A 217,456-nucleotide genomic window follows, 5' to 3' on the forward strand; every position below is an offset into this window, starting at 1 on the left:
TGACTTTTGCCCATTAGTTAATTTTGGGACCAATATTTTAAAAATATTGTAGTATGCAATATGTTCTCTGTAACACAAAAGGCAACCAGGTGTATATTGTTTTAATTAAATTATATATTTGAAATACATGAGAGAATGTATTTCCAACACATTTTATTTATCTGGTCAAAATATTTGGAAAAGTATATATTTCCACCATATGTAATTAAACTATATATAAAATTTCTGCAAATAATAAATGTTTACTTTGTGTGGAGAAGCAGAATTTTAATTGTAAAATACTAGAAATGTACAGGAACTGAAATTTCCATTTAGCAGGATGTTCTGCAATGTCAAAATTTGATTTTGTTCTGAATCAGAATATTGAATATTTCCAAATTTATCACAAAATGAAATTTTAAAAAAATCATTTTTGATTTTGACTTTAAAAAATAATTTGATACATTTTTAAATTAAAAATTTAAACATTCCATTCTGGAAATAATCAAAATGGACCATTTCAGCAATATGCTTCAAAATGCTTCATTTCAATTTTTTATCTAAACAAAATGTAATCAAAATCGACGTGCTCCTGTGGAAAGTTTTGATTTAATCAAAATGGCATTTTCCACCAAAATCTGTTCCATTAGAAAATTTTTAACAAGAACTATAAAATACTTTAATTTTTCATTTACTAGGGAGTTCACTGGAATAGACTATGACACATAAAGGAACAGCGTACTCTATGTTCTATTGTTTGTAATATATGTTTGGAAGAAGCTAGAAACTTGAGCAATGTAGAAAACATTACTAACACAATGCAAGAGTTTTTTAGTAGCAAATCTCTGAGAAGAATTATAAGGATTTCTTAGTAGCATTTCTTGGTTTCAGACAGGCAAGCATGGATGACTATCCTATGGATGACCAAAACCCAATGACAATCCTATTCCAATCTATTTTATTTTAAAGTCTATTTTATAGTCCTTTGCTTAAGAAGCTACCAACTATGCTCTCAAAATTACACATACACACACACACACATAATTCATTCACTTGGAAACATATCAAAAATTGATGCATCCAAAGATGCACCAAATCGTACCAGTCAATGAAAGTTTTACTTGTGTAAGGACTGCAAGTTTTGGCTTAAAATAAATAGATCTGCTAATGGTTAATTTGGATTTTTGACCAGCAATTGGTCAACGTTAGCGTACAGTTGCCCTGATTCTCATTTACATTACGGCTGCTCTACATCTCTCCAGTAGTGTAAAGGGCCCTTGAAGTGGGTGTAAAGGTTAAAGTTGTAGTTTTAAGAATGAGATTCAGCCCACTACCTGATAGAAATATTTTTATGTGTGTACAGATTTAGGTTTGTAGTTTCAAGAATGAGAATTAGGCCCACTATCATCATCAGTCCCTTCAGATTAACAACTGATCTGCTATGCTAAATCTAGATGTACTACATCACACATGTTGAAGTAATAGTACATTCCTCTCTAGCCACAGGCTAGTGGGCAGTCCCCTATGAGAAAGGTACATCTTTTAAGGCATAGCTGTAACGTTTCTTTTATACTAGCACTTCTGCTCCAGTAACAACTCAAACAACAAAACACAAACACAAACTGCGATTTCTTAAGACAAACAGGCTACGCATCTTATAACTGACATAACTTATGACTGACAGAAAGGACAGATTTGACTCCACAGGAAATTGAACACTAAGAACCACTGAGACCTGTGGAGATTACCCTAATGGTTAAAAGTATTTATTGGATAAAAATTTGCCAGCAGTAGAGTATCAACTTCTAGATATACATAGCAGCAAAATACACCGTCCTTGCAGGAAATTGCACACTTCTCTCAGCTTTTTAAAAACTAGAAGCAGTATTTTTTTAAATTTCTAACATTATGTGATGTGTGCTTTTCATTGTCTTATGATTTTCTTGAGTCTTAAAATCTCATGTTAAAGGATGGATATAAACTCATTTAACTCCACACAATTTAACGCATGTATTCCATTGTATCAGAAGCATAAAAGAAGGCCTTTTTCAATTTTTTAATATTTTATTTATTGCTTTTTTGCATCCCAATACAGATCCTTTAAAAAAATCAAGAATATAAAATGAAACACCCTATGACTCAAACCAGATTGCTAGGACATAAAAGTGTGAGTCTTTTGCTCTAAAATAATTGTATTTCTAAATCAAACCATTTTTAAAGACCAGAGTACTTTAAAAGAAAAGATTTACCAAAACATTTATCAAACAGATTTGATTAGATAGAGTAATTCAGAGTGATTCACAGACATAGTCTGTGAAAAGTCTCGCAGGGGAAGTGGTGATAGCCCTATGGCTTAGGACTTCTAAAACTAGAGTGAACAACTGTTCTGCACAAACAGCAGAGCCAGTGCTAGGCATAAGAAGATTAAGCAATTGCTTAGGGCCCCGAGCAGCTCAAGGGGGCCCCTAAGTAATTATTAATATGTGTCGGGGTGGGTAAAATTATTGCTGCTTAGGGCCCCCATGGGCTAGCACCAGCAGTGACTAGCAGGGAGATTGACTAGCTGTTCAAATACGTATTTCCTGTCTGTAACATGTATCATTCTTCCCTTTACATTATAGAAAGTTAGGATTTAGTCCTTTATCCGGAAATATTTTCCTATGAAGGCATATTGGTTTTACATTTAACTTTCAAAAACAGCTGATTCAGAAACAAATCAAAATATGGTTCACTTACAATATCTTTCATTGACAGTCACCCAACTTTTGCACATAAGAGTTGTGTTGATGAAGTGCATCTACAACTGTCTGTTATACATCCCTAAAAGATAAAGAGTTTGATTACATGCTTCTTTGTACCCATGGAGGCAACTGTGCCAACAGCGCTGTTGGGGAGTTCACCATATTGATACCATTCTCACACAACCATGCAACCAGAATAGGGCAATTTGAAGTTCTGGCTAAGGGTACATAAAAACTCTGACAGCAGAGGCTGCCTGGGAGATACTGTGAATTAGTGCCTCTCTCTGACGTCATGTCTCTGCCCTGTGCAGCTATCTCCACCCACTTTTGGGCCTGTAACAGTGAGCTTTAGGGCATGTTTTGTTGCAGTAAATAGCCAGCTTTTACTTCTGTCTTCCCACTCTGGACAAAAAGAAAAGGAGTACTAGTGGCACCTTAGAGACTAACCAATTTATTTGAGCATAAGTTTTCGTGAGCTACAGTTCACTTCCTTCTGTAGGCAAGAGCGAGGAGTGAAGGTTTTCCGACAATGGTAGAACTGCATTTTCAACTACTTACAGCCTTCCTACTTATTTTAAATAGGAGGGATTTGTTTCAGTTTTAAGGCAAGTAAGAAAAATGTACGATGCAATGCAATATTGTTGTTTACACATTTTCTCTGTAGTTTAACTGCACATCATTTTTCAGGACTTTGTCCATCACATTGTCAAGGCTCCTACTGAATCCTCAATAAAGGGCCAGATTCTATTTTTATTTACACTGTTAGCTCCAGTTCTAGTTGATATTTTCATAAATTACTTGAATTATAGGTTGGAGATTATGCTTATAAAATCTGCAGATGCCGCCAAACTGGGAGGGGTTGCAAATAGTTTGGAGGACAGGATTAGAATTCAACACAACCTTGACAAATTGGAGAATTGGTCTGAATTTGAAAAGATGAAATTCAATAAAGATAAGTGTGAAGTACTTCACTTAGGAAGTCAAAAATCAAATACACAACAAGATGGGGAATAACTGGCAAGGTGGTAGTACTGCTGAAAAGGACTTGGGGATTATAGTGGGTCACAAATTGAATCCAAGTCAACAATGTGCTGCAGTTGTGAAAAAGGGTAATATTATTCTGAGTTGTATTAACTTGAATTTTTTTTTAAAAGACACAGAGGGTAACTATCCCACGCTACTTGGCACGGGTGAGGCGTCAGCTGAAGTACTGTGTCTAATTCTGGGCACCACTTTAGGAAAGATTTGGACAAACTGGAGAGATTCCAGAGGAGAACAACAAAAAGGATAAAAGGTTTAGAAAAACTCACCCATGGGGAAAGGTTAAAAAACCTGGGCATGTTTTGAGAAAAGAGAACTGACAAGGGACTTGGTAACAGTCTTCAAATACATTAATAGCTGTTATAAAGAGGACTGTGATTAATTGTCCTCCATGTCCACTGAAGGTATGACACGAAGTAATGAGCTTAATTTGCAGCAAGGCAGATTTAGGTTAGATATTAGGAAAAACTTTCTAACTATAAGGTTTGTTAAACTCTGGAATATGCTTTCAAGGGAGGTTGTGGGATCCCCATCATTAGAGGTTTTTACAAACAGGTTGGACAAACACCTGTCAGTGATGGTCTAGGTTTACTCAGTCCTGCCTTAGCACAGGGGACTGGACTTGATGACTGCTCAAGGTGCCTCTAGCCCTGCATTTCTATGATTCTATGAGATTCTCAGATGAAAGGCAGTATATAAATGCAAATTATTATTATATCCTTATATTTTATTGCTCTTTGTCATGTTTATTACTTGTCATCAGCATACTGAACTTTTTCTATAACCAGAAAGGCTTTAAATTTATCTAGGATTAGACACCTATCTATAGTTCCCTGGTTTGTAGCTTTAAGATTAATGATTTTCTTTCATGTAATCTTTGTTTTTTTCTGAAGTCATAAAACATTTTGCATGTTAGTAATTGACAATTGCTACATGATGGTAAATAATACTGCTAACAACACTAAGTACTTGTAATTGCAAAGCACTGAACAAACAATTATTAATCTTCACAAAATCTCAGCAAAGAGCATATTTTATCCTACAACTTAAAAACAAATGTAAAAAAATGAATACGACTGAAAAATGAGATGCTTCATTTCACCAGACTTATCCTATTAATTATTTTAATTAACAAAATGTATATAATAAATTTATAAGGAACTCCTATAGCATCTTCTAACAAACATTCAGGCATACTCTCTGCTTGGTGCATACACATAATCCCTGTAAGGGTTAATGGGAGTTAGATGCACAAATTGAGAGCAGACTATATCACAGCCTGTAGTATATCTAAAAATGGTTCTTTGGGTGCTGATCTTTTGGCTGTGTTTTCATTCTGTCTTTTAAAACCATTATAACTAGCACAGGTCTGGATGCATTATAGGGACCTTTAAGAAGCCTTCATTATCTCTCCTCTTTTTAACCACATAATAGGAAAAAGTGAGAGTATAGTACATAGACCACATTGAGGAAAAGGAACTTACCTTGAATTTTTGAACTGGTATATCTATTTTCTGTAATGCTCAGTGTGAATCACTCTTAAGTGCTGGCCCATTCACGATTATATGTGTTTTGTGCCAAAGGTTATCAGATTGCAAAAGTGTACTCATCTCCCAAGGGACTCATAATTCACCATCACCTTATTTTGACACTAAGGGAAAAATATGTGTATCAAGCAGGGGAAATAACAGGGCAAAAACCCTGTGTTAATGGTGTAGGAAATCTTCCAAAGGGAAAAAACACAGGCTAGAAAGTTAATAAAGATAACAGAAAAGTAATACTATCAGATTATGAGAAAAGACTTGCCTGTGAGTTCATGCACTTCACAGAGTTCCCAAACTGTATTTGAGGAGTTTTCCTGAAATGCAAGGAGAACGAGACAATTAAAATGCTTACTTAAATTAGCAAAATCTGAACCAGGTTTACAATGGCTCAAAGAAAAGAGACAACAGGATTTATTATTGCCTGAAAATACAATAAAAGCTTGAGTAAAAATATATTCCTGCAAGGTGACTATAGATACAGAATATTCCTATACAACTGTAGAGTCATCAGCCCAGATCCCCAGGTCTGGCCCAGCTGTGCTAGGCATAGGAGGTAAGGTGTGGGTTGGACAAAGGAAGCTAAAAGCCATCTTTACATTCCCCCAGTCCCGGGAATAGAGAGGGCCAACTGTATTCCCATCATAAATTAGAGCATCTTCAATCTAATTTACACAGGGGCAGAGGCTGTTACACAGCTGGGGATCCCTGTAGTACAAGATGCTGCAACAACAGGGGAAGGTTAGAGATAGCTATGCTGGCTCCATGCCAGCCAACGTTTGCCCTATTCAAAAGGAATTCCCAGATGCCCTGTTAAGCAGCTTTACTTTGGGAATAGTGGGATGAAGTAAGGAAAATGATGGATTTATGCTGGTGCTGGATCTGCACTGTATATGAATTAACATTCTATAGATATTTGTACACCATTGCCAATTTGCCCCAAATAAAACCATTTTAAAACTAATCATCAGAAGTGGTTGTGGAGAAAGAAGAAAGATATGGATTCTAATGCTAATAAATATTAAATATTAACTATTATGCATACTATTTTAAAACGAAAAGGAGTACTTGTGGCACCTTAGAGACTAACCAATTTATTTGAGCATGAGCTTTCATGAGCTACAGCTCACTTCATCGGATGCATACCGTGGAAAGCAGTTTCCATGGTATGCATCCGATGAAGTGCTCATGCTCAAATAAATTGGTTAGTCTCTAAGGTGCCACAAGTACTCCTTTTCTTTTTGCGAATACAGACTAACATGGCTGCTACTCTGAAACCTATTTTAAAACGTAAAACTAATTTTAAAAACTGCACTTCATTAAGTGTAATAACTATGCTCTATACTAAGAAATATGACCCAGTGTTAACGAATTTAAGAATTAATTAATAAAAATCAATGAGCCAAATTCATCATGATTTTTTTAACCTGTCCATATGACAATCTCTTTTTTGGACTCTCATTGCTAAGAATTAATATGTTTTTCTCTATATAGAATCTTATATATGAAGTTTTATTTAACACCTGTAACCTGTCTTTTGAAAGAATTTGCAAATATTTCAAAATCTTACAAAACATTTTAAAATGACTTTTTAACTAATATCAAAATTTGATATCTATATATCAAAATATATAACATTAAAGAAATAAAATTAAAATCTAGTACATTCCTGTTTTCAGGCACACACAATTTTCAGAAGACATACTGCCCTTAGCAATGATATTGAAACACAGACAGATGTTTGTAGCAGTTCATTATTGTTGTCTTCACATTCTCATCACTGAAAGGCAGCCCCTTTTCTTGCACATCATGAAATCTTCTCTGACATTTTCATTAAGAAGCATTTATATTCTCCCTTGAATGGTATCCCTTACTCTTATGAATAATACCTCATTAACGATTAGTAGCAGCCAGGACACAAGACACCTTTTCTAATTTCCCCTAAATATATTCTAGGTCAATGGTTCAGTACTGACTCACAGAACAGACAAGCTATTGAATAGTCAACACTGCTTCTTGCAGCAATCTGAGTTTTCTTTGGAGACATATAAGTCATGTACTAACTTGCTTAGTTTATGACTGTGATCCCCAAACTTTTCAGGGTCGCACCCTCCATGACACCATCCGTGGCTCCCCAGAGCTGGGGCTGGGGCCATGGTTCCTGGGGGGAAGAGGAACATAGACAGGGTAAGGGGGCTGAGGCTCGGGCGGGGCCAGGGCCAGAGCCTCAGATAGGCCACGGTCAGGGGCTGGGCGCAGGAGCTGGGCCATAGCTGGGGGCAGGGCCGGAGCAGAGCTGGGGGCAGAGCAGGGCTGGGTGGCACTCCCTCCCTGTCCCATGTGGGGACTGACCTGGACCCCACTGTGACCCCCGAATGTTCCTCTGCCCCCCCAAAGGGGTCGCACCCCACTGCTTGGGGACCTCTAGTTTATGATACATAACAAAATCACAGCCTGAAGTGGCATGAATGCAGGCTTGAGACTACATATCCTGAGAACAAAAGCAAGCCAACCAGGAGACACTGGAGCATTTCCTTAGCAGATGTAAATTAGCACAACTCCATTGACATCTAATGGGCTATGCCAATTTACACCACCTGAGGATCTGGACCCGACTCTTGAGCTAACTAATGCAGGTCTTTGCTCTACTGCAGTGATATTGGCCTCAGGGGTTCAGGCGCCAAATTAGTGATCAACATTACGCGAAAGAACCAAAGTAGTGTGAATTCATTGTTTCATTTACTATAGTACTATATATTCATATTTAAACAGTTTGACAGAGGAAATATTTTGTGTGTGTGTGTATATATATTTCTCACAACAAAATGACTGACCAAATATTATTATTTTATCAACTACAATTGGTTAATAACATAGTACAACCATCCTGACTGGTTAATAACTTAGACTGGTTAATAATTAAATCACACAGTGTTTTCATATCATGTTCTGCAAAGGAGAGACACAGATCCACTTGTGGCTTGCAAGCCTCAGTCTGAGTATCACTGTTCTACGGATTCGATTTTACAGGGTGCTGTGCACTCTAGCTCTGATCTAGCAAAGCACTTAAGCATGTGCTCAACTTTAAGCATATGAGTAGTCCACATTAATAACATGCTTAAAGTGTATGCGTAACTGATTTGCTAACTCAGGATCACAGAGATCAGCATTTTGAAGGATCGAGTCTTGTAGTGAGAGTGGCAAGGTTTGCCTATGGCTTTGGCTTAACCAGCAGGAAAAAGGGCAGCTCTTCAAAAGGGCAGCCCAGTGGACAAGTGGCAACCCTTTATCTTTTGGAATATTTGTCTTAACCTTACTAACCGACTAACCATATTATTAAACTAGGATTTCTTTGTGTATAACTTCAGCACTAGCTTGGAGTTTGAATCAAAGCTGATTGTTTGTGTGTAACTTCACCTCAGCCCAGCACTCACATTGAAACAGCTTGTGTGCAACATCACCTCTAGCTTAATGTAACCCTTCTGCCCAGTCAGAGTTGGCAGCAACAAGGGCCGGGTTCAATATCTAGGGGATCCATTCCAATAACACAATGCAAACCGGCTCGAGCCCCCACCCAGTGACCTGGGACAAATATATACCACCCCCGCTGGGCACCTCCAAGAGGCAATACTTCCCCTCTCGCAAGCACATAGTCTGAGTGTAGCAAAAGCCTTTTAATAACAGAGAGAAACAATGTGGCATTATGTTGGGGAAACACCACCAACAGGATTCATAACACAACCCATGAGCAAAAAAAACCCACCCCAAGCTAATTGGGGCATGCCCTTTTCCCTTTGGTTCTTGAGTCCAGCAACCCCAAATCACCCAAAGTCCCAAAAGTCCAATGCCCCAAAAGTCTCTGTCCCTGGTCAGGGCAGCCCCAGAGTTCGAAAGTCTATCTGCGGAGCTTTACCTCCCAACCTGGGTGGAAATGGGACGGGGGTAAGAGGCACCTTACATGATCTGAAGCTGACAGCTCCATAGCAGCGCTCCGCTCCGCCAGCCGCCCCACGAACTCCTTCGCTCAGCTGCGCTCCGCTCCGCCAGCCGCCCCACGAACTCCTTCGCTCAGCTGCGCTCCGCTCCGCCAGCCGCCCCACGAACTCCTTCGCTCAGCTGCGCTCCGCTCCGCCAGCCGCCCCACGAACTCCTTCGCTCAGCTCCAGGGCCCGCAAGCAGCTCCTGCCATCCACAAACTGCTCCGTGTGGAACTGCTTCACCAGCTGGTCTGCAAGGCACTCCAGCTGTCCCACAAACTGCTCCACAATATACCTTCAGGCTCCCCCACTACTTAACACAACACTCAGTGATTTCAGCTCTTAGGTGAATTCAGCTTGTAGTAGGGGAGCCCCAGTGCTGGTACACTGTCAGCCCGACATGAGCTCAGCAGCCTATAACTAGACTTCTAATGAAATCAAAATTAGCTCTGATATTCCATAGTGGAGAGAGGAGGAAGTGCAATTAGCATGTAATGCCCTCACCAAGGGGCCCCTACCCCCAAGTATTAATACTTGTCCCCAGCCTCTCTCCATTCACACAGTTTTGGAACCCATGACCCTTGCCTAGCGAGTGCTACTTAGTTGATGGTGAATCCCTCCATCATAACAAAAGGCCACATACAGTTCCAAGCACAGTTCCCATAATCAGGGTAATAACAATTTATTCTTCCTGCCCCAATAACAGAGACACTGGGGATCCGACAGCAGCCAAAGTGACCATTTGGGCAGCTATGGTCTCATTCTAGGCGTGGTGGGTGTGCCTATGCAAATGAGATCGGCCCCTGAAGTTCTCTTCCACAACTTGCCACACCTCACCACCAGATGTCAGGGTGGAGCTCATCCTGACACTGCTTACACTAACAAAACTTGCATCAAAGTGACTGGGATACATGTAATCTCATCTAACCCAGTCTGACATTCATATTGGTTTATTTGTGTAACTTCACTTCTAGTTTGGCACTCATGTCAAAGCAGGTTTTTAGTTCACAGCTTCATCCCTAGCTTGGTACCTATACTGAAGTAATTTGTATCTAATTTCATTTCTATCCTCTTGCAGAACCAGCTAGTTTGTAACTTCACCCAGTTTGGTACTCACATTGAAGTGACTGGTGTGGAACTTCAGCTTGCCGCTCACATGGGAGTGTCCTGTGTATCTTTACCCAGCTTGGTACTTGCACTGAAACAGCTTGTTTGTGTAACGTCATCCAGCTTGGCCCTCGAGCCAGAGCAGTTACTTTGTGGGTGAAAATTGACTACTGGCCTGGCACTTGCACTTAAGGGACTTTGGTATCACCCTGCGCAAAACAGTGACAGTCCTAATAGCCTTGTTAAAATTGCTTCTTTATGAACCCAGTGACATTACTGCCCCACCGCTAGCAGACATGTCAGTAAGTGGAGAGGGCAGCAGGTGAGGAAGGGGAGGGTTATGCAGGCGATGTCCCTGCTTGTGTCCCTAGCCAGAGCAAGGTGGGAAATGCCTCCCCCCGTCCCTATTTCATCTCAACATGAATGTGACAAGGATGGGAGCTCTTGGGGCCCAGCAGTGCCATGTCCTCACACCAGCAGTGAACACACGTTGGGAGCCTTCTTAGTGACCAGGGGGACACCGCGACCGCACCCACCGCCCGCTTCGGGCGCTGCGCTCCATCACGGCTGCGTACGCTCCCAGTGTGCCGATGTGGCCTATAGAAACTACACTTCCCAGCATGCAGTGCTCCTCGCAGCCTCAGCTCCTGAAACGATCGTTCCCAGAATGCATTGCTCCATTCCCAGGGCTGCGGCCTGGTCGCGTTACCTGCTGGGAAGAGTTAGCCTTCTGGCGGCGCTATGCATGCTGGGAACGGTGATCTCCTCGGCCGTAGTTCCGTACTTTGATACCGAGGGAGCAGTGGTGGGTTTATTTTATGCCATTTAGGTGCCGCTGGAGTTCAGCCCTCCTGGGCTGGGTTGGCAGCGTTTTGCCAACCGTTCCAGTGTATTCGGGTCGAGAAGTGCATGTGTCCGCCTGAGCTCTGCGGCGCGTGCGCGTTCCATCGGGAGACGCTGGTGTGTCCTTCCGCGCTTGCCGTAGGTTCCCGGCCCCCCCCGACGTTGCCACCGCCTTTGTGAAGAGGCGAAACCGGAGCTGGGCGCGGAGCCTCCGAGCGGCGCTTTAAGCGGAGAAAGGCCCCGCTGTCAGGTTAGCGCCGTGCCCGGCGAGCTCTGGGGGAGGGGAGCGCCCCGTAGCCCCTGAACCAGCCACCGCTAGCGGCAGAGAGGTGTCGGGCCCGCCCTTCCCCCACACCCGGTGCCGCCCAGGGGAGGAGAAGCCAGCAGTGGGGAGAGGGGGAGCAGGTTCCGCCCATGGACTGTGGTGGGCGAGGCGGCCCCACACGCGGGGCAGTAGGAAGCGATAGGCTGGGGCGGTGGGGAGAGTCGGCCCCTGTCTCAGGCGGAGCTGCCAGGCTTCTCGGGAGGCGCTTGCTGCCTTGTGTTGTGGGGAGGGGGCCTTGGGCTGAAGCGCCGCGGTTGCTGTAACGGGTAAGCCCGGGTAAGCCTAGGCATCCTGGCGGCGTCTCCTTCCAGCCCGAAGGGCTCCAGGGTGCGCCGATGCGGTCACCTTTGGGTGACAGCACGAGTCTGTGCAGCAGCAGCAGCAGTAGTAACAACAACAACACAGCCACCGTGCGCGGGTGTCCCGTCGAGCTCTCTCACCCGTTGTTCGCTTATCCCCGCTGGCACGGCCCCTTTCAGGCGTCTCTGGTGATAATGTACTGGGTCAGGAAGACGCACCTAATCAGATCAATTTTTCATCTTTTTCCAGTTGCAGCAGTGCTGTGAAGCTGGCTTTCTGTATTGGAGCCACCACGTTACATAATTTATGCTTTGTAAATTTAGTATTAAACTTCCAATTCCTTTATTAAAAACTAAAACAAAACTAAACAAAAATATTCAATGGTAGTATTAATCTCTTAAGTTGTTTTGACGATCTTAAAAACAAATCAATTGGCAATTTTATGTTTAAAGTAAATATAAAAAATCAACATTTACATTGGACTAAATATATGAAATTTCTGGTATGTTTCTTTTCTCATGCACACATGCATGTATGTGAAAAAAGAAACAGCTGTCAATTAATAGTTCACGGCTTTTAGCTTTATCATCTCTGGAAAGCACTGCATCTGCAAACATTTGCTCAAGTGCATAATTTCAGGTACTTGAATAGTTCCATTACTTGGGCTTAAAGTTAAGCACGTGCATCACTGTTAGCAGGATCAGGGTTTAAGGGCATTCACGGCTCCTCCTATTGTTCACTGTAGAACTTCCTCAGACATAATTTGGATTTCTTTTTCATCAACAAATTTGATCTTAGTCTTCCACCCCATACACATACAGCTCTTCTGATCTGTATTTTAATTTTTTGGTACCTTCGTTTAATGGGGATGAACTCTCCACTTCTACCAACCTGTTGAATTTGGGAAACCTTGCTGTGTTCACAATATAACATATAATTGACCATGTATTTCTGAATCCACCTGTGTCTTCATTTTTCTTTTGAAAAATACACTGGAATCCCTGACAGTAAACACTAGACAAAAAATAAATATACAGAAAAACATTGAGTAATCTACATTTTGTATAGTTCAAATTGTGTTCTCTAATAAATTATACTTACCTTGCTTTTTAGTTCATAATAAAGTTGGCGTTCCTCATATGATTCAGAATATAGATTTAATACAGCTACGTACTACGGAATATGCTGTTAAACAGCAACTTTTAAAATGAACTTAAATACAAAGGCAGTACGTTATTCGTTGATATTTTCCTTCCTACTGTCCTATGCCTGGATCTTGAATGTAGTTGACACTCTTCATATGCAGAGACACATTGTCGGATTAGAGACTCTAATCTTTTGGTAGCCAGCAGGATATGGTGAGTGAGGGAAATCTGGATATGATGTAATGAATGTTTAGGTGGCTCCTTAAGGCTTTGTTTCACAGCTTTGTTCTTAGTAGGTCAGATAAGTATATTTTTATCAAACTGACTAATTTTTTGAAAAATCATGGAAGTCCACTGTGTTAAAAATACATCACTGTCAGTATTATATGACTTGTTTAATAATCACTTCATTTTGATCAGGATTCCAGCCATGTCTGACAAAAGTGAATTGAAGGCAGAGTTAGAGCGCAAAAAACAACGCTTGGCGCAAATCAGGGAGGAGAAGAAAAGAAAGGAGGAAGAAAGAAAGAAAAAGGAAGTAAGAACCTAAATTTTATCAACAAGAAAAATATCAAATATTTGCTTATGTCCTGTAACTTGTTTTGCACTTAGTAAGTTATTAATTTGCTTCATGTTACTGAAAGGTATGCTGTCAAGTAGGGTAGGGCTAAAACTTAAATGTGCGGTTTGGTTTTGTTTTTAAGGGGGACTAACACCACTTCTGAATAGAAATATTTTGATGAGTGTTTTTCTTCCCCATGCATTGTTAGAAATCCAAACATAATAGCATTATACTAGTGCATGAGAAACAGAAAATTGAAGTGATTAGTCAGATCACTAATCAGTGATCAGGGCGGCACCTGTAGAAAGTAAACAAACTGCATAAACTGTGAAAAGTTTTGGTTTTTTGTTTTTTAATTTAAAGTACTTTCTTAAATGTAGTTTTCAATATGTCCCTCAGTAATGACTATCGGTGCTGTCGGTGGCCAAGTAGAATATTGTGCCATTAGCCAACTCTAATCTTCAACCTGCATTTTCAAGTCAAAACAATAATCAGGTCAAAGCCACCTACTCTGCATGTTGGAAGATAGAATTAATAATCAGTAAAAAGAAATCCAAGCAATTGCTTAAGTGCACAGTTGGCAGTTATACTCTAGAGACTTCTGCTGCACATTGGCACACGTTCAACAAAGCACTTAAGCATGTGCTTGAAATTAAGCATGTTTAAATGCTTTGCTGAACTGAGGCCTTCGTTCATGTCTTTTCTGCACTTAAGTTATGAGCTGTTAAGAATCTTAAAACAGCACGTTACTGAACATGCCAGAAGCATGATTCATATGTAAAGAAAAGACAGAGAAATATCTTGCAATATAATTCATGTCCCAGTGATCACAGAAAAGTGTATTGACAGTTTGCACTTTCCAGGAATCATGTATAATACAGATAGCACATCATCGGGGGCTTGTTATAATATTTGGGAACTCCTTGATTTAGGAGAAATCATACAATGGTTTGGAAATATTATGTGTATCCAAGAGAGGAGTAGACATTTATCTTTAACCATAAACATAGTGAGAAAATTGACTTATCTAGGTTTTTCCGCCTATACAAAGGATTCCGGTTGAATGACTGGTTTATCTTTGTCACTGTTATTCTTTTTTATAAAGTGCCAATGATCGTACTCTAATTATGTGATTGAGATAAATTTATTGTATGGTATGAGCAACTTGAATTTGAGTCATATTTCTTCAAGTTAATAAGTAGTAGACATAGACTTATTTGTTTAAACTTAATGATGTGTTATGGATCTCTCTCTCTCTCTCTAGAACATCAGTTATTGTAGACTTTTTTCAGTGACCAGTTGGAGGATAGTTCATTTAATTTTTAGTCTGAAGTGATGTTGTTGGGAGCTGAGTGTACTTTAATCCTAAAATTCCCTTGGCCCAAACAATCTTTTGGTTATTATTTTGAATAATATGCTGAAGCATTTAATCACTTGATTTTTCCTTTTGTTTTGTGGAGTGTTGCAAGAAACAACTTAACTTAAACTGTACATTGCATCCATCAGTTGTGTTTTTGCGTAAAGACAGAGTAATATAGTTATTTCACCCTTCCCTTTCTTTCATTTTGTGAAACCTATGTGATTGTATAGAAAATCTAAGCAGTCCATGTACACACCTACAGAGAAGTGGTTCTAAATATGTTCATGCCCACTAGCATATGATCTATATATTCTCCTAATTAGTAAGCTTGTAAATATTTGCCATATCGGGCAGAGTGTCCTGTCACACCATTGGCCAAGCTTCAGTCTGTCTCCTTGCTGTCCCAAACCCATAGTATTTTTCTTTGTAACAGTTACTGCCATTCGAGAGGTTTTCCAGACCATTATCTCATTAAGGAACATATAGCTCTTTGACTTTCCCTGCAAAAGGAGCTTGAGGATTTCTAGATCAGACTTTTCCAAGTTCTGCTCATGATGTTAATGAATACTGGAAAAAAAACTAAATGTTTTCTCACACATGAAACCACAAAATGTTTTATACCAACTATATACTGTCTCATAAAGGTTGTGTCTGTTCCTGAAATTTTTTTTAGACTGATCAGAAGAAGGAAGCTCTTCCTGTACAAGAAGAGTCTGATCTTGAAAAGAAAAGAAGAGAAGCTGAAGCATTGCTTCAAAGCATGGGATTAACACCAGATTCTCCTATAGGTAAGAATAGTACCAGTTAACTGTTTCATCCCTCGTATCCTACATTAAGAATGTAGCACTTGTATTAAAAGCATGAAAATTAAATGACTGACTCAGTGGTTCTAGCCTGCTTCTGTCTCTTGTCTTTGGCACAATTTGTCCTGCATAGTTCACCATTTGTCATAAGTGTCAATCCTAAATGATGTGCCTCAGTGCACACAATTAAATGCTCGATCTCTCTTCTTTTACAAAATATTGTGAGTAAAATGTTGAACTCTGCAAATCTGCTCAATATTTAAGACCATCTCTGAGAACTGGGATCTAAATTTAAAGTATCTTTGGTACATAAAATTGAGGAGTATATGTCAAAAGTAAGATTTCTTCAGAGCATAAACAAAAGTGAATTATTGGGAATCTGTTTTGGTCTGCATTAAATAACATACATTTTTGTTTTCCTCCTATTTTCCCTGAACAGCACATTGGTATTTTGTCCTCTGTCAACAGGCAGGGTTTTGGCTAGCGATTTTCCACTTCTCCACAATCACTGACTTTAATTACTATACATTATCAGTAATGTATCAATCTGTGCATTTGTTCTGTTTCTACTACTTCCCCCTCCCACCAACACAATCTTATGGGTGTTGGATTGAGGTTCACTTAATCAGCCGATGGGTCTAACAAATATTTATTAAGAAAAAACGGAGTAGTGATCAGTTACAAGTGAGAAGTTCATTAGGACGAACTCATCAGTATCCTCCAGCACCAAACAATACAGCAGTCTCCCTTCATCACACAAACTTATTTATAACTTCTGGTTATATTTTCTTATACATATGTACTAATTTCTCATTGCCATGTTAACTCTCTTCCCTGTCCGTACAAGTTTAGTTTTAAAGCAGACCGGTCTCTTCTAGCTTTTTAGTTATTATCTTGATTACTCTGCAATTTACACATATGCAACACTAACATGATTATTCTGTAATTTCTTACATGTACACATTTCTGTTTATGCTGTTAAATGTTACCAGAACAGAGTGTTAAAATCCACAGCAGTCTTCTGTCAGGCCTAAAGGTGCTTTCACTTCCAATAGTGGGGGTAACAGCAAGGTCAAATGTAAGTTTTAACTGTCTAGGAAAATATACTTGTTCTTAACTTGTTCTTTCCCTGTTTTAGCCTCAGCTCCTACCCCATTCTTGGATAGGCTTGTATATCAGGTATGTCTGATTGCTCAGACTTTGGTTTTCCTTAGTCATATCTTTCTGAAAAAAAAATCAGACTGGAGAAGTATTTTTAAACTCCATCCTATATCTCAGACTCTTCTCTCATCACTAGTTTTTGAGCACCCAGAATTTCAAGTTATCCTTTTGATTTGGGCTTTCACTGTGAATCTTGTCTTGCAAGTATGAAGCAGTGTGGTAGTTGCTTTTCCATTATGGACATGATCCTTCGCTGACAACCCTGTTGCATCTGGTCTTGAAACAATCCCTGTGTATTTTGAAAGTGACCATGGGGATGCCATTAAAAATATTCTTATTCCATAAACTTCAGCAATGACCTACAATGGCTTGTGAGGGTAGAATCCTGCCCTTAAATCATTACTCTGGCAATTGTACTCCACAGATGTTTGAGTATCTTTCTCTGTGCCTGCCATTCAGTGTTTTGGCGTCTTTAGCAGTACAATATGTTACAAACTATCCATTCCTCTCTGTGTATTTTTGGTAGACTAAAATTTAGGACATTTCCATTCAGGAGAAATGGTGGTTTGATAGTTCTGCTGAAATAATATGAAAGACTCTTTCAGAAGTCCACAAGCATATGCTTACTAGCTGTCTGTGAAAGTCTGAAAGCCATGAACTGGTACATCTCTCTGAAAGAAATGGGTTTATAAGGTATAACTGTTAATGGAAAATTGTCTGAAAAACCATGCCCTAACAAAATTGGTACTCTTCAGGCAGGGAACCATTTGTCCAAAGCCTGGACCTTGCTTGCATGTGACAGTGGACAACACTCCCTTTCAGTGGCTATATTTAACTTCAAGCAGTAGCTTTGATCAAGCTCTAACTCAGGTTAAATTAAGTTTCTTCAAAGGAAAGAGTGGTATTGGAAAAATGTATAAAGTAAACAGGTATTGATAGTTTTTCCTTTCTGTAGACTTCCAGTAAGGTGGTTTTCCTATATTAGATATTGCCTTAATGATAGAATATGGGATTTCACTTTTAAGAACTCATCCTCTGATCCACGTTTTCTTAAATACCACCATAACCCTGATGTAAGAAGATATACTTGTAGTAGGAAGAGAGCCTGAGATATAAGCCCTTGTGTTAGAGGCCTGAGCTAAAGTAGTGGGCAAGCTTTGCTAATATAACGCAAAGTTAGCAAAAGTTAGGCTGTGAGCAAACATCAGGCTTTGCCTGCTTGCAAGTTCACAGAATCGGGCAAGAATAGGGCTGATGTTGCAGAAACACACATTTCTAAGAAGTGCTAGGCACAGAGTCCATATGCAAACACATTTCAGAAGAGTGGTACCAAAACATCCCGGTATCAAGGATGGTACAAAAATATTTTCCAAGAATAGGGAACATGCTGACCCCCCTCCTAAAAGATAAGCTCAGGATAACAGAGTGATAAATAGAGATGTTTTAATCGAACCAACATGTACAAGGAGATGGGTGATAACTAGCCACGTCAGGGGCAGTAACTAACTATCTCACAGGGGTAGTACGTAATTTGTTTGTATCAGTCTACACTCTGGGGCATCGATCTAAGTTACGCCACTTAGCTGAAGTTGACGTACTTAGATCGACTTACTGCAGTGTCTTCTCTGGTAGGTTGACTGCTGACGCTCCCCTGTCGACTCCGCCTACACTTCTCACGCCGGTGGAGTACTGGAGTCGATGGGAGAGCGCTCGGCAGTTGATTTATCGCATCTTCACTAGGAATGATAAATCGACCCCCGCTGGATCGATTGCTCCAGAGGTAAGTGTAGACATGCCCTGAGAGAGTATCTTGGTCCAGCCAAGGAAGGAATGGAAAGTCCTGCCATTCACAGAGCTATGTCATGGGCATACATGTCTTACTATCCTCCTAGAGTCTGCCAGGTGTTATTGCTGTGCTTTTTCTGCAATAAACCTGGCCTGGTGCCTTCGTACCTTAACGGATCTTGTGGTTATTGGACAGTTTGCTCGAGGTCTGCTATGCCGTCTGTCTGCGTAGAGCTAGGGCAACACACAGGGAGAACACACATGCAGCTGAACATCTAACAATACTTACTTAGTGAAACACAAAACTGCTTCAAGAAATCATTAAAATTTTATCTTCTAACAACCAAAATTAAGCATCCTTATTTGGACAGTCTTGTAAGATAATTACATATGCATTAAATAGACATTGTCCCCACCAAGGAGAAGACTGCCTTCTTGGAAATGACATGCTCCACAAGGGGGCATTGCAGTATCGCAGACTAAACTTGAGAATGATCTAGAAATAATACATTCTTTGTGCTTATCATAAGGATCCTGTGCACAAATCTTTTTCTTAACAGTCCTCTGATCTGCTCTTCCCACTAGCCCACTTCTTAACTAGGAAGAGTGTGCAAGTTTTAGTCTAGTAACAGAGCCTAAAGAGATTAGGCCTCAAACCTCTTCACTGCATCTTTATTCATAATCAATACTACAAATATTAAGTACTGTAGAAGATGATGTAGTAAATCATGGTTTTACCTGAAAATCTGTTTACTAGTTATATATGCCTACTACAAGTAAGTGATAGGCTACTACAAGTTGCCTTTTGGTAAATAAGTTTAAAAGGACTAGTTCTTGTCAATTCCTTTAACATTTTGCCTAATTTTAGTCTGTTTTCTACTCATATTACAATATTTTAGATCTGCTTTTATCGTACATGTATTGGAGAGTTCTAAATGTAATTTCCACTGCAAGAAAAGCATTTTGCGGGAGGAGCAACTTTAGGGGTTTTTTAAATAGGCAGAACATCAGAAATAAGAATTATTTTCCAAAACCCTGGATTAGATCTTCCATTTACTTTGGTAATGAGAATCTATTTCTTTAGCATATACACATTGTACTACAGATAAATCACTCAGCTATGCTGTATATAACAGTTGTTTTTTAAAAAAATGGAAACTTCATACAAATGCAAATACTCTAGGAGGCATAGAGTAGGTACTCAGGTTGACACTAGTCTTTCCTTTCCACCTATATAGTGCTGTCTCTTTAAAAAATAATAATTCTGGTGCAAAGAGGATTTAATAAAGATAGAATTTTCATTAAACACTTGTGTGGTCTTCTGTTGAACAAGAGATTCCTAAAAAGAAAAAAGCATTTTAACTTTAGTGTATATTAGAGGGTCAAAATCTGTCCTGACTCTCACTCCATGTAGTTTCAATGTCTCTAACAGGGTTGCATCATATATAAATTGGGGCAAAATTTGGTGTAGAAAACCAGGGAACCTTCAAATGATTGTTTTCATTGGTTAATTACTTTCATGGCAGTGATTATAGAATCAGAGAAACGTGGGACTGGAAGGGACCTCGATAGGTCATCTAGTCCAGTCCCCTGCACTGAGAGAGTACTAAGTATTATCTAGGCTATCCCTGACAAGTATTTGTCGGACCTGTTCTTAAAAATCTTGAATGATGGAGATTCCACAACTTCCTTAGATAATTTGTTCTAGTGCTTAACTACCCTTACTCTAAGGAAGTTTTTCCTAACATCGAACCTAAATATCCCTTGCTGCGATTTTAAGCCCAATTATTTCTTGTCCTGTCCTCAGTGGATGAGAACAATTTTTCACTCTCCCATTTATAACAAACTTTTACATGAAGACTTATCATGCCTCCCCCTTCCCCTGGTCTTCTCTTCTCCAGACTAAGCAAACCCAATTTTTGCAATCTTTCCATGTGGATCACATTTTCTAGACCTTTAATCATTTTTGTTGCTCTCCTATGGATTTTCTCCAATGTGTCCACTTCTTTCTTGAAGTGTGGTAGCCAGATCTGGACACAGTACTCCAGCTGAGGCCTTATCAGTGCTGAGTAGAGTGCTGAGTAGAGTGGAAGAATTACTTGTCATCTCTTCCCTGCAACACTCTTTCTAATATATCCCAGAATGATGTTCACTTTTTTTGCAACAATATTACATTGTTGACTCTCATTTAACTTGTGATCAGTCTACTATAACCCCCCCCCCCCCGATCCTTTTCTGCAGTACTTCCTAGGCAATTGTTTCCCATTTTGTATTTGTGCAGTTGTTTGAAAAATTACTTCCTGCATGTTTGTCAAGGTTCCTTCTCCACTCTGAACTCTAGGGTACAGATGTGGGGACCTGCATGAAAGACCCCCTAAGCTTATTCTTACCAGCTTAGGTTAAAAACTTCCCCAAGGTACAAGCTTGGCCTTGTCCTTGAAGAGTAAACTGCCACCACCAAGAGTTTTAAACAAAGAACATGGAAAGAGACCACTTGGAGACGTCTTCCCCCAAAATATCCCCCAAAGCCCAACACCCCCCTTTCCTGGGGAAGAAATAATAATAAGAATAAGAATCCTCACCAGTTGGTACAGGTGAACACAGACCCAAACCCTTGGATCTTAAGACAATGAAAAATCAATCAAGTTCTTAAAAAGAAAAGATAAAAGAATTTTTCTTAATTAAAGAAAAGATAAAAGAATCACCGCTGTAAAATCAGGATGGTTAATACCTTACAAGGTAATCAGATTCAAAACACAGAGAATCCCTCTAGGCAAAACCTTAAGTTACAAAAAGACACAAAAACAGGAATACACATTCCCTCCAGCACAGCTTATTTTACAAGCCATTAAACAAAAGAAAATCTAATGCATTTGCTAGCTAGATTACATACTAACTTTACAGGAGTTGTAAGGCTTGCATTCCTGATCTGTTCCCAGCAAAAGCATCACACAGACAGACCAAACCCTCCCCCCCCAGATTTGAAAGAATCTTGTCCCCTCATTGGCCATTTTGGGTCAGGTGCCAGCTAGGTTACCTTAGCTTCTTAACCCTTTACAGGTGAAAGGATTTTGCCTCTGGCCAGGAGGGATTTTAATGCACTGTATACAGAAAAGTGGTTACCCTTTCCTTTCTTTATATTTCCCTTTCCTTTTATATTTATGACAATGTTGCACTTTGCATTTGTCCTATTTATTTCACACCATTTATCCAGTTTGTCAAGATCATTTTGAATTCTAATACTGTCCTTCAAACCACTTGCAACTCCTTCCAGCTTAGTATCATCTGTAAACTTTACAAGTGTACTCTCTCTGCCATTATCCAAATAATTTATGAAGATACTGAACAGAACTGCTTTCAGGACAGATCCCTAAGGGACCCCTCTCTTTATGCCCTTCTGGCTTGATTGAACCATTGATAACTACACTATCATTTTCCAAACAGTTGTGCACTCGCCTTACAGCAGGTTCACCTAGGCTATATTTCCTTATTTTGCTTATGAGAACATCATGCGAGACAGTACCAAAAACTTTACTAAAGTTGAGATATATCACATTTACTGCTTCCATTCTATATCCACAAGGCTTCTGTCAAAGAAGGATATTGGGTTGGTTTGACATGATTTGTTCTTGACAAATCCATGTTGACTGTTAGAAGAAAATAACGGTGGTAACTAAGTGCTTACAAACTGTTTATTTGCTCCATTAACTTTCCAGGTACCGAAGTAAAGCTGACTGGTCTAGAATACCCTAGGTTGTCTTTATTCCTCTTTCTATAAATATGTACTATATTTGCCGTTTTTCAGTCCTCTGGGATCTCTCCCATCCTCCACAGATCCTAGCTTATTTACACTTATGTTCCCTATGTTAGCTCTTTTGGTGAAAAACTGAAATAAAATAAAGTTTCAGAGTAGCAGCCGTGTTAGTCTATCCGCAAAAAGAAAAGGAGTACTTGTGGCACCTTAGAAACTAACAAATTTATTTGAGCATAGGCTTTCATGAGCTACAGCTCACTTCATCGGACGCGTTCAGTAGAAAATACAGTGGGGAGGTTTATATACAATGGGTGTTACCATATACACTGTAACGAGAGTAATCACTTAAGGTGAGCTGTTAACCAGCAGGAGAGGGGGAAAAAACAAAAAAACCTTTTGTAGTGATAATCAAGGTGGACCATTTCATGATCATGTTCACCCAAGCTGTCTTCCACCTTCAAATTCTCCTTCATATTTGTCAGAATTAAATCTTAAATAACTTCTTCCTTCTAGTCTCTTTCACCACCTTCTGTAATAAAAAGTTGTCTCCATTGCATTCCAAGAACTTGTCAGATAATCTGTGCCCTGCTGTATTATTTTCCCAACAGATGTCTGGCAGGTTGAAGATCCACATCCTGTGCTTTGGATGATTTTGTTAGTTTAAAAAAAGCCTCTTCCAACTCTTCTTCCTGGTTAGATGGTCTATAGTAGACTCATACTAGGACATCATCCTTGTTTTTTACCCCTTTTATCTTTATTCGGAGAATTTCAACAGGTCTGCCTCCCACTTCTGTCTCAGTCTCAATGCAAGTATATACATCTTTCATGTACAAAGCAACCCCTCCTCCCTTTTGTCCCTGCCTGTGCTTCCTGAACAAGCTGTACCCTTTTATATTGATATTCCAGTCACATGAATTATCCCACTAAGTCTCTGTGATACCAAGTATGTTGTAATTGTGGTTATTCACTAGTATTTTTAGTTTTTTATTCCCCATACTACTTGCATTAATGTACAGGTATCTAAGATGTTGATTAGATTTCCCCTCCTATGATTTCCTATGTTCCCCCCAGATTCTGACCCTTCATCCAGATCTCCATGTTTTGGATTTACCTGTGGATTTTTGTTTCCTGGTCCCTTTGAATATAGTTTAAAGCCCTCCTCTGTAGGTTAGCCAGCCAGATGCTCTTTCCCTTCCTTGATAGATAGATCCTCTCTCTGCTCAGCAGTCCCTTCTTCTTGGAACAGCATCCCATGGTCAGGGAAGTCAAAGCACTCCTGGCAACACTGTGACCGAATGGCTTTGCATTCATCCCAGGATGTGTCTGTCTCTCTCTCTGCCTAGGTCCCTACCCTTGACCAGAAGGATTGATGACACCGCCACCTGTGCCCCCAGCTCCCTCTCCCTCACCTCCAGAGGCCTGTAGTCACGTCTGATCTGCCCATGGTTATATCTTACCAGCAGGTGGTTTTCTCTCAGGACTGGTGGCCACATTTCTTCCAGCCTTGGGGATATGTGGCTTCTCCTGCGTCGCCTTTGGGAGAGATTCCTCATTGCCAGGGTAGAAAACTAGTTTTGAGGGTTTTTTTGTGGCCTCTATTGAAGGTGGGTTGGGAGCAGAAGTAGCCAGCACCCAGCTTCCTGCCTATTAAGGCACTCCTCCTCCCCTGGTGGTGCTACTGCTGGCCTCCCCACTTGGATTGCTTCCTCAGTCTTGGAGGTCTCCATGTGTATATTTTCAATCATTTTCAACCTAGCCACCTCCTCCTGTAGCTTTCCCACCTGCTCCCTGAGGGATTCTACCAGTAGGAAACTCTCACACTGGATGACCTCTCTAGCCTGGCTTTCTGTGATGGGGACTACAGGTCACAGTCTCTGCAAATCCACACCATAGAGTCATCCATGACTGGGTCCTCTGTCTGGACACAGGAGCAGTGTAGGCATTGGCAATGTGGCCTTTTTGACCCATGCCCCCTCGTTAACGCACAGGGGAAGGGTGATCAAAGATGATTCAGGATCAAGGGACAGGAGGCTAGAGCCTTGCTAATGCACACTCAGTTAGCAGGCCTCTGGCCCCCACTCCCACACAATCCCCAAACACACAGTCCCGTATAGGCCACGCTGTAAACTTTAAGCAAGCCAAAAGAAAAACCAAACAGAAACAAACTCACTTACCCCAAGAATTAGTGTTTGCTCTTTCAGCAGGGTATATCCCTCTCAGACTCCGCTGTTTGCAGCCCCCTGTTCAGGGAACAGTTATGTCATGTTTTGGTGGGGGTTTTTTATTGCTGCTCTTACCTTTTCTGTAACTAACTCTTTTGTGATCTATGAAGTTGTGTACAGTAAGCAGCTGCTTCCTGGGGCAAAAGAAATCCTGGAAAGTCAGTCATTTGTCCTCATCTTTTCTTCCTTTGGATTTTTTTGGAGGGAGTGTGGGAAAGAGCTGCTCTGCTTTGGAAATAAATACATACAATTTTAAGTTGCAGTATACATAAGTATTTTTAGATTTGGCTCTGTGATATTTAATGTCATAGTTCAGTGTTTGATATTTTATATCTATTAGTTAGAGCTCAATCACTAGATTGCACATTTTTAGGGCCTCTACCGAATTCACGGTTCATTTTGGTCAATTTCATAATCATAGGAATTTAAAATTTAGTCAATTTTATGGTTTCAGATGTTTAGACCCGAAATTTTGTGGTGGTGTATTCGTGGGGGTCCTGACCCAAAAAGGGGTTGGCTGACTCTCTCACCCCCACCCCACCCCCCAGCAGCTGTGCAGGGGAAGAGGAAATACCCTCCCTCCCCAATCCTGCCAGGACTAGCAGCTGGAGCTCGATTTATGGTAGGAGCCTCCACCCTCAGTCCTGCCCCTCTTCACCCCCTCCAATAGCTAGATTTCACAGGGGAGAATTGATTTCGTGGTCCGTGACACATTTTTCAAGGCCATGTATTTGACACAGTCTGAGCTAAATTGATAGTCTGGGCATTATAATCCCTTAGCTCTGTTTTCAGGAGTTAACTGTTTAATTTAATAAAAGCAGAAAAAGTTTTCATTCATGTTTGTCTGTTTTTATGTTAATTACCTTTTTTTTAATTGAACAAGTTAGTGATAAAATCATGCTGTACTAGAATAGAGGGTTGTAGGCAGTCATTCTATAAATTATCCAGCAGATGGCAGTGACTACCCAGTAAAAGTATACCTGTAAAAAGAGCTATCTACCAACTCTACCTGTAATTTTCCCCTGTTTTGGGAGCAAAGGGGGAGTTTTGTTTTTTGGTGGTTAGTTTTTTGGTTGTTTTTTTTTGGTGGTTGGTTTTTTCTTTTTTTTTAACTCCCAGTTTAGGGGAGAACCATGGCTTTGGGTGTCTGTTACTGAAAAATAGAAGGTGCAAAGAACTTTGAGGCATTATTAGGCTGTCAAAAAGGTATAAAGATGGGTTAGGCCATTCTTACAAATCATAATTTCTAGAGTGGGGAAACACAGTTTTGCGTGGTATTTAAATTGCATGATGTCACTCTTCATTATGCATCAGTTCCCAAAAGCACATTGCTTTTTAAATTTTGTTTACAGTCTTCGCCCAAAATGCTTGAAACTTTTAAAGGAGATATAATGATGTTATATTTAAAATATATATTTAATTAAAAAACAGCTTCAGGATAGCAGCTATTCTTGTGTCTAAAGGAAGTGTTAATTACTATTATCCGATAAAACAACAACAGTACAGGTTAAAACTTACTGTATGGCAAAAAAAATTGTTGCAGTTGTAACTGAAGCAAAGACAAATTTATTAGAATTTAAATAGTGCATTTTATGATCTGTTTAATCCATGAAAACAGTTCTTAATGCTATACTAACAAATGCCTTGAACTTATTTGGAAATGACAAATTGTAAGGAAAATTGTCTCCTTTGAAAGTTGGTGGCAGCATTTTGTAGAAACTGAGATCTTTTTTTAAAAAAGATTCACCAGTCATTTTCTCCTGGGTGCGTCTTTTTTTTGTTTGTTTTTTGTTTTTTTTGTTTAATATATATAAAATCCCAGGTACATTAAATGCCAAAGAGTTGCATGAGTGTCCAGCATGAAATGTTAACATTGTCTTTTCCCCTCTCTTTCTACTATTCATTTTCATCCACGTATTTTTTGTTTGCCATCACTTTTTTTTAATACTTCATGTTAAATTAATTTGGAAACATCCTAAGCTGTGCAACCTCTACGAGTAGTAACAGCGGATACCTGTCTGTTTCACTATTTAGTCCCTCCTCCTATGTCTCCATCTTCCAAATCTGTGAGTACTCCAAGTGAGGCTGGAAGCCAAGACTCTGGTGATGGTGCTGTTGGATCTAGGTATGGTAACTTTCTTAAAACATTAGATTGTTAAAATGATGTTCGATATGTTTGTAGGTTGAGAAGTGCTTTAAAATAGTATTGAGTTAGTGTTAACTTAAAATTTGTAAACTTCTAAGTCAAATTTTATATGTCTAAGTCCTTTTAAGATAAACCACATAACATCTCTTGTTCTAAAGCAATTAATGTTTTTTACTCTAGTGATTGTGTAAAACCATTTTATCCTCTGATTCAGATAATTTTCTTGGAATGTATTTTATTTAAATACTGAAGCTGCAAATAAAATGTGAAATGAAACTTTGAATTTCTTTTTAATTTTAAGATGAATCAGATATGTTTGTTTCTAATGGACCGATAGTTTAAAATGGCTGGGAGGAAAGAGAATGTTATATCAAAGGGATGTTTTCACTGTCATATGTGCACTTTCTTCAGATAGTAGGTAAATTCTCATAATAATTTGCTCAGAAAATCTATTAATTGGCAAAGAGATTATGGTATTATGCTGCTATCAAATATGTTTTTTAACTTATCACACTATATGTTTATATTATGGAATAACTTGTTAAAACATAATCTTCTAGATTTCTTTGTGTGTGCTTGTACATGAGTTTTGCTCCTTTTTGAATAAGTTTAAATAAGATGTTTGCTATAATATTTATCAGGATGCACATATTCATGTCTTCCAAATGCTTGTGTTGTGGCTGATGTGTCATTCCCATATTTTGCATACCCCATGCTGTGAAGAATGAGTGCTTGAGCCCCATTATGTATAGTTTAAAATGTTGCTATTTCCACCATCCTAACTGTGTAAAAAAAAAAAAAAAAACTGATTATTTTTATAACCAGTTAGTGGCATAAACAAAAGTTTAGGTTGTTGCTAAAAAATGAGCCATGACCAAAATTAGGAGAATGTAACAGATCACTAACATGGAGACACATTGCTTTCCTGGCTGTTCGTGGACACTATGCCTCTTGAATGCTACTTTGTGTTTAATATTTCATTCAGTCTGCATGGATAAAGCCCACTTTTGATGTAATAAAATATCCAGTAATATTAGTCTTTCATTTAGTAACAACCAGATTTTAAGTAGTACAGTTCACATGTGACATGAAATCTGTGAATCGTTTGTATCATAATCCATTGGGTGGGAGGGTTATTCTCTGCTAACATTATTTTAATCTAAAATATTTGAAGATTAAATTCCATTCATGTGTAATATTTAATGGTGAAGCGAGTATGAAACATGTTTGACATGAAACAAACTTCACATGTACATTTTATGGTGAATTCATCTCTAACTAATGAAAATATTATAGTCCTCACCATTGTGTATTCTGCACGTGCAGTTACATAAATGCATGTCACATAAATGTAGAGTAGGCACAGGTGCTTGAAAACTGAGAGAAAATAATACCGTGCACTTCTATAATTTCATCCATATATCTGTGTGCCCTACATGTTAGGATTAACAGCAATTTACAGAGTTTGGAAGTACAGTACAGCAGTTTTCCCATGTTGCAGGTGAGGGAACTGAGGTATAGATAAACAACCTAATTTGCTGATGATCAAATAGTGAGTCAGTGGTAGAAAAAGAATATAATTTTGAGCATTACATTGGGAGTCAGAAGAGCCAACCACCAGACAATACTTTCAGATAATTTAAAGTACTAAAATATCTGCCTCTATGTATAGTATATTAGTACATATGGACTCTTGGTGAGACACACTGGTATTCAAAAAATCTTGAATTTGGAAAATCATTCTGCAGGAATAGTTTAGTATGATCGCCTCTAGAAACCATGTTAAGGAGTTAACCAGTTTCAGAGGCCCATCAGTGTGCCCATATCATTACACATCATCTTTTGGAATGTAGTTCTAAAAGTTTGATACTGATCTGAAAATGTAAAACTGATCCTTCTGTTTTTTTTCCTCCATGTTTTTAACCCTTTAATCCCAACATTCCACTTCAGTTGCATGTTGAACAGCTATGTGATCACATGATCACAGTGCTTCTCTTATGTAGCAACTCAGTTTACAAAGATTGTCTTCCTGGTTAGCTTAGCATCTCCTCTGCATTTTTACCTCTCCCTTATGGTGGTTGGCACACAGCTGCATTTCTTAACTACCTAATAAGCAGTAAACCACTGTTCAAGCCCTATGTCCACTGCTGCTATCAGTTTACCTGACTGCTTCTCCTGTCCTTTTCATCAGTAAACCATTTTGCATACGTGCTTCTTCTCATCCTCAAGTTGCTGTGTTTATTGCAGCTCTTCTGCCTCTCTTTCCCACTCCCTATGTTTCTCAGGAACATTCAGAATAAAAATTCAGGGCTTTGCATTTCTAACTAAATCATTAATGAAAGGTTCATGCCTTTTTTACCAAAACTTGCAACTAGAACAACCTAGTACATAATTAAAGATACATAAATTTTAATTTAATATTTTTACCACACTGTATTAAACTATTGGGAGCAACTTTACATCTTTCTAGGAACTCTCCAGTTACACTGGAAAATAACTTCAGTCTTCCTAAAATAATCATATGGAAAAACCTTTTATTGATCTAGCATACAAACATATTACATGTTCTTTATTTTTAAGCTTCTGATACAAAATAATAGTAAAATTCTCTACAAAGTATGGTAGCATATACAAGCTTACTAAAAGCAGATGTTCTGCTGCTAATATTTCACGTACGTTTGTTTGAAATTGCTTCTTTGTGCCCTGGTAGAGTTAGAAGTAGACACCAATACTGGATGAAGTAGATTTCCCTCCCCCCTCCAGGCAAGACTAAACTATAAAGAAGGTCCTATTTTATATAAGTGACCTGTAACAGATCCATTCCACTTCTTATTCCTATGTACTGTGCTGAATACTCACTATTTTGAAACGTTTTAATATAAAGCCCACTGTTTTCTACGATACTGAATATCTTAAATTGGCTTTAAATCGGATGACATTTGTAAGCCCAAGGCAGTGCTTAACCCATAATTACAGCAGTGTCACATCTTGGAAACTCTAGCAGTTCTGTATCCCAGTGGAAACGCATTTTGCTTCTCTACCAAAAAGTTTGTGTGTTGACTCATTTCCTTTACCAATATGACAATTTCCTGCACATATTTAATGCTTTGGGCAAGATTGCAGTACATTAACAAACGTGACTTCGTATGACATAACCAAATTTGTATAGCTTTAAAATGAAGTTTAAAGTTTAACAGTTCCTAAGCTGTTTCAAATGGATTTTTATTCATTTGGCTTTCATTTAGGCTACTTTTGTCAGCGATTCTGCAATGCTTTAATTTCCCATCTCTGAAAGAATTGAATGTCTCTAATTGCTCTGAATTGTATGTTTGTGTTTAACTGTTTTATACTTATTGCATGTATTGTAGCATTGAACATTCACTGAATTTCCACTAACTGATATTTTGTTTCCTTTGAACAATGAAAAAACTGTAAACTTACAGTAGCTTTAACATTTCATAGTGTGTATTTGCTTCACTAATCTCTGGCCTCTTTTGCTAATGCTGCATGGTTGTTCAACCTACGGTATCAGGACGCTGCATTGGGATACTGATCCATCAGTTCTTCAGCTCCACTCTGATTCCGATCTGGGGTATTTCATAGATTTTATATTCCCTCTTTTGTGTATTTATAAATATACAATTTTTATATATATACTCCAATATGAGAGCTCTTTTTTTTAAAAAATGAACTTTAAGTTACTATTAAGGGAACACAAGTTCTGAAAGTAATCAAAGTTCATGCTCTCCCTGGGTTTAGTGCAACTGGCCTATAGTAGGCAATTTCAGTCTTACTGTGATTGCAAGTTTATCATTTTTCCAGCAATATGTTTCAGTCTTTTAACTTTTTATCTACATCTTTTTTTTTCTTGGCAAGACAAACTATAAAATGTCATTCTATTGAAATAAAATAACTACACATTTTAAATATATACAAAATGTGTCTAGTATAAGAAAAGATGGGAACTTATTGTTTTGTGGCTAATGTATCATGAAGTCTATTATAAATTGTAAGCTTTTTCATTAAGACCCACATCATGTTATAGAATTGTTTGCCTTCCAAAAATTAAAGAAAGAATGTTAGAATTTTTCCTTGAGCCTGTTTAGTCTGTAATGAATTTTTTTAAGTGTGGGAGAAGATGATGGAAAGATTAATATTCATATACTGCTTTTTATTGCTGGATTATTGGACTAGTGATTAATATACAAATTGAAGTTAATAGGGGTTTTTACATAAAAGTTCTCCTGAGGTGGGTCTAACTTGCAATATATATATATATTTATATATAGTGTGCGTGTGTGTGTTGCAGTTAGACCCATTTTGTCCATGTCAGTATTGTAAATGAGATCTTGTTCTCTCAATTTTTCTTGTTAAATCTTTATCTTTAAGTTCTTTAGTATTCCGTTCCAGGATATTATACTACTGTTTGGGAACAGACTTACAGTTCTAAGTCATAAATAATAGGTTTGGGAGAGCTAAGGAAATGGCCAACATAGTTAAATGGACTGGCAAACAGTCATTAATTGCAGAATAATTAAACAATATTGCAAGCTATGCAATCTTGGAACCCTGGTCCTGCAAATATCTTTCATGTGAGCAAGGAAAACAATGGTAGTGCTCACATGAGTTTGGTTTGTAAAATAGACCCTTTAGCCAGTGAAAAAGAGCCTTGTCATACACTAAGATTTAGCAAGCCTTGAAAAACACTTCGTGTGAAATCAAGAAATCCAGATATCTTTGCCTTTTTTCTTTTTCTTCTAGTCTGTGTGTATAAGCCAGACACCTTTTAAAAAATAAAGATAGCATATCACTAACATATATAGCATTTTTCAGATGATAGCATCCTTTGGATTTAAACTTGATTTTTAGAGTGTGGAGTGAGATGATGCCTTGCAATCTGAAACGCCTTATAACTTAATCATGATTGTATTAAAAATATCAATTGTTCTGATGTCTCTGTTCATTTTATTTAGACGTGGACCTATTAAACTTGGAATGGCTAAAATTACACAAGTTGACTTTCCTCCCCGAGAAATTGTTACATACACGAAGGAGACTCAAACACCAGTTATGACTCAACCAAAGGAAGGTGAATGTTAACTTATACTACTATTACATGTATTTTTTCTGGTTATTAAAATGTACCAAGACTATTCTAGAAGGACAGATGGAGATCAGTCATTTCTATTTGATGTTTTATATTTTACAAAATAGTGTTTCAGAGCTGGACATAGTTAAGTGTAAATTGATCTGAGGGATGACTGGTAATGTCTTGAGTCCATACACGTCTTTTTAAAGAATGTCATCCTGCATCTTGTAATTAATTAAAGGAAACCTATTAAGCACTCGTATTTTCCTCTCCCAAATACACAGTTTTCTAGAAGATTTACTACATTTATTTGTAGACTTCCTGATGTTTAAGCAATGTAGAATGTGTTCCATGCACATTAACGTAACAAAATCAGTTTATTTGAAGGCTTATGTTTTCTTAAGCTAAGAGTCAAATATGTGATTAGCATATGCAACTCCTATTCTCATCAGTGGAATTTAGATCAATGATTAATGGCAGTCTGTGTCCCAACACATAAAAATCAATTTATAAAAATAAGAGTCTTTGAAAGTGGCATTTTTCTGTCAACTGCTAGTGATGCCACTCTCAAAGACTCTTATTTATATAAATTGATTTTTATGTGTTGGGACACAGACTGCCATTAATCATTGATGAAAATAGGAGTTGCATATGCTAATCACATATTTGACTCAGCTTATGGCACAAACTGAAAAGAGTTGGAAATTTCTAAGTTAAAGCTTCAGTTGTAACTCGCTGTCTTTGCAGGAAAGAGATTTTTTTAAAGAAGATTCAGTGGGTTAATTCACTTGCTGTTAACCTTTCGAGACCTGGGAATTCGATCACAAATGACAATATTTGGTCTTTACCTAGTCCTTAGTTCATATCACAAAAACACTGAATTGTTCAGTGTGACTTCCTGCCTGATCTCTGATGAGAAGTTCACTATGAGAACATAAATTGAGGGCCTAGAATTTCAACTTCCAATTTTGTATTTCCTAGCTTTGTTGGGGTTTGTGTTTAATTTTCTGGCATCTTCTCAAATATAGATAAAAGCTATGGGCAATGTGTTCATTTATTCTGTTAAATTTATATTTTACAGGATTTAGTTCTTAAATCTTTTCATTTAAGAATCACAAGCATATTGTCTGAAAAGGTTTGATGCAGAATGTATAGCACTCTAGCTTGCATCGGTACTTTTTAAACATTTGGCAGTGGTTTATGTTGAAGCCACTTATATTAGAAGCACACCTCTATAGAAGAGAAATGAGAAAAAGCAAGTCACAGTACTACTACCTCTCTGTTGAAAAAGAGCTTTTCTTTCTTTTCCCCCCTGTTTTGCCTCATGTAAGGGAATCCAATATACGTTCCAAACACCTAAGAGGGCAGGTTTCTAAACTTGATAAACTAGAGTAGAAGAGGATTTTTTCCCTGTATTTAAATGGTTTGTTTTATTTCCCTACAAAAATATATATAGACCTAGTATTTATTTTTATTTATCTGACAAACTGAAATTGAAATATTAGTACATATAAAACGTATTTATTGAATATTCAATATATTGCCTACAGATCACAGGCAAATCCGTTCTCTTGTGAACAAGCTTTCTATCCCTTCATATGAGAGGGTTTTTAAAAATACTTACCAGTTCAAAGGCTTTTCTGTAGTTTTTCAGTTTTTGAATGGTGGCGTCTACTTGGAGCACTGGCAAAAATGGAAGCTGAATGCTTGTTTTTCAAGGGTACATCAGTAGTGACATCAGAGGAATCACATTGTTCTTCAGGAACTCACTAGTTCATGAAAATGCTGATTTCCACTTTAACTGTTCTTTATTTATGAGGTCGTCTCAATTCTGCCTCTAAGAGCTTACAGTAGCAAGAGCCATATAGGTGTGCATTCACATTCTACGTGTATTGCGTTGGGCATGGTGTCTGCTGTCAGTTTTCAAACTCTCCTCCACTCTCGTGGCATCATGTAATTCACTGTTTTGGTGTGATCACAGCTGGGTGGCATCTCAGAATTTTTCAGTGATGGAACAACTTTTCCTTAAAGAATCTTCTTGTCTGAAAAAAAATAGGAGTTTATGCAGAAACTGTATGTAGGAGAGTTTACTTTTTTGAGAGTTCTAAAAGTAAGTCTGCTAAGGGTTGAGTGTATCTCTCTTTAACATGGTGTTGCTGCAAATTTTGCATAGGCTGAGGGAAAATTAATGAACAGATAAAATTTTATCTCTTGGATTGCATTCTTCATCCAAGTATTTTACTAATAATCCTCATAAGATGTTCAAGCAGTAAGTAGATATTCCTATTTTATAGATGGGGAGATTGAGTCAGAGGTTAAGTAATTTATTCTATTCTCTCTTGCCTCCAAAACCATGAATACTTGGATTAGAATTCATGATTTTCTGGTTACCTGTGCTCAAACAAGCTTTAGTATTTCAGAGTGATTTGTATACAATTTTATTTTAGAAATTTGGGTGGGGAGGGGTGTTTTAAAACTGGCAACTTAAGTGACAAAAGGGGAACTGGATACATTGAACTCAGAGTTAAACCTGAAAATCCATCTTAAGTCCCGTAACATACATTTTTAGAGGATTAAAGATGACTTAACTCTCAAATTCTGTACCCTCATTGACTTTCCTGAAAATAACCACTCCTTTGCCTAGGAAGCTCCCTGTAGCATAACTATGCAATACTGCTCCTTCCATCCATTTGTATATCTAGACCACTGAATGAGACAGTGTGATGGAACATGCATTGAAAGTACAACTGGTTACCTTCTAATATAGCCTAGAAAAAGGCAGTTCAGGTTTTTCAAAGATTAAACTTGAAACATTCTAAAGGAAGAATGCTATCTTGAAATGTAGTGAATTTAAAGCCGACTTAAAATAGTTTCAAGTGCTACAACTGCCCCTTAATTCCTCTGCATGTTTTGGTGGTTTTATAGTCACTCTTTTCAATTTTTACAGATGTTTTTCTCTTCCCTATTGCTATGAGATCCACACAAACAGTGAAACCTGACTATATGCAAAGTAAACAAATAGAAAAAAAATCTTTTCTGTAACCTTTCAGCTATACTAATTTTGTTTATATATAAAAATAGTAGGTAAAAATATTGGACAAAAGTGTATTTAAATTGACAATATTCATTTAAATGTGTTTTTGGTGACAGAAATAACTTCTGTGTTGACACCTTCTACATCAGGCTCCCTTTTCATGCAACTTTGGGAAAGTCCATACTTTTGGAAAACAGCATTTCCTAATGGAAAGACTGCAAATATTAAGTGTGAGATTCTTGGTTGTTTCATTATTTCTATTGTGATATGCAGTGTTGTAGCCGTGTTGGTCCTGGGATATTAGAGACACAAGGTGGGCGAGGTAATATCTTGCATTGGACCAACTTCTGTTGGAGAGAGAGATGAGCTTTCAAGCTTACACAGACCTGAGGAAGTTCTCTGTGTAAGCTTGAAAGCTCATCTCTCTCTCCAACAGAAGTTGGTCCAATGCAAGATATTACCTCGCCCATTTTGTCTCATTATTTCCAAATAGCTTCTGGCTCATGGAACATAGTCCCAGGGAGTAGACCACAGTTCCAGGGGAAAAATTGCCCTATGTTACTTTTAATCTATCAAGGCAATTTTACCTATAAACTGTAATAACCCATATAACTATGTCAAAAAAGCAAGTGAGCTACCAAAGTTCTCATTGTCTTCCGTCTTTCTTCCTTCCATGTTAGTCTTTCTCTTTTGCTTTGCCTCTTTTTTTTCCACCCCCTCTCATTTTCTTCCCTTTTTCAGATTCTCACTGGAAGGTGGAGAGTTAGCACATGGGTTGTGTGCTGAAGTGCTTTACTTACAATGCCTGCTGTGTGTGAAATTGCCTGAGATTGCATGATCCTTGTTAGTTTTACTCTCAACAGATATGCTGTAGTTAAAGAGCTTTAGTTCAGGAAAGTGACTGTGAACTGTCTGCCTCCCACTGGTGATTACCAGAACCCTCCCTTGGACACTATAAACTAGGATGGGTGGGTGCAAGCAAACTTAAAAGTTCCTTGCTTCCTGTTCGCTTGAGAACTACTGCTTTAATTGTATTGTTAAATCTACTGGTATTGTGAATGTGCATCTCTCAAAAGTGACTTGACACTTGTATTAAGAAATGGGACTGATAAATTTGCTTTGAAGCCTGAATGTCTTTTTCATACGACTTCTTTCCAAATACATCTTTAATAAATAACTGGGAATTATGTTCCCGCCTCTTTAATATGGGGACTACAAATACTACAGTCAGAAAGTGAAATTGCCACAGCAAACTGGAGTCTTGAAATGTGGGATGCTATGGTCATAGTTTTTTCCTATCTAAAATATCTAAGAGGATACAGGCAAATATGTACGCATGAGTTGTGTGAGTTTGGTGAGAATGGAGCACCTTTAGTTCATGTATATCTTTTCAATTATCACATTTAATCTCTAGGCAGTATTTAGTTATGGAATTTCTAGTTCATAGTGTTTAAACAAAGTAGCAAGACTAAGAAGTATACTTGAAGCTTGTTCTGTTTAACATAGGGTAACTTGATATTACATAGACTAACAAAATGTTCTGTATACAGGGAACCATGATGATGAGAATGTGTATTGGAATCTCCTTCATCTGTATACTCAAACTATGTCTGTATTAGAAGATCTGACTATACAGTCAGAGGCAGTCACTTCAGAGTTAGGGTTGCAACTGAATTTCCATTTATAATCCTAATTTTGGCAGTTCCCTCAAAAATCCACAAATGAAAATTAGCAGGTTAGATCCAGAGCGGAGGTCAATTTTTTTCTATAAAATGTGTGGTGAATTGGACACAGCATTTCTCAATTATGACATCCTAAAAAGTGTAGTTTAAAACAATTTTGGAACTCCATTTAACATGTTTCCTTTCTCTCAAACTCTCTGCTGCCCATGCCTCCTCCTCACCCCAAAAAAGAGGAAAGAGGCAGCCTTACTGGACTTCCCCAGCTCTTCCCTAGGTGCTTGACTTTGGCAGGAAAGGTTGTGAAAGTCAAGCAACCAGAGACAGTTCATTCAGCCTTATTCTCTGTACTTGTCTATGTGCTATGTATACAGCATGGTGTCTGTATTTTTTAGCTGTAAGTGTTTTATCGTGTGTTTTGGCCAGTGGTCCTTGTTTGTACACATAATTTGAAGTCGCATACCTTTTCTGTGGATGACTTACAATCTCAGGTCCTTTCAGAATGGCTGAAGCCTCATTTCTTCTCTTTAAGCACGCTGGTGGGGTGTGAAGGTTGATAAAATGGTTGACCTGAGTTTTAATAATAATTAGTGTCTTTCATTTGAACATCAAACTTGAAATTGTACAGATCACTTAACCCTCAGTGAAATAGGTCGAAAAGGGGGCACTTCTCTGAACACTGCCCAGTATGGAAATTAAGACCAGAAATTAAGACGACCCTATCCTATAGGAGGATTTAGGTAGGTCGACAATTCCAGTTCGGTAGTTATTGTTTTAAGATATAGGGGCTAAATGAGGATCTTGACTTTACATTTCATCTGCAAGTCGGTACAGTGCCTCCTTATGTCATGCCCCCGCACTTGGTCCAGTACTGATTCAGATGGAAAAGTGTCACATACTGAATCATGACTTTTTTGACCATGTTCCATTTTGCTTGAAAGTCTTTCCTCCAAGCACTAGCTGGCCTCATCTATCTCACTTCTGTTTTAGGAGGCCTGTGTTTATGAAATGTGACCACATCCCAGCTGGATGTGTTGTAGCTGCAGGCAATGGAAGGCATGACAATTGTTCACCTATTGTTGTATAGCTGTATTATGACCTCTGAGTTCCTTAAAATAGTGATGAGAAACTCCGTGTCTTGGAGAGATTGGAAATCGTTCTCTTTTGCTTTTCATCTGACACACTAGAATAATATAAGCATAGCTCTCAACATGTGTTTTTTCAATTTTGTGACTAGGATGAAATAAATAGTCTAAGAGATTCATTAATGAATGTTTTGCCACAGTTTTTCATACATGCTCCCAGCAACACAGCAGAGTACCTTCTTTTCTTAATTCTTGGTCCTAAAATGAAGTAAATTCAATAAATGCTAAAACATAAGCAGAATTCCAGAGTACAAAACAGACTTATAAAGGAAGTTTACTAAACCTTTCTTCAGGTTGCACCTACCACTTGAAGATTTTGTGTGTCCACAAAGTACTCCTAGTCTCTGTGTAAAGAGTATAGTCTAGAAGAAGTGAGCAAAAACCAGATGGAAGCAAACACAGCACCTAACACAGTGGGGTCCTGATCCATGGTAGGAGTCCTTGGTGCTATGGTAATACAAATAATAGATAACCATTGGGGAGAGGCAGCCAGACATTCTCAATGGAGGGCCTTAATGTTCTTGAATTTGCTCAGTCCGGGACCTTGGCGCTAGAGTAGCCTTCCTGTGGTGGTCAAAAACTAATCCAGCTTTATGATGTAGGTCAAATAAATCTGTTTTAAAACATTTTTTAAAAGATAATGAAAAAGCACATTTTAGACTAATATTGCAGTAATTCACAATTTTTTCATATTTGTGGACTGTTTCTTCAGCCAGATCTTCTCTTATGGATGGTCTCTCCCCCCCCCCCCCCCCCGTGCTAATCCCACACCTATGCAGTAGCTATAATGATTGATAACCTAAAGTAGTATTAGAACAACATAAAGGAGATGAGATTAAAATAAACTTGTTCCAATGCAACAAGTATGTTGTCTTGGTAACATTCTCTCCTTATTTTGTTTTTGTTCCCTTTCCATAATGTAGAGTATTGAATTCATTCATTCCTTTGTACTAAATCTGCCCGTTGCCTATAATTGCCACTGAACTAATCTATCTGGGTCATTTTATAGTTTTGGGCTGTCCTCTTGTGATTTGCTACCCATCAATTTTTATAGTGTCAGCAAATTTGATCATGAAAGAATTTTAATACCAGGGACACCTGACAAAGACTTGATATGATTCATGTATAATGCAAACAGGAATAGGCATCCAAGGGAATTCTGCTTAAACACTGGCTCATTGTTAATGGATGCTTTCTGGGATAGGAGGCCCACCTCTTGTTTTAAATGCCACATTGCACCTTTGTCATGGAAGCACTTATGGACCAGGGTTTGAGAAACACTGATTCTGTTAGACAAAAGATAGGATGTGGCTCATTTATTGTTAAATGTTTAAATTGTGTGTGTATATACACATGCCTCGACCCTGCGTAACCGGCATAAAACAAATTCTTAAAACTAGATACAGTAGAACCTAAGTGTTATGAACTAACCGGTCAACCACACACCTCATTTGGAACCAGAAGTATGCAGTCAGTCAGCAGCAGAGGCAAATGCAGTACAGTACTGTGTTAAACGTAAACTACTAAAAAAATAAAGGGAAACTTAAAAAGAAAAAGATTTGACAAGCTTAGGAAACTTTTTCAGTGCTTGTTTCATTTAAATTAAGATAGTTAAAGGTAGCATTTTTTGTCTGCATAGTAAAGTTTCAAAGCCATATTAAGTCAATGTTCAGTTGTAAACTTTTGAGATAACAACCATAACGTTTTGTTCAGAGTTACGAACATTTCAGAGTTACAAACAACCTCCATTCCCAAGGTGTGTGTAACTCTGAGGTTCTACTATACTGTGCTGTATCAGAACATTACAAAGTGACTGTAAAGCTGAAAGGAGCAGCTGAGGATTCCCCTGCTGTGAGGGAATCCTCGGCTAATCTATAGTTGAGGTAGCCAGCCAATTTCGGCTTTCCTCGCTCCCATCAGAGGGCATATATCTGGAGCACGGTGTGCTCAGGTGACTTTAACCTTAATGCAGGGGCTGTTAGTGGTAGCCAGAGAAAGTTAGTCCAGTCTTTAGGCTGGACTCAGTTGTTGTGCCAGGTCAGCCTCTGGACAGGCCCATGATTTGTGGAGACGGAAAGATGGCAAAGCACCATGTTGGCTTCCCCTTAGTTGTTTGTGCCAAAGGTACTCCAATACAGCAGAGGATTGAACGTAGGATGTCTAGTAAGAAGTCAGGTGACAGTTTTTGTCTATAACCATCTCTCTTATAACATCTTCCTTTCAGATTACTCAGACAACTGGAACTTCACATTCTAGTATTTATTTCTAGGTATAGGCTAACTTACAGCACCGCCTTTCATTCCATCTCTCCAAAATACATCACAAGTTTGATGTTGAAGTAAAAACTCACCCTACATTCAGAAAGTAAATGGGGGAAGTGTGCAGGCTGACACACTCCCTGAAAGTTTTGCAGTTCATGTTTGTTAGGGAATTCAGAGTGATTTCCTATGAGTGAATTGCTGATAAGCAGTAGAATAGAGTATTGCACTAATAAGTATAATATACAGGAGTCTGGGGAGAAAGACACAAAGAGAAAAAGGTATATGTGAACAGGTAAGTATTATAAACATGAAAATCAACAGAAGATCTGTATAAATGTGAAAATTAGCAAAGAATTACACTCAGTTTCTGCTTGGGACATTATTTAGTAATGTATTTCCTCAGAACCAGATGGACTGGGCTTATTTCAATAATTTATTGCATAGATGGGACACTTTTGATGTGTAATATACTTAAAAACTGGGAACCTCTTAATTTACAATTATTGTATTCCTTACTCTTGTAGATTATAAAATTAATGTATTTGCAGTCTCTGTACAGTAAAGTGCATTTGTGCAAGTCATATGTAATAATTTGTTAACTAAAGACAATATTGCTGTATTAGCTCCACACTAAGTATTTGTAATTTGTTATTGGTGACTTATAACTGCTTAATTATTAGTTTAAAAAAATGCATAAAACTTGTATGATCAAAATATTATTTGGTTAAGACTGATTATTTTAACTCAGGTTTTAACTATATTTAACATCTGCATGTAAGGCCTCTGGGTGCTACAGCAATACAAACAACACCACGCATAGTATTTATATATTCCAACTGTACTCTTTAAGAAATAGTTTAGTTTTATATATGCCTTTAGTTCCCAGTACATGCTATAAATATACAATGAAATACAGAAGGAAAACTTAATAGGAAGACAACTTCATCTTAACAAAAGCCACCCATTTCACAGATGATTTAACTTTGATTAACCTACTCAGCAACAGATTACTCAGACAACTGGAACTTCACTCTATAGCGTTACTGCTAGGTGCAGACTAATTTACAGCACTGCTTTTCTTTCCATCTCACCAAAATACATCACAATTTTGATGTTAACTCCAAAGTAAAAATTCAGTGGTTCATTAAATCTGGTTTTAGCATTCATTGACAAGAGATTTGTCACTTTAAAAGTAACTGCTACTTTTATGCACTCTTTACTGCTTAGTTTATAACCTTAGATCCCCTGTCAGGAAAAAACATGGAGTTAACCACTTAGAATATTGTAATGAATATTCATCAATAAATTGATGTGACATACAGACCCGTTTCCAGTCTTCATGATCCTGTGCAGTTTTTAAAGTTTTAACTGCTTTATCTTCGTCTTTTTTGGGGGAAAAAAGGTTAGCATTTTTAAAAAAAACTAGAAATTGTATCAGATGTATTGCTAACTTAAATGGTATAAACACCCAGCAGATAAAGTTGTCAGTAATGAACAGAGGGGAGGCTGAAGTAGAGAAGGTCATCTCTGCAAAAATTCAGGCTAAGATGATACGTTTTTGGGTTGGTGTGATGCATTTAGATTTTAAATGAGTACTTAATTCATTAGAAATGGTAAACTGTTTTTCGACATTAGAACTTTTAATACTTTTTAGTGTGTGTTGCTATTCATCATATTGTATCACAACCCCTGCGAACACTTAACACTTGGACCATTATTGTTAAAGTAAGAGGTGGTGACTGGGGGGAAACGAGTTGGAGGGGAGGGGAGAATAGGAGAGGAAAGGACATTTTAAAAACTTAACTCTGATCCTTCCTGTTCTCCAGTGGATTCTGGTTGTGTCTTTAGATTCTGAGTTTCTCTTGGTAGGGACCATTCTTTTGTTAACAACTTGATATACAACGTTTTAATTTTCTAAGCTTTTATGTTTTAATTCAAGATTCTTTACTAATCCATTTTTTATATATATAATAGTGTTGCTTAATGTAAAGTAACCACAATAGAATTAAGGCTACAAGTCTTATGAGCCAAGGGGATGTTTGTACATATGTAAACCTAAAAATAGGACTGAGTCATCAAAAGCCCTGATAACTTAAAGTATTGGAATAATTGCTGCTCTACTATGTCTAGGACTCAGCTGCAGCAGTAACTAATAAGATGACAACATATACTGAGAGTAATATGAAGGAATTTGGATCTCTCTAATATACACCATCTATGTTGAAACATTAAAAGGGAGGAGCAATCTGCTACAATATCTTTTCTGTAAAATATGTAGATTATGAGGTCACTTAGCACTAAACAGCTGACCATCTGCATTTGTTAGGAATTTGACTCCTGTCATTGAAAATGGTACTTAAAATCAGTGTGATGCAGCAAAGTTGGGATGCATTTTCTGATTCATTAAATTTAAAGCTAGAGTAGCTGTCCAGAGTGACCAGAATCCAGGTCTCTAAATATAAGGCATTTTGTTAACTGCAGCAAGATTGGTTGGGGAAACAAATATTTTTACATAATTAAATTTTCATTGTACATCAGTTGTCTTGCAATTTGCTATTCTCAGTCATATCTATTAAATATAAATTTATCGGTGTTCACACCCACAGTGACTGGACATTAGAATTTCAGTTTGCTTTGAACAGTACAGTTTAGAATTGCTACAAGTTATACAGTTTTCAGATTAATAGTCAGTTGTACATGCGAATCCGTCTAAAAAGGAGCAGTGTCTTTCTGTTTCTCCATGTGATTATTTTGCGCAAAAAAGCTTTTTTTTAAGTAGCACAAAAGCTGTAATTGGCGTGCTTTGTAAGGAAGTGTCAATGTGCAAGAGAGTGGAGATCACTAAGAATTCTTTTACGCGTTCTTTCCCCTTTGCACCACCGCCTCCTCAGCAGGGTCACTGAGATCACTAGCTTTTCTTGAAATGGCCATTTTCACTGGCAGGTGCATTATACCCTGTATTTTCAGATTGTTTTTCCATTCTGAATGTTTGGCAGGTTGATTGCTCTGGCTGCATTGACAGAGAAAGGGCTGACAAATGCGGTTGGGCTGGCTGAAAAGACAGTGATTACTGTTTTCCTTTGTGGCTGATTGAGGCCCTTGAAAGGAAAGATTTTAACCTTCACCATTTGGTTCAAAAGTATGAGCATATATTGAAATCATTCATGCCATTTATCCTAGTTCTGTAAACTTGTCAGAACGTAAAAATCGCTCAATTTCAAGTAATGTACGATTGGCATACGTCATTATCATTTTGATTAAGTTGGAGTTTGTATTATTGTGAGCATTATACAGTGTCACTTAAAGCTTTCTTTCCTGCAGGTACAGTTATATTTTTATTGCCTGTACTATGGAGTTAAAAAGACATTCAGACCTCTCTAAACCTATCACTTTGTGTGTGGTTTGGCAGCTGGTATGGCCTACAAGCTGTATTTTGTTTAGAGGGTAAAGGCTTGTCTGTGGACCTCCTGGAGTGCTGGTAATTGCACGGGCTTGCCATTGGGGAAAGACATCATTGGAAGCAGTGAGGCAGAAAAATGTTGTGCCATCCCATTGCCACCTCATAGCAGAGACACACAATCCCAGCAGTACCATCTGGTTGTTGCTATCTAGTCAGCTGGCCTGGCTGCTGGGAGCATGGCTTGGCAGCTGGTTCCCATCCCTTGACCACTCTTTTGTGTGTGTGCTCGTGTGTGTTTTTTGTTAGAGAACTTTAAACATGGGTCAGAGAAACGTCTGTGACAAACAAGTAGAGTCCCTGTTGAATACTGTCTCGTTACTTGTGATGAAGCATGCTGTAGACTCCTGCTGCCATTCCCTTATAGACAGATGACATAGCTGTTTAACCAATAAAAATAGTCTTTTCAAAAACTTACCTTAGAAAGGAGAGGAAGAAAAGACAGGAAATGCATATTCCACAACACTAAGTAATTTAAAGTTATTTTCTGGTTTACAGTATTCAAAGGATAAAATGTAGTAATGTAAAAAGTGCTGTAAACCTTGTCAGTATTCCAGAACATTAACATTTTACCTTATTCATTGCAATTAGGGAAAACACATTTTGCTTTAAAATTCTCATTGCCAAACATGATACAGATAATGAGACTTGCATTTAGAATGACAGAAAAGAAAATGTAATCTCTCAGCTATTATCTTTAGCAAAATTTGCCTCTCAGAATAGCAACCTGAAAGCTAATGTAAGTCATCTTTATGCCATATGAAGACCCATTAGACACTGATGGTTTCAGATCACAAGTAAGCAGCAGCTCTGTAGGCTATTTTAGACATTTGATTTTCTTTATTCTGCAGCATTAATGTGTCAGCATGTTACATAAAACTGTGGTACTTTCATATTCTGTCTGGAATGATAAATGCTTGTAAATTTAGAGATTTCCACTGTGAATTCTCTACAATTGCTTATGTATTCTGTTTCAGTTTACACAGCTACGCAATTTGGTATGACTGTTGTATACTAAATAGTGGTGTAGATAATGTTCTGATTAATATTCCTTCACTTTAACCAAACATTATCCTTTTTAAGGATTACGTTTTAGGAACTGCATCAATTTATGTAAAACTATTCCATATGCACAAATGTATTTACTTTTGTATTGTGTGAAACTGGATGGAACTTTACTGTGCTTCTCTAGGACTGTTATTAACTATTTTGCTGTATCATTTCTTTTCAGATGACGAAGATGAAGATGATGTAGTGGTACCAAAGCCATCAACTGAACCCGAAGAAGAAAAAACATTGAAAAATGATGAAGAGGAGGAAGGTACAACTCGCTTTAGGACACAGTATTAGGCATTGCAAATAAAAGGATGTTTAGGAATTTTAATGTAATAGTTTTTTTTAAATCAAACTGACATTTGACTTTTTAGCACCTTTCTGTAAACAAAAATATGAATAACTTAAAATCCTATGTAAAAATTATTAAAATATATGGATATGAAAATGTTTTTTTAATTTGAAAAATATTTGGTTTTTTTTCATAAATGTTTAAACAGATAAGAATGAACTTTAGGAAAATCTAACCTTTTTTTCCCTCCCCCCAGCTGCCCCTCATGAGCTTACAGAAGAGGAAAAACAGCAAATTTTACACTCTGAAGAGTTTTTAAGTTTCTTTGACCATTCTACAAGGATCGTAGAAAGAGCTCTTTCGGAGCAGATTAACATTTTCTTTGACTACAGTGGAAGAGATCTGGAAGACAAAGAAGGGTAATGTGGGAGTATTGAGTGCTTTACTGTGTTTACTATATTTGTAACTGAAAACGTGATCTTGGATTAGTACCCTCCATTTGTCTGTCTTTACAGAGAGATTCAAGCAGGCGCTAAACTGTCCTTAAACAGACAGTTTTTTGATGAACGCTGGTCAAAGCATCGTGTTGTTAGTTGTTTGGACTGGTCATCTCAGGTAAAACAAATATTTACTTTGAGTCACCTTTGCAGATACCTCAAGTTTTGTGCACTCAACTTTTATTTGAACCATACATTCAGTGGTTTACATATAGTTCTTAGAATAGCTCTGACACGCTCTGCTGTTTACATACTGTAATTGGATGTGATTGTGTTTATATATTTTGAAAGAGGTAACAGAAGTTAACTCAATGTTCTTTTAAATGCAATCTATAAATAGAACAAAAAATGTCCAAGGCGCAAAGATACAGTATTAGCTCCAAGAAACTAGCCTCACCTAAAATTTTTTTAAATGGATACAATTTAGAATACATAAGTAAAGAACACAATATTATCTTGTATTTTAACACTATTTTTGAATAAACCCTTGTAATTATACTTACTATGGTAATTAGCTAATCCAATATTTTCTGTTTATGGGGCTGACTTATCCATTGGTTAAACTTTTAGTTTTGCCAGTATAAATCAAGATTCTAGGACTGACTGGACCATAAGGCAGTTGTTTATTTTGAACATTTTTTTCCATTAATTTCTCTATAACTAGTATCCAGAATTGCTTGTAGCCTCCTACAACAATAATGAAGATGCCCCTCATGAGCCTGATGGGGTGGCTCTTGTGTGGAATATGAAATACAAGAAAACTACCCCAGAGTATGTCTTTCACTGCCAGGTATGATGTGAGTTCCTGTCTCACCAGGCTCAAGATTTTATGTTGATTAATTTGGACAAGTGCCTTATTTATACTTGTCAACATGATGATTTCATTGGGTTGGCATGTACTTTAACCACATGTATTTGCAAACAGATGTTGATGGCTGAAGACTTCATCAGTTTGAAAAGATTGCTCTGTTTAAATATTCTGAATATCAGAAATTTTGCATGTCTGAAAATCTGTTTCTTAATCTCATTTATTAAAAGAAAAACTGACATTTATGCTTTCAGTACAAGGGGCTTTTTGGGAACTATGATGCAGAATGTACAACTAGACCTTAGCCCACTGAATAAAGTGTACATAGCCTGAGGAATTGGAAAAAAATAGATAAGTAAAAACACATGCTTCAAGTAGAAAACAGATGCAGGTTTTAAAATGGATTACTGAGAGGTAAAAATGTGCAAACCTTTTCTGTTTGACCAAACCTACAATAACCATTTATTTTCAAAATGTCATAATTCTGAAAAATCACTTAGTTGAATTAGAACTAGTTTGTAATCTGATGCTGTCAGATTACTGTCAAGGCATAGATTGCAAAGGTAATTATATTATGATTTCATACTATAGTGACAAAACAGTTTTCTGATCTCCTTGAAAAATGACCACAGAATGTGTCCTATTACTGGATTCTATTTCTGTTACATTTGATTTGTATCTTTCCTAGAAGTTAGTAGTATGCATATGGGGAGAGTGTGATTTTTATTTGTATTTAGTAAAAGTTGAGACCAGAAGAATATCAAGATTTTTAAATAACCATTCAACTCATCTGGTTGTGAACCTTCGTGTGTTTGGACAAAGGAGCAGAAGATAGGAAAAGCAATATCAAATGTAATTGAGGAAACAGCTCACTACCAGTAATTGGTCAGATTTTCTATCCTTAAATTCTGGATTTTAGTCTTAAAACAAAACTTTTCCTTGTGTGTGTGTGTCCTTTACAGTCAGCAGTGATGTCGGCTACATTTGCAAAATTTCATCCAAATCTGGTGGTTGGTGGCACATATTCAGGCCAAATTGTGCTATGGGATAATCGCAGCAATAAAAGAACCCCAGTGCAGAGAACTCCACTTTCAGCTGCTGCTCACACGGTAGGGGGTGAAATGAGAACTACTCACTATTGAGCCGTTAACCCCTTGGGGTGGGAGAGGGTTTCCCCTGGATGAACAGTGATGATGTTTTAATATTTATGTCTGGGTTTAACAATAGTAGCACTGAAGAATTGTCTTTGTCATGCAGCTGTCAGTTTTAAAGGAGCCTATCTCTACACCATGCGTTACTTAAATGCTAAAAGGCTAAATAAGTTTTCATATCTTTCAAATAGTATTGTTAAGTCAACTTAAACTGTTGTATGAAATATTAAAATTTGTATTTCACACTTGTGTTAAGTGAATGTCATTGAATTTGTTATTATGGAAACTGTTTCTGAAAAGAATTTTGTAATCTCTTTTCAGCACCCTGTATACTGTGTAAATGTGGTTGGGACCCAAAATGCTCATAATTTGATTAGCATCTCAACTGATGGAAAGATATGCTCATGGAGTCTGGACATGCTTTCCCAACCTCAGGTAGAGTAAACTTGGGAAAGTATGTAATAGAGAGCTATAGATGAGGCTATTACTTACCACTTTTTAGCTCAGGTAGTCTGTACCTTACTAAATACTTAGGATTTTAATATTAATTTCACCTGTTTGCTTTACCTATTTCATAAGACTTTGTAAAGTAGTGTTCTGCATTTTGACAATATGCAGACATTCCCTGCTTGAGTAGTTGTATCGTAATTCTGTAAGATAAATTCCTTTTTTACTGTAGTACATTAAGTGTCATAATAATTTTTAAAAAGAAAAGGAGTACTTGTGGCACCTTAGAGACTAACCAATTTATTTGAGCATGAGCTTTCGTGAGCTACAGCTCACTTCATCTCATGCTCAAATAAATTGGTTAGTCTCTAAGGTGCCACAAGTACTCCTTTTCTTTTTGCGAATACAGACTAACACGGCTGTTCCTCTGAAACCTGTCATAATAATTTTTGGATTCTTCAGTACTGATGCTAAAGTTTGGATTCATGAATAAGAGCTAGATTTCCAAATGTAGAAAAGGGCTGGAATAAGAACGGCTTGTGGACTAACTAGTACTAGGAAACCTACATGATTTCTGGTAGAAGTTAAGATGGCAAGTTTGAAAAATAAGTTCCTGCTACTTTTTTCTACAGGATAGTATGGAGTTGATTCATAAGCAGTCCAAGGCTGTAGCTGTCACATGCATGTCCTTTCCTGTTGGAGATGTCAACAACTTCGTTGTTGGAAGTGAGGAAGGCTCTGTGTACACAGCATGCCGCCATGGCAGGTGAATAGACACTCAAATTATTTTTTTGTTTTAAATAGTGAAGCTTATCAGGATTTTCCCCTTAATATAGAAAGATTTTGTTGAGCAAGCTTAATTAGCGTTCATAGCAGAGCTTTGTGTTTATATAAAAAGGTAATATCTTTTTAAAAATATGAAATATTAAATCAGACTTTTAAAGTTCAAGAAAAGAATCCACCATTGCTACTGTTGGATCTTTACCTTGGCTAGGACTACTTTTAATTATGAAAAGGAAGATGAACTAGTAGACTTCAGTTCTATTCATTTGAATTGTAGCAGAACATCCCAAACTTTGTATCAGTTCCCCAGATAATTGTACAGTAAAATCACACACAAATCTTAAATTGGCTAGCATTTCTCCTGCTGTTCAATCTGCTTTGAAATTGTCTGGCTGTATCCTATCAATTGCTTTCTTAAATAAAATTGAGTGTCCAGTTTTCATCTCAAATACACATCACTCTCACAGCACAGCTCTTTGGTTTAAAACTAGCCAAAATTGTCTCTTTTGTAACATCCTTTTTCCCTCCTCTCCACTTTATCAGTTCTGATATGAGATTATTGGGGATGTATTGTCACTGGGACTAAAGTCTGCCCCAGCTACTTACGTGCAACTCCTGTTTAAGGCAATTTAAGGAATTTTGTATCCATATTTGAGGACTGAATTTTGTTATCTGATCCAAATATTTAGCTATTGCTTGAAGAGGTACCTAGTCAAATCTGGATGGGATAGCCTTGCCCAATGTTACTGTTTTCTATGGTATTATGTCTACACTTAAATATAACAGAATAGGGTTTTGGAAAAGAGAGGCTAATACACAGGATCATATTCAAACCCACATTTCACTTCCCCTCTGCAGGCCAAATCTATTTGGGTTCTACTGAAACCCACTCCCAGTTTATTTAAAGCATGTATTCCTTGTTGCCTTTGTGTGAAATATAGTTTCAAAGGAAATTAACCTACATAATGTATTTTAAAACAGCAAAGCGGGAATCAGTGAGATGTTTGAAGGACACCAAGGACCAATCACAGGTATCCATTGCCATGCCGCAGTTGGACCTGTAGACTTCTCTCATCTTTTTGTCACCTCATCATTTGACTGGACAGTAAAGCTTTGGACAACTAAGGTATCTAAAACAGAGGTGTCTAACAATTCAGACTTTGACACAAGGTGGTGCTATAATGTAAGTTTTAGTTAACCAAATTGTTGTCAAAGGGTTTAGGGAAGCTTGTTAAGTCGATTGGATGAATGGTAACATCAGATGAATTAATTTATGTAACTTAGTTCTCTTTTAAGAACCTGCAAGTAGCATCACCAAGATTACTGTAACTTATTATCACCTAAATGAAACTTATATGTAAATCCTGGCTGTTTGTCTATTTCTGGTCCATTTTGCTCATCCTTTCAACTTTTGTAACTGGGTTGGGAAGACCAATGTAATTATTCAAATAAGTTATGTTGTAATTCAGGTATATTATGTATTATATTAAGTATATTATAATTATGGTAATTTAGATGTCCATTTCATGTCCTTGCATCTCCATAGTTCTCACTACAGCCCACAATGCATTACCATCAACACTGTTTCTAATGAGCCTGAACAGAGTTGCAGTCAAGAGCCATGATACTCATGTCTTTTCCATCGCTTGCTTAGCAAGCTGCCTCTGCAACATTGTTGTCCCAGGGATCATGAAGCTGGACTAGGGTCAAAGTCAAGCTATGGTCTCCCCCATAACAGTGCACAAGCCTACCCCTAGGCCATCAGGTCAGCTCAGGAGACTTTACCAGAATTCACTCATATTTAGGTTGTTATACCAGCCTCCTATTGAAGCTATGTTGTAATAGCAGGCAGTAAACATGCTATATAATTCATCCAAACAGGGAGGTTTGGTTTTTCCCCCATCCTGTGGTTATTTTTTGGCCTCTTTTTATGTAAGAGACAGTTTAAGAAATTCTTTAAGCACAGATAGTTACTTTATTTTAGAATTGCTGCAATATGAACTGTACAAAAACTCAGTCTTTCACCTTCATTGCAAAAAGATTTCACTTTCAGAATCCCAAATGTAAAGATTGTATGGTGCTTTGTTTCAGAATAATAAGCCTCTCTACTCCTTTGAAGACAACTCAGACTATGTTTATGATGTGATGTGGTCTCCCACTCACCCTGCCCTGTTTGCTTGTGTGGATGGAATGGGTAGGCTTGATCTGTGGAATCTCAACAATGATACTGAGGTGAGGCACAATAATTTACCTACTTCAAATCTGACAAGAACTAAAAATCTTAGGCTTCTTCAGAAATGTGTATGGCCAGAAATGTTTCATCATGGTTGCACTATGTATTTCTGCTGCTGCAGTGGCATTACGCAGTAGATGTGTGATTAGAGGGCAATAATTCAAGTCACCTCGTTTTTAGTGTCAGATGGTGGTAACTAAAATGTTGTCCTCCCAGTATAAAAGGAATACAGAATTTCTATCTATATAGCATGCTATACTTGTGTGGCTTTTTCCTTGGACGTGCATACAAGGGCTAACCCCCCCCAATACTATGAATGAGTCACATAAGATTGCTATTATGCTGTTAGTTGCTCTAATAGATTCACTGGCTCACATTCAAATGTAGCTGTTAATTTTTCTAGCATGAAAAAAAAAAAACCACGATCATTAATCACCTGGTAGGGTGACACACTCTTATTTTCAGACATAAGAATGGCCATACTGGGTCAGACCAATGGTCCATCTAGCCCAGTATCCTGTCTTCCGACATTGGTCAATGCCAGGTGTGTCAGAGGGAATTAACAGAACAGGTAATTATCAAGTGATCCATCCCCTGTTGCCCATTCCCAGCTTCTGACAAACCGAGGTTAGGGACACCATCCCTACCCATCCTGGCTAATAGCCATTGATGGATCTATCCTCCATGAATTTATCTAGTTCTTTTTTGAAACCTGTTATAGTCTTGGCCTTCACATCCTCCTCTGGCAAGGAGTTCCACAGGCTGACTGTATGTTGTGTGAAGAAATACTTCCTTTTGTTTGTTTTTAAACCTGCTGCCTATTCATTTCATTTGGTGACCTCTAGTTCTTGTGTTGTTAAGAGGAAATAACACTTCCTTATTTACAGCACAGCTTTGCAAACAGTAAGGTTCTGTAAAGGATTGTAGTCAGTACCTATCCCGAAGCCCAAGTATACTTGCCTATATTACATAGAGCCTTCAATACCAAAGGGCTTTGTACCTCAAAATGCACCTGATCCTCACTGTACTAGCAGAGGCTATTGAGGTCATTCCTAAATGTAGGTCTTCCAAGTAGAAATGAAATTGATTGCCACTAAACAAATATCTGTTGTTATGTGTTTTAAGAAAAATTAGGAGGGGAAATTGTCCTAGGATGATTATTTTTTGGCAAATTTCAAATCCATACCTATTGTCCTGTAACATATACTGTATTTATACCAGAGATGTTCCTAATGATTTAGGGACTGTTTGTATTAATGTTATGAGGCAATTTTTTCTCTCTAAATGAGGATTGCTTAAAATAGGCTCTCTCATGACCGTTTCTGCATATGTATATTTCATGAGTGCTACAAACTCAGGATTTATTTTAAGAACTGAGGTAGCTTTTGGGAGGAAAGAGTAACTGGGGTAAGTCTTGTAAGCTCCCATCTCTCCCAATTCCCTTTCCCAATGTATTGGACCATTGGGGAAAATACTTGTCAGATCAGTGTTGAAGATTTGTTTCACCTTTTAAAATCTCCTTTTTCTCAAGGGGGAACAGTTGGCTAGAACACATTTCCGTATGATTTTTATGCTGCTAGTTTTAACTGTGTTCTAAATGGATATAGGTGCCAACTGCAAGCATTACTGTGGAGGGTAATCCTGCTCTTAATCGTGTGAGATGGACACATTCTGGGCGAGAGATTGCTGTAGGTGATTCAGAAGGACAAATAGTTATATATGACGTGGGAGAGGTAGGTAACTTTTGTGTTTGCTACTTTGTGTTACATGGATTTAAAGCTTCTTCCTGAATTTACTCTGTCACCTAACTTTTTGACTTTCGACTTTCAACTTTCCTTCAAAACATTTTTGCCAGGAATAAATGGTAATTCAAGATAAATTTCTAATCCTCTTGCTTTCAGGATTAATTATGATTTTTAAATGTTTCAATCTCAGTTCAATTTCATACAATATTTTAGCATTTTAAAGAAACTTTGATGTGTTGTAATTGTGCAACTAAAAGATAAATGGTCAGTATTAAGCTGTTGAAATAAAGATATCTAACCATTTAAATTTATACTGCAGTAGAAATTGCATATAGAGGAGATTAGTAGTGGGTGTGGACAAGATTTCACCTCCTTTATCACTATTCTGAATGCATGCCAGGTTGGTTATGAACAAAATGTACCATCCAATGGCCATTTGAACTGTAAAGTGAGAAGTAGTTGCCTCACTTCAGTTCCCACTGAGCAGCTGTCAGTCTCTCTAAAACAATTAGAATTGGTATATATATTTCAAGGATTGTTGGACAAGGATAAAAGAACTACTTTCTCACCTGTGGAGGTGGTCTCTCCAGACTGAGGTACATGGGCCAAGCTTATTACTACCACTGCCCTATTTGTTCTGTGCTTAAACGCAGGACTTCAATGCCAAAAAGTCAGACAGCACCCTTATCAAGCACTGAATTTATTAGTTTTTTAAAGTTTACTAAGGCTTTGTCTACACTGGCACTTCGTTGGAAAAACTTTTGTCATTTAGGGGTGTTAATTAAAAAAACCAAACCCCTCACCCCCGAACGACAAAAGTTTTACTGACAAAAAGCGCGGTGTGAACAGTGCTTTGCCTGCAGGACTCTCCTGCTGACAGAGCTGCTGGTGGAGTGGAGAGGAAGAGCTCTCTCCTGCTGACAAACAGCAGCTACGTTGTGCGCCTTTTAGCAGCACGGCTGTAGCAGCACAGCCGTGTGGCTAAAAGCTGCGTAGTTTAGCCATAGCCACAGTTACCACCATTTGTTGGGCAATGCATACCAGCTGTATTTGCTAGTAAGACTATTGGAAAACTTTTAATGAATAAGGTAAGCTGTTAGCATAATTTATAAATGTGGTGTTTAGACCAGGTGTAAAAATGAGCTAAATTACATTGTGTAATTACAATATTATTTACACCCATTGATATTTCTCTATAGCAAATTGCTGTTCCGCGCAATGATGAATGGACACGTTTTGGTCGAACACTAGCAGAAATTAATGCAAACAGAGCTGATGCAGAGGAGGAAGCTGCAACCCGCATACCTGCGTAAATCTTTCAAAAATGAGTTATAGTAGTGGATTTGGGAATGACTTGTGTACATTTTCAGAGTAATAGCATGCTTCAGTCTAACTGGTAACCTGAGGAGAAATACGTGGAATAAACTGTGGATTTTGAAATTGTATAAAGGTCACTGAAAATTAAGTCTTGCAATGTCACATTTTTTATACATAATTACAAGCACGTTATTCTTGAATTTGTTTAATTTTTAATACAGCTGCCCTGACTTTGCAAGAAATGTTTTGTTGAAACACTAACCCAGATGTATATTAGCTGTAACGCTACTGAATTTTTCAAACAGTATGTAACTATTTCTGAAAGATAAACAAGTTCCATTTCTCAATCAGAACTTCCTGTATTGTACTAGCTAGCTTTCATTAGGTAGTTAATCTCTGAAGGATTGTTAATATTAGGATATTAGAACTGTCCACAGAAGTGCATGCATCCTGTTCAAAGTAAACCTTCATCCAGTTTCTTTCTTGCTCTTTTTTTAATAAGCAAAATAGGGTAGTAAGTTATGTCTATAATAAACTTTATTTGGTCACTGAACCTAACTTTGTAAAATAATACATATTTAGTACTAGGTCTTTGTTAAAAGGTGAGATTCCTTTATAAATAAAGGTTACGCAAGCTTTTAGCACCAGCCCAGCCCCCAGTCTCTCATTAGTAGTAACATCTTTGCTCAGATGTACAAAATCATTAGGAACCACTTCTTTATAGTCAAATAAATCAGTGTAAGATTCTTTCCTGTTCCTCCCGAGACAATTCAAAGAAGCAAGAGGTTACCAACTCCTGTCATAAAGATTGCTATCCCCATCATACTGTAAGAGCCAGGTGCTGGTGTCCTTGTTGCCACAGCCTGTACATAGAAGTATATGGTATTAAAACATTCTGTGTGACTAACTTAATGTGTGCAAAGAATGTAGAAATGAGTCCTTATTCAATGTTTTGGGTAGAGATTTCCAGGATTAGCAGGAGGACTTCTGGAGGATGTTGAAAAGCCTATTGTAATCTGCAAGATGAAAAAATGACTAATAGAGTAGATGAAATTACTTAAAAAAACCTCACCTCATGTTATAGATAATAAAATTGACAAGCAACTAGGAAAAAAAAGAGAAACATGCTCCATTTGTGCCAAGTTCATGTGAGGCAGTAAAGGGGCTTTTGTAGAGATGTGGATCTAGATTAGCCTATCCCCTACCCCATCCCACTCTGGAAAAAAAACAAAAAAACAACCTAGGTTGTGTCACAAGAATAAGATCTCTTAAGCTCTTGTTTGCTCCAGCTCAGTCTGTTTCCCCAGGTCAACATTAGGGTGCCAGAACCTTCTTTCAGAGACCATTTGACCCCAACTTTTCAAACTAGGACTGCCTACAAAGGCTCTCCATATTATCATAGGTTCTTCTCCTCTCAAGGATTTGCCAGTTTAATGCAGCAGTATCACCCATCTGCTTTTATATTATTTTTCCTCTATCAGTTACTCCACTCTGTCCCCTCCCTTGCTTCGGCAGCAAGAAAGATGCTTTGCCCTTTGTGTAGAGAAGACAGTGCCTCTCCATTCTTGAACCAAGATTCTGATTAATATGTCTGCTCCAATAAAGCCTTTTGTCTTATCAAGACCAAGGTCACTCCTTCATACCTCCTGTGAGAGTATTGACAGTGATTTAAAAAACATTTATGAATTCTGTGCCCGCTTAACTATCTCTGTGCTCTCTGCACAGAAAAGGCCCTCATTGAACATCAAGGAGAGTGCCTGACTCCTCCATTAAGAACATTTGTTTCTCAGGTTTTTCACTCTGCAAGATAGCTTCTGTGTAGCTGAATGATGCTGCACAGGACTCCTCAAGACTATCTGCTTAGAATAGTGCTCCCCAAATGCTTCCTCAGAGCCATCTTGGAGGGGAAGGAAACTTTTAGCTTATCTTCTCCCCCGCCCAAACTTGGGCCCATTTGTTTGGCAAGTGACAAAAATGGGCTCTCTAGAAATGTTAGGTCAGTGCTTCTAGAAGAAAAGTCTCAGTCTTGTACTCTGAGGCCTAGGTCCTATTTCCATTATTTTCCCTCTTTTTTACAACCACGGCAGAAGCAATACTTAAGTGCTGTGAGCCTGAGGACCACAATCTAGCCCAAGCCAAATCCCACTCATGCTGGGAGAAGGCGTACCTATCCATCATACATGTAAGGGAAGGGGCTCTTAACATTTAAAGAGCAATGGAGACTTACTCCTTCTGACTAAATAAGGTAGTAGCCCAGAGCTATTTCAAAAATGTAGGTGTAGACAGTATTCCCTACCATTCTCTAAATGTAGCCTCTTCCCATCCACCCCCAGAAAATAGCCACAGGAGAAAAAAGAATTCAGGCAGAAGTCCAGCAGCAGAGTAGGTTAACAGTTTATTGCACTGAATGCAGCATGTATGATTAACTGCCTTGTAGGTAGGTGGCGTGTCAGGTGCTCATGGCCCTCACAGACTGAGTACAGGCTCTTGAGACTAAAGTGGCTGAACTGAAGGAGCTAAGAGACAAAGATGAGACTTTCTGGGACATAGAACAATGCTCCTCCACATCTGACAGTCTCGGTGCTGTTGAGACTGTCATCCTCCTCAAGAGGAGAGAAATGATCCCATAGTTAGGACCCTCCTTCCAGATTATGTCAGTCGTATCCTTTCGTACTGAGGATACCTCTCCAGGGAAGGGAATCCTGGTTATTAGGAAGAGACAGGTAATAGCAATGTAGGATTCAATCATTAGAAATATAGATAGCTGGGTTTGTGATATCCAGGAGAACTGCATGGTGAATTGCCTGCCATGTGCAAAGGTGGCAGATCTCAAGACATCTAAGCAGATTTATATGTACTGGTGGGGAAGAGCCAGTGTACATGGTACAATGACCTACAGAAAGGCAGGAGAAGTGTCTTGGACGCCAAATTCAGGCTGCCAGATAAGAGATTAGGACCTCCATGGTAGCATTCTCTGAAATGCTTCCAGTTCCATGTGCAGGCCCAGTTAGGCAGAACTGCAGGGTCTCACTGCATGGATAAAACTATAGCGTTTGGAGGAGGGATTTAGGTTTATTAGGAACTGGGGAACCATTGGGGAAAGGAGGAGCCTTTACTGAACAAAAATGGAATCAGATTGCTAACCTGTAAAATTAAAAAAAAATTGTAGAGGAGTTTTTAAACTAAGGGCTGAAGAAAAGCTCACAGGTGCAGGGGAGGATCCATTAATGGGGATTTGCTACATTGGGGTGAGCAAACTACAGCTCGGGTGCTACATCCAGCCCTTCAGACATTTTAATCTGGCCCTCGAGCTCCCGCCAGAGAGTGGGGTCTGGGGCTTGCCAGGGTCCACGTGTAGTACAGCTTCCGGAAGCAGTGCTATGTCCCCACTCCAGCTCCTACATGTAGGGCAAGCCACTGGATGATCAACATGCTAAAGAAGCACTCAAGGAAGATTAGGCCATAGTGGAGAAGCTAAATTAATTCTTTGCACTGTTGTTCATTGCAGAGGATGTGAGGTAGATTCACACACCTGAGCCATTCTTTTTAGGTGACAAATCTGAGAACTGTCCCAGGTAGGTGTCAGAGGAGGTTTGAAACAAATTGATAAATTTAACAGTAATAAGTCACCAGGACCAGATGGTATTCACCCAAAAAAAAGCGGATTCTGTACCAGCTGACAACTGAAGGATAGCCAATGTGATGCTAATTTTTAAAAAAGAGGCAATTACAGGCCAGAAAGCCTAATGTCAGTACCAGGCAAATTGATTGAAAACTATACTCAAGAACAGAAGGATCAGACATCCAGAAGAACATGATTTGTTGGGGAAGACAAAATGGCTTTTGTAAAGGAAAACCATGCCTCAATCTTTAGCATTCTTTAATGAGGGGGTTCACAAACATGTGGACCAGGGTGATCCAGTAGATACAATGCAATTGGACTTTCAGAAAGTCTTTGACATGGTCCCTCAGTAAAGGCTCTTAGGCAATGTAAGAGGTCCTAAGATAAGAGGAAAGGTCCTCTTACTGATCAGTAACTGGTTAGAAGACAGGAAACAAAGGGTAGGAATAAATGGTCATTTTTCAGATTGGAGAGTGGTAAATAGTGGTGTCCACCAGGCATCTGTGTTGTTCAACATATTCATAAATGATGTAGAAAAAGCTTGCAAAGTTTGTAGATGATACAAAAGTACTCAAGACAGGTAAGTCCCAAGCTGACGGGAAAGAGTTACAAAGGGATCTCACAAAACTGGGTGACTGGGCAACAAAATGGCAGATGAAATTCAAGGTTGATAAATGCGAAGTACTGCACACTGGAAAACAGTCTCAACTATACATACAAAATGATGCATCCTAAATTAGCTGTTACTAAAGAAAGATCTTGGAGTCATCTGGATAGTTTTCTGAAAACATCCACACAATGTGCAGCAGCAGTCAAAAAAGCTAACTCTGTTAGGAACCATTAGGAAAGTTATAGACAGAAAATATAGTGCGACTATATAAATCCATGGTATGCCCACACCTTCAATACTGTGTGCAATTCTAGTCACCCCATCTCAAAAAAGATATTAGAATTGGAAAAGGTATAGAGAAGGACAACAGAAATGATTAATGGTATGGAACAGCTTCGATATGAGGAGCGGTTAAAAAGTCTGGAACTGTTCAGCTTGGAAGAGACTACTAAAAGGGGATATGATAGAGATCTATGAAATCATGAATGGTGTGGAGAAAGTGAATAAGGAAGGAAATGTTATTTATTCCTTCACATAACACAAGAACTAGGGATCACCCAATGAAATTAATAGGCAGCAGGTTTAAAATAAACAAAAGGAGCTACTTCACACAGCGCACAGTTAATCTGCAGAACTCATTGGCCAGGGATGCTGGAAAAGCCAAAACTATAACTGGATTAAAAAAAGAATAAGGTAAATTAAGAGAGGATAGAGCCATCAATGGCTATAAGTCAAGATGATCAGGAATGCTGCCCCATACTCTAACTGTTCCTAGGCCTCTAACTGTGAGATGCTAGGACTGAATAACAGGATGGAGATTGCCCTGTTCTGTTCATTCCCTTTGAACCTTCTGGCATTGACCACTCTCAGAAGACAGGATATTGGCCAAATGGACCATTGATCTGACCCAGTATGGCCATTCTTCTGTACTGGCTTAGATCATGCTTTTCCCTGGGATAGGTGCAAAGAATCATACCGGGGGGAGTCATCTGACCCTAGACTTGAAATGACTGGTTCTCAAATGGTTTAAAATTGAGTCGTGTCCACTAAGTGAACTTGGCATCCTGTAGGCTTGTTGATGCTCTCCTTCACGTTAATAGTGCAACTGAGGGACTTCCCTACTGTTACAAGTAGATAAGATATCCATCATAATACACAGTCCTTTGCCTGGTGAAAGCACTGCACTAAACAGTTACAAAAACAAGGAGTCCAGTGGCACCTTAAAGATTAACAGATTTACTTGGGCATAAGCTTTCATGGGTAAAAAACCCCACTTCTTCAGACACATGGAGTGAAAAACAACAGTTGCAGGCATAAATATACTGCATCTGTAATTTTCACTCCATGCATCTGAAGAAGTGGGTGTTTTACCCACGAATGCTTATGCCCAAATAAATCTGTTATTCTTTAAGGTGCCACCAGACTCCTCATTATTTTTGTGGATACAGACTAACATGGTTACCCCTCTGCTACTAAACATTAATGGTCATCCCAATGTGAGAGAGAGTTAGGAATATAAGCATTGTTCTAAACTACACAATCATTTGAGATTGAGGGCGGGGGGAAAGCAAACCAGGCCTTTCCAGTTCTGGAAGGCTAAGGCTTGTTAAGTTAAGCTCTCTGAGAGTGAGGCTGAGTGCTTTCCAAAGGACAGCCCTGAACTCCAATCTTTTCCATTTCAGCCAACCTAAATAAATTGGTAAGCAAGGTAGGATCTGCTTGTTTCTAAATTCTTTGGATAAATCACCTGAGCCAACGATTGAAACCTTGGCAACCCAACCTTATATGCAGGCCCATGATTATTCTTGCTGTTGAAGAGAACCTGCTAAGTTCTGGAAGGATAATGCTTTTCTCACCTAAGAGACCAAAATGGTGATACTCCCTTCTGGAGGCAGATTGAAGGACCTTACAATAAATTGTTGTTGCTTTTAATGTGGGGTGGGGTGGGGGGGGGAAGGTACTTACAAGAACCATCTCTGGGATCACCAGAGACATAAGTCAAAAAGAGGCTGAAGTAATGCTCATTTCTGCTGTGACACTGCATCTGCCAGAATCCCTGCCAGAATCATGGTGGAAAATGCATAAGGCTAATGTGTTATCCCACTAAATGTAACCATGAGAGAGGTGGTGGTCACCAGTGACAAATCCTGACCTATGGCCAGAGCTCCCCTGAGCTCTGAAGGAGAATTTTGCTTCCCATCTCATGAGACCTACACGACTCTTTCAGGATTGGGAAGCATGAAAACTAGACAGGAGTGTGAGCAACCCCAAAGGAACCTAATGAAACTGAGTAAGTGGTAGAGCGGATTCAAAAATGGGAATAATTGTCATTAAACATGTCTGCTGAAAAATTGCAAAACTCAAAATGTGACCAACTGTCAAGCTATGCGAAATCACCCCTTTTTCAATCAAATAGAAACATTCAAAAAAATTTCATCAGCTCTTGTAATTGGGCAACATGGCAGTTGAAATTCAGTGTAGAAAACTGGAAAAGCTCTTTAAAGCTATCCTGCACCATTCAGGGGCTCAGGATTGGTCATCTTAAAAACTATCAAAAACAGAAGACATCCGGAAGAGGACACAAAAATCAGTTCCTGCTGCAGGAGTCTAGATAGAGGGGAAATTAATAGGAATGGTCTATTTAATCTTAGTACTTTTAATCTCAAAATGTTTCTTAATAATTTGGAAAGAGGAATACAGCATTCTGAATGGTATAAAAGAGGTTAATCATGCAGTTCAGTTTATCACTTCCTGTAGTGCAAAGGTGAAATGACCAGGAAGGCAATAAAGATCAAACTGATAACAGGAAATCCCTTTCTGGGCAGCATACACCCTGTGGAACTCGCTATTGCAAGGTATCATTGAGGCAATATCTTAGTAGCAAATGCTTAGAAGCACTGTACACACAGAAGACTTAGCAGGTGCAGTTACACTTATTACATTAACATGCAATGTCTTTTTATTTCTTATGCTTCAGCGTATACCCCAGTATGACATAGTGGAGTTAGGAAGACCTTTTCCCAATAATTTAGTATGAGCACTATCAGACACTAGCCATGGTAAGGGATGGACACTGTATTTGATTAGATCAACCACTGATCTTGGCAGCTTCCAAAGCAGCATGAATAGAAAAAAAATGTTAATAGTGCATCTTGTAGCAAAAATGCTCATGTTCAGAGAGGGTGCCCTTTTCCTAAAGAAGCCTGGATCCAGGTTGTTTGAGAGTAAAGCAAGAAATCTGTGCTCAGTCCTAAGGTGGATGAAAGCCTGGCTTTCATTTCGAGAGCAAGTTGCCTTTCCGGAGTAGCTTATCCTATTTCAAACAAACAATCTGGCAATACTTCAAACAAGACTGAATATTAGTAACTCTCCAGTGCTGGAGACCCAAGGAAGAAGTAGGCTACCTTCAGGCATGGAGGCACACTAGCTTCCAGTCGCATCGGCATCGACCTTGCTGCAGGGCCCTGACAGTGGAAAGTTCTCTGCACAGAGGACACTACAGTAGCAGAGAGCAGTTTTAATCACATAGAAACAGAGGAGGCCCAACACAGTCCCACAAATGGGCAAGGCTGGGCAGGGTGCGTGGGGCCATGGCAGCTGGCAAATGCACTGATTCGGTACATCCCCTCGGCAACCTCCCACAGTCCAGTCCAAACTCAGCACCGATCAGGATTTAAAGCTACTCAGGGCAGGCAGTGACATCGCTTCTGCCTCAAGGTGCCTGGGAAGATAATTTACACCTCCTTGTTTCAGCTTCAGCAAAAAAAAAAAACAACCCACACTTTGAAACAAAAACTTGAGACTGAGGATTTAACAAAAACAATAGAAAAATCCAACACATGAACCAATTTTAGCATTATGTAGGTTTAAGAACACAAATCTCAAGTGTTTCTCTGTCTGATTGTGCGTTTCAGATGGGTGGCGCTCCAGGTACATGCACAGGATAGCTGCAGCTTACTGCACTATGTTTTTTATGGAAATAAATGCCATGCAGCATTGAATGTGCTAATTACATGTCTTTGTGTCTATGTAATGAGACATGTAATCACAGCACTTGTTTATTTCTGTGTGCATTAGACATGCACAGAGCTGGAATGCAGCACTGCTACATTCAAAATATTTGGCAGAAAATTCAGAGGTGCTCATACAGATAGGCAGGGCTCCAAAAGCAGCAAAGCTCATCCATCCACTATGCTGGGGACCCAGCTCAGATGGCCCAGGATGGGAATCTCTCCCCTCCCCCACCACAGATCTGTTGCATACATCAGTAGGAGCATCAAAAGGATGTTTTAAAGGGAGGGCAGGGCCATAACCAGTGGATTCTCAATTATACAGCTCCACTAGCTAACTCTGCGACATTGGGCAGGAGGGGTCTGTATCATAGAGGCTATTGCAGTCCCCGGGCTGCAGCAGCAATCAAAGTGTCTGAGCGGCACTCTGGTGACAGGGAGACCTCTGCTTTAAGTCCATTTGTGCTGTGGTTGTGGGGAGAGCTGGGCCCAGACTGCAAATATGCCATGATTTTTAAAAAACTTAATTTCTGATCCAAATCGCTTCTAATACTTCAGTGGCACTTGTCTGAAGGGATGACTTAATCCAGTGGGAGACTGAAGTTTTAAAATTAATCCAGATGAATTACCCAGGTGGAAAAAACATCAGATTTAACACAATACTCCCCGTCTCCCTTCTCTCTGAAAACCTCAACAGCTGCCCAGTGCTTCACAAAATAAAAAATACCCTTTGGGCTGAGAACAAGGGGAAACATCATACCCCCAAGGGTTTTTTCTCCCACCCAGCAAGTTTCAAGTGCCTGAAAATGGTCACGTATAGGGAGAGCGCTACCCTCACCATTACAGTAGCTTTGATGGAGCCCCGTCCTGCACAGTGGAGCTGGCTGGAGAATGACAGTTGTTTCACAACAACTTGTGAAGTTTTGACTTTTCTTTTTGTTCCACACAGCGCAAAACATTTTGGCTTCATGTGTTGACAAAAAAAAAAACAAACAAAAAACAACACCACACACACACACAAAACATTTAGCTGAAAATGCTTTAACTAGCTCTACTATATGGGTGAAAATCACCTTCTGTGCATTAGTACCAGAGAGCATTCAAAGTTTATTTAGTGCCATTTGTTCTTAATCTCCTCTACAATCCTACTTCTTTGCCAGGAGAACCATTTTACGTATTTCAAAATCAGAAATGGGTTTATGTTGCTATTTAATCTATGCTATAAACAGAAGTTCTCTTACCAATTCTTGGTATTAAAAAAAACCCTCATTCTATTATGAGCAAAGCTCATATGGGGACTGGCTGCTGCAATTGGAATTATGTCTTCAGGAGGTTATCTTTGCTCAATAGATTTGAAAGTGAAAACTTCAGGCTTCCATCAGCTTTGCCTTATCAAAGTACCCCCTCTATTTTCAATCCAAAATCATGCTATTCAATTTGACATTTGCCCTGTATATTTTCACCAACCTTACGATAGTAGCTTTCTGTTCAATTGAGACACACAAGGACTGCATAAAGAACAGGCATGTCATGTGATGGTGTCTATCCTCCAGGCATGGGAATTTTTAGCAAGCGGAGCACAGCTCTGCAGCTTCTGCTGGAATTTAAATAAATTTTAGAGGTATTTTTCCCTCCCTCTCCACTCCAAAACAATTTCTTCTAATTCTAGATGAAAATTTTCAAAAACACAACAAACTAGTTCTGCTCCAGAGGACTCCTGACAAGCACTAGGTATGGATACGAGTCTTGGTAGCTTCAGCATGGGTCTGAATCCACAGGTCAGGTATCATTTAGGGAAATGTATTGGAAAATGGAATCTAGCTTCAAGCAATTTATAACCATTTTTATTTTTCCTCCCAAACCATATTTGCATTGACAACCCCATCCCCCCAAACATTTAGGGAATGAAAAGAGGATAGGGTGGATGGGATTTCTTTAGACAATCCCATGTCAGCAGTTATGGAGGGACCAGCATGCCAGTTGCAGGATGCTAGATATTGTAATGACCATCCCAGGAGCCTCACTGTCCAATAACTATTTCGGAACTCAAGTCAGTCAACAAGCTGTGACCAAGATTAAATGCCAGTGTGTACCAAGGATTTTTCTACCCCTCAAGGGAGCATATTCTTTTCACAGAGCAGAACAAAATTTGAAGATACAGGAGTGTGAGCTGCCTAAGAAGCCTATGCCGAGGCAAACTGCGTAAAGAGATACATTCTCTGACCGAGGACTGGGAACTGGGTGCCCCATAATAGCCTTGGTTACATGCACTCAATTCCTGTTGAAGTCAAGGGAAGTTTTGCTCCAAAGTTAAGGGCTGATTGTAGTTCGGCAGCTACAAAAAGTTACCATCTCTTGGACAGCGACGAAAACACAGGGAGATTTGCAAGTGTTTATTTGGCAGAGACAATAAAGGCTGGACATTCCTATTCATATTTTTTAAAAAAGCTCCTTCTTCCTTAAATGCTGTCTAAAGCCTTGGCCTTCACCTGTCGTACGGTGAACTAAAATATTTAACTGGAATAAAGTCAAGGCAATTCTAGTTGCCTTAAAAAAAAAAAAGTCCTGGAGGCTATTTAACACAACCATGGCCCAGAAACTATGGTGTCTGAAACTGAAGTTGTAGGATAGGTAATTTTCTACCTGCTTATAAAAACCTGGCCACTGCCTGTCTTGTGGAATCAACAGCTCTCTCTTCTCAGTATTACATTTCCTTAACAGTTTCCTAAGGAATTGCAAACCTTTCACTGTCCCCCATTTCAATTAAAATAGCTGCCTGAGATTAAGTGGCAACTGGATTGAGCTCAGCAGCAATCCTGCCTGTCATTTGGTATTTTACTGCAGTTCTTAAACCCAGAACATGGAAGCAAGCCGTTAGCTAGGCATTACTTTAGCGGTCCCTACCCAAGTCAGTTTGTAGGCAAGGATTGGCAGGGCTTCTCCCCAGTTTACCAAGCATACATTGTCAGACCCAGTCTCCTTTAAATAGGTTTATTGTCCAAACATAAGCCAAATAAACAGAAAATAGTCCTTCTGCTCACCCTTTATCCTAGCCTCTTCTCCCAGAGGTCTCTGGTAATTCTGCTTCTTGCAGCTTTCCAGCTCCCTGCTCAGCCAGTCCTCATTCAGCCAGCTCCAGCTGCTCTTCTGGAACAACTCCACTACAGGAGTTAGCTCCACTCTCCTGTGGTGCCAGGTACAGCCTGTCCCAATCATTATGCCTCTGACAGGCTGTTACAGCCCCAGGTGTAGCCCTGCCTCCTTTAATTGGCTCAACTGGGTCCACCTGCTCTGATACAGGGGCACTGGTCCTGCACTGCTTACAGAGACCAGCTATGGCAGTAGGGTGATAGATTACAGCTATGAACAGGGACTCTTGCTTTTTCCTGAGAGTCTGGCTGGAATTCTGCATTTGCATTGTTCCAAAAGCAGATTACCCACCAGTCAAAAAGGGCTTTTAATTTAGCAAATTTTAATTTTAATTTAGCAAACTTGAGGCAAAAGTTCTACATAATTTTTTCTTCAAAATACCTGGAAATCGTCTCAGAGTATAGCACTCCTCCTGTGGAACACAACCAGGTGCCTCCATTTTATTTTTTCTGGAATTTAGAGATTTTGGAAAACAACTAGCTTTCCCCCTCGTTTTCCTCCTACCAAGAAGGAACTTAGCCCCTCCCTGAGCAAGTATTTCCAAGTGGATTAATTTGTATATACCTCAAGCCCACAAAGCCAGGAGGGCTTGCAGCTCCCCAAGCTGTCAGAAGTCATTCTTCTAAAGCTACAGAAACCTCCTGTGCAGAACATAGAGCAGCTTTGTAAGTCTGCAAGGCTGTACTCAGAGATGTTTGCACACATTCACACAGTGCTACAGATCAGATGTTAACCCCCTGGCAGATTTCCCCACGCTGCACATTAATCCAAACTTTGTACTTCTAGTGAAGGCACAATCATAATAAAATGAAAGCTGTGTCTTTTAAACAAAAACAGATTACATCAGAATTCAGGAGTTATGAATATTCACCAATCCAACCACCGGGTGATAGATTTCCTAGACTACACGGGGAGCCAAATTTATCTCTAGGAGATTCCACTGAACACAATAGTTACATCAAAGATGAGTTAGGCCAAGGCCTTTTATTACTTAATTACAAATATGACACTTTTGGGACTTGCTGGCAAACTAGCAGTGCATATCCTGGCAATTATTTCATCCGAATATGCTAAAACTAAACCCTGGACTTATTTTACTTGCTACTCAGATATGGACATTTACAGGATAAATTTATTCAGAGTGCTCATAATAAAATCCACTTATAACTGGTAAATACAATCTCACCACATTTAAACATGATATGCTGGAATTCAGAATTAGCAAAACGTTACTAGTAAACATTACCATGAGTTTCTGGGTAATTCCTACAGTTTTCAAGCACTCCTCCCCACATACACACCCACAGTTCCTGTGCTGTAACTTCCTACCAGCATTGCATGTTTATGCTTTTGCCTTTATTAACTAATACCTTGATTTATTCTCTAAGACAAGTCATGCTACACTATAATGGGACCTTTCTGGCCTTAAAAATCTATGACTAACTACACCAAATATCTGATGGTTTATTTTTATATATTACACAAATATAAGAAAATGAAATGACTTTAAATATATTTTATTGTTCCATGATTCTTAATAAAAACACCTTCAAAACATTCTGTACATTTCAAACTGCTTAGAACTGCATACCCATTATATAAATGTAATCGTGTATGGATGCCATGATGTCTCTGTACAAAGATGTACAATATGTACAGTAACATTAAGTGCAAGCTGTGCAAAGCCAAGTAAAGGTTACTGATTCATGCCACTGGTTAGGGGGAAAAAAAAAATCTATGCAGAACTAAAGCTTCAATCCGTTTCCTGTGTGCAAATGATTAATTTATAAACAAATAAATGCATATTGTATATCATTTAGAAAGGAGTGATTTGACTTAAATTCTCAGTTCAGCAAGAGCAACATGCAGCTGACTGGATAGATATAGTACTGTTCTCTTGAATTTTTTTTTTCATTGTGTCGTTATACTAGGCTGAAAGGTCATCTCAGGATTCAGCTGCTACTTTTGGTAGAACTGAAGCAACATCAGGAGATCGAAATTTTGGAAGATAAAGCCCAAACTTGTTTTCTATGCCAGCAAATGTAGCTGTAGCAAGTCTGTATCCACCTATGTGGTCAGGATTAACAGGAGGCAGGTCTGAGATTCGAGATTTGGGGGTTGGTTCTGATCCGGAGGGTTTGCTGTTTGAGGAGAAAAAAAGAAAAGATTATTTATTTAAAATGTTTCTCCGCAGAATCTATAGTAAGCCAATACTAAAAATGATCATCTGTCTACAACATATAAATCAACATAATTAGAAGTTAATTATTCTGATTAGTTTTTAAAATAAAGGAAGCTTGCTTTAAAGGCCACTATCAAGTAGTTCAGGCTAAAATTTAGTTTCTGGATATTTTAAAATAGAAATATTTTCATGAAAAAAACATTTTAAATGATTTTAATTAAAACAGTTTGAGGGGGATTTAATTATCATCTTGCAGTGTAGGAAACCCAAATACAGAAGGTTTGTGCAGTGTATTAAAAAAAGTGAAACTGACATACTTCCTGTTGCTTAGACAGTGAAATAGTATACAAATCAAGGCAATTTGATTTGTTTAAGCTCTTTCAGTTTTAATACCCAAAGATGTTAATAGTAATATCACTGTTTGGGGGATTTTTTGTGCAGGGCACACTTAAAACAAAATTCTGGCACTTTGATTTACAGCTAATCAATATCATTAAGTTTAACTACATCTGTTTCAACATATTCTTTCCATTTAGTTATCTGAAGGCTCTATATGAATTCAAACTTAGCAGACCCGATTTGCATGTTAGTGAGCAAATGTTTGCACTTACATTCCTCCAAAATCAACACAGAACCATCGCTGCAGAAGTTCATAGGTCACTAACGTAACACCAAACTGAGGTGAAGATCTGAACACTCGAGCTGTTGAATATTACAAATAATACTGTAATACAGCAACGTTAGATCAAGAAAGATGGTCTGAGAATTTCAAATGAACCTGTGAACTACAATACTAAGGCCCAATCCTGCAAACTTTACTGCTGGGAGCAATCCTGAGTAAAACAACACTGAAAAAATTTGCAGGATTGTGGTCTGACTTAAAATATAAAGAAAATTCCCTACCCATAGCTCCCTTCCAAAAAGCCGAAGGGCCTTCTTCTCTAAGTATCTTTCTAAAACAGTCAATAACTCCACTGTATGTTGTCTGACCAGCGCGAGCTGCCACTTGCAGTCTTGTCTTGATGACATCAGCAGGGGTTACCAAGGAAGCAGCAGGCACACCTTTTAGAAGAAAACAGCATTTAATTCACACAAAGTATCTTGTAAAAGATAGAAATATTTCTCATGTCAAAGAAAATACCTGCAAATGTCAATCTTTTTATGAAATCAAAGCTTATTAAAAATGTAAACCCACACACCCTGGTACTAACATAAAGTATTCAAAATTGACTTTTACTGCAGCTAGCATAGCACAATCCTTCTAAATGTCTCTTCAAAATCACGAAGTTAATTTTAATACAGATGCTAAAGAAAAACACTATGAAAATACAGCCAAGAGAACTGCAAAAATTATGCAACGATATTAACAGAACAATTCTCTCAAGAGCTCCCCTTTGAGTTCTATTATCAGTCATTTCAAATATCTTTTATTTTACCTTTTTTAAAGAGAGACGCAAATATTTCCAAGTATAAATAGTTAAAACTCACTCTCTCTCTTTTTCAATATAAAGGATTAAATATTCCTGACACAAATTAGTGGTGCTCTCAGCTGATTCTAGGAGCTCTGTCAGCCTTACTGTGCTTTGTGAATATTAATAGTTCTACTCACCTATTGTATGTACCAAGTACTTTGTAACAGTATAGCTGATTAACTGCTCTGCAAAAACCTCTCAAGTACTAACATTCCAATCCTTCACAGATCCATTTGTTTAAAGGTGTAAATATGCAAAGTGATCATTTAGAGGCCTTCTATTCTACAGTGTGAGATTTCTATGGTGCTCTTTGGCCAGTTCATTAGCAGAACACAAGACTACTTAAAAAGTAAACTATAAAGAAAGGTTGACAATAAAGGCATTTTGGGCACACACACTATGGTAACAGCCATCAATGATGGTACAGTAACAGTACCTCACCCCAAGCACCAGCACTGGTTTCTTATTCAAATGAAAGGGGAACTGTGCAGGTAAAGTACTATGCTGTTAGAATATTTATAAAATTTAGATGTAAAAATCCAACTCTCATTTTTAGTATAATGAATACTGACTCATCTCAATCACTTAACCAAAACCAAGAATTCCCTTCCAACTTGGAACTTGAATGTTCACTTTCAGTCTTGGTTGAATTGTTACTGTTGATTTCAATACAATTAAAAAAACAGCCTAACAGTTGTCTACATAGCACTTAAGGGAGATTTATAAAGTTGACAGGTCAGAAATTTAACGAAAACATCCCAAAACATCCTGCTGATCAATTCAGGAGGTTTTATCTTGGAACAGGAGCAGCAAAGCCAGTCTATTTGCTAAAGCTAACTATGCACTATTACAACCCTATAAACTTTTTTTGAAGCCACATGTGTACACACAATGTTCTCAGTTATGCTTATCTGATCCACTCCCATTAAACAGTAACATGAATTTGAAGCTCAGAAAGAAGGATTCTTGTAGGCTAAATTTTATATCTCAAACAAGATTTATAGCCATTTCTACTGAGTGCATCGCATCAATATCCAAGTGTCTGATAAACATTAATGAATTAAGCTGTGGTTAAAAAACACAAATGGCAAGTCTTATTATAGGATACTAGCCCCCACAGTGTATTTTTCAGTAGTTCTATGAATAAAATGGAACAGATTTTCTTCCCATTTCTGGTCCCTTTGTGCCATTCAAGAGCAAAAGGGCCCAGAAAACTGTCACATCTCCCCAGCCATGGGGGCATACCCAATTGGGAAAGAGCGGGCATAACTAGGTCCTACGCCAACTCCAGTTTAGGTGGCAGGCTGGAGCACACAGAGCTCTAGTGATCCCTGGATAGCTCCAAGGATGGTCTAATAAACTACACATAGGCCAGCACCAAATGGGCCCAGGATCAAGGAACTGCAAAAACCTCCTCTGCATTCCACCCCACTTGTGTTACACCCAGCAGATACTGGGTGCAAAAGAGAATTTGTCCACCAGGATGTCTACCATTAATTTGTCTAGCAGTGCATTTTTAGCTTATTCACCACCATCACATCTGGGCCTAATTTTATTAGCCTACTGACTGAGATAAGAGGCCATTATTACCAACAAACCAGTTACACATTCTGTTCATACCAAGTGCAGCCAATGATTTTAGTTTATTGTTTATTCATTGGGTAATGTTATGATTTACTAACATGTTATTTTACATATAATCATCGTATGCGAAATAGAGTTAAATTGTAGGATTATAGAAATATAAGATTGATCAGTAGTTAGAAGGGGTAATTATGTATTAGATATCTAAGTAAGTAGGATTGTAAGACAAGGCTTACAGGCTGAGGCCTGTAAGATTTTAGCTTAGCCATACTAGGCCATAGGCTTAAGAAAAGCTTGACAAAAGTAAGGGACCAAAGAATGACCCTATGCCACAACATTACCAGAAAAGATGCACCAATGGGTGATATTGCAAAAAAAATTAACAGTAAGAGTCATTTTTCGCTACAAGATGCTCAGTAGTCACATTTTTCTAACATTTTTCTAACCCTCACCACAGGGTGCACTATATGCATAAATACTAATGAGGTATAGTCAGAATCACATTATAAAGAGAGGGTACCCAGATTAGGAAAATTGAGCTCCCTATGGGAAACTCCAGCAGGAACCATTCCTTTACTTATTATCAATCCATGAGAGACCCACCAGACCCTAACACTATCTAGGAGGATGTGAGTATAACTATATAAGTAACGTGTGCATAGGTCTGTATAGAATTTCTATATGCTTAGGTAATCATAACTTTGATTGTAACTTTAGTAAAACTTGTCAAACAGACTAGACATTATACTTATAAATGTATGTGAGGTCTCTACTCTAGGCCTTTGTGTGTTCCTAGAGACTCTAAATCTGAAGCAAGTAGCAGAGGTGACTTTCACTCCATTAAGCCTGAAACTGTAGCCACCAGAGCCGAACCCATGGTGGTGTAATACCACATTACAAAATTCACTTTAAATAAAATAAAAGCCTACAGAAGTCATTTCTAAACACTAACTTCATGTAAGTGGGGTGAGTTTGTCCCACTATCATTAGAAGGGAAATCTTGATTAGAAATTCTTTAAAAAAAGATGAAGAGTATGTTATTTCCACTCCTGTCCTGCTATTGAACAGTAAAGGCACCTTCAAATCCTTGTTTTGGCATTTACCTTTGAACTGAAAGTTTCTTCCCCAGTTGTTTAGGAGCCCTAAGCTAGATGAATCATTTTCTTTCTAATTCTTCTCAGTATATGTTCATCAAAGATTCAAATTAGCCTTCAAGTCAGAGAGCCTGGTAACAACTAAAACCCCATTGAGACAGACAGATCAAATTTGGCTACAAGTTGCTGAGCTGCATTAAGCTGTTTATCCACATTATGCAAATGTAATTAGCTCTCATCAAAATTACACTACCTCCCACCAAGGATAAAAGTGATCAAATTTAGATTAAATCAGATACAATGGCATACTAGCTTTCATTTATATGGGACTGATGAACGAATATTAAATATTATCTATTAAGGGGGAAAAGGTTATTTCTAGAAAACATATTGAGAAGTTACCTGCAATGGCACCAGCTGTAAGGAGATTAAGCCCTCCCACATGGCCATTTTCATCAGCAAGCATCAGTTTACTGTGAGCATAAACAGGAAAATAGATTGCAGAAAAGGGAATGTCTCGGAGGAAACACGCTTTGGCACCCTGTCACACAAAAAGGAAACATAATATACACACGTTATATAAATAGGATTAGACTTAAAGGCTGGCAAGAAGCCCCAGGCCACCGGGTATAGACTGAGCCAAGGCTCTTGAGGGGATCTACCAGGTAACCAGTAAATGTAATATGTCTTAAGGAATGTAGTATGGAGATTTGAACATCAAAAGAAGCACAGTTAGTCATTCGATGGTCAGCTCTCAGCTTCAGCGATGGTTTCTAACTTTAGCAAAAGAGTGACACTTGACAATTAAGGGCCTGCCATCAAACCTTAGAAAGATGATTTTTCGTACAGAAATGTACACGACAATTTAACCTACAAAAAACCTTCTCTTAGCTGATCCTGCTGGCCTGGTGACAGGGAATGTACTGCCACACAAGAGAGTCAACTGGGGCCCTTGCTTGCCACTTGCTCCACAGGAAGCTGAGAGCATCTCCACTGACCCTCTCCGGCTGCCAGAAAAAACTGCACTGCAGGGCTAGCACAGTTTGTTCTCTTTCCCTATGGGAAAGTTACCACAACATGGAAACACTAAAGCATGGGAAAGTAATACAGAGACAAAGGATGGGGAACTTGAATGACTCCCTTGCTGGGAAAAAAAGGTAATTCTTGGTTAAAACAAAAGCAGACTGTGAAGAACTTCAAAAAGATCTCACAAAACTAAGTGATTGGGCAAAAAAATGGCAAATGAAATTTAATGTGGATAAATGTAAAGTAATGCACATTGAAAAAAATAACCCCAACTATACATACAATACGATGGGGGCTAATTTAGCTATAACTAATCAGGAGAAAGATCTTGGCGTCATCGTGGATTGTTCTCTGAAGACGTCCACACAGTGTGCAACAGCAGTCAAAAAAGCAAACTGGATGTTAGGAATCATTAAAAAAGGGATAGAGAATAAGACGGAGAATATCTTATTGCCCTTATAGAAATCCATGGTACGCCCACATCTTGAATACTGCGTATAGATGTGGTCCCCTCATCTCAAAAAAAGAAATGTGGGCATTAGAAAAGGTTCAGAAAAGGGCAACTGAAATGATTAGGGGTTTGGAACAGGTCCCATATGAGGAGAGATTAAAGAGGCTAGGACTTTTCAGCTTGGAAAAGAGGAGACTAAGGGGGAATATGATAGAGCTATATAAAATCATGAGTGGTGTGGAGAAAGTGAATAAGGAAAAGATATTTACTTATTCCCATAATATAAGAACTAGGGGCCACCAAATGAAATTATTGGGTAGCAGGTTTAAAACAAATAAAAGGAAGTTCTTCTTCACTCAGCACATAGTCAACCTGTGGAACTCCTTGCCTGAGGAGGTTGTGAAGGCTAGGACTATAACAGGGTTTAAAAGAGAACTGGATAAATTCCTGGAGGTTAAGTCCATTAATGGCTATTAGCCAGGATGGGCAGGGATGGTGTCCCTAGCCTCTGTTTGTCAGAGGGTGGAGATGGATGGCAGGAGAGAGATCACTTGATCATTACCTGTTAGGTTCACTCCCTCTGGGGCACCTGGCATTGGCGACTGTCGGAAGACAGGATACTGGGTTGGATGGACCTTTGGTCTGACCCAGTAAGGCCATTCTTATGTTCTTATGAACTTGGCATACAAAGCCTAAAAGCAAACTAAAGAGAGTCCCTCTAGATCTTGACACATGCTACAATATCTGTGAAGGGGCTGTTAAAATATGTTATGTCAAGAATCCTGATTAAAATGACTCCCCAATTATTCATCTGATATTGGGTGAATTACTTCCTGCTGCAAAGAGCTCATCCTGAGGGTGAGCCATGGAGGCTTCAAAACTATCTCCTCCACCCACCACTTCAGTCCACTCTGTGCCAGAATAGTGGCCATTGACTCTCTGAGTTCCCTACATAAGAGGCTCTGGGCCATGGGCCACATAAGAGTGATGCCAGGGCCTTAGGAGGTCACACATTTCTAAAAGTTCCCCTCCACGCTGACCTATTTGGAGCAGACAGACAGAGTGCTCTCCGCAGGGGATCTGTGGGGCTTAAGTGGTATGTATGGTCTTGTGGAGACACACTCTATGCTTGGATGAATTTCACTCACCGTTATTACATGTTTTAAAACCAGTCCCCTTTTGGTATTTACTCCACTGAGCTTTGTATTCTTTTTTTCTTTAACTTAATTATCCTAAACTTCCTTGAGATGACTGTTCAATTTTAAAGAAAGATAAAATTTGTAATAAAACCATCTTTCTAGTCACCAGACACAAAAATTATTACTGCACTAAAATTTTGTCCTATGTACCAAAACATCGATACTATTTAGGGAAACATTATAGCTGTGTGAATCTAACCTAGTGAATTCAGAATAAAAGCTGCAGCTATGGACGTAAATTTACACATTTTTACAGTGCTACATAGCTCCATAAATAAATCAGCTAAACCAATATTATGGAAGTGCACAGCTGCCTATAGCTGTTGAATTTACGTATTACTCCTTGCACTGGCACAGGATACAGAAAGAAATACTCTTCCTTGTTTAAGAAAACTAATCGCTTCTGCACCATTACATCTGATCTGTAATGATGGTAGTAAGTATACCTGCAGGGAAGGAATCTGTTGACTGGCATTCTGGTAAAGTACAGTACAGTACAGGCTTTTTTTTTTTAAATGGAATTCATTATTGACAAATCCCACCACTTAACTTCTTAAAGATCTGAATCCTACTAAATTCTACTACTGTTTCACTGCTGCCAAATTATTAAGACAAAAAGAAGATGCTGCTGTGAGGATAACAATAGAGATAACTGAGATTCAAAATAAATGTAAGACAATTTAGGCTCCTAAACAAACACAAAAGAAAAGCTAAAGAAACTTTTCACAAAAGCCTCCAAATGAAATGATCCATGCCAGAAGCCAGCAGGTCTGCAGTACAGGACTCCCTGCAACCTGATATAAAAGCCCAAAGGATACAACAGGAGAGTATTTTTATGTTTCCCTCTTTCACTAATATGAGTATAAGGGCAAGTCTACGCTACAAAATTAAAAAGAAAAGGAGGACTTGTGGCACCTTAGAGACTAACCAATTTATTTGAGCATTAGCTTTTGTGAGCTACAGCTCACGAAAGCTTATGCTCAAATAAATTGGTTAGTCTCTAAGGTGCCACAAGTCCTCCTTTTCTTTTTGCGGATACAGACTAATACGGCTGCTACCCTGAACACTACAAAATTAAGTTGACCTAAGAGTATGGCCACACTGGAAACTTCAAAGCACTCCCGTGGCAGCGCTTTGAAGTGCAAGTTTGGTCGCGCGCGAGCGCTGGGAGAGAGCTCTCCCAGCGCTCCTGGTAATCCACCTCCACGAAGGGATTAGCTCCGAGCACTGGGAGCGCGGCTCCCAGCGCTTGGAGCCTGTTTACACTAGTGCTTTAAAGCACTCTGACTTCTACGCTCAGGGAGGTGATTTTTCACACCCCTGAGCCAACAAGTTAGAGCGCTATAAAATGTAAGTGTAGCCAAGCCCTAAGTTATGTTGACATACAGCCACTGCAGTAAATAAACTGCTTTTGCATGTCAACCCTACAATCCTTGTGTTGGTAGTGCGCATCCTCACCAGGAGCGGTGGAATCAATTTAACTGTCAGGGTGGGGCACTGTGGGATGGCTCCTGAAAGGCAGCAACAGTTAATGCAACAACACACTGTGTCGACCTAATTACATTGACTTAAGTACTACACCTCTCATGGAGGTGGAGTTATTAAGTTGGTGTAGTGGGGAAGTTACATCAGTGGCAGCTTCATTTTACTGTAGACACTTACAGATTTAAGTCGATGTAAGCTGTCCTACATTAAACTAACTCTAATGTAGACCAGGGCTAAATGTGTTCGCGCCCCCCCCCCACTTTTCTACCATGTGGCTGCCCTGCAGGAAGAGATTATTTTTAAATTTGAAAAGATTTTTGTTTTTCAGCAATGTTTTTGTTTTAAAAGTTCTTTTAAATTTAGCATAAAATGGTTTAAAAGTGGTGTGCCAGGAATGCCCAAATACATACCTTATAAAGACCAAAAATTCCCAGTTCTTTTAGAACAGTAAGGGCACTGACTCTGGGTCCTGTAGCGATTTCTCCTGCTACCTGCAACCGAATCTTGACAATCTCTAGTGGATTAGTGAAGATGACCTGCGAACCTCCTGCCTGCAAGACCAGAGAAAATGAGTTACAGTGAATTCTATCATTATATCACACCAGTAAGAGTCCACTCCTGCAAGGTGCTGAGCACCTTTGGCTCCCACTGAGGGAAAACAGAGCCCTATTACATTACGTATCTGCAATATGGAACACACTCAGTAAAATCCCTGTTCTGAAGTCTCCCGTTCTTCTGCATAAAAGCATGTGCGTTTTAAAGTAAATTGAAACAGAAACAAAGGCAGACTGCCATGGTTCTGTATGTATTTGTGATTTCTATTACAGCAATTCATTCCATTTTTCTTCTCCCTCTGACATCCATATTTCTAAACAGCCACATTACTGCCTAGAAGTTTATCAACTTTCATCCATATTAGATATCAGGTTAAGTTAATCATAATGCTCTGCAGTCCAAGGCTCAGGAAAACAGGAACAAAAGAAAACTGCTCTCATTCACAGACTAAAGTAGAGTATATAGCAAGTACAGTTTTGCCACAGAGATGAAGAATAAATATTAAAAAGGGAAATTTAATTGATCAATATTAGAGGAATATGTATGAAGTTTACAATATGCAGTGACAGCTCAGAAAAATGGATATTTTAGTTGCCATAACTCTACAAAACTGAAAGTTATGAAATTTTGTACAGTTGTATTTGATATGCAGTAGAATAGTTGGGTTCAATAAATGAAAACCAGCCAATGTGGTGAGGTGTTATTTGTAGTTAGTGCTGCTACCTGCGGGAAGTAAGCTGACTGAAATTTATATTTGAGGTTGTAATTTTAAATAATCAGCAGAGTGGTCATATTTTTTGTGTGGAGCTTTTAATTGTTCTATCTGGAAAATTAAATAAATAAATCTAAACAATAGACATACCAACATTTCCAAATTTGTTACAAAGGAAAATAGATAGCTAGATACAGACTGGCATCCATTTCTCTGACCTGAGCATGACACAGATTTAATAGCTGGCAAATTGTTTTTACTTTATTAGCAAAGCAGAAGCACCATATCTTGCTCGTTTCTCCCATCTAATATTGCTGCATGAACTGTTCTACAGATTCTGCATTTTAGCCTAAGACTTTCACAGAGCTGCATCTCAAATTTTAGAGAGATTCAACATGACAGTTTATTCAAGAAACATGTAAATGTACTTGCAAGTAGCATGTTTAGACTTCTCTTTGGTATGCTGTAGGTACCACCCTTCCCTTCTGGCAAAGTGCATGGTGCCTCACAAAACGGATAATTTGTCTTTACTGCCGACCCCAATGTTCCTTTCTCTCCTCTCCCCCTCTTTAATTTTTTAATTAAAACCATTTACAAATTCTATTTAAAACATGTGGCACTGAACATGCCCAGCCTTATATTAATTAGCATTTTCCTCTCATTTTAAAAACTCTGAATCCCTTCCTCATACCCTTTTACATTCACTTCAACCTGTCAAAAACATCACCTAAGGAAAGGGAGACTACCCCAAACAGCTTTCTTTTTTATCATCCAGGAATTCAACTCGCACTTTGTGAGCACAGTGGAAAAATGCAGGAACTTGCTTCTTCGGACAGCTATCCTATCTCCTACGAAGCACCCAAACCCAGGCTTTGAGCATCTACTAATGATTTAAAATTACTAAACTAAATATGCAGTTCAACCAACTCACCCCTCCTGCCAAGCAGTAGCTCATAACCAAATCTCGACATATCCAGAATTGAAATCTGTGTTGGGGTTTGCCAGGGCTCAGCCTCTTCTGTCATGTGTAGTCATGCTGGCAGGGATGGAGCAGCATACTCTACAAAATATCATCTTCTGTGCAACATGACCTCGCATGCACTGTCTGTGCAAGGTCAGGCCAGCCGAGGGGAGCAGCACGCAAAATGGCGTCCTCTGTACAGCACCCTCTATTTGAGCCCCAACATCATTTCTTTACAAATTAAGAACTAGACACACCCATATATTGGCCTATATGTCAATCTCCCTACCTCTCTTCAAAGGCAGATGTAATTAAAAGGCCATGCAACATGGAGTGAAAGTTGGCAAATCTGGGCTACTTCAAATCAGGGGCAGGACAACACTGCAGAGCCCCAGTTTATCTCTCACCCCTTCTATTATTTGGAGAGGGAATCAAACATCAACTCTCCACTGATCACAACTGCAGACTGCACCGACTGTAAATTATTTCTCTACTGATCAAAGTTTGCAATAAAGGAGAATGACAACCCTGACAATTAAATGGTCATTATGCTTTGAGTCAAAACCCCTGAACCCAAATAAGGGCAGTTCACATTTATCTTAATGGCATAGTTTCCCATTTGTCATCATCATACTGGTTTACCTCTGGATAACTTTTTGAAGGATCTCTCTCAAACAGAGGAGTTAGGTCTTCAATTTTTCTTTTTCTGGAACACTTGATGCAGCCATCAGGGAAAGTGCCAACTTGCTGAGCCCCTACAGGCCAGCTCAATTTGACCCCAGCTCCTCTGTGATGAACTATATACAGTAAGTTGTCTCAGTGCAATAATGCCACTAGTGTCCAACGCCATTTTTCAGACCTAGTTTCCTTCCTTCCAGTCTCTCTCCCCCTCACACGCACTTAAAACAATAAAACAACAATGGATGATGCCCTGCAGAAGAAACATTTCAGAGTTTCAATCTAAACAAATTTTATAAAATTACCAGCCGGCAAATTTTGTTAAATAATCACCTAATTCATTTTTCTTCATGTTGTATTAAACATCAAACCAATTTGAAAACTTTATGATTTTCCTACATTCATTTATTTCAATAATTGTGGTAGCAATAATCTTAGGCAGAATGCTTGTATTATAATGCAATATACCACAAAAACAATCCTCAAAGAAACCACAAATTTAGATGCTGAAACCAGAAATTCAGTTCTGCTAGACAATAATTTGTTAACTGCTCATTAAATGTACATACTGTGTATACATGTATGAAATTCTGGTTTTTATTTTTAATCAGCTATAAATTAGAATGTCCTGCAGGGCAGGCAAAATAACTGTCCCTCATTGCCTAACACACGGCAGAGAAACACAAACAGACCAATTCATAAACATTTCTATTTTCTACAAAAAATCCAATCTTCCTGTAATTAACATTCTCTTTTTCTATCTGCAAAAGTGGCTGGGTCTCTGTTAAATCCCAACAAAAGCCTGCTTCTGAAGGGGCAGAGTTGGACAAATAGGACTCTAATTCATACAAAACTCTTTAACCATTTTCTATTAAAAATGTGTGTTTTGATCAACAGATAGCTGCATAAAACACATCTACTAGGGGAGCCCTAACATGCGTGGGCTTGTGTGTCATCATTAAAGTAGTATTTTGAAAAGTGCATTAATCATACCAACCTCATTAACATTTGGCGCGCACAGTATTCAAGATACTGACGGACTCCAATAACAGACACACTTGTCACAAAGGTGACTTGAGAAGTTTCAGAATATTTTAAATATAATAATATAATAACTACAACCACAACTAAAACCCATTTTAAATGCTGCTCTTTAAGAATAAATTCTCTTGCCCAAACATTGATTTCTCAACACAGCTTTATTTTTCATTCAGTGTTATAGGTGTGCTTGGACCTCTGCAGGTCTCTAAGGTTATGTCTGCATTGCATGCTAGCTTAAATCTACATAAAATGGCTTAAAAAAAAAAGGCACAAAGATGCGGTGGCACGGGCTTCAGCATGGGCTGTACAAGCATGCTGGTGACCCTAGACACATACTCGCATTGTCAGTCTGTGCCATCTTGGCTTCACTACTATTTTTAGCAATAATAGCTAAATTATAGCTAGCGCACATTTGCCAGCTTGTGCTGCAATCACACCTCTTACTACAGTTTAGACATACCCCACAAGACACCACACTTTCCCAAAATGTTCTTACAATCCAAGACCTGATACTGCAAACACTTCGGTACATGAGTAACTTTACTCACGTGAGTAGTTGCACGGAATTCAATAGGACTATTTGCATGAGCAGGGTTTTGCCAGATTGGTTCCTTGAACATATCATTTATGAGTATGACAGAAGAAGGAGGGAAGGCAAAACAGAGGACATTTACGGAAAATGGGAAGCACAAGTTAACATTTTGGCAGTGTATGTATTGTAATTTTTTAATTTATTTTTATCAATGTATTGTTTGTTTTAAAGATTATGAAAAGAAGAGGATTTTGAGGAATAAGGAAGAGGGGAGACTAAATTGGATAGGATCAGGGAGGTAAAATGAGGCATAGGGAACAGTACTGAAGATAATGCAGAAGCAGAAAGATAGAAAGGAAGTGTTAATGGAAAGAAATTGGTGGAGTGCAGGCACTGCTTGTAAATCCTCAATATTTGTTTGCAAATTGGTTGTGCAAATATTCGTACTTCTTTTTTCCTTTTTCAAATAGTCCTATTTCTATTTATTTCTTTGTGTGTTTGTGACAGAGTGTGTGTGTGTATATATAAACAGACACACATATCTCAAAGGAAATTCAAGTACTAATATTCAAATTTATTTCTTTTTAAAATAGAATTGTCCTTTTGCACCTAAATTACAGACACGTTAAAAAAAAAGGTTGACAAATTTATTTCTGAATGGAGGTTATTCATACACATCAGAAACAACAATAATAAAAGCTTCTATTTAACCTTAATGTCACGTAAAATAAAAACTCCACAAGAAGCAAATGAAGGAACTACAATTGACAGCAAAGGTTATGAGAGAAAAGACGTAGTTTGAGATCCCACTGCAAACACCTCATGACATGCCAAAGCCTGAAGGAAATACACAAATGACCCTACAACATGAGACCTCTTGCCCTTTCCAATTCCACCCCAGAGGCATACGCTACAAAGTGGGAGATGTCTGCTCCAAGCCCTTGTTTACTTCCTCCTTGCAACTGCCACATCCTGGACCAAAACTATTTCCCCACTCAACCAACTAAAATAAGAATATGTTCTTTGATGTTTATGAAGTGGTCTGATTTAAAGAACTTGCACTCCACTCCCAAGTCAGAGCTTTCATTGTTCATACACCTACAGTAACCCTACTACAGTATTGCTAAATAATACACCCCCTCTCCATTTAAATACGTATGTTTAAGATTGTAACAGAAATCAAAGCAATTTCAAATCGTAGCTGACTTTGCCCTTAACTCTCCTTGTACTTTCAACAGGCAAAAACATACAACAGCACAAGTAAAGGTAAACAATCATCTCTAATTCTACACTTCCTGCATTTTTCCTCTTTGATAATTAAAAACAATTGTTTAAACTTTTTATAACTTCTTTAGTTTTTAAAAAAATATTTGACAAATGCCTACCTTGACAAGCTAGAAGGAAATGCATATAAGAAAACCATTAAAATGTAATAATTCTTTTTTTGAAATAAAATCCAAGGAGTGTTTCGAGACTAGACAATATCATATTTGTTTTTTAGTTAAAAACACACAAAATGGTTTAAAAAAAAGATTATTTTTAGGGTCATATTTGGCCTTTGGATGGATGCATGCATATGACAGCTACAGACATTAGTGGAAGCTCCACATCTGCCTGAAAGGAAGTATTTGGGCCTTGGGTTTCCTGCGACTCTTGCACCCCACATCCTCCTCCTCTTCCCTCCAGCAGAAATCAGAAATCTCCTCCAGTTGGGACTGGATGCATCCCTGTCCCAAGTTTTACTATTGCACTGTCTCCACACTGTTTAGGAGGTATTAACTTTTTCCTGTTTAATTTTAGAAGTCACAGAACATTGTTTCTGAAAGGCTGTGAAAGTCCTTTCAAAGCATTTATACAGCACAATAGGCGTGCATGTGGCTTTACAGACTTAACATGGACTCTCCTCCTGACTGATGAACTGATTGTTTCAGAGACAATATTTAACTATACAGGCTTATGGGGCTTTCTCACAGCATTCTCATCTGAATGCAAAACCCATGATGCTGAGTAGGAGGAAAGCTTGTAACTTATAGGTCTCCAGAAATTAATTAATTTTATTTATTTAATCCATTTATAAAGCAACTATCAGCAAAGTGTTCAAGAGTCATACAATAAAAAACAAATTACAATACTTAATAATAACCCACCAGCCCAAATACACAGCCTGAAAACACAAATAAGTCTGGCATGGGAGAGAATCCAACAGCCCCACTAACAACCCCCCACTCCCAATTAATAAAAATGGATTAATGGGCAGGGAGAGAAAGGTGGGTCCCCAAAATGGTCAACAGTACGCCAAAGAGCCAGGTGGGATTTGCAATGTGTCCTAAAGACAGACAATGAGGGACTCTGACACACCTCAGTAAAGGAGTTCACAGCAGATTTGTTCACAGCAGTCCTGAGAAAACCCTGCCATGTCCTGGCCCTCACTAAGCCTAGGTACTGAGGACAGACCTGTACCAGCTGGGCAGCAACACATTTGATAATACTCTGCAGTAAACTGACATCTTTGTAAACATCAGAAGTGAGAAGAACTTTTTTACTCTGTACCCCAAAGCAGATGACATGCACAGAGGCTGACCCACATTGAGGGTGGGGAACCAACGTTCAGGATGGGATTCATGAAGCATCTCCAGCAGGGTTCCACTTTCAGCCAGCACAATAGCCTCACTTTGAATTCTCCTGCCCTACCTTGCTTGGAACAGGATCCATATGGAAACGGTACTGAACATGTAGAGGGAAGCACTGACAATCAACTGGCATTGTTTCAACCACCTAATCCTGTCAGTTTTCTACTTTAGCTTTTAATGAGTTGCCAGCAGTGTGTCCTAGATTCAACACTAGTATTTGTGAAAAGAATAAAAGAAGCTGAAATGACATGAAGCAACAGAGCAGTCACCCATTTGTAAGCTATCACGTGACCTACAGAGGCTACAAGGAAGAGAATATGGTCTCTGAAGTAGCTGAAGTGAGGGCAAGTGGTCTGCTGTCTGCACCACCTAAAAATGAATGGAGGGGCAGAATAGGTATGCCATCTTCCCCTACAGATGCCAAAAGGGGAGAAACAGGACTACTAGACACACCATAATACACCAGAGAGAAGTAGTAGGCCAATGGCCCGCCCCCCAAGAAAATAATTACTGAGAATACAGCCAATTGGAGGAGAGGGTTGTGTTTGGATAGCAATATGGGGAGTCCTCAATTTCAGAGGAGCATCTGAATTTTTGAACCCTTATATGAAAATCAAACATTCTCTCAAATTTTCACATGTCCTCTTCATATATGATAAAGAAGATCCTTCAGATAGGGAACTACTTATCAGAAAAGATATGGCCTTTAATGCAGGTTTTACTGTGTATGAAACATTTTGGTACAAAAGGATCTAAACATAGTAAATCTGATGATCAGATTTCACAGCCAGATGGAAATTACAAATATCTTGCAAATATTTTTAACTTAACACATCACAGGAGAGAAAAACACCTAATGAATTACACAGTCTGCAAATACTGTTTGTACAACTGAGCCTTTGAGAAGAAGGTTAGCGTTTGTGGTTTTTTGCTAGCTACATATTGCAACTCCTTTTACCCATTTCCATGAAAGTAAACTTTGTACACTGACAGGTGAAGACTCAGGTATGTACCATACTGCCAAATCTAATCAGGGAGAACTATAATTAGCCTACCTTCAGGGCTTCTTCTTTGAATTTAAATCTTGCAGAGGTCAACCACCTTATTGCCCCAGGTTGTATGGCAAGCTGAGGGAGGTTTTATTCCAGCTTGCCAACTTCCAGCTGGAAGTTATTAGGGTTCTCTGCTACAAAAGTATCCCTAACCAGCTTTAAACATTCTACACTGTTACCAAATGTTGTGAAATCCCACAAATGAAATTAGCCAAGTTACAAACACCAAAGTCTGTTGTCGTTAAAAATGCAAACCAAGTACAGATTGCTTAAAGAACTACCAAATTATAGACTTCATTTCCAGCGTAAATTCCATTTGTATATTTACTACTTTTACATGCTGCTTTTAGTTAAAAGATGGAGTAAAATAACTCTAGAACTTTGTATAAAGGAATTTAAACAAACTCCCTCAGATCTGTTAGAATCATAGAATCATAGAATCATAGAATATCAGGGTTGGAAGGGACCCCAGAAGGTCATCTAGTCCAACCCCCTGCTCGAAGCAGGACCAATTCCCAGTTAAATCATCTTTGTTAGCTCAAAGCCAATAAATACTGTTATTCAATCTCCTTACATTTATGTAAACAATATATTAAGAGTTGTTGCCGTTGCTGTTTTTAAACAGAAGATACCAAGTGAAGACGTAGGTTTAATTCTCTTTTGAGATTTACAGCAGGAACTGGGCTGTCCAAGTCAGTTTTTAAACTCCCTTCTATGGGACTTTTTCTGGGAGGACCAAAGGAAGTTGATGATGATCCCTCTACTGTATTCTCAAGGACTGACAGTGAGCCATCTCGTCCCCTTCACGCAAAGTATTAATACCATCCAAATGTGCCAAGAACTATGGAAAGGGAGGAGGAGCACCCTCTCTTTGAGACTGCGGAAGCCCCTCCTATGAACACCACATCCTGGGACTCAGTCTGACTGAGCTGGGAAAGTATGGTCAGTCAAAGATAGGAGCAGTGATAAGCAGCCACTCCACAAAGCAGGCTTCCATGGCAAATTATAAAGTATAAGATTCACTCAGCATCAGTGTTGCTGACAGCAGTATTCACTTTATCTCTGCAGCTGAAGGTAACAATGAAGAGGGATGGACGTAACAAGCAGCTTTGGCTGGGTCAGCAATGCCAGCACATCTCATATGTTAGCAAGGAGCAATACAGAGGGGCCATAATTCCATGCTGTTCTCCACGATTCATGAGACTGGAAGAGGGGGTGTGAATAGATCTTAGGGAACTGGATCACTCTATATTTCCTGCCCCTTTCTCACAGAACTGAAACAAGTAGATAATGCTTGGGCACTCCACATGGAGAACCACAGAGTTTCAGTAACTTTTCCCATGTTTCTGTGTGGAAGAGGATGGTTTGCCTGATGTCATGGAATATACATTATACTTTATCTGTTATTCTGACTGGCCAGTGCAAGGGTGGGAATTCTCTCACTCTTTTTTTTTTTTAACATAGGTATGAACAGCACAGAACTGATACTTACACAACTTCCAGCAAGGATCTCTGCAAATACTGGAATGGAACCATCTCTCTGAGTGAACTTGTCTCTGACAAAATCATTAACCTAATAAAAATATACAATTTATGTATCACAAACAGTTTTTTACTTGAACTTTTCTGATCAATACACATTACATTTGTAACCAAACTTAATGGAACACTAGTAAGTGTTCATCATTCATGCATTTAAAGGAAACAAAGCCCAGCTGCTTCTACAAACATGGGAATGCCAGGAAAACAGACTTGTCTTTTACTACGACAAATCAGACAAAGATTAGTAAGAGACAGAATTAATTTAGAAATGGAGAAACTTACTGTGAGCTTAATGGCCTTTTCTGGAGCAACACCTATAAGCTGTGGTAACAAGCCTATAGAGATAGAGAAAATCATTAGGAAGCATTTTTTTCTATCAAAGAAAATATTACTTTTATAAGAGCCCAACACTCCTGCCTCTCCACAGGTGGAACTTCCTTTGAACTCAATGCCAGTTCTGCATGTAGAGCTGGCTGTAACATTGGCTACTGAACGTGTACTTATGCAACTGAACATCTTAATACTTCTGCTGAAATTGGCAATATAAAGGATAATTGAATCCCCCTTCCATAATCAAGTGAAACCAGAAATAGGGGTAAAAAACGGGAGGGGCTTGGAATATTTGTTTACACAATGGATCATTCAGCATTTTCATGAATATTTTAGCCTCCTTACTCAGCACCACTCTCCCATGAAGTATACAAATGAATGATTTACTCTACGAGAGAGTGAGGCTGAAGAATGTCTGTCTAATATTTTCATCCTTGCAGTACACTGAAAGCAGACTGAGCTTGGATCTCTCCTCTACAAAAGTTTATCTTGTACTTTTGATGAAGGATGTTCCCTACCTGATTTAATTTATTCACATTAAACACATAATCATGCTATTTGATAACTAAAGCAAGTTTGGTAACAACCTGTTAAATGTCAAAATTCCCAACATAAAATAAATAAAATGTGTAAGCTTGAAAGCTTGTCTCTTGCACCGACCAAATTTGCTTCAATAAAAAGATACTACCTCACCCACCTTGTCTCTGAAATAAGAGACAGTATTAGACATCTAAGCAAAGCATCGTTACACACGGCCAAATGTTGCCATTACTTAGGTGACTTGTTTAATAAAACACAAAACACACACACACAAGTTTCCTTTGCCCAAATGACAACGTACTACTCAAAATGTATGGTTTTCTTTTTTTTTCCTATTACTTAACTTACATAGTTAGAATGGATATCGAGGATCAGCATTCGGGAAAAAAGTTAGTTGTAAGTAACATTCAATTCGAATTCACTAGTTTCTCTTCAAGCACCACATGAAGTGGCACATGCAGTACTTTAGCTTTTAAACCATTAAAAATGTTGTTTACAGGCTACATTTTGGCATGCAGCAGCTGCCTAAGACAAACTAACAATTAACTTCTATATGGAGTCACAGGGCTCAATTTGCTAGAGGCTACAGCTTATCTAAGGCTTTAAAGGATTTCCATTCTTTCAGTACAACAGGGTAGCATGCACTTTAAAAATTGCTACTAATAAATGTTTTCTATTCTGTCAAGTGTGTGTGTTGATGAACCCCTAAAACATACCTTGGAGAGGCTGATGAGACGGACATTTTTTTGTTTTGTTTTGTTTTTAGACAGCCTGCAAATATTCTTGCATACATACTACTATCAGTCAAACCGAATCAACGACAAAAGTACATGACCTACTCATACACGTTTCTAGGAGCAGACTGATTTAAAAGAATAAATCAGTAGATGGCAGTCTTAACTTCCTAACATCCATGATTAGATCAGCTCCTGTTACTTTTATTCTGAATCTTCTGCATAATCATGTCAGTATAGTATATATGTTACAAAACCTGCATAAATAAAAGGTTACAAATTGTTAAAGTATTGATTTGTCCCTTTGATGATATCACTGTAGCTTTAACGAATATTAGGCTAACCTGCCAAGAGTTTTGTCATTCAACGGCCGGAACAACAGACCACCAGTTATAGGTGATATCAGACAACAACAATAAAACCACAGGTTTCCTACTGTCTTGCAAGGGTAAGGCAGGAAAAAAAAATCTATGAAAATATTATGCTATTTAAATAATAAAGAAGGTATAAAGATCCCCCACCACACTTAGCCCATTTAATTCACATAGTACCTTCCTCTAACCGAACCCACAGAAAACATGTACCTACATAGAAAGATCAACAAATAATACATGCAATGTCTTGTTTTCTTCCAACCCAGTATTTTCTGTGCAATTTACAGGCTTACTACACTGAGGAAAGGTACTTATTACATACAAAGAAAAGTTGACAATGACAAAAAGAAACACTGCCCTCCCAGCCTGAATCTCTGATCCACTGTGAAAAGAAAATCCAGCTCTACAGTGCCCACAGTTTAAAAAAACAAAAAAACCCTACTAGACAAAACACCACAAGACACACCTCCCACTGCCTTTTATGTGCTGTTAAATACATGCACACACACACTCCATAAATCTATATTTCAGAGAGCCTGAGATTCTAGCCAGAGGAACGTACAAAACATTTCAGAGTTAATTCTGGAGTTGGGTGGCAGAGTCCAGTAGCCTTATGACAGATATTAATAAAAAATAAAGAATTCCTGTAAGGGATCACTTTATTTCTATGTAATTTATGTAGTAAAAAACACACGTCACGTCTGCACTGTCCTATTCTGTCTAAATACAATTAAAATTAACACATTTATGCACACAAGAATCCACCTACAGATACACTGGGCATCTCTTCTGTGAATGCAATATAAATGTTTCTGTACTTCTACTTCTACATAATTTGAATTATGACAGTCTGGCATGGTTGTGGAAACAATCTAGCGCTATGAACTCAGTATCAGACTCTCCACAGATTTAAGTTTTTCAAGGACACAAAAATGCTAAAAACGACCATACAATCTAATTAAAAACAAGTATAGAACAGACCTAAAAATAATTTGATCACTGTTTATTTTAAGCAATACATAAAAAATGTAAAACATTGTGCATCATTCATGTAGAGAGAGTCTTTGCTTTCAAAGTGCTTGTCAAAGGTTACAAAAAGAGGCAACATTGGTACTGTTAGCAACAATCAAAACTCAGACAGCACCAAAGCCAAAAGCTCCAATGCAAAGCTATTTGACTAGAAAAGGAAATACACTAGAAAAGGAAGAGAAGTGATGGGGTTTCAGGTGAAATTTTAAATTATGAATTAAGGGGTAAAATTGTTCTTGTGAAATAATTAGCAACACGGGAAAGCAAATCTATTTACCAGTAAGATAAATTACTAGCAAGAGCCATAACAAAAGCTGTGCTACACTAACTATATCATCCCTAATATATCCCTCCCTTTGTGTTACTTTCATTGCAAGCCCCCAGAAAGACAATGTAAAAGTCGAACATTAACTACGTACCACAAATAATGAGATTATTAAAACCTCTTTAATCAGAGCAGTCTCGTTTTAACTGGATTCTCTAGTGTAAAAACTGCTCAGGGGTTATCCCTTAAATAAATTGGAAGATTACCAATGCCTCCATGGACACAGCACAATGCAGACGACCCAGACAGGGAGCATCAAGGAGGTGAGGGACTCCACCCCAAGGAAAAGAACCAACTTAAGAAGTACTCCTATGGCAGCTGGAGAAAGTTTTTGTGAACACAATTAAGTTAAACCAAATGGTAAATAAGAATACAGAGGTTGGTTAAAACACAAAGATTGCAGGTGACCAGTTAGAAGGGCCCCAACCATATAACGTGAAATAGTAACAGTCCTTTGGAATATGCCCGAGCTAAAAACATGAGATGGACCCCCTGTATTTGGGTATATTGAAGCACCTGATTGATAAAAAGCAGTTTTAATTTCTCAACTTAGACTTTAAAATCAGTATTACACTGATAATCAATTTTACAAAATATGAGACATATTCATATTTTAGAACTAATACAATAGTAGACAGCAACAAAAAACAAGGAAGGCTTCACCTAGCGAATGATGTTTAGTTTTTCCTAAGGAAACATTTACAAATCATGGAGCAAATCCCATTTATCACTCATGTGAACAGAACCATTAAAAGCATGAGACTACTTGCTTGAGTATGATGAGCAGGATTTGACCCTTAGTTCAGACATTACATTTCAAATAATTCTGTTTCTGTCTTGTATTATGTATTTCTCATCCTTCTCTAACAAATATTTGCATTAAAATAGGATCTTTGCTCCTTAGACACTCATTTGCTCCTGCTGTTTATCTCCCACCTACAGTCACAATCCTTTTTTTGCAAGATAACAATCAAGTCCACAGCACCCATAATGCCCCAGAAAATTAGGACTTCAAGCAATGTAAATAGCACTAGAGGAACAAAGATCCTGTTTTCCAAGCAAGTGTTTATAATGACACTGATCAAGGGAAGATAAATACTCAGTTCAGCTATGTGAAATAGAAGCAGAATTATTCTGATTAGCAAGAGTTTTTTTGGTGTTCCCATAAGGGGTTGGCTGTTGATGCACTGGATGAAGAAAATTACTAGATACCTTTGATTTATTCACTTACCTCTGTAAAGACCAAAAAAGCCTTCATAACGCAAAACTTTTTTAAAACAGTCATAGCTGTTTTTATACATCAATTCTCCCACAACTGAACCAGAAGAGCGCTGATTCTGCATTCGTGTCTTCACCAGGTCTATGGGGTACACAGCAGTGGCACCCACAGCTATAAGCAAAAATTACAAAACATTATTTCTACAGTACCACAGGTGTGTATGTTGCAATTGACTGTTAAAAAAAGTACTAGTTTTCTACAGCAGTGACCCAAAACATGAGGTTCTGAGGGTAATTCATGTTTACGGGCACTGCAAGGGAAAGTTGATGGCAGAACACAAGGCAGAAAAAGAAATCTTGGATGGACAACGTGGCATCCTTGGTGGATCAAAAGAATTATTCAGCCACACAGAGATTAGCACAGGATGGTACAGAATAGGCTACTGTGGTTGCAATCTTCCAGTAATGGAGATGCCACATAAGAAGGCTGTATACACTGTGAATAGTACCAATTGAAGTTAATGAGACTACTCACATTGTGAAACAGTAAACATGTGCCAGTCTTTGCTGGATCAGGAGTGTAATCCCTATGCCTCAGTTCCCCATCTGTAAAATGGACAGGATACGTCCCAACCTCACAAGGATGTTGTAAGAATAAATATTCGTATTTGTGAGGTGCACAGATATTATAGTGATGAGAACCATAGAAAAGTGAATATGTAAAATAATCTGTTCTCCGTGTTTGAAATTTGCCAAAGGTTGTAAGGACTGCAGAAAGCTCAGAATGCACTGTAACTTCACCTGTTCTGCTGCAGGGCTGGTGGGCACACGTTCAGTGGCTCTCTGAACCCTTCCTGCAAGTTGTGTGATGGATTCTGGCCCTCCCAACCCTTGAGTAGTTCTCTGCACAATGATCATTTACTCAGGCTGTGTAGGAGTAGAAGGGGTTGAATTTCACCCCAACGTTCAATATGTCTTAAGCAAAAAGCCGCTGAAATTAACAAACACAAAGCTTTCAAACGCTATTACAAAAAATGAAGGACAAAACCTTATGACACCAGTAGATCATGGATTTTTTTTAAAGGCATGTTAAAATATTCAAAAACTATATTTAAGGGGAAAATTGACAAAAGCTAACAAAATAAGAAAAAGTTTGTTTATAATTATGTAGACAGACATAGCAAAATCCTCAGTTTTGTCCCTCTCAATTTTGTTCTTATGTTTTTGGTATCACTCCCACCAAGTATAATCAATGGCGGTGCAATACTGCATGCAGAAAGCCAATGTCATTATGAACGTTTTGCCTTGAAGACTGTCTGGAGCCAGAGTTGCCACTGCAATGTTCTGCCAAGTCTTCTGATCATAGGTAAAAATAAAGAGCACTTCACAAAGCTCTCCAGTTCTTACCCTTTCAAACAATGAACTGCACCTTAGATGATCTCCATTAGTCTGGTGAGATAATATTACATTAACCCAGCCTTGAAAACAGTACACAGACATGTCACTCACCTCCAGCAACTGAGCCCAAAGTGAACCTGTAAGCAGACTCTGCTACGTGGAGCCAGATAGGCCTGCCCATACCGCCGTAAGATTGCTGGGGGGGTGAAGGGTGGGGGGAGAAGGGAGACATGATTTGGAAAACATGTGAGAAACTGAAGCAGCCTATGAACTGGCTTTTGTAAAATTAAAGAAAAAATTTGACAGAACAGCAGCTTTAGTTCAAGGGAAAAAAGACTGGATAATCCTCCTTTGGCATAAAAGAAATAGCACATTTTCAAATAAATCTCTCATATAGTTCTACCTCCTATATTCCTTGTCTGACCAAAGAAACAGTTTGAAAAATTATTTCTTTATATGAAAGGTGCATGCAGAGATGCTTTTAATTTATGATTTTTCCCTTCTGTAGGGCTCGATTCTATGAGATGGGGAGTGCCCTCTACGCCCACTGATTTCAATAAGCTTTGAGGACCTCAGAGACAGAGCTCAGCACCTCACAGGATCAAGAGCATCATCAATATAGTCTATGTTTTATCATTATACATGCATTAGATATCCATACTTAGCACATACAGCACTTTACAGTCTCAAAAGCAAGGAAAAAAGTGATCTAGTCCTCATAACACCCCTGAGAGGTTAAGAAGTTATAATTATAGGGTTGACTTTTGTTTTAAGTTATAATGATGAGCCTCAGATTTCACTGACATATGCTAGAGTAACAAAGCGGTACACGGCCTTGGAATTTTTCAATGATAGACTTAAACAAATGTACATCTGCAAGGGGAAAAGCCTACAGAGACTGATATTGTGGTGTCGACTAGTTAGAAAAAAGGTGCCACTAGCAAGCTAGTTTAACTTGCACCGATGAGGCATTCTGTAAAGTATGCAAACTGGGCCAAACAGAAATCAGTGGGGTAGAGGAGAGTTTGTTCATTGAGTGTAAGATGAATTGCACACAGAAGGAAAGGAAGATAGCAGTAAGACTAGTCCCTCCTCCCACTCCAAAAAAAGTGAATGATTCAAAATTGTGAATTGAGATCAAATGGAAATTATTGGGAATTAACTGTGTTCAAGTCAGGGAAATATCTGGTCTGGCATAGTAAGGGTGATATTTATACTTTGCCAGAGATATGCACAGTGCTCTATGGACACAAAAACCAAGACCCCAGCTCCAAGGCCTTACAATCAAAATTAGTCATCAAAGTCCCCTCTTGCTTATGCTGTGGTTGTACAAGCAAGGAGGGAAAATATCAAAAGGTGTTTAAGTAAATCTCCTTGCTCCATTCCCCCGACATTTTTAAAGCCATTTGCACTATGGCAGATGACCCCAACACTCCTGACAGTATATTTAGATCTTGCAGAGGCCCCAGGGCGTTACGGAAAGGTTTTGCTCTTAGACCACACATGAACACATGAATATGCATTAGAAGATATATGGCATTTTACTGAAAACACAGTTCCTATATCCACAGGAGTATATTTTAAAGGATCTATCGCTAAGGTTCCTTAAAAGAGTTGTGCTGAGCTTGCTGCAGCACTGGGGAGCGAAATAGCCATTGCCATGCAGCAAGCACTGCAGCAAATTCATTTAAGCAGCCCGATTGGTACTGATATTCCATTGCACAGGTACAAACTTGAAGTTATAATATATTGTACATTTTGCTTTCCTTGATTTTATTAAATAAGTGTGGAGAATACAGCAAAAATTGCAAAGATTATATAATTTTGGGGTCCACTATTCTTTTTCACTTTGATTGGGCAGATGTATTTATTTATTCATTTGTTTTTGGAGGATATTACTGTGTGTATTTCAATGAGACATTTAAAAGTTCCATCATGCATACAGTTCCAAGCAGCAACCCTTCTCATTGCTGGGCTCTGATCAGGCCAAACAGAGGGAAGGTGCAGTTTTATCTCACAACATTTTACGTCACTGATCTTTGTTAGCTTCTACTAAAATCTTGGCAGCCATCCACTGAATGGTCTCAGTAGGTCCTTGATCCCGCAATGTGTAGCATGCTGCTGAACTGCTCCACTGAAATTTGTAGGGCTTCATGCTGCTCATGAAGTACATGGTACTATATAGGATTGGCAACTATGAGATTAAGATGAGCTCACTTCTTTTAAAATATAATGAAACTTTTACAAAGGCCTTCCACAATATACACGGCCATCAAGATTTCCTTCCCCAAGATATTTCGTCCAGAATAACTCACTGGAATACAGCCTAACAGAGAAGAATGGAGAATATTCAGATATTTATCAATTGTGCACATAGATAAAAAAACCCCCATAAGATTACATCAGAAGAAAAACCTTTAGTTAAGATCAGAAATATATTTTCCCAATGGGTACAATGGAAAAGAAAGATAAATCTGAAGAATTTCCCCATGAATCAGAAAAAAATTCATACTGAAAAAAGCAACACTAAATAAATCCCAAAGTAAAATGGTGTCTCGATTTATGTAGATAAAAATAGATAAAAGCAATGAACTCCTAAAAGACTTGAAAAAGGACTAGTTCTTTTATCCCTGCACAGTTTTCTTCTGTCTTCAGCACACTTGCTTCTCTTTAATCTTTTAAAGCTAGTCTCTTCCTTGTAAGCATCAGAGTCTTATCAAAACCAATATATTATACTCAGACTTAAATTCGGATGTTAATACTCAAATTCCTTGTGAAACAAAAGTCACTTTCATCCTATTAAATGAGTGTTCACTATAGTTTGTAGTTCACTTGTGTTCAAATGTAAATAAGTATAATTAATGCTATAGCTTTCAGATCATGCATATTTATAAACAGAAAATTACTGAAGCTGTCATACCCATCTAACCACTGTATACTGATATTCAACTGCTAGGTTTAAAAAAGTCTTAAGATATGTCAACACCGAAAAAAAAGGAGCATTTTTAACATGGGTTAGCTAACTTGGGTTAAAATAGCAGTGAAGACACAGCAACTCAGCTTTTAACTCAAGCTAAAGCCTATGGGGAGCATGGAGTTGAACTTGAGCGGGTAACTTGAGTTAAAAGCCAAGTTGCCATGTCTTCATTGCTATACCCTAGTTCAGAAGACACCTTTTTTTGCACTATAGACACACTCTTACATTAATCAAATAATCAGCAAACATGTCTGACAAGCTATGTCTACACTGAGCTGTAGTGCTGACTACAGGGGTGTGAACTGCAGAGCACAAAGATTTGCACAACAACTTGGTACCTTTTCGTTCTTGCCAGCAATATTGACACAGGGCAGTTTAAGCACAACTCAAAACCTCGTAGTCTGCACTATGGAGTAGTGTAGACAAGTCCTAAGTTTCATTCATGCTAAATTTACTGAAGAGATATTTACATTAATTTTTCTACATTACATTTCGTTAATTTTTTCTAAAAAACCCCAGAATTTAGGAGTCATTTAGAGTCACCGTAGAAACATCTCTATTTTTCTTCCCAAGCATAGCTCCCCTGCAAGGTAGATACTTCTTAGACCTCATAGAATTTCTTATCCTTCTCTAGGATTTGATAACATATCCTCCCCAGTATAAATCATAGAATTCAATAAGATAATAGAGTCCAACAGAGATCAAAGTTCAGCCCCCGCCCTCGCTGATTCAGGAACAGAAAGAAAATTGACTATTCCTTCTAATCTGCATTTTTAAAAACAGAGCAGAATAGGCAGGATGAATAATGTCTTATTCCAAAAGTGGGAAGGTGGAAGGAAAATACATTCTGTGCTTATTATTATTACCATAGTGCCTAGGAACACGAGTCATGGACCAGGACACCATTGTGCTAGGCACTGTTTAAACACAGAACCAAAAAGACGGTCCCTGCCCCAAAGAGTTTACAATCTAAGTATAAGAGAGATAAGGTGGGTGAGGTAATATCTTTTATTGGTTCGACTTCTGTTGGTGAGAGAGACTACAACAAGACTGCATAATCTAAGTATAAGACAAGAGATAACAGAGGGCTATAGACAGACAGACTCACAAGGAAACAGTGAGACATTACTGGTCAGCACAATAAGCAGTGATCTCAGCACAGCAGCAGCCTAACCATTGTCAAGTGTATTTAGACATTATGACAAAGGAGAGTTTTCAGGAGGGTTCTGAAAGTGGACAATGAGACAGCTTTCAAGATATTTATGGGGAGTCCCTCCCAAGCATGAGGGGCAGCATCGGAGAAAGCACAAAAGTGCTTATCTGCAAAATCAGTAAGTGGACAATGGAGGCTGGCATCATGGGCTGATCAGAGGTGAGATTCAAGATCTTAACAGTGAATACAAACAGCTTATGTTTGATGCACTAGTGAAGGGGGAGGCAGTGGAGGGCTGCAAAGACAGGGATAACAATCAAAGTGACAGGTTAAGAAAATAATCTTTGCAACAGCATTCTGAATGGAAGATGATGATGCTACATCAAGAAAGGAAAGAAAACAGGTCCAGCTGAGCAAAACTTCCCCCCCCCCCATTCCTTTTACCACATAGGTGAGCTACAAAAATAATTCTGACTAAGGAAAAGCTACGCATTCTGTCTGAAGGCATTAATGAAAACCAAATATGACACCATAAAATGCAATGCATGTTTTTGACAGTACAGTATCTCTCAAAGTCCTTTTTATCAGTCCAGATGAACAGAAACAGATTTCTGCAGGGAAAGAAAGATGGAATGGATTGCCACAAAAGTCTACAAAATAAAGCATTACCTGTACGTAACTTTTGTAGACTCCTATTTCATCAGCTCAGGTACGTATTTACCCATAAGGATTTAAACAAAGTGGTAACAGGGAAGAACACTCCAGAAACTGATTCTGCTCAACTGTCAAATCCATGTCAGAGAAGGTGACCAAAATGTATATGATGAGCCACAGGTTGTGCACAGAATTTCATCATAAATCACTCTGCTCAAGACCATACCCTCCATGGGACAATCTCTCAACCACAGCAGCTGAATAGGTTGAACATTTCCTCAGGGACTGATCCAAGGCTTGGACTTCTGTGGTCTTTCTTGTAGATTCAAAGAAATCTGTTTCCAATACACATACTTTAAACCAACTGAGCTGAGGAGTTCCAGCAAGGGGCTTTATAAAGTCCTTGATTACTCTTAAAGCTCTAGAGATTTCAGGGAAGTCTTTGTATTTTTGGAGATGGTAACCCACATGGCCACTAGACTAGGTAGACACTCACAACATACTGTGCATCTGGAGAAGAAATCTCTGCTCACTCATTAATGCAGTGTCACTGGGACACATTTCTGGGATCATCTTTTTTTCATCTGGCAGAAAGCTATACAGCATTGTATGCATTTGACAAATCCATCCTGGCTGCTTAAAGAAACTAGTAATATATCTTTCTCAGTTCTCACTTTCTGCACCAGTTCTTGGGTCTTTTATATAGGATGGCAAAAACAGGGTGCTCTGATTCACAGTTCCAAACATGGTAACAATGGTGTAAGCCATATGGTAGACAAGGCTCAGGTGTTTTTAACCACCATATTAATTATCTCTACTTAGTACATACTCCACCCTTCCCATCACGAGTGGAGGTACACCACTGCACAATGATGGAGAATTAGGGTTCCATCTTTGTCAGTGTCAACACTGTGGTGACAGGCACTCTAAAAATTCCAAAGGTCAACTAAAGGATAGATAGGTTTCAGAGTAGCAGCCGTGTTAGTCCGTATCTGCAAAAAGAAAAGGAGGACTTGTGGCACCTTAGAGACTAAAAAATTAATTTGAGCGTAAGCTTTCGTGAGCTACAGCTCACTTAATCAGATAGATAGTAGCTAAATCACTCTGATTTTCAGAAAGTGGGGACCTAGAAAAGGGAAACGATGGTAATCCACTGAGCACTTAAGCCAGAAATACAGAGCATGGGTGTCTGTGCACATAAAGAAGCTGAAGAATTTATCTCTGTTTTACGTAACAAGGAAAAAGGATATGGAGACATCCTTTGGTCAGAAGGCAAGAGTTCAGGGAAACACTGGATTTAGCTGTACCTTCTTGAAAGACTTACTTTTAAAGGTACAGCTCCATATTTCTAGAAAGAAATAGACTTTCTATCTATACTTTATAGACTAAAAGTATAAATAAAACCATTTAGGCTCAAGTACTGCATTTTTTCTTTGATTTTTCAGCTCAGAGCACAGTTAGTATTCAATGTAAACAATCACAGTCAGGGCAGCATGATTATGTAATCATTTAATCTGCCACATACATGTCCTTCTTTCTGAATTTGCTGCCTAACCGTGTTTCAGGGCTTGTCTTCACTGCAAAGTTAGCCTAGCTCGAGTGACAGCAGTCACTGCAAAAACACTGGAGATGCAGAGAGCAACTGTACTAGCAGCACAAAGTAGCTGAGGCCTGGTATAGTATGCTGCCTTGTGTTGACCTAGTTAAGCATGTGTCTACACTTAAATTTGTCTCACACGGATGTAAGTACTCCATTACGCCGACATAGTAAGACCTGAGCAGTGTTGAGTCATAGTTGATTAACTCAGGTTGAGACAACACAAATGTAGACACTGCGTTATCTATGTTGACCCGAACAGTCCTCTAGCAGATGTCCCACAATGACTGACACTGACCGCTCCAATCACAGTTGTGAACTCCACTGCCCAGGGGTCACGGAGACCAGAAGACCTGTTCCCTTTAAAACCCTGTGAATTTAAATGCCTTTTCCTGGTAGTCCACCTTGGCAAGCACACCTAGCAACTCTCCACTGTTGTGCATAACTGTCCAGCTGACCATGCCGGCTATGTACGTCAGATGCGCTCCAGCCCAGAGTCAACAGGAGATATTGGATCTACCTTATGGGGAGAAGAGGCTGTGCAGGCACAGCTAAGGATCTGCCGTAGTAATGTGGACATCTACGAGGGGATGTGGGAAAATAGGTATGACATGGATCAGTGGCTGTGCTCCGTGAAAGTGAAGAACCTGCGGCAGACATACCAGAAGGCAGGAAGACCAACAGTTGATTGAGTGCCGAGCCACAGACTTGCTGCTTTTACAAAGAGTTGCATGCCATACTTAGCAGACACCTCACCACCATCCTGCACACCTCCATGGATACCTCAGAGAAGTCTAAGTCACCGGCCCTTGGCAGGAACAGGGAGGAGGAGGAGGACAGGAGACATGCGAGTCATGGTGGTGGTGCGGGGGGTGCTCCAACTATGCTACGAGCCAGGATCTGTTTGTGACTCCACAGCAGTCCAGCCAGTCCCGGTGGTCAAGACCGATGCAGAGGAAGGAACTTTGAGTAAGACTGTACATTTATTTCCCATTACAGCAATGGCACCCCCACCTTGGCAGGACACAATTACTGACTTTTCATATATTTACTCATACTAGAAGAGGTAGCAGTACAACAAAGAGAGTGTAACATGCCACACAGGATACAGAGCCCTGACTTGTAAAAACACCTAAATCTAAAGTATATAAAACTTCCATGAAACGAAACCACACAAATCTATGAAGGAAGATCTCAGGTGCAGGACCAGCTCTAGGCACCAGCAAAGCAAGCACATGCTTGGGGCGGCCCAATTCCAGGGGCAGCATTCCGCCACCCTTTTTTCTTTTTTTTGGCTTGGGTAGGGGCGGCAAAAAACCTAGAGCCAGCCCCGCTCAGGTGAAGTAAAGAGTTAACATTCTGAAGCTGTATTTTCCATCCTCCAATTCTACATTTTTCATCAGCCCCACACAAACAGGATTCTCCTGTTGCTATGTAAATCACAAGAGCTAATGAGTATCAAATAACATTAGCAAGATTCAGTGAGCATTCTAAACAAACCATCCAAGTCAATCACCATGGAAGATGATTACTCCAACTAATCTCTCAAAGGAGAACACATTTATCAGCCTTACATGCTGTATACACAAGTATATGCACAACATAAAGATAGAGCTTTATTATGGAGCTCAATATGGAAGTGTACTAAAACAGAAATAAAACTCAAAGTGTACTTCCAAACTAGTATTTATTTAAGGATGGATTTTAACAGAAAATTCCAGATATTTTCAGGAGTTAGTGGATATGTTTTTAATTGGTTTATTAACAATAGTGGGAAATCCAAGTGTACAGACAGTTCATCAGAGGGTTTAACGGTTTCATAAGTTTCTTCTCTAGTACAAAAAATATCTCATATTTTGATTAAAATCTATAAGCATTTACTCAATGAATGATTTGTTTCAGGAAGTAATGTTTTAAAACATTCTTACAATTTCAGTCCAATTATAAAAAAATGTAATAAGAACTTCCCTTAAAATCTAGTGCCTAGACAACAAAAACATCACTAATGTCAGAGGGATCCAACATGTTTTCTTTATATTCAAGAGAGAAAAGAAAATCTGTAAAATCTGGGAACAGATTTTCTTTTCTTTTCTTTTTAAACTATAAGCACAGATTTGAGTTTTGTAGAAGTCTTTTTAAGGCAAATAGATCTAATTTTCATAAGCAAATATTCAGAAGTTTTATAAATTGCCAACTTCTAAATGTTTCCTTCAGTTTAGCATTTTCACAATTGACTGTACACATGATATCACTCCTACCTACCTGCCGCTGGAGTTCTGCCAAGTTGTAAGGCAAGGCACCTTCAGCCAGTGGTGTTATTCTCTCAATATCTGACAAAGTTAAACGCCTTCAGACAAGCCCAAGGAAAATAAATCATTGTTAGCCAAAATCATAAACAAATCTCAGCAAGCACCTTTTCCTCAACAGACTAGATTATGGCTTTATATATTATTTGTTATATTTCAGGTATTCCTAAGTACTTTACTAAGTACTGTTGCAGGATCCAATCTTGGGAGTTATAAGCATTTCTGCTCTCATTGTCCTCAGTGGGAATAAAGGGAACTCAGCATTACCCAGGTTTGGGCCCTTGCATACTGGTAATATAGGGTCTGCACTCTGTAAATGGAGCAGCCACCACGTACCCCATAATAACTCACATGCTGCAATCTAGTCAAGACACCTCTCACACTTCAAGTTTACACCAGCAATCTGTGTATTACAAGTTTTTTGAAGCAGGGAGTGTATTTTGTTATTTTACACCATATACTGATTATCTGATGACTGCACTATACATATACTTATACACCACTCACCCCCCAGCACAGTCAGCAGTCATCAAATAATCCATATATACGTAATATATGAATATATACGTAAAACAAATCTATTTTAAAGTAAATATAAATAGGGTGGAAAGACTAATATGAATGATTATGATAGTTATAAATTACCCTGTAGCATTGTATAAGTCTGAAAGTTGATAGAGAATATCGATTTCCAGCGGTGTCACTTGTCCAAATTTGATTGCAGCCTGGGAAAACTCCTCTGGATTTAAGAGGAAGGGGAAAATAAGGTAAATGATCCTGAATCATTTATCACATTTTCACTTTAAATAGAATGAAATGAGCCAGAATTAGTACCACATCTATTTCAGAACAGCAGCTTCAATCACAGAGTAAATCTGATCTTGCAACTCTTACTTATGCAAGTAGTCCCCATTGAAATCTATAGCAATTCTCCTATCAGCAAAGTCCATAGATCAGATCCAGTATTTGGGGCTCTACTGTAAAAGCAGACAATGGTATAATTTATGGATGAACCAATCAGCATTAAAACTAGCACAATCATTTCACTGTTCCTTCCTCCCCTAGCTCTCATTGTTCCCAGGTTTGGATAAGTGCCTATCCACACTACAAATACAATTTGTAACACATCCATGACACTCCTCTGATCAGTTACAGAAAACATGGTTTAGTAGTATCTATAAAACAAGTTTTTCACAAGATAATCATGTGAGCCACGTTTGTGCATTCACATTTACCAAAATAGTTAGGTAGTGATGTATCAGTACAAACTGGAGAATCTGGACAGGTGTCCCATCCTACCATCCAAAGACAGACGGTGCCCAGAGCTTATGAACATAGAGCAGCACACATGGGGTATTGCACTCTTAGATGTCTAACTTCATAAGAACTGGAAGGAAAAGGGGTGGGGCCAACCCAGAAGATATAGTTAGTGGGTCCCATCCACAGATGGGAAATAGCTATGTTATGAAATGGTTACAGAAAGCCAATCAATCCAGGCCAGTGGCAAAGTTGAATCACAGTTAACTTGCACGCTTGCTAACAGTATTAGCCTTATTGTATGTGTGGAAACAAATTATATTTAGCGCACACCATGCCATTAAACGGTTACAAACTCCGCTAAAATTGTGTGGAAAGAGCTACAGTAGCACACAGGAACAGCCAACAGGACACAGAGTTTCTGATTAAGTATTTTTGTTATTGTTAAAGCATACCCATTCTGCCATAGTTGCCATATTCCCCAGACTTTTCTACGCTCTATGTAAACACTTATCACTACCATAAGAAGGTCCACATTGCAGTGGTATCCCCAGGATATCAGAACCAGTCAAGGCTCTTGTCAGAACCCTGACAACTCTTCTCCTTAAAGAGCCAGCTAGAACCCCCTGCTGGCCTGTGAAGTCTGGAGTTGAGCAGGAGAAGCACATTCAGAATCAAACTTGAAATATTTGCATAGCTGTGCTAAACCTCCATATTACTAGATTTACTAGTCTTAATCCATATACAGTATAAAAAAGACACACTTTATAGATCTGAAAATTAATAAAATATAGTAAATTTATTTTACCTTTTGTGACCTCAATATCTTTCCTTGTAGCTGCTATAATACTGTATATCTTTCTAACGAGTTCCATGTTATTCAGCAGGGCATTAAAAGCATTGAAATAGGAGAAGCTGACCTGATGTGAAATAGTTCCGCCTGCTACCTTAAAAACATAAATAAAAAAAAAGATAAAACACAGATCCTGATATGTGGTTAGGATTCAGCTGATAGCCTTAAACCCATTGACAACCCAAGAGAGCTTTACTGTAAATTAACATCCATCTGGACATGCAAGAAAAGATTAAGATATATTTCCATCGTAGTAGTTATATCCTGTTTTTTTAGTGATACCAGTGAGGGGGTCATTATTACATAGAAAGGGTACTATGGTTTTTGATGCAATAAAAATAATCAGGAAACAACTGTAGAATTACTGTTAAACTTTTTTGTAGAATGCGTTGTTCTAGATTTTTCCAACAGTGAAATTTGCGTATGTTTTATTTTAGATAATTTATAGCAATAGTTAACAGTGTTAACAATTAACCTTAGAAGTTGAAATTAACACAAATCCTTACTTTCCAAACTAAGACACCTTCCCCCATCCAGCAAAATACTTAAGTGTATAAATAGTCCCCATTGACTTCAATGGGACTTCTCATGTATTTAAGATTAATCACATGCTTAATTTGTTTGCTGGACTGGGGACTTGTCTATAAAGAGCAGTGAGCCAAAAGATGGGCAAATTCTGACTCACATGAATAGTCCTATTACAGTAAATACGACTACTCACATGAGTACGAATTTGCAGGATCTGGACCACATTTCATGTCACTAGTTATAATACTGTTTACATTGCAAATTTCAGCTCAAATTTTTTATTTACTGTGACAGAGTATACAAACCCCATACAAGGTGGGAAGTGGTTAATGAGAACCTGTGGGCGCAATTAGCCCCATCCTGCTTCACTTGCAAGAAGTGCCAAGCCTGGAGGAACTTAAAAGGGGAAACATTCCGTGCAGGGGCTGACTGGGAAGAGAAGAAGGCCTCTTGAAGGAAGGCCTGATTAGGACCAGGGCCTACCCCAGAACTGACTGAAAAAAAGGCCTGGCCAGAGCCAAAAAATAACAAGACACAGTTAGACCTGAGCCTCCCTAGGGGTATGTAGGCCTGGCAAGGGACTCATATATGTTGTCTGTACCCAGAGCTATGGATTTTTTCCTTTTGGGATCTGTGAAGGAGTGCACCCAGGAAGGAGCTGGTGGAAAGGCCTAGAAGCAGGCCACAGTAGGAAGCAGTGGATACAAATAGGCAGACCGTAGCTGTTTATTACAAGGTCCCTGGGCTGAAACCTGGAGTTCAGGGAGCACCTGGGTTCCCCTACTAACAAAAGTAGTGGGGAGGCCCCTGGATATAAGGGCTGGAAAGGACTTAAGCCTGTAGCTGGGATGAAAACCCAACATAAAGTCACTGGGCGACAGCCATACGGGATTATGTTTACCCCAAAAGAGGTGGGACCATACAGAGGTCCCTGGCTGGAGGGCCAAGTCATGAGAACAGCAGACCACTGCACAGAAGGCATCTAATGAGAAGACACTACTATGAAATGCCAAGCCATAAGAACGTGCACCTATGGTGACTCACCTCACTGACTCTTACAAAAAGGAAAATACTCAGCTATTCATGACAAACAATCTTGCTTTCAGTAATGCAGAATAACTTGTACTTTATCATCATTATGAGGGCTGTCAAGCAATTAAAAATAATTAACCATGATTAATCGCGCAATTAAAAAATTAATTGTGATTAATCGTACTGTTAAAACAATAATAGAATACCATTTATTTGGTATTCTGGTGACACTGTAAATAAGAAGAGGACAGCATTATCTCCTATAAATGTAAACAAACTTGTTTGTCTTAGTGATTGGCTGAACAAGAAGTAGGACTGAGTGGACTTCTAGGCTCTGAAGTTTGCATTGTTTTGTTTTTGAGTGCAGTTATGTAACAACGAAAAAATCTACATGGGAAAGTTGCACTTTCACAACAAAGATTGCACTGCACTAGTTTTATGAGGTGAATTGAAAAATACTATTTCTTTTGTTTATCATGTTTACAATGCAAATATTTTTAATAAAAATAATATACACTTGATTTCAATTACAACACAGAATACGAATATGAAAATGTAGAAAAACATCCAAAATATTTAATAAATTTCAATTGGTATTCTATTGTTTAACAGTGTGATCAAAACTGTGATTAATCGCAATTAATATATTTTTAGTTAATCACGTGAGTTAATTGTGATTAATCGACGGCCCTAATCAGTATTACTTCTATAAAAACACTATATTGCATAAAAACCCTATGTGAGCAATGAATGGTACTGCATTGTCAGTATTGCTAATGAAGAGGAAGATAAGGCGTGTGTTAAGAATTTTAGATATATATCAATTAAATTACAAACTCTCACTTGAATAGCACTTATATTTAAGACATTATTTTCTTTACACTTACTGAAACTAGATTTTCTTCCACAAACGGACTTAGCATATGCGAACGAATGGTAGCCATGATGTCACTAAAGTCCAGTCCAGTAATCATACCAGTTTTGTTTTTGTCTTTCAGTGCAAAGGCTTGTCTTGCATGTTCTGACTGTAGCTCCTGAAATACGAATTAGAAATATCACATTAAGAATATGAGTCCATACACCCAGTGTGCATGGAACTCCCACTGTCTTCATCCACCTGCCTAAGAGTGTGCATGCAAATGTTATACTCTATATAAAAATACAACAGTAGTTTAAGTAAAAGCGCTCAACAAACTGATTCATCCCAAAAAACTCCAATCCAAAATGGAAGCCAAAAAGTCTTCCCACCACTCCCACCCATTCATCTTTGCTGTCACAAGAAAATCAAAGGAGAACAATTAGAGTTTGAAATGTCATCAAATCTGGGCTTTGGTGAATTGAAGCACAAAGGACTGTTCACATTTCGAACCCAATGCCCTGCCTGCAGCCTGCTCAATGTTAAACCAGGGAGCTGTTAGCCAATGCTCCTCCAATGATGTGTTATGCAGTACATAAAAGGTTGTTACAAGGAGGAGAGAGAAAAATTGTTCTTCTTAACCTCTCAAGATAGGACAAAAAGCAATGGGCTTAAATTGCAGCAAGGTCAGTTTAGGTTGGAAATTAAGAAAAACTTCCAAACTATCAGGACAGTTAAGCACTGGAATAAATTTCGTAGGAGGGTTGTGGAATCTCCATAATTGGAGATTTTTAAGAGCAGGTTAGACAAACGCTTGTCAGGGATGGTCTAGATAATACTTAGTCCTGCCATGAGTTCAGGGGACTGGACTAGATCACCTCTTGAGACCTCTTCCATGAGGAGAGTGCTGATCTCTCAGGTATTCAGGACTGAACACAATTAGGGTTTTATAGGTTAAAATTATCACCTTGAATTGTCCTGAAAATAAACTGGAGGCCTGTGAAGATTCCAGAATACAAGTTTAGCATGCTCCCTGAGAGAAACATCTCTTTACAAGTGGGTCACTGCATTTTATACCATCTAATGTTTACAAATGAATTTAAAAAGAGTAGCCTCATATAAAGCACACTGCAGCAATCTAATCCCAAAGTGACAAAAGCATGGATCACTCTAGTGAGACCCATATAAAAAAAACTGCATCCTTCTAGCCATGCATAATAATAAAGCACACACTCAACTCCCATTATTCCTAGAGGTCTAGAAGCAGCTGGGAATCCAAAATATTCCCAGGTTATTAACCAGAGTAACAAAAGGCATGCAAAATTTTCCAGCTGATACCCACTGAACTAAATATTCTGGTTAGTTTCCCCAACCTACCAGTACTACCTCAGTCTTGTCTAGATTGAGCTGCAACCAGCTTGCCCTCATCCAGACTCTGATCTCAGCACAACACAGACTAAGCCAGCTGAATGCAGTAGCAGGTCTGATAATTTGCATGGGCTTGCCAGAGCTGAGCCCTGGCACTTCTAGGCTTGGCAGTTCATAGCCCTGGCACCTCTGGGATTGCTGCATCAGTTATGAATGTAAAAAAATTGCTTAAGCCACGACACCTTTCATTACAAATTAAGCACTGGACAGAACCCTGCTGTATCCCAGAAGAGAGCTTCCTTGGGGCTGCCCAGGATACTGCTCTGGGTTATCTCAACAAAAATTGCCACTCAGGATATGTGAACAGTGTATTGTTGCCCAAAACCCTTATCATCCACATTCAAAGCCCTAAAGCCACATCTAGGGATGTACTGAACCCCAGCTCACATGTTTGTGTAAGGGTATACTGAGCTGTGACCCACCACTCCCTTACCACCTACTGTACAGTGTGGGCGCAGCAGAGGTATCTGGGCTTGAGTTTAGATGACACTCCACTGCCATTCCCACAATTCCTTGTACCACTATCTTCTGCATACCTCCCACAATTTTACTGCATTTCTTCCATACACACCATGGACTTTAGAACCTATCTAACCAAACTCTTTATTTTGTAGAATGCCCTCAGTATCTATATCCTAAACTATCATTACAAGCCATATAACCAATCTAATTCAACACCCTGTACTTTCCTGCAATTATTTCCAAAAACAAAGCAATTTAATTTCACAGGCCAGCCGAGGAATTACGTCAATTATGGAATTTTAATTTTCTTTAGGCCTAAAAGCCAGAAACCACAACAAAAATATAATATGAGTTGATCATTTCAAATTATATAGAATTCAATTACCTACATAAATTTGCAAAATCTTTTCCCCTTAATTACAATGCACAGCTGTCCACATTCTCCTTCTTTCCTTTTCTCTTAGCTGACAACTCCTTTTTCCCCTCTAATGTGAAATATGGTTCTGGGAGTGAATACTTTTAAAGTCCTCTCCCCACAGGATTCTTCAGCAAACCTTTGAAAGGAAGACTTCTGGCTTACTGCAAGTTTGGCACAAGGGTCTTAAACTTCTGAGGTGCAGTAGTGTATATTATGGGGAAATGTAATAGGAAAAACTTTATGAAGCTAAATGAAAAATTAATCAATACAACAAAGTATCAAGGGAAGCTATGGAGTAACAGCCAGTGGAGATATTCAGGTCCCAATCCTTTTCCCATTGAAATCAGTTTTGCCACTGAACTCCAACGGGAGCAGGACCAGACACCCACACTCATCAATGAGGGGATGTTTTAGAAACAAAATTAATCCTGCCCTCCAACAGGGTGGTGGACCAAAGTCTAATGCACTGTATGTGATCCTATTATATAATCTGTATGGTACAGTGATAGTTTAGCTCTGTTCTGATTAGTCTATCTGGACAACAAATTTCTCACCACCATGTAATAAAACTAATTTATAATGGCATTAATACAGCACAAATGACAGAGCTGACGGCCAATTATGCACAGAAAGAAAAATAAATAACTGACCTGCAGAAACTGTGTAAACTCCGAGTAGGTAAGGTTCTTCTTCCTGTTATGTCCAAAATGCAGTCGAATAAACTCACAATCCCAATTAAAAGGGATTTGATGATGAATAATGGTCTGTCCAAAAATTTCTTTGACATTTTCTTGGGAGGGGAAAAAAAGCAAATGAGTTGTAGGATAAAATAATTCACCCCTGCCTAAATGTTCCTGGTAGAAAATAAGAAGTTTTATAAGGCCATTTAGAAAGTGTTGTAGTCTGGTCACTTTAGAATAATTTCTAAGTTATATATTCAGAGCCACGTGTAAGAACACATTTACTACAGAATTTAATACCCAAAATTGTACATTACTATGTAAAGCCATGGAATTAATAATTTCATATTTAATTTTAATTAAGAAGCAATTTCTCTTGTAGCACTATAAATAGTTGCTATTTTGTACTCTGATACAGAAATCAATAGTAATTCCCCATTTCTGCAAGGAGTCAAATTAAGCCTTTTATCAAAAACATGAATACCTGCATCACTGTCTAATGCAATATTTGTCATACTAAGTATGGTTTGATTGAAACTTGATTATTACATTCACACTAGCCTGAATATGTCTATTGAAGATAGGCATAAGAAATGCCACCTAAAGCATATCATTAGCTCAGCAGAAAGCACCTTATTAAAAGCTTCTGATAGTGTCATAAAATATGGCCCTGACACAGAAATCAAACCCTATAAAACATGATTGGTAGTCTCAGTTATTAAAATGTTTTAAGGTAAGTGAAATTAAAGATGTCACCTTTTAAATGAAGTAGAGAGGGAAAAAAACACATTTTAGGGTATGGAATTATATTGTGTGTACTGTACAACCAATCAACCTATAGCATATACAAAGCCCGATACAGAAAAATTAGATGGGATATTATGTGCATACAAGTCTGGTATGTGTATGCAAATGGCCAATGGGACACAACTGGACATTTGTTCACACAAATTGGACACATGCAAACTAGACCAGCACATAATTTTCTAAATTCAGCTCAAAAATTTTAAATCAATTCTAAATTTCCTTGTGAAACTAAACTAATTTAAAAGCCCACCACAGAGCTTAAGTTAAAAGAGAAATGCTAAAATATTTTCTTTAAGACAGGACTCTTTTCTGTTAACAACTTAGCTAGCATATTTAACATTGTTTGAGTTTACATTTATCAATAGTACTAGAGGACTCTTACCCTATGAGCAGTTATCTACTCTGTTTCTAAGTGGAAATTCACAGATGTGGACTGCAATATCTTCCGTCCATTTTTCCATCACAGACTCTTTCTTTGATGGAAATCTGTTCCCTTCTTTACATTAAGTGATCAGTTGGTTTGTTCATGTTTTAAAGTATATGCTTTTCAGTTCTATAGCTGCCTTCTTTACATGAATCAATGCTACTCCATGATTGTAGAGGCTTTATTGGTTCAGTGTATGAGAAATCATTGTGAGAAGGAAAGAAAGAGGGACGAATGGAACTCTATGGAAGGGGTCAGAGTTCCAGATCAATTCACTAATGTACAAGATTGGGTTTTTGGTTATATCATTTGCCTCACATTATAGTTGCAAGGGAGGTTTCAAAAGTATGGTCATACTCTGGTGACTGTGAATGAAGTGATGTCCACCAGCATATTTGTCACACTGTCCCATGCTCTAATTTTTCTCTTTACTCTGTTCTATCACAGCAGGTGCAGGAACTTATATTTCTACGTTCAAGCTGACAGAGTATTTATAACAACAGAAATTGATAAAATCGGCTAATGTTAAGGTACGTGTACTCCTTTTATTTCCCGAGACAGATGTCAGCAAATTATCAAGATAAACTGCAAGTAGTTCATATCTGATAGAACCATTCAAATAAGAAAGAGATCAGATAGCAATTTGCTAAACTTAAAAAAAAAATTGTAAAAAACACCATTTTATTACAATCTGATAGAAGTTTTTCATCGTCCCCATCAATCCATGCTGCTTATTTACTGAAGTCTCTTCCCAGTCTTTGCTAATCTTTCTGTGGTAGAATTACCTTTTGCTGGACAGATACTCTCCTCCAAGGCAGATATCAATGTAGCTCCATGATGCAGCTTGGATGTGGGCTGCCACACAAATGACATGGCCAGAGCACAGCCCTGTGATGCATCCAATCTACCATTAGCCCCAGGAGTTATAATCCTAAAGTCACATACAAATCCATAGCTCCAGCATTCCAGTGCACTACCTCCAAATTAAAGGCAAGTGCTTAGACAAAATGTTTACATGACTGCCACAGAAATTTTCCACCTGACCATTTAAAGCAAATTATAGCTGTATCTGAACAGCATTTCTTTGAAGGCTTTGCACACCAGATTTTGTCCAATCACCTTCAAATATTTTGAAGATAGGGCCAAAGTCAGCACCTGTGAGGCGCAGTAAATTTTCTCCAAAAGAAGATCCTTTTCAGACAACATTCAATTTCAAGGGAAGAGGCTAAATACCAATCTGAGTTCCAGGCATGCAGATACAAAGATGAGGAGCATGGCATAAGAACCCAAACAGAACACAGGTGCAAATGAGCTCAATCATCATCCCCCTAACCCACCCACCCACAAGGGGGGAAGAGACTATGTTACCGCAGAATCGTAACAGTGCTACTCAATCCTTTTGATCTGAGCTATAGTGCTGAAAGTATTCTATTTATATATTTGTTTTACTTTTATATACTGTACTGTATTTTTTTTAAACTGTGAACAAATATGAATATCAGCTGCAACCAGGAATAATGTAAATTGCTCCATGTAGCTCTAACATTGCACCTACATCATGACAATCTCCAACAGCCCTTATCTTTTAATCTTGGCTTTCCACTGAGCAGAGGGCTAAACAAGCTGAATTGTACAGCAATTTAGGATAGAATGGAAGTTAGCACATTCTAGTTATGGCTAAGGCCACTGGAAATGCACACAATGGAAATTCTATGTTGCAGCACCAATTTAGGATCAGCCTGCAGATTTTTGGCATTTCAAATGTTTTCGGCAGAATGTAAACTTCAGGACTCAGACTATGCTATTGCTCATACATTAAAAAAAGGAAAGGCAGCAGCCCTCACCAACAATTTAACACGAGGGTAAGCACAGAGGCAAAACTAGCAGTTGGACATCTTGGCCCTTGGATAATGACAGGTTTCAGAGTAGCAGCCGTGTTAGTCTGTATCCGCAAAAAAAAATGAGTACTTGTGGCACCTTAGAGACTAACAAATTTATTTGAGCATAAGCTTTCGTGAGCTACAGCTGCATCCGATGAAGTGAGCTGTAGCTCACAAAAGCTTATGCTCAAATAAATTTGTTAGTCTCTAAGGTGTCACAAGTACTCATTTTTTCTGGCCCTTGGGTGATAGCTACTATAAGATGTCTTACACAAAATGCTTGTACTTTAAATTGAAAAACACTTAAAATGAATTACATTTCATCAAAAATTGAAGACATTTCCTTGGAACAAGGAGAAGGGAGTCATTCTGTAAGATGTCCATGAGATGGGGTTATCAACTTTGTCTCAACTTTTCTGGATACATTGGATAGTGCACAGAATCAAAGTAGCCTTTTAAGTGATCCTGGCTGGGAACCCTGGGTTCTGAATTCTCTCTTCTCTTTCTAAACTCTCCCAAAATTTAAGATCTGGGAGTATTAAAGCTTGTAACTGAGCCTGAAACTTTAGGCTCACTGTAAGTACAAGTTCATCACTTTAGATAGGCAATGCTTATAGTTTGTGAGGCCTCCAATACAGCCCATGCAAAAACCACAGTTGAGATTTCATAGAAGTTCTACACTCTGCCAGCCTGCATAGCAGAGTTTGTAACTCCCTATCATCTCTCATGAAGCAAAAGGTCACACTAAAGTTACAGGCAAAATCCATTCCACAGATAAGCTATATGAGCATAAGCACGTCAATGTTGGGGCAGGGGGGTTAAGTGAGATTTTATCTGTGTATCCAGGTTCTTTTATGGTCCCCATCACTAAAAGTCTAAACACTAATGTAAGCAATGCACTTCTAAAGTGTTGCTATGATCTTTTGCTATTTCTGCAAAAAGCTAATTTCATTCACTTCCACCTTCAGGATACAAAACAAAAATCAAAACAAAAACCTGCTGTTATTTGCAAATAACATAAAAAACAGAAGACTGTCTGAAAAGCTCCCTGGGGATGTTGCGCAAGTGGTGTGTTAGGGAATAACAGAGGAAGGAATCCAATGGTATATCTACACAGCAACTGGGAGGCGGCTTCCCAGTTCAGGTAGACAGCCATGCACTACCATGCTAAAAATAGCTGTACGGCTTCAGCAGCATGAGCAAGCCACCCCAGCTGCTGCCATTGCTGCCTGTGGCCACACTGTTATTTTTAGTATAATCACTCAGGAGCAGCTAGCACGCGTCTATCTACCCGTTCTGGGAAGCACCCTCCCATCTACTGTATAGCCATACCCCAAGTGTAACAAGTGCAGCAGTACGCCTGCTAGTGCTGAGGTGGGAGAGTGGGAAGAGGATGATGCATGGGGTGAATAAAAAGGAACTAAAATGAATGGAAATATATTTCTATTCCTATTTAAAAGGTCAGTACCATCATTAATAGTGGCCAAAGTACAAAGGTAATGAATTAATCATTTTTGTGCAAATAAACACGTACAAGTCACTGCTTCCTGCGCTGCTGAGCTCTTGTTCTGTACATTAACACTGCCCCTGGACTTTAAACTATTTACTATTAAAACTGAATGGGTGCCTCTCACATATCGATAACAGATTATGTTGAGTGGTTCTAGTTGTGAGATTGGAGAGGAGAAAGGGTAGTGGGATAGAAGATTAAACAGAAAAACCATGTGGAAGGACCAAAGAAAGGAAGGGTGCCATTTCTAATTTCACAGGAACTCCTGAAATTATCATAAATAACTAAAATGCATTGATGCATACATCATGTTCCCATATTCACTGCATGTACCTATGATACCACGTTAAACAGAAACCAACCTCAGGTAAGGTAATAAATGTACACTAAGTTTAACATGAAGGTGTGTTGTATTTAAAGTTTGGGTTTTTTTTATCCAATCTCATGAATTAGTTTTAGAGCCTGACTCATGATTTTTGAGCGTTGGGGGTTGGCAAAATAGGAAGTAAACAGTTAGACTGAAAGGCTTCAGAGTAACAGCCATGTTAGTCTGTATTCGTGAAAAGAAAAGGAGTACTTGTGGCACCTTCGAGACTAACCAATTTGTTTGAGCATAAGCTTTCGTGAGCTACAGCTCACTTCATCAGATGCATACTGTGGAAAATACAGAAGATGTTCTTATACATACAAACCATGAAAAAATGGGTGTTTACCACTACTGAAGTGTTTTCAACTACCTCTCACTCACTCTTCCTCAGCCCCTCCCCATCCTCCAACACTCTCAAAACCGCTACTGTTTCTCGATTTTAAGGAAGATTTAACCCTCTCTTTCCCAAGGAGTAATGTGTTACATTTGTTGGAGTAAATTTACTGGTTTAAAATTAGAAATTTGTTAATAATCCCATCCATCTATAATAGTATAGACAGAGCTTTTGTAAATGCTTTCTTAAGAGATTAGGAGATAGTCTTTTTTTTGCTCTGAGCAACAATATTTAAATGCCTTGCATTAGTCAGCGTTCAAATATCCAAATACCTTCCAACTTGCTCCAAAAGAATTTGAAAACTGAACACAGGGAAATCATGAACAGGAAAACTGTAAAACAATATACAGTTTCGTTATTTTATCTGTTCTTCTGCTCTTCAGAGCTACAAGATTTTAAGTTAGCTCAGGTATTTAATTAAAAATCAGTCTCTGAAACATTCCATGAGAATGGCTGTCCTTCTAGCCTCTGCATTAGAAGGTGCAAAATTGGAAGAAAGTGCTTGGACTTGTACACACCAGTTAAGTGACACAATCCAGATCAGTTTAAAGTTTACCCAGTTGACAGTTCAAGAAGAATCCTTTCATTTCCAGTCAAATACCTACTTCTAGAGAAATTTTAAGCAGTCTTGGCAATCCCAGGTTCCAGTCACTTTTACCCCACAAGATGGGGATTATCTGCTTAGCATCAAGCAAAGGCACAGCTCTTTGAGTTATCTCAGAAAACAGAGCTGAAAAGCAAAAACTACCCAATACGAACATTTGCTCTAACCCAATTTCAGTTCAACTAAAAATGTATAGAAAAAAAATCTGTAAATTCTCTCAGCTTTGTAGCATTTGTTTTATATCTTATTTTAAATACTTCTTTCAAGTTAAGAAGGTTTATCATCAATGAAGTAGACAGTTACTTACCTTCATCAATGAAGGTTTAAAAAAATAATCAGGGTCTTAGAATTACCTGATTAGGAAAAGTCCTGACTTGAAAGTATTCTAAAGGTGAACTGTGATTTCACAAATCCTTAGCATGTTTATTATTAAGGGATGCTAAATCCCTTTCTCAAAAATTGTTTTCTTTCTATTACAGCCAAGATTGAAACGGGAATGAATGGTTTAAATGAGGTTGAAAGAACGAGGAGTACTTGTGGCACGTTAGAGACAAACAAATTTATTTGAACACAGTGGGCTTTAGCCCACGAAAGCTTATGCTCAAATAAATGTGTTAGTCTCAAGGTGCCACAAGTACTCCTCGTTCTTTCTGCTGATACAGACTAACACGGCTACCACTCTGAAACCTGTTAAATGAAGTTGTTACTTGTTCAACTAGGTATTGACTGCTAACCGTTCCACCCCCCTTTTCTTTTATTTCAATAAACTTTAGATTTTAGATAATTCTCAGTAATGTATAATCTCACATATGTTATTCACTGATAATGGATCAATCTTTCCGACAAAAAGTTTCCATATAAATATAAAGTTGTTAACCTTGACCTCTATGAGATTTTAGGTGTTTCTGTGTAAAAGCTTTACACATAATTTAACAAACAAGTTACTCATTGGGAGTAGAATATAAACATTTTATAAAGAGCTAGTAAGAGTAGAAAAGTGACAGAAAGAGGGCAAAAAAACCAGCAAGAAGCCAAGATGGCCACATTTGTCATGGGTATATATGCAGAGTCAAGCCTAAGGGGAAGAAAAAAAAAATCAGAGTGAAGGAAACTACTTGTTGTGTGTTTGAAATGTAACCACAGTTCCAGATCTACAACTGTCTACCAATCGTGCGCGCTAGTTGGCTAGCTCTATTCCATTTCGGTATAATTTCTAATAATTCTCTACATTAAAAATATTTATACATACGGGACATGATATACATGCACAGAACCTTGTACACTACACAGATTAATATACACAATATGCCACTATTAAGTGTGTGTATTTTAAGTCAAGCAATGGGTAATACCTTTGTTTATTCGCACTGATTGGCTAAGGTCAAAAATTACAAATCGAAGAAAACTGGCCTTCTCCCCTCACCCCACAAGGAGTAAATATCTTGTAAGATTCTTTGAAGCAAAGATCCAAAATGGAAATATCACACTTCACCATGATCTCATCTCGTGAGGTCTTTGGAGAGTTTCCTAATTTCACATAACTGAAATTGTCTCCTGCACTCATATGAAGCTAACCTACTGTCTGATACATATGTAATGGGGCGGGGGGGGGGAGCCCAGAAATAAACCAATACAGAGGCATCTCCTTAACTCACAAAAGTGATTTAAGACCAATTGCTGATTAGCAAATGTCAGTATTTCATATGAAATTATATTGTGCTTTATATTTCCCCCATACTCTACACACTTATAATAACCCTGTGAAGGTGGTTATGTATGCCATTTTGCATGTAGGAAAATTGCCAAGGGAAACTGCCAAGCAAGAAGCAACAGGAAGTCAGGGGTACCGCACCACAAAACATATATTATAAAGAAATTAAAACATTTCACAGTATGCCACTAACTATAAAATATACAAGTAATTGCCCTATGGCATATTTTGTAAAAGTAATGAACTGGGGATAGTAGTATAAAACTTCCCTACAGCACTCTGATATTAAAAGGAATATCAACTTAAAAATCACAATTCTATCTGAAAGATTGGTTTTAGTTGTATTTTTACAACTAACCTTATAATAATTGAAAGAGGACAAATTTGTATCTATTTTTAGAGATTGCCTTGTGCATTTGACACCACTTTGTGTTTAGTCAGTTTCCCTTGTTTTGTGATCCTCTAATACAGCCACAGAAGAGGGAAAACACAATTTAACAGTAGGAAGCTCTGACCATAAAACCACCAAAACCAGCACAGAGGGACACAAGGGCATATGTACTCCGTGACATTACTTTTAACTCATTTTTTGAACCAGCTGTTTCAACTTGACTATGTTCATGTACATTTGTGAGAAATCGGGGCATCATCACTTTTTTGGTGAGAATTAATGTAATGGATTGCTTTGTCAGTTTGACTGCTAGCTAGTACCTGAATTTACTGTTTCTTTTTATAAAGTTCTTACATATTATTTCTCTTTAGGATGTGGCAGCCCCTGAGTGCTTAATATTTTGCCCTGTTTGTTAATCATGTCACTGTATACGAGTAATGATTCAAGCAATACTATATATATTTTTTCAGAAAAAGGCTCATGCATGATTTGAGTTTCACCACTACCTCAAAAATTGGTGCAAAAATTTTCAGAAATTGCTGGTACAGACAGTAAGTGGCTACAAATCCAAGCATAAATTGCATTATCTTTATTGAAAGCTTTATTCTTTTGGATAAAATTAACATTTCGCACTCCATGTATTAAAATTCTCAGCATTAAATGTTTTCTAATCTAAATATACATTTTAGCTTAACATTAAATAACAAATCTACAATTTATTATAATCAGTAAGCTTTTATCTATTCAGTAACATGATAAAATGAAACTCTTTCACCTACAGAATCCTGTTCAGTTCAGTTCTTACTCAGTGATAAAAATTAGACTGTAACAATAAAAGTCTAAAAGCCAAATTCCACTCTTACTTACATGGGTTCAGCTCAGGAGTTGTACCCATAGAAGATAGAGTAGAATTTGTTCTTAAAACAGGAAAATTAAATTGGGATTTCTAAAACATGAATTAGAACATCTTCATTTCTACCTGCAACCCCTATTATCTTCTCAATAAATGTAGTATCAGTTCTCCAAAGGTGGTACCTGGAGATCCTGAACTTCTTAAAAAAATCCCTTCAGGAATGAAGGAATTAGTACCCATGGTTCACTATGTTACAGGACAGTCCTGCACAAGCAAGTTTTACACCACCTATTTTAGGAATGTGTAAGAGTCAATGATTCAACAAAGTATAGTAATTACATTTTTGGATTTCTTACGCTTGTGTTCTAACCAACACTTTGAAAAAATGAAAACAAATTTTACCTATAGATACCCTTTTAGGAAATCAGTACTGTATGTGCAGAACTATACGTATTTCCGGTTAGATTTCCAGGGAGTCTTGGCCATTCTTGCTATCGATACTATTGACCTTAATCTGTTAAAATGCTTTCTGAGAGTATTCTTACCAAATGTCACTTCTCCATTGCCACTCTTGTCAAACAACTGAAAAGCAACAATGAACATTGCATCTGGAGTACACAAAACTGACTCAAATGCCAAAAATTCTTGATAGGAGATCAACCTACAAAGGAAAAACAGAAGTTAAAGGCTTTAAAAGATATTCACAAGGGCCATAAAGGCTGGGGTTTGATAATTTGGAAGGCTTCACAATCCAGTGATTAAGAACAGGTGACAAGAAAACCGATTCTATGTTAAAAATGGGAACAAATGTGCTGTGTCGCCTTAGGGAAGTCACAACCCCTGTGACTCAGTTTCCAATTGCATTCAGATCTGTGGACACAACTCTCAGTGTGAGCCTAGTATTTAATACTTCATAATTATTTTTCAAGCGCTGTTCTACTTGGATTTACAAAGTGTGAAGTAACAAAGCATTTCTGCTGAAATGAAATTTGGAGGGTTGCCACTGCTAATATACATGCTGTACCAGAAAAAGTTGGATTTTTTATGAACCAACATACAGATAAAAATGAGATTTTCCTCGCAAAATGCAGAATATAAACAAACCTTGAAATTCTTTTAAGAACACTGAAATAATACACTACTCTTCAAATTAAGCAAGCAAAACGCGTATAACTGCTACAGTTCTGAATTTCAGATTAGCAGGTGTCTAGAAAAATAGTTGCAGTATAACACGAAGCCCATTTTATTCACATTCCATCATGAATTTCTTTATCTACTTTATTTTAACATCAATTAGGTATTTTTTTCATTGTAATCTCCAAAATAAGTTTAAACCACAAAAATGAACTGCATCTATAGCAATAAAGAAACATGCATAACATTTTTGCAGATTGTCAAGGTAAGAAGTCTCAAAAAAATATTTATTGATCTCAATTTACAAAATATAGCCTTCCAGTACTCTCAGTGCTGAAGGATGAACTCAGTTCATAGCAGTTATTTTGCACTGGGACTGTTCATGTCTGAAGACCCCAGTTGAACAGATGCATATTTTATGAAACAGTTTAATGGATTAGGCCATAGTAGCCATTAGTTCATCTAGCCCTTATACACACACTAACCAAAATATAGATCCTTATAACAAGATCCTTTACTTTCCATATTCCCACTGAACTAGACTCTAGAAACATTATGGGCCACTAAACAGGAAAATTCTCGACTTTGACATTTCTATCATAGACCACCAGTCTAACAATTTACAAAAATGAGTTTCTTCCACAAGGTGATGATTTTGGAAAAGGAGCCCTCTACCAAGAAAGCCAAACACTGCTGCTGCTGAGTTCAATCCCAGAAAAATGACAAACGTATCAAACTAAAGGACAGAACAACTATTTTTACAAAAACCTTTCTAAGGTGCACCTAAAGCAAACAGGTACCCAAATACTCCATCTTTTTCCAGAACGGTCATAAACTTTTTGGTTATTCTTGACCATTTTTTCTAGGATTATTAATCCTTCTTGAGTTACTTAAAACTTGAGAACTTAATTTTTAGGGGCAGACTAGTTAAATGGTTATTCAGAAGACCTTGGTTCTATTCCCAGGTTTTGCAATTGATCTGCAGTGTGACTATGGGTAGTCGCTTCAGCTCTGTGTGTGTGTACACAAAAGGTACATTAATACCTACCTAAACATTGTAAAGCAATTTTAGATTCTCTGAAAAGCGTAATGTATTATTACAATTTAGTTGTAGACTAAAGTAATTAATAATGTTATAAATGAAACTACCTCTAGAAATAATACAGTTATCTAAGACTGAAATTTGGTATAAGATGCTAAGACTCACAATGAAGGCTACAAAAGACTATGCTTCTGGAAAAAAAATTCAGGGATAAACCTGATGATGTTACCATATAGGGACAGAATAAATCTTTCACATGAGAAAATCCTGACTAGAGATAAATATAGATCTGAAGATTCCAGAAGGCGCAGTTTCAGACAACTGAGTGTCCAAATATTTTGTATTCCAGATCACACAATAATAGTTCCCCATCACATCATCAGTTATTTGCATATAATGCATAGTCATTTTATTTTTAATTGTACAACTAAAACTTCACATTTAAGTTGCAATTCACATCATCCTATTTTTCTAATAACTTCTACTTTTGAACAAAAAGTTATTTATAACACCAAGTTACTATTTCAAACATCCCTCACAAGCAAATATGATATAGAATCATATCCTTATTTTTTCTGTTCCCTGATCACATTTATTTCTAGATTAATTTTGTGTTCTTAACTGTGAGGAAATAACGCTTTGACACAAAGCATGCAGCAGTCTGGTGCTCTGTGAATTGTCTCACATAATTCTGAAAATGGAACTCCATCTTAGCCTAGGGAAATCCTATTTTAGTTATGCGTTTTCCTGAACTGAGACTACTGATCAGATTAAGCAGTATTCTGCATCTGAATCAGAACTAGAAACTAGGACAAAACCAAATGCATTTTCATTTGTGACTCTTTTAGGATCTGAACCCACGACTCCTAAATAAATCCAACTCTGAGTTCCTATCTCCCACCAATTTTGGACGATAGCAACAAGAGAAAAGAAACACTTTTCTAGACCCAGTCAACTAAGAATCTCAAGCACACAACATTAATTGCTTAAATTGTGAGTGGAAGAGAAAGAGGTATTAAAGAAAGCATTAAAAAAGAAAGTTAAAATGCCTACTAGTAAATTTGAAAAAAGATTAGTTTTATGCAATCAAGATTATTTTAATCACATTTTTCTATCCTGTTAAATAATCTAAAATAGATTTTAGAGATACACCTCTACCCCGATATAATGCGGTCCTCGGGAGCCAAAAAATCTTACCCCCTTATAGATGAAATCGCGTTATAAACTTGCTTTGATCCACCGGAGTGCGCAGCCCCGTCCCCCCGGAGCGCTGCTTTACCGCGTTATATCCGAATTCGTGTTATATTGGGTCCCGTTATATCGGGGTAAAGGTGTAATTTTTGCCCTCTAATATGCAGCATGCTTCACTCTGTAATTTGTAAAAATTAACCAGTGAGCTCTTTTTCCAAGGTGTAGATTGTCATATTCTGGAGAGCAGGCTCAAGCCTCATAAAAATGAAACCGTAAGTGAATAGAAAATTAGAGAATACTGCATTAATTTGTAAATACCAATCAAGATATAAACCATATTTTACTAGTCCTATTCATATTTTGAAAATGTTTTGATATGAAAGCTCTCAACTACAAAAACCCAAACACTAGTGAAGGTGGAATAATAAGATGTTATAAGTACTTGCTCTTCTGAATTTTAAGCAGCAGATTTCATGATCAGTAGATGTAAACTACATTTATTGCATCAAGTGGTGGAGGTTTTGCTTTTTCACAATAGGCATATAAGGCTGGAAATATTGGCCGTTACTCATGGAGGGTGCTAAAATTACCATTAGCCAATGAGCAAAGAAATGCTCAAAAACTGAGAAGGCAAGCTAAATCTGGACAAGTTAATGCTCAAATACCTTGGCTGCCTTCCAACTTCTTCTGTCTCTGTAAAAATCCAAACTCTGGATAGTAAGTTACACATTATTTCATCATATTTTATCATCTGCATGAATACACTGATCTCGCTCTGAACAATAGTGTCCAAACAAAAAGCTACACACAAAACAGAAAGTGGTAGAAAACCAGCAATTTCTCAGTCGGAGGGTCTGCTATAAGAAGTGAAAGACACTCTTGACTCCTAACTGTACAAAAAGTCCTTTTATAAAACCACTCTTCAAATAAACACACTTCTAAAAGATGACCAACAGCTGCGGGAGAAAGCAAAATATTACAGATTTGCTTGTTTACTGATCATGATTTCAAAAAGATACGTATATTCAGCCATATTGCTGGTGATACATCCCATTACATCCATATGTTAGAGACAGTAATGTAACTTTTTTGGGTTATCAAATACCTCCTAAAAGTCCAAGGAGAAATGTTGCAACCTTATTTAACAAACATTATGTAACTATATAACAGAGTAAATTCTATCTTTGCTATTTAACACAAATTATATGCATTTCATAGAACGATAATTTTAGTTATCAAGTGAAGATACCAAACCTTCTTGATCAGGGTCCTTGAAATATAAAATAAAATGTTCTAAAAGACTACAATAAAGGAAAACAAAAGCCATCTGAATACCATCCAGGGTCAGATTTACACTTACAGAACCAAGGAAAATAAGAGGCTTTCAATTTCAAATAAATGAAATTTATCTATGAAAAACAGATTGTATTCTATTTTAATAGCAGCCTTCCATCTCTTCTCTACCAAATGCCCACTCCTCTCTGATGGTATTTTTGACCTCTGCTCTGATGCTTCTTAACCTCTTGGCTCCACTTTAACAACATCTATGCTTCTTGCTACAATACAATGCCAAACCGGAATGCCTACATGCAGCAATGGAAAAGAGCAAGAAGGCAAGGCTACTTTGGAACAGAGTCGGTTAAAAAAATAACATACATCTTAAGACTGGGCATTTTGTAAAATAGTTTCAGAGAGCAATTTATAAACAAGGACTACTGTTCATAAGCAATGATTAAAAAACTGTGCAGTATAACCTTATCTTGATTAGGTTATACTTTTCTTCCTAAATAAAAAGTGTTAGGTGTCTCTCTTGCCAAGAGGTTCTCAGTGGTTTGATCTGTATGTGAATCGTGGCAGTGAGGTATTATAAAGACCACACACTACAGAACATGCATGACATCTTTTTTTATTTTTCCAAGCTGTGTTTAATTATGGATACTGAAGACCAGGGGGTGGGCAAACTTTTTGGCCCAAGGGCCACATCTGGGAATAGAAATTGCATGGTGGGCCATGAATGCTCACAAAATTGGAGTTGGGGTGCAGGAGGGGGTGAGGGCTCTGGGGTGGGACCAAAAATGAGGAGTTCAGGGTGCGGGAGGGTCCTCTGGGATGGGGTGGGGGTTGGGGTGTGGGAATGGGGGGGAAGGCTCTGGCTGGGGGTGCGGGCTCAGGGGTGGGGCTGGGGATGAGGGGACTGGGGTGCAGGAGGGTGCTCTGGACTGGAATCAAGGGATTCGGAAGACGGGAAGGGGATCTGGGCTGGGGCAGGGGCTTGGAGCATGGGGAAGGGCTCTGGGCAGCACTTAACTCAAGTGGCTCCCAGAAGCAGCGGCATGTTCCTCTCCGGCTCCTACACAGAGGCATGGCCAGGTGGCTCTGCACGCTGCCCCGTCCATTGGTTCCCAGCCAATGGGAGCTGCAGGGGCTGCACTTGGGGTGGGGAAAGCATACAGAGTGGAGGCCCCTGGTTGCCCCTACGCATAGGAACCAGAAGGGGGCCATGCCGCTGCTTCCGGGAGCCACGTGGAGTGGCCCCCGACCTACTCCCCGGCTGGAGCGGGGCAAGTCCCAGACCCTGCTCCCCAGCGGGAGCTTGAGGGCCGGATTAAAATGGCTGGCAGGCCAGATGTGGCCTGTGGGCCGTAGTTTGCCCACCCCTGATAAAGACTCTACAGTTGCTGATCATGGACCTGAATAAATTGAGAATGAACTTCTTCAAGGCAATCATGAAAAAATGGGTGTACTTATTTTAACCAAAAATGTAGCTATTCTGTTAGGCATACACAATGGCCTCTGGCTAAGCCCCACATTAATAACCTAAATACTATGTTAACCCCTCAGTTAAAGCACCTTAAAAATTGTTATACTCTATATTCTCACTAATCTGAAACAAAATTATCTACTGAATTTGAGAAAAATCTCATTATTTAGGTAAACAAACAAGCTCATACAGCTCAACACAAATAGTAAGGTATTGTTTTAGAAGGCAATAAAGTAACCAGAAGACATATTAAATCATTTGCCAATTATACGCTTTTAAAGGAAAGCAAAGTTCTCACCCATCCTTTGTTTGATCTGCTACTCCCGCCAACAGTTGCACTGTTTTAGGATTATAATTTGGGTCTGTATATAGTCCTAGGTATCTCTGTACAAAATCTCCTGGTGTCATGTAATGCTCTCCATCTTTCTCAACAGTGGCATACTAAAGAAAAAGAGAGAAAACAAAATAACATAATTTGGATGATTAGGTTAGCAGCTACTGAATTGATACGATATTTTCTGTCTTATTATCGATCCCTTTCTTAATGATTCCCAACATTCTGTTTGCTTTGTTGACTGCTACTGCACATTGAGTGGATATTTTCAGAGAACGATCCACAATGACTCCAACATCTCTTTCTTGAGTGTTAACAGCTAATTTAGACCCCATCATTTTGTATGTATAGTTGAGATGATGTTTTCCAAAGTGCATTACTTTGCATTTATCAACAAAATTTCATCTGCCATTTTGTTGCCCAGTCACCCAGTGTTGTGAGATCCCTTTGTAACTCTGCGCAGTCTGCTTTGGACTTAACTATTTTGAATAGTTTCGTATCATCTGCAAATTTTGCCACCTCACTGTTTACCCATTTTTCAGGGCACATTAACAAACTTGACATTATCCCTTTAATTATTATAATTCTAGAACTTCTTGAAGAAAAAAAGGAGAGGAAATGCCTGGTTTTAGGACTACAGTAACCTGAGGCAGAGCATACCTAGTCTAGTCTCATCCCATCCCCTTGCAAAGGCAGGATGTAGAGCCTACCGCTATTCCTACAGAAGCATTAGATATTAAAAAGTGATACTACACTTGCTCATAATATAACAGTTTTCAGACTTTTGGGTATTTGTGACCGGGGTCATAGTGGGGAACTTGCTATGGTCACTCAATTAGGGTGAACTGCAAAGAATGGGGCAGCCAAACCCCAAAAAGCTGCTGGATATTCCAATACTTAGATTCACCAAACCAGCTTCTTTATTACCTTATTGGTTACTGAGAAGTCCAAACAACACAGTTCCCTTAAAATGATCCAGCCTCAGGCCTCCATCCACGGACCCACGTCAAATATGATGAATATTTCTGTAAATCTTATTTCATCATTTGAAAGAAAAGGTTCTACCAGTCCCAAAGGATCAGACACATTACCTCCCAGGTTAATGAATGCTTCAGATTCTACCCAAATGCACACTACAGCCAATTCTTATTAACTAAACTAAAATTTATTTAAAAAACAAGAGAGAGAAACATACAGTAAAAAGATTAATATACATACAGACATGAGTTCAATTCTTGAGGCTCAGATTCGTAGTAGAGATGGTGAGCTTTGTAGTTGCAAAGAGTTCCTTTAGAATTCAGTTCATAGGTCATACTCCAATGTACAAATATCATATTCAGGGAGTACTAGAATAACTGGGATCTCAGTGTTGCGACTCAAACATCCCCTAATGAAGCATAAGCAGATCCAAGATGACAGAATCACGACCCAAGGATCTTTTATAAAATTTCATGTCTTTTGACAAGTTGGAATTCCTCAGAGAATAAAAGGTAATTAGGATGACTTTGAAGGAGGTCCATCACGGGTACTTAGCTATACAAATTAATGTAAGGCCATTTGCTTGTTCCTCCACCATTCACAGTACATTTCAAAGAGAGATGAATACTGAGATATCCCATGTTACAATTCATTTACATGATAGGATGTTCTTTTGACCTCTGAATTATCAGAATACAGAATAGACAGGGACTATTAATTACATTGTCCACCCTACTTATACATATGTAAATACACAAACATTAGCTCCTTACATGTCTTTTGAGGATTATTTATTTTTCAGGATGTTTAACCCTTTCTAGCTATGCGTCACACCCCCAACGTTAGTCTGGTGTGGAAGGGCGAAATTAGAGCTCCTGGGTACACCTTAAGGATCTTCCAACATTGATATGAGCTGTGTTTACATTGAATTTTTTGTAAGGCCAAAGTATTGATGCTTGCTTTGGCCCCAGCCAAAAACTTAGCCCATACTTTGTGAAACACTTTAATGGATATGTTAATTTAACACATAGACCAAACCCTGGAATCACTAATGTTCTTCAGAGAGCACTTACTCTGGTATTCAGCCCTGAAGGCTGTGAGGTGTTGTACCCCAGTTTCCCTTTGTGCACAGCAGTTCAAGCTTGTCGTGGTTTTTCTGCTGTGGAAAGTTTTAGAAATATACCTATGCATTAGCTGTGAAGCCTCAACATTATTAGGCTTTTTAAACACAAAGTGTGTTCTTGTTGAACCAAACAGCATAATCATAAAGGTTTCTATTATGTACCACTCTTAACACGTTCAAGAGCTTTTCCAAAAGACCATGCACACTGTACATTTTTACAGTTCTTTGTATCAGCAACAAATTAGTTACAACCATTAGCAATAACATTAACATCAGTTCTATCATGTGTACGTTTACAATTATTTTTGTCATGCCAAGCCTTTGGTTTAGACAAATCATTCTTTAGGTCAGCTTGTTCAATATCCCTTTTGAATCTTTGTAGCTTTTTCTTGACCTCAGGTCTTCCTTAACATAGACTTTCAGTTTAACCAATTCCTTGAGGTTTTGGTATTTTAGGGTTAACCTGTGGCTTTTATTTGCAAGGTTTAATCCTTCCTTTCCTCACTATCCACTAGGGTCAAAATCTGAACTCTTTTGTGTAACAGAATCCATTGGCTGGCTGGGTGCATCATCTTTGCTAATGGCTATGGGCAAGTCTTTCTCCCCCCCATCCCCGTCAGTCTGGTCATTTGCATTAACACAGACCTTAGCTTGTTTACTAGTTTTCAAATCTTCAAGCTTTACCAATTCCAAGGCTGCACTCTATCTTAAAGAGATACCATCAATTTTCACTAGCATGTTATACTCTTTTGTCTTTCCATTACCAAACTCTGCTTCCACATGGAATCAGATGTCAAGTCCACTAAGAGACTACAAGTCATATCCAAAATATCTGGAGACAAGAGTTTGCCTGCTCTCCCCTGCATCCTTGTAATCCAGTAACCAGATCTTTCCTCAGTATCTGAGTCACAGACTGCTTACTTAAAGAATCAACAACATTGTCTCCCCAACAAGCTGGTTAAGCTTATAGGGCTGTTTAAATTCCCTAAAAATTTTTATTGCATTTGAAATCTTTTCAAAGCTATCCACACTCGGCCTTTCTAAATCAAAGTCAGTGGATCTATATAACTCAGAAAGAATCTGGCAGTTAGGAACTGGAACAAGTCTCCCAAAAAAATTGTTGCTTTCTCTATCCAGTGATTCATCCTGAGTTAACTCTACCAAATCAATTCCACACCCATCAGTTGCAGTGAACTGTTTGTAAAAACTACCCTGAAGATTTCTCTTCAGGAATCTTTCTAAGCAACAACCCATTTTTCACAGAAGTTCTGCCCTTAGCCTTTTCACCTAGGGCTTGCTCTAAAGGAACATTTTCCTGAGCAACAACAGACTTTCTGGGTTTCACTTAAATCCAGAATCATCTCTGTCCCCTCAGAAAGATTTTCACAAAACGCCCTTTCAGGTAAACTGCTAGACTTCATAGTCACAAGATTAGAAACATTCTCTTCCTTGTTACAAGTTTCCACACTGTAAACTCAGGCAAACATCCTTGCAAAACCTTCTTAAGATTCCCTTTCCATTTTAAAATAATGTTTGTGGGTAACAGTCAGATTACCTTCATGCTTTCCTTGTGCCCTGGCTATATCACCCTGATCAGACAAGGCTGTCGTATCTTTACTCAGCAACATACTAGCAACAGGAAAAATAGAAGCACCAGAATCGCTTGGTCTCTGGGAGCGATTTATGACATTAACTGGATACAACCTAGTTACAATAGCATCCCTAGAAGACACAAATTCAGGAACATTTCCTTCCTGGGCTTTAGTTGTATCCAGAATCAGCTCTGGGTCAACTGATAAATTTTCAACCATCATAGGCTGACAGGCTTCTGTCTGCTTTACAGACAGAAAAGAGCTGGAGAAACATTCCCCTTTAACAGACAGACAGCTTGGCATATCTTTTCTTTTGTCCCAGCACACATGGCTGTCCACAGACAATTGCTTGGAGACTGGGATAGCTCCCTTCATAGGCAAGTCATTACCCCTCACAGACTCAGAAACATTTCCTTCACTGTCACAATTCTCCACACTGGTAACAGGTAAGGTGTAGGGATACTCATGTTCCACTAATCTTGCCTTCCCTATCAGCTATCAGCTCAGAGGGCTGCCTATGCTCATCTAAACTTTCTTTGCCTTTCCATCCCTTATCATATAAACTGCTGTTTTCTACAAATAGTGTCTTATTACACTGAGCTATTTTAAGCACATCACTTTTACCTGGGTCAGGCTTACTTTCCCAAACTTTATTAGCCAACATTCCCATCACCCATAAAAAATTACCCTTTTCTTCCTCAATTAGGGCTTTAACCTGATCACCAACTTTAATTTTTTCTAGAGAAACATCTTCCTGAGCCTTATCTAATGTTAGATTCACTCCTGAGATACCAGACAGACAAATAGGAATTTTTTCCACATATGCACTGCTTCTTTGCACAGATAAACAGCTATCTTCCTCATACAAACATTTGGAGAAACCTTCCATAGACAAATCCTTGCCCCTGGTAGACACAGGTTCAGGATTATTTCTTTCCTGTGACTGGTTTATGTCATCAACTTGACTGAACAAAGTTTTAATATCATCCCCAATCAAAAGATCCTTAGGCAATAACTTCTTTCCACCAGCTATAACTTCATGTTTAACACCATTCCATTCAAGATGGATTCTGGCTAAAGGCATACTTACAGTAAACTCATAGAGGATTACAATATTCATACGCTAATTTGGTAAATAATCTTCTTCTTTGACAAAATCTGTTTTAACAAGAGTAATATTAGCTGTAATTTGCCCTAAACAGCTTTTACGATTGACGTTTACATTCTCTGCACAAGTTATGGGGTTACCTTCACCCGAGGTCAGAGTAAAATTATTTACATAAAAGGTGGCAGTGGTGGGGTAAATTTGTTTACACATATTCAACTGTTTAGAGTCAAACAACACACCAACACTGTTACAAACTGGATAGATTCTATCCCCGTCTTCACAGTTGAGAGGAGTTGGCTTTCCAGGATGATACAGTTCCTGTTGTTCCTTTATTCTCTTGAGATGGAGCTTAAGTCTGTTCACTTCTGCCTTAGCTTCTAGTTCCTGCAATCAAATATATGCCATTCTTTGTTCATGTTCAAAACACAGGCACTCTCTTTCAGCAGCTTCTCCTTCCATATTAGCTATTTTTTGCTTTTGTACAAGTTCTAGCTGCAGGTTTCTCACTGCAAGCATTTTTGCTGGATCTGCTTCCTTATCACTGGCAATTAACAGATCTTCCAGTTCCTGCTCTGGGGCCTTTTGCTTAAAATACAACCCTCTCTGTAAGCACAATACTTCCAGGCATTTTCCGTCAGGCATCTTGATCATGGGTCACTCACTGTAACTGATTTTTAACCCTTAAACTCTCCCAATATCAAAATTAAATTTTGACAAGTGTGTGGTTGTGATCCAAAAACCCGATTAACCTGTGGTAATGTGTATCCAAGAACGACTACGCCACTGTGACCAGGATCCTAGTGGGGAGCTTGCTATGGTCACTCAATTAGGGTGAACTGCAAAGAATGGGGCAGCCAAACCCCAAAAATCTGCTGGATATTCCAATACTTAGATTCGCCAAGCCAGCATAAAAGACGTTCTTTATTATCTTATTGGTTACTCAGAAGTCCAAACAACACAGTTCCCTTAAAGTGATCCAGCCTCAGGCCTCCATCCACGGACCCACGTCAAATATGATGAACATTTCTGTAAATCTTATTTCATCATATAAAAGAAAAGGTTCTACCAGTCCCAAAGGATCAGACTCATTACCTCCCAGGTTAATGAATGCTTCAGATTCTACCCAAATACACACTACAGCCAATTCTTATTAACTAAACTAAAATTTATTAAAAAACAGAGAGAAATATGGTAAAAAGATTAATATATATACAGACATGAGTTCAATTCTTGAGGTTCAGATTCGTAGTAGAGATGGTGAGCTTTGTAGTTGCAAAGAGTTCCTTTAGAATTCAGTTCATAGGTCATACTCCAATGTACAACTATCATATTCAGGGAGTACTAGAATAACTGGGATCTCAGTGTTGCAACTCAAACTTCCCCTGATGAAGCTTAAGCAGATCCGAGATGACAGAATCACGACCCAGGATCTTTTATAAAATTTCATGTCTTTTGACAAGTTGGAATTCCTCAGAGAACAAAAAGGTTATAGGATGACTTTGAAAGAGGTCCATCACGGGTACTTAGCTATATAAATTAACATAAGGCCATTTGCTTGTTCCTCCACCATTCACAGTACATTTCAAAGAGAGATGAATACTGAGATATCCCATCTTCACAATTAATTTACATGATAGTATGTTCTTTTGACCTGTACTGTAAGCTGTGGTCCACATTTTTAGTCTTCAATGTTTCATAGCTTTTTGTACTGAAAATATATTTTTGTCGTGACCAACCATAACAGAAGTTATCAGAGAAGCTGGGGGTTTCAAAATCTGAGAAAGAGGAAGGCAAGGCTTTTGGCTCCAGAGAAAGTGTAGGAATTGTTTGGGACTGTGGAATAAGAAGAATAGTAGATGTATACTGCTGTTAAAATTATCAACAGTGACATGGTTAAAAGCTAACATTTAAATTTATCCCTTATAATTAAAAAAAACAAACAACTTTAAATGACTCCAAACCTATAATTATTATCTATATCAATCATCTCCCATTTGTTTGTTACATCTACTTGTGTCTTGTCTTAGACTGCAAAGTTTTGGGGCCAGGGACTGCATCTGACTATGTATTTTACGAAAGCTAGCAAAATGGACCCTTATTTTGACTGGGGCACGTGGGACTCACCATAAGACAAACAATAAACTGTTGTCTTATATTTAAGAATTAACACTCCATTAAAATAAACAGGATAGTTCAAACTTTATCAGAGCTATGTTTCAGGGTTCCTGCATATTTGGCAAAGTCAGGCAAACATCCTTGCAACACCTTCTTAAGGTTCCCTTTCTATTTTAAAATAATAAAACCTTAGATTACGAAGCATGATTCCTCTGTAAAGAGTGCATTCCACAGTAAACTCTGCATATGCAAGATCACATAACATACAGGGTACTGAAAATATCCACAATAGCAGCAGAATTCAGTTATAAAAAAGGAAGCACGCAGTCAAGGACACATGAAAGACAGTAAACATTTAAGCATATAATACTGTAAACATAATTATCCTATTTCTTTAAAAACTAATCAAACTATTTTTATTAAATTGTGAATTATTTTACAATAAATAATCTGTTTTGGAATTTATTTTTGATACAAATGAATGAACCATTATCTGACAGATTATTCTCAGCTCCATATGAGAAAGTCATGATAATCAGAAAGGGTGCTGGCAAAAAGCCAACATAATAAGGAGTGATAAAGTAAGTAAGCCTTTCACTTTTGGCATGTATTTATAAATTCAGAGTATCTGGCCCCAAGTGACCTTTCTGCGATGCAACCTATAAGGCAAGGATCTCTTAGCATGAAAAAAATAAAAGGTTTGACTAAACTCTGATATATATATTCTTTTATATTTATCTATATTTATTAAGAAGTTATTTAATTTACCCAAAAATTAAAATAAATTTACATTACACATTAAATTTTATACTAAAATTAAAAATAGATTCTTCAATTCCAAATTATTTCTTTGCAAAAGAGAATTCTTATCACACATAAAAAGGATAATTCAAAATTGAGCATTTGATTAATTTGAACATCTTGTTTTCTACCACCATAACATAACATGTCTAAGCTAAGCACAGTCTGTCTTTTTAACATACAGTTAGATGCCATCACACTGGTTTTCAGCCTAAATTAATATTTCCTCCAAACTTTATCCTTGACAGAAGAAAAAATTCACAGGTATCCCTCTCATCATTCTCATCAAATCAGGTGCAATAGATTTGAGAAAATGGACTTTTAATGGAAAAAACTGTACTGTGTTTTAAATAAATGGAAAAGGGTAGCATGTTCTTTTTTCCTCCTTACTGGTTCAGTTCCATTTTGGGTTCAGCAGACAGGGACTCATTCAACCGGATAGTTCCCACATTTAACTGCATCTCCTCTAGGGAAAAAAATGGAGGTTCACCAGGAGATTAAATAAACACTGTCCTAAAGAGACCTGTATCCCTCCTGCTCTCCATTTCAACTTCTCCTTTGTTTTGCTCCTTTAAGCTTTTATACTCTAAAAATAAAAATTTTCCGCTAACACTTTAATAATTTAAACAATAAAATCTTACACCAAGCTTCACAAATTCTAATATGCACAGCATACACACTAATATATTCATGTGAATTGGATGGTAACATTTAGTAGAATGCATCACGTGAACAAGAGAAAGGATAAGGACACCCTGTACCACAGTGCAAGGTGAACATATGAACTCTCTTCCTCTTCATGATCCTCATCGTTACTTGTGTCTATTTTCAAGGGAAGCCAAATTTAGGCAGGAATGCATGCCCTTTAGCTGAACAACATGGAACAGACTTGCACCCTCAGCAAAGAGCACAACATATTTGACCCATGAAATGCGTTGTAACACTAACAATATTTCTCAACAAAGTTCTATTCTTTTTTGTCTGGAGGGTTTCTGTTGTGATAAAAAAATATACATTTATTTATAACCTACCAACATAGCATGAACAGGATTTCAAACTTGTGTAATTTACCAAATTATCAAAAAGAAACAGGAGATTATCTCTTTCTATGACCATAACTTTTTCTTAATTTGGTGTACCTCTGAACAGGCGTACAATTTAAAATGTTTAAGTTCCTATAGCTTTTTTATTGCAAGTTTCAGCTATTCAAAAAAAGTAATATGGCAGCCATTATATCTTCATTTCTCATGTGCACAAAACAAGGTAGTTTGCATATCTGTTGTAGAACTTGTGGAATTAAGACTTTTTAAAAACAATAAACTGCCAACGTGACAGTAAAATATTTAACTTCATATGGAGAATTTACAGATTTAGCATCACGGTAAGCATAAAAATACTACATACATGACTTAAATCAAGGGCTTCAAATAATTTACTTCACTTCAGCAACAAAAACTCCTACTTCAAAACATAACATAAGACAAGAATCACATACGCTCTGCATTATGCGAAGCATTCCAGTTGAACAGAATAAGATTACGCAAAAAGTTAAATATGCCAAATGTCAGAAAACAACCCAATCATGTTTCAAGTCTTGTATGACTTGCAAAATGTTTTTTGACTAACTACCAAAGTCCACGAGCCAATAAAAGTGCTTTTAGATATCTGAGACTCATTTGTATTTCAATAAATTAATACTTAACTATTTTATTCTTTAAAACTAAATACTACACATCCAGTTTATGCTTTTATGCTGGGGAAAAATCTTTACAGGGTATATCTGATGTTAAAAAATTAGACAATCATTTGAATACAACATTGCAATTTTTAGCATCCACTCCTGTATTCAAATTAACTATCTATGAAAAAATGTGATGGTTAGATATAATTAGTTCTCTCAGCCAAAAGGGTCTCTTGGCTGCTTATCACATCTGGGAACTTAATAATACAGCATCAAAGGTCACATGTCAAGGGTGACATAAAGGTGACTTGTGTTATTACTGTCTTATTTCCAGGGGAACTCCTTAATTTAAAATTACTTTCATTTCGTGTATTCTAGCTAAAGTATTTTACTTGAGAATTACTGAATGTAAGGGAAATATCATCTTTACATAGAAAGATATTTAAAATATTAAGGGACACAATCAAGGACCAAAGACACATTTGATACATCAATCTTGTTACATCTGAAGTGAGCTGTAGCTCACGAAAGCTTATGCTCAAATAAATTGGTTAGTCTCTAAGGTGCCACAAGTACTCCTTTTCTTTTTACACACACAAGTTGTAACCTTAAGTTATCCTTAAGGTAAGATCTACAGTATAAAACCACTTTCAAGGTAGAGCTTTTTATTATCTTGAAAAGTATAACTTAAAAAAATAATGAGGCTTAGGGTTTGGGGTTTTGTTTTTGTGCTGTAGAGGAAATGTTGTAACTATTTCAAAAATATTTGAAGGAAAGAAGTATTAAGCCATAACTTGTTTCAGTATCGGTTTACCTTAATGCCACTCAAACCTAAAAGGGCCTTTAGACATACAATATAAACAGTGTGAACTTTAAAGATCTTAGTGTGACATAAAATGTGTGTCATACATTTGACATACCAACCGCCCCGCATAGCAACCGCCCTCCATGGTAACCACTCTCCATAGCAACCCCCCCTCCCTAGCATATCAGGGCATATCAAGAGTTAGGCCTTGTCTACACTGCCACTTTACAGCTCTGAAACTTTCTCGCTCAGGGATGTGAAAAAACACCCCCCTGGGCAATGCAAGTTTCAGCGCTGTAAAGTGGCAGTATAAACAGTGCACCAGCACTGGGGAGCCACGCTCCCAGCGGTGGTAGCTACTTGCCTTGTGGGGGTGGTTTTTTACAGTGCTGGGACAGCTCTCTCCCAGCGCTGGTGCCGCGACTACACAGCCACGTCAAAGCGCTGCCGCGGCGACACATTAACATTGGTAGTGAAGACATACCCTTAAAGAAAAAACTGTCAATCAAATAAATCAGTTTACCTGTAAAAATACGTTCCGTAGCTCATTGGGATCCGCTCTTTTGGTTGTTTGCACCTGTAAAGCCAAGAAAAGAAAGTTAATGCTTTACTAGCTGGGTAATTGACTTATAGTGTAAAGAATCCCCATGCAATCTATGCTGATAAGGGTAATAAATGTCAGCTCTCTTATCTAACTGATAAACAGAATCCCAAACATTAAAATCTAAGTTTTTATTGCTTAACTTTAAAAAAATTCAGGGACGAGTGATAGCTGTCAAACTCAGTAACTGTTGTCTGAGAATAAGGGAGACAGTGAAACAGGCTCAAATGTCAGAAGCAACAGTATTTCCAGTGCCCCAAATGGTAGAAACTGCCCTTAGCAGAAGGAGTTGCAGTAAATCACCAACACTTGTGAAGTGTCTCCACTTGCATTTCTAATTGTCTTAATTAACTTGAATTAAAACATGACCACACTCTAGTTTAGACAAACAGTTGGGAAGACCTTGGGACACTTAAAAATTCAAGCACATGCACCAGCATCCAGGCTACACCTGTAGGCTAAAAACTCACTAAGCAAACACCTTTGGCTTGACTATGTGCAACAGAGCAACAAACACACACAACACAACGAATACAGACTAACAGGGCTGTTACTCTGAAACCTGACACACAACAAGAATCATCAATATTTTTCCAAGTGAGATACACTGTTCTGAGAACTCCCCCACCCCAACTGTGCTCCCCCAGCTGAGGACTGCTCTGCAAGCTCCTGCTGTAAAACTCCCATCTTCCCAAAGAGCTCCTCTATTCACCCTCAATACCCCCCCAGAGGTGCTCTCACCCTCCACTGCCCACCACAGGACCCTTCCCCCAGGGCTGCTCCCTGCCCCCACCACAGGACCTTTCCATCGCGAGCTCCCTCCCATCCTCCAACCGCAGGACCCTTCCCCCCAAAGCTGGTTCCTTCCTTCCCACTACACGCCCCTGCCCCCGGGGTGGGGGCTGTCTCCCCTTCTCCTCCCCCGGGGTGTGGGGCGCTCTCCTCCCCCCCATTGCCCCCTTGCTGTTTGGGGGCCGCTGCCGAGTACCAGGACCACAGAGGGGCGGCAGCAGCAGCCGCCGCCGCCAGCTCCCCGCCTGCCCGCATAGCCCCGAACTGGCGGCGAAGGGGCCGCCCGAAACACCCGGCTCCTTATGCAACAAGCGACGGAGGAGCAGAGTCACCTTGACCGCCATGCTGAGCGCGGGGAGGGGGAGGAGGAGCTGCCAGCCCGGCACTACCACCAGCCAGCCGCGCCGCCGCAGCCCGGCCCTATGCTAATGAGCCCCCCCTGCCGGGACCCTGCGCCAACAGGCTGGGACAGGGGCCGTGGTGCTGGGCCTCGCCGGCGCCCGCCTGAACCTTGAGGCCGCAGTAAGCGGTCCCCACGGAAGGAGAGTGGCCGGAGTGACGCGGGGGGGCACCTCCCAGAGGAGGACACCGGTCTCAAGCGAGGCAAGAGTGCCAGCCCTACGGTTGTGACCGCCTAGCGCCTGCCAGACAGGGCTGTGAGGAAGTTGTCCTAGGTCAGATGCTGGTGGTCTGGGGGAAGGGGGGGGTGCCAGCCTTTCCTACAAAGGCCTTGGTATGGATCTTGCCCAGTAATGCACAACCTCAAAATCTCTGTGTGACTCCTCTCCTCCCCTACCAGAGCTCTGGATCACCTTTTCTATAAAGTGACCACCCCAGGATGCCCCTCTGTTTATACCAATGTAGAAAGATTAGGGTAGTCTTTGCAAAAAGAAAAGGAGGACTTGTGGCACCTTAGAGACTAACCAATTTATTTGAGCATGAGCTTTCGTGAGCTACAGCTCACTTCATCGGATGCCGGGTAGTCTTGACCTCCTGACATCTGTTCATGACTCCCAGATTGAGAACTGCTCTAGGGGTCTGACTCTGTACTGCCTTACACCTTATACAGTCATTTACACCTAAGCAAGATGCAGTGCAGAGGAAGCAAGGTCTACTAGGTAGAAAAAACTGACTGGGAGTCATATTCCTGGCTCTATCAGTGATTTAGCAAGTCACTAACCCCTATATATTTCATCTGTAAAATGGATATAACATTGCCCTCTCACAGGGGTGTTGCATAAATTATTTAATAATGTTTGTAAAGTACTTGAAGATCCTTATTAAAGGCACTATACAAATCACAGTATAAGTAGATCTAGTAAAAAAAACTTGAACTTTTGACAAAAACTGCCCATCCCCAAAAAAATCTTTTTGCCAGCTCTAATTATTGTTATTATGTTGCATGTATAGTTCCAGCAATTATAATTAGTACTTATATTTAGTAGCATTTCATATCTGTAAAATGCTGCACAAATTCATTACTGGCATAACCAGGTGCAGCAACTCCATTGAAGACCAATGTAATTACACCTGTTTACGTCAAGTGGTATATTTGGCCCCTAAACTAATAAATCCTAGCAACATGATCCATGCAAGGCAGATAAATATTATTATCCCCATTTTATGGATGGGGAAATGGAGACACAAAGTAATCAGTGGAGTTGTGATTGGAATTCAGAAGCTTCTGGTTAGAAGCTGTCCTGTGCTTTAAATACTAGGCAATGCTGCCTGGCTATCTTTAAACTTGAAAGAAATATGCAGGCTTCTCATTCTCAAGGAGGGAGACAATGGCACTATGTTTGGACAACTTGTTCACAATCTGCCTTTGGGAACCAAATGTTTGAGAATAATGCACTTTTGATTTTGCCATATAAAAATTTCAAAGTGACCAATAAGATCTCTCTGCAAAGCATATATGACTGCTGCTTTTTTAACCCCAGATAAGATACACACAAATATTTCCAACTACAGTAGATAGGAGTTTGGGGTTTATAAACAGTGTGATAAAGCCATAGGTCCTCTGCTGTGATATAAGGGTAATTGAAAAAGTAGATTTACTTTTACTTTTATGGTAGAGTGGAACTTTGTCAGGCTACAGCTCAATGACAAATTCCCACAGCCCACTTTTAGTTCATTACCATGCAATAACCATATAATTATTTTAATGCATAATAGTTTTTGTAATCTCAGATTAGATTAGATTAAAATAATGTAGGCACATTACATTTTCCCCCTCACATCAGTTGTGCTAATATACCTTGTGTCAGATTTGGAGCTGCTCTGTAATAATTTATAAACACTGTATGTTGACCTAGTTATTAGAATGTTTACTGTATTAATATTTTAGGATCACTCAAGAGGGCTATCTAGGTGAACAAGTCAAGAAGGGAAAGTAATGGCTCAAGATAGATAGTCACTTCTCAGCAAACACTTGAGAGTTGTAAGGGACAGGGCCAGAACAGGTTACTCACTTTTTGCAGTAACTGAGGTTCTTCAAGATGTGTCCCTGTGGGTGCTCCATTCTGGGTGTCTTCGGATCCCTGCGCCTCAAATCAGAGATTTTTGGTAGCAGTTTCTGTTTGGCTCGCACATGTGCTCTCCCCATCTCACGCTGTGCTCTGTTGCTATATCCGGCTGTGCAAGCTAACTGCCCTCAGTTCCTTCTCTACCTCAGAGCTCATATATAAGAACTCTGAAGCAGAAGGGAGGAATGCGGGTAGTGGAGCACCCATAGGGACACACTATGACACCTGGGAACCCCAATATTTACCAATGTAATGTAATTAGGATATGTTTTGTACAAAGTATACCTTGTGAGGTATTACTCTAAAAGTCTTGATCTGCTAGACAGTAATAGCTCATTGGATTGTATGTGCTATCGTCGTATGTGAAATTATGAAGTTTGGCTATGTATGTGTTACTGAAACATGTCTTGAGGTTGAAAACACCCACAAGGAGCCTTTCAGGTACAACAGTAAAAAGGCCAAACAATGGTAATGGTTTATTGAGGAAATGTACACAAGCTCAAGGATTACCCCAGGGACTGTGTACGATAGAAACCTCTCAGAGACAGCACTACACAATGGGAACTGTTTGACCCAGGTCACAGCAAAAGAGCTTTTGAGCAAGTGGGAAGAAGATATAAAAGGGGGGAAATGACATCATGATGGTACCTCACTCTCTCTACAACAACCCACCTGGAAACACCTAAGGTGCAAAGACTGAACTGTGGGAAGTGATAGTCCCAGGCTAGGGGGATTTTTAGTCTGTGTATGAAAACCTGGGAAAACCAAGGCAGTTTGTGTCTTAAGACAGCCAGCCTGTTTATCACTCAGGGTGAGAAATTGCTAATTCTTATCTTACCTATCTAGCGTGTTAAGCTCAGTTTGTGGGTTTTTTTATTTTCTAAGGTAATTTGCTTTGATCTGTTTGCTATCACTTGTAATCATGTAAAATCTATCTTTTGTAGTTAATAAACTTGGTTTGTTTTGTCTAAAACCAGTGTGTGGAAATTATAACTTGGGGTAGAAAGCTGTTGTATCTCTTTCTCCACATAGAGGGAGGGGGTGAATTTTATGACCTTACTGTACAATTCCCTGTGCAGCACAAGACAGTATAATTTTGGGTTTGCACTCCAGGGGGGATGCATGCCTTAGCATCTGAGAGGTGCCTTAGCTGAGCCATCCGATGCAGAGCTGATCTCAGCATCTATGTGTGAAGCTGCAGTTTGGTGTGTCCCTATTTGTGTGTATGTTGGTAAAAGAGCAAGCTTAGAGAGCGTGGCAATTTATCACATCACCACAGTGTGAAAGGGAGTCCAGGCTGCAGGGTCAGGCGGGCTCAGTGGTACCCCAGTTCCCAGTGGCATCCTAGGGGGAACCCGTTGTGATGTTGCACCCCATAATGCTTTATAGAAATATGCTTATGAATGTAAATATGACATAACTGGAATATGTTTTATGCTAGATATGCCATGTAACATCTCTGTGCAAAGGTTATGTTCTTCTGCATGTATTCATCCTGTTTGTATGAATGTATCATTCTTGTATCTAAAACTAGAAACATGAAATATAACTCTGAGGTCCTACTGTAATTATGCAAAGTGTGGGCCATTAATGGTGGTTTGGAATCTTGATGGCTCCCATTAACCAGGACAATTGACTGTAGATGGCTCTGTTTACTTGCAAGCCTTCCTGTGAGTCAGGTGGGAAGAATGAAGGCTTGGGATCTCACAGGACATGTGACTATGTCACCTGATACTGGAATCCATCATAAACCTGGTGCTTTTCCATTTAGAAGGAGGGGTGGGAACCCAGAGAGGGACAAAGGATTTTCGCGTTGTGCAAAAGATATATAAGGGGGTGGAACAGAACAAAGGGGCTGCAGTCATGAGAAATCCCTAGCTACCACCTGATCTGGAACAAGGACTGTACCGGGGAAAGGATTGGGCCCAGACTAGAAGGAGGCTAGTCTGTCAAAGAAGCTTATTGGAACATCTCTGAGGGTGAGATTTACCTGCATTGTTTCCTATTGTATTAGGCTTAGACTTGCGTGTTTTATTTTGTTCGGTAATTTACTTTGTTCTATCTATTATTACTTGGAACCACTTAAATCCTACTTTTGTATTTAATAAAATCACATTTTATTTATTAATGAACCCTGAGTAAGTATTAATACGTGGGGGGAGGGGCAAACAGCTGTGCATATCTCCCTATCAGTGTTACAGAGGGCGAACAATTTATGAGTTTACCCTGTATAAGCTTTATACAGGGTAAAATGGATTTATTTGGGGTTTGGGAGCTGGGTATCTGAGTGCTGGAGACAGAAGCACTTCTTAAGCTGTTTTCAGTTAAGCCTGCAGCTTGCGGGGGACATGGTTCAGACTTGGATCTGTGTTTGCAGCAGGCAAGTGTGTCTGGCTCAAACAAGGCAAGGTACTGAAGTCCCAAGCTGGCAGGGAAAATGGGCTCAGAGGTCCCAGCACATCAGGTGGCAGTCCCAAGGGGATTTCTGTGACCCAACCCATCACATACACATCTTCAAGAACCTCAGTTACTGCACAAGGTGAGTAAACTTTTCTTCTTCTTTGAATAGTGTCCCTATGTGTGTTTTATTCTAGGTACTCTAGGGCAGTGTCCCTAATGGAGGGGTGGGGCTTTGGAGCTGAGTCCAATATTGATGATAATATGGTGAAACCAAATATCACATCAGATGCTGAATCATGAGTGATTGCATAATGTTAGCAAATGTATGAGCAAGTCACTGCTCTGCATATTTCTGTGACTGGAACATTATTGAGGAAGGCTATGGAAGCGGACAAAGATTTTGTAGAATGAATTTGGTCTCCCGAGGGGGGTTGTACATCATGCATGCAATAGCAGTAGTTAATGCATTCCAATATCCATCTAGAGCGTCTCTGCTTAGCTATTTGGGATCCCTTAGATCTGTCTGCAAGGGAGAGATTTTCGGAAAGGCTCAGTCCTTTCCAAATAGAAGGCTAATGCTCTCCTGACGTCAAGCGTGTGCAGTGTTGCCTCCCTTCTATCCCATATTGTTTGGGAAAGAATGCTGGAAGGGTGAATACATTGATTTATGTGGAAGACTGAAGGTATTTGTGGTAGGAATTTGGGATGTGGTCTCAAAGATCTTGTCCTTGAAGAAAATCATAAAGTGGGGGGAATATGCCATTAGGGCCCCTATCTCTCCCACTCTCTGAGCAGATGTGATGGCCACTAGGAATGCAGTTTTCATAGAGAGGTGTAGAAGCAAGCAAGTGGCCCTAGTCTTACAGTTCTTGGCTGTGGCTGTAGTGAACAGGTCTATCTATACTCTTTCTGATCCAATGGGAGATGTTCAATAAAGGCATTTAAATTGGAATCATTGATGTGGTTATATTTTGCCATGAGGGCTTGATAGTTAGCAACCCTAAATTATAAGGTTGCTAAAGAATATGATTTATATCCAAATAAATCCAGACATTTCCAGTCCTTGTCATATGGTGTCATTTTAGCATGGTGCTGTCTGTTATGTTCATTAACAGGTTCAACAACCAGTGAATTTGGGGATGGGTGAGAAAACAAAAAGTCCATGTGTTTAAAGGGCACATAATATTTCTTGTCTGCCGTTTTGGACATCAGGGGTATTTGGCTGGTGTCTGCCATATAGTTTTCACTGGATCAAGCAGCACCTCATTTATGGGGAGTGTAATTATGGCTGATGGCAACGTCTGCAGGATGTCAAGTAGTTTCTGCTGTGACTCTTTGACTTCTTTGAGTGGGATTTGAAGGGAATCCACTACCCTCTTAAAGAGGTCTTGAAACTGCTTGAAGTCATCTGCTTTTGTTGGCAGAGGAGACATGGCTGCCTTGTCAGGAGATGATGAGGAAATGCTGGTCACCAGAGTGGCTTCCTTGTCTAGTCTCTCCTCCTGTTCCTCAAAGCTCTCCTCTTGAGGATCAGGAGGTCTGGCTATTGAGAATGATGTAGATCATCTTTCTCTCTCTCTCTCTGAATGATGCTAGAGTTTCTTGAAAATTGTTGTCTATATGCCACCCAGGTGGCCACTGAGGTTGTGGAAATGGCATGGACAGGGGCACCCAAGGGTGTCCATACCAACTGTCTCTTCTACTCTGGCAGTAGATTGAAGGAACATGAGTTTCCACCTGGCTAGCTCCCTGGTGTTGCAATGTAGAGCTCTGGATTGACAATCAATATAAGTCATCCCCATCATTGTCGTTGTCGGATCAGGGTGAAGCAGTCATGGATGGTGGAATAGACTGTCCTGGTACCACGTGTAATCCGTACCTCAGTTATGTCGGTGTCTGGTAATGGTGATTCAGTCATCTCCGAGACCATCAAGTCTTTGGGGAACTGAAATTCCTGCAGTACTGGAATAGCCATCAGTGTCATTGAGGTCATAAGAGTGCCATTGAAATGGAGATAGCCATCTGTACTGGAGGCCCTCTGCACTCCGAGGAATGGCCAACAGGCATCGTCGTAGTCTTTTACGGTGCTGATGTACTTGGCACTGATTGTCTATAAGCCTCCATCAGTGCTGTTTTTAGAGGAGCTGCATCTTTCTTTGCTGCACCTTTCCACTGATGGGACTATTCTGCCTGAGCCTGCCCTCATAGGGTCTTTGGGCTTACTGGTGGTATCGGTACCGGAGGATTCTGCAGCTTCATAAGTACCTAATTGTGTGTCAGTCGGTACTGAAGTTATCGACCATGCCTAAGACCTCTTTCTCTTGGCCGATTTCCTGCTTGGGGAACTTGTGGCCCACTTCTTTGAGACTTTCTGAGAGAAGTCTAAGGATTTCCTCTATGAAGCCACTGGAGAGTGTTGAATGGACGATGTTGACGGGATCGGTCTCAATGGCGACTGCTGTCAAAAGGGGGGTCCCGGGCTCTGGGGTCAGAGGCAGGTCAGACTGAATTTCCATCATGAGTAGTCTTAATTTCAGCTCATGACTCTTTCTGTTCTTGCCTTTAATTTGAGACAAAACATGTACTTCTGAGGCAGGTGTCCGTCTCTGAGGCAGCGAATGCAGCAGGAATTGCCGTTGCTGACAGGAATGGCTTCCCAACAGAAGAGACAATGTTTAAACTTGGGGAGAGCTGCGCATACCCTTTTTAGGGCTCACTTTCTGAATGGGAAGAACTAGGGAAATATAATTTATACTATAAGCAAAATAATAATATATATGAATGAAATTAAAAAAAGAAATTATTAACACTAACATTAACTAACTGAAGTTGTATTACTACTAAGGAAAAAAATTATTAAGAAGAATCTCTATCAATGGGCTTGCTAAGGCTCAGTCTCAGGCCAAGGGTAGTTGAGAAGGAACTGAGGACGGTTTGCCCGCAAAACACTATTTAGCAACAGAGCACAGCGTGAGATGGGGAGAGTGCACATGCAGGCCAAATGGATACTACTACCAAAAATCTCCAATCTGAAGCACAGGGACATGCACCTATAGGGTCACTATTTGAAGAACTGTTAGCTTGAGTTTTGCCTCCTTTCCAGCCAACCTACAAAACTGGTTTTAGCCAGGATAGGTCCATGAACACAGAAGAACTCTGGCAGTATGAGACAGGACAGTCTCTGAGGAGAGGGAAACTTGTTCAGAGGAACCTGACTGAGACACACAACACGCTGCTGAAGGTGCCTGAAGAAGTTAGGCCTGACTAGGTTACCATCAGAGGGTGATAAGACTTTAGTTAAGAATAGATGCACGAATACTTTTTTTATATTAAAAATCCTTTTTCTTCCCCTAAAAGCTCTATTCCTTTTGCTAAAATAAACAGTACTTTGATTTTAAGAAGACTTGCCTGATCAATGTGTACCACTGGTCATACACTCCTGAAACGAAGACTATAGGTGCCCGAACTCAGTCAGACCTCAGGGTAAGAATTGGTGGAAACACATATAAGAGATGTCTGTTCCATGTGAGGAGTTGTGCACAGGACACTGTGTAGCCCAAGATCCAGTGTAGGAGTGGGAAAACTATGCAAATCCACCCCAGGATAGGTAAAGGCATGAAACCTAACATCTGAGGGGGTACATTCAAAGACCAGGAAGGGGGCAGAGGTGTAACTAACACTGTGACCATGGCATATCTGTTAAGTAATTTTTTTTCACCTGAATATGCAGGTTTTGAATATAGAAATATTAAATAATAGAAAAACTGTGCCATAACTTTTTAAAAAATATTTCTTTAAATAGAGGTAGTGTATTTCACGAATGTCTCAGCAGTGACAGAACGGGAACAGAAGGTAGTGAATAAGCAGCCTAGAAAAACAGCCTTAGTGGAAGGGTGTGAAACTGTTAGGAATAGAAGGTATTGGAAGGGGAGTCTGGTGTCCACAATAAGAAAGAGGAAAGGAGAAAACAAAGAGCATCAAAAAGAGGTTCCAAATCAGAGGGCATAGGGTGGAGAGAATGGGAATTGAGAGAACCATGTTTGGAGAAGACTACCGAGAGAGGAAGAAAACACACTAGGATGTTGGTGTAAGTGTGGAGACAGCCTGAGGGAGTGACAGGCACAAAGAGGCAGAACCAGCTAGACACCATATCTGTACTACAGCATCTCCAGCCAAAACCAGGGCTGTATAGGGCTGAGCACTGTACATTAGGGCTGCCAACCCTCCCAGATTGTCCAGGAGTCTCCTGGAATCGGAATCAATCTCCCAGTGGCTACTGAAACCAATTCGGGAGATTTTAATAGGCCGCTAAAAGTCCAGTCGATAGCGCGGTGGGTGTAAGGCAGGTTCCCGGAAGTGACCGGCACATCCCTCTGGCTCCTAGGCACAGGGGCAGCCAAGGGTCTCTGCGCACTGCCCCCATCTGGAGCAGTGACTCTGCAGCTCCCATTGGCCAGTCACCAGAGATAATGGGAGCTGCGGGGGGCAGTACCTGCTGGCAGGGGCAGCACGCAGAGCTGCCTGGTCACCCCGAGCCTAGAAGCCAGACATGCTGGTCGCTTCCGGGAGCTGTCCAAGGTAAGCACCAACTGGGCAGAGCCTGCACCCCATTCCCCTTCCCACACCCCATCCCTCTACCCCAGCCCTGAGCCCCCTCCCATGCCCAAACTCCCTCCCTGAGCCTGCACTGCCTCCTACACCCCAGCCCAGAGCCTGCACCCCCTCCCACACTCCAACCCCCAGCCCAGTGAGGATGGGCGAGAGCATGCTGCAGAAGGAGGAAGGATGGAGAGAATGGGGGCGGGACGTCAGAGAGGGGGCGGTGAAGGGGCGTGGCCTCGGGGCAGGGGTGTTTGGGTTTGTGCCATTAGACAGCTGGCAGCCCTTCTCTACATGAGCGGCCCCTAGCATGGAGCTGAAGCCACAGGGACCAAGAGAGCCAGGAGCTGGGAGCAGGCCAAGCCACAGGGATTAGGCAACAGGCCCTGGGCTGGCAGGGAGCTGGAGGACTTGAATCTGGGGGAGGAGGGGGAAGATGGAGACTAGAGGGAGGCGGGCTTATGCAAATGAGCCACTAACTCTGTAAAAAACACAGCGTCTCCAATAACAAGGGACAGTTCGTTACCATGCCACTGGAGTGTACAGAGCATGCGCACTATCTGTAGCCACCTGTTTCCTTCCCTCCTTTGCGCACCGTAGCTGTCGGCGAGCGGAAGCGCGTGGCTATGTGCTCACGTCCGGTGTGTGGGCGCGCGGGTTGATTCGGTCTGTGTCCGGGTGACTTGGCTGCTGCCGCTGCTCCCAAATGGCGGGTAAGTTGTGGCGGCGGAAGCGAGCTGTGGCCCTAGGCTCTGTCGCGGCTTCGCCGAGCGCGGTGCAGGGAGGGACCCCGGCTTTCCCTCGGCCTGTCCTGCGGCCCAGGAGTATAGGGGCCTCCCCGGTGCCGCTGCTTGCGGCTGTGGAGGGGCTTCCTGCTCCCCGCGGGGAAGGGGGGGACCGGCAGCTCCCGCCGTCCGCCCTCACCCCGCTGTTTGGGGGAGCTGCCAACGGCGTGTTTGCCAGTCCCCGGGGTGCGGTGCCTAGTGCCTGTCACGCCGCCTGCCCCGTCCCTCGGAGCTTGGGTCTCCCGGAAAGCGGCTCCTTGTGTCCTGCTGCTCCTGTCTCTTCCCCTCGCTGCGACCCGGCCTGGCTTGGCCGCTCCGAGGGGATCCGGGTCGCAGTGTGGTAAGGAGGCGTGGGAAGGGACGCGCTTACCGCGAAGCAGAGCCCAGAAGACTCTCTCATTACGAGCCACAGCCGTGTTAGTCTGTATTCGCAAAAAGAAGAGGAGTATTTGTGGCACTTTAGAGACTAACCAATTTATTTGAGCATGAGCTTTCGTGAGCCACAGCTCACTTCATCGGATGCATCATAAGCTTTCGTGAGCTACAGCTACGGATCCGATGAAGTGAGCTGTAGCTCACGAAAGCTTATGCTCAAATAAATTGGTTAGTCTCTAAGGTGCCACAAGTCCTCCTTTTCTCATTACGAGCCGATGAGACTCTTCACGGGGTGTCTGCACCCTGCTTCTGGGGAAGAACAAGGGAACATGACTCCGCAGTGGCTCTGCTCTATAGGTCCCGGCCAAGGATACATTCGCACCTGTGAGCTATGTCCAGTTTCAGGTGTCTGCCCAATTCTTAAATACACAGCAGCCTGTTTAAGTCAATAAAAAACAACTTTACAGATGGTCTGGATAGGATAGTAGCAAATTTTTCCTTTAAGTACCAACTCTCCTTTGAACATGCTTATGCTAATTTTATGGATCCCCAGAAACGAATTAAACTGCAAAATCTTTTGTGCAAACTTCAGCTGATTTATGATTTATAAAAAACTTCAAAAATTTACTTTTTAAATTTTGTAAAGCTGTGGCCTGTAAATAATGTGGTTTAGAAACTTCCTTTGTTTTAGTCCATTGTCCTATATAAAGTCAAGTGCATTTGACTAGATACTATGATGGGTGCACTAGAAATGTGTGAGATGCATAGGTAACTAGATATCAGAAGTTAACTAATGTTTGGGAATTATTTTTTGCACATTATTGAATGCTTTGAGAGTTAGGCAGACTTTTCTGAAGTTCTATCGGTAAACTACTCAGTTCAAGGTTAGTGGTGACTTGCAAAAGAAAAACAATTGCACTTGTGCCCTTTTTTCTTCATGATTTTTCTGAATGCATGACACCTTTTTTCAAATGTGTCAGCTTGTACTTTACATTAGAAATTAAGGGCTGGTCTGTCTTAGGACTCTTTGAACAACGTGATATCATAGCCCTACTAGTTTTTCAAAGTGCAAGGTAGTAAAACCCTGATTTATTGAGATGGAGAAGCTTTTTTAATCACTTAAATTGTTTTTGTTAATTGTTTAGCCTACCAGCACCTCTCTCCTCATCCTTTTGTCCAATAGCTTCTCTCCTGTGTGTTACCTTCTCTCAACTTTTTCAACACGTTTCAGTGGGAGTGGGCATCTTTGTCCGTGCCCTATTGACTGAGATTAGTGTGTGTAGATTTGCTCCTGTTAGGTGGAGTGGAGAAAAATAGTAACTTAAACTGATTTATTTTTGATTTTTTAAATTTACAATAAGTACATTTAAAAAAAACTATTTAAAATTAAATTTGAAATTGACAGCTTATGCCTAAACTTAGTACAATCTATTAAAATAATTTAAATTTAAAAAAATCATATTCAAGCAGTACGTTTGCTTCTGAAGTTGTAAAGAAAGTAAAGCCACTGAACTGGTGGAAGTCAATAGCTAACCACCTGGAAACAGTTTGTGAAGTGTTAAACCTGCTCTGGACAGCAATAGCCTCTTCTCCAGGTGTGGAGAGAATATTTTCTTCATTTCTGTTTGTTCAGCTGAATGAGTAGTCCATGCAACATTGAGACGTTGATTGGGAGTCGAAAAAACAGCAATTTTCTTCTTTCAGTCTAAATAAAAATGAGGTGTGAGAGACTGAGACTGACTTGTTCTAAAATATTGAAGATCATGGAGACCACAGATCAGTTCAGTTCACTAAGTACAGACAATACTGCCTTTGTTTAATATATTAGTTTAAAGGCAAGGTTTGATAAATTTATTTCTTATGTATTCAGCACATTTAAGGTAGCTCTACTGAACTAATAAAAAAACTTGAATATGTTTTTGTGCATTTTTAATTATAGTTTCCATCCAAATTTAGCTTGACACAAATCATAAGTGGAAAAACAAAAAATCAAATAGATAAGAAACTCCTCATTTGCTCACACAATAAAAATGTAAACATTAAGAATCTGAAAAATGTATGTAAGTTTTGTAGTAGAGTGTATCCTCCGGGCTAGTGAAAAGCAGCACCAGGTTTAGTGTAGAGGCTATATTATGTATTAATGATTATAAACCAATGAAAATTGACATCTTGAATTATTTTTCCTCAAAATAGTACAAATGCAGAAAAAGATGAAATTTTGATTAAAATTGGTGATTTTAAATCAGTCCACCCTGGAGAGGTTCATATCCTCTGTCTCTATAATATTGGGTCATTTTATTAACACTAGTGCAATGTGATGCACAGACTTAAAAACTAGGAGGAAGAAAAGCCACCCACTATCTCATAACAACAGCATTAGGTTCTGAAATATATAACTCATAGCCTTTATGGCCAGAAGAGACCACCATGATCATCTAGTCCAGTGGTTCTCAACCTATTTACCATTGTTGGCCATATCCAAAGCTACCTGTATGGCCCTGAGGATGTCACGTGGACTGCAGCTATGTGCTGATTGGGCCACAGGTTGAGGACCACTGATCTAATCTGACTACCTACACGTTGCAGGCTAAATAACCTCACCCACCTGCTCCTGTAATAGACCCATAACCTCTGGCAGAGTTACTGAAGTCATAGATTCCAATGCCAGAAGGGACCACTGCGATCATGTAGTCTGACCTCCTGTGTAACACAGGCCATAGTACTTCCTCCAAATAATTCCTAGAGCATAGCTTTCAGAAAAATATCCAATCTTGATTTTAAAATTGCCAGTGATGGAGATTCCACCATGACCCTTGGTAAATTGTTCCAGTGATTAAGTACCTTCAGTGATAAAACTTAACTTCTTATTTCCAGTCTGAATTTATCTATCTTCGGCTTCCACCCATCAGATCATGTTATACCCTTCTCTGTGAAATTGAAGAGCCCATCATCAAATATTTGTTCCTGTAGGTACTTACAAATTGTAATCAAGTCACCCCTCCGTTTTCTCTTTGTTTAGCTAAATAGACTGAGCTCCTTGAGTCTGTCACTATAAAACATGTCGCGTAATCCTTTAATCCAGGGGTTCTCAAACTTCATTGCACCACCACCATCTTCTGACAACAAAAATTACTACAGGGCCCCAGGAGGGGGAACTGAAGCCTGAGCCCGCCCAAGCCCCGCTGCCCCGGGTGGGGTCCAAAACCCACTGCCCAGGCCAGGGGGCCCAAGCCCAAGGGCTCCAGCCCCAGGTAGAGGGCTTGTAACCTTAGCCCCACTACCCTTGGGCTTTGGCTTTGGTCCTGGACCCCAGCAAGTCTTAAGTCAGCCTGGTGGCGACCCCATTAAAATGGGGTTGCAACCCACTTTGGGGTCCCGACCCATAGTTTGAGCACTTCTGCTTTAATCTGTTGGCTCTTCTCTGAACCCTCTCCAGTTTATCAACCTTCTTGACTTGTGGACACCAGAAATGGACACAGTATTCTAGCAGTGGTTGCACCAGTACCAAATACAGAGGTAAAATAACCTCTTGCTCCTACTCAAGATTCCCTTGTCCATGTATTCAAGGATCACATTAGCCCTTTTGGCCACAGCATTGTACTGAGAGCTCATATTCAACTGAAGAAAAGGCATACTAGTGGCACCTTAGAGACTAACAAATTTTTTTGAGCATTAGCTCTCGTGAGCTACAGCTCACTTCATCGGATGCATTCAGTGGAAAATATAGTGGATGAAGTGAGCTGTAGTTCACAAAAGCTTATGCTCAAATAAATTTGTTAGTCTCTAAGGTGCCACTAGTACTCCTTTTCTTTTTGCAAATACAGACTAACACGGCTGCTACTCTGAAACCTGTCATATTCAACTGGTTACCCACCCTACTTCCAATCTCTTTGAGTGACTGCTTCCCAGTGTAATAAAGCCCAGGTGCTAAAACACACTTTTTAAGCCTTTGGTGTAATCAATAGTCCATGAGAAGTCCCCCTTAGTGGCGTAGTTCTCTCTCCCCAGGGCACACGCCTTTCACGTTTTGGTCTTTTGTTTCAAATAATTGTTGATTACTAACTAAATTTTCAAGATTTTTGGCTTATGCAGTTACTGATCTATTTATATAAAATAAGATCCATGTCAGTGCTTCAGTATTCTTTTACTATTGTCGTACTCCTATTTCATAAAATGCATCAAATCCAGTCTGAAACTGAAACTTGAGAGAAATACAAAGGAACCTACAGGAAAGTATTGATTCAACATCATGCCACGAAGCCATGTCTGATATTTCTTGATTCGTGGTTATGTGCATTTAAATAAGTATATACAGCTGGTGTAAATTAGCATATGAAACCACTTCTACTACAGTATAGTACTTTTAAAAACTGTTGGTTTAGCTATTCTCTGTATGAGGCTTTTGTGCTTACGTAAAGAATGGAGGCCACACAGCTTTTAACTACTATTTGTCCAACAGACACATTTTTCAGTGCATGGTGGCAGGGTATGTCAGCATAGCTCCCTCGCCGAGGAGTGTGGATTTTTACCTCCTAAGTGACTTGGCTATGTCAACCTAAATTTTAAGTGTAGACCAGGCCTAATTAATACAAGTACATGTAAACTGTCCAAAAACTGATGTAAGAATACAGGTGTTGCTAGGTACAAAGGATGTAATTTTATTAAAGGAACACCAGCAACTTAAAAAACAAACTCATCTGAATATTTAACATGCATCTTTCCTTGCAGGTTTATAAGACAGTTGAGTTTAAAAAGGTGTTAACAGTACAACAAAATACATCTTTAAACAGTCTGATTAAAAATCTCACCACTCTGTTGCTTAAGTGTCACATTTTTGGTACTTATGTTAACTTCTAGTCTTCCTGGAAAAATAATGCAGACTAGACCTGAATTACTAAAGCAAAAAATAAGGAGGAAGAAACCTGTGCTTTCTCAGACAACCTGAAGAATCATGGACCATATTTTCATATGTACTTGTTTAGCACCTGGCATAATCAGGCCCCAATCCTGGTTGGAGCTTCTAGTGCTACATAATATAAATATTTTTTCTTCCTTAGCGGCTCAACTTTTAAATAAAAAACAAATGTAACAAAAAATAATGCATAGCTGCTAATAGTTCCTGTTTAATGTGAAGTTTCATACTTTTCGGTATCTGCTGATGCAACTCTTGTCAGATAAATCTTCACAATATTTCTATTTGTAACATCAGTGTTCCAAAATGAACTTGACAACATTTTGGAAAAATAATTCTTGGCAAAGAACTTGTACAGTATTTTAAATTTCAGCCAGTAGCATATTTACTACTGGATGAAATTTAACATACAAGTTCTTTGCCAGGAATTTTTTTTTTTTAATTTTTACAAAATGTCAGTTCTCTTTATTGTTTAAAAACAAACAAACAAACCCCCAAAACCAGAAATATTTTAGCTGACTTGTTTGCATTACTAAGAGGACTGTATTTTTTAATTGTAAAAAATGGTAGCCCCTTATTCAAAAAATATGAACTAGGGTATTTCTGTACCCTCTAAATGGTTCTTGCCACTCTGATGCACAGAGTAATTCTGTGTGTAATTACTCTCTATATATTGTAGATTTACATAACATTTAGTTACATCTCTAAAGGGTCCTGTTTGAAAATGAGAACCCACATATGAAAAGAGACAAATTGAAGTGTTTTTGATGTGTATTTATTTCTTTACTTCTGTAAAGTTTAAATGAGAACCTTATTGTTTTAAACATGTTCCCTTGGATTGTGGCAGTATGTAGTTTAAATAATGATTTGCATAAACTTTTTTTCCCAGGGCTCAGTGCTATGGAGAAGAAGTTGGCTGAGTTCAAGTGTAATACAAATGAAGCAATTCAACTGAAATTAGGTAATTTGTTTTCAAGTCTTTGCATTTGATACTGCAGTATGTTACCAAGTATTTTAGAACCATTGCTTGATATTTAAAGTTTGTCCAGTAAAAGTTTGTTCACTTTCTTCTATTTACCATACACTGCATGAAGTGTAAATATAAGTGTAGTTTAACAATGTCTAGTTCCCTTGGCTCAGTGGAGATAAAGTACACCAGTATAGAAATAGTCATTGAAGGACTCATGCAAATAAAGTGAGTCCCACCTCCCCATAATGTGTGTTGAATGATCCTTTAGTTGGTTTCGGCACTTCAGTAAACCTACATTAAAATTAGTGATATGCTGAAATTGCCCCATCCCTTATTTTTATGTGGCATTCAGTACATGCTGATAATACTGGGAGGGAAAGGACACAGCAGTTCTGTTCTTCTAGTTCTTCCTTTCCTTCCATGTCTTTGGTATTCAGCTCTCTTGAGGGTACCTTTGACCTCTCAGTGGATTTAGTGAAAAAATTAGTATTACTCAACTGTGTATTTTTTCAGTTGCACAGTATCAAATATCCAATTATGCATTAATTTTGTACTATCCATTAATTCTTTAAATTACTTTTTCCAGAAAAGGGATCTTGCATTCTTGCTACTTAGTAAAATAGTATGAAATCCTGGTTGTGGTCTGAAAGAAAATACTCCATAAATAGTCTCTCTCATTTTCATTGACTTTCTCGATGGTTTAAGAGTTTTTAATGAGAACTTTTGTGGGGGAGGGGAAATCTGAATGAAAATATCTGCAATTCTGGGTTTCACCATAGTGAATTTACCTAAACAACATCTAAAATGCAAAAAAGAACTTTAGAACTCTGCTGGATGTGGATGCAACATAATTTAACTTGAACAAGCCTATCAGTGTCAATAAAAGTTTTGCAATAGGAGAAGAATAAACCATATCTTTGTAACTTTAAATTTTTCCACCTGCGAGTAAGTGCTCCTCTGATATGACCGAATTGCACAGTTGAAAGGTACTAAGAGGGGGGCCTAAGTTTGGAAGAGGAGCAACAGCAATCTTCAGAATACTGAAAGAGAGCTAATATCAAACTAGTGTTTGACTTTCAGGGTAGGAGAGTATTGCTTTGAAGACCAAGAGTATGTGTAATACTCCAGGTTAGTGGGAAAGAAAAGAGAACGCTTACTCTAAAGTAGAAAAATTAAACAATAAAGAAACATTCATTCTCTCTCTCTTTTGGAGAAGATGAGCATTTAATAAGCTGATTTCATCTATAATTAAAATTGAATTCATAATATGAACTCAAGTTAAAAACTTGTAAGCCAAAATTTTGTTCTAATTGAAGTAGTTTAAAGCTTTAAATATTGGATTTGTAAAACCATTTTCCTCAGATTAAAAAAATATTGTTTTACATATACTTTCTTGAAAATATCATGTTTTACAGGGATTTAATTTTCACTTTTGTGTTTTGAGACAATCTGTCATTTCCTCTTACATTTTTCAAAAGGGATGGAAATAATGGGGTGTATTTGAATTTTGGCTACCAATTAAATGAGCTATTACATTAATATGAAAAAATCTCAAATCGTCCCCCTAAAATTAATTAATATCTCCATATTCTAGTCTTCCTTTTCTGTTTTATTCTCCTCTTCCAACTTGAGACTGAAGAGGATCCTAAGGATCAACCACTTCTATTCCTTGCATGTCTTTGCAGCGTCTCCCTCCTCCTCGAAAATGTAGTTTGTTTTTCCTGCATGTGTACAAAGAAGTAGGAGTACATCACCTTTTATGGACCCTCACTCATTTCAAAAGTGCTTTGTCTTATTAAAACTCTTCATGGGCTTGCCTCAGGCAAGTTCTGCGTATTTGCTTTCTGAATCTAGCAATGGTTGCCTTTCTGTCCCTTTTTGCTATTGTAGGTGCGGGGACTGCTTTCTCTATCTGGAAACTCCTCGTTTGCATTTCTTCCTTCTTTGTTTACACCTTAGTTTTCGCATTTTAAATGTAGAAAGATGCATTAAGCAGCTGTAAAGTTATATATTTGACAGCAGGCAGGAAATGCAAAAATGAAGGTTCCAATAACAAGCTTAACTCTGCAACATTGCATACATGTGTAAACACTAAACGTGTATTCATTATCATACACCAATCAAATATACAATTTATAATGTCTTGAATGGCCTCCCCTTAATTAAAGGTATAGGCAAACTGCCGTTGTAATGCATATATTGACCACTGCACACTTTATACTTTTACAAAACTTCATTTAACTGATTTTTATTTTTTTTAATGTGAGTGTAGTAGATACTTGTAGAGTTTTCAGAAATGTAGGAAAGAACTTCCATGGAAGTCACAGGAATCCGAAATTGGATGAGGCAAGAACTTATTTTTTTTCCCGTCAGTTACATCTTTATCATATTTTACTGTACAAGTATATATTTTAACACACTGGATATAAACTTATTTTTACAATGATTTCTGCAATTACTAGCTTTTCACATTATGCCCTATTACATGTTTTTCCATCATAGAAGATATTGTTAAATGTCTAAAAAGGGGGCAGTAAAGTGATGCAAAATGTGTTGACTTCTAGAACTCTGAAAAGACTATTGTTTTTGAGGTGTTGAAAATCAGAAGCCCCTTATCCTAATCATTCACAATTTTCCAGAAAAATTCTACCTCAACCTTAGACTTCGCCTACTGATATTAAGGCGAAGCAGGCTTATGGTGGAAACACTGTTGTAACCTTAACTATAGAGTAACTGCAATTACTCCACAGTGTGAATAAAACACAGCTTTAGTAAGCTATTGCATTTGTGTAGATGCATCTATGGTGAACATTTTTATATTGCTGAAAAATAAATAAGTAACCTGTTTATTGAGATTAACAAAGTCAGTATAATCAGTTAAAATAGTCTCAGGACTGGTGCAATTTTTTTGCTTACATGTGTGTTCTGGTTTTCATGTCATTAAGTGATAGAAGCATTAGACCTAGCACATAACAAGATCTCTCTACTCCTTGCTGCATTATTTGAATCACCTGCAACTGACTGTATACTTTGCTTATTCACAAGTACAGAGAAGACTGACAGAGTGGGGGAGCAATGTTACATATATGCTTATATGTGCAAAGAGATCGGTAGATTGATTTGGCTTCTATGGGATTGCCCCCGTCTGTAATTTTATATAGTGACCACAGTGATGTTCTATTTTAATGATTACATACATAAGTTTGAAAATATATCAATTTCTCAGTAGAGATCTCAATTTGTTAAACATTTTAAATAACAGATTTATTTTGAATGCATAACACTATTAACGGATGAAAATGAAACTTTGTCACTTAACCATATGTCCTGAAAGTACAGTAAAAACCTAGAGGTATAATTTTGATTGTGTGTACTTGGGTACTACAGAACATTGGTGACCTGCAAAACTTATCTATGCAAAGCAGTGATTGTGCTGCTCTTAATAAAAATGTAAAAGCAGATGTAGTGAAGATTCACAGTGCAAAGATTTCTTTTCTCATGGACAGTATGAAGCATAAATACAACTAAACTACAAATGATACGAAATGTGCATTGTTCATGTTTTAATGTGGTGTCCTTGTTTTGTATTGTCTTTGCTTGCTAATTGTTGCGGGGTAGGAAATCAGTGAATAACAGGCCTCCTGGGAAATTGTTAGTGTAGCATTAGCAAGGTTTACTAGCATTCTAGAACTACCACTAGATGAAAAAATCTTCTGAATATTGCCCTTATGAAAATATACTACAAACAAATGGTTGTGTAAACTAACTTCTTCTTTCCAGCTTTAATGGTGTTACAGCTTGCCTGTAGACAGGGTGGATTTGATTTAAATCGCTAGTCAGGAAGATTTCTAGATAAAAGTGCATTCTTGTTGGTTGTTATAACGTTAATACATATTCTTCACAACTCAGATGTAAGTTTCATTTTTAGAAGGTACACACTATACATTTTTAAGTGATTTATTTTGAAAACTTTTCAGATTAGTTTTACAGCTATGTCAGAAAATGAATCATTGTTTGGTTATTTCATTTACCAAAGGTAATTGAAGCAGATATTTATGAAGTCATTGGGAGGTGAACCATCTCTAATTCAACAGGTTAATCAGTAATAATTTGGAGGATAATCTTGCCATGCTGTATTTGGATAAGAACATCACCAGACAGACACTTAAAACATATAATATTTTAACAAAACAAGCATATGATTTTGAATTTAGTTAAACATTCAGGTTTTTTAAAATCAGATTTGTTTTTGTTAAAATTGTTTAACTAAAATAGTTAAATGAAATATTAAAAAAAAAAAATTGGCTTTGTCAGCCAGGTCAACATGAGAAACTTAAAATACTGGCTTCTGCAGTTAACTCAGTTGTCTTCACCTTCATTTTCCTGTTTGTTCGTAATCTGGAAAAGAAAAACAAGCTTTCCTGCTTTTTCAGGTCCCAAACAATTTTTCAGTTTGGAATGAATATTCTTTCTATACTGGCAGAAGAAGCTACTGCTGTTAAAAGTGAGATTATCACTTCAGCAGTCTCCGAATCCAAGTGCTTAAGTACTTCCACTAGGTCTCTGGTGTGACTTTCTTTAAAACATCATCAGCAAACATATATGTCTTGAATGGTTCACCCTCAGCTCTGAAGTTTATTGTAGTTGGCATTATGGAGGGATGATTACTGGATGTCCATGTCAGAGCCGCCAACTCCTCTTCTTCAGCAGTTAAGGTTTGACCCTGGTATCGAGTATTGAGAATATTTGCAAGAAAATGAGCTAGAGATAGTGCTTGTCCCATTCGTTTGTTTAATGCTTGTAATTTAACTCTGTCATTGCATATTTCTCTTTTTAAGATCTCACTCAGTTCCTTCCAAATTTCAACACCATCAGCAATTTCCCTGCGTTTTGTTCAAGGCTACAGAAATAGGCTTCAGGTTACTCAGGATGTGTTCAACGTTTCTCTGAAGACCAATGTTGAGAACTTTGCCTGAGACAGTGCCATCTATTTTGTCATGATTTTCTTCACAAACTGTCATCAGATTAGGCCAGTTCTTGATATAGTGCTGAAAACACTACTGAGTTTTGCATGTCTTGTGGGAGAGTTAGCTTGGTTCCTCCCACTTTTTTCAGAGCAGCTGCTGCAAAGTGGTTATTTTGGAATTATTTTGCAATTTCAACAACATTAGCCTTTATTTCTGGAACACTGAAGTCTTTGGCTAGGAGGGGCATCAAGTGAGCACTGCAACTATATGTTAGCTTGGGACTCTCTTCTAAATTTCTTCTCATGTTGGATACGTTTTCAGCATTGTCTGTGACCAAGCTGTGTACTAGACATTTAAATCTTTTTTTTTCCCCACAGTTTGTTATAGCTTTTACTGCTGCTACTTGTAAGTATTCTGCTGTCTGTCTGCATTTCCTGATGTATCAATTGTTTCTGTAAGGAAGATGACATTCCCTTCTTCTGTTGCCACACAAGTACGTACAACAGGATCATTGTGGACGTTGCTCCACCCATCAAGACTCAGGTTAACAATTTCACCCTCTAGACCTTTTGTACACTGCTCAATTTCTTTTTCATACACATTATCCAGCAATTTGCCTGCGCCATCTGCTCTGTTGTGTGGACTGTATCCTGGTCTTAATGACTGAACCATGTTAATGACGTGTAGGTTCTCTGTCATACAGAAAGGAGAGTTTGTTGCATAAACAAACTGGGCAATCTGCTGGTTCTTATCACAAACTTATCTATGGTTGTTTCTGGATGATGGACATTTTTTTTTTTCCTTTTTGCCACAGGTGATATATACTGTGGCTATGTGACATACATGATGTGACTGAAACACTATAATTGGAGATAACTCTGAAACTATAGAAAATGATGGTGATCTTGAAGGTGGATAGTCTTCAGAATCCTGTTTGTTGAGGATGGATTCTCCTAAACAAAATAAGTCAATGCAGTTATTTGGTGATAATAACTATACTGCTCATTTAGTATTACTCATTGCATTCACTGACACTCTGTACTACTTCAAAGGTGAAATTGTAAAAGGAAGATATGTCTATTTCAGCTATTTATTTTGTATCACAACTGCATCTAAAATGATAGTACCATAGAGTAACAACTATATTTTTTTGCTCAAACGTGAGAATTCAAAAATAGTCCAGAAGAAAGACTGCCAGTCCTTAAGAAAGAAGTATGAAATAAAAAAGTTTACCAACCTGAAGATCCTGTATGTTCAGACATGTTCCTTTCATCATCTTCAACACAGCTTCCTCCTGAGAAGGAACACTTCTCATGACATTTGTTTCATGTGGGCGACCAGGCCTTGCATTTCTTTGTTGCAGTGTTTGCATTTTGCACGTATGCCTGTCTTACCCACAGGTAGAGGAACTTTGTTAAAATATTCCCAAACTGGGTCTCTTATGGCCTGCTGCCATTATATGTTTTCCCTTCTAGTGAGAGAACGGTATGGTAGATCTCAAATCAGTGAAGACTACACTCAGAAAGACCTCAACACTTCTGGAATATGCTGCTCAGTTTAATTTTTGTTTCTATTGCCTGTCCCTCCCTTTTCACATTTATCTCCGGACTTCTCCGGATCTATTCCATTCCCAGCAATCTTCTATTCACTGAACTTTTTGAAACTTCGCACTTTTAGAGAGAGGTAAGGGATTGACTGTGTACACAAATTTGTGGGGGGACAATAGGGTTGAGGTCTGTTATTTCTAACCTCTCTACTTTATTTTTTTGTCTGTCTATTTCTGGAGCCCCAAATCCACAGTGTGATAACTGCAAAACTAAGCATCTCTGATGGTATCTTCTAGATTGAGCACTGAGTCCCATTGAGTAGATAGCAAGATTACCCTAAATAATCTATACAGAAGCCCCTGGAACTCCATAAGATTGGGTCCTTAATCCATGAACTATTGGAACTCATTTACAAAACTTATCTCAACCGTTACATGAATATATTGTCTCATACTATTGAATTAAAATTTATAATCCCTATTCCATGATGAGATACATTATAGCTCAAAGATATTTTAATTAAAACTATTTTTAGATAGGTTTGTCCTCAAAAAGCATTTTACCAAAATAATCCAATTTAAATTAAAAAATCCGATTGAAAAAAATCCAGTTTTTTTTTTAAATCATTGATTTTTTTTATCCACCCTGCCTGTAGATATTTTTAAATTATGAACAGAACCACAAAGAATTCTCAGAACTGTTAGAATTTTTCTTGCGCACCACGGCAAATAAAGTTGTCTGACCACAATGAGAAAATGGGTGTTAAACTGGTGTGGCATCTACAGTATTTTAAAACAAATTACAAAAAAAATTGCGTTGACAAATCACGGTTGCTTGTTGCTTACAGTAAAATTATGCCCATTTTCTTTTCAGTTCGTTTTCCTGAGGATCTGGAAGATGACAGCACAACATTTAATCCAGAGTACAGCCATCAAGTGTTCGGGGATGAGTAAGTTATCTAATCAAATGTCAGGACAAATGAATAGGACTTGAAGGAAGAGGTCATTTTTGTTCTAGTTTTAGAAAATAGGAAATGTATTTTTTTAAATCACTTTTTAAAATCATACAAGAAAATACTTAAATGTCTTGATGAACATGTGGTAAGAAAGATACCTCAATGGTCATCTGACAGTTTGGGACTGTAGTCACTTTTTTTTTTTGTAGAAATTTTGTCAGATTGTTGAAGAATGCTGGGTCTGATTCTGCAATCAAAATTGCCATTTACTTCAAAGGGAATTCTGTTCATAGAACAGTTCCAAATCCTATTAGGTGACTTCCACATTAGTGTGTGCCAAACTCATATAGGTACTTGTGTACCACTGCTAGCTAACTACATTTTAGTTTCTTAATCTTTTTTTTTTTTAAATCACATCTGTACACATTAGGTTTTAGTTTCAATCCAGATCCCTCCTTTTAACACATGGACTGTTAAAATTCAGGAGAGTATTTTCTCAAATACAGTAGATTCCCCTTATTAGCTACCGCTGGGTTGCTAGGAAAAAGTTCCCATTATCTGTTAATTGCTGATAAGTGGAAGGCAGGTTTGTGAGGCTGCAGTCAGAGAATGAAGCACTGGGATCTGGCTTCCCTGGCTGCAGTCCTGAAAAACCTGCCTGTGGGGTGTGGGGCTGTAGCTCAGATGTCTGGGCTATCTGTGAGGGTTCTGGAGGGACATGAAGCCACATGGTACTTCTCCCTGCATTCCAGAGGTCAGGGCTCGAAAAGTCCCAGTGCTTTCTTCCCTGGGTGCAGTCCCCAGGCAGGGTACAGCCCAAAGAGCATGGGGAGAGGTACCATGCAGCTCTGGTATCTGGACTGTAGCCTCTCCTTGCTGCTACTGCCCTGGCCATAGCCTCCCCTCTCAGCCTGCAGTCCCTTACCTCCTCTGCAGTTCCTATGTGCAGGCAGATTTTGCAAGGTTGCTGCCCCAGAAAGAAACAGTGGGACAGGCTGAGCACCGGCTTCAGCCAGCTTAGTGGGGCTGCAAACAAGGAAGGCATGTCCCAGCACTTCCTTCCCCGGCTTCACTCTTGCAAACCTGTCTGCAACTTGGGCCTTTCTTCCAAAAATATTGTTTTAATAAGTGGCATAATAATTGGCCAATAATCCAAATCCCATTAAAATTAGTCAGTGGGATGGGATTGGTTTCTGGCAAAATGTTACTATTAACCAGAAGTTGTAAATATCTAGGCTGCTATTAAGTGGAATCTACTGTATGTCAACTTATACCTACACAAAATATAGAAACCGTAGTCTGTGTCCTAATGCGTGTCTGTATATTTCAGTTTAAAAATAAAACTTCTGCATTAGATGAATTTTTAGCCCCAAAAGAGTCAGCAGGAGTTTTGTTATTTACTTCAATAGGGCCAGGATTTCACTCATTATTTTTAATACAGTACTGATTACCAGTCTGTCCATTATAAATAAAAATGTATTGTGTAATAATCCTGTATTGACATAGTGGTGTACTAGATGTAGTAAGGATTTTTCTTTTCTAATTTCTGAGATTCCTTAAAGAGCATCCTTAAAAAGATCAGATTTTGAAATGGTCTCTATACATTAACCAACCATAATAAGTTATCAACTTTATAACTATTAACTATTTCAGTTTATTACTAACAATCTCACTTCTCAATGCTGTTATGAGAACTTTCCAATCTGTCCATTTAAAGTGATTCCCTTGCACTAGTAATATTATTTCCAAAACTGCTGCTATCAATTTTGAAGGCCTGTTACCTTTCAGGGAAAATATGAATGAAATGTCACTTTTTCCTAAATAAACATGGGAAAATAAAAACTGTCAATATTGGTTTGTAAGTAATCCAGTAACACTTGTGCCACTGTAAGTAGAACTGTTTTCCAGAAACAAAGTGTATTTCTCTATTCATGAATAGAAATTCTCATAGACCTTGTGCCAGTGATCTTCTGGGTATGTTCTATTCCTTGAATAGGTAGTAGAAGGCTCAAAAACCTCTTCGCTTCCTTCCCTCCCTTTCACATAACCTCATTTCTGTTTTCAATATTAGACTTCCCTGCATTTCCTTCAGTTCTGTCCTAAGTCTGGTATGTTTCATCAGAACCATCAACCAAAAGAGAACCTACTTGAGGTTGCTATAAAATTATTATTATTTTTTTTAAATATGCAAGTGTCATTTGCAGTAGTCTACCTGAATATAAAATCCACATTCTGAAACAAGGATCCCAGTAAATGCAATCTGCCTCCGTATCTGTCTGTATTAAAAGGTTAAATTACAAGTGATTGATTTAAAAATTTATTTCTAAAAGATCTTATAAAATAAATGGAATGCATAGTTGTATCATGTCTCCTAACTTCTTGACCTTTGAAATAGAGGTTGTTTTACGCGTGTATACATTGTCCTTTAAGGTCGGGGATGTGTGCGTGGTCTAAGACTCTTTTTATGAGTTGTCTTTATTCCTTTATGATAAATTCCACAGATAACTAGTCACTTCAGTTCTTTGTTTCATATTGACAGATGAAGGAATATGAGTGGTATATTCATGATAAAATATTGTAAGGAGTTACCTTCATTGTATATATTCTGATGTAGTATATGGCAATTCTATTTCTCTTTTTATATATGAGCAGGTTTGTACACTTAACTTGGAAAGTAGACATGAATTTCAAAGCTTTATACAGATTACAGTTTACTGTGATGATTGTTTAGTAGAGTCTAGGGTTCCTGATTGCTTTATTTTTTTTTCCTCCCCCAGTGAAGTTGCCTTCGGTTACAAGGGTCTGAAGATCCTTTTGTACTACAATGCTGGTAACCTGTCAACACTTTTCCGCATCCAGTATACATCTAAAGTTAATGAAAACTTTGACTGTGTGGAGGTAAAGTCAGAGTCAAACTTACATGTTCAAATCTTTGTAGAATATTCAAAATTCTTAAAAGGGCCATAATCAAGAGGTATAGGCCCCGCACTTATCTACTTCATAGTTAGACTATCAGTTTTTAAAAATATATTCTCTTCATACTGTAGCTAATTTAAAAAAAGAAGAAAAAGCATTGAACCCACCTGTGTGTTGTGCCCTTGTGCATCCTCTGACTACAGTAGTCAAATTAATGCAAGCTGTTTCCAGAGATGAGCTGACATCAAGCCTAGTGTTCAAAAATAAAGTAAGGCTGAAATTTCATGTTAATTAGAAGATAGGTGGTGTTGAGTTTTCCAGATTTAAAATAATCCCATGAGACCGTAAAGAGGTTCTTGTAAATAAAATGTGTATGGTAAAATAGGAATATTTAAGAATATCTTTTTAAATGGGAGGTGCAGAAAGCAACCGATACAGAATTTTGTTTTAGAAATAGAGCTATCCTAGTTTCCCATCCCAGTTATGTATCGGTTACTCTCTGATCTCATTTTAAAGGGATATTGTCAGTATTTATATTTTACTACACACACTTCCTGTGCTTACGAAACATTTTTATAGGAAGGTATCTTTCCCTTCTGATTATATCCTTTTAAAAATTTAGTAGACTAATTTTTCCATCCCACATATCATTCATTATCAGGTTGACTTCTTTTTGTGAGCTAACCTCAGTTTTTGAATCCCTTTATAAAGCCTTTTAGCTGAATTATTCAGATATGAAAACTGAAGCTGAACAGTCAACTTTTGATAGTCCTGCTTTTCCCTTCAGTAGGCTAAAGTATACCATAGACATAGAATATTAATAATGAAGTTTTTAGTCATGTTTATACAACTAGATATTAAATATTTGAATAAGAGTCTACCTAGTTGTTTAGAAAAAGACTAAGATCTTGCTGGTGGTTCCTGATGGATTAAGAAAATTCACCATTGTTTGGTTATTACTTGGTTACAAGGAAGAAAAAGTTTGTATTGATTTCTTTGCAAAAGTGCTATTGATTTGGTTATTGCTGAATCTTTATAATACTGCATAGAGTGAAAAATAGCTATGCATTTGTATTGACTTCTCATTGTACTGAGCTTGAAAACAAGGTTTACCATTTAGAAATATTTTTACCAGTAAGCAGCCTTCCTTTCTATGATTTCAAACTGAGTTTAAAGTTCCCCATTTCAAAAGTGGAGAAAATTTAAATATGTTCAAGAAAAGACACATTTAATTTTTCTAAAGAGAAAAATTGGATTAATTTTTTTGGTGGGGGATTTGCCGTTTCTTCTCTAAAGTTGCATGAAGGCATATTCAATCATTTACCCTATGATTAAAATGGTATCAAGACTAAGGCAACAGATCAAGACACCTAAAGGTCATGCTTTGTAATCTTGTTAGTTTTCTAGAGCTGAAAAGAGATGAGAAATGGCAGTCTCCAAAATCAGGATTATCTAGATGACACAGTTGAATGGGTTCAGCCCTTCTCAACAATGTAATTTCAGAGCTGTGGTAAAATGGAGAGCGAGGTGTAGAACACCATAGCAAACTTCCATGAGCATCCTGATTCATATACCACCACCAACACGGCTTCCTTCCCTCTCTATTCACGATGGGAGAGTCCTTGTTCACCTTTGTAGTCCCTGCGATCCTCCAACTTTTTTGCTCATTCAAAGCTCTCAACTTTCTCTCAAATCCCCATGGTGATATCTACCATCTTTCTGGCAGAGGAAGACTGATCAGGACTCATTCAGAGCCTGAAGGAACAATCTTTAATCAGCTAGAGGTGTCGTTATCCACTATGAAAGCACACCCTTTCCTACTGTGAAATACTCATGCACCTTGTCCGCATGAGAGAGATGCGGCAGATAGCTTGTTCTTACCTTTGCATGACTGCAACATACCACATGTACATTATAGCCCTAGTAGAAAAAATATTCCTCCTTTTGCCATCATACTAGTCACTGTTTAGATCTACTTCCTGCATTCTACTGTACCTGGATCAAATTGACTGGAAGACATTTACCTGTACAAATAGTACTGTGCACACAATTGAGCTCATTTGTGTGCTGCTTTCAGACACAACCTTAGAGGAGGCCTTCCTATGAGCATGGTGCCAGCTGGGCTGAAACAGATGTGCAGGCAGCCATCTACTTAAATTATAAAATGTTTGGAGCAGTGACCATCTTCTTGATTTTTCTGTATACTGTCCGGCACAATGGGGCTGGGACCTCCAAGCACTATCACGATTCAGAGAGGGGGAGACCTAGTGCCAGTTGTGCTTTACTATACACAGTACTTCAGTGTATGACTAGGTGTCCAAACAGCTGACTGGGGACATACATCACTTGGAGCAGCAAGCAGTGCTTCAGGAAGATCTCCAGGTCCAGAATAAGAAGTCTGTCTGACTCAGAGGAAATATTACCTTTTTAATGACAAACTGGGCCAAATTCTCAGGACTCTACCAAGCCCAGTGGACTTCTGGATATCACTCTGGCACCATACAGTGAGTTGGTGAAGGACAGAGAGGATGTGAAAGAAAACGCCCACTCTGTGAACTAGGTAGACAAGTGAGAAGTGGTGACAGACCAGGAAATGCTAAATACACTGGGATCCCAGGATCTGGAGACTATGGTTGAGGTAGTTAGAAAATAAAGGACTCTGGAGACTTGGTATCCTCTGTAGCAGATATGTAATTTCTTTAATTGTAAAATTTACTGGTTCTGCAGGTTTTATGGTTTTTTCCTAGGTTTTTATGAACGTTGTTATAAGTTTGCAAAAGGTTTTTTGTTGGTGGTCTTTTTGTTGGTTTTTTTTTATAATGTCACCTGAGGACAGATGTGGCAAACATCTCCTGGTTCCCGTAGTAGTGTTTCTCCCATATACCTCTCCACTTAGCTGCCAAGTCCCTTGTAGTCCAGCTGATTTGGTTTCCTCATTACTTCCTGTGATGTTTCTCCCCCTTGCATACCTCCTTCCCTTTTGACTGCAGTGGCTGCTGTTGCTGGCCAGGGCAGTCTTACTCAGCATGCAGAGCAGCTGACTGAGCCCACATGATGCACCAGCGATACAGGCCATGGGACTAGATAAAATATTGCCTATTCCCTGTTGTTTTATACATTTCTCTAAATCAAGAAGAGATGTAAGTTAATCTTACCCCTCTATTTTCCTCCATCCTTGCGATTTGTATCTGGGGGGAAAACTCTCAAAACAAGGTCTCTTGCCTTACAGTCGGATTTTGGGACAATGCATATCTTCCTCCATCCCCACAGAAGCACACACAACTTTTTCCTTCCTGAAGCTGGTCCTCTGTTTTCCATGTAAACAACACACTGCAAGCATATCAGTCTTTTCCTGGATGGAGGACACTCCTTAGATATTTGAAGGTCCTATATTGTCTGCACTAAGTAATAAACTGTTATGGGCACCTCTCATTCTCATTATTATTGCACTCGTTGACCATAGCTAATCACCTTTATTCTTAAAAGGGTTATGTTAGTTTTAATAAGTCTTTATCATATCTGGTCCAAGGATGAAATGGCTTGCAAGAAAGCACTGGAATTCAAAATGAACTCTAATTGTTACTTTTATTTTATTCCATGGTGTGTTAACATAGCATTAGCAAATCTGTCCCTTATCTTTCATTTCTTGTTTTTTCACTTCAGTGACTGCTTCGATAGTATGGACATCCCAGAGTAGGTGCCAGGCAAATAGACTGAATCCTTACCAGAGGAAAGACTCCCAGATCACAGGTCCAGGAAAAGGAAGAGCAAGGAAAACCTATTCCTCAGCATGCTCAGATTGCATATATAGGTTTAAGGACAAACAAATAAGGTCACTTTTGAGAGAGAAGTGGCAGGGCTTGAATTGGACCAGATTGAGCTAAATTGATGATCAGGCACTTTTTGTCTGAGGCTGTCATCTTGTTCTCCAGAATCTTATCTTTCGTTTATTTAAAAAAAAAAAAAAAGCACCTCTACCCTTTATGGTTGTGGAGAGAAATTTCAAATACATAAACAGAGGAGTAAACAATATGGTGATGTTTGCAGAGAAACTGAAACACGAGTTATCAACTCAAAGGGGTATTATTCAGATGCCCAACAACAGATTTTTTTTTATGTTAACTATTTTAGTGTTGATCAAAGCACATAAGAAAGAAGGCTGATTGTATTAAGGTCTGTGCAGTCTACTGAGAGTGATGGCTAACTTTGGTGCTATGAATAGATGATGCTTTGGAGGAGACCACAACTTCTCGCCTCAAACTGATCCATTTAGCCAAAAATGTGAGACAAACCTTACCCAGGGGGAGTCAATCCTTCAGAGCCCAGTAAGGCATCCAGAGGGCCATGATCTGCTTTGATTGTGGAAAGGGAGCCATGCTGCTGCTTTTCTGGTGACAGGGGTTGCTGCCCTTTCCTCTGCAGGAGGCTGTCCGCAAATCTGAGCAGACATTTGTGCCATAGTTTCTTGGATCATGTGAAAAAGATCTTGAGGGGAAAAAACCATCAGGGCAAGAAACCTAATTTTTTTTTTTTTTTTTTTAAGATGAGATTCTGACATCACCTGACTTTAAAAGCTAGGACCTAAGGCATAGGCATATGCCTAATCTGCACTGCCCATAAGTGTATCTAAATCCCATTGAGAGAGAGCCAAGCCTGAGGAGCCCAATGGAGCATGTGACATATTTTGAACATCTACATACTCTTCTGAGAGTAGTACTTCATTTTGGCATTACAAGTGGGCAGAATTTAGCTTGTTTTTCAAAGAGAGATTAGAAAAAAACACTATTTCTCTTCTCTTTCTCCCCCCATTCCACAGTTTAAATCGGAACAGTATTACCTATTGGACTTCCTTCTGCTCTACCGCTTGCTCACTACCATTCCCTAGATATTGCACTCTTTTACATGGAATCTAAATGAGGCATTGTAGCCTCTTAGACAACTTTTGCTCTTTGTACTGTAAATGTTACCTTGTTGTGCCAGTGCAACTGGCCTGTGACCTCTCTTTTGCTTTTAATAAAGAAATTGTATGAAAAGTGTGTGTAACTTAACATCTGGCATGTTATTTAATTACACTACCTCAGATCGCTTCTTCATATACTCCCTCATCAAAACTAATACGAATCATTTCTAAAGCAGGAGCTACATTTTATGTATCTAAACAAAAGTATAATCCTGTTTATAAGAAGCTACTTAATAGTGGCATGCAAGCCACATAAAGGAACTTCATATTGGCAACTACCCGTCAATACAACTAAGCACTTCTCCATAAATCACCTCCACCACAGAAAATAAGAGAATAAGGTTACTAATTAAGGTAAAGTTTTAATACACAAGGAGAAATCCAACATCAATTTGGCGTATCTCCTAATAAAAGTAGGGTTTAGTTCACTAGTCCATTCCCAATTCCCCATCATCAATTTGAAATTAAGTGCACATGGCATTTCTTATGTGGCAGCATACAGACTGCAGGTGATGCCTATGTAGGTAACAGCACCAGGTTCAACAGCTTTTCTGTGTGGCTGTGCATAGGTTATTTCATTGTCTCACTCTTGTTTATTGAATACCTTACCCTTGATTTTGTCTGTTATACAAGATGTAGCAGGCAGATTTTTATAATTTCTATATTAGTTGGCTGAACTGTCATTGAGATTGGGAGAATGATATAAAGATGGAGATCTGTCAAAGGCAGAGTCCACCATTATCATGCATTTGCAGAATTTGTTTAAACAAACCCAGAGAGATACTGATTCATCGGGTAATCATTTTTGCAATAGCTGATTAAAATTGACATATGTGGTCATTCAAAATCTCTGGGGACAGATAAATTAAGATAAATATTTGGGAATAATCCCTGTTGAAGAGTCACATCATGCACTTTGCTTGGTCCTTGTTTGTAACTGCTATGTTGATCACTTTCACTGTCACTAAGGCTGATGTGCTCCTGGACTGACTAAGAACGGGCACTTGAGTTCCATCACGTGTTCTGGAATAGTTCTAGAGTTCTCTAATTGTTCATATCTCTGTTGTTAAGTGTAGCAGTAGGTGTAATGTGGACTTGGTAACCATAACTTAACAAAATTTAACCATAACTGTCAAGAGTAGCTAGTCACTCTTTTCTGTTCTTGCCCTGGTGCTGCAGTGTTGGTACTAACTTACCACAGAGGTACAGAAGTCTCCCCCTTCTGAAGTTAGGCAGCCGTAGCTGTTCATACTAGGTGCTGAGAACAGCTCTGTCCCAGCTGCCTGTAGTCATGATCCAAAAATAAAAGCATCACTCCACACAGTAATCCTTATTAAGCATGGTACAGAGACAAAAAGAAAAGGAGTACTTGTGGCACCTTAGAGACTAACAAATTTATTTGAGCATAAGCTTTCGTGAGCTACAGCTCACTTCATCGGATGCATTCCAAAGTGAGCTGTAGCTCACGAAGGCTTATGCTCAGATAAATTTGTTAGTCTCTAAGGTGCCACAAGTACTCCTTTTCTCTTTGCGAATACAGACTAACACGGCTGTTACTCTGAAACCAGTACAGAGACAATGTCTCTGCAGGGGAAGAGGAATTAAAGCAAAAAATCCATCAACTGTAAACCTTGCTTCCTGCACAGAGATGAAGCCCCCACTCTACCACCTTGCAGTTGCTTTTCCAGAAGTTCTGGCAGATGTCTTCAGTCCCGAACAGGGACTGATAATTGAGTGTTCAGAGCCTGAGAATTTATTCTCTCCCATAATTCTTCTGAGCTCACCAAACACCTTTCAAAATCTCAATGAAACCACTGTAGCAGGGAGCTATGCCAGGAACCATGGGATTAATACCCAAAATGCTGTGCAACTGCATCATATAGGTGACATGTGAATATGAAGCAGGATGGCATAGCTAGTATATACATGCTGCACCATTGGATTAACTGACAAAGTTTCAGTTCAGTAGACTAGACAGCCATAATCTCTCCTATCCCAAAGAATAATATATATTGGATGGGGAATTGGATCCAGGTCTCCTGAGTGCCAGTGTGGAAGCCCAGACGATGGCCCTCTTTCAATTTTAATAGGAAAATATTTCTTGTGGGAATTGCAGTAACTCCCTTATTATTCTTTAGTAAAAGGATTTGATCCTTATTTCCCTTCCACGTAATGTTCTTGGTCTTCAAGAAGAATGCATGCTCAAAGCTTAGTCATGAGTAAGGGCAGGAGGAAAACTAAAATTTACAGAAAATTCTGGGATTTTTTCAGTTTTTCTGGATATTTTTCAAAGGTGTGTTTTTGTTTTTTTTTAACATAACACATTTTGGTGGTTGCACACATTTATAGGAGTTAGAAGTCTGGTGGGATAGTGTCAAATGGAAGGATTTCAGGGAGCTGACTCCTACCCTGAAATTAAGAAAGCAAAGGGCAGTCCATGACAAGGGGGAAATGATTATTTAAGTTCTTGAATATGGGTGCTGCCATAAATGAATACAAAAATTAGTAAAATATATGTGCAGATTTAAATTACTAGCCATTTGCTAGTAGCCATGTGGTACTAGCCATGTTCTAGAACCAAAATCCCAGATGTGATTATACCTGTGCTTTCAGGCAGTTCATATTCAAATATAGTAAAACAAAGTAGTTGAAAATCAGGACTTTATACATCTACCACCTCCCCAAATTGAGGATTCTGGGTTTTTCCTTGTAAGAGGTAACCTCGCAAACTCCTAAGCAGTGTGAGGAATACAACTTTTTATAAAGAATTACCAATTCTGTCTTCTGCAAACAAAATAAAGCTTTTCTAGCCATGACTGTAAATCTTTTGTTATGCAGAGGTTGCTTTAGATTTTTCTGTAGCTTTTTCCCCACTATGGCAGTAGCTAATGAGGGCTCCCATAGGAAGTGTTGATCATATTCAAACAGCTTGGTGTATCTTCTTAATTTCAGTAGGGGAAAGAGTTGCAATGTCCTCACCACCACCACTAGCCTAGCCACATGAGAAAGTTTGCTGCTGCTGTTCTGTGGAGTACACGGGAGGGAATTCACACTCTCAAATATACATGTTTAAGCACAATGAATCAACAAATAACTAATGGATCATACTGAACATAATTTCTCCTATTTCTAGATTTTCTGTATGTATACTGTGAGGAGTTACTGTAAGCATTCACTGAATGGATGATTGCGTTTCTATTTTGTGGTATTTTTCCAGAAATACAAAATAAATTTTATGGTAAATGTTGATTTGCCGTTTTCTTCAATTTTGTCAGTTTGTGCAAGCATAAGTACTTTAATACATATAATAGTTCACAAGGCATGACTACCATTTTATGGCTAGATATATAGGTTGTGAAAAATAACGTTAATGTTAATACACACATTCACTCTGTTGTATTGTTCTTTCGTTAGTAACTACATTGCGTTGATCTTTAAAAAATGCATAATTTTTGTTTTGCCTGATCCATTATTCAGTTGAATTAATGGTTCCAGGGAAAAAAATATTTATCAAATACTGCTTTAGAGAGAACAGAAAAGGTTCTAGTAAATGCACCTTCTTTGTCTTGAGAATGAAATGGATGCAAAGACTGATGTATGGATTTAAAATAGGCTCTTAGACAAAGTATTGTAGAGCTATATCTTAACCAGTTAATAGCTCTTTTTATAGATATAAAGCAAGTTAAATATAAATGTTGGTAGTACCAAACCATTGAGAATAAAACTTGTTTGTGCTGAACTCCATCCACGGTTTTCTGTCCTAAAAATCTAACTGAATGATGATAAAGTGCTATTCATTTGCAGGTGCATTACTTCTACTTAGGGGACTGTGGTTGAAAGGACAGGAATTAGTAGCATGTTGTATTAGCCTTTTGTAGTGTATTTTGTCCTAAGCATCTTAATTTCCCTGTTTTGAATGCTAAGTAGCAAGGGTCTTGGTTTAGAACTAATACCCATCATGCATGTAAACGGTGTGAAAGAGCTGCTTAGTAAGTTAACACAGTGTTCTTGTGTCAGTCCTTGTGGAAATAGATACAATACAAACATTACAGCTGAACTCATGGCAAACTCCATTAAGTAAAAACCTGGGCTCATTGTTCAGAGGAAAGGTTGAATAGAATGTAAGCTCATTTTGTTGAATGTAATGTCAGGCTTTTAGGGGTTGTATTGAGGGGTTAGGTTTTTGTTAAGTTGAGACCAATTCATTAAGTTTTATTGCCTGGTGAGAAGCAGTAATACGTTATTGTGAAACTTCATCAAATATTCATGGTTAAAGAGAAGTAGTAAATGTATTCAATCAAGTGGTCTTTGGGAGTTTGAAAAGGATTATGAAGTCTGCTCAGCTGATAGCCTCTAACATTCACTGTGGTCATTTAACAAAGGTAATTTTAATCTCTGAATTAAAATTTGCTCTGAAGACTCATGTCTCTTCCCTTCCCCCATTTTGAGGTTACAAATCCAAGTTGTTGAAAATTGTCCTGTTACATTTCTGTGTAATATCATTTTGTCTCAAATTCAATTTTCAAAGAATATTTTGGTTAGGAGGTAGGCTCTCCTTCTTTGCATTTGTAATGTTTATTGTGGTTGGTCCTTTAGGCATGCATTTCAAGTGTGTGTGTGTGTAAGAGAGAACAAGAGCGCTAGCTGCCACTCTCTCTTACTAGGACTGCCATTTTCTCAGTTACCTCCCCTATGCCTTTTGCTAGCTGCCATTGCTTGGCTTGGAAAAAGCAGTATCATGGAAGAGCACACCACAATCGGTGCAGTTTCAAAGATTTGCCAGCTGAAGAGAGTCATAAGGAACAGTAAGTGGAGCCAGCATCTTACTTTGAAGAGTAATTGCACCACATCCATCACACGCTGGCAAATGGGAAAGCGGGAATTCCTATGCGTCTCTGAGTTCACAGCCTCCCTTTTATCCCATCATCTTCATTGGTGTTTATCAACACAGTATCTTCTCTCTTAACAGAGTAAATGTTCAAAATTGGCCTATCAAAAAAACCCCTTACTAGTTGACAGCTTTGAGGACTATCCCCCCAACGCTTCCAGTCTTTCCCCGTTTCACATCATTACCCTTTGGGCATACAGTATAGCTACCATGAAACAGTGACTGGACCAAACTTCCTTTGGAGCCCTTTAATGCTGCTGCTTCTTCAACCAGAAGGGTTATTGTTAAGCAATGAAAGGCATTGCCTTCCTTCACCCTGGTACTGAGCACTCCTCCTAAAATTAGACAGGCCTTAGTGACTTTTTTTTTTGGTATCTGGGTACTTTTTACAATAATTTGTTTTTCCCAGTAGAACTATGCTTTCATAATATTGTGTGTGGAATGCTAGCTTTTGATTTTTTTGTCTCTCTTTCTCACTCTTTTATTCTGTAGGCAGATGATGTAGAAAGCAAAATTAGAAAAATCATCCCTCCTGGGTTTTGCACAAGCACAGATGACTTTGTGTCCTTGCTGGAAAAGGAGGTTAATTTTAAGCCCTTTGGAACGTTACTACACACATATTCAGTTCATAATGAGGAGGCAGGAGAAGACATAACGTATCAGATATATCAGGTATGAAAAAGTCTAATAGATCCTTTAGGACAGATATAGCTTGCTTTTGTAGTGATCTGTTATAACTGCAGCGTATAAACATCATTATTTTACCAAATCTTTTTTCAGTATGTGTCTAGTTGAACCAGAGTATTCTGCTTATAAATATTTTCCCACAGGAGTATTTAATTGTATTCTGCAGGCTTTCTCTTTGACCTTGGTGATGAGTTTCACCTGACTTCTCCTGGCTTTTTCCCTAGGCTGACATGACATGTCCAGGCTTTCGAGAATATCATGAAAGGCTTCAGACCTTCTTGATGTGGTTTATTGAAACTGCTAGCTTTATTGACGTGGATGATGAAAGATGGAACTACTTTCTAGTGTAAGTACAGTTCTAAAGCAACAGTGGAACTTATTACCTCCACAAAGCCTGCATTTTAATTGTGGCTGGCCAATTATTGGGACAGTATAATGATATTTTTCCCAGGAAAGAAAAATCATTGTTTATCAGGCTTGAGTTTTTCTCCATTATGCTTTAGGAGACCTTGAGAATAGAGCTGAATTAAATGCTGTTGTCAGTTAGAACCCTGAATGTAGGCTTAAACAGTAAAATGAGCTTTGCCTGTGTTTTCTTTTACTTGCCACCTATTCATCTTTATAATAGGCAAGTGCACTAAACTGCTGTAAAGAGGCCTGATTTATCCAAGTTGCTGCACACCAATTAAGTGAATTGTACATTCAGAACATAGCAGGTGTACCCATTGGGCCCTCACAGAGTAGCTTGCTGACACTGAAAATTCAGTTGGAGAATGGAAAAGAAAATGGACACTGCATGGGAGCGCGACTGTAATTGACCTGCTTGGCTTTCTGTTTTATCTGCAGATTTGAGAAGTATAATAAGGATGGAGCTACGCTCTTTGCGACCGTAGGCTACATGACAGTCTATAATTACTATGTGTACCCAGACAAAACCCGGCCACGTGTAAGGTAATTGGCAGCATAACACGTGCCTTCCCTTTTATTTCAGAAGAGGGAACTGCTGAAGTTCCCAATACTTGTTTATAATGGTGTTGATTTGTTTAAAAAAAAAAAAAGTCCCCATTATTAGCTGGCTTTGCACTGATTTGTTTCATTGTTGCCCTCTGTAGCAGGGTGGAATCTCAACCCAGTTTTGAATATTTTAGCAATTTTTTTAAAAATTGTTGCATGTTTTAGCCCTCAAATTGCCATGAATTAGCTTTAATCCTTAAATAAAATGTTGATCATAACACAACATATTTAAATGTTTAAGTTGTGTTGTTTCCTTGTTGAGTCCCTTTTTAATTTAAAAAAAAAAAAATCCTTTCTGTCTGCAGCCAGATGCTGATATTGCCACCATTCCAAGGAGAAGGCCATGGTGCTCAGCTTTTTGAAACTGTTCATAGATACTATATGTCTTCTCCAACGGTGCTTGATATAACAGGTATGTGAATGGTCATTTTATTAGATATGTGAATTCAATTAGACAAATCTTGGAGCATTTGCTGCCTGTTAGCCTGCAGCCTAACTTTTGTATTCATCTGTCAGAATTAAATGGTCTTTTGAAGATTTAGCATCAGTTTACTTCAGGGTTAATATTACCCTGTTTTACAGAAGAACTGCATATAATGCAGCTCTTTAAATCCTGTACTTACAGAGAACAGCACACCAGGAAAATCAAATCCCTGGCATGAAAGGATTACCAGTTAATTAGCTATTTTATTGTGAGGTGCACAGCTGAGTTTGCCGAGAGATTGAGCTTTCTCAAACTCCTTGATGAGCTTGCTCCTTTTAAACAAAACAGCAAATCAGAAAATATACTGATGGTAAAATATTCATGTTAATGTGAAGGCCAGAGTCTTTCAACTACTGGAAACATATACAGCAGTCTGGTGTCCCAGGAGCATGGGTAGTAGACTGACTGAAGATCTGCATGAAGTTGACCTTGCATGAATACCTGAAAAATATTAATGGGATTGTAGGGTGGAGAAGAAAGAAAAAGAATATAAAAAGAAGAGGTATGTGCTGCTTATAACAGGGAAAGGAATTGGCATATGAAACCACAGGAGAGAGATTGTATCTGGAGCCCACATATTAGTCCACAGTATGATAAACAACTGTGAGAACAATGTCAAGTAGAATAACGCTCCACTCTAGGTGCTACCTATGTACAAATAACATCCAACTGTGATATTTAAAAAACTTATTCAAAGAGAAACATTAAGTACAATAAGACATCTTTGATTTCTTCTACACAGTGCTGTAGGATTATCAACTAATACATACAGGATATCTGGTCTCTGAACTTCAATACAAGTTACAGAAACCTCACTGAAGCATCACAAACACTCACAAATACTTTTTTTTTTTTTTTTCCTGTTACGTGAAATGAAGTGGAATATTTTACATTATAATTTCCTGTTAATGTAAAATGCTGTGGTTTCTAGTTAGATAACAACACCTTTCATATGATCCAGTAAATCTGATTATGGCAAAGCAAATGAAACATTTGACAAAAAGTGTTTAGCATAGTGTTAAACAAGAGATGGAACCAGGATGTAAAAGGCAGGTGACCAGTCTGTCCCTCAGTGCACAGTGTGGTATATGTTCTGACCCAGTAAAACTGTTCCAAAAAAGAGTTTAAATTGGCCTGTGGAATAATCAGCTAGGAACCATGGTGTGTTCTACACAGAGTTTAAAGGGTATATGGAGAGAAAATCATCTTTTCATTCATTTCTCATTGCCACTGCTGGGGAAAAGTTGGGCTGGATAGGCGTAAGATGGGTAGGAAATTATGAAAATTAGATGTCATCTAAAGTTACAAGGTGGGTAAGGAAGGGGCATCAAACTCAGTGAGAAGTACAAGATAATGTGGATTTATAAAATTGTTGCTTGGTTGGAGTGAGTTGAAAGCAGTTAACTTGTCTTCAGTTTGCACATATATATTTTACTTGGATTTGGCATTTTTTGTGAATAGTCCATTCCTACATTTAGTTTGAGTCCCAGAAGCCTGATTCTAAGTTCATGTCAGTTAAATGTACTTGAACAGTGCTCATTACAGAGGAATTGCCCACCTCTTTTTGTCTTGCTCTAATTCACCAGTTTCACCTTTACTGTCCTTTCAGAAATCAGTCCCCAGTTTTTCCTTTTCATCAAAATTAATTCTGGTGCATATCCTCTTGCCTTCCTTTCAAGATAGGCTCATAAGGCTCACCATACAAGTGTGGACCATTAGTCCACCAAGTTGATATACTTTCCCTGGTAATGATCAGAAGCCTTCTCCTCTCCTGCGCCAAGAAAATAACTAGCCAAGTGTGCAGTACTGTATGTGTGATGGAAAAATTCTGTCTTAACCTTGTTTATGTGGTCAGTTTATGCCCTGAAGCATGACACCTGATTATCCTTAAATCACAAGTGTTAATGTCAGACATTTACCAACCCTTTTAAAAATCCAAGTATTATGTGAATCTGGCTGCCTGTAGCATTGAATTCCACAGGTTAGAGATCAAAAGCAGCTCCCAGGCTCTGGGGAGCCCAGTGTTTCTTTCAGATAAACTTTTTGTCAGAGATCTGTCTATGAAGGTTTAGTAAGGGAGTAAAAGCTGCTTGCAATGGTTTTGTAAACGTTTCCTGCTGAGTAGTTCATAGGTGGAAATAAGTCTGCACAAATGACTCCATGCTGGTTTGCATTGTAGCTGATACATGTCTTTTTTAAGTTTCCTTCACAGCTCTGGAGAGCTACCAGGAGTGGGATTTGAATAGAGTTAACTCCTTTTGCTTACAGAGAAGCATGTGTGATGATAGACTATCAGATTCCAAATAAAATATCACTAATAGTGAGTCATTTTTAAATTCGAATCTCACAGGAGTTTTTTCCGTTTGCTATCCTTCATTGAAATGGAGTAGGTGTGTTCCTGTCTATACCACGATAGTTGCCTGAATACCCTGTCATATCCTGAGGTATAATAAAAACAAACCCAATGCTGTTATGATTATATTCGTTGTTGTTAGGTAGATTAATAAATATCTAAAAAGTTAAGAGCGCTTTTTAATTTTTTTTTTTTTTTTGACAACTTGAGGCCTGGTCTAAACTACACAGTTATGTCAACATAAGGCATCATACGTCAACCTAATCATGTCAGTGTACACACTACAGCTCTGTCCTGCCGATGTAAGTGCCCTACTACACCAACATCATAACTCCAGCTCCACGAGCGGTTAGGGCGACGGTGTCTCTGCAGACACTGCGTTCCTTACACCGGCTGTTGGGTGTCTTGGCCATTTCACGGTTCTCATCTCCGTGCAGCTTTTATTATTTTTCTATAGCTGACATTTTATAATATATTTTGGAGGTTATTTTCACTCAGTGTTATCCAATTCTTATGATTTGTACTATAAGAACCACCTTTAAATCACAAAAAATGGGCATACTCCAGGCATTGGAAGGCAGAAGCCACTGAGTTTAAAGCAAGGAAGAACAGAGGTTAATATTTGGTCCAACCCACCTTTTAGTGCCTTACATATTACAACAGATTTTATAAGAAAAATCACCCACTGAACTCATACAATATAGGTTCTGTGGGATAGAAGGAGAGTTAGATATAAAATTAGTCTTAACCAACAAAAAAGAAACTGAGAATTTATGTTGGACAGTAGCTGAATGTGTAAGGACATTGTGTGTTAGGTCTTTTAGATACATTTTAAGAATTTGTGGCCCACTGTGATCTTTTTTAAACTTGTCTTATTTAGGTTTGTTTATATTATGGCAGTACCCAAAATATGGGTGAATAATGAAGTACAGTTATGTATACTTTTGTTTCTGTGTTTTAAGGATGTTGTCTGTCCTTACTTTTAATAAGTTTCCCAAAGTATCAGATAATTAGATGCTTGAAGAAAGAACAGATTACAGAAAGTTCATAATGACAGGTTTCAGAGTAACAGCTGTGTTAGTCTGTATTCGTGTTAGTCTGTTAGACTGTAAAGTCTGCTGCAGTTTCCACGGTATGCATCTGATGAAATGAGTTGTAGCTCACGAAAGCTCATGCTCAAATAAATTGGTTAGTCTCTAAGGTGCCACAAGTACTCCTTTTCTTTTTGAGAAAGTTCATAGTTACTGTATAGTTCTATATTCTTTCCAGCTGAAGATCCATCTGAAAACTATGTGAAACTCAGAGACTTTGTACTTGTGAAGCTCTGCCAAGATCTGCCTTGCTTTTCCTCAGAGAAGTTAATGCAAGGATTCAATCAAGAAATGGTGACAGAGGCTCAACAGAAACTGAAAATAAATAAGGTATTTTAAAATTTGTACAGGTATACTCAGGCCTAATCTAATCAAATCTAGTGCTTAGTATTCAAAAGTTTTCACAAACACAGGTGCTCTGCTCTTCAAGTTTCTAACACACACCTCCTGGTCTACATGCAGCATATTTCTGGAGTGCATTTGGAAATGAAACATTTCCTAGCTTACTATGGTTTTAGAAAAATACTTTTCTTTCCTAGAATGCTTTGATACGGTACCATTAGTATTTTGGCATAAGACTTGACTAGGAGGAACAGTGTGTTTATACAAATAAAATATGTTTTAATTGGATATATAATAGAATACGAAAATGTAGGGGAAAACTGCTAAAAGGCAGATTCTAAGCTGCTACAGAACTGAAGACTGAAGGTAAGCTCCTTACGGAGTGTTTAAACTGCAGGAGCGGAGCTGTGGAGTTGCTTAGGAGCTCTGCTTCTTCCCTTAACTTGTTCTGGATACTCTGATTTATTTGAACTTCTGATTTTTATGAAGTCTTTGAAAATACTGAGACCTAAATAAAAAAGAAAAGTGTACCCATATTTTACATATGAAAACTACATAGTGGTGTAAGGGGAGAGCCGAGTGCAGACCTCTTGTATGTCTATGGGACATTACATTTGAATGGATAAATATTTAATATTTAAATGAAAACTTAGATAAACATGTAGAAATAATAAGTGTATCAAAGGCTCCATCTCTATTTAAAGAACATACAATAAAGGCAGAATAAATTCTTTTTAAATGCTGAAAATATGTAACTTGATTTCATATATTTTGTTGTAGATTTGGAGGCTTTCAGAGGTAGTAGGCAATTTTGTTAAACTATTCATTTTGAGTAAAGAAATTTCTTAACTTATTTCTTAAGTTAATAAATTGACTTAATAAAACCCGTTAACATAACCAGAAATTTGCTGTATTCCTCTAAATAATGTTTCATTGCCCATTATTTCTAGAGGCTGACGGAAACATTTTCCTCTAGAACAATGTTCCCAAAAGCTATAGAATAGATGCAACAGAAATGGAATGGTGTAATGGCAACAGGAATCTTTTTTTTTTTCCAAATTTGTGAATTTTGCTAAATACAATTACATCACTACTTTGACTTGCCCCACTTTACTGGTTTGGGGTTTTTGTCCGATCATCCCTCCCCATCTCCTAAATAGTTGAATTTTAAAACGGCTGTGCCATGCGTCGATACAGAACTGTGAGGAAGAGGCTTTAAGGAAAGCAGCAGGTGGAGCAGCTCCAAATTAGCAGAGGAACCACAGTATTATGAATTACCCACCAGCAGAGCAGTCCCAAACTGTCTTTCAACTCTGGCTGCCGGGTTTCTGCCAACTAATTAGATAAACTCCTGTGCAGCTCATGCCTTTGTGACTCTAGAATCCTTTGCAACTGAGCATTGCTGCTTCTGAAGTGCCATTGCAGCTGGTACAAAGGATTCTGGGGTGCATTAAAGGCATTGGTTGCACAAGGGGGATTATTTTAGAAGAAACATTGGTAGAAGACTGAGTGAGCTGCCAAACTTGTCAGTTACGAAGTACCATAGAAGTAAGGAAGTGATGGGAGGAGGAGAATCAAGTCTCTGTCAATGCCCTTTGAATCTCTCATGATACATGTAACATCCTGAGCAAAATAATTGAACATGTAGCATTTGCACATCTTTTCATTTCTTAAATCATTCAGCAATAAGATTGCAAATTATAACATTATTATTCATACTGTTTTTCTTTTTTTTTTCTTTGATTAGCAACACACAAGACGGGTTTATGAAATTCTCCGATTGCGTGCAACAGACATGGGTGATCCAGAACAGTCCAGAGGCTATAGGTTGGACATCAAAAAAAGATTGATTGGCCCATATAAGGTGTATATGACTTCAGTACCTTTTAACACTTACTCCAGAACTAAACAAACATGGTTTTTGCTTTCGTTTCTATCAATACAGCTGATGCCAGTTACGTTGCCAATCAACTGTTGCTAGTTATGCAGCATGAAAGTGATCTATACACAAATATAGAGCATTTTTGTATTGTCTAGTGGTATCTTTTTACACTGCCATGCTGAAGATCCCATTTTACTTTATATGCTAAAATCTGAGATACCCACAACATTGAAATTTCCAGCGGTATTTCTTACCTAACATTTAGTTGTATTGCATTATTTAAATAATATGTTTCTTCTTCGAGTGATTGCACATATCCATTCCACTGTGAGTGTGTGCATGCTATGGGCACGTTTGTCAGAGATTTTTCCCTCAGTGTCATCCATCAGGGCAGCGTGAGCATCCTCTGGTGCCTTGCGCCACTGCACGCAGGTATAAAGGGCAACATTGCTCCCCGACACCCCTTCAGTTCCTTCCTACTGCCAATGACAATTATTGGCGCTTCGATGCTTGTATTTACAAATCTTCCCCCTTTTAGCGTATATAGTATGTGCACTATTAGTTTTTAGTCTAGTGTAGTGTGTTTGTACATAGTTAGATATAAGAGTAAATTCAGAGTCTTTTTTTCTAGAATTGGGTCACCATTTCCCATTTGTGTACGAGGCTTGGTACTGGACTAATGCCTTGTTCTACTGGCACCAAGGCCTGTTGCTCATATAAAAGTCTATGCCAGTGAGCAACCCCCATACCAGCTGCCTCAAATGTGTAGGAGAGGCCCATGTGAGTGTCAAACGTCACATTTGTAGAGGGTTCAAGCCCTGATCAAAAAAGGACAGGGCTGCCACAATCAAGTACCTGCTTATGGAGTCTGTGCTTTGCCCGCCATTGGAACCTCCCCACTCGGAACAGATCCTTGTCACCAGTACCTAAGAAGAAACAATGTAAGTCTCCCAAAGACTCAGTACCGAAGCCTTCAAAATCTACAGTGAAGGCACCGAGTGGAGGCAAGGATTCAGAGATGTGACAAAGAAGAGGCACCACCAGACACACTCCGTAAGCCAGCAAGGATTGCTGACTCTGGAGCCCAGGGTCCACTGAGACCAATCCCTGAAATGTTGGCGCACCTTTCGATACCACAGTCAGGAGCCTCTTCCAGTACCATCTACACCCGAGGCTTCTGAGGCAGCTTGAGTTACTGAACTTGTTGGTGCTGGCTTCCCCCATGGTTTAGAACTCCTGCCTGGTACCAGGATTGGAAGTGCACATCCTTACAGTCCCAGCTTCAGCCCCAAACCGCCATTCAATACTGCGGGCTGCTACAGTTGCTGCACCTCTCTGTAGGGTTCCATCCAGAAGGAAGTCAGCAATGATCTCACTGGTACCCCCATCTCCAGACTCAGAGCCAGTCTCCCCAGTTCCAATGATACTAAGGTAATCACCACAGATCAGTGCGTCCTAAGCACGGTGGAACTGTGATACACCCTTCAATTTATTTCAGTCCCCCTCCTTCCCCATCCCTCTTCAGAGACCACTCTCATGAAAGCGTGCTACTTCAGGAAGTCCAGTTTCTCCTCATGGGGGACATACAGGAAGTTTCCCATGTCGTTCAGATACTTGTTAATCCCGAAAGCAAAGGGGGATCTTGGGACTATTTTAGATCAAAGGGAGCTAAATGAGTTCCTAAAGAAAACAAAATTCCAGATGGTTAGTCTAGCATCTGTTATCCCTTCCTTAGATACCAGGGTCTGGTATGCTGCTCTTGAATTAGAAGACACATACTTTCACATGGCAATTAACCAGAGCCACCAATTCACAGTGCTGTCTTTCGGCGTATAAGCAGCACCTCATGTATTCACTAAATCCGTGTGCTGGGGTTCATATACCTTTTCTGTACTGAATTAACATAAGTTTTGTTTTAAGTTAGTTTTCACATTTCACTTTCTTGAAACATGAGCACCTTGCATACCCATTTTTCACTAAATATTGAGGTTGAGGTTTTGCTCTATATCTTACAGTCATAAGTATAGTTTGAAATAACAAGCGCATTACTTCTGTGGTTGGATAAATAAATTCCAGCCATGCTATTTTCAAAAACTGCTTCTCAAAACAATTGCAATTAAACTAACTCACTTGTACTTACCTCACTTTCCAAATTATAACCTGTTGTGAAACAGCTTTTCATATTGTCAAACATTTTCTCATCTTTACATCACAGAGATGTACTTACACTCTTAATATCTTTCTTGTACTGATGGTAAGGTCTGATATTTATAAAGCACTTTGAGATCTTTAGTTGAACAGGGCTGTGTAAATGCAGAATATTGCAAACTATCTGCAACTCTCAATCTCATGATAGACCTATTCCATCCTATAGCTCTCTCCTAGATTAATGAAGTGAGTGCAGAAAATTAAAACCAAAAATTTTGTAACACTTTCACTCCTTTAGAACTGTCCTTGTTAACGAAAGATCATTGTTGAAAATACTGAACTAAGATACTACATCTGTTCTTACTGGTCCATGAATTGAAGGGACTGCTGAAGTTGAGAATGTTGTGATGAATGTAATTGCTATAATTAAAGATTTTCTTTTTTTCATAACAATTCTTTTAAAAAGCAAAAGATTTGGTATGAAAATGAACAGGAGAATATAATTGTTTGAAGTTGATGCTGTGGATTACTTATGAAGTCGTGTAGGGCATCAAAAGGGGGAAGAAAACTTTCTCCAAGAGAGATCATAGAGAGTGGGCTGATGACTCAATTACAACTTTTTTTTTTAAAGTGTTCTATTTAGGATAATAAAAGAGCATGGAAGTCAGCAAAATAAGCAGAGGATTTGTTTTGTGCCTTAAAATATGATTCTGCTGTGAAAGGTGACTATCTAAAAACAGTATGTTCTCAGCTGAGGTGCTCCATGTGAGTATTCAGAGTATAAAGATCAGCTTACTTTGGTCAAAAGAATAATTTTTTGTTTGTTTTAACTCTTATTTGCCCTGCGGAACTAACACACAGCATGCAATAGTGAGCTGGAATTGTGTTTCTTCCCAGACATCAGTGGAATTGTTCTCATACTGTACCCAATCCACCAACTGCAGGGAGGTACAGCCCACAGCTGCTGTTATGGTAGCAGCTTTATAAAAGTTTCTTGGAGTCAACTTCCCAGCATGTATAGACATGGAGTGTATCAGCATAGTCCCTGTACGTTGCATATACAGCTTCATTGTGGATGTTTACTCTCTACTTCAGGCTCATTAGCAGGCTTCTTCTCTCCTGGGAATTGTTCCCTTCATCTCTTCAGTTCTCCTTCCACCCATGCCTGATGGCAACAGGATCCATCAATCAATGCTCTTGTTATGAGACCAATAAGAAAATAATTTCTACTGTTGTCTCCCATTTCAACAGAAATAGTTTGTTCCTCAATGATTTACTTCCCCAAACAACTTGTTCCAAGGGAACCCACTCTTGGAACTGACTTATCAGGATCTCCAAAGCAGCAAGCTTCAGAAGCTGGTGTGCCCACCTGGGCTCCCTGATGTGCTGGCCAAAGTGTTCCCAGGAAAATGATCAATGGAGTATCAGTTGACTAGAATTTGGGTTCATCTGGTCTTTGTTGAAGAAATTTACTCTTTCCCTGGAATCTATAAATTCTTACAAATTGTGACAGTAGAATGACCCTAAGCAGTGTTGCCAAATGTGGGGGCACTTTGGAGTTCCTCTTTGTGTAGAGGTGATCAGGATTGTGTCTTGTATTGAAAGGCCGTCATAGGAAACAGACAGTTATGTCTCAGTAAGTGCCCCTGCCAAAGAATAGTAATTAAGTTAAACCAACATGTTTTACACACCTTACCGCCTCTTCTCCCCCCACCCCCCCCCCCACCCCACCCTGGCCTGTGCGGTCCCCGAGATGGAACTTTTTCTACAACAATGAAGTTCTTGTGTCTACTCCCAGCACTGACAGAAGTCTTCTTGGAAGATGGACACCTTTTCCTTCAAGTGGAAAGTTCTATGCCTTCATCCCATCCATCATCATTAGCCAGAGTTGCCATGAAAAGTGGCCTGAACAGGGCCACAAAGATCTTGGCTTTCATATGTCAAGGCAAGATCTCTTAAAGCTGCCCAGCAACCAGAGATCTCCTGATTTGGGCTTAATCCTGCACCCAATCCAGAGGTGCTTGTCTCTAAACCTGGAGATGAAGGGTGGTATTTTCCAAAGCTCTCTGTATTAGCTTAACTCTGCTCTCATTGAAGTCCATGCAAATTTTAGGCTAGTACTGAGCACTTTAGAATATCCCACCTCAAGAAGCTGAACTTTCTGGACTCTTGCCTACTCAAGGGATCAGGGAAGTTTATCCTGAAATCTGGATGAGACTCTAAAACTAAGATTTACCGCTGAATTGTTCTTCACTTGCAGCCTGGTGTGCCCCCTTCAGCATTAACCCTAAAATATTATTTTAAAAAAAGCTTTTGTCAAGGTCTTGCAGGATGGTGGTTGTCCCATTCCTCCCCCACTCCCAAGGATGTTGGGTTCACAAAGGCTTATGTTCCAACTATCCATGTTGCCCTTTGGAGCTTCACCATCACCTTCTGGATGTTAAGAAGGCTAAAAAGTACTATCTGGACAGAACAAAAATCTTTCTGCAGATAGAATTGCCTTTTCATTTTTTATGGAGATCATGAAAAGCCTCAAAGCATCAAGACCAGTATAGCAAGATGAGTTTGTTCTGCTATTGTTTGGGTCTCACAATCAGCAGGAAACTTCCACTTCGAGAGCACAGCCAACTATACCCGTGATAGTGTCAGAAACAGCATCTTCGAAGCTTTTCATGGCTGTGACTGGATTGTTTCTGCTATTTTTACTAAGCATTACAAAACTGATATCGTAGCTGTGTTGGATGCTGCTTTCTGTTACTGGGTCCTGCAAGATGACCCTGTATTCTTTTCCTTACTGTTTAATTTCCAGTTGGGCCAGGACTGGTGGATTGATGATAGGAGAATTGAACAATTCCTTTCACTATAAATTGATCATCTACCCAGTCCAGCAATTATTTTATTCTCTCCTTGAAGTTATTATTGATTGCTGTTGCTGGGCATTTATTTTTAGTTGTGGATATGTTTTGCTTAAGCTTTTGAAGTATCTACTGGGAGTATGTTGAGGTCCCTCTTGCCTTTATAGATTGGAAATTGGTGTCTTGAATCTTCTTGAGAATTGCTTTTGTGACAACAGCTATGAGCTGGATTAGATTTATACTGGTAGGAAACTGCCAGCTTGCAAGTTTAGGAGCAAAAATGTCACATTACACATATTCAGTTGCAGTCCAAATTGTCCCTTCACTCACACCTGTGTAATGCCAGTGAACATAGTGGAATTGCACAGGTGTAACCAGTTGCACAGGTATAAGTGAAGGTAGAATTTGGCATGCAGAATCTTACAGGTGACCATGAGAAAAGAAAGAGTTTAACTTGAGGGTAATATCTCAGTTTGATAGCTTTTATAGAGAAATAAAAAATGTGGATAAATTTGACCTTAAAATAACTTCAACTAATATGGACCCTTGTGATGCCACTTTAACAAAGTCACTATTTCCAAGTAAAACTAGACTTTAAAGGTACCTTCCTGCCTTTCTGAAAAAATAATGATGTTTTAAGAATGAGTAATAGGCTTAAATTCATAGGTGATACTGTTCCAATTCCCTTTCAAAGAAATTGGATATGTAGGTGTGAGGGGAGATTTGATTTTTTTTTTGACAGCAGCTTCCTGAAGGCTGCAAAGAATAGTGCGAAGAGTGAGACTGGTGGTGTTTTCCCATTTTCCTTTCTTTAAAAAAAAAAAAAGACAAGATTACTTGAAAGTGCAGCTGGTCTGGAATTTTTCAGCTAAACATTTTTCATCTGAAAATGCCAAATTGTCAAAACCTAAACTTTTTGCAGGAAAGAGATGGTTTCAATGAATTTTCCATTTCAGATTTTTTTTTTTAAATTTCAAAAATGTTAAAACCGCATTTTGATGTTTTTGAAATGAAAGTTCTATTTTTATGTTCAAAATGACTTTTTGTTTAAAAATTTGTTACCTTATAGTAAAATGTAAAGATCTAAATCAAATCAGAACATTTCAAGATTATGAAAATGAAATGTTTCAGTTGTTCTGATCTGAATTTTTCTCCTGATTTTTTTGGTTCACAGAAATTTTCACAATTCTGACTTTTCATCTTGATTTGGTGTGGGAAAAATTTTTGAAATCTTGAAAATTCTCATTGAATGGGAACCCAGGTCTACTTGAAAGGCTCTACAATCCAAAATGTTGTTGTTTTTCTCTGCGTTCTGGGAAATGAGTGTAAAAGCAATATGTGGTGGCTTTTACTTTGAGACTGGCTTTGGGACTGAAATTTCTTAACAATTTTTCTTCTGTGTTTTACCAGAGACGGTATAATTACATAGACATCACAAAGGGTGATTCATTGCTAATGTACTCGGCATGTAGGACGATGATTGTAGTGCTGGTGATGCATGAATACCTTCTTTTCAGATAGATACTATTGTTGTAGAAGTTCCAATGGTGATACTGTGAGGTGGAGAGACAAAGCAGTGGTCCTGTCTGAAGCAGAAATGAGAAGTGCATATGCACGCAAATGGAGAGATAAAGACATTGAGCACATCTCTTAAAAGTATTGCAATTCTGAATGACTTGCTTTCAACAAAACATATTTTTCTCACATGAAACTTTTATATAGAACAGCTGTCTCTGACTTCTCAGCCCTTACAGAGCTGTTGTTGACTAACGTAAAAATATTGGCTCATGAAGACTGACCAAACTTGAACTACAGACATGAATATTTAAATAATTGACATTTCAATAATTTCACTTCTGGTAGCATTTAGATTTTGAACTATATACATTCGATTAGAAGAAAATTGCTAATTGATATACTTCCATTTAGAGCTGAGGAAAAGACAAGAACAGCAATACATGCTTGTTTTTCTTGATATTTTCATATTGGACATTAGGACACAGACCTGTGGAATCATGATGTATGTACTTATTCATATTCTAACCGTGTACTGCAGTAGCTAGTTCCTTTATGAAAAATGTATACAAACCCTGCTATGACCCAAGTGGTGGGCCATTAGATACTGTGGAAAGGCCAGGAATACTGGTTCAATCCACTAAATAGGAGGGTGTGCAAAAGCGGTGTGCAAAAATCTTAGATTAATTGACAACAGATACAGAAAAAGGGGGAATAAGTGAAAATCAGAATTCTCTAGTGATAGTGCGGTGGGAAAGTAATTATGGAAGTATAATGGAGTCAAATTGTTGCAGGGGTTCTCTCACTCTGACATATATTGATTATTTATCTCTCTATTGGTCCGTGCATATGAGCAATTACATCTTAAAAACAGGAATGGGATATAGTAAACCTGAAAAGTGTCCTAAAGAGTATTTTGGGAGGAGAAGCCAGTACAAGGAGTGTGTGGTACTAGCAAACTCTTCCATTAACAAACAAAATTATTCCCATCCCAGAGGTGAAAGTATTGGTAGTGGTAGGGAGGTAATATGAGGAACAAAAAAACAAATAATGGTGCTGTTCCACTGGAAAAACAAATGCCAGGTGGCACAAATACTAGAATATTAACATGCCATATATTGAACACTGTCTCTCTCACTGTGGATGATCTATCCAAAACTTACTACAGCTACACTCAAAACCTACTCAGAAAGGGTGTCTTTGACACAACATGCTGCCACTTTATATCAGTGGAAGTTTTGTAGTAAGTGAGCTCAGCTGACCAAAATAGTGATACCCCTTTTTTCAACACTGAATGAAATTTAATCCCCCAGTTTAACTCCTGCTTCCAAGTAAGAACTTTTAGTCTGTAAAATGTATTACCAGGAAGAACAGAGTGGCAGCATGAGAAGGTGATGACCCATTTGTGCCACTTTAGACCTACTTGCCTAGCCAAATGTAATGCACAGGTGACAGTACTGATGAATCTGACATACTTGCAGTTTGTTTCTATTAGGATAGTCTGGGAGAAGATCATTTAGGTGGAAAGTTCAGGAAACTAAGCTTTTTCTTACTGCTCCTTTTCATTTAGAGAGAGTGCATTTTCTACAGAATTGGTAACTTCTCATGGTGATAGCAAAAACGGTACTGTAATCTTTACTTTAAAAGGTTTTCTGATAAAGACCGTCCCCAAGGGACAGTAAGAAAATTTGATTACCACTATGAAAGAGGTAAAGCCCTATTACAGATTAAGAACTCATTGAGATAGGAAAATAAATAGCCAAGTCTTGATGGAGAAGAGGTTAATAGGAACAGAGATCATGAATAGGACTAGTGGTGGTCACTATTTAATTTTTAAGCGGGTGGGGACAATGGTGGAAGAAGTGGCGTGGTAATAGTGAATTGGTAACATCTGTAGATGACATGAGTCAAAACTAGGAAGGACTTGAAGAACTTGGAAAGAAGCAAACAAAACTAAGGAATCGGGCAACTTTTGATGAAGTACAAAGTAGTCATTGGTAGGACAAAACATATTGTAAGTAACAAGAATACTCTTGTCTGCTACTAGTTTTGAATTAGTTAACATCTCAGAAAACAGTCTTAGGCTACATGTGTACTGCTCAATGAAGTCCTCTTACTGCACAGCTGTGCTCAAATAACGTTAGGCTGTTTTTAAGAATAGGCTAGAAATCATGCTAGTATATATTTGATAATACAGCCTCACTTTCAGTGCTATGTTCAGTTTTGGTCTTCATCACCCAGACGCTAATGGAAAAGGTCCAGAGAGAGGCAGTGAAAATCTAGTTTAGGGCTTCCATAGAAGGAGAGACTAAAAAGATGAATTAGAAGTCAGAGCTGGGAAAATGGGAGGTCACTTTGTCCAACCTCCCTGCTGATGCTGAACTGTTCTTGGTCTATTAGTGGGTGCTTTGTCCAGTCTAGTTTTTAAATAACACAAGTGTTGTGGGCTTTCTTTGGGAAACTGTTCCAGACCTCTTATTTTTCTTGCTATTCAGCCTATAGTTTCCATTGCTCATTTTCATCCCATCATTTCAGGCTATTTACTCTTGAGGTCAGCCTAAAGAATTCCTTCTCTTTAATATTTTTTCTGTTAAGTTGGCGAAAGTACAAGAAAGGAGATGTATGTAAAACAGCAAGTGGTCTAGAGTGAGCCAGCTGAGTGCTCCTTTTTACCCTTTCCCTATAATACGAGAAAAAGAGGCCATTCTAAATTAAAATGCAATACTTTTTTTCTCAACATATAATTAACTTGTGGAAATAGACTGCCTCTTGGTAGCACTGAGACATTAGCTTACTAATATTCATAAAAGGAACAGACAAACATTCATAGGAATATCATCTGCAATTTAAAAACCAAAAGGCATTTCAATCTTTAAGTACAGTTTAGGCACAAACTGACCACCAGCTGGGGGCAGAAATTCTCTTTTGTCTGCATTCATGCCATAATTACAAAATTAGGTCCATTTTGTGAGGGTTTATCACTTGCTCTGAAGCACACCACTTTGGCCAAAGAGTACTGGATTACATGACACCTCTCTTCCTCTATAGCAATTCCTTTATTTCCCTGACTTTCATAACTAAGTACTTAGTCCCATATTATCTTTAATCAATATTTTAAATTCCTAATAGGTTTTGGGGAGGGGAGTTTGGTAGTAGTTAGGTATAATTTATTGATGGGTAATGGGGTAGGGGTATGTGGAGGAGCTTACCAGTTAGTGAGGAAACATTTTTGAGGTGCATTCTTGTCTGTTATATTGTGCAACAAGTGACCCGTTATGTGTTTCCACTAATAATTCTCCTCTGCTAGTATTTGTGTGGGTGGGTCTGTTTTACTGCTGTTCCCAAATATTGATCATCCGCATAAGATTTTTTTTGCATCAGATAAATTATTAGGCCTTCCTTCCTTATTCTTGGATTATTTTCTAAGTAGTGGAGGAAGGGTGGTTAAAGTTAGTTTTTAGTAGCTGTTAAATAGATTATGTGGGAAATATAAAAATTTGGCAGAAGATCAGCATAATAGTACATAGGTGTGGTTAACACTGGTAGAGGAGTAATATATAAAGTAGTATCAGTTCAGATGGTTACCAAAATTAAGGTCAATATAACATTTTTTTCAAAATCAAACCAACAACACGCACACAAAAAACCCACCAAATGAGTAGTACTACTCCCAGTCTCTTAGCTTCAGGAAAAAATACAGAAATCTGGATATTACTTTCTTTTAGTTTATTATTGACCTCTTTGTTTAGACTTTCAAGGGAAAAAGTGTTTTATCAGGAGTATTTACCCAGCCTCCCACTGATCTTGTTTAAAAGTAGGGACATTGTGGAAAGAAATACGTACTAATAAGAGGAATATATTTAATCAATAAACACCTTTTGGATAAATCTTTAGACTCTACTGCTGTTCACTTCATTCTGAAAATACAAATATCTGCCAATAAAGGTGATGACATTGTTTTTAAACCTGTTTATTTAATTGTTTAGAAAAAGCAAAGAGAACTTGCCAAGATGAGAAGATGTCTGAGACCAGAGGAGTTGACGAACCAGTTGAACCAAATAGACCTAAATATGCAGCATGAACAGTTAGAAGAGAGCTTCCAGCAACTTGTTTCAGATTACCGAAGGGTCCTAGAACGACTTGCTCAAGCATGAGAATTCTACCTTTCTGTACTGGAAACTTGCAGATTTCTATACATTGTGTTGTGAAGCACATCCATAATTGCTACTTAATTGCAAAATCTCATGTGACGTTTTAATCACATTTAAGATGACTTTTTGTGTGTGTTTTTTTCTGTGCATTTTGAATATTTTCTATTTTTGTGCTGTAGATTTAAAGATGGTTGTACTTAGGATTTGGGGCACTTATTGCTTAAATAAACAAGAATGTAGATTCTGAGATGCACTATCACTGCAAGTGTTCAGGTCTTCTGTACAGTTTTGTTCAGATGCTTAGTGAGGCTTGAGATGAAGCAGATTGGACTACCGTAGCCTGGAGTATTTAAGAAGTCACTAACAATCTCAATACTTCAGTTGTTCATAAGGTAAGTTAAAAATAAAACCAAATGTTTTAAAAGTGAAATATTTGAGTTAACTACTAGAAAATTTTTACAAAATTCTATTTCATTCTCCTGCCCTCTGCTGTTCATGACCTGCCTCGTGCATATACTGTTATATGGCTCTCATCATATGATCTGAGCCCATCTTAATTAAACAATATAAAAACCTCATCCCCTCCTGCCTATAGGAATAAACATAAATAGTAGTGATTTTTTTTAGTAAGTTTCAGTATGTTTGTGTTGAAAGATGACTCTGTGTGTGTGTGTGTAAGAAAAGAGTTGTTGATGGAATGCTAATTTGAAGAAATGGACTTTACATTTGGCTCCAAACACTGAGATCCATGGTCATTCTCTCTCTAGGGAATTCCTGTTGAAACCGTTGATAAGCAGTAACATATTTATATGTTTGTTTGATAGTTTTAAAACTCTTCACAGTTAAGCAATTGGCTTAACTCAGTGTGCTTAGCCTATGGAGGCATAGCTTCTCATTTCAGTGTGCTTAGGTGACTTATATAATGTTCCACACTCTCTTGTGATGGTATTTACTTGCAATCCCATAACCAACTCCTATAACTCACAGCTTTCAGAAACCACTAGTTTGCTAACTCCTTAGCTCTGAGATTTGGAATTTTTGGCAAAGTTTGCCAGATCAAAAACTTTAAAAATTGAACTGATGACAAGAACACCCAAGTTCAACTGATGCTATCGGACCACCCTTCACTTTGCTTTATGACTTACCACTCCTGCAGATCCATAAGAGTCCCACAACGCTTAATATTATTATGTACTTTACTTGAAAACCATCTGTGGAGCTGTAATATTCAAAGTGTACAAACAGCAACTATAACTATCTACATTGCTCAAGTTAATGAAATAAATGTAAGTCTGATAGGGTGAATCATCCTTTTCCACATAGCTGCTCCCTCTCAAAATCCTGTCTGTGCAGTAGTCCCCTGTGTCAATAGTCCTTCTCTCAGTAATGTACGGGATGATATATTAGCATTGAAATTGTTATACTGACAGAGAGGCTCTATGGACTTGCTCTTACAATTTATTTCATAGATTTCACAGTGGACTGGTTGAAATCAAAGCGATTTAACAGATTTTAATCCTGATTTAAATCAATTTTCATCATGTTTTGCATTTGTAATTTTTAGTTATTTTCTTAAAAGTTGATTCTCATTAGTTGCTAACCATTAAAATGTTGTTTGTAACTAAGTATAGCCTTTACACTCAATGTGGTGCTTCTTTTTGCTAACCAGGAGGATACACTATATACACATTTATTTAAGCAATGATGTAGCTAAACTTAAATTATTCAGTCTCAATAAGACATTTTAATAGTCTTAATTTTTTCATTTTTTATTGTTATAAAATGATGAATGATATATTTCTTATTTACTAGATGATAAATTTTTTACTTGAGATTTGTATCAAGTTCTATTTGGACGGAAATTCAAATTCAATTAAAAATACACAAAAACAACAGGTTTTTTTGTATTAAGTAAAACTGCCCTAAATGTGTGGGATACATAAGAAAAGTTTATCCAAAAAAATATGAAAACACATTTTGCCTTTAACAGCGATTTACTAAACAAAGGAAGTATTCTCTGTGTAGTTAATGAATTGACCTGATTGTTTCTGGTCACTGGGTCCTGCGAGATTTTAGAACGATTGGATCTCATCCTCTCACACCTAGTTTTTTTTTCACAAACTGGAAGAAGAAAACCAGCTTTCCTGCTTTTTTCAACTCCCAGTCAGCTTCTTAACTTTGAATGAACTTGCATTTGTACTGAACTAGTTGAACCAACAAAAGTGAAGAAAATATTCTCTCTCTACCTGCAGAAGATGCTTCTGCTGTCAAACATTGATTTAGCACTTCAACCAACTCTGGTTGCAGGTGTTTAGCAATTAACTTCCACTAGCTCAGTGCTTTGACTTTCTTTAAAACTTCAGTAGCAGACATGCTGTTTAATATTATTTTTGTATTTAATTTAAATAACTTTAATATATTTTTAGGCCTTAACATAAGCTGTTAATTTCAAATTTAATTTTAAATGTTTATTTTTAAAAATCTATTTAATTTAAACTTAAAAATGTGTGATTTTTTTTTTTAAAAATCATTGATTTTTTTCATCCATCCTGATAGATTTGCATTGATAGGATAACATGCTTTGCACAGCTTTGCCATTAAATGGTCACGGGAATCTCATTTTGTGGAGCTATGAACTTGGTAGCATAATATACAGGCATTCAGTAGTTAACTTTTCATACTTAAGTATCTTGGTTCTTTTAAATGCTGAGAGAGAGAGGAAAAGTTTACACTTCAGCTATAGATATTAGGGAAAAAAAAAAAAGCTACCTGAAATTGGATAATTAAATGTTGAATTAGGCCATGTTTTCTCCTATTCATTACCCATGTTAAACATAAATAATTACTAACAGACACTCCAATGACAAGCATTCTATAGAAAACTAGAAGGATTCTGAATGCAAATTTATATTTAAGCAAATTTAATCTAAATTTTCCAGGATAAACTAAACCAAGAAGTTGCTGTTCTTCCATTGAATTATTAAATATTTAATGGGAACTTTTCATTATATATGGAATAAGCATTAACAGATTTATTTTAAGTGATTTTATCTTTTTAAAAATTCTCCATGTATTTCTTACCATTTTGGCTACAACCAAGTTGCTCAGTCACTTTAACTGAAGACCAGGTGAAACTTTAAACTTCTTGAAACAGGATTTAAAGGAGAGTTTGCTGCACTTGAAATACCATGTTGAACTTTCAGGTTATACAGCATTGGTCAAGAAACTAAAGTTGTGTATGATGTTCTTTGTTGTAGAAGCATCAGAGTGCTGCTTTCTGCTCTCTGACGTAGTCTTTCATCGCTTACTAGACAATTTTTATGCAAGTAACAGTGAAAGTCTCTTGTTACCAGTAGAGAAACCTTTGAATCTGAGCAAGTACTTCAAAGCAAAGGGTAAAATAAAATGAAAAAATATTGGAATACTTGAAAAGTTGCCAAACTCCCTTCAGTCTCAAAATAAAAGTTACAGTAACAGCAACTCAGCATTAAATGTAGTTCTACTCTGATCAGCAGCTATGTAGAAACAGCACCTTACTCACCATTATCTGCTCCTTGTATTAATTCAGAGTCCCAGCTGCTTGATCATTTACAGAAGAGGGTTTTTTTTAGTACTTTTTATGCCTGCTAGCAATACAGAGAGAACACCAGATATGGGAAAGTGAGGTGGATTTTATTTTGGCTCTCACATCTTCAGAATTGTTAATGCAGTTCAACTGCAGGGTCAAATTCTTTTCTGTTACATCTGTGCAAACCCACTGCCATCAGTGGTATTGCACAGGCTTAACAGAACAGAATTTGGGTTGCACACTCCTATTCTAGTGGTGATGTGTGAGAATGCAGCTAGACTGTCAGACTGCATGTTATGTGTGATCACCTAAAAAACCCAACATTTTTTACTTGAAATGGAGCAAATATGTTCAAAACAATCAAAATGTGGAATACTCATTGCAAATTTTTGTATAGCTTTTTGGAAAACAACCAGACTCTAATTTTCAGATTATATGGGTAGATTTAATGACAAATGCATTTTTAAATATTATTTTAAAACCCAATTCCTGTGCTTACCTGAGCAGTGCCAAGTTTAGAGTTCCATGTTTCCCCTGCAACAGTGGAGGACATCATAAATGCCTAAAATAGCGCAGAAAAGAAGTGCTTCTTAAACACAAGATAGTCCTTAAATACAAGAACTTTAAAGGATCAGGAGGAGAGAGAAGAGCACTTCCCAGAACCATTAAGATAATTTCATTCTACTTCTAGTGCCTGATCATCCTATGATGAATTGTTCCCCTTCATGAGGCTTGGAGAAAGACTAGGCCCAAGACCTTCAGCTAGTTGCTGGTCTTGGTCCCCAGGAAGGCATTAGAGAACTGCCCTGCCCTCTGCAGCAGTAACAGGATGTTCCAGGTAACCTGTTACTATGGAACCTTTAAGAATAAGTTTTTCCTGTGCAAAATATGTTGTTTAACGCAAACTTTAAAAAAAATTTTTTTGTAAATGCAAGCACAAAATCCTCTAGCACGGAATATGATTCTTCTGAGTCATTGCTAACCCCATTGCTAACCCACCCAAGGCTGAAGAAGTTTGTGACAAAGCAAGAAAATGGAACAGAATCTGAGAAAACATTCCAGTGCTCTGACCCCGCATACCTCCCTCCCATCTGCTATTGCAGACAAGCTGCTGCTGGTGGGGAAAATCCTTAAAATCTCATGTAGCTGCTCTGCCCTTCTTCCCCCAAACCAGCAACTCAGTGAGAACCTGGCTATATTTAAAGGATGGGTTACCCAAACCATACAGTACCACAAAAAGGCAACTCCCTGTCCCTGGCTTTAGCTCTACTGCCCACAGCAGATTCAGCACTAGCCGCATCAGGGTTCACATGCATAAGGAATAGGGAACCTGGCCTCTGCAGAACTCTCTTGCCCACGAGCTTTTTGGGTGGTGGCTTGGTTGTCTTTTCAACCTCCCTTCCTCTCCATGATTCTGCCTGAATTTCAGGACAGGGAAACTAAATTCTTCCAGAGACTTTTGGCTGTGCTGGTTTACAGGCAGACAACTTGCCTTTCTTCCTACCCCCAAGTTCCCAATTCCATATCCCTGTAGTCTTTAGAGGGAGCAAGGACCTGTGATGTTACACCCCATAGTCTTAATGCTTATGATATAGATATGGCATAACTGAGATATATTGCATGCTAGATGGGTCTTGTAAGGTATCATTGGAAAGGTTATAATTTACTGAATATGATTATCCAATTTGTATGTATGTGTCATTTCTGTATCTAAAGTTAGGAATATTGACTATGTAACAATTACAACTGTGTGTGTATTTGGGAGACACCCACCAGACAACAGCCCATCAGGCTTGATGGGCCATTCAGAAGAAACAATAAGACTTTGAGATACTAATCTCTTTCTTTCCTGAGAGGCATCTTGTGACGTAGCTGTGACGCTATTAGGTCAGGTGGTCCTGTCACCTGGTACTAAATACCTTCTTGGACTTCTAGTAATTTTCCACTAAAAGGAGGGGAAGGTCAAGACTGGGAAGCAAAAGATTCCTGCCTTATGTAAATCTTATTTAAGGCTGGGAGGTAAGGCAAACAGGACTCTTCTCCATTGTCTTCCTGCCCAAGAAGAAAGACTGCTGAAAGGACCTGACGAGACAAAGGAACTGAGCTGAGGGAAAGGCAAGGGCTGAGTCCAGACTAAGACAAGAGTCTAGTCTGTAAAGAGAAATAACTGGAACTCGAAGCTACAGAAACTCTGCAACTTGCCTAAAACAACATTTAGGGTGAGAAATTACTTGTTGAAATCAGGTGAGCTGTAGCTCATGAAAGCTTATGCTCCAATAAATTGGTTAGTCTCTAAGGTGCCACTAGTACCCCTTTTCTTTTTGTTGAAACCAGTCTCTTTAAGATCTTAAGCTTAGTGTGCATGTTTTGTTTTATTTGCTTGGCAATCTGCTTTGTTCTGTTTGCTATCCATTATAATCACTTAAAATCTGCCTTTTTTTAGTTAATAAACTTGTTTTGTTTATTATTAAACCCAGTTTGTGCAATTTCTAACTGTGGGGGGGGGAGAAGTGGTGCGTCTCTTCCTCCACATTGAGGGAGGGGGTGAATTTCTTAGCTTACGTTGTATAGATTTCTCTACAGCACAAGACAATATTATTTTGGGTGTACCTTCCTGAGGGGAGCTGCACTTGAGTGCTTCGCGATTTCCTAGCTGAGTCTTCCCATAGAGAGCTGTTCGCAGATTCTGTGTGATTTTATAGCTGGTGCCTCGCTCTCCGGCCTCTGGCATGGTAGGCTAATTCAGCAAAACGGGGAGAGAGAGCCCAGGCTAGTGGAGCAGGGAGGCTCAGTGAAATCCCAGTACATTAGGTGGCATCCGAGAAGGGGGGTCCAAACCATGACAGGACCCTCCAAATGGGACTACCTGGGCCTGCAACCTTTCAGAGTAGTTATTAGGAACTATGTTACTCTCAGTTGCCCTGCTAGCCATTGTCCTACCAAATTGACTCTGTTTGACATGAAGAAAAGGCTTTGCGGCAGGTGAATGCAGAACACCCCGCTACACAAAAAGCACAAGCTGAGATGCAGGGTGGTTTTGAGTGAGTCTATCTTGAATGAGCAGCATAAATGCATCAGCATTTTATCCTGAGTCACAACAAACAGCTAACTCACAGAATGATGACAAAGGCAAGTGAGGAGCAATACACCTCTCAACTTCTTTTTCACTTGCTGTCCTGAAGAGAGCAATACCATCAACCAGGAATTAGAAACAGTAGAAGGAAAGCTTTTGAAGTTTTAAGAGCAGTGAGAGAAGGAAACTCTGCCACGTACTTTGAGACTATTCTATAACATGAGTGGTATCTATCTGACATCGCCAATGAGGAAACCACCTCTGGATAAACAACAAATACTCAAAACTAAAAAGAAATACAAAAAAATCACTAGGAAATAGTTTCAGCAGCCAAGAAAGAAATCTATCTGATGTCAAGGTAGAGAAGGAGGCATAAATCGCAAAGTAATATCGATAGAGGTTCGTGTAGCTGAGGCTCTGCATCTGAAGCAATATCCTGGGTAGAAGATGTCCATGCCTCCTATGAAGAAATACAAAAAGCTGCTGTATGTGGTTTCAGTCCAACCTACTATCATCCTCTGCAACATTCAACAGAGGCATACAGTAATGCCTTGGTAGGAATTACTCTTGTTTATACAGATAATTTTATCAGTGATTTATTCACTGCTCTTTGTCTTATAGTAGGATTGTTGAACTCTGGAAGAAGGAAGACATTTAGATTATCTTGTAATGTCCTTTCTCTGATTCTGAGTGTCTGATAGCAACTGTCTCTTATACTTTTTATTTGAAGACAGTTGCAAATTAATCTTTTGTCAATCTCCTAACAGTTTAAGTACTGTCACTGCTTTGCGAGTATACTTTTCTAATAGCTGTTCCTTTAGATTGAAGCTGAGCAACTGCTTGAGGACATGTACTCTGATCTGCATTCTAGCCTACAGAAGGGAGAGCAACTCAATTTAGCAAAGGTTTGTTGGACACTCAGAACAGGAGATAAGTAATTAGCAAGTATGTTTGTCTTAATAAGTACATACATGCAGAAATGTGGACCCAACTTTTCTTGTTTATTGCAGGGGCTGAAAATTATACTGGTTTGAGAACTGGGACTTGGCATGGTCCTGGACCAGTGCCAAAAGCACTGCTAGAACAGGGGACCAGAAACAGTTTTGAAACTGAACCTCTCTATCAGGGCTAGTAAAGAAAACTGTATACTAGTTGGTAAAGTTTGGAATTTCAGCTTTTCAAGGTAAACAGCATATGTTTCCTACCCTGAATAGTTACATAATACTAAACTTTAAAATGGACTAAGCATAGGTTGTATGCGGTGGCGTAGCCATGTTGGTCCCAGAATACTAGCGACAAAAGGTGGATGAGGTAATATTGTTTATTGGACCAACTTCTGTTGGTGAGAGAGAGAAGCTTTTGAGTTTATACAGCCCTGTGCTGCAGGTCTGGGAAATGTACTTGGAATGTCACAGCTAAATACAGAGAGACCTGGGTTCAGTTCCCAACTCTGCCTCTAACTTGTGGGCAAGATACTCTTCCTTTTTGACTGTTGCTTCATCTGAGCAAAGGTGATGATGCCTACCCTTCTTTGAAAAATACTTGGAGATCTATAGAGGAAAAGTGCTAGCTAAATCCAATGTTGTATATTTTACCATTCTACCTTTTCTCCCTGTATCAGTTCTGATCTGATTTCAGCAGTGTGTCAAACTGCTGGAGCTGAAATACATGGCTGTAAGCTGACCACCTGAAAACTTGGAACTGAGGCTTTCAAACTGCAAAACGTTCTCTAATGCTATTGATTTGTAAGGCACTGGTCACTATAATGTTGGATTTTAAGTGGGGCAAAGAAGGTAGCATGATAAAATATTAGTCTGATATCTCTACACTGGCTAGGAACATTGTGACAGATGAATACAAGTGCCTTTAGGACCACTAAGCTATTCCAAGCACTAGTCCTGGACCAGGTACTGGAGAGGAAAAAGATTTCAGTAGTTAATTTCCATTTATCCAGTTGTTTAGCTTGCACAGGCTTTTAGCCACACAATTGGCTCTCACTGATATCCTTCACCCAAAAATCTCAAGCAGTAGTTGAAAATGGAAGGCTAACTATTCAAAGTAATACTAATAGATGCACAATTTGTTTGCAGGTTTCAGAGTAGCAGCCGTGTTACAGGACACTATCCATCATCACACTTGTTTGATTTCTAAGGAGGAAAAGCTGAAGGAATAGGAATGCTGCTTTCTCTTCACCACCCAAACCTTTCACAATGCAAGAGGAAAAATAAAGTGGAGAGCCAATATAAATAACCATGTCTACTCAAACTACTCCACCTATCAAATAATTGTCTATCATCAGGTCAATTGCACCTTCCTCTGAAGCATCTGGTACTGACTGTTGTCAGAAACAAGATACTGGACTATAAGCAGGCTTGGAAGGATTTGATTTTTATCAGTAAATGTTGGTAAACATCGATTTCACTATGTACACCCAAACCAATAAAAAATATTTTCATCAATGATAATTAACAGATATGCAAAGTAAGAAGAATGCTGCTTGAGAATTTAGAGCTTGATTTAAGGATATTTATTTTGTATATTTAGAGATGTGATGCTGACAACCCTGCATAATTTTATGCAACTGTGAAAATTTAAATCAATAAAAATTGAAAAAATGCTTTAACATCCATAAAAAGAAAAGGAGTACTTGTGGCACCTTAGAGACTAACCAATTTATTTGAGCATGAGCTTTGAGCTTTCGTGAGCTACAGCTCACTTCATCGGATGTATCCGATGAAGTGAGCTGTAGCTCACGAAAGCTCATGCTCAAATAAATTGGTTAGTCTCTAAGGTGCCACAAGTACTCCTTTTCTTTTTGCGAATACAGATTAACACGGCTGTTACTCTGAAATTTAACATCCATATTATCCATAAAAATTATATACAAAAATTGAATTCTGCCAAGCCTAACGAGCATCTATGAGGCTTCTCTGCAGTCCCATTGTTAGCCCCATATAACTAGAGGGATCATTGATCTGATCTATTATGACAATTCTCAGGTTCCCAGGTTAAAAATGTTTAAATCTCCAGCACAAACAGATCTAAAAGGGCAGGTGAATTCCTCCCTTCATCCCTTTCAAAATATTGCAAGCTAATAGAAAAATGTTGATTTAGACAAATTCAGTTCAGCTGGAAGATCTTTTAAAAAGAATTATTGTGGCAGGTGATTACATACAGAAGACTTGGGCTGATCACATATGTGCCTCAGTGTTCTGTCTTGTTCATTGTGAAAGCTCTGGGTGACAGCAGAGCAGGGCTGTGTGCTGTCTGTTCCTGCAGCAGCTGCAGCTTTTCTTCCTTTAGCAATCAGAGAAAATGTAATGCTGTTAACATGCCTCAAATAAGAAGAATGTGCTCTAGTTAGGGCTGTTCTGAGTAAATCTGAGTGAACATAAATGAAATCTAGTAGGGGAGGGGAAGGCTCAGCATCTGCCTTCTTGTTTCTAAATGCATTATAATGAAGGAGATGCTCCATGTTTAATATAATTTATTTTTGAAGATGCTCATCTCCCTTCCCACTGAGCCTTTGCTTATCTTTTGAAATAAAGCATGCTTTTAAGATTTTCATGTTCCCTGCTTAGTTTATCTATTTCATGTTAATCTTAACCTAAAACCTGTTAGGTAAGTGAAAGGGCTGTATTTTTTTTTATGTGGTGTCAAAATTTATTGTAATCTTTGTCTATTTTATATGTTTGGTTTATCACTCATTTAGAAACAATTTCTGTTAGAAACGCTTTGCAGTTCATTTTGAAAATATCATTTTAAAATGATGATGTTGAGCTCTCAATACTGAATGCCCATTAGGAGAAAAATCATTTTATATACTGATACTACCTAAAGTTGTCCCACCATAGGTATATTCTTTCCTTGCCATGTGCATATGACTTTCACTTGATGTTAATGTAGGTAACTTGCATGTGCATCAAGACTAAATACTTCCCTACACCTCTCCTGAACTCCCCCATCCTTCCCTTAGTGGTCAAATCTAGTGGGTTTTGAACACCCCTGCTCTAATTTCAATTCCTAGGGGAAACTCCTCCCACAGCAAGTTGACTAATCGTTTCAAAGGTTTTGGAAGATTTTGAGTTACTTGTGAATAAAGCCATATCTAAGAACAGAGTAGCAAAATCAAAGTTTTTCCGGTGGTGGGTTTACTAGTAGTATCTGGTCACAGCAGGATGCAAATCCTTATGTTTAATGTGCTTAGATTTAGTGGGCACTTCCTTTCTGACTACAACTAGATCGGTCCTCACTTATTTTCACTGTATCTGAATCTGTATAAAAGTTTGACTATACTTAAATCTGACAGGTTTTAGGTGCTTTCTTACTGAGTAGCAAAAATCCTCATCTAAGCACAAATTTAAGACTCCTATAATGATTTCCTAATTGGGCTTCCTTTGAAACTGATCCAGAAGTTGCACTTGTTCTTTAGGATAATAGAAAAGAAGCTGGGCATGCCAGTCTTCTGATCCACACTTGACTTTCCATACAAAAAATGAAACAATTCAGTCTTAGCAGTAGTATATAATCACATGTACTAGTTCCAAAATCTGCCCTCTATTGGCAAGGTAATTGCAAGACAGTTGTGGCATATCTGGAATCCTTGGATTTCCTTGGTTCCTGTCAGTTAGGTTTCAGGCTCATGGAGATCAAGCTAACCTCTGTCATTGGTCTACTACAGCAGCACTCGATAAGACTGACTGAGATTTTCTTGAGTCATCTATGGCCCCTGGCAAGAAAGCACAGAATTGCATTTGAATAGTGTCTGTTTCTGCCCATTAGAAAAACTCCAGAGAATAGTGATAGCTAATTACCTATCTGCACCCCCACACACACACCTACACACACGGATTACATAGGAACCTAAGGATATAGGACCTGAAGGCCCAGTCATCTGCTATTGCAGACAACCCCACCATGTAATGCTGTTCATAAACTTTCTGAGATTCTGTAACTTTCTGAAACTTTCTGAAGTTCTGTAGTTGTTCTGGCATGCAGCCCTCCCCCCATTTCAGCATGTATGTAAGATACTTTGAGCTGGGTGGCCATTGTGCAGGTTGCATGAAGCTCTACGTTTCTTTAATTGAACCAAAGGTGAGATGTCTGTTTTCCAAGTGCCTTGCCAAGATGAAGCAAGCAGGCTGAAGCTCAATCCAGTGAAAGAGAGATCATGCCATTTTGCTGAAGGAGCAGCCATACGGAGGTGTTGGATTCTGCCCCTATGCGTAGGGGAATTCCTTGAGTCCTACGAGGTAGCAATGGGTAAGAGTGGGGGAAACTCCATTTTTCATCTATTTTAGCTCAATTTCTCTTTGATTTGGATCTTGCCACTTTCATCTCCACATTGGATTATTATAGTGCTACCCTTGAAGACAAGTCACAGGCTACAATTGATACAGAATGTAGCATCTCATCTGCTTAGTGAGTCTTGATGTAAGGAATGGATTAGCTTACTTGTTCATATCTGGGGGCAATACAAGGTACTGCTACTGAGCTTTAAAGAACTACATGGTTTGCATATGAGGTATATGATCAACTGATACACTTTAGCTAACAGTCCTTAAACAGGAACATGTGGGGGATGGGTTGCACATTGTTTTGAATAGGAGGCCCTCAACTTTTGAAGTTGCCCCCTCGCTGGTTCAGTAGGTAGTCTGTCCTTGAGAGTGCAGGGTAAAGTTCATATATTTTTCCATGAGTGGGTGGGGGGCTGATTGCATTGATGGTGTTTCTCTGATTTTTAACCTCTTTCTAGTAAACTACTTTTTAAGAATCTGTATATGCACCCAGAGACAATAAGAACAAAGCCAGGAAATAAATACAAAGTTTTAGCCATCTACTCTTATCTGATGGAAGTTTGCAGGAGCAATCCACCCCTCCCCCACAGCTGATGTTAAAACATACTGCAAGTTTTTGGATTTTTTTACCCTCTTGGACTATTTGTCACTTCTGAATTTTGGGTTCCCTCCCTTTCCTTTTGTAGCTGCTACCCTAATTGCTCCCCATTCCTCTTATTAGTTGGGTATTTGATCCCTTTGTGCTTGATATGTTTGCCTTAGAGCTGTTGGGTTCATCATCTAGATCAGTGGTTCTCAAACCTTTTTTTTCCACACACCACTTGAAAATTGCTGAGGGTCTCGCTGGACCACTTAATGATCTTTCCCAATGTTGTTTGTACCATTAGCTAACTATAGTAAAGCGCTTTGGATAAAAGAGCTATATTAAAAAAAACCCAATAATTAACATTTTTTTTGTTCTACAAATAAAAGCACACAACTCATATTTTAATATCAGTAGTTTTATCTTTCTAATACGATGGATGTGCCCTCTCTTCCCCTCCACGGCAGCCAGAGCTGAGGCTTGGAAGGAGGGCTGTCTCTCCCCGACAGCTGCAGCCCTGGAGCTGAGGAAAGTCGCCTTTCTCTGGCCGCCACAGGCCTGCACATCCCAAATTCCCCCCACCTCCTTTTCTCACCACACTGCCCCCTCCCACCTGCCTCCTATTCCCCCCAAGGCCACCACCTCACATTACATGTGCATCTTCTCCAGGGTCCAGGCACCTAATTAGTGGAGCCATGCCTGTGTGGATCCACTAATTTGGTAAGTGGCCCTTCATTCTCTTGTGTGCAGCAACCCAGGTGCACACCTTAGAGGGAACTATCTGCAGACCACCTGAATGGAGCTTGTCGACCACTGGTGGTCCATGGACCACAGTTAGAGAACCTCTGCTCTATAGTAAGTAGCTAGTTTGGTTTTTTTAGGTGTTTAATTTTTATTGCATGATGTTTGGCTGTGTTGCAGTAAGTGACTGTAGATGAAGTAACTAGCTGGACTAAAATACAACAAACTTGTTTTAGTTTTAGGCATCTCTTTCATGATTCTGCATGGATTAAGCAAAGTTTATGTAGTTGTCATAAATATAAAGGGAAGGGTAAACACCTTTAAAATCCCTCCTGGCCAGAGGAAAAACCCTTTCACCTATAAAGGTTAAGAAGCTAGGATAACCTCGCTGGCACCTGACCACAATGACCAATGAGGAGACAAGATACTTTCAAAAGCTGGAGGGGGGGAGAAACAAAGGCTTTCTTTGTCTGTGTGATGCTTTTGCCGTGGACAGAACAGGAATGGAGTCTTAGAACTTAGTAAGTAATCTAGCTAGCTATGCGTTAGATTCTGATTCCTTTAAATGGCTGAGAAAATAAGCTGTGCTGAATGGAATGGATATTCCTGTTTTTGTGTCTTTTTGTAACTTAAGGTTTTGCCTAGAGGGATTCTCTATGTTTTGAATCTAATTACCCAGTAAGGTATTTACAATCCTGATTTTACAGAGGTGATTCTTTTTACCTTTTCTTTTCTTTTAAGAATCTGATTGCTTTTTCATTGTTCTTAAGATCCAAGGGTTTGGGTCTGTGTTCACCTATGCAAATTGGTGAGGATTTTTATCAAACCTTCCCCAGCAAAGGGGGTGTAAGGGTCGGGAGGATTTTTGGGGGAAAGACGTTTCCAAACGGGCTCTTTCCCAATTATATACTTCTTAGATGTTTGGTGGCGGCAGCGATAAAGTCCAAGGGCAAAAGATAAAATAGTTTGTACCTTGGGGAAGTTTTAACCTAAGCTGGTAAAAGTAAGCTTAGGAGTTTTTCATGCAGGTCCCCACATCTATACTCTAGAGTTCAGAGTGGGGAAGGAACCTTGACAGTAGTAAATAAAACTGTGGCTCCAGTGAAGACTTTTGTCCTCTCATGTGACTGCTTCATGTCCAGGGTTTGTTCCATAGACTGTTCTTACTTGATATAAGCAAATGAGATAGAGAAAATTCTAAAAGGGGAAATTATACAATACATCATTTCTAGTATTACGGAGTGTGGTATAGATACAACTCACCTGTGGACTGTAATTTCTCTTTAGGAATCACTCTGCCACACTGATTCACCTACTGGTTAAAAATGACTAAATCCTATTTCTGTTTTTTTTTTTTTTTTACTTCCCATCATTGCCATTCAAAGCTATGAAAAAACGGAGAATACTCATGACTTGAATAATAAGTGGGACTACTTCATACAGCTTACAGCAGCGTCCCTAATCAAGCTAACTTTGTTAGAAGCAAAGACTCAATATGATTTAAATTACAGCACACAAGAGAAATTCAGCAGTCCTTTTCAATATCAGCTTTAGAACAGACTCCAATGCTCTCAGCAGGCCAAGCTTGCCACTCTGTAGGCAACCAACTACTGGCAGTGTATATTAGGGCACGTCTACACTTGCAAAGTTACAGCACCGACAGTTACAGTGCTGCTCAGAGAGCGCTGAAGGAAAACCGCTGTTGTGTGTTCACACTGACAGCTGCCTGTGCAATAGCGTGTTCACACTTGCGGCACTATTTGGAGCGGTACACTCTGGGCAGCTATTCCACAGAGCACCTTTCTCTTTTGCCACTAAGAATTGTGCGAAGGTGGAAGGGATCGCGGGGCATCCTGGGTCCTGTCCGAATGCCCCGTCATGCATTGCTTCGCATCCTAGCAATCCCTGGGCTTCAGTCTGCATTTGGTGCCATCTTTCAATGGTTTGTGTACTGTGCGCCCTGCCCTGCCTCTTTCAGGCTGCAGGAATGGATCCCGAACTGCTGACCAGTATGAGTGGTAGTGGAGTTATTCCTTAAACTACAAAGGCAAGAGGAGTTCGACATTGATCTTGCCACGCACACTAGTGTTGGATCATATTAAAGAAGTTCTGTATTAAAATCACAAATGAGTTTGATTCCCTATAGTTTAAATTCCAGGGTATTACTAATTAAGAGGTCTTTTGGTTTTTGGTACTGTTTATCTCCCTCTATGTGTGAAACTTGCAAGCTGCTAATTGTGTTAGTACATTCTAAGACAGAGTCTGTTCTCAAAGCAATTCTTTGTAACAACCACCACTCACACAGACAAAGACTCAAAGCAATACTCTGTAACAACAGAAACAGCACCCAGAGACTCCCTGCCCTTTTGTTGTATTCATCTCGCTTTGTTAACAATTGTGATTAAAATAGAGATAGAGGATGTATGTGGATGGATGCTTGGTGTGGATAATAACTGAATGATCAGGGAGGTGCCAGCCAAAGAATGCAGTGTCCATTGGCTGAAGAAGGCGTCAAGTGGAAATAACCAGAGGACCCCCAGAGGGCAGACTGGAATCCACCCAACAGCCTCAAGAATGGGAGAACCAAAGAACAAGATAACATCTGGCAGCACGGAGCCGTCAGGAATGTGACATCTGCTGATTGATTCAGCAACAGCATGATGAAGCAATTCCCATAGACTGGCATAAGAAGAAATTCCTATAAAAATGGACTCTAGAAAGTGAGAAGTTTGGGGTCTGATTCTGCAAACCAACTTCCAGGAGCATCAGATGTGCATCTGACGAGGCCCTGCTCCCTCCTCATGTCTAGGCCACCTGGCCAGTGGCTTGGCATGAGCAACTCTAAGGCTGGTAACTATATGATAACAACCTTGCAGAACCTCTGTGTGTGTGTGTGTGTGTGTGTGTGAATGAATGTGTGAATAAATATGAGATTGAATGGAATGTTATAGCTATAACTAACTGCTTACTATGATTCTTTCTGTATTCACAATAAATGTGGTATTTTGCCTTTTCCCCTTTAATAAGATCCTGCTGGTTTTTATTTTATTGGTATAACACTAGCTACAACACAAGATTGCTAGTGGCATTCATGGAGGTGCTGACCACAGTGGAACGCCACTTTTGGGCTCAGGAAACAAGCACTGAGTGGTGGGATCACATCGTGATGCATGTCTGGGATGATGAGCAGTGGCTGCAGAACTTTTGCATGAGGAAAGCCACATTCATGGGACTGCATGATGAGCTTGTCCCAGCCCTGTGGTGCAAGGACTTGAGAATGAGAGCTGCCCTGTCATTGGAGAAGCGCGTGCTGATTGCACTGTGGAAGCTGGCTACTCTAGACTGCTACTGATTAGTCGCTAACCAATTCAGAGTGGGAAAGTCGACTGTTGGTGTCGTGTTGATGGAAGTGTTCAGGGCCATTAATCACATACTGCTCCGAAAGACCATGACTCTGGGCAATGTGCAGGACATTGTGGATGGCTTTGCACAAATGGGCTTCCCTAACTGCAGAGGGGTGATAGATGGCACACACATTCCAATTCTGGCACTAGACCAACTAGCCACTGAGTACATTAATCGCAAGGGGTATTTCTCAATGGTTCTCCAGGCGCTTGTGGATCACCGTGGGCATTTCACAGACATTAACGCAGACTGGTCCAGAAGGGAACACTGGCCTGTTCAAGAAGCTGCAAGCAGGGACTTTCTTCCCTGACCAGAAGATCACCATAGGGGAACTCAAAATGCCCACTGTGATCCTGGGAGACCCAGCCTACCCCTTAATGTCGTGGCTCATGAAGCCATACATAGGGTGTCAAGGTTCCTCCCCCACTCTGAACTCTAGGGTACAGATGTGGGGACCTGCATGAAAAAAAACCTCCTAAGCTTATCTTTACCAGCTTAGGTCAAAACTTCCCCAAGGTACAAAATATTCCCCCCGTTGTCCTTGGACTGGCTGCTACCACCACCAAACTAATACTGGTTACTGGGGAAGAGCTGTTTGGACGCGTCTTTCCCCCCAAAATACTTCCCAAAACCCTGCACCCCACTTCCTGGACAAGGTTTGGTAAAAAGCCTCACCAATTTGCCTAGGTGACTACAGACCCAGACCCTTGGATCTTAAGAACAATGAACAATCCTCCCAACACTTGCACCCCCCCTTTCCTGGGAAATGTTGGATAAAAAGCCTCACCAATTTGCATAGGTGACCACAGACCCAAACCCTTGGATCTGAGAACAATGAAAAAGCATTCAGTTTTTTACAAGAAGACTTTTAATAAAAAATAGAAGTAAATAGAAATAAAGAAATCCCCCCTGTAAAATCAGGATGGTAGATATCTTACAGGGTAATTAGATTCAAAAACATAGAGAACCCCTCTAGGCAAAACCCTAAGTTACAAAAAAGATACACAGACAGAAATAGTTATTCTATTCAGCACAATGCTTTTCTCAGCCATTTAAAGAAATCATAATCTAACACATACCTAGCTAGATTACTTACTAAAAGTTCTAAGACTCCATTCCTGGTCTATCCCCGGCCAAGACCAGCATATAGACAGACACAGACCCTTTGTTTCTCTCCCTCCTCCCAGCTTTTGAAAGTATCTTGTTTCCTCATTGGTCATTTTGGTCAGGTGCCAGCGAGGTTACCTTTAGCTTCTTAACCCTTTACAGGTGAGAGGAGCTTTCCCCTGGCCAGGAGGGATTTCAAAGGGGTTTACCCTTCCCTTTATATTTATGACACGCCCCCCAAATCTCAGCTAGGGTGAAACACTGGCTGGGATTTCTTCCTGGAGCTCTAGGAAAAACAGAGTTAATAAGACACATGCATCTCTAAATATACTACCAAGTACATAAAGACTAACAATATTTTCCACATCTCAAGGACGATTTTAACCAATTGACTCTGGGAAACTTTCACGGGAGAGTGCATCAGCCACTTTGTTAGAAGCTCCTGAGATGTGTTGGATGTCGAAATCAAAATCTTGGAGAGCTAAACTCCACCGAAGAAGTTTTTTGTTAGTTTCCTTGACGGTGTGAAGCCACTTCAGTGCAGCATGGTCGGTTTGCAGGTTGAAGCGCCGTCCCCAAATATATGGGCGTAGCTTTTCCAGAGCGTAGACAATGGCGTAACATTCTTTTTCAGTGACTGACCAGTTGCTTTCCCTCTCAGACAGTTTTTTGCTGAGAAACACGACAGGGTGGAATTCTTGATCAGGGCCTTTCTGCATTAAAACTGCTCCCACACCACGCTCGGACACATCTGTGGTTACTAGGAACAGTTTGTCAAAGTCTGGGGCCCTTAGTACAGGGTCAGACATGAGTGTCGCTTTAAGCTTGTTAAAGGCCTTCTGACACTTTTCGGTCCACTGAACAGCATTTGGCTGTTTCTTTTTGGTTAGGTCTGTCAGTGGGGCAGCGATTTGGCTGTAGTGCGGTACAAATCGTCTGTAATAACCGGCCAAGCCTAAGAAGGATTGAACCTGTTTCTTTGACTTTGGGACAGGCCACTTTTGGATAGCATCCACTTTGGCCTGTAGGGGGCTGATAGTTCCTTGACCCACCTGGTGTCCAAGGTAAGTCACTCTGTTTAGGCCTATTTGACACTTCTTAGCCTTAACAGTTAGTCCTGCCCCCCTTATGCGCTCAAGGACTTTTTGTAGATGTTCCAGGTGGTCTGCCCAGGAATCCGAAAATATGGCCACGTCATCAAGGTAGGCGACTGCATATTCTCCTAATCCCGCTAGGAGACCATCTACAAGTCTTTGGAAAGTGGCGGGTGCATTTCGCAGCCCGAAAGGGAGTACATTAAATTCATACAGCCCGAGATGTGTGATGAAGGCTGACCTTTCCTTGGCAGATTCATCTAGCGGTACCTGCCAGTACCCCTTGGTTAAGTCCAAGGTAGAGATGAACTGGGCCCGTCCCAGTTTCTCTAACAGTTCATCTGTGCGTGGCATTGGATAGTTGTCTGGGCGAGTTACCGCATTTAGCTTACGGTAGTCCACGCAAAAACGTATTTCCCCATCTGGTTTGGGAACTAGAACCACTGGAGATGCCCATGCACTTTCAGAGGGGCGGATTACACCCATCTGTAAGATATCCTGGATCTCCCGTTCTATAGCAGTTTTAGCTTGAGGAGACACCCGGTAAGGTTGGACCCTAATTGGGTGAGCATTACCTGTGTCAATGGAGTGGTATGCCCGTTCAGTCAGTCCTGGGGTGGCTGAGAACGTTGGCGCGTAGCTAGTGCACAGCTCCTGGATCTGCTGTCGCTGCATACGCCCAAGGGTCATGGAGAGGTTCACCTCTTCCACACCACCAGCACTTTTCCCTTCGTAGTAGACGCCTTCAGGCCACTCAGCGTCGTCTCCTCCCTGGGCTGTAAACTGACAAACCTTTAATTCTCTGGAATAAAAGGGCTTTAGAGAATTAATATGGTACACCTTAGGCTTCCGGTTGGAGGTGGGGAATGCTATGAGATAATTAACAGCTCCCAGGCGCTCCTGGACCGTGAATGGCCCTTCCCACGATGCTTCCATTTTATGGGCCTGGAGCGCCCTTAAGACCATGACCTGGTCTCCTACTTTGAAGGAACGCTCTCTGGCATGTTTATCATACCAGGCTTTTTGCTCTTTTTGAGCATCCTGTAAGTTTTCTCTAGCAAGGGCTAAAGAGGTTTGGAGGGTGTTTTGTAGGTTGGTTACAAAGTCCAGAATGTTAGTTCCTGGAGAAGGTGTAAATCCCTCCCATTGCTGCTTCACCAACTGCAATGGCCCCTTAACCTCACGGCCATATACAAGTTCAAATGGGGAAAACCCTAAACTGGGATGTGGTACAGCTCTGTAGGCAAAGAGCAACTGCTGCAACACTAGGTCCCAATCATTGGAGTGCTCATTTACAAATTTACGTATCATGGCCCCCAAAGTTCCATTAAACTTCTCCACCATGCCATTTGTTTGATGGTGGTAAGGAGTGGCAACCAAGTGATTTACCCCATGAGCTTCCCAAAGGTTTTTCATAGTTCCTGCCAGGAAATTAGTCCCTGCATCTGTGAGGATGTCGGAGGGCCAACCTACCCTGGCAAAAATGTCTGCTCGTGCCTGGCACACACTTTTAGCCCTGGTGTTGCTTAGAGCTACTGCTTCCGGCCATCGGGTGGCAAAATCCATGAAAGTCAGTATGTACTGCTTTCCTCTGGGTGTCTTTTTCGGAAAAGGACCCAGAATATCCACAGCTACTCGCTGAAATGGAACTTCAATGATGGGGAGTGGCTGGAGAGGGGCTTTGACCTGGTCTTGGGGTTTTCCCACTCTTTGGCACACCTCACAAGACTGGACATAGGTAGAAACATCCTTGCCCATTCCCTCCCAGTGGAATGATCCCCCCAAACGGTCTTTGGTCCTGTTCACCCCAGCATGGCCACTAGGGTGATCATGGGCTAAGCGCAAGAGCTTGGCCCGGTATTTAGTTGGAACTACCAACTGTCTCTGAGGATGCCAGTCTTCCTGGTGTCCACCAGAAAGAGTTTCCTTGTATAAAAGTCCTCTTTCTACAACAAACCTGGATCGATTAGAAGAGCTGAGAGGCGGTGGGTTGCTCCGTGCCTCCGTCCAAGCTCTCTGGAGGCTTTCATCTGCTTCCTGTTCAGTCTGGAACTGTTCCCTTGATGCTGGGGACATCAGTTCCTCATTGGATTGTGGACCTAGGCTTGGTCCCTCTGGAAGCGATATAGGGGATGGAGCTGTTTCTGTTGACTGTGAACCGCTCTCCGCTGGTGCACTATGTTGGGATTCAGGCTCCGGCTGAGCCTCTTGTGTAGGGTTATCGGCTGCTGCCAGTTCAGGTTCAGTGGGGCCCTCTGGTGTTGAGGTTGCAAGTACTGGATTCAGTGCTGGCACGGGGTCTGGTGTTGGTTGTTTGGCTGGTTCCGGTTCTGGGACTGGTTCCGTCTGGGTCTCTGGGACTGGATCCACTACTGCTGTTGCAGACATTGGCCTGGGGTCCGGGTCCATCACCTCTGACTGGGTCCTGATAGAAGTTTCCGGAACAGAGCTAGGCCTCACGGCTTGTTTAGCCTGGCTGCGGGTGACCATTCCCACCCTCTTGGCCTGCTTCACATGATTGGCCAAGTCTTCCCCCAACAGCATGGGGATGGGATAATCATCATAGACTGCAAAAGTCCACATTCCTGACCAGCCCTTGTACTGGACAGGCAACTTGGCTGTAGGCAAATTGAAAGAGTTGGACTTGAAGGGTTGAATCGTCACTTGGATCTCTGGGTTGATTAAATTGGGGTCCACTAAGGAAGCATGGATAGCTGACACTTGTGCTCCGGTGTCCCTCCACGCGGTGACCTTCTTCCCGCCCACACTCACAGTTTCCCTCCGCTCCAAGGGTATCTGGGAGGTATCTGGGCCTGTGGACCTCTGGTGTGATTCCAGTGCAATGAACTGTAATCTGTTGGGGTTCTTGGGGCAGTTGGCCTTTACATGCCCCAGCTCGTTACACTTAAAACATCGTCCAGCTGACGGGTCACTGGGGCGAGGAGGGTTGCTGGAGAACGGGGTGGTGGGACGATAAGGGGTCTGGAGGGTTCTTTGGGAGGTAGGTGGGGCTTTGGGCGGCCCCCAGTAATAGGGTGTGGTCTGGGGTTGTCCCTTCTGGTCTCCACTCCAACTGCGACCAGTTTTCTTCTTCTCTGCCACCTCCACCCATCTGGCTCCAATCTCTCCTGCCTCAATTACAGTTTTGGGTTTCCCATCTAGGATGTATCTTTCTATTTCCTCAGGAACACCCTCTAAGAATTGTTCCATTTGCATTAGGAAGGGCAAATTTACTGGAGATTCAACACTTGCTCCTGATATCCAGGCATCCCAATGTTTCACAATGTGGTAGGCATGTCGGGTAAATGACATGTCTGGTTTCCACCTTAGGGCTCTGAACCTCCGACGAGACTGCTCGGGTGTTATCCCCATTCTGACTCTCGCCTTGGATTTAAACAGTTCATACTTGTTCATGTGTTCTTTAGGCATTTCAGCTGCCACCTCAGCTAAGGGTCCACTGAGCTGCGGCCTCAGCTCTACCATGTATTGGTCAGTAGAGATGTTGTACCCAAGGCAGGCCCTTTCGAAGTTTTCTAGGAAGGCCTCAGTATCATCGCCTGCCTTGTAGGTGGGGAACTTTCTGGGATGGGAAGTGGTACTTGGAGAAGGATTACTAGGGTTTGTTGGGATATTCTGCTGAGCCTTTATCTTCTCCATCTCCTCCACATACTTCCTCTCTTTTTCCTTCTCCTCCAGTTCTTTGTCCCTCGCTTCCATAGCTCTCCTGTGAGCAGCCGCTTGGTGTTGTTCTGCCTCCCTTTCTTGTTCCTTCTTCAGCCGCATGAGTTCTATCTGTCTTTCATGTTCCCTTTGTCTTTCCTCAGCCTGAAATTTGGCTAATTCGAGCTGTAGTCGAGCCGCGGATTTTGCCATTCTAACCTCTCTGTTTTTAACTAACTTTACACCCGAGGTTTAGAAATAAACAAACAAAACTTGGCTGTAAAATTTTGCTGTGCTGGAATAGAATACCTATTCTCTGATAGTGATTGTCAGCCTACAGAAAAAGACAATTCCCTTGTCTCTGCTCTGGGCCCAAATTAAAGCAAAAAACCTCCAACTACTTGGAAACCTGCTTACCCAGCCCAAAGAAAAAAAAATTCCTTTTCAAACCTGTGCTCCTTGTAAAACAAAAAAAAATCAAAATCCTAAAAAAAAAAACCCTGCCACTTTTGTCTCCAGGCAAATGGGTAGAGCACACCCCCCCCTATTTACTTTTAGGAAGAAAAGAAAAAAAAACTCTGGGTTGGAAGACTGTGAATTTCCCTGCAGGAGTTAAGTACCCTGCCTCCAGGCAAAGAAAACCTGCAATTCACAAAGATAATCCCCTTTTGTCTCTGCTTGGCCACAAAGCAGAGAAAAACCAAGCTGCTTTCAGTTTCAAAGCTGCTTTCTGGACTTCCTTTCCACAGGAAAAAAAAATTCCTTTTTAAAATCTGTATTTCTGGTTCAAAAAATCTCAACTGGATTTCAAAATGATTTCAGGTTAATCCCACCACTATGCCACCATGTCAAGGTTCCTCCCCCACTCTGAACTCTAGGGTACAGATGTGGGAACCTGCATGAAAAAAAACCTCCTAAGCTTATCTTTACCAGCTTAGGTCAAAACTTCCCCAAGGTACAAAATATTCCCCCCGTTGTCCTTGGACTGGCCGCTACCACCACCAAACTAATACTGGTTACTGGGGAAGAGCTGTTTGGATGCGTCTTTCCCCCCAAATGACAGGTTTCAGAGGAACAGCCGTGCCTTCAGATCAGCGGCACTGCTATGGGTACCCGCATGGCCCCACAGTATGCCAACATTTTTATGGCTGATTTAGAACAACGCTTCCTCAGCTCTCGTCCCCTAAAGCCCCTACTCTACTTGCGCTATATTGATGACATCTTCATCATCTGGACCCATGGAAAAGAAGCCCTTGAGGAATTCCACCATGATTTCAACAATTTCCATCCCACCACCAACCTCAGCCTGGTCCAGTCCACACAAGAGATCCACTTCCTGGACACTACAGTGCTAATAAACAATGGCCACATAAACACCACCCTATACCGGAAACCTACTGACCGCTATTCCTATCTGCATGCCTCCAGCTTTCACCCTGACCACACCACACGATCCATCGTCTACAGCCAAGCTCTGCGATACAACCGCATTTGCTCCAACCCCTCAGACAGAGACAAACACCTACAAGATCTCTGTCAAGCTTTCTTACAACTACAATACCCACCTGCAGAAGTAAAGAAACAGATTGATAGAGCCAGAAGAGTTCCCAGAAGTTACCTACTACAGGACAGGCCTAACAAAGAAAATAACAGAACGCCACTAGCCGTCACCTTCAGCCCCCAACTAAAACCCCTCCAACGCATTATTAAGGATCTACAACCTATCCTAAAGGATGACCCAACACTCTCACAAGTCTTGGGAGACAGGCCAGTCCTTGCCTACAGACAGCCCCGCAACCTGAAGCAAATACTCACCAACAACCACATACCACACAACAGAACCACTAACCCAGGAACTTATCCTTGCAACAAAGCCCGTTGCCAATTGTGCCCACATATCTATTCAGGGGACACCATCACAGGGCCTAATAACATCAGCCACACCATCAGAGGCTCGTTCACCTGCACATCCACCAATGTGATATATGCCATCATGTGCCAGCAATGCCCCTCTGCCATGTACATTGGTCAAACTGGACAGTCTCTACGTAAAAGAATAAATGGACACAAATCAGATGTCAAGAATTATAACATTCATAAACCAGTCGGAGAACACTTCAATCTCTCTGGTCACGCAATCACAGACATGAAGGTCGCTATCTTAAAACGAAAAAACTTCAAATCCAGACTCCAGCGAGAAACTGCTGAATTGGAATTCATTTGCAAATTGGATACTATTAATTTAGGCTTAAATAGAGACTGGGAGTGGCTAAGTCATTATGCAAGGTAGCCTGTTTCCTCTTGTTTTTTCCTACCCCCCCCCCCAGATGTTCTGGTTTAACTTGGATTTAAACTTGGAGAGTGGTCAGTTTAGATGAGTTATTACCAGCAAGAGAGTGAGTTTGTGTGTGTATGGGGGTGGAGGGGATGTGAGAAAATCTGGATCTATGCAGGAAATAGCCCGACTTGATTATGTAAAGAGTTGTCACTTTGGATGGGCTAGCACCAGCAGGAGAGTGAATTTGTGTGGGGGGGTGGAGGGTGAGAAAACCTGGATTTGTGCTGGAAGTGGCCCACCTGTTGATCACTTTAGATAAGCTATTACCAGCAGGACAGTGGGGTGGGAGGAGGTATTGTTTCATATTCTCTGTGTGTATATAAAGTCTGCTACAGTTTCCACGGTATACATCTGATGAAGTGAGCTGTAGCTCACGAAAGCTCATGCTCAAATAAATTGGTTAGTCTCTAAGGTGCCACAAGTACTCCTTTTCTTTTTCCCCCCAAAATACTTCCCAAAACCCTGCACCCCACTTCCTGGACAAGGTTTGGTAAAAAGCCTCACCAATTTGCCTAGGTGACTACAGACCCAAACCCTTGGATCTGAGAACAATGAAAAAGCATTCAGTTTTTTACAAGAAGACTTTTAATAAAAAATAGAAGTAAATAGAAATAAAGAAATCCCCCCTGTAAAATCAGGATGGTAGATATCTTACAGGGTAATTAGATTCAAAAACATAGAGAACCCCTCTAGGCAAAACCCTAAGTTACAAAAAAGATACACAGACAGAAATAGTTATTCTATTCAGCACAATGCTTTTCTCAGCCATTTAAAGAAATCATAATCTAACACATACCTAGCTAGATTACTTACTAAAAGTTCTAAGACTCCATTCCTGGTCTATCCCCGGCCAAGACCAGCATATAGACAGACACAGACCCTTTGTTTCTCTCCCTCCTCCCAGCTTTTGAAAGTATCTTGTTTCCTCATTGGTCATTTTGGTCAGGTGCCAGCGAGGTTACCTTTAGCTTCTTAACCCTTTACAGGTGAGAGGAGCTTTCCCCTGGCCAGGAGGGATTTCAAAGGGGTTTACCCTTCCCTTTGTATTTATGACATAGGGCAACTTGACAGCAGCAAGGAGCGGTTCAACAACAGGCTGAGCAAGTGCAGAATGACTGTGGAGTGTGCATTTGGCCATTTAAAAGCCCGCTGGCGATGCTTGTATGGGAAGCTGGACATGGTCAATGACAATATTCCTATGCTTACAGCCGCGTGCTGTACGCTCCATATTTGTGATGGGAAGGGTGAAAGCTTCACTCAGGGTTGGACCGCAGAGGCTCAGCGCTTGGAGGCTGAGTTTGAACAGCCAGAGACCAGGGCTATTAGAGGGGCACAGCGTGTGGCCATAAGGATCAGGGATGCTTTGAGGCAGCAATTTGATGCTGAAAGCTACTAATATTTGTTGCTATGCTCGGGATTGCAGTGCTTGTAATGCCAGTAGGTGATTGGTGCACATGATGCAAGAAGAGGCCTAAACATAATTGTATGTTGTTTTGCAGTGCTGTTTTTGCTTTCAGTTAATAGAATAAAGATTGCTTTCAAACAAACACAATTCTTTTATTGAAAAACAACCACCAGAGGAGAGAGTCAAACAAAAAAAATCAGTGGGCATGGGGGAAGGGAAGGTCTCAAGAGGAGGAGGAGGGGTCCTGGGATGGCTATAGATTTGTGTATGTCCAGGGATCATACCCAACCTTCTCCTTTGGAGTATGATGCAGCGGGTGCTGTACTTCAGCAGAACCAAACTGCAGATGGATGGGTGTTGAGTGCAGTGGGTAGTGGGAGTCCACACTGCTGGATTGTGAGGAGGGAGGAGTGGAATGCTATGGGTAGAGAGTGGAGCCAGGAGGTTGATAACAGTGTGTTGCTGGTGTGTGGGAGGTGCATGGGAAAGAGTTTTTGACAGCGCCTGCAAGGGAGGGCAGGCGCGGAGCTGCTTGGTTTGAAGAGCTAGTATTGCCTCTAGTGTGACTACTTGGCACTCCATAGCTTCTTTCTGGTGTGCCGCGTTGTCCTTTCGGTCCCTCTTCTCGCTGTCCCGCCACTCCTTCAGTTCTTTTTTCTCTGTGGTGGAGTGCATAATAACCTCATGCATAAAGTCCTCCGTAGTTCTTCTTGGACGCTTTCTAATTCTGCGCAGCCATTCTGCCGCCGATAACAAAGAGGGAGGCTGTGCTCCGAAGGTCATCTCTGTGAAGTTTAAATGCAACATTTTACAGAAGCAGTATTGTTTGCAACACAGACAACACTGATTCAGTGCTTTAAAACACAGCCAGTACTCACACACCTGTCACTAACTGGCTGACCCCAGGCAAGCACCCATGAGCCACAAGACCCCCAAAATGATGAGTAGCTGCAGAGGCAGGGTAAATCACTGTTCCCGGACCCTGCTGTACTCTTGGCACGTGGCTCTTGGCGAGAGCCAGCACTGTAGGGTGGACCTGATAATCCTTCCTGGCACCTATGCAGCTAGCCTGTGGGCAGCAATTTTCTCCCCACCCGTCATGGCAAAGAGGCACGGGAAAGTTACCGTTCATGGGGCAAGAAAAAAAAGCAGCTCTGCTGAAGAAACTGTAGCAGCAGATTGCCCAGTATCTCCACGAGAGTTTCCTGGAGATCTGAGGGAGATTCCCATTAAGTGAGGGAGTGTATCAACAGCCTGTTCTGCCCTTCAGACTAGGCATGAGGTGGGAATCAAGCCTGCTTTCTGCAACTCTCCTACCCCCAACAACTCGCTTCAGTAATTCCCA

General features: G+C 39.1%; 3 protein-coding genes and 1 long non-coding RNA gene across 12 annotated transcripts; 2 read left to right on the forward strand and 2 right to left on the reverse strand.

Annotated features, from left to right (window-relative positions):
* Positions 1-8,022: 8,022 nt before the first annotated feature.
* Positions 8,023-11,060, reverse strand: LOC142068544 (uncharacterized). The gene is made up of 2 exons (XR_012664372.1): positions 10,397-11,060; positions 8,023-9,530 (listed from the first exon to the last, which is right to left on the reverse strand). It is a non-coding gene; the product is annotated as an uncharacterized LOC142068544 (long non-coding RNA).
* A 181-nt stretch (positions 11,061-11,241) lies between these two features.
* On the forward strand, positions 11,242-54,430 carry DYNC1I2 (dynein cytoplasmic 1 intermediate chain 2). 4 transcript variants are annotated; one of them, XM_048868553.2, is made up of 17 exons: positions 11,242-11,479; positions 13,420-13,537; positions 15,595-15,709; positions 26,627-26,771; positions 30,325-30,384; positions 31,766-31,881; positions 44,689-44,778; positions 45,059-45,221; positions 45,318-45,417; positions 45,964-46,089; positions 47,070-47,216; positions 47,580-47,693; positions 48,338-48,471; positions 49,470-49,614; positions 50,580-50,720; positions 52,329-52,454; positions 53,666-54,430. In XM_048868553.2, exons 2-17 carry the CDS (start codon positions 13,430-13,432, stop codon positions 53,777-53,779), a joined length of 1,944 nt encoding a protein of 647 aa, XP_048724510.1. In that variant the 5' UTR covers positions 11,242-11,479; positions 13,420-13,429; the 3' UTR covers positions 53,780-54,430. The 4 variants fall into 4 exon arrangements, with proteins under 4 accessions (XP_048724510.1, XP_048724512.1, XP_048724511.1 ...); XM_048868554.2 differs by having other exon boundaries at positions 11,251-11,479; positions 26,681-26,771; XM_048868555.2 differs by lacking the exon at positions 30,325-30,384 and having other exon boundaries at positions 11,247-11,479.
* Positions 54,431-66,676: 12,246 nt separating this feature from the next.
* On the reverse strand, positions 66,677-134,965 carry SLC25A12 (solute carrier family 25 member 12). 5 transcript variants are annotated; one of them, XM_048868551.2, is made up of 19 exons: positions 134,852-134,871; positions 133,650-133,703; positions 131,031-131,106; positions 122,888-123,030; positions 117,007-117,122; positions 107,491-107,630; positions 104,564-104,710; positions 102,072-102,210; positions 100,652-100,745; positions 99,963-100,047; positions 91,431-91,515; positions 89,935-90,093; positions 85,654-85,706; positions 85,322-85,402; positions 76,079-76,219; positions 71,910-72,048; positions 68,261-68,419; positions 67,969-68,059; positions 66,677-67,316 (listed from the first exon to the last, which is right to left on the reverse strand). In XM_048868551.2, exons 4-19 carry the CDS (start codon positions 122,995-122,997, stop codon positions 67,121-67,123), a joined length of 1,935 nt encoding a protein of 644 aa, XP_048724508.2. In that variant the 5' UTR covers positions 122,998-123,030; positions 131,031-131,106; positions 133,650-133,703; positions 134,852-134,871; the 3' UTR covers positions 66,677-67,120. The 5 variants fall into 5 exon arrangements, with proteins under 5 accessions (XP_048724508.2, XP_048724506.2, XP_048724509.2 ...); XM_048868549.2 differs by lacking the exon at positions 131,031-131,106 and having other exon boundaries at positions 134,852-134,965; XM_048868552.2 differs by lacking the exons at positions 131,031-131,106; positions 134,852-134,871 and adding an exon at positions 134,716-134,835.
* A 55-nt stretch (positions 134,966-135,020) lies between these two features.
* On the forward strand, positions 135,021-190,099 carry HAT1 (histone acetyltransferase 1). Of its 2 annotated transcripts, none has more exons than XM_048868562.2 (11): positions 135,021-135,193; positions 151,005-151,076; positions 158,473-158,548; positions 161,332-161,452; positions 171,811-171,990; positions 172,230-172,351; positions 172,852-172,956; positions 173,325-173,431; positions 177,126-177,277; positions 179,037-179,153; positions 189,676-190,099. In XM_048868562.2, exons 2-11 carry the CDS (start codon positions 151,016-151,018, stop codon positions 189,841-189,843), a joined length of 1,209 nt encoding a protein of 402 aa, XP_048724519.1. In that variant the 5' UTR covers positions 135,021-135,193; positions 151,005-151,015; the 3' UTR covers positions 189,844-190,099. The 2 variants fall into 2 exon arrangements, with proteins under 2 accessions (XP_048724519.1, XP_048724517.1); XM_048868560.2 differs by lacking the exon at positions 135,021-135,193 and adding an exon at positions 144,614-144,756.
* Positions 190,100-217,456: the final 27,357 nt, after the last annotated feature.

Source organism: Caretta caretta, chromosome 11 (genome assembly GCF_965140235.1).
Source record: "Caretta caretta isolate rCarCar2 chromosome 11, rCarCar1.hap1, whole genome shotgun sequence".
In the NCBI taxonomy this organism is placed as follows: Eukaryota; Metazoa; Chordata; order Testudines; family Cheloniidae; genus Caretta; species Caretta caretta.

Excerpts from the sequence above, each read along its gene's own strand:
- DYNC1I2 (XM_048868553.2), top strand. The coding sequence starts at position 13,430 with ATGTCTGACAAAAGTGAATTGAAGGCAGAGTTAGAGCGCAAAAAACAA. Across the intron at positions 30,385-31,765 it reads CACTCTGATTCCGATCTGGG|ACGTGGACCTATTAAACTTG; the intron begins GTATTTCATAGA and ends CATTTTATTTAG. Across the intron at positions 47,217-47,579 it reads TTTCAGCTGCTGCTCACACG|CACCCTGTATACTGTGTAAA; the intron begins GTAGGGGGTGAA and ends ATCTCTTTTCAG.
- SLC25A12 (XM_048868549.2), bottom strand. Across the intron at positions 100,746-102,071 it reads AGATATTGAGGTCACAAAAG|AGGAGTTTTCCCAGGCTGCA; the intron begins GTAAAATAAATT and ends TCTTAAATCCAG. Across the intron at positions 100,048-100,651 it reads GACTTATACAATGCTACAGG|GCGTTTAACTTTGTCAGATA; the intron begins GTAATTTATAAC and ends GCTTGTCTGAAG.
- HAT1 (XM_048868560.2), top strand. Across the intron at positions 151,077-158,472 it reads AGCAATTCAACTGAAATTAG|TTCGTTTTCCTGAGGATCTG; the intron begins GTAATTTGTTTT and ends TTTTCTTTTCAG. Across the intron at positions 179,154-189,675 it reads GATTGATTGGCCCATATAAG|AAAAAGCAAAGAGAACTTGC; the intron begins GTGTATATGACT and ends TTAATTGTTTAG.